The sequence below is a fragment of the Sus scrofa genome, chromosome 15 (assembly GCF_000003025.6).
Source record: "Sus scrofa isolate TJ Tabasco breed Duroc chromosome 15, Sscrofa11.1, whole genome shotgun sequence".
NCBI lineage: Eukaryota > Metazoa > Chordata > Mammalia > Artiodactyla > Suidae > Sus > Sus scrofa.
In genome coordinates this window covers 2,955,053-3,187,760 of record NC_010457.5, presented here as the reverse complement: position 1 = coordinate 3,187,760, position 232,708 = coordinate 2,955,053, and the positions used below count along the sequence as shown (strand labels likewise).

General features: G+C 40.7%; 1 protein-coding gene across 2 annotated transcripts; it reads left to right on the top strand.

Annotated features, from left to right (window-relative positions):
- Positions 8,352–230,710, top strand: LYPD6B (LY6/PLAUR domain containing 6B). Of its 2 annotated transcripts, none has more exons than XM_021074898.1 (6): positions 8,352–8,499; positions 195,219–195,272; positions 215,472–215,601; positions 219,151–219,249; positions 222,836–222,966; positions 229,988–230,710. In XM_021074898.1, exons 3-6 carry the CDS (start codon positions 215,487–215,489, stop codon positions 230,150–230,152), a joined length of 510 nt encoding a protein of 169 aa, XP_020930557.1. In that variant the 5' UTR covers positions 8,352–8,499; positions 195,219–195,272; positions 215,472–215,486; the 3' UTR covers positions 230,153–230,710. The 2 variants fall into 2 exon arrangements, with proteins under 2 accessions (XP_020930557.1, XP_020930558.1); XM_021074899.1 differs by lacking the exon at positions 8,352–8,499 and adding an exon at positions 121,646–122,442.

The following is a 232,708-nucleotide window of genomic DNA, read 5'->3' as shown; positions in this document are numbered from 1 at the left end:
ATTTATACATAGTTTCATTACTTTGCAACTTCATGTGTTTTCCTTTCATAAGAATCTGAGACCTTATTTGAATTACTTTTAGCAATCAAATGCACCTAGGAAAGAATCAGCCAAATGCTAACCAAGCCACCTCACAGCACTTCACAGCCTGCCTGATAACCTCTGCAGGGCTTCTGGAGGGAGGCTGCCTGCAGGAGTCAGTGCTCAGAATCTGCTTCATACACAGCAGATACTTAGAAGTGCAGCAATTATTTCAGGCACTGGTTTTCAAACTGTGTTCAGTAAGATTTCACTTATCCATGTTGACTTTTTTTTTCTCTCTCTTTAGGGCACTGTGTCTAGCTGCGTTTTAAAATATGTAACTTGTATTCCTCGGCTTCTCAAGCTAAAAATAAAGCATGGTTCTTTGATCCAGCTGAACCAGCCCTATCGGAAGGTCTGGGTGGGTTCCTTCGTCCTCAGGTCTGTGTGAGGCCTCAGAGAAGGCTCTCAGAAATCACTGCTGATAATAGCTGCCCTGTACCTCACCTCCAGCCCTGTCACAATGATTAATAGGATCTCATTTTAGTGGTTTGGGTTTTAGAAAAAAATAAACATGCCAATCATACCACACATGCATGTGCATGTCCAACAACATAAAGGGACAGGAACAGCACTAGCGGGGTTCCCTGAGCCCCGCACTTGACCGCAGACTCGCTTTACCTGTGCCTCTCCTGTCTGAGGATGCTTCTGATGTGCCACTGCAGGGCTGGGAAGGACAAGCTTGTGGCAAAAGTGTCTGGGTCACGAGATGTTCCTTCCTTCAGCCAGTGGCAACATGGTCGCCTGCAAGCCAGACCCCAACCAGCAGCTGAGGCATCCTTGCTGTCCTGCAGTGCCCCCTTCTGGGACATGCCCACAATAGCAAAATACCCCCAGAGCACTGGCTGTCAGGCAGTGATGCTACTGAGACATTCCAAATGGAAGGAATGATGGACTTGGGATCTGCATCTGACTCTGCTTCCCGTGGACCATCAGTGGGCTCCTGGTCAAGTTGTTTAGCCCTGCCTCCCCTCCATATCCGAATTGTGGAAATTTGTATCCCACTGCCCTTCTCCACTCTTCAGTTTGCTGTGAGCATCAGATGAGATATTGTGTGTGCAAGCATCTTATAAAAGTGCCGCTTAAATATAAGTGGTTGTTATGTTGAGAATAAAATTCAATGAAGTAAATCTTAAAGATTTTGGCTTTATTCAATGATTCATGAACCAGGCAGCATCCCAATCTAGCAGCCAGAAAGAAGCTCCAAGGACATGCACAGAAAGGAAGAGTTTTATAGTCAGAAGGAAGGGATGACCTAGCAAGTGGCTGATCAGGCAGCTCCTGATTGCCTGGTTTAAGACTGCATTTCTGAGAGAACTGAAATGGTAATAAAGCAAGTCTTAGTTTGGTGACCTGGGGCTTAGCGTGAGTTACTCCATTTGGAGGTTGTTGCCTTGTATTTAATTGTTATTCTCAAAAACTTGCCAGGAAAAAGTATTTTTGCCTTGGTCTCCAGCTATGCCTTCACCTAGCATCTCTGATACTTAGGGTAGGAGAGGAGGCTGTGAGAGGCCCCGGGAATTACCTAATTCTCCTCCGTGAGAGGGAGTCTCACTACAGGTCCTCCCTTTGCCCGCTGCTCCACCCTCTTTCCTTTGGGGAAAGGTTGTGCTTAGGCCCTTTGATGGGGAGAGAAAACGCTCTCTCTCCCAAGAACTGCAGTGAATAGGGCTTCAGGCTAGTTTCGCAACCACTCTGATGCCTCTCCAACATGAGGTCAAGCTTTGCTTGATGTCAGTGCTGTGGAAATGTTTTGCCACGGTCATTTGTCACGTGTATTCTATGCGTCAGACCCTGGTGATCAAGAGTGGACTTGGGCAGCTTCTGGACTGGCATTCCAGTGGCTCCCACTCTTCCCTGGGTTGCCCGAGGGCCCTGCACTAGTTATCTAACCTTTCTGTGACGTGAAGCACTTGGCACCATGCCCAGCTCTCAGGAATAGCCTGTTCTGCATGTGCATCCTGGAATCTCTTTAGGAGGAATGGATGGGGGTGGTATTGGTATTCTCCCCACAGACAGATGTGATGAGGTGAAGTGCATTGTCTATCATCATCATCGCAGAGCTAGGAAGCGGTAGAGCTGGCTCCAGAGTCCACTTTCCTCTCGAGGACGAGCAATGTAAAGAGACTCCACTGAAATCCTGTCTCACTCCTAGGCAGAGCTTATTCCCCAACCCAAACCCTGAGCCGCTGACTTCCTCATTTGATGCATTCAAAACTGCTGCAACAATGTAAGCCAGTCGTCAACTTTTCCGCAAAGATCTGACCACCTACTTTTTTGTGATGCATATATTTTTTAAAATTTTCAATGTTTTGCCAATTTCTGCTGTACAGCAAAGTGAACACCTACTTTGTACTCAGCATTGTTTTCAGAGCTGGGGAAAGGTGGTAAATAAGACAAAATCTACATTTCCTTCACTTTTCCTTTCTTTCTTTTTGGCCACACCCATGTCTTGCAGAAGTTCCCAGGCCAGGGGTCAAACGCATACCACAGCAGTGACCAGAGCTATAGCAGTGACAACACTGGATCCTTAACCCACTGAGCCACCACGAAGCTAAAAAATCTTCATTTTCCAAGAGGCAAGTTATAAACCAGTGCACAACACTTTCTAAAATGATTCTGCACATTTACGTGCTATGAAGAACACAGAACAGGGTGTCTGATACCACGTGGCTTGGATGGTCCGGGAAAGCATCTGTGAATGGTTGAAGGAGCCAGCCTTGCAAAGATCTGGAGATCGTTCCAAGGAAAGGAACAGTGAGTGCAAAGGTCCTGAGGTAGATTTTTCTTGGTGTGTTTGTGGTACTAGAACTCTGATTTTATATGTAGGATTTTCTCCACAATGGAATTTTAGTTCCTCATTGACCTAGCCAATTAAAAAGATGATAAGGATGTTTGTGTTGCCTTCAAAAATAAGAAGTAAATTTGGAATAATCCAGAGCTTCTTTCCTGGGTTTCAGAATACAACAACAAAGGCATTTGAGCATTTTTATAGCCAACAACTTTATAAGCAGACCCATACTTTTATAGTCCATGCTTCACTGCTTGCTCTGAAACCAAGCAAAAGAGGGCAAGCCTATCCCAAGCTGATGTGTTTTAGATAGCCAAGCAAATTCACACTGATTCACAGTCCTCAAGAGGGTAAAAGATAATACTGAGGGATAAATACGGAAATGCTGATTTGCTGCCCAGCTTAAGGGTCAAGCACAGGCCCAAGGGGGCCAGCTGCATCTTTTCTTAGTCTTCTCAGGGAAATGGAACTGCTGCAGCATGCCACCTTGGAATTTTTTCCTGCTTGCCTTGTACGTGAGAGGTGTGCTCAACTCACTTTGGGAAGATTATTTCAACTTTTTGCTACATCAGGACTCTGCGATTGGTGAACATCAAAAGCCCAAGGAAACACATGCATCCTTGGCTGCCCTTGGTAAGGACAGAGAAAATCTCAGAGTCAAAAAGAGAAGATGCTTGGTTTTGTCTAATAAGTCTTGGGCTGAAACATCACCACTCTTGGGTGTCCCTGAAACATCACCACTCTTGATACAGTTGTTATCTGCCCCATTCTTGCTTCAGACTCAGTACTTGCCAAGATCTGCCTGGAAAGAAGTGTTTCCCACTCTGGGCCTCACACGACGAGATGGCATCAGAGCAGAGTTCTCTGTTTCAGGGTCTAATTAGCCTGTGGCTTTAGGAAGTGGAACAAAACATCTACATGTTTGCAGGATGTCACTTGAAAGTGTTAGCTGAATAGCCCCAGCTGTTCAAATAGTAGAGCTAGATAAGGTGGGGCTTGTGGACAGGGGTGGGATGGGCTGAGGGGCGAGAGTGCTGGAGGGAGGTGTCCAAAATCCTGGCAAGAAAGGTGTAGGCTTCTCTGAGACTTAAAGGGCTAACTCAGAGGTAGCTGCACATTTTATTTTCCTCTTGTTTCATGTAGAGGGAAGGGAGGCTTCTTGGCAGATGTGGGCTAGAAGGTGATTCAAAGTGAATCAGTCCCAGGGAGTTCCTTCTGTGGCCACAGGATCTGTAGCATCTCTGCAGTGCCAGGACGCAGGTTCTGATCCCTGGCCCCACATAGTAGATTAAAGGATCCAGCGTGGCTACAGCTGTGACATAGATCCCAACTGATCTGATCCTTGGCCTGGGAAATCCATATGCTGCTGGGCTGCCAAAAATGAAAAAGAAAAAAAAAAAAAAAAAAAAAAAAAAAAGGGAGTCAATCCCTGGGTCTGTTTCCTCACCTGAGAAATGAGAAGGTTGAATTAAGTCAGTTTCCTAGGCTCCCCTATTGGTGAGAAGCACCTAAGGCGCTTATTCCCAAACCACTGCACTCTCCTGAATCAGAATTCTTGGGAGGAGTGATCTGCATCTTGAGTAGACATCTAGGTAATCCTCCTTCTTAAAAATGTTTGGCCTGTACGTTCTCTCACAAGTCTTCCAGCTCTAAAACCCTTGCCTATGTCTGCACTTGATCTTAGCCAAGAGGCCGAGAAGCAATTGCCTAAGCCTGGAAGGCACTGATTTCTAACTTGTCTTGAGATCCAAAGATTTTTGTACGTCTAAGGACAGCTGTGGATGCTCTCTTTAGGAAAAAATGTACGTATTCCCAGAATACTGACCCCAACTTCAGGGTCTGTGAAACTTAAGAAGTCCTGTTCTAGGAGTTCCCACTGTGGTACAGTGGGATTTGTGGCGTTTCTGCTGCACTGAGACTCAGCTTTGATCCCTAGCCAAGCAGAGTGTGTTAAGGATCTGGTGTTGCCACAACTGTGTTGTAGGTCACAACTGTGGCTTGGAACTGATCCCTGGCCCAGGAACTCCATATGCCTCCAGGCAGCCAAAAAAGGGGAAAAAGAATTTTTTTTAAGTCAACTCTCAAAAGAGAATCTAAGCAGCTAGAATTGTGGCTAGCATAAAGTAGCTGCTCACGGAAGGCTGCATGTTCTTTTTATGTTTCCAAGCTTTTCCATACAATGTACTAGTATTATCTTGACTTTATAAATGAGGAAACTGGGGCATAGAAAAATTAATATATTTTGTAAGTGGTGCCTGGATTTTAACCTAAATGATCTGATTCCAAAATCAATGAACTTAAAATACTGTGTTACCTAATGAAGTGGTTATCAGATTTGCCTACCTGAATTCTTGGCTCTTTTTTACCCAACTACTTCTGTTCACTTCCCTATACCCCTCCTATATTAGTTTAATTAATTGAGCAGTTTTTATGTGCCAGGAATTAATCCAGTTTTTTTGTTTTTTGTTTTTTGTTTTTTGTTTGTTTGTTTGTTTGTTTGTTTTTGGTACCAGTGGCATGTGGAAATTCCAGGGCCAGGGATTGAACCTGGGATACAGCAGTTACAGTGCTGAATCTGTCACCCACTGGGCCAGCAGGGAATTCCCTAGGTACTTTATATGCATTATTTCATTGAAAAATATGCACAGAAAAAAAAATGGAGTTCCTTCGTGGCTCAGCTATTAACAAACCCGACTAGGACCCATGAGGATTTGGGTTTCATCCCTGGCCTCGATCAGCGGGTTAAGGATCTGGTGTTGCCGTGAGCTGTGATGTGGATCACAGACATGTCTCAGATCCCCAGTTACTGTGGCTGTAGTGTAGGCCAGCAGCTACAGCTCCGATTCAACTCCTAGCCTGGGAACTTCCACATGCTCTTAAAAGAAAAGACAAGACAAGACAAGAAAAATATGCACAGAAAATGATTTGTGGTATTAAAGTACACATTAAGTCCTACGTAAAGGCTGGAAAAGTAAGCAAGGTAAGTATATCCCAAGGGTCAAAAACTGCTGGGATTATTTCCTTTTTGGATAACTTCTCTTCCATTATACTATCAGAGAACTAGAGATGAAAAACAATCTGAAGATTTTCAAGTTCAAATATCATTTTCCTAGGGACCAGCAGAGAATTGTAACCTGCACAGTTATTTGCATTAATTAATTAATTTAGTCTAAATTCTTCAGAATTCCTCAATAATTCTGTTCCTATATTCAGCACTTTAATGGCTAGCAGACATCAGCTGGCTCTCTTTGCACTGCCAGGCTGAGCCCCATTAAAGATGATAAGAGCATCATTTATTGAGCAGATGTTTTGTGCTGGCGCTGTGCTCACACATTTCACATGCATTATCTCATTTAGCCTCACAATGGTATCGGCCCTTTATATTTCAGATACCCCTTTCAAGCAAAGGACTTCAGAGATCTTGTCTGATTTCATGCAAACACGTTTCCCAAATGGGAGAAATGTGTAACTGAGGAAGATGCTTAGGGCTATTCTGCAAGCCCAGAAGAGAGAGAGAGTGCACAAAAGAGACAGAGAGACAGAGAATGAAAACACCAGGGCAGAACTTGTACTTGCCTGATGATTCCAAGGCCAGTCTGGGTGGCAGCACGTACCAGGCTGGCCCAGCCAAGATCACACACACAGAAGGAGGATCCTAAATCACTGGGATCACATGCTCCACTGACTGAAACTAACACACAGGAAGGGCTGGGTGCACTTCATGTGGGTGAGACCCGGAGGGGCTCCTGAGCTCAACTTCACCTGCTGCTACAAGTGTTTGTCCCAAGGGCAGGCCCTTCACAGCCCCAGCCTGGGACATCAGCCTCCCCACCTACCACAGAGGGAGTACAGTGGGACCAGGGCACATCTGCGTGGGGCATCCTCTGTGACTTATTCCAGGCTGGCCAGCCAGGCAACACTACATCATAAACCTCCATCTGTGCAGGACTCCCTGGTGAAGGGGGATGGGGTCCAGGCCTTGAGAGTGTTGAGCCTATTGTTGAGGGGAAGGAGGGTGGGCCACTTGGCCCTGACTTCACCTTCACAGACAGCCTCCAATTATGGCTTCTGAGGTTTGATGTGCAGTCACTGAAGTGTATTGAAGTAGGTATAAGAAAGAATGTTTTCCATGCAACTTTAAAGTTATATTGTATTTCCTGTTGTGCACTTGGAATGCATTTCTGTAATGAGTCTTGAAATTAACCTGTAACAGCATCATGCATCATCTTGTGTGTGTGTGTGTGTGTGTGTGTGTGTGTGTGTGTGTATGAAGATCATTCATTTGTTCAATAGAACACACAAAAAATATACCACAGTCTCCATCCTATTCTGACATGTCTTTGTTTTTGAAACTGTCAGGGCCTCAGTAAATGCAAATGGCTCAGGTCACACTCAACCACAGAGAAGACTGGAAGGGCCTCAGGTTAGAGAACTCAGACCAAATCCAAGCCCCATTTCTGCAAAAGTTCAAGGCTTCCCAGGCAAATGTCCCAGAGGCACTCTAGGGCTCCTGACTCAGCTCTGTTGCCAGCTGTGGGATCTTGGGTCCCAGCAGCACTCCAGTTGCCCAAACTCTGGGCTGATTTGCACCATGCAAGGCAGGCAGGACAGCAGGATATGTCTGAGTTCCCCTGCCTGTGACAGCTTCAGAAGTTAATGATTTGCTTGGCAGCTTACAAAGCTGCCCTGGGCGTGTGGACCTGCGGCAAGCCAGCTGCTTGACTGGGATTCGGAGAAGAGGGAAGCAGGATGAAGAGGATGGGTGGTTTGGAAGCCAGGCAGCTTGACAAAGTGGGGGTGATACTGGAGCAGACTCTGGCCTGGGGGCAGCAATAGGAGGCTGGACTCAAAAGATCCAGTCACACCTCATTTATTCATCAGGTATTAACTGTCCTGGGTTCGTTCACCTCTGGTGATTCAAGTGGACAGGAGAGGTTCCTGCCCTGCATGGAGCTTACAGTCTTGGAAGGGGGGCACATCACTATATGAAATGTTATTTTAGTTTAAAGCCATTATTTAAAAAGGGGACACTCATTCGAGGGGTGATTGAAGTAGGAATGGGGGCTAGGGAATGATCAGAAAAGGCCTTTCTGAGCTCTTCCAGTTCTGAACGAACTTGCCCTTGGCCCCATCATTGTCAGCCTGAGGGTCTCGGTTCTCGGTTTCTACAGCCCACAGAGAAAGGGACTGGCCTCTGCTCTCAGTGCTCAGCCTGGCACAGTTCTCACGCTCTGCCAACCATTTCCCCAGCGGGCCAGGCTGTGTAGAAACAGGCCGGGCCCTGGCTCCCCGCCGCTTTCCAAGCATTAACCGTCCCAGGTTTCATCTCTTACGCGGCCTCACGGGCCTCCCTTCCACTGGGCATAGGAACCCCAAAGTTCCCAGAGAAGCAGGAGCCCCAGGCGCTCCCGGCGGGGGCGGGGCTCACCTGTCCCATCCCGGTCCCGCCCCCTCCCAGGCGCCCCAGGTGGCTTGGGGCGGGGAGGAGCCGCGCCCCGCTCCGCCCAGCGCGGACGCACCAACGCCGGCCCCCAGCCGGCGAGCTCGCAGCAGGGACCTGGAGCCGGGAACCCGGAGCCCAGAGCCCAGGGGTCGCGCGGACAGGTTCGGCGGGCGCGGTGGCGCAGGTAAGCAGAGTGAGCGCAGCAGGATCGGGGCGGCGGTCGTTGGGGGACCGTGGGCTCAGCGTCCCGGCCCTGCGGGGCCAGGCGTCTACGTCGGGCAATGCGGAGAGCACTGGGCGGGAGTGCCGGGGGCGCGAGCGTGCCGGGTCCGCGGTGAGGCGCTGCGGTCGGGGTCCAGTCGTTGCCTGGTGGCGAACAGCTGCGAACATCTTCACCAGGCAGAAGCTGGGGGCGGGGGCAGAGGCAGGACCAGGGCTCAGTGGGTCTCTAAGCTGTCCTGGCGGCACCGAGGCACTATTTCTGCGGCTCCGGCGGGGCGGGGGAGAGGCTGGGGGGCCGACTGCTGAGGAGAGCGCGGGGCTGGACCGGGGGTTCAGGCCTGCGTGGGGTGGCGATGGAGAGTGGACCCGGGATCTAGCTCCCACCTCTCCGTCTGCGGAGCTTCCCAGGGGCAGCGCGCTTTCGGCTGCTCCCGCTCCCTGGCGTTGAGTATCCGATGCACCCCTGGTTAGTTAACGGGGCTTCCAGAAAACTGAGTACGCAAGACTGCTCTGACTCCACGGCCTGAGGTTGTAAGGCTCCATCCGCCCCAGTTTGTGTGTCCTGGGGCGCTGTGGGGTTGGATGGGTGCTCTCCTCTCCTAGGTCCTGGTCACAGGAGTGATCAAGTGGAAAGAGTCTAGAATTTAAATTCTAGTTACGGCGTGACCTTGAGCAACTTGGTTAACTTCGCTCAGTCTGTTTCCTGAAAGATAAAAAGGGTGTTATAATCATTACAACAGCCTTAAGATATATGATGTTCATAAAGCTCAGGGCATGTTGCTTGATGATAGTTCTCTTCCTCCCCCCACCCCCCATGTGTTATGGTAACACTTTGTGGCTCCCAGAGGTCCCCACTCATTTCTGAACAGAAGGGAGACCCACGAGATTCAGTTTACTCTTGTAGGAGGCAACAGGGGTGCTGGTATGTGCGTTTGGGGTGGTGGCATTTTTTCCCACCTTGATTTGTTTATGGCTAGGCCTCCCTCCTCTAGGCTCTCTTCCTGACACCATCCTACAGGCAGGTTTGAGATGTGACAATGCATAGGCCCTGAATATAGAAGGGGTGTTAGGGGCCTGCTTTCATCATGACTGACTGTATTTGCCAGAATTCTATCCTTTGGGTTGGATTTTGATCATTTGAAAATTGCCTTATGTAGTATAGAAATTGATTGGGTCATATAAATGAAAAGGCTGAGGGTTTTAGCTTCAGACACAGCTTGATCCTGGGGCTCACATAAGGTTGCAGGGGTTATTCTGTCATACCTATCTGTCTGTCTGTCTATCTATCTGTCTATCATCTATCCATCCATCCTGAGGCTCTTTTTCCCTCTCTGTTGACTGGTTTTAAGTAAGAAGTGATAAGAAGCAATGGCACCTTTAGACTTATCTGTTTCTTTACAAAGGGAGTATAGGAAGGTTGTCGCTCTCTTCTTCCATCTCCTCTATCCTTTTAGCAAATCATACCTGTATACTAGACCAAAGTGGGGCGAAGCTATTTCAGTAAACAGGGAGTGAGTTTCCATCATAGGAGAGGGTATTTTGTTCAGGTGCCACTGTGTTAGTATCACCCCACGTGTCAGGAATTGAGGAAGGATAGTTGCCAATGAGAAGTCTGATTTCTGGGCATATAAAAATAGGACCTGTTAAATAGGTCTATCTCTACCTTTGCTAATGACCACCTAAAGGAATCTTTGGTAGAGTGTAGACAGCTTGGGTTCTGAATTCCATCTGTCAATTATCAAGTCTTTATCCAAGGCACAGAAGGCATCCTGCATGTTGATTCACTGTTGTGTTGTTCATTCATTCATTCAACCATTCATTCAACATTTAAAAAAATGCCCAACATGCCAAGGCCTCTGCCAAGGGTGAAAATGTTTGCTTTTGAGAAGCTCACAGTCTAGTTGGAGAGGCAGATGTGCAGATAAGTGTCTGGGACTATTAAACGGTCTGGGACATGCAAAGATTTCCTAAGGAAACCGTAGTTAAGCTCTGAATTGGAGATTAGTAGGGCTGCTCTAAGAGAAAAACGTGGAGGGACTTCCCAGGCCAAGCAGTGGGGTAGGTTAGGGTACTATCTGCTGTAAGTAACATTATTTAGGTTACTTTACTGTCTTGTTTAAGAAGTCTAGAGGTAGGTGGTTCAAAGTGGTCACAGTTCTAGGCTGGCTTCTTGACAATCTTGGTTTCCCCTGCCCTGCCACAGGGTGACTGGAGCTCCATCATGCCTTCACTTGATAACTTCCAAAGCCAAAAGGGAGGGAGACAACTGGCTTCTCAATGATTTTCTAAATAACAAAAGACAGAATTTCTCAGGAGTTCCCTGTGCCATTGACCTATGTCCATGCTCAGCCAGTCACTGGTAAAGGAGGAAAGGGTGGCTGTGGCTGTTGTGGTCGAGCAGTGTTTCAGAGCTGGGGGAGGGTTCACCTTCCATGAGCACCTTGGTGCCCATCTCTGAGAATCAGAATTGTGCTAGCAAGGCAGAAAGCAAGATCGCCAGTTGGGCTATTAGGTAGGCAGTCATGTCTCCCACAGGTCGTGACAGATGATGAAAGACATGGTCTTATGGGCCACCAGGAGAATTCAGTACATAGAAGAAGTGTAGGGTGTGGCTGAGGGGGGAGAGGAGCTGAGATTGGAGATGCAGGTGGAGACAGGAGTACCCTATGTTAGATGCTGTTTTGGGTGGCAATGAACAGCCCAAATCTTGGTCCCATTTCTCAAAGAACTTACATTCAAGACCTGGAAGAGTTTTTCTGAATTTGTCATCCTCCCACAGTCACAGCAACAGGGGCTCACTCTATGGGGGCAGTTCTATAGGGTGAATTAGGGTGGAGGAGTTAAGGGAGGGCCATGTGCAGTTTGAAAAAACCTCACAGCTGGTTATGCTGTGCCTCCCAAGCCCCATACCCCTTCAGCTCTCAGCTGCCCCATCTTGAGAACATTTACTCTAAATGGTGTCTTTGTTTCCATATTGTTCCTGCCTTCAAACTAACAGGCTGGGGCTTGGTGAAGATGCAGATAGTGGTAGATCCTGGACTAGAGAATAGTTTTTCTTATGATAGTCCAACAGGTGAATATTTTACAGCTGTGTTTAGTAGGAAACAGACCTCCACTGTCAACTCTTTTAAAGCATTTAGCCTGTTTTCATATAAAGTATGAAGTGAGTGCTGCTTTTTGTTTCAGTCTGATATGGTGACATAGGTGGACGTTTGGAGTTCGGTTGGGCAACCAGGATGCTACTTCTCATCAACTTCCATTCTCAGTATTTACTTAGCACAGAAAGTGGCAGAAAGATTTAGTCACTAATTCTGGAAGAAAGGAGAGAGTGGAGAGCAGCGTATTTAGTTGTTTCCATCAGTAGTCCTGCCCAGGGCTGCTCAGGATCTCTGGAAGCAGGAGTGAGGTAAAAAGAGGCCTTGGGCAGCCATTCATTCACAAATAATTACCTGCTGTGTGGCAGACATTGCTCTGGGGATAAAAAGAATACACAAGAGGGTTGTGGCTCAGCAGTTAACAAACCTGACTAGCATCCATGAGGACGTGGGTCGGATCCCTGGCCTTGCTCAGTGGGTTAAGGATCTGGCGCTACCATGGGCTGTGGTGTAGGTCACAGATGTGGCTTGGATCCAGGATTGCTGAGGCTGTGGTGTAGACCAGCAGCTGCAGCTCCAGTTGGACCCCTGGCCTGGGAAACCCCATGTGCCGTGGGTGTGGCCTTAAAAAAACAAAAAGAATATGCAAGAACCTCAAAGACTCTGTTCTCATGGAGCTTCCACTCTACTGGAAGGAGACAGTTATATTTTGTCTTCAGTGTCAGGCGATGAGAAGGACCACAATGAAAAATAAAACAGGTTAAGAGAAGAGTGCAGTAGTTGGCAACAAGCTGGGCACAGTGCTAGAAATCTTCAAGGTTTAGTCTCTCTCTGATTTCCAGCGAGGAATACAGCCGGAGCAGGTATGGTATTGGGCAAAAAAGGACATTCACTCAGAAGGAGAGGATTACATATCGAATAACTTCATCTTAAAGGATTTTTTTCACGCAGAATCTCTTTGTTTGTTATACTTCACATTGTTCGCAAACGTGATTTACAACGCCTTACAAAACAAGGTACTAGGTGATGAGAAATAAGTGAAGAAATATGAGGAAAGAGAAAAATCAGGGTCATTTCTTTCATCATTGTGTTCCAGAGTTGTTTAGATTTGGTAGCAGAGGAAGAAGGAAGTATGGTGATTAAAAATATGGTAATTCATGCTCAGCATTCATTATTTAAGAGGTGACAACATATAGTTTTGATGTCTCAGAAAGTTATAACTTTCTTGACTATGTGTATAAAGAGCCAATTTTATTTGATAGGAAGAAATACTCTCTTTACGAAAGTTGTATCTCTAACTTCTCAGGTCAAAGAAAACTAATATAATTATTTTTTTAGGTCAGTATAAAGTACACCAGAGGTTAACAGATCAAAAGCCTAATTCCAAGGTCAAATAATATGATAGAGATAAAAATTGGTGAGAAGTTGAGTTTGGACTCATAATTGGCTGCGAAATACAGATAATTTCAAATAAAAATTTACAGTGTAGTGAAGTTATGCAGAGGTAATTTTACTTACCCATTTTTTACTTATTTGGCCACACCTGTGCCATGTAGATGTTCCTGGGCCAGGGATGGAACCTGAGGTCCAGCAGTGACAACGCTGGATCCTGAACCCACTGTGCCACCAGGGAACTCCATGATTACTTATCTTTATTGGGTCATTTCTTTCTTAATGTTGAGTTTTGAGAGTATGTCCTATAGTAGAAATATTATTTCCAAATACATTCTCTCAGTCTGTGTTGGAGCTGCAGCTGCCGGCCTATGCCTCAGCCTGTGGCAATCCCAGGTCCTTAACCCATTGGGTGAGGCCAAGGATTGAACCTGTATCCTCATGAATAGTAGTTGGGTTCTTAACCCACTAAGCCACAGCAGGAACTTCTGTATTTTGTCTTTTTATTTGTATAGCAATGTTTTTCTCAGGGCAAACGTTTTTTAACTTTGCTAAAACAATTTATCAATCTATTTATGGGCCAGATGTCTGTGGTTGAATATAAGAATTCTTATCCAACTAAAAGTTTTCTGAACTTTCTTCTAAAAGTTTTATAGTTTTATTTTTTTACATGTAGATCTGTGACCCATTTGGGGTTAATTTTTATATAAGGTATAAACTACGAGTCAAAAAATTTTTTTTGATGGGGGGGCATGTGGGATTCCAGCTGTTCCAGCACCATTTGTTGAAAAGACTGTCCTTTCCCTAGTGAATTGTCTTGATATTTTTAAAGAAAATGAAATGGCCATAATTATAAGGGTTTATTTCTGGGCTCTCAGTTTTCTTCCATTGATCTATATGCCTGCTTTGTGTCAACACTACACTCTCTTTATATTGTGACTTTATAATAAGTTCTGAAAGCAGGTAGTGTAAATCCTCCAATTTTATTCTTTTTCAAAATTGTTATGGCTTTCCTAGTTACTTTGCCTTTTCTTGTAAATTGTTGTTGGCTTGTCAATATCTACAGAAAGTCCTGCTGGGATTTTGAATGGGATTAGATTGAATCTATGACATCTTTACAATATTGAGTCTTCCAGTCCATGAACACAGTATAGCTTATCTCCCCATTTATTTATGTTTTGATTTTTTTCTACCAGGATTCAGTAGTTTTAAGAATATGGGTCTTCCACATGTTTTGTTAGGTTTATACTTAAATATTTCATTTTGGGAGTTCCCATTGTGGCTCAGTGGTTTAAGGACCTAACATTGTCTCTTTGAGGATGCAGGTTCGATCCCTGGCCTTGCTCAGTGGGTTACAGATCTGGCATTGCCTCAAGCTTTGGTGTAGGTCACAGATGTGGCTTGGGTACAGTGTTGCTGTGGCTGTGGCAAAGCCCACAGATGTGGCTTGGGTACAGTGTTGCTGTGGCTATGGCAAAGCCGATGGCCATGAGAAAGAAAAGAAAAAGAAAAAGAAAAAAAGAGTTCATTTTGGGGGTTGCTATTTTTGCTAGTATATAGAAATACAATTCATTTTTGTGTATTAACATTGTATTCTGTTATCTTGCTAAAGTCAGTTTTTGTTCTAGGAGGTTTATTTGTAGATTCTTTGGGATTTTCCACATAGACAGTCATGTCATCTGTGACTAAAGATAGCTTCCTTCCCTCCTTCCTCCTTCCCTCTCTCCTTCCCTCCCTTCCTTCCTATCTTTCTTTTTCATCTTTGTAGGACTGCACACGGGCATATGAAGGTTCCCAGGCTAGGGGTAGAATCAGAGCTGTAGCTGCCAGCCTACGCCACAGCCACAACAATGCCAGATCTGAGCTGTGTCTGCAAACAACACCACAGTTTGCAGCAACACCAGATCGTTAACCCTCTGAGCAAGGCCAGGGATCAAACCCACATCCTCACGGATTCTGCTTTGGTTTGTTACCACTGAGCCATGATGGGAACTGCAGAACAGCTGTATTTCTTCCTTTCCAGTCTCCACAGTGATTAACACACAAAAAAAATTAATTTGTTAAATTAATCATGGAAAACTGTGCTCCCAGTCAAGAAATGTTGGCCTTTTAGCACCACTGCTTTGCTAACATTTATGCTACTGACCTTATCTATAACTTAGCAAGGGGGCAGTGGACAAACTGGGAATTTAGATGAATGTATCACCTTGGACTCATGCAGGAAAGCCTGTGTAGGTGCTAGGGGAGATGCCCTGTATTTCACAGCCTACAGCTTTTGAGGACACGTGCCATGCAGGATGGCTGTCGGTGAGTTGTGTAGTGGGTCTGTGCTTTAAAAGGTTGCAGATGAGAGAAAGATCACACGGCTGGTCAGGAGAGACTTGATTTTGGCCTTGCAGGTAAGCATCAGACATAGGGAATGGAAGGCATTTGGGAGTGGGGAGGATATGGAAGGGGAATGCTCTTTTATAGTTTCCCAAGTTCCACACAATCTTTGCTCTCTCTTGGAGTGACTTGGATCCATAGCATCTGAGAGAAACTCTAGGTGAGACACAGAGGGGAATAAATTTCAGTTGTTTCTACAGGGAGGATAGATGTCGCCATAAATTAACAGCACTGCCTCCTATGTCTGAGCCTTCAGGGACATGGACTCTGACAGATGCAGTTTGGAAGCGACCTCTTGTCATGGGGAAGGCTCAGCTTGTCAGGGGCCACCTCAGGGCTGGTAGTTTTAGCTCTGCCTCTTTGTGGCTTCCATCAGCTTTTAGAGCAGCAATCCATAACCATTGTCCTGATTTTTTCTACTTTCTCTTCTCAGAGGGCTCTTAAAGTGATATATTTTCAAGAAACATACATTCTCAAAGTATGTTGCATTCAGCAGTCTTCATGATCCACTTCATCTGTGAGACGGTCTCCTGAGTATTTTCGTGAAACAGTGACACCATCAAAACATTGCCTAAAAGCTGGATATTGCATCTTTCGTGTCCTATTGAAAACATGTCATTCGTTTGGGGACTCTTTGCTATGGGAGGAAAATAAGGATGGAAGTACTTTGTGGAAAAAAAAAAAAAAAGGCACCATGTGTGTGGTTTTTGTCCCTTAGCAAGGTACAGGGACCACAGTTCTTTTTTTTTTTTTTTTTCCCCCGCTATACAGCATGGGGATCAAGTTATTCTTACATGTATACATTTTTTCCCCCACCTTTTGTTCTGTTGCAATATGACTATCTAGACATAGTTCTCAATGCTATTCAGCAGGATCTCCTTGTAAATCTACTCTAAGTTGTGTCTGATAAGCCCAAGCTCCCGATCCCTCCCACTCCCTCCCCCTCCCATCAGGCAGCCACAAGTCTCTTCTCCAAGTCCATGATTTTCTTTTCTGGGGACCACAGTTCTTAATCAGCTGCAAGAATAGTTAGAACAAAGATGAGGGCCATGAGCAATCCCCTGCTGTCCTACACTACAGGGCAGGTATTGGTGTTACTGAGGAATGTACACACACATCTAGGATGTGGTGCCAGGGCGGTAGTTTATCTACTGGGACGAAATGATAAATCAAACCCTGGATGGAGTTCCTGTCATTGCTCAGTGGAAACGAATCTGACTAGCATCCATGAGGACGCAGGTTCAATCCCTGGCCTTGCTCGGTGAGTTAAGGAACGGCATTGCCGTGAGCTGTGGTGTAGGCACAGAAGCGGCTCAGATCCCACTTTCCTGTTACTGTGACTGTGGTGTAGGCCGGCAGCTACAGTTGCGATTCGATCCCTAACCTGGGAACCTCCATATGCCATGGGTGCAGCCCTAAAAAGACAAACAAAACCAAACCAAATCAAATGTGGAGACCTGTATAATTCTTTGTACTTCCCTTTGGGATTTGGCAGCTAGGAAGCTCAGAGCTAACTGTAAAAATACTCAACTATTGTGGTAATCTTGTTTCAGGTTCTGTGGACAAATATTTCCTGTCTTTTTTTTTTTTTTTTTTGGTCTTTGTAGGTAGGGCTGCACCCATGGCATATGGAAGTTCCCAGGCTAGGGATCGAATCAGAACTATAGTTGTTGGCCTGTGCCACAGCCACAGCAGTACCAGATCTGAGCCCCCTTTAAGACCTGTGCTCCAGCTTATAGCAACACCAGATCCCTAACCCACTGAGCCAGGCCAGCGATTGAACCTGCATCCTCATGGATACTAGTCGAATTCGTTACCCCTGAGCCACAACAGGAATGATTTCCTGTCTTAAATCATATGATTTTATCTTTTTAAAAACAGTATCTTTTATTTCTTATTACCAAGGTGATACATGTTCATTACAGAAAGTGTGGAAAATAATAGATTACCTTCCCTATCAGATATTTTCCCACTGCACAGTTGTTGATGCTGTTCACATTTTAATTTCTTCTAAGCATATGTGTGTATATATATTTTTTCTTACAAAAATGAAATGGTACCTTTCACACCATATTAAAACTCCTTTAAAAAACTTAACTTTTATAAACATTTTCCATGTCATTAAATATTCCTGGATGTCATTTTTTTTTTCTTTTTATGGCCACACCTGTAGCATATGGAAGTTCCCAGGCTAGGGGTAGAATTGGAGCTACAGCTGAAGCCTACACCACAGCCACGGCAACACCAGATCTGAGCATCATCTGCGACCTGCACTGCAGCTTGGAGCAGGGCCAGATCCTTAACCCACTGAGCAAGGCCAGGGATGGAACCTGCATCCTCACAGAAATAACATCTTGTCTTTAACCTTCTGGGCCACAGTGGGAACTCCATGCCCAGCAATGTTTTTAATGACTGGTATAATAGTCTACCATGAAGCTGTATCTTGTATGGTTAGCTTAAGTTCAGCTTTCTGATCTTTTTTCTTTTCTTTCTCTTTGGTCGTGCCCATGGTGGCTTGCAGAAAGTTTCCAGGCCAGGGATTGAACCTGAGCTACAGAGGTGATGGCACCAAATCCTCAGCCACTAGGCCACCAGGGAACTACCAGCTTTCTACTCTTATAAACAACTGTCATGTACATTCTTGTAGCTAAATCTCTGAGCACATCCACAATTATTTCCTTAGAATAGAGTTTTAGGAAGTGACACAGTTGGTCAAAGGGCTATAATGTTTTTAAGGCTTTAGATAAATATTTCCATGTGGTCCTCCAAAAAGCATGGATTAATTGCCTAACATTTGAGAGTGTCTTGTCCCCAGGCCTCTTGCAGAACCAATAGTATTATTTTTCAATATCTATATTAGGAAGCAGGAGTTGTGGCTGTGGCCAAGTGAGGAGGTTGCATCCTCTTTCCCAGAAAGCAACTGTAAATCTGGACAAAATAATACATATATTATAGAAAAAGTGGGAAGTTAACATAGAAGAAAATTAGAAGCGCCTATAAGCCCACTTGGTGTGTTCTACATCAGCTCATTTCAGTAGAATTTTCTGTGATGATGGAAGTGTTCTGTCCAGTGCAGTAGCCACTGTCCTCATGTATTTACCGAACCCCTTGATGTGGCTGGTGTGACTGAGGAACTGAACTCTTAATTTTTATTAATTCTTTTTTTTGACCACACCCAGGCCAGGGATTAAATCTGAGCTGGAGCTGTGACCTATGGCAGAGCTATGGCAATGCTGGATCATTTAACCCATTGTGCTTGCCCAGGGTTTGAACCTGTGCTCCGCAGTGAGCCAAGCTGCTGCAGTCAATTTTTAACCCACTGTGCCACAGTGGGAACTCCAATTTTTATTAATTCTTCTGAATTTAAATTTCAGTATTCACATTGGCTAGTGGCTATAGTGTTAGGTAGCCTGGTTCTGTTTTTTCTATAGGATGGAGGCATGAATACATACATGCATAGTTTACAAAAACAAAAATAGGATCGTACTGCATATTATATTACGTGTCCTCTTCTTTTTGGTTAACAGTACACCATGAACATAATTTTAATAGTAAACTGAGTAAATGTACTATAATTGATTTAACAAAATGTCTGTTGTTCTTGGAGTTCCCGTTGTGGCTCAGTGGTAATGAAAATGACTAGTATCTGTATCCATAAGGACATGAGTCTGATCCTGGCTCTGCTCAGTGGGTTAAGGATCTAGCATTGGTGTGAGCTGTGGTTTAGGTTGCAGGTGCAGCTTGTATCTGTTGTTGCTATGGCTGTGGTGTAGGGTGGCGTTTACAGCTCTGATTCAACCCTTAGCCTGGAAACGTCCATATGCTGCAGGTGCAGCCCTAAAAAAACCAGACAATAATTTGATATTATAAACAACATTGCCGGTAATCTTTAGAGCTAAAGTTGTGACATTCGTAATTATTTATGGAGGATAAATTCTTGTTTAAAATTTATTTATTTATTTATTTTTGTCTTTTTAGGGCTGCTCCCGTCGCATATGGAGGTTCCCAGGGTAGGGGTCCAATAGGAGCTGTAACCATTGGCCTACACCACAGCCACAGCAACACAGGATCTGAGCCGAGTCTTCTATCTGCGCTACAGCTCACGGCACTGCCGGATCCTTAATCCACTGAGCGAGGCCAAGGATCAAACCCTAGTCCTCATGGATGCTAATTGGGTTTGCTAACCGCTGAGCCACGTCGGGAACTCCCTTATAATTTGAATTATTAGGTAAAATTTGATACCCTTTTCTAGACCTCTCTTCTGAGAAGTTCTAACAGTGAACATTCTCATCAGCAGTATGTGAAAGTTAAGTCATCATTGTTACTGTTAATTTTAAATTGAGGTAAATACATGCCATGAAATTTACCCTTTTATTATACAATTTGGTGGTTTTTAGTATATTTACAAAGCTGTGCAACCATCATCACTATCTAATTTCGGAATGTTTGCATGACTCCACCAAGACATCTCATACCCTTTAGCAATTACCCCCCATTCCCTCCTTCCTTCAGCCTCAGCCCCCCACAATCTCTGATCTACTTTATATCTCTGTGGATTTGCCTGTTCTGGACTGTTTTTTGGTCTTTTTAGGGTTGCACCTGTGGCATATGGAAGTTCTCAGGCTAGGGGTAGAATCAGAGCTGCAGCTGCTGGCCTATACCACAGCCACAGCAATGCCAGATCCAAGCTGTGACAGATCCAAGCAATGCCAGATCCTACCTACACCATAGCTCATGGCAATGCCAGTTGCCTGACCCACTGAGCAAGGCCAGGGATCGAATCTGCATCCTCATGGATACTAGTTGGATTCATTACCACTGAGCCATGACAGGAACCCTGTTCTGGACATTTCATATAAATTGAATCATTCAAAATGCAGCCTTTTAGGTCTAGCATAATTTTTCAAAATTTAAGATTCATAAACCAGTATTTCATTCCTTGTTATGGCTGAAAGGTATCATATTATATGGATACACCTTGTGCTATGCATCCATTCATCTTGCTGGAGATTTGGGTTATTTTCATTTTTTGACTGTGTGAATAATGAGCATCCATGTACAGATTTTTGTATGGACATATGTTTTCATTTCTGTTGGCTGTATACCTATGAGTAGAATAGCTAGATAATATGGTAACTATGTTTAACTTTTTGAGGAACTGGAGAACTATATCCAAAGCAGCTGTGCCATTTTACACTCCTGCCAGTAATATGTGGGGGTTTCAGTTTCTCCACAGCCTCTCTGACAATTTTTATTGTCCATCTTTTTGCTTATTGCTGTCTTGTGCCTTTGATTTACACTTTTATTTTCTTTTTTGGTCTTTTCTAGGGCCATACCCATGGCATATGGAGGTTCCCAGGCTAGGGGTCTAATCAGAGCCCCAGCTAGGGGTCTAATCAGTGCCACAGCCACAGCAACGTGGGATCAGAGCCTGCGTCTGCGACCTACACCACAGCTCACGGCAAGGCCACTGAGCAAGGCCAGGGATCAAACCCGCAACCTCATGGTTCCTAGTTGGATTCATTAGCCACTGAGCCATGATGGGAACTCCTGATTTACATTTTTCTAATAACTAATAATGTTGCACATCTTTCATGTGCTTTCTGGTCATTTGTGTATCTTTGAAGAGACATCTATGAAAATCCTTTGCCAATGTTTTTTGGCCACAACTGCAACATTTGGAAGTTCCCAAGCCAGGGATCACCACAACTGTGGTAATACTGGATCTCCTTAACCCAGTGGGAATTTCCCCTTTGCCATTTTTTTTTTTTTTCTTTTTATGGCCGCACCTGGGTATTGAGAAGTTCTTGAGCCAGGGACTGAATCCAAGGCACAACTGCAACCTATGCCACAGCTGTGGCAACGCTAGGTCCTTTAACCCATTGCATCAGGCTGGGGATCAAACCCGCACCTCTGTAGCAACCCGAGCTACTGTAGTTAGATTTTTAACCCATTGTGCCATGGTGCGAACTCCCCTTTGCCCAATTTTTATTTGGATTTTTAAAATTTTTATTGTGGTTTGTAAAAGTTCTTCATGTATTGTGGATTCTATACCCTTATCAGATATGTGATTTACAGATATTTTCTTTCGTTCTGTAGGTTATCTTTTCACTTCCTTGACAATATCCTTTGAAACATAAAAGGCTTAATTTTGATAACACCCTGTTTATTTTTTTTCTTTTTTAAGTTGTGCTTTTGATGTAATATCTATGCAACCAGTGCCTAATCCAAAATCACAAAGGTTTATTTCTAAGAGTTTTCTAGTTTTAGCTCTTCTATTAAGATATTTGAACTATTCTTAGTTATTTTTGTATATCATGTGGTTTAGGGATCCAGATTTATTCTTTTGTATGCAACTATCTAGTTATCTCAGTACCATTTGTTGAAAAGAGTATTCTTACCCCATTGATTGTCATAACACCCTTGTCAAAAATCAACTGACCATTTGAGTTCCCATCATGGTGTAGCAGAAATAAATCCAACTAGGACCATGAGGTCGCGGGTTCGATCCCTGGCCTTGCTCAGTGGGTTAAGGATCTGGTGTTGCTGCGAGCTGTGGTGTAGGTCGCAGATGTGGCTCGGATCCCGAGTTGCTGTGGCTGTGGCGTAGACTGGCGGCTACAGCTCCAATTAGACCCCTGGCCTAGGAACTTTCATATGCCACAGATACGGCAAAACAAAAAAAAATTATCAGTTGACCATAAATACATATAATTACTTTTGTGCTATAAATTCTATTCCGTTGATCTACATATCTCTCCTTATGCCACTCCCACATAATCTTGATTGTTTTATTTTGTAGTAGTTTTGAATTCTTCCAGCTTTGTTTTTTTTTTTTTTTTTTTTTTTTTTTTTTTTTAAGATTGCTTTGGCTATTCTGGGTTCCTTATATTCCCATGCAAATTTTAGATTAGTTTGCTAATTTCTGCAAAAAAGCCAGTGGGAATTTTGATAGCGATTACACTGAATCTGCAGATCAATTTGAGGATTATTGCACTTTAATAGTATTGTCTTCCAGTCATGAACACAAGATGTTTTTCCAGTTATTTAGGTCTAATTTAATTTTTTTCAATGATGTTTGTTAATTTTTAGAGTTTAAGTCTTGTGTTCCAGTCTTATGTTCAAATCTTATAGAAATACAGTTAATTCTTTTTTTTCCAGTAGGAAATCTTGATTATTAACAGTATTTTTGAAAATCTGAGAACATTTTATTTGAGTAAAATAGATAAACAGTTTGTAGATTTTGCAGCATTGCCATTTTTACTGCTGAGTGTGCTCTTTTTTTAATTCAATGAATTTTATTACATTATAGTTGTACAACAATCATAACCCAAATTTATAGCATTTCCATCCCTAACCCCCAGCCCAACCTCCCACCCCCCAAACTGTCTCCTTTGGAAACCATAAGTTTTTCAAAGTCTGTGAGTCAGTATCTGTTCTGCAAAGAAGTTCATTGTGTCCTTTTTTCAGATTTCACATGTCAGTGATAGAATTTGATGTTGGTGTCTCATTAGAATTTTCCTATAGTTTAACATCTTTCTTTCCAACATGGATACCTTTTATTTCTTTTTCTTGCTCAATTGCCTGTGCTAGAAGCAACAGTAAGATGTTGAATAGAAGTGATGCAAACAGATGTCCTTTTCTTGTTCCTGTCTAATATTCCTGGTTAATGAGATGGCCAGGATTATTTATGCGGTTTTTCTTTTTCTTTTCTTTTCTTTCTTTCTTTCTTTTTTGCCTTTTAGGGCCACCCTCCCTTTGGCATAGGGAGGGTCCCAAGCAATGGGTCAAATCAGAGCTGTAGCCATCAGTCTACCCCACAGCCAGAGCAATGTCAGATCTGAGCCATGTCTGCGACCTAAGCTACAGCTCACGGCAATGCTGGATCCTTAACCCACTGAGCGAGTCCAGGGATTGAACTCGCAACCTCATGGCTACTAGTCAGATTTATTTCTGCTGCACCACAATAGGAACCCCATATGTTATTTTTCAATGACTGTTCTTTTAGGCTAAGAATCTGAGTGATGGTGCAGGAGTTGTTGCTTTGTTCCTCCAAGGGAAGGAGGAATAATAAACAATCAAACAGTGAAATCAAATAGTAAAAATTCCCTTTGTATTGTGCGGTGAGAGGCTTGGCACAGTGGTTAATAGAACATAAGCATTTTAATTGTATAATTTATTCATGTGACATGTAAGTACCAAATAGTTTAACATTTTCTAATATGTAAACATTCATTTTTTTTTTCTTTTTCTTTTTATGGCCATACCTTCAGCATATAGAAGTTCCCAGGCTAGGGGTTGAATTGGAACTGCAGCTACTGGCCTAAGCCACAGGATCAGCAATGCTGGATCCTTTAATTTACCAAACAAGGCCAGGGATCGAACCTGCATCTTCATGGATACTAGTTGGATTCTTAACCTGCTAAGCCACAATGAGTACTCCTGCACTCATCGTTTTAAAATGAAACTTAAAATGTCCTTACTAATTATTCCACCTTGTCTTTTGACATATTTGATTTCCCCCTATATGCTTCATGTACCATACTGGGATCAGAGAGATGAATTAAACACAGGCCATGTCCTTAGGGTGCCTGTGGGGGGGACAGGAAATAGAAAGTTTAACATTCTGGCATATCATTCCCATCAAAGGGCAACCTGTCAGAAGAGGTGGGCTTCACGCTTAGAGGTTTTGGATCTCAGTTTGCTGATGGAACATCCACTTTCTAATACAAAGAATCAAAGAATTTGAGAACTAGAAGCTTGGCAATCTTTTTATCCAACCCCACATTTTTCAATAGGAAGAACCTCTTACACAACAATTCCTGTTGTTTCTCATCAGCAACTCTTTCTCTGAAATGTTTCTCTCTCTCTCTCACACACACACACACACACACAACAGACAGATGTACACATGCACAGTATTTTCTCCCAAAAGGCAATCCACTTCCTGGCTCCATCTGTTGTGTCTGGTTGGGGTAATATAACACCAGCCCCCATGCTCATCTCCGGTACGACTTGTCTAGGGTCCCTGCTTCACCTTGCCCTTGAAGACTACTCAGCATTGTTCTTCTGAGAGGTGCTTATGACGTGGGACTGACAAGGACAGGGAGTTATCTAACTCCAAATCCGAGTGACCCAGAGGCTGTGGGAGGCTTTCTGTTCTTTTTAGTTGTACTTTCAGCTTTCTTTGTAGAGAGCATACTCCATCTGTTTTTTTGTTTTTGCTTTTTTGTTTTTGTTTTTTTTGTTTTTGTCTTTTTGTCTTTTAGGGCCGCACCCGTGGCTTATGGAAGTTCCTAGGTTAGGGGTCCAATTGGAACTGTAACCGCCGGCCAATGCCAGAGCCATAACAATCCGGGATCCAAGCCATGTCTCAAGCCAACGTCAGATCCTTAACCAATTGAGTGAGGCCAGGGATGGAACCCTCGTCCTCATGGATGCTAGTCGGGTTCGCTAACCGCTGAGTCTCAACGGGAACGCCTCCATTCATTTTAAACTTGTCAATTCAGAGGATTAACTAGGATGCATATAAAGTCATACCCGTGTGCTTACTGTAAAGCCATCTTTCTAGAAAATAATGAAAGTGATATTAACAAAAGCAGTTAAATAGGTACACACCTTAAAATGTTTACAGAGCCTTTAAAAAAATGTCAATTCAGACTTGTGTGGTACACGTGTTTCCATTTTTATTTTGCAATTTAAAAGATACCCTTTATTCTAGCTTTATTATATGTTATTTATAATGTTAAAAGAACATCATGTTACTTTTTATCCTTCTACTGGTAAAACGGAATGTGAACCTTATGGTCTTAGGCTACAAAAGGAAATGAATTGTCCCTACAAACCTTTCAAGTTTAATTAACTTTAAAACAAATATGAAGTCCTAGTTTCCTTTTTTCTTTTTTATTACAATGCATTTTTTTTTTTATTATGTGAGAGGTGCGATAAGGATGCAGAAATGTTTTTTGGTTCATACTGTTTACTGCGTGTGATACAGCAGCCAGTTCAATCAAGAGAAATAGGAAAATAACTGCTCTATTTGTGCCTCGTAAGCAGTTTGTAAAGTCCCTTCCAGTCCTTACAAATAAATGTTGGCTTCTCTCATTGCAGGCTACAAAGATGAAATTAAAAAGTGGAGCAGACATGCATTTTAAAACCAAACACATACTGTGTAGAGACAAACCCCGCAAACTGAAAACCACATCATTGCAGGCAGGCATTTGTTTCAGTGCTGTAAGAAATGCAATGGAAAGAGAAAGGGGGTGGTGAAGGGGATCCTGAGAAAGTTCTGGGTTATTGAAAGCCTCTGATGATTTGCCCATGTTGGGGGTCAGTTGGGGTGGGGAGAGGGGGGGATGGGTTGTTGGAAAGCAGAGCTTTCCCTATGGTGTGTGAGCAATGCATCGGTAACACACATTGTCACCAAGTTACTCTTTTCCTCAGTCTGAGCCCAAGAGTGGCCTTGGAACTTGCTGAAGGGGGAGTTGGGCGGGGGGTAAGTGTGTGGAGAAAAGAGTGCTTGGACTGGCAGTGAGGAACTTGAGTGCTGTCCCCAGTCCTTCTGCCTTCTGACTGTGTGATCTCAGATGAGTCATCCTCTCTAGCCATGGTTTGTATACTGCAAAATGCAGCTAGGACTGGATGCGTGATTTCCAAACCAAATTCCCAAGCTTCCGTCAAGCCAGGTCACAGGTTGTCCCTGTACCAACACTTGGGGTTCCCGGCCCTGCCAAAGGGAGCAGCCTCAAGTTCCTCTCTTGTACTTGCGCTTCTGCAAGCTGTTGTTTGAACAAACAGTCACTAGAACGTGAAAATCATTAGGGGGCCTGACCTCGCAGGTCTTTGGGTTCTTCATCCCAGCTGTCAACAACTCTGACATCCCGTCTACACCGAGTGTGAGGGGGATCAGGGACACTCACTATCTCAGCTTCTTCCCGTCCTTGCCCGGAAACACCAGGCACATGTGTCTGTAGCAACAGAAACACTGCTCATGAGTGGTTGTGAAGCTGCCTTGGGGAGAGGGGTCTTTGTGTGTAGGATTTCGGCCTCTGACTCTCCGAACAGACCTTTTCACTGTCATTGGGTATAGTTTCCCCTTTGCTCAAAGCTTGGGGCTTGGCTGTTTGAAGTGGCCTGGGAGCCACGTGACTCTGAGGGCAGCTGTAGCCTCCGTGTTGCGGCCCTGGTGCTGTCAGGTAGCTGAGTCCTGAACCTTCTGGATGTCTCTGAGGTTAAGGCAGGAACAACCGCCTGTCAGCTGCGAGTTGGGATTCCGGGCTTGGGGCCTCTCCCCAGAGTCACTTGCGGTTGGTGTTGAATAAGCTTTGCCTCCCCCGTGACAAGTCATCTCCCACCCTCTCCCTGGTTTGGGAGTTCCCTTTCAGTCCTTAACACGCGCCTAACTCTGCCATGGCCTGTCCTCCGTCTCTTCTGAAACCAGAGTACGTGTGCTCTTGTGTTGCCAGGACTGAATCTTTAGGGAGCAGGCCTTCAATTTCCCCAGTGTTTCAAGCAAACATAGTTCCTTGTGTTACGTGTCCCAGGATGGCCTGGTGAAGCCTCTGAGGAGGGGTTCGGCAGAGGAAACCTTCATGAAAGAACGATTTAATGGAGGAGTATATAGCTGGAGACCCAGGGGTGTTGGACAGTTTAGTGTTTATTAGAAACGAAGACTTGCTATTTATTTATTTATTTATTTATTTTTGTCTTTTGTCTTTTGTTGTTGTTGTTGTTGTTGCTATTTCTTGGGCCGCTCCCGCGACATATGGAGGTTCCCAGGCTAGGGATCGAATTGGAGCTGTAGCCACCGGCCTACGCCAGAGCCACAGCAACGCGGGATCCGAGCCGCGTCTGCAACCTAGACCACAGCTCACGGCAACGCCGGATCGTTAACCCACTGAGCAAGGGCAAGGACCGAACCCGCACCCTCATGGTTCCTAGTCGGATTCGTTAACCACTGCGCCACGACGGGAACTCCAAGACTTGCTATTTAAAAATGAAAATGTGACAACTAAAGACTGAGCAATCTCTACCCAAATGGACCGGAAACCCATACCCTACTCCAGAAGAAAAAGAGGAGGCCACATCCATAGGTAGGAGGGGTGATTTTGTGATGTAAACAACCCCATACCTCCCGGGTGGGAAGCTTCACAGACTGAAAACTCACCTACAGGAGTGAGAGTTCTGAGCCCCACATCAAACCCTTACATGCTGGGATCTGTCACTGGGAGAAAGAGCCCCTGGAGCATCTGGCATTGAAGGCCAGCGGGGCTTGTGTGCAGGAGCTCCACAGGACTGGGGGAAACGGAGACCCCCATTCTTAAAAGGCGCACACAGACTTTCACATGCACTGCATCCCAGGGCAGAGCAAGGTCTCCACAGGAACCTAGGTCAAACCTGACTGCAGTTCTTGGAGGACATCCTGGGAAAACAGGGGTGAATGTGGCTTGTTGTGAGGGAAGGACATTGAAGGCAAAGCTCTCAGGAATATTCAGCAGCTGCCTTTCTCTGGAGGTGGCCATTTTGGGGAAATCTGGCCCCACCCGTCAGTCAGTGCTGAGAAGCCCCAGGGCAAACAACAATCCAGGTGGGATCACAGCCCCACCCCTCAGTAAACAGGCTACCTAAAGAGCCTCAGATACACAGCAGCCCCTAATCCCATCCAGAGACTAAGCCCCACCCACCAGAGGGATTAGAGTCAGCTCCACCTACCAGTGGGCAGGCATCAGCCCCTCGCATCAGGAAGCCTACACCAAGCCCCCCATACTGACTTCAGCCACAAGGGGGGCAGACATCAGAAGTAAGAGAGGCTATGACTCTATTATCTGTAAAAAGGTCACCATGCCAAAACCTATACAAATGAAAAGACAGAACTATAACTCAAATGAGGGAGAAAGGAAAAACCCCAGAAAAATCAGCTAAGCGAGGAGGAGATTCTCAGCCTCCAGAAAAAAGACTTTAGACTGTTGATGCTGAAGATGATGCAAGACATTGGAAATAAACTGGAGGCAAAGATGGATAACTTACAGGAAACACTAACCAAAGAGATACAAGATATAAAACTTAAACAAGAAGAGATGCAAAATACAGTGACTGAAATAAAAAATTCCCTAGAAGCAGACAACAGCAGAATACAGGAGGCAGAAGAACGAATAAGCGAGGTGGAGGACAGATTAGAAGAAATTACGGATGTGGAAAAGAAAAGAGAAAAAAGATTGAGAGGAAATGAAGAGAGTCTCAGGGAACTCTGGGACAATGTTAAATGCACCAACATCCATATTATAGGGGTGCCAGAAGGAGAAGAGAGAGAGAAGGGGACAGAAAAAATATTCCAAGAGATAATAGCCGAAAATTTCCCTAACATGGGAAAGGAACCACTCACTCAAATCCAGGAGGCACAACAAGTACCATATAAAATAAACCCAAGGAGTAACACACCGAGACACATAATAATCAAACTGACCAAAATTAAAGACAAAGAGAAAATCTTGAAAGCAGCTAGGGAAAAGAAACAAGTAACATACAAGGGAACCCCAATAAGGTTATTGGCAGATTTTTCAGCAGAAACTCTGCAGTCCAGGAGTTCCCGTTGTGGTGCAGTGGTTAACGAATCCGACTAGGAACCATGAGGTTGTGGGTTCAGTCCATGCCCTTGCTCAGTGGGTTAAGGATCCGGCGTTGCCGTGGGCTGTGGTATAGGTTGCAGATGCGGCTCGGATCCTGCGTTGCTATGGCTCTGGCGTAGGCCAGCAGCTACAGCTCCGATTAGACCCCTAGCCTGGGAACCTCCATATGCTGCGGAAGCGGCCCAAAGAAATAGCAAAAAGACCAAAAAAAAAAAAAAAAAAAAAAAAAAAAAGAAAGAAACTCTGCAGTCCAGAAGGGAGTGGCATGATATACTTCACGTGATGAAAGGAAAAAACCTCCAACCAAGAATACTCTACCCAGCAAGATTTGAAGGAGAAATAAAAACCTTCTCAGATAAGCAAAAGTTGAGAGTATTCAGTAACACTAAACCAGCCTTACAACAAATACTAAAGGAACTTCTCTAGGCAGGAAAGAAAAGATCAGCAACAGGAAACAAAAATTCCACAAATGACAAGGCTCACCAGTAAAGGTATATATACAGTAAAGATACGAAATTATCCATGCACAATTATACCATAAAAATCAGAAATCATGAGAAGAGGTGGGTACAAATGTGGGATACCGGAGATGAACTTGCAACTAAGAGAACAACAACTTAAAACAATCTCATATATATATAGACTCTTACATCAAAACTTCAGAATAACTGCAAACCAAAAATCTACAATTGATACACAAACAATGAATCTCTGGAGAAGAAATATATCTCATAGTAAATAAGTGCATAATCCACCATGAAGGGGGTCATTTGACATCATTCTTGGAATGCTGAAGTCTTCTTAGATCTGATTCTGATTTCTTCTCCATCAAAGAACTTATGATAATTATAATTAAATAATGCCACTGTACAATTAAATAATACAGTTCTACAATTGTATTGTTAATAACCATTTCTCTCCATGGTACAATGTAAAGTCTATAATGTCTTGTTTATCACATCACCTAGAATGGTGTAATGCCTTTATTGAAGAATCAATGAGATGGAACAAATTGTGAGGACATATTTATATAGTTACACTGTTTTTTAACCAACTTATGCATTTTATATTTTACTTATTTTCAGAGGGTGTATTATTTTTGTTATTCTTCCCAGTTAAGTTATTATTTTTATTATGCAATATAAAATATTTAATGGTATATAAGGCTTTCTTCTTTATAAATTTTAGTTGCATAATATAACAATTTAATATAATGCTAATTTTTAAAGAAAAATTGAAATGTAATAGATAAAACTAAGCAGTAAAGATGAAAGCCATCAAATTGGGATAAAGTATAGAATAAATTTCCTATTTGTCTCAGCATATTTTCCAAAAAAAAAAAAGTGAAAATGCGACCTCCTGTCTCCTTATCCCTTTCTCCATCATGTTGTCCCTCGCATCTACTTTCTAATTTAATAGTTTGGTTGAGTTCCCATGCTGGGACCAGGCATCTTGCAGAACCCTGGGCTGACAGAGATGAGTAAGACCAGGCCTCAACCTCAGGGGCCCAGTGGCCGGGCTCAGGGAGGAGCTAAGCAGAGCATGGCAGCCTGACCTGGTCAGTACCCTTTCCTGAAGGTCCTGGAAGTGAGGGACACTCGGGATGAGCAGCCATGTGCTCCTGGCTGGAGACAGAGAGTGTTGCTGCAGGAGGTCGCCCAGGGGGACCCAGAGGTGGCCCAGAAAGAAGGGCGAGGGCCTTCCAGGTGGAGGCCGGAAGGAGTTGGGGGGTTTGGTAAAGTGTAGGGGCTCAGAGTCCTTGCTGCAGCCTGCAGTGAGGGGGGTGAGGAGGAGGGACTAGGACCTGGATGGGATAAGTGGGGGTCAGCCTGGGAAGGACCTTGACTACTTTACAGCTGTGCTTGTGGGTTTGGGTTTTACCCTGAGGGTGTGAGAACCCACAGTGGAATTTTGGGCAGATAGGGCCTGGAGGTTTCCAGGGCTGTTGAGGATAAAGTTTATAGGCAAGGGCTGTGGGAACAGGTGGTTAGGGTTCGAATCCTACCTTTACTACCTGGCAGGTGTGGGCAGGTGACTTAACTGTGTCTCTGTTGCCTCCTCTTTATAACAGGGATAAAATCCTCTTTGTCTTATGGGACTCTGATGAGGAATAAATACATTGACCTAAATCTCTTTAAACATGGGTTCTTCATGGTTCTTTGGTTAATGAACCGGACTAGCATCCATGAGGATGCAGGTTCGATCCCTGGCCTCGTTCAGTGGGTTAGGGATACAGTGTTGCAGTGAGCTGTGGTGTAGGTCACACATGTGGCTTGGATCTGGCGTTGCTGTGGCATAGGCCAGTGGCTACAGCTCCGATTGGATCCCTAGCTTGGGAACCTCCATATGCTACAAGTACGGCCCTAAAAAGACAAAAAAAAAAAAAAAAAAAAAAAAAAGGCTCATGGTAGCACTGACTACAATTTCATTGTCATATTTAGGGCAAAGGGGCATATCGTATTTTGCATGGGCATCTCCTTAGACGGTGCACCAGCCAGCTATTGGTATAATCACTCTGGGTGAAAAATGCCCCGAAACAGTGCAGCCTGCAATGGTGATGCATTAGGGCTGGAACAGTGATGTAGCACAGCTTTTGTGATTGTGGTTTGGTCCTGGGGCTGGGCTGCTCCACGCTGGACTTAGCTGAGTAGCTGGGCTTCAAGCTGTGGCCCCAGCAGGCCTGCAGTTGGGGACTTGTCTGCTCCCCTGGGGCCAAGGCTGAGGGTAGCAGCCCTCCTGGTGACCCCTGCCAAGGCCGTGGCAGAGCTGGAAGGGATGAGAGGTAACTTGCAAGGCCTCTTAAGGCCTAGGCTCCTCCAGCCAAAGCAAGCCACAGGCCAGCAAGCCCAGGGTCAGGGAGGTGGGGGTGGTTCTGGCCCAGTTAGTGGGAGGAGCTGTAAAGTCTCTTGGTAAAGGCCATGGACACAGGGAGGGGTGACAGGTTGGGGCCAACAGTGAAGTAGCAGGAGCTGCACTGGCATTTCCTTCCCATGCAGCTTCTAGAGGGAGTTTCCCTGGGGGCAAAGCCAACACTCACCTGGACAAGCTTGCCCAGGAGCCTGGCTTCACTCAGTGCCCTTCTTGCATTTGTCCAAGCACTGACCTTGAGGCTCTGTGAATGCCTTCTTGCCCTGCTTCTCAGATCTTTCGGGGAGAAGGTACATTTTAAGGGAAAATGTTCTCATGTGGGTTTGACTCTTTGAAGTGGGGATGATAATTGCCTCTAATGACACTTACTGGAAAGGCTGGAGAGGCCGAGGTGTTCCTGCAGAAACACTGGGTAGCCTCTCTCAGGCTCACCAGGCTGCAGGGACATTCCTGAACATGTTAGCAGATGTGAACTCTTCTGTAAGACTTCCTGTGTACATCCAAGAGTGTCTTTGCTTACATGAGCTTGCAGCTGCCTTTCTCCCAGTACAGTTGAAGGAACTGCATTTTTCTGGGCTCCCTGGCATTGCTTTCTCCTCCCTGGGAACCTTCTGTGAGGCGTGCCTGACTCTGCAGGGGACTCTCCCAGGCAGATGCTGGGAGAGAGGCAAGGGAGAGGCAGCCGGGTTGGTTAGTGTTGGTTGGTATTGTTCTCCCAGCCTCCTTGGGGCTTGGGAGTAGCATGGGGACAGGGATGGGAGGAGCCAGCCTGGAAGGTAATCTCTCTCCTGCTGCCTGGTGTCCTTTGCTGCACGACAGACTCATCCATTCCTCTCCGACAGAAAGAGAGCAGCCGGGGCAGGGAGGACATTCTTATAGTTAGACTTTTCTATTTTATGTATGAGACTGTATTGTGAAATGAAGTATCAAACTTAACATGCTAGTCACTTATGAGATTGAAAAATTAAGATCTCTAAAATTACAGTTAATAATTAAGCATAGTATTAAATTGAGCAATTTTTTTTTCAGAAATGGGGAGGCAATAAATACATCCTAGAATTTTTCCGGAAACAAAACAGTACCAGATATAACAAGTGAAACATTTAGCACGTGATTGGGATACAGAAGATGCTCAGTACATGGCAGAATTTGTGATGATGCTCTCTCCAGTGCGTTTGTTGGTGAAGCAGATTAAAAGCAGAGAACGCCAGGCTGAGCACTGCCATCAAGTGCCTTGGTCCAGAGGAACCTCTCTCAGCCATTCCCCTGACCTGGTTAAAAGCTGCAGGAAAACATACCATGGAAGCTCACATTCTAAAACCAAGCCACATAGATACCTTAGAAGTTACAATGTTTTTTCTTAACGTGGTTGCTTCTAAAAGGCACAATTCAAAATAGTCACTGCAAGCATAGACACGCTGAAATCCTAATGGAGCGATTCTATTTTGTTGAGTCAAAAAAATAGGGCTGGATAATGACGAGTCGTAGCTATGCAAATGAAAAGAAAGATCATCGTGTCTTGTGCTTCAGGGTGTGAATTGGTGGCAGAAATCTGTCCATATTACTTCGTAGGGGAGATGAGGTCAGATGAGAGCATTCAGTGAGTGATGTATGTTCTTCTTCCTTTTCTTCTTTAAGCATCAGTTATGGCTGAGATGCTGAGATAGTTGGTCCACTGGTAGCCTTTTCTGAATGTTCGCAGTGGGCAAGGCTCTCAAAGAGGTAGCTGCAAGGATTGCAAATGAGCCCCTCCTTCCTTCCTTCTCTAATAAACTCAGCGTTTGCTTTCCTGGTGCCTCTGTGTTAATGGGAGTGGCAAGATGCAGACTTTAGAAACCTAAAAACAGGGGCACAATTACATAGCACATACTGTGTATGTTGATTTCTAATATATCTGGAGGAAAAAAAATCAATAGAATGAAAATCTTGTTTCTAAATCTAAACTGAATTGGAATTTGACTAAATTGAATTCGATCTAAATTGAATTCGACTTCTTCCTCTTTTTTTTTTTTTTCCTTTCAGGACAGAGGATGTTATTTCCAGGTGTGTCGGTGTTAGGATAACACTGCCACCCAAGAAGTAGCCTCTGTCCATTAAAATAAGCAGAGGATTCAAACAGTTGGTGACTCAGCTACCATATACTTATGTACCCTACAGTTACATTCTCAAAGCCTTCTACTGAATAGGAAGAACTGATTTTAAACAGAAATTGTCACTCGATTGACTGATGCCCCACTGAAGATGAAATGGCTGGATGATGATTTGAATTGCTCATTGAGATTTTGTATAAAAGTATTATGTATATTTGCACTTTTACTTTGAGGTTCTCGTACTTTATATTTAAAAATTAAATTAGCATCGTTCCCTAATTACATGTATCTCAGATGTGCTAAATTTGTAAAATTAGGCAAAAAGGAAGAATTACTTAATAGATTATTGAATAAATGGTTTGGACAGAATAAGATCTCAATTTGGACCCCAACCAAACATCCTATATCCCCACTGTAAACTCTAGAGAGTTAAACATTGCAAATCAAATGGTAGAAACACTAGCAGAAAATATAATATTTAGTAGGTCTGCATTGGAATGACAGTTTTCATGGCTTCAAAGCGAGAAAAGCAACCAGTGAAGAAAAAATGAACAGATCTAGATGTATTAATATTTAAAACTTCTATACAAATGAAGAGACAACATGCTGTGAAGATGTGCATTCAATTTATGACACATATTGATTAATATGTGTTATAACTGGAATGTATAGTCCTTTCAAGTGTATAATAAAATAACTGGGACCCTGTATTCATATGTAAAATATAATAGCTACCATTTATTGAATATTTTTCTCTGCCCACATAGATGTAGAAAAAAATATTATACTGATTGTTTTGTAACCAGCTGTTTTCACATGCCTAGACTGTGTTACTAACTAGTCTTCTAAATTATGGTTTCTAGGGATTACAACGTATTTCATTGGTAAGGAAGTACACTGAGAAACTTTTACCTCATTAAGGTTTCAGTGCTGGATGTGAAGTTTACAGAAATTTAATTTCAGGTGATTTTTCTACTATCTCTTCTACTTATGAAGCAATGTCTACTGTTAAAATTATCATTATGGAAAAGTACATACCATTGTACTTTACAAAGAACATATTCAATATTTTTTTAATTGTGCATTGAAATTATTTTTCATTTTTTGAGTTCTTTTAATTTTTTATTTTACAGTGAAGTATAGTTGATTTACTCAATATTGTTCTTATCAACAATTTCATATTACCATTTGCCCCTGAAACCTGTTTTAGCAAAAGATGAAATATCATTTGAGAGCCCATGCTTTTCACAACATGTCATCAGTTATCTTTAAAGACCTTAGCAAAGGAAACACGTTAATTACCATCCCTATGAGCATTTGCAGGTGGTCATGACTGTAGAGCTGTATTAGGGCACTTTGTCAAGCATGTCATTCCCTTATCTTGCTTTTATAGCAGAGGAAATAAAGGCACTAGAGAAATGTCTTTGAGGTCACACAAGTTAACGGCAGATAAACATTAGAACAGGCAGCTCCAGAATTCCCACTGAGTGTAATTAGTTCACTGCAGGCAGGAAGTGACAGCGTGGGGGTGGGGGTGAGGGGCAGATGTGGTTTTGGGGACCTGGGGACTGGGGGAAATCTCTGTGCTCTTCTGAAGGGTTAAGTTAGTTTCTTTCTGAGGTTCTCGCTGTGGGGAACTTGGGGCCTCTCAGCCAGGTACCTTTTTCCTCAGGGTGAAGAGAAAACCCTCTTGGGACAGAACATGATGGAAGAGCGTATGAAAAAAAGAATGTGTATTTATGTAGGACTGGGTCACTGTGCTGTACAGCAGAAATTGGCACAACGCTGTAAATCAACGATGCTTTAATACAAACAAAAACCGAAAGGAAACACTAGTCTCCCTCTAGCGCCTTGATGGGCTGGCCAGGTGGAGGAGATTGGGTGAGGGCCTCTGTCATTTCTTGGGCCTTCAGTCTTCCTGAGGCTTTTGGAGTTTCTGAGTGTAGTTTTGGTGCTTAGCTCCCTTTGGACCCCGAGGTGGCTGGGGAGTGTGAGGTCTGGAGAGAAGGGGCAGGAGCTGTTTGGACTGTTTACAAGTTCACCTTCTTCCCAGCAACCCCAGGATGCTCACCGTCAGCTCGGAGTAAGCACTTGCTCAGCTTGTGGAGTGGAGTACGTGCTTGCCTTTTTTGCTTTTCTTTTTTTGGTCTCCCTGTGAGGGATAGATGTAGAATTTGTGAACTGCCCCCTGTTCTTGGGCATGTGACAGAATCACTGTAGGAAACAAGGCGGTGTTTGAAAGCCACCAAGAGGTTTGAGATGGAGGATTCTAGGGAGCACGGAGGCGGTCCGCCAAGTCGGAGTCAAAGGCTGGCTCCTTCCAATGCTCTAAACAAGCTCATTCGATTCTGGAGTCATGATTATTTTCATTTCATTGGCCTCCTTTTCAGGACATGACTAAGTGTTTCATCACCAAGGGCAGACTGGAGAGAGAGGAATCTGTGCCCCTGCTTGGAAAGAAGGTGGGATTCTGAGTTCCGTTTCACTTCTGTTCACTCTGGAATGAGGCTGGCAGGCTTCCTGAGGCTCTGCTCACTTCTTGTTGCTTCCATCCACGTCGAAGTGAGGTCTATTGATTGGCAGCATTAGTATCACCTGAGAGCTCATTAGACCTGCTCAGGTCCCATCGCTGTGGCCTAACACCCCCTCCAAGTGGCTCCTGTGCATCCTCAAGGCTGAGAAGCACGGGTGTGTGACGTGTAACTTATTTAGCTGTGAAAGGGAGCTTGATCAGTGGTGGGAGCTTTCCTCCTGATTACATTTTGTATTTATACAGTTATGACCCTTAATAAATACTTTAGTCCTTTGACATTTTAATAATTTGAACATCTTTTTCAAAGTTGTTTTTCATTGTAAATGACTGCATTCTCATTCTAAAAGCTTCAGAAAATACAGAAAGGTGAAAATTGCAATTTAGCCTTCAAGTATGCTTATAACATTTTAAAGATTCTTTTTGTCTTGTCTGTGTATAGTTTTGGAAAACTTCAGGGTTTTTTTCCCTGATGTAGACATAGCGTATGATTCATGTAGAAAATCAAGATATTAGGAAAGAGCATAAAGCAAAGAATGAAAAACCACCCTCTATATTTAGGTTTTGGGCTTTTACATAATGTTATAAAGTGGTGTCTTCTGGTCTTTTGTTCTTTGGTTTTAGAGAATCCTCTCAGATAATTTTTGGTTTCAGTCTTTGTGCTATTTGAAGGTCCTGCTTCTTATTTTATTTAAATTTGATATACATTTAAAAGATTCTAGTGTAATCATCAATGTCTTATTTTATGCTCAGACAGAAAACGTATTTGTATTTGTGTGTGTGTGTGTGTGCGCGCGCGTGCGCATGCAATTGAGTAATTTAATTGATTCCTCACCAGTGGGGGATAGTCTATGTTATATATGACCCCTTTATGAAAGCCTTCATTGTTGAAGGCTGCATGACCATACTCTGCAGCTTGCCTGATAAGTTGTCTCCTGGAAGGGAGAGGACAGACTAATTAGATTTAGGCGATACCTAGAGAAAGTTCTTTTTTCTTAGGTCTACTGCCTAGAAAACTTCTAGATGATTGGTGAACATCGCTGCAAGGAAGCACATTTTTGTTACCTGGTCTTTTGGCTGAGACTAGAAAAATGCAAGCGAATGAATCTTTGCTCAAATCTCTACTTTTTCAGGTAGTTTGGGAGGACTTTGGCATGTGAATTTGAACATCTGTAGAATAACTCTTTGGTGCTAAGACAGGTAGGAGACATCTGGTTGTGATTTTCCGTGTAACATCTTTCCTGTGCTTTGTTTTGGAAAACGTCATTGCCCTCAATACTGCAGAATGCGCTGTGTCAAGGGAAGAATTCACTGCATTTTTTATGTCCATGGACTAGACTCTTTGCTCGAGTCTGTTTCAAGAGTAGTTGATGCAATTTACCATCCAGAGAAACACAGGTCAGAAACTAATGTAATAAGTATTTCCAAATTTCAAACTTTACTTGCCTCTCTCAGAGAATATTAGAAAGGGATTCAGTGTATATTTCAAAAAAAAAAAAAATTCCAAGTAACATCTCTAAACGTTCTCTCCCTTCTCTCCTGCCTCACAGTTCCTGTTTGCGTCTCCTCAAAACTCATTTTCACTTCTCTGATCCACACCTTTCTGAAGTTCTGGTCACTTCTTCCCCTGCAGTTCTTCACTGTATAGATCCCTTTAGTCCCACTGACTTCTTTTTGTTTTCTTTGATAACTTCCATCCAAGGAGAGTCATGAAATAACCCGGACAACAAGCATTTGTCCATTTTGTGGGTGGGGCAGTGGGCGTGGCTCAGCAGAACCTGATGGGGAAGGATCATGAATTCTTAGATATTAGTAATAATAGCTGTTTTTTGTACACAGCCTTCCTGTACGCCCTGTGGTCCGTGCTCCTTGCCTCGGTGACACCGTGGGTTCTTAAGAACAGTGCAGTCACTGCAATGGGTTGTGTAGAATTAGTTATGAGTATTTGTTCACTGGAAAACTGTGTATGTGATGCATGAAATTGGACTGATCAGGACTGAATGCAATGGAAAATAGCAGATCTTAAGTACCTCCCTGCTATTGCAGATCTTGGCTGATAACATCTTGTTCTTGTTGAGAAGCTGGTTGGGCAGGTAGGGCATGTGGTCTGGGTATTGCATTAGCCAGCTTGACATTTAAATTTGCCAAAGAGTTTGAGATATTGCAACATTTTTAAAAAGTCCCTGTGGTAAATTTTAATATTTCAGTCTCTTGTAATTTTGCATGTTATTGTTTTTAACCAGCTTGACATCTCTTTATAGCATCATTGCGTGTCCAGTTGCCTATGGTGCTGAGCTGTGTTCTCTATTGTGACATCTGGTCCCAATCCTACAGAAGCTTATACTCAAAACCACAAACCGATTCCATTTTTATTAATAGAAACTGGATTTTTTTCCCAAAGGAAATAAGTTAGCTTGCTGTGTAACAGTTTTTGTTTTTTTTGCAGGGGCCAGGTTATCTTGAAATATGGAGCGATAAGTTCTCAGAAAAATAACCACTGGAGAGGTTTTTTGTTTTTGTTTTTGTTTTTTGCTTTTTAGGGCTACACCCATGGCATAGGGGTCAGATTGGAGCTACAGCTGCTGGCCACAGCCACAGCCAGAGCAACACAGGATCCGATCTGCGTCTGTGATCTACACCACAGCTCATGGCAATGCCAGATCCTTAACCCACTGAGCAAGGCCTGCAATCTCATGGTTCCTATTTGGATTTGTTTCTGCTGCACCACACGGAACTCCTGGAAAGTTTTGAATAAGTGAAAATTAGGTAGGGGTGTGGCCTTTCTGTGATTGATAAAAAGGCTTATGCTTGAGTTCCCACTGTGGTGTAATGGGTTAAGAATCTGACTGCAGCATTGCTGCAGAGGCTCAGGTTTGATACGAGCCTGGCACTGTGGGTTAAAGGATCTGTATAGGTTACAGCTACTGCTTCGATTCAGTCCCTAGCCTGGAAACTTCCATATGCCTCGGGTGCAGCCATTTAAAAAAAAGCAAAAGGTATATGTTTTGGAAGCAAGGTTCAGTATGGTCCTGTCCCTGCTCCTCTCGGATCTTACATATTGCACCGCTCCCTGTGCATGTGATACCCCCACCAGGCCAGCTGTGCTTTGCTCAGACTCTGGCCCTGGCATCTCCTCTGCTGGAAATACTCTTCCCCTTTGATCTGTAAGCTGGGCTCCTTCACTCCCTTCAGACTCAAACATGGGCTTCTCGCCCAGGACGCCCTGGGCTCCTCATCTGTAATTTCACTCCCTCCCTTTGGCCCTTTGACAGTTCATATCCTGCCTCCCTATTTTGTTTTCTGGGGCTTTTTCTCTTCTCCTTAGCGCCTCTGCATCCCTAACACAATGTATGTGTTGCTTATTTCCCTTGCTGAGCTCTCTCTCTGTCACTAGAATAACCTTCCTGCAGGCTCAGTAGGGTTTATTCCCTCTGGAATTCCCAGGGCCCAGATGAGTGCCTGGACCATCATATGAATATGACGTCATCCTACAAATGCTCAGGAAACAAGGGCTGATAGAGGGCGGGAAGGTCAAAGGTTGTGAATAACTCTTGCTGCCTCTTCCTGTCCTAATTGTCCACGCCCACACTTTAGACAACCCAGTGTAAGTAGCCTGCTTCCTGCACAGAACAGTCGGCGATTTGAGGTGCATTTGGAGGCTCTGGGCTTGTGTCAGGCTTTATTATGCTCTGTAACCCTAGAAAGTAAACTCTCATTAGTATTTGGTGTATAGAGGCATGTTTCCTGACACTGTACACACCTCTCTCTACATGGTTCTACTATTTCATACATTTCTGAGAAGTCAAAGGTAGTAAGTGATGCATCCTGACTGACTTCTGGGAGGGTAGAGACAGCACATTTGCTGTGGGCAGGTGAAGGGAATCTTTGCCACTGAGATTCCTTTATCTTTTGTCCATGGATAAAAAGTGTATGACATCATTTAATCAACACACGCATGAGCAGTGCAATAGGTGAGGGGGTACAGGGCGTGGTTGGGGGGAGGATGGTGACTTGTGAATGGTGATAAGATGGTAGAATGTGAAAGTCAGCCTGGCAGGGTCTGCCTGGGATTTTGCTGGGTCTATAGCAATACTTAATTAACTGTGCAAACATTTTGTTCAAGATAAGACTGTAATAGCTGCCTTGGGGAAAATTCCTTTGAGTCAGTATTTGTTTGATCTTTTATATAGTATTTTGGCTCTGCTATTCATGCTCTAGGAAGGTTCCTATAATAAATACTGTTTTTAGGAATCTGCTGTATTTGCACACAAGGTCAGTCCTGGAAGAGGTAAAGGATTGAAACCATCGTCTAAACAGAGGTCCTGAAGGGTTTCAAATGAATCTTTAAACGTGGAAATGCTTTGTTTCAATCAGTTGACACATAATTATATTAAAAACTTGTGTTAAGTACTCTGGGGGAAAATTCAAAAATAAATACAGGCTGATCTTTTTCCTCAGTTTGCTTGTGATCTAGTTGTAGAAATAAGACTTTAATTAGTATATGTGATAGAATATACTAAATATAGTAGTAATGGCTATGATTTATTGGATAATTAAGAGCACCATAGCCTCCTATTTCTTTTGAAAGCATGAGCTGACTGGCCTAATCCTCCCAGGAGCTGTTTTTTTTTTTTTGTCTTTTTGTGTTTTTAGTGCCGCACCCACGGCATATGGAGGTTCCCAGGCTAGGGGTCCAGTCGGAGCTGTAGCTGTTGGCCCACGCCAGAGCCACAGCAGTGGAGGATCTGAGCCGCATCTGCAACCTACACCACAGTTCCTGGCAACGCTGGATCCATAACCCACTGAGCAAGGCCAGGGATTGCATGCACATCCTCATGGATACTAGTCCTGTTCCTTAACCACTGAGCCACCATATGAACTCCAGGTGCTGTTGTTAGTATAGAGTTTGCGTGGAACAGACCATACTGTGGGATTTTGGAGAAAGAGTGCAGAGGGAAGCAGAGAGACGTGAAGGAAAACTTCAAGGAAGAGGTCCTTCGGTCTAGAGCTTAAAGATTGGGAAGCAATTGGCTGTGTCACGGGAAGGAGAAAAAGGACATGATGGACATTTGTTGTTTTTCCTGTGATACTCTTCTTTCTCTCTGGAAACTTATTTCCCCTTTCCTTGCCTCTCAGCACATGTGCTTTTAAAAGGTGAAGGGGACAATAAACAACTGTAGAAAGAAAACACACAGGGAAAGCTAATTAAGTGAAGATTGAAGGAGGAGAGAGAAAGAGATTATGAAGGTGCCTGTGGGAAGAAACTTCTAGGCAGAGGGAACAGCAGGTGCAAAGGCCGTGGGACGGCAACTTACCTAGTTTGTTCTGGATCATCAAAGGGCCCTAGTGTCAGGAGCGTGATGAGAGGGAGGAGCATGGTGAGAGGGAGGAGCAGGTGATATTTTTAGAGGCAATTATGCCCAGTTGCTGCTGGTTTTGATGATGATGTGGTGGTGAGGTAGGCGGAGCTACCCGCTTCCTCCAGCCCCATGCAGCAGCTCTAGCTTCTCCTACTTCTCACTGGCAGGCCCAGTCAGTAGCGCTCAATTGCTGATCCACTGCTGACGTGGGCAGAGGCACCTCGATGGCTTTGCACCTGGTGCCTGGCAGGTAGGAAACCAGAAGTGTAGCTCAAGCCCTGGGTGAAAGCATCCACGTGAGTTGAACGACAGCCTCGCCTCAATCTTCATGATATTTTCTGGGCCTGCCATTCTGAGGTTTTTCTTTGCTTTCCTGCTTGGCACCCACGCTCCTGCTGGAACCACAGCCCTCTGGGCTGGTCCTTGGCTCTGCCTGGTCCTTGCCCTGCTCCCCGCCAAGCCTCCCCCACCCCCGCCCCCATGTGTCTGGGAGCCATGCTGGTTCTGGGCTGTCTGTCGCCCTCTGGGGATCTGTACTGCCAGGAGGGTTAGGAAGATCCTCTGTGCTGCAGGGACCTCCAACCTGCCTCTCCCCAGGCCTACCATGATTCTGATTCTGTCCTACCATGGCCACGTCTCTGGGATAACAGGGAAACTGGCATCAGGCATGGTGGCCCATGCATCTTTAGACAAATGTGCTGGACTCTTACCAGAGGTCCTTGGGGCAGGAGCGTTGATTCCCTCCGGCTTGGGTTTGCTGTCTCTGACTCCTTCCTTTTAGCTGCTGCTCTCAGTTATAAGCACAGGCTACGCCAGAGATGGGGGAGGATGGAGACCAGGCCAGGCGTTGAGAACTGAGGAGTAGGCAGAAGCGAGTGATGTGAGGCAGCCTTGGCAGAACATAGTGCCGTCTGCTCTAAGGCCACTCGGTAAAAAGCAGAACCAAACAAGCATTTAAGGGTTTAGGGATGAATATTAATTCACCAGTTGCAAATGGGAAAAGCACTTGTGAGGGTAAAGGTGGGGCTGGGTCAATGGGGTTAAGTTCAGGTCAGATGGTCAAGCTAATGTTTACTGCCAGGGTCAGCCATAGGGGTCACTTGTGTGAGGACACACCTGTGCACACACACACATTCTCACCCATTTTGTCCTTTGTCCTTTGGTTTCTGTTTTCAGCTGCTCTTACTTCTCTGTAGCTCTAAACACCAGCTTGAATGCCGTTAATAGGAGCACATCCAGTGAAAAGAGGTCCAATTTTCAGATTTACAGACAAGAGGGTAGAAAGTGCTCTGCAGTGAGCACCTGACTTACTAGGGGTGCACCAGGAAGCTTTTCCAAATCTGTTGTGAATGGAGGCATGATGCTGGGCCCTTCTGGTGCTGGAGAAGACTAATGGGGTCGAAAAATGTTATAATAAAAATATGATGTTGGCGTGATCCTAGAAGGTGATTAAACTAAGACGTGTTCCCTCGTTGAGGAAAAGTGCTAACTTAAGGTACCTGGTCTCCCCAGGCCTGCTGCTTACTTTCCTGAAAAAATGGATTCGCTTAACATTTAGCCACTTCCAGAAAATATCCTATGAAATGCTTTAAAGATTTAAAATATAATTTATTTTTCTGAATAAATAATTTACTCATTTGATTTAACATTTAAAAGCTACAAAAGAATATTCAGTGAAAACCCTCCCTTCCCTCCCTCCTCCTCCAGTTGGCTGGTTCCTTCCTCCAGGCACCCACGTTACCAGGTTCTGATATGTTCTGTTAATACACAATAGTATGCATTCAACCTGTGTTCATATTAAGGAAAAGCAAGGTGGCTTTTCTCCCTTCTATTTAATAAAACAAAGCGAGCCAATCAATCCTTTATAGCTGTATTTTGAAAACTCTTATTGTAAGCCTAGTAATTACAAAGTTCTAAGATGCTGAAGTCTCTGTATTTGCTACTCAGAGTTTTTTTTGGTGCTCTAACTAGCAGCAGTAACAAGCTCCTGGGAGCTTATTACGAAGCAGAATCTCAGGGTCCCAGCCAAGACCGCCTCAACCAGTTTTCTTTCTTTCTTTTTTGCTATTTTAGGGCCAGACCTGTGGCATGTGGAGGTTTCCCAGTCTAAGGGTAGAATCGGAGCTGTAGCTGCCAGCCTACACCACAGCCACGGCAACACAGGATCTGAGCCACATCTGTGACCTAACCACACAGCTCATGGCAACTTAACCCACTGAGCGAGGCCAAGGATCGAACCTGCAGCCTCGTGGATTCTAATGGGGTTCCTTAACTGCTGAGCCATGAAGGGAATTCCAGAGTCGGCATTTCTTAGACGCACAGGTGATTCTGAGGTACATGAAGGTTTGAGAAGCCACTGCCGTGTCTCATTTTCACACGTCAGCCTCCCGTTGCAGAGTGACTGGGGAGGTCCATAAGGAATGAAGTGAGGGAGAGAGGGTCCTGAAGTAGACTCTGCTCCTCGCGTTATTCTGAGGTCTCTGTTTTGTTGCTAAAGTTAAGCATACTAATCTTTCCTTAATTTGCAACCGTAGATTAAGGTACTATGTATACTGTTTGTGATTCGATTTTTTTTTTTCTTTTTCTTTTTTCTTTTTAGGGCTACACCCACAGCATGTAGAAGTTCCCAGGCTAGGGGTCAAACTGGAGCTACAGCTGCAGGCCTACACCACAGCCACAGCACTGCGGGATCTGAGCCGAATCTGCGACCTATACCACAGCTCATGGCAACGTCAGATCCCCAACCCACTGAACAAGGCCAGGGATTGAACCCGCATCCTCATGGATACCAGTGGAATTCGTTTCTGCTGTGCCACAGCAGGAACTCCCATGATTTGATTTTTGAATCAGAATCTTCCTCCTTTTCTTCTTCCCTCTCTTTGGATTTTTCTTAAACCTTTGGCACTTGCTGTGTGATGCTTCATTGTGGGACTTTGCTGAGCTAATAGAATAAGAAAAGGTTAGTAGGAAAATGTAGAAACAGCCAATCAGATTTAGATTGGTAACTTCTGGTTTGATGGATGTATATGTTTATGGTTGTGGTTTTTTATATTATGCTTTGCAATGTGTCTGTACATTTCTGAGCAATTTAGACTTTATGTGTTTGTGCTAATCTCAGTGTGATGGAACTAAATAGTTAATGTGATTCTGATTCAAAAAATATTTTAATTCTTTAAAAGTTGTTGAACTTCTCTTGGAGGAAAGAAAGAAGTTGTTTTGTTTTATGCCAGTGGAGGAGTACAGGGCAGAAATTACTGAAAGGCCTATGATGAGTGAAGCTGTAAACTAGTGCAAATACTTTGAATTTAACTACGAATTTTTGGAAAATTTTAAGAAAAGGAAATTAGAAAATAGGTCATGGGACTATGTATTTTTTTGTTGTTAAAATGCTTAAAAATGATTCTAATCACTAAAAGTTTTACATTCCATAAAACAGGTAAGATAAATGTGTAGTCCACATCATTTAAAAAATAATTCTAGTGGGATACTTTGAGTGTGTTGTGGCAGGCTTCGAGGATGCGTGAAATGGGAAACATAGGCAAATACATAACAAAGCTCTACCTTCTTAAAAGTGAGACAAATAAGCCTATGAAATAGGAGTCAGTTCTATCATTGAGAGAGACAAGAGGGCTGAAGAAAGAAGGGGGAGGCCAATCCAGTAGAAAAGATCCAGAGAAGAATGGTTTAGGGGGAAAAGGGGTTTTTAATATGGAGAAGTGAAATGTCAGGATTTAACACTGAAATGAGAATCCTTTGGCAGTGTCTTAGTGAAAACTTTAAGATTATTAGCCCATTTTGTTACTTAAACCTGGAGTAATTTTAACTCTAGAAATCTTTGTTTTCAAGGAAACGTCTGAAATAAAATAATATCTATGATATGTTTTAGCTACAAAGCAGGATAAAAATTGGAAAAATGACAGGAAGGAATTTTGATGGTGGTTGTGTATATGTGATGGGCTTTTAAAAATACATCCTGTATCTAATAAATAGGCTGTATAGTGAGTATATATTACCTGAAAAAGTAGAGGAAAAATCCTCATTCTAATTAAAAGACAAACAGAACCAAAGGTTGAAATGGACAGATATTTGGTTGCCTTTATTTCGTGGTGGGTATTATCATGAATGTTTTAAATCTGAGGTGCTCAAGGCATTTTTGTAAATTCCTTAGCAATGTAGTATCAGGGTTAAGATGTGCTGGGGTTGGGGTTAGTTATATTATAGGGCAGAGAGAGGAGGAAGGAAGTTCTAGGAGAGAGCAGCAAAACCTTCCTAACTTAGAATTCACAGAGTTTGCAGGTCTCCCCACCATGTACTTGAGGCATTTATAATTTGTGGAGATGAGAATCAGTACCTCTGGCAACAACTGGCCAACTTAGCCATCAGTGGTCTCTAAAATGCCATAATAGGACGCCCAGGCAGCTCACTTTTAACTCCAAGGATTGTCCCTTGCAACTTTGAAAAGATGAGGCAAAAATCCTCCTGGGGGTGCACCTAGAGCATAGGCAGTCCCCAGTGATGTCAGCAGGGAGCTCTGGAGAGAGTGAGGCTCCCCAGCTTTCCAGCAGCCCAGGGAGGTGAGGGCTGTGGTGTCTGGCAGTTTCTGTGGTCACCTGGACATAATATATTAACTCTGAAAGATATGTTCCCCTGTATTTGGAAACTTGTATTTCTATATGTTCTGATTTTTCTTAAAGACAATGTAACATTTAGTAAGAAGCAGTAGCTATAATTAAAAAAAAAATAATTCCCTCAGAATGCGCTGTAGCAGCTCCTCAAAGTAGGTTTTTAAAGTGATTTGAAGGGAGTGGTTATAAGGTTTCCTACTTTTACACATCTTATTCTCTAAAGTCAGTGAGGTGAGTTGAGCACATCCACGTGAACACAGGCGTTATACCTGCTCCGATTTGGCACTCACCTGTGCTGCAGTGAGAGACCAGCACCATTAATCCAGGGTGAGCCTGTGTCCTCAAAGTACTGGGTGTCTTTAATGGATAGAATGCAAATTTTATATGAAAACGAAGTCAGTCCCACCAGCTTTCAACTTGTCATTTGGCTGAAGGTGACTTGATTTCACTGAGAAAGAAGGAAAGTTGGAATGACATCAAGTCCCAACAGGGTAGTTTTGGGTGAAAGCTGAGTAATTGCTCTTGGAAGCAAGTGCTGCTGCTCCATGAAGAGCAGACTTTGCTAAAGAGGCTGCTTCTGAACCTCTTGGTGCTCGATAGGAAAGGGAAATCGTGGAATTCACATGAGGACTGTACCCGTTGGTGCTGTTATTTTGCCTGGTGTGCTTATAGTGTCATGTCACGGGGCCAGGGTGTCAGGCCAGAAGAGGGCCCTTGAAGGACGGAGGTGTCCCATGTACAGGGTGCAGGGACTGTGCCTCACACCCCTGCCTCCGCCCAGGAAAGTGCTGTGGTGGCTGGACAGAGGCCCGTTTCCTGTCATGACCGGGTCTTCTTCTGTATTGGCTTCACTTCCCTCTCAGTTCATGAAATATTTTGGATTCCCCTCTGAGTCTGCTGGAGGGCATATTCCTTTCTGTAAACCAATGATTTGAATTGTGGAGTTGTCAGCCAAGGTAAAATTTTGGGAGACACAATTCAACCCAGTAGGCAAGAAGGTCAAATAGAATTGGGAGGTTTCAAGTAGCACACTGTGCTGTTTCTCTCACGTTCTCTGCTCTTCCTTGCTTTTCAAGAATCTAATACATTAGGAAAAATGTCAAACTGGGAGACACAGATCTGATTGGGATCCTGAATATAAAGACCAGACAGAAATCAACTTATGTGGAATTTTGATGTAAGCATGTTTTTACAGTAACACCTAGTCCTTTCCTCAATTCAGCTGCTACCATGCAGAGGTGTAGGATCTGGGTCTGGTGCCATGTACAGATGGGGTGCCTTAGTGCATTGCTGGACCTTTGTTTGCTGGCTTCTTTGAGGTCCCAGATAGAAGATTTAACAGAAGATCCAAGGCCTCTGTCATTCCTTCCCCCCCAGCAGATCTTGCTAGTGCCTGCAGAGTTATTTGCACAGCTATTGCCGGGACCGTGTCTAATTTCACTTTACACATAGATGTTGGTGCCTAATTACCTTGAACTCTCATTTCAAGTGGATGATTTCATATAACACCACCATTTCTGAGACTGTTTCAAAAGCAAAAGTTAGAGAGCTCTTGGTAAAGTAGTATTAAATTGTCTTCATATTTATTTACGTATAAAAATATAATTGACATACATTGTATTAACGTCAGGTGTACAGCATTTTTGATATTTGTATGTATTGCAAAAATGATCACCGCAATAGGTCTAGTTAACATCTATCCCCATACATAGTTGTAGAATTTTTTCTTGTGATAATTTTTAAGATTTACTTAGTATAAACTATAGTCACTCTGCTTATTTTAAAACTGGAAGTTTGTACCCTATTGATTCTCTTTACCCATTTCACCCACCCCATACCTCTGGCAACTACAATCTTTTTTTTCTGAATCTACAAACTTGCTTGTTTGATTTTTAGATTCTACATACAAGTGAGATCAATAATATTTGTCTCTGTCTGACTTATTTCACTTAGCATAATGCCCTCAAGGTCCATCCTGTCACTAAAGGCAAGATTTCATCCTTTTAAATGGTTGAGTAATATTCCATTGTGTGTATATATATGTGTGTATAACGTATATAATGTGTATACATATAATGTGTATATATATACACACACAAACACCCATCTCACATTTTCTTTATCCATTCATCTATGAACATATAGCTTATTTTCATGTCTTCAGCTTTTGTTAATAATGCTGTATTTAACATGTGGGTATCTCTTCTATAAGACAGTGATTTCATTTCCTTTGGATATGAGTATTTACCCAGAGTGGAGTTGCTGAATCTGAGAGCAGTTCTATTTTTAACTTTTTTTGGCAGCAGGGGGGTGGGGGGAAGCATGCCCACAGAATGCTCTGACGCTCTTGGGCCAGTTGCAGCATCTCAACAATGACCCGAGCCACAGCATTGACAATGCTGGAACCTTAGCCCATTGTGCCACCAAGGAAATCCCTATTTTTAATTTTTTGAGGGGCCTCCATTCTGTCTCTCACAGTGGCTGCACCAATTTACATTCTAACTAACTGTGCCTGAAGGTTTCCTTTTCTTCAGATCTTCACCAACGCTTGTCACTCTTTCTCTCTCTTTGATAATAGTTACTCTAATAGATGTGAGGTCATATCTCATTGTGGTTTGTGTTTTCACATTTTTTTTGGTCTTTTGTCATGTTTTAGGGCCTTACCCACGGCATATGGAGGTTCCCAGGCTAGGGGTCTAATCAGAGCTGCAGCTGCCAGCCTACACCACAGCCACAACAACAGCAGATCTGAGCCACATCTGTGACCTATACTATAGTCCATGGCAATGCAGGATCCCTAACCCACTGATCAAAGCCAGGGATCAAACCCACATCCTCATGGATGCTAGTCGGGTGCGTTAACCACTGAACCATGGTGGGAACTCCTGTTTTCACATTTTTAATTAAGTTTTTGAAGTATAACATACTGTAGAAAGTACACACAAAAGAGTATAGTTCAATGAATTTTCACATGTGAAACATACATGTGTAACCAGCACCCACATGAAGAAAGAGAACCTTACCAGCCCCCAGAGACATTCCCTGCCCACTGGGCCCCTTTGTAGTTACTACTCTCTTCAAAAGTAACCTTATTCTGAATTCTAAATTGGCATTGATTATTTTTGCCTTATTTGAATTTTATTCTTATTTATATTTTAAAATATATTTTTTAAATTGGTATTTTTAAATGAATAAATTATACAAATTATATATAGTCATAGTATGTACTTTTTGGAGTCTAGCTTTTGTTCAGCATTACATGAGATTTCATCCATGTTGTCGCCTGTAGTGATGCCCACTTAATTCTGTAGGGGAGAGGGAGGCTTTTCCGACTATTCTTCTGAGTTTTTAGCTAAGATTTCTGTAATTAAAGATTAACAAGGAGTTCCCATTGTGGCGCAGTGGTTAGCGAATCCGACTAGGAACCATGAGGTGGCGGGTTCGATCCCTGGCCGTGTTCAGTAGGTTAAGGATCCGGCATTGACGTGAGCTGTGGTGTGGGTCGCAGACGCGGCTCAGATCCCGCGTTGCTGTGGCTCTGGTGTGGCTCTGGTGTAACCCCAAGCCTGGGAACCTCCATGTGCCGTGGGAGCAGCTCAAGAAAAGGCAAAAAGACAAAAAAAAAAAAAAAAGAAGAGTCTAACTTCCCTGCCAGGGATTTATGATAAGTGAGTTGTTTTTGGAAACTCTGTCTTTAGGCAGGTAGGGGAGTTTGGAGAAAGCCTCTCCCTGCCTTTGCTGTTTTGCCAGTGCCAACAGCTCAAGGTACTCAACATACGAGATTGGCATGCTTTGGGGGTGGCAGGCCCTAAACTCCTAGGGTCCTAGTTTGGTGTGTCACATTCTGCCACTCTTCAGTTCCAGCTGCTGTAAGATATTCCAGTGTAGCCTTGCAATTTTATTAGTAAAATGTTACTGTCCTCTGTAGAGTTACCATGCAGCTCAATGCTAGAGTCAGCCCTAAATGGTGCCACACTTATTGTACATGTTCATGTAATTCAGCTGTCCACCTCCAAGATTCCAACGCCTGCCTAACTTCCTTGATGTTTGAAGGTGTTTTTCCCCTTTATTCGATCCCCAAGGGGTATCTGAAGCTAGTTTTCCCCACCCTTGATTGCTGTCTTCGGTCCCTTTGAGAAGAGAAGGGACTTCTCTTTTTCTAATGCCAGTCTCTGAATTTTCTAACGTCAATGTGTGAAGAGTTGTGAGCAAAGGCAGGTGGCTACTGCGCACTGGTGCAGGAGGAACAACTGGGTAAGGTGATGTACCTTTGCTTCTCTTGCTGTGATTGCCTGATGTCAGGGAGCAAGTTGTGATTTTTGATTGCGGTACCTATTTTCTCACGATAAGTGGTTATGGATGCCGAGACTTAAAAGAGGTGAGGAGTGGTTTGCCTTAATGGTCTTAGGAAGGAAAGGCATACTGAACTTCCTCCCACCTCCAGGGTCAATCCCATTTTTTCAGTCACTGATGACTTAGCCTTCTGAATGTGAGCACTGTTACAAATTACTCTTTAGCCCTTGCCTGCAGTGGGGTTTCAGTCAGTACTTGATGGTGGTACTTAGTGATGATATGTTAAAGCCTGATGGCTCCTGTAACTCCATACATTGCGATGCATAAGGCACTTAGAATGGTGTCTGGCACTTAGTAAGTACTCAGGAACTGTGGTTGTCATTGCTCTTACTTGAAATGATTTGGGACTTTTCTTGTGCCAGCCGAGGGCCCAGGTTGGCTGGACTCTGCTCTGTGTGGTCAATCATTAATTACCCTGTTCTTAGGCTGCCAGAGAAGCTTGTCAGCTGAACCTGGCTGGGGGTAGCCATAACTCAGGCCTCCTTTCTACCTCATTGCCTGTAGGAAATGAGGATTCAGGGCGTGGAACAGCTTTGGGCTTGCCTACCTGCCTGAGTGCTTGGAGGTGTGCTCTGTGAGGGAAATCCAGCTCTAGCACCCTCAGCAGAGGCTCCTGCTGTCAGATAAGGAAGCCTGTGCAGAACTGCATGTCCCCACCCAGAGCCTGGAGACACTGGATGAAGTGCCCTTGGATGGGAGTAAAATGCCCCAGGAAGGCAGGACTATGGAGCAGAAGGAGCTTCCTGTGTACCGTGCCAGTACACTGCACCATAACCAGTATTTTGCTTATTTGTTTGATGACTGTAGCTTTGTAGTTTAGTCTAAAGTCAGGGAGTCTGATTTTTCAATTCCATTTTTCTTTCTTGGGATTGCTTTCGTCATTTTGGGGTCTTTTGTGTATCCACATGAATTAAAAAATTATTATTCTAATTCTGTGAATAATGCCATTGATAATTTTATAGGGAGTATGTTGAATGTGTAGATTGCCTTGGGTATTGTAGTCATTTTGACAGTATTAATTCTTCTAATCCAAGAACATGGTATATCTTGCCATCTGTTTATGTCGTCTTTTATTTCTTTCATCAGTGTCTTATAGTTTTCAGAGCAAAGGTATTTTGATTCTTTAGATAGGTTTATTCCTAGGTGTTTTCTTCTTTTTGATGTGATCATGAGTGGGATTGTTTCCCTAATTTCTCTCTCTGAACTTTCATCATTAGTATATCGAAATGCAATCAATTTCTGTGTCTTAATTTTGTATCCTGCAACTGTACCAAATTAATTGATGAGCTCTAACAGTTTTCTGGTGGCATCTTCAGGATTTCCTATGTATAGTATCATATCATCTGCAAGACGTGATGGTTTTACTATTTTTCCCATGTGAATACTTAGTGTTTTTTTCTTCTCTGATTTCCATGGCTAGGACTTCGAAAACTATGTCGAATAAAAGTGTCAAGAGTGGACATCCTTGTCTTGTTCATGATCTTAATTGGGATTCTTTCAGTTTTTCACTATTGACAATGATGTTCTGTTTTCATGCTTTCATATACAGCTGTCCAGTTTTCCCAGCTCCACTTATTAAAGAGACTGTTTTTTTTTTCCAGTGTATATTCTTAACTCCTTTTTTTTCATAGTTTAGTTGTCCATTGGTTCATATGTTTATTTTTGGGCTTTCTACCCTGTTCCACTGATCCATATAACTGTTTTCCTGCCAGTACTATACTGTTCGGATTACCATAGCTTTATAGTATAGTGTGAAGTCTGGGAGCAGGATTCCACCAGCAAGTTCTATTTTTCTTTTTCTTTTTTATTAGCGTATAGTCGATTTACAATGTTGTGGCAATTTCTAATGTACTGCAAAGTGACTTAGTTATATATATGTATATGTATATTCTTTTTGAAATTGTTTTTCGTCACAGTCTATTCCAGAAGATTGGATATATTTCCCTATGCTCTACAGTAGGATGTTTTTGTTTATCCTTCCTAAATGTATAGTTGGCATCTACTCATTCCAAACTCCCAGTTTGTCCTGGAACCTCTCTCCTCTCCCTTGGCCATTACAACTGTGTTCTTTATGTACATGAGTCTGTTCCTCCTTCAGAAATAGGTTCATTTGTACCATGTAGTTTTTTTTTAAGATTTTTATTATTTTTTACTGTACTTGGTTTACAATGTTATGTCAGTGTCTGCTGGACAAGAAAGTGACCCAGTCATTCATTCATCTATATATTCATATATACATTCATATATATATTCATTCATATATAAATTTTTTTTCTCACATCTGGCATCATGTTCCATCACAAGTGACTAGATATAGTTCCCTGTTCTATACAGCAGGATCTCATTGCTTATCCACTCCAAATGCAATAGTTTGTATCTACTAACCTCAAACCCCCAGTCCATCCCACTCCCTGCCCTTCCCCCTTGGCAACCACAAGTATGTTCTCCATATCCATGAGGTTGTTTCTTTACTATAGGTTCATTTGTGTCATAGGTTCTTTTGTGTCATATATTAGATTCCAGATAAAAGTGATATGATATTTGTCTCTTTCTTTCTGACTTACTTCCCTTAGTATGAGAGATTCTGGTTCCATCCATGTTGCTGCAAATGGCATTATTTGGATCTTTTTTATGGCTGAACAGTATACCATTGTGTATAGGTGGCACATCTTCTTAATCCACACATCTGTCGATGGACTTTTAGGTTGTATTAGCTATTATGAATAGCTAATACAGTGAACATAGGGGTGTTGCCAAAGCAATCCTTAGGAACAAATACCAAGCAGGAGGCATAACTCTCCCAGACTTCAGACAGTATTACAAAGCTACAGTAAACAAGACAGTGTGATATTGGTACAAAAACAGACATACGGACCAATGGAACAGAACAGAGAACCTGAAAATAAACCCAGACCCCTTGGTCAATTAATCTTTGACAAAGGAGGCAAGAACATAAAATGGGGAAAAGATAGTCTCTTCAACAAGTGGTGCTGGGAAAACTGGACAGCTGCATGTAAATCAGTGAAGCTACAACACACCCTCGTGCCATGCACAAAAATAAACTCAAAATGCCTCGTAGACTTAAACAAAAGCCAAGACGCCATAAAACTCCTAGAAGAGAACATAGGCAAAACATTCTCTGACATCAACCTTACAAATGTTTTCTGAAGTCAGTCTCCCAAAGCAATAGAAGTAAAAACAAGAATGAACCAATGGGACCTACTCAAACTGACAAGCTTTTGCACAGCAAAGGAAACCATGAGAAAACCAAAAAGACAATCTCTGGAATGGGAGAACATAGTTTCAAATGATGCAGTCCACAAGGGCTTAATCTCTAAAGTATACAAACAACTTATAAAACTCAGCAGCAAACAAACAAACTGACAATACAGTTGAAAAATGGGCAAAAACCTGAAAAGACATTTCTCTGAAGAAGACATACCAGTGGCCTACAGGTACATGAGAAATTGCTCAACGTCACTGATTATTAAAGCAATGCAAATCGAAACCACAATGAGTTACACTTCACAGCAGTCGGAATGGCCATCATTAACAAGCCAACAAATAACAAATGCTGGAGATGGTGTGGAGAAAAGGGAACCCTCCTGCACTGTTGGTGGGAATGTAAATGGGTACAACCACTATGGAAAATAGTATGGAGGTACCTCAGAAAACTATAGAACTACCATATGACCCAGAAACCCACTTCTGGGCATATATCCAGACAAAACTTTCATTGAAAAAGATACACGCACCCCTATGTTCGTTGTACCATACTTTAGATTTCACAAGTAAGTGATATCACAGGGGACTTGTTTTTCTCTTTCTGACTTACTTCACTGAGTGTGATAATCTCTAGTTGCATCCATGTTGCTGAGAATGGCATTATTTTCTTCTTTTTTATGGCTGGTTCATATTCTCTTCTATATATGTACCATATCTTCTTTATCCATTCATCTGTGGATGGACATGTAGGTTGTTTCCATGTCTTGGCTATTGTGAACAGTGCTGCCATGGACATAGGGTGCATCTTTTCCAACTCTTGTTTTGTCCAGATAGCTTCTCAGGCACGGGCTTCCTCTATCATATGATAATTCTGTTTTTAGTTTCTGTGGAACCTCCATAGTTTTCTCTGTAGTTGTTGAACCCACTTACATTCCTACCAAGAGTGTAGAAGAGTTCTCTTTCCTCCACACCCACTTTAGCATTTATGGTGTGTAGACTTTTTGATGGTATCCCTTCTGGCTGTTGTGAGGTGGTGCTTCCTTTTCATTTTGCTTTGCTATGATTGGTGTGATAAAATGTTTTGCTTATGTTCTCTTCTAGGGGATTTATGGTGTAATGCCTTATATTTAAGTCTTTAAGTCATTGTGGGTTTGTGTGTGTGTGTGTGTGTGATGTGTGGAGTGCGCTAACTTCATGGATGACGTGTGGCTATTCAGCTTTCCCAACATCACTTGCTGAAGAGACTGTCTTTTTGCCATTGTACATTCTTTTCTGCATTGTTGAAGATGAGCTGATCATGTATGTGTGGATTTATTTCTTGGCTCTTGTTACATTGATGAATATGTGTGCTTTATGGCATGCGGTTTGGATTACTGTTGCTTTGTATTATTGTCTAAAGTCTAGGGGAGCTATGCCTCTAGCTTTGTTCTTTTTCCTCAGAATTGCTTTGGCAATTCTGTGTCTTTTATAATTCCATATAAATTTGAGGATTCTTTGTTCTAGTTTTGTGAAAATGGTCATGGGTAATGTGATAAGGATTGCCTTACATCTGTAGATTGCTTTAGGTGGTATGGGCATTTTAATAAGATTAATTCTTCAGTCCAAAAAGCATGGGGTATCTTTCCATTTCTTTGAATCATTTTCAGTTTCCTTTATCAATGTTTCCTAATTCTCAGCATAAGTCTTTCACCTCCTTGGTCAAATTTTTTTCCTAAGAATTTCATTTTTTGATGTGATTTGAAAAGAGATCATTTTTATAGTTGCTCTTTTTGCTCGTTCCCTGTTAGTGTGAAGAAATGCAACAGATTTCTATAAAGTTTGTATCCTCCTACCTTGCTGAATTTATCATAGTTGTTTTTGAGTGGCGACCTTAGGATTTTCCATATGGAGTATCATGTCATCTGCATACAGTGATAATTGTACCTCTTCTCTTCCAATTTGGATACCATTTATTTATTTATTTATTTGTCTGATAGCATTGGAAGTCCTAGCCAAAGCAATGCTGAATAAAAGTGGTGAGAGGTGGGCTTCCTTGCCTGTTCCAGATTTTAGCAGGAAAGCCTTTAGCCTTTCTCCTTTGAATATTATATTGACTGTGGGTTTGTCATAAATGGCTTTTACTATGTTGAGATGTGTTCCCTCTATATCCACTTGGGTAAGAGATTTTTTTTTTTTTTATCAAGAATGGATATTGAATTTTGTCAAAATTTTTTCTGCATCGGAGTTCCCATCATGGCTCAGTGATTAATGAATCCGACTAGGAACCATAAGGTTGCAGGTTCCATCCCTGGCCTTGCTCAGTGGGTTAAGGATCCAGTGTTGCCGTGAGCTGTGGGGTAGGTCGCAGACGCAGCTCGGATCCCACATTGCTGTGGCTGTGGCATAGGCCAGCAGCTACAGCTCTGATTAGATCCCTAGCCTGGGAACCTCCATATGCTGTGGAAGCGGCCCTAGAAAAGGCAAAAAGACAAAAAAAATTTTTTTTTCCTACATCTGTTGAGATGATGATGTGGTTTTTGACTTTTCTTTTGTTACTGTGGTATATTACATTGACTTTGTGTATGTTGACTCATCCTTGTGAACTTGGGATGAATCCCATTTCGTCGTGGTGTATGATCATTTTTTGTGTTGTTGGATTCAGTTGGCGAAAATTTTGTTGAGCATTTTTGCATTTATATTCATCAAGTATATTGACCTATCATTTTCTTTTTGGGTAGTATCTTTGTCTGGTTGTGGTGTTAGAGTAATGGTGGCTTCACAGAAGGTCTTTGTGAGTGTTCCTTCTTCAGTCTTTTGAAAGATTTTAAGAAGGATGTGTTACAAGTTCTTCTTTGAATGTTTGGTAGAATTAGCCTGCAAAGCCATCTGGTCCTGGACTTTTGGTTGTCTGGAGTGTTTTTATTACATACTCCATTTCATTTCTAGTGCTCAGTCTATTCAGAGCATCTATTGTTTTCTTGATTTATTTTTAGGTGGGCTATAGATGTCCAGAAAGATGTCTGTTTCTTCTGGGTTTTCAAATTTGTTGGCATATAATTGCTCATAGTATTCTCTGAATTTTTTTTTTTTTGGTATTTCTGTGGTATAAGTTGAGATTTCTCCTTCCTCATTTCTTTTTTTTTTTTTTTTTTGTCTTTTTGCTATTTCTTGGGCCGCTTCCGCGGCATATGGAATTTCCTAGGCTAGCGGTTGAATCGGAGCTGTAGCCACCGGCCTACACCAGAGCCACAGCAACGCGGGATCCGAGCCGCGTCTGCAACCTACACCACAGCTCACGGCAACGCCGCATCGTTAACCCACTGAGCAAGGCCAGGGACCGAACCCGCAACCTCATGGTTCCTAGTCGGATTCGTTAACCACTGCGCCACGACGGGAACTCCTCCTTCCTCATTTCTTATTTTGTTTACTTGGGTTCTCGTCTTGGTGAGTGTGGCCAGAGGTTTGTCAATTTTGTTTATCCTTTCAAAGGATACGCTCTTGGTTTTATTTATATTTTTTTCTATTTTTTAATCTCTCTTTTATTTTCTCTGTTTATTATTTCGTTCCTTTTGCTGACTTTAGCTTTTGTTCTTCTTCTTCTAATTCTTTTAGGTTATAGATTAAGTTGTTGATTTGAGATTTTTTTTTTTGATGGTTTTTTGAGGAAGGCCTGTATCACTCTGAAATTTCCTCTAAGAATGGTTTTTGTGGTATCCCATAGATTTTGTGTGGTTATGTTTTCATTGGCATTTGTCTCAGAGTATCTTGTTTGTTTTTTAGGGCATGTGGAAGTTCCCAGGCTAGGGGTTAAACTGAATCTGAGCTGCAGCTGCCGGCCTACACCACAGCCACAGGAAGGCGGAATCCATGGCAGCACTGGATCCCCAACCCACTGAATGAGGGCAGGGATCAAACCTGCATCCTCATGAATAATAGTTGGCTTTGTTTCTGCTTCACCACAACTAGGAACTCCCTGTCTCAAGATATTCTTTTTTTTTTTTTTTTTTTTTGGTCTTTTCTAGGGCCACACCCATGGCATACCGGGGTTCCCAGGCTAGGGTTCTAATTGGAGCTGTAGCCACCAGCCTATGCCAGAGCCACAGCAATGCTGGATCCGAACTGTGTCTGCAACCTACACCACAGCTCATGGCAACGCCGGATCCTTAACCCACTGAGTGAGTGAGGCCAGGGATTGAACCCGCAACCTTATGATTCCTAGTCGGATTCGTTAACCACTGAGCCATGATGGGAACTCCTCAAGATATTCTTTAATTTCCTTTTTGATTTCCTTGTTGACCCATTGGTTTTTTCAGTAGGATGTTGTTTAGTCCTCACGTAGCTAGTTTTTTCTTATATTTCTTCCTGTAGTCGATTTATAGTTTCATGCCACTGTGGTCAAAAAAGATGCTTGAAATAAATTCTACCCTCTTAAATTTGTTGAGGTTAATTTTTTGCCCCAGTGTGTGGTCAATCCTACATAATGTTTGATGTGCACGTGAAAAGAATGTATATTCTACTTTTGGGGGGAGGTAATGTCCTAAGAATAGATTAATTAAGTTTAACCTTTCTATTGTGTCATTTAGGATCACTAATGCCTTATTGATTTTATCTCTAGGGATTTGTCCATTAATGTCAGTGTGGGGTGTTATGTTCTCCTACTATTACTGCATTTCCATCCATTTCTCCTTTTACATCTGTTAGTAGTTGTCGTACATATTTGGGTGCTCCTCTATTAGGGGAATATATATTGATGAGTGTCAATATCCTCTTCCTGAATTGATCCTCTTATCATTAGTGTCCTTCTTTGTCTTTCCTTATGGCCTTTGTTTTAAAGTCTATTCTATCTGACATGAGTATTGTGACTCCCACATTCCTGTCTTTTCCATTCACATGAAATATCTTTTACCATACCCACACTTTCAATTTACATGCGTCCTTTGCCCTAATATGAGTCTTTTGTAAGCAGAATATTGTAGGCTCTTTTTTTTTTTTTTTTTAGTTTTATGTTTTCCCTAATAGTTTTCTTTTTTTTTTTTAGTTTTTTTTTTAAATTTAATTTGTATTTTTATTGCCCTCAACACTTTTTTTCTCCCACTGTACATCATAGGGACCCAGTTACACACACATGTATACGTAATTTTTTCTCCATTGTTGTGCTGCTTTGCAAGTATCTAGACATAGTTCTCAGTGCTATACAGCAGGATCTTATTGTAAATCCATTCTGCGACCAATAGTTTGCATCTGTTGACCCCAAGCTCCCAATCCCTCCCACTCCCTCCCCCTCCCCCCAGGCAACCACAAGTCTCTTCTCCAGGACCATGATTTTCTTTTCTGTGGGAAGGTTCATTTGTGCTGTATACTAGATACCAGGTACGAGTGATGTCATATGGTATTTGTTTTTCTGACTTAGTTCACTCAGTATGAGAGTCTCTAGGTCCATCCATGTTGCTGCAAATGTCATTATTTCATTCATTTTTATGGCTGAGTAGTATTCCATTGTGTATCTATACCACATCTTTCTAATCCAATCATCTGTTGGTGGACATTTGGGTTGTTTCCAGCTCTTGGCTATTGTGTAGGCTCTTGTTTTTTATCCAGGTTGCCACTCTGTGTCTTTTGATTTGAGCATTCTCTCCATTGACATCTAAGGTAATTCTTGATAAATATGTATTTATTACCATTTTAAACCTGTTTTCCAGTTGCCTCTTTGTTTCTTCTTTATTTTATTTTTTTTGGGGGGGTTGGATGACTTATTTTATGCTTGTGTCCTCTTCTTTTTGCTTTTCGTGAATCTATTGTTTGTTTGTTTGTTTGTTTTTTGTCTTTTTGCTATTTCTTAGGCCGCTCCCACAGCATATGGAGGTTCCCAGGCTAGGGGTCTAATAGGAGCTGTAGCCGCTGGCCTATGCCAGAGCCACAGCAACGCGGGATCCGAGCCGCATCTCCAACCTACACCACAGCTCAAGGCAACGCCGGATCATTAACCCACTGAGCAGGGGCAGTGACCGAACCCGCAACCTCATGGTTCCTAGTCGGATTCGTTAACCACTGCGCCACGACGGGAACTCCCTATTGTTTGTTTTTGACCTGTGGTTGCCCTGTTGTTTAAGTATGTTATCCTCTTCCTATATATGTTTGCTTTAACCTAGTAGTCATATAGCCTTAACACATTTTTTGAAAACTCTACATTTTGCTACTCTCCTCCCTCACATTTTATGATTTGATGACCTTTTTTGCATCCTCATGTTTATCCTGTTACTGTTCCTCCTTCTATCCTCTTCTTTCCTCTTTAGAGGGGATCTTTCAATATTTCTTTTAGGGCAGTTCTAGTATTGCGGTACTCTTTTTAGTTTTGTTTGTCTGAGAAATTCTTTATTTCTCCTATTTTAAATGATAATCCTGCTGAGTTAGAGGAATCTAAATTTCAGATTTTTCTCTTTTAGAACTTTTAATATATCTTGCTGCTCCCTTCTGGCTTGTAGCTCTCCATGCAGAAATCAACTGATAGCCTTATGGGGGTTTCTTGTAATTAACTCTTTGTTTTTCTCTGCTGTCTTTAGAATGCTCTCTTTAACTTCTGCCATTTTTATTATACTATTTCTTTATGTAGGTCTTTTGGGGTTCATCTTGTTTGGGATCCTCTGTGCTTTCCTTACATAGATACCTGTTTCCACCTGTAGACTTGGAAAGTTTTCAACTTTAATTTTAGGTTTTCAACCTTAATTTTTTCAACTATTTTTTCCATCTTATTTTCTCTTTTTTCTTCTGGAATCCCTCATGTGCATAGATATGACATGTTCCATGGAGCTCTTATGTTTCATTTTGTTCCATTTTGCTTTCTATCTGCTGTCCTGAGTGGGTTATTTCCATTATTCCATCTTCCAAGTCACTTATTCATTCCTCTGCGTTATTCATTCTGGTCTTCCGTGCCTTTATCTCAGCTTTTGTTTTGGCAAATAAATTTTCTAATTTTTCTTGGCTCTTCCTCATATTTTCTAGTTCCTTTTTACAGTAATCTGCATTTCTTTGATAGCCTTTTTTCATTCCTTCAGTATTTTCATTACCTCCTTTTGAACTCCATGTCCGTCAGTCTGCAGAGGTCTGTTTCATTGTTTGCTCCTTTAGGGGAATGCTCCTGCTTATTTGTTTCTTTGTTTGAAACTGAGAACAGTTCCTCTGCTTCTTCATTTTGCTTCTATTTTTCTTACTCTGTTTAGGGGAAACAGTTATCTACTCTAGTCTTTGAGACTGCAATATGTCTGTAGTGAGACATACTGATATGTAGGAGCATCCCTGGTAGCTTGTGTGTTTACCATGTTTTCAGCGTAAGGGCTGCTTTTGGTTTGGATGCTTGCTGTCCCTTTCCTCAGTTTATGCAGACCACTATCCCCTTGATAGGGGACATGCAGGAGCACAGCCTCTGCTCACTCCAAGAAAGGTGAGATGGGCAAGTGGCACCCAGTGGTGGGGCCCCCAGCAGAAGCAGCAGCAATGCGGCATGTGTGCTCCCAGGAAGATGGGGGTGATGAGTGGCAGCTGGTCACCGGGCTCTTGTCAGTAGCAGTGATGGTGGCATTGGGCTGTGCACCTTCCCAGGGAGGCGGTGTGTGGTGACTGGTTGTGAGACTCTTGGCAGTGCTGAGCTAAGCCCGCTTCTGGACCCTGAGATGGCTTGTGTGGCTTGTGCCAACCCCTGTACCCCATGCAGGTGCTGCCTGGTAGCCTGCATGCAACAAGAAGTTTCTAGGCAGTCCTGTTCCCCTCCTCTTGTGCTTGCCAATAACCATAGCTGGCTTCTCTGGCAGGCCCAGGCCTCCTCTTGTATTCTCTTGACTGTGGTGCACCAAACCCTAGCACTCTCAGGCTGGTTACATGCAGCCAACACTAGTGTTCTCCCCAGGTCTGGCCTCCAAAGCCCAAGCCTCAGTATCTGGGACCTGCCCGCCCCAGTGCTTGAGCATCTGGGATGTGTTAGGTGGTGGCACTGACCTTCTGTGTGGACCTCTCTCTGCTTTGCTCTTCTCAGAGAAGCTGCTGCACTTTTCTGCAGGGTTCTGGAAGCTCCCCTTCTCTGCTAACTGATTTCCCCACCAGTCAGGGCATCTCCCAGTATGCAGAAATCTTTCCTCTTTCACAGTTCCCTCCAGGGGATGCTGGTGCTGCCCTGATTCCTTTTTCTCTCTTCTTTTTTTGTTTTTCCTTTTGTCCTACCCACCTATGTGGTGATTTTCTTGACCTTTTGGAAGCCTGAGGTCTTCTCCTGTCAGCATTCAGGAGATGTGCTGTGAGAATCATTCCGCAGGTAGATTTTCTTTTTTTATGTATTTGTGGGAGAGGGTGAACTCCAGGTCCTATTTACCTGCCGTCTTGATGTGATCCTTCAGTTCTGCTTTTGTGTTTCTAGATTGCTTTGACTAACAAGGGCTTTTGTATTTCCATACAAATTTTTAAAAATTGTTCTCGTTTTGCAAAAAATATCATCAGTAATTTGATCAGAATTACACTGAATCTGTAATTGCCTTGAGTAGTATAGTCATTTTGACAATACTGATGTTTCCAATGCAAAAACATGGTATATCTTTCCATCTGTTTGTGTCATTTTTGTCTTCCTTCATCAGCATCTTAGGAGTTTCAGAGCACAGATCTTTTGCCTCTTTAGGTAGGTTTATTCCGAGGTATTTTAGTCTTTTTGGTATGATGGTAAATGGGATTGTTAATTTCTCTTTCTGACCTTTCATGGTCAGTGTGTAGAAATGCAACAGATTTCTGTGTCTTGATTTTGTATCCTTCAACTTTGCTGAATGCATTGAGCTCTAAAAGTTTTCTTGTAGCATCTTGAGAATTTTCTATGTAGAGTACCATGTCATTTGCAGTGACAGTTTTACTTCTTTTTCCAGTTTGGATTCCTTTGATTTTTCTTCTCTGACTGCCATGGCTAAGACTTCCAAAATCATGGTGAATAAGAGTGGTGAGAATAGACATCCTTGTCTTGTTCCTGAACTTAGAGGAAATGATATTAGCTGTGGATTAGTCACCTATGGCCTTTCCTATGTTGAAATCGGTTTCCTCTATGCCCGCTTCCTGGAGAGTTTGTATCAAAAATGGGTGTTCAATTTTCTCAAACGCCTTTTCGGTATCTGTTGAAATGATCATGTAGTTTTGATTCTTCAATTCGTTAATGTCACATTTCTCACTGATTGACGTGTGGATATCAAAGAATGCTTGTATCTGTGGGATAAATCCCGCTTAATCGTGATGTATGATCCTTTTAGTCGTTAGCTTCAGTTTACTAATATCTTGAGGAATTTTGTGTCTATATTCGCCTGTGATTTTCTTTTGTTGAGGTATCTTTGTGTGGTTTTTGTGTCAGGGTGATGGTAGCCTCATGGAATGAGCTTGTGTGTATTCCTTCCTCTGCCATTTTTTGGAGTTGTTTCGGAAGGAGAGCTGTTAACTCTTCTCTAAATATTTGGTAAAATTTACCTGTTGAGAATTCCTGTTGTGGCTCAGTGGGTTCCGAAACCAACTAGTATTCCTGAGGATGTGGGTTCCCTCCCTGGCACCCTTCTCAATGGTTTAAGGATGTGGCATTTCCATGAGCTGTGTGGTGTCGGTCACAGGCATGGCTCAGATCTGGTGTTCCTGTGGTGTAGGCCAACAACTAACTGTAGCTCTGATTTGATCCCTACCCTGGGAACTTCCATATGCTATGGGAGAGGGCCTAAAAAGACGAATAATTAAAAGACAAAAGAATATACTTGTTAAGCCGTCTGATCCCAAATTTTTGTTTGTTGGAAGTTCTTCTATTTAAAAAATGCATTTATTTTTTTGTCTTTTTGGAGCCACACCTCCAAACAGACAAATGGAAGTTCCCAGGCTACACTGCAGCTCAAAGCAATGCCAGATCTTTCACCCACTGAGCAAGGTCAGGGACAGAACCACCATCCTCATAGATACTAGTCAGGTTCTTACCTGCTGAGCCTCAATGGGAATTCCTGTTTGTCAAAGCAGTTTCAAGTTCAGTACTTGCGATTGGTCTGTGCATATTTTGTATTTCTTCCTGGTTCAGACTTGGGAGATTGTACCTCTCTAAGAGTTTGTTTCTTCTAGGCTGTCCATTTTATTGGCGTATAGTTTCTTACAATCCTTTGCATTTCTGTGGTATCTGTTGTAACTTCTTTTTCGTCTCTAATTTTATTCATTTGAGCCCTCTTCCCCCCACCCCCTGTCGTTTTTCTTGATGAGACTAGCTAAAACAGTTCAATTTTGTTGATCTTTTCAAAGAACCAACTTTTGTCTTTTTCAGGTTGTTTTAGTTATAAGGTTAGGTTGTTTGAAATTTTTGTTTGTTTATTTCCTAAGATTGTATTGCAATAAACTTCCCTCTTAGAACTGCTTTTGCTGTAACCCGTAGGTTTCGGAGCATCATGTTTTCATTGTCGTTTTTCTCTAGGTTTTTTGTTTTTTTCTTTTTACAGCAGCATATAGAAGTTCCCAGGCTAGGGTCAAATTGAAGCTGCAGCTGTGGGATATGTCACAGCCGTGGCAACACTGGATCTGAGCCACATCTTCAACCCACACTGCAGTTTTCAGCAACGTCAGATCCTTAACCCACTCAGCAAGGCCAGAGATTGAACCTGCATCCTCACAGAGACAATGTTCTATCCTTAAACTACTGAGCTACAATAGGAACTCCCTATCTCTAGGTGTTTTTTTAATTTACTTTTTGGCTTTTTCAGTGATCCACGGGTTGTGTAGTTGCATATTGTTTAGCCCCCTGGCTGTTTGCAGTTTTTTTTTTTTTTTTTTTTGCTGTTTTCTTTTTTTTCCTTGGCCTTGATTTCTAATCTTGTAGCATCATGGTTGGAAAAGATGCTGGATAGTTCGCTTTCCTTAAACTTATTGAGGCTTGATTTGTGTCCCAAGATATGATCTATCCTGGAGAATATTCCATGTGCACTAGAGAAGACTATATATTCTGCTGCTTTGGGATGGAACGTTCCATAAATATCGATTAAGTCTGTCTGGTCTAGGGTGTCGTTTAAGACCTGTGTTTGCTTGTTGATTTTCTGTGTAGATGATCTGTCCATCAGTGTAAATGGGGTGTTAAAGTCTCCAATTATTACTGTATTACTGTCAATTTCTCCTTTTATGGCTGTTAGCCTTTGCCTTATACATTGAGATGTTCTCCTGCTGGATGCATGTATTTTTACAGTTGTTAAATCTTCTTGGATTGGTCCCAGATTGATACACGTGATCATTATGTAGCGACCTTCCTTGTCTCGTAACAGTTTTTAATTTAAACTCTACTTTGAAATTATAAGTATTGCTACTCCAGCTTTCTTTTGATTTCCACTGACATAAATGCCTTTTTCCATCCCCAAATTTTAGTTCTATGTGTCTCTAGACCTGAAGTGAGTGTCTTTTAGGCAGCATATATATAAGTCTTGTTTGAATATCCATTTGGTCAGCCTGTGTCTTTGGCTGTGTCTTTTGGTTGGAACATTTAGTCCTTTTACACTTAAGGCAATTATAGATATATATGTTCTTATTGCCATTTTGTTAATTTTTTTTGTAGTCCCCCCCCCCCCGCTTTTGTTCTCTCATGATTTTGTGACTTGTCTTTAGTGTTATGTGTATATTCCTTTTTCTTTTTCATGTGCACATCTTTTATAGATTTTTCATTTGTGGTTCCCATGAAGTTTTAAAATAGCGGTCTGCATATATACAAGATTGTTTTAAAGTGCTGACTTCTTACTTCTAAATGAATTTCAAATATCCTGCATTTGTACCCTCCTCCTCTTGTGATTACCGGTTTTGATCCTACATTTGTGCTTGATCCTACATTTGTGTGTGGAATATTTCCTAACTTTACTGTATGTTTGCCTTTAGTGGTGGCTTTCTAATTTCTACTTGTGGCTTTTTCCTTGTGCCTAGAGAAGTTCCTTCAGCATTTTTTGTAGAGCCGGTTTTGTTGTGCTGAACTCTCTTAGCTTTTGCTTTTCTGTAAAATTTTGATTTCTGCATCAAATCTGAATGAGAGCCTTGCTGGGTAGAGTATTCTTGGTTCTAAGTTTTTCCCTTTTATCCATTTAAATATATCATGCCACTCCCTTCTGGCCTGCAGTGTTTCTATTGAAAAATAAGTTGACAGTCTTATGAGGGGTTCCCTTACATGCTGCTTGTTGCTTTTCCTTTGTTGATTTTAATACCTGAGTCTTTCATTTCTGTCAGTTATATTACTGTGTGTCTTGGTGTGTTCCTCCTTGGGTTTATCCTGTTTGGGAGACTCTGTTCTTCCTAGACTTGAGTTTCCTTACTCTTAAGAGAACTTCTAAGATTTGCTCTCTTCGCAACTTTCAAATACACTATAAAACAGTATTAACTACAGTAAGTATGCTGTACATTACATACTCATGGCTTAATTATTTGATAACTGGAAGTTTTTGCCTTTTGATCTCTTTTACTTATTTCATCCACCCACCCCCACCTCTGGTAACCACCGATAAGTTTTCTTATGAGCTTGCTGGTTTGTGTTTGTTTTTTAGTTTCCACATATCTGTGAGGTCATATAGTATTTCTTTCTCTGACTTATTTCACTCAGCATAATGCCCTCAAGGCATATACATGTTGCAAATGACAAGACTTAATTCTTATTGATGGCTGAATAATATTCCATTACACACACACACACACACACACACACATAAGTATATGTGTGTATAATCATATATTTTCTTTTTTTTAATACTTCAACATCAGGTTTATTCCAGTAAAATTAGAAGGGTTCCAAAAGTCACAATGAATTTTAAAGGGTGTTATCATCATTGCATACAATTTTTTCTCTGAATTTATTATTCAGATGAAATATGTACTGGGCACCGTGTTAAAAATATGTCATTTATTGTATGTGAGAGAGATATTGTTCCCGTATTCAGGTGACATCAAACTCAGATAAACCGTGTAGTTTGACCAAAGCTGCATGATTGCTAACTAGAAGATTTGAAGTTAAAGCCTCATATTTAAAGGAGTGATATATAGGCTTTGTCCTTTTATATGGCAAACATGTAATAATGGTTGTATGGCAATGTGTTGCTTAAATGATTATCTCAACCCTACTGTTTTCTGAGCTGAGTTCCCACAACTCTAAGGATCAGCACAACTTCACCGAGAATAAAATCTAGGAGTTTCCATTTGTGGCTCAGCGGTAATGAACCTGACTAGCATTCAAGAGGATGCATGTTCAATCATGTCCTCTCTTGGTGGGTCAAGGATCTCACGTTGCCATGAACTGCGCTGTAGACTAGCAGCTATATCTCTGATTCAGCCACTAGCCTGGGAATTTCCATATGCTGCAGGCATGGCCCTAAAAAGCAAAAATATATATCTAATGTAAGAAGGTATCTTTCATCTCATAATATTTTACCTGTGCCTTCTTCCTCTAGGACTTCCATGTGTAAAAGCACTGAGGGAATTTCACTTACAGTTAAAGCTGGATCTCAACTGTGCGAATGAATATGATTCAAAAAATGTTTATTTTGTTCCTTTCATTAAATTAATACATAGGGTTCATTCATATAGCTTATTTTAACATATATACACTTTTGCACATTTAAATTTGGCTGTTCTCTTTGTTGTTTTTGAAATTTTATACATGAGCTAGACAAAACCACTCTTTTAGATTTTTTTTTTCTTAGAAGTTTTATTTCTTTAGTTCTTGGCCCAAGATCCTGCAGTGATACAAAGCAGAGTTGTGCTACCACTCTCTCCCACCTGAGAGCTCCGCAAATATTGGCTGCAAGTGATGGAATGAATAAGAGAGGTCCTAAACTTAATAAAACCATAATCCAAGGAAGAGACTAACCCTCTAAAGATTAAGGAGAACAAGGGGATCAGGAGAACTAAGAACTACTTTCTGTTACCATTTCAAGGCTTGCTCTAATTTTCTTGGACAGTGGTGTATCAATGAGTTTTGGACTCTACCTTGGATGTTATAAAATCATGCAGTGAAGAAGTCGGAATATTGTTCTATTCTCCTTAAGAGTGTTGATTTTGTCTTTTTGCCTCTTTTCTTTTAGCAGAAAATTAACATAGTTTGACTCAAACTACAATCTCTTTCTCATGGGTGGTAATACAGATATTATTTCATAGTTCTAGCTTTGTCTGGCATACTGGAATCTGTTCCACACTGAAATGGTTCAGTGTTAGTGAATTCGATAGAGTTTGTAAATAGAATCTGAATCTAACTTTCTTTGGCTTTCTCCTTCCCCGAATTCATTCCTCATTTTGCCTTGACTGTGTTTGTACTAACTCTGTTTTTCTGTTCTTTAACTCAGAAAGACTATGCGTTATATACAAGTTTCCTAGTCAGTGCAGACTGAGGCTTTTGCTCAAAATGGAATTTTTAAAATGAGAAAATCACCTTTTCCGTTAGTCTCTAGTGCCTTTCAGAAGCTACCTAATATATGGGCTCCAGTACTTTCAGGATTTTTCAATTTTTTTTTCTAAGACACTACTTTTTTTTTTTAATTTTTATTTATTTATATTATTTTTTTCTACTGGACAGCATGGTGACCCCGTTATACATACATGTATACATTCTTTTTTCTCACATTACGTGTTCCATCATAAGTCATTAGACAGAGTTCCCAGTGCTACCCAGCAGGATCCCATTGCTAATCCATCCTGAAGGCAACAGTCTGCACCTATTAACCCCAAGCTCCCAGTCCCTCCCACTCCCTCCCCTTCCCCCGAGGCAAGCACAAGTCTATTCTTCAAGTCCCTGGTTTTCTTTTCTGTGGAAAGGTTCCTTTGTGCCTTATATTAGATTCAAGACATAAGTGATCTCATATGGTATTTGTCTTTCTCTTTCTGACTTACTTCACTCAGGATGAGAGTCTCTAGTTCCAACCATGTTGCTGCAAATGGCATTGTTGTGTTCTTTTTTATGACCAAGTAGTATTCCATTGTGTATATACACCACAACTTCTTAATCCATTCATCTGTTGATGGATGTTTTGATGGCTAAATAATATTCCACTATACATGCATACATACACACACATGTATGTGTGTGTATAATCATATATTTACTTTATCCACTCATCTGTCAGTGAACACATAGGTTATTTTCATGTGTTGGCTTGTGCTAATAATGCTGCATTTAAAATGGGGGTGTAAGTATATCTTTGAGATAAAGATATAATTTCCTTTGGACATGAATATATACCCAGAGGGGAACTGCTGAATCATATCATGGTTCTATTTTTAACTTTTTGAGGAATTGCCATCCTGTTTACCACGTGGCTGTACCAATTTCTGGTCTAACCAACTGTGCATGAATGTTCTCTTTTTGTTCCAAATCTTCACCAACAGTAGTTATCTATCTCCTTTTTTATTTTTATAACAGCCACTCTAACAGATGTGAGGTGATATCTCATTGTGGTTTGTGTTTTCACATTTTTGTTAAATTTCTGAAGTGTAGCATACTGTGGAAAGTATGCACATTAGAGTATGATTCCATGAATTTTCACATGTGGAACACAGCTGTATAACCACCACCTACATGAAGAACTAGAACCTTACCAGCCCCCAGAGACATCCGCTGCCCAGTGGGCCCCTTTGTAGTTATCACTCTCTCCAAAAGTAACCTTATTCTGGGGGAGTCAGCCGTCTTGTGAACAGTTAAGGGCCAGCTGCTTTCTCCAGGGTCTGAAGGTGTGCCTGTGAGCTGAGTGGATGTTGGGTAGCGGAGCCCAGTATGGGAAGCTCAAAGAAGTTGGTGTGGAAGCTACAAGACTCCATGAAGTCTGGATAATCAAGCATTATTTTGGGGTCCCACAGGCTTCTTGGGAGTACTACACACTGATGCCTGTTGGAGATGAGAAACAAGAGGCCCCTAAGAAACTGCAGAAACCATGGCCGTGGAAGGAGATAAATAGCACTTGGAGATGCAGAAAAACAAGGTTTATTCGGCACCAGTGCAGGCTCAGAGGAGTCACCTCCAGAGTCTGAGCACCGGGTCTTTGTTCTCAGCACCTTTTATACAATATAGGGTCTTGTTTCTCCCATGCAAGCAATCCGGAACCTCCTCATTCCTGGAGCAGACAATGTTCCTGCCGAAGAAACTGAGCAAGCAAGGTTATAGAAGCGAAACTGATGAGCAATGCTTGGAGCACCGTTAGCAGGGCTGCTGGCTTGAACATAGGGCACGTAGTTGCTACATAATTATGAGGAGGATGGACTGAGGCTGAGCAGAACTGAAAAGGCATGGAAATGCTTTTTCAGGCAAGGCGGGGGTTAAGTCTCTTAGTTAAATCTCCCAGTTCACTTCCTTGTGGGGTTCTCCTATAAGTTTTCCTTACGTACTCTTTAAAATGCCTTTAGCCTGCTGTGAAGCAGCCTTGGTATCTTTGCCACTTAGAGATGTTTTCCACTTGTTTGTATGTAGTTAGCTTAAAGTACGGAACGAAATTTATTTTTCTCTCCCTCCCCCTTCTTCCCAGCATTTCCCCCTTTTCCTTTTTCTTTTCCTTTCTCCCATTTTAGGGTCTTCTCCTTTCTCTTGAGTTATACATGATATTTAAAAAGCTAGCCTATCTAGCAAGATCCTTTTTCTCTGATTAAAACAGCAACAACTGTGTGCTTGTTTGTGTGTGTGGGCTTGCACACACACTTGTGTCTTTTCCACACGTTTGTCTCATTTACTCCCAAGGTGTAAACTTGGAGACAAGGAAAAGCCAGGAAGCCCTCTGTTAATTAGTATATTGGTCTATATGAACAAACTCTTCACTAAATGTCAAAAAATAAAGGTGTCAGGCTGCTCTCTAGGGAAAGGTTTTCCTCGGAGTGCTAGGTCGTAACTGAGCTGATGGCCTTTCATCAGTAAGTTGTGCCCAAGGCTCTACTTCCTTCCAGTCCTTTACAGCCGTTCATGGAAACCACCTTAGGAGAGAACACGATGAAACTAACTGGCCAACAAAATTTGTTCTTGAACGACCTAGGGCTCAATCAGGGGACACGTGGCCAAGCTGGCTGGGTGAGTCTCTCCAGTTTGGGGAGCCCACAGGGAGTGTGGGGTGGGGCTTTCATGGAGCAGGCACATGGGAGTCGTGGCTGCACCAGTGGGGCAACTAGGCATGCTCAGAAGCCCTGCAGGTGGGGTCTCTCCAGGTAGCCAGGGTTTTCTGGCAGTGCGGAAGCCCAGAGGAGGAGTGGCCCCCGTTGGCCATGACCACCCCCAGCAGGCAGAGGAAGAGTTCTGAGGAGGGTAGCAGTCTCCATCCTTTGGGGCAACAGCGTGTCTGCTTTGGAGAAAGGGTATCCAAGGGGCAACGACAGTAATTCCGGAAAGATGGGCCAGCATTTGGCCAACACAGTCTGTTCTTGGAAGACCTGGGGTGCAATCAGGGGACACGCTTGGCCAGGCTGGCCGGAAACCCAGCAGGTGGCTCTGTGGAGGCATCGCGGGCATTACAGCTGCCAGGGAAGAGGAGCGGCCAGTGGCAGCCAGGACCAGCACCAGCAGGCAGAGGAAGAGTTCTTGAGGAGGGAAGGGCTCTCCACCCCTTGGAAGGAGAGGGAAAGGAGGAGGAGGAAAAGTGAAGGGGGTGGCACCAGTTCTTCTGGAGAAACTGGCGATGAGTAGAAGTCAGATACTCACTTCCTGAACGCCAGGGGGAGGCGACCCGCGGCAAGTGGACTGGGAGACCCCCGCACCCCACCCCGCGCACTGGGGAGGCCTGGCTATCAGGCTTGAGAGAGGACCCGGGGCGCAGTGGCCAGGGCCACAACCTTGGCCTGGGAAAGTTCTCAGAGGAGGTGTTAAATCAGACTGTATCCACCAGTCTACACCGCAGACACAGCAACTTGGGATCCCACCCATGTCTGGGACCAATACCCCCGCTTGTGGCAACACTGGATCCTTCACCCACGGAGCCAGGCCTGGGATCAAACCTGCATCCTGTCAGACACGATGTCAGGTTCTTACCCCACGGAATCACCGCAGGAACTTCTCCTTCACCTCATCATGATGGCTGCCTCTGTCAGTTGCTTGTGTGATTCCCTCCAATTGTAAAAGTGTTGTGCGCTGCCTCCCTTCCACTGTGAAAAAACCAGCCTGTGCTTGACGCCTGATGAGAGGACGCCATCTCTAAATAGAGGTACTGACTGTGGGGCTCAGACTTCAGTAAGGAAAGGAAACAAAGTGCATGGAATTTATCAAGTTTAATTTTTCAAATGTAACCATTGTCATATTAGAACGTAAATCTTAAATGATGAAGTTTATTTCTAAGCATACTATTTATTTCAAAAGAGGTTTTTTTTTTAATGATACAAACATGGGCAAAATGTTGCTTTCACCAATTTACAACTATTGGGAATGTAATTCTAGGAAAATAATATTACTATTTCCAAGTAAAAGTCTGTATTGATGAACTGCATATACTTTCAAAGTTATAATGCAATAGTTATACAGAACATAATATATACTTGTCAGATTGTTGCGTAATAGTTAGCAAAACTGTTTTGAGAAATGTGGCTTAAGGAAGCTTCAAACTGAGTTTGAAGATTAGTCTCTTCAGTACAATATTTCTTTCACCACAGATGTGAGAGAACCCAAGCATTCTGTGAATATAGAGAAAGTCCCACATTTCTTGGTGTGTTCTTGGACCTGAAATACATTTAGATGGTAGAAGATAACTGGGAAGGAACTCACTTCAGTGCTCAGCAGGTAAAGTCTGAAGAGCCTCCCTGCAACCACCGGCCTCAGCGTAGCTCAGTTGAGGATCCCTCAGAGGGGATGGATGCGACCTGGCAGCTTGGGAGGCCTGAGTGGCAGGGATGGAGAGGTCGGCTCTAATACCCAGGCCCACTGCTGGGGAAGGGGCCATCAGGGCGTGGTGCTTGGTGCTCCTGGTTGGGAAAGGCCCCTTGTAGTGTGGTGGTTCTCATGACCTCTTCCAGGGCCTGGAGCTCCTTGAACATCTCCACCATCTCCTGTTCTTGTTTGGTCTGCTTGACTCTCTCGTTCTCCAGGTCTTGGGCCAGAGAATCGAGTTCCTCCATCAAAATCAGGTTGATCCTCAGCATCTCTCTGTGGGTGTTAGTGAGGCCAGGTACATTGAATGACTCTGTCTCTAGCCTGGCATTCTCTAAGGATGCCTCCACCTCGGCATGCTCCTTTTGAGCAGCATGAATCTTGTCAATGAGTTGGCATTTCTCCTCAATCTGTGCAGCCAGTGTTTTTGCCAGCTGCTGTTCACGTCGCAGGTAAAGTCGACTTCGAACAGACTGAAGCAGTCGCAATGTAAAGAAGAGACCTACCACGAAGGGGATGATAACAGACCTGCACGCCACTGTCTCCCACTGGAGGTTCTGGATGGTGAACCAGGAACCAAAGCCGCTGGGCAGCAGCAACACCAGCCCCTCCCTCAGCTTCCCAAGGATCAGCCCGAAGCCAAGCTCCACAGAGGACGGCAGCCCCTCCATGGCACGGATCCAGCAAGGGGCTCTGCTCAGTTACCATGGATCCACCAGGCACAACGAACCCCAACATTCCACCTGGAACCCCACCAGCAACTGTCATCCTGGATTGGTCAGTTATCTGCTCAGTGTTGGGGGAGGGTGGCAGGGGAGAGATGGTAAGTAAAATGTGATTCTCCCCCTCCAAAAAAAAAAGTACCTTATTCTGAATTCTAAAATGTTATTTATTTATTTATTTATTTTTGGCTTGGTTTGAGTTGTATTCCGTTTATGTATTTAGAGTGTATTATAAAACATAAAAACATTTACATTAAAATCCTATATAGTCATAGCATGTAATTTTTATTACATAAAATTATACATAGTCATAGGATGGAAGTATGTGGCTGCTTTTGTTCAACACTGAGATTTAATCCATGCTGTTGCCTCTAGTGATACCCATTTATTCTGTAGTGGAGGAAGAATTTTCCCTCTACCCTTCTGAGCTCTTAGCTGAGATTCCTGTGATAAAAGGCTAATAGGAGAAAACAATTGTATTAACATGTGTACCTCGGATATATATGGGTGGTACCAGGGAAAAAATCAGTAACTACCTCCTGTGGCTGAGATTTCAGAATTAAAAGCGCATCTTAATAAGGAAAGGAGAGGAGGATATAGGCCTCTTAGGGGGGAGTAAATTGTTTTTCGGAGGGGGAATGGGCCTTTGAAGAATAGATGGGAGGTAGGAGAGTTTGTGACAAAGTTTGTTTCCACTTCTGGTCTCTCCTGTAGTAAGAGCCAATCTTCCCTGGTTGACGACACTCCCGGTGGGGGGTGGGAGGTTATAACAAGTGAGTTGTCTTTGGAAACTCTGCCTTTAGGCAGGTAGGGGAGTTTGGAGAAAGCCTCTCCCTGCCTTTGCTGTTTTGCCAGTGCCAACAGCTCAAGATACTCAACATACGAGATTGGCATGCTTTGGGGGTGGCAGGCCCTAAACTCCTAGGGTCCTAGTTTGGTGTGTCACATTCTGCCACTCTTCAGTTCCAGCTGCTGTAAGATATTCCAGTGTAGCCTTGCTGTTTTATTAGTAAATTGTTACTGTCCTCTGTAGAGTTACCATGCAGCTCAATGCTAGAGTCAGTGCTAAATTGTGCCACACTTATTGTACATGTAATTCAGCTGTCCACCTCCAAGATTCCAACGCCTGCCTAACTTCCTGGATGTTTGAAGGTGTTTTTCCCCTTTATTCGATCCCCAAGGGGTATCTGAAGCTAGTTTTCCCCACCCTTGATTGCTGTCTTCAGTCCGTTTGAGAAGAGAAGGGACTTCTCTTTTTCTAATGCTAGTCTCTGAATTTTCTAACGTTAATGTGTGAAGAGTTGTGAGCAAAGGCAGGTGGCTACTGTGCACTGGTGCAGGAGGAACAACTGGGTAAGGTGATGTACCTTTGCGTCTCTTGCTGTGATTGCCTGATGTCGGGGAGCAAGTTGTAATTTTTGATTGCAGTACCTATTTTCTCACGATAAGTGGTTATGGATGCCGAGACAAAAGAGTTGAGGGAGTTCCCGTCGTGGCACAGTGGTTAACGAATCCGACTAGGAACCATGAAGTTGCGGGTTCGGTCCCTGCCCTTGCTCAGTGGGTTAAGGATCTGGCGTTGCCTTGAGCTGTGGTGTAGGTTGCAGATGCGGCTCGGGTCCTGCGTTGCTGTGGCTCTGGCGTAGGCCGGTGGCTGCAGCTCCGATTCGACCCCTGGCCTGGGAACCTCCATATGCTGCAGGATGGCCCAAAGAAATCGCAAAAAGACAAAAAAAAAAAAAAAAAAAAGAAAAAAAAAAAAGAAAAAAAGGAAGAAAAAAAGAAAAGAGGTGAGGAGTGGTTTGCCTTAATGGTCTTAGGAACGAAAGGCATACTGAACTTCCTCCCACCTCCAGGGTCAATCCCATTTTTTCAGTCACTGATGACTTAACCTTCTGAATGTGAGCACCGTTACAAATTACTCTTTAGCCTTTGCCTGCAGTGGGGTTTCAGTCAGTACTTGACGGTGGTACTTAGTGATGATATGTTAAAGCCTGATGGCTCCTGTAACTCCATACATTCCGATGCATAAGGCACTTAGAATGGTGTCTGGCACTTAGTAAGTGCTCAGGATCTGTGGTTGTCATTGCTCTTACTTGAAATGATTTGGGGCTTTTCTTGTGCCAGCCGAGGGCCCAGGTTGGCTGGGCTCTGCTCTGTGTGGTTAATCATTAATTACCCTGCTCTTAGGCTGCCAGAGAAGCTTGTCAGCTGAACCTGGCTGGGGGCAGCCATAACTCAGGCCTCCTTTCTACCTCATTGCCTGTAGGAACTGAGGATTCAGGGCGTGGAACAGCTTTGGGCTTGCCTGCCTGCCTGAGTGCTTGGAGGTGTGCTCTGTGAGGGAAATCCAGCTCTAGCACCCTCAGCAGAGGCTCCTGCTGTCAGATAAGGAAGCCTGTGCAGAACTGCATGTCCCCGCCCAGAGCTTGGAGACACTGGATGAAGTGCCCTTGAATGGGAGTAAAATGCCCCAGGAAGGCAGGACTATGGAGCAGAAAGAGCTTCCTGTGTGTACCGTGCCAGTACACTGCACCATAACCAGTATTTTGCTCTACTAGCTACTTTAAGTTTCAGCCATCAGAGCATTTTACCCCTAAATACTTCACAATGTATCTCCTGAAAATAAGGACATTTCCCCTTCATTACAGTAATACAGTAGTAAACCCAAGAAAAATAAGGACATTTTCCTTTCATTGATCGGTATTTCTCTAATAAATAGTGATATTGAACATCTTTTCATGTGTTTTTTTTTTTTTCTATCTGTATGTCTTCTTTGGAGAATTGTCTGTTTAGATCGTCTGCCCCTTTTTTGATGGAGTTGTTTTTTTTTTTTTTTTGGTATTGAGCTGCAGAAGCTGTTTCTAAATATTGTCAATTAATCCCTTGTCAGTTGATGCATTTGCAAAGATTTTCTCCCATTCTGTGGGTTGTCTTTTTTTTTTGTTTAGGGTTTCCTTTGCTGTGCAAAAACTTTTAAGTTTATTTAAGTCCCATTTGTTCATTTTTTAATTTATTGTCATTACTCTAAGAGGTGGATCTGCGAAGATGTTGCTATCATTTATGTCAGAGAGTGTTTGGCCTATGTTTTCCTGCAAGAGTTTTATAATATCTCTCTTATATATAGATCTGTAATCCACTTTGAGTTTATTTTTATGTATGGTGTTAGGGAGTGTTCTCATTTCATACTTTTCCATGTGGCTGTCCAGTTTTCCCAGCACCACTTATTGAAGGGGCTGTCTTTTCTCCATTGTATATTCTTGCCTACTTTGTCATAGATGAGTTGGCTGTAGTTGTGTGGGTTTAATTCTGGGCTTTCTATCCTGTTCCACTGATCTATTTTTCTGTTTTTATGCCAGTACCATGTGGTTTTGATGACTGTAGCTTTGTAGTATAGTCTGATGTACGGGAGCCTGATTTCTCTAGCTCCCTTTTTCTTTTTCAGGATGTCTTTGGCTATTGTGCATCTTTTGTGCTTCCAAACAAACTTTAAAATATTTTGTTTGAGTTCTGTGAAAAATGTCCTTGGTAATTTGATAGGTATTGCATTGAAACTGTAGATTCCAGGTAGTAGTATTAGGCAAGGTGGACAGCCTTCTGTAAATCATTGACATTTAAACATACCCTCACACCTTACACAAAAATAAACTCTAGCTGGCTTAAAGACTTATTAAGGTATGACAGTATAAAACTCCTAGAAGATAAAACTTCTAGGTAAAACATGATTTGACATAAGTTATACCAGTGTTTTCTTAGGTCAGTCTCCCAAAAAAATAGAAATGAAGCAAAAATAAGCCAATGGAATCAAATCAAACTTACAAGCTTTTGCACAGCAAAGGGAATTATAAACAAAATAAAAAAACCTACAGACTGGGAGAAATATTTGCAAACAATGCAACCAATAAGGGCTTAATTTCCAAAATATACAAACAGTTCATACAGCTCATTAACTAAAAAATCAAACAACCCAGTCAAAGGGGCAGAAGACCTAAATAAACATTTCTCCAAATAAGACATATGGATGGCCAACAGGCACATGAAAACATACTCAACATCACTAATTATTAAAGAAATACAAGTCAAAACTACAATGAGCTATCACCTCACACAGGTTAGAATGGCCATCATCAAAAAGTCTGCAAGTAATAAATGCTGGAGAGGGTGTGGATAAAAGGGAACACTCCTATATTGTTGGTGGGAACATAAATTGGTGTAGCCATGGAGAACAGTATGGAAGTTCCTTAAAAAACCTAAAAACAGATCTACTATGTGGTCCAGGAATCCCACTCCTGGGTGTAAATCCAGAAAAGACAAAATCTCTAAATTGGAAAGATATATGCACCTAAGTGTTCATAGCAGCACTATTTATAATAGCCAAGACATGGAAGCAGCCTAAGTGTCCATTGACAGATCAATGGATAAGGAGGATGTTATGTACACACACAATGGAATATTACTCAGCCATAAAAAATAATATAATGTCATTTGCAGCAACATGGATGGATGTAGAGATTATCATACAAGTGAAGTAAGAGGAAAACAAGTATAGTATGATATCACATATGTGGAATCTAAAGAATGGTACAAATGAACTTATTTATAAAGCAATAATAGTCTCACAAACATAGAAATTAAATTTATGGTTGCCAAAGAGGAAGAGGAGGGATATATTGTGAGTGTGGGATTAACAGATACACGCCACTATATATAAAATATATATCTAAACATAGCACAGGGAACTATATTCAGTATCTTGTAATAACCTATAATGGTAAAGAATCTGAAAATGAATCTATAGGTGTGTGTGTGTATGTGTATATATAAATATATAAAACTGGAGTTCTCGTTGTGGTGCAGTAGTTAATGAATCTGACTAGGAACCATGAGGTTGCGGGTTCGATCCCTGCCCTTGCTCAGTGGGTTAACGATCTGGCGTTGCCATGAACTGTGGTGTAGTTTGCAGACGCAGCTCGGATCCTGCGTTGCTGTGGCTCTGGTGTAGGCTGGCAGCTACAGCTCCGATTAGAAGCCTAGCCTGGGAACCTCCATATGCCGCGGGAGCGGCCAAAGAAATGGCAAAAAAAGACCAAAAAAAAAAAAAATATATATATATATAAAACTGAATCACCCTGCTGTATACCAGAAGCTAACACATTATAAATCAACTATAGCTCAATAAAAAATAAGTAAATCTTTAAATAAATAAGTAAGAGTCTGCTGTCTGTTGTTCTGGGATGATCTTTGGTGATTCCTGATGTTCCCTATTCTTGCTCTAAGTGCTCATAAGTCATCTCTTTAAAGATCAAGTGCAGGTACTTTCTGTTGGATTTGACATTTTGAGCTGCACATGACCGGTGAGGATTCATTATCTAGACAAGAGTGGATCTCTTTTATTCTTTCTTTCTACATGTATGTTCCTACATCACATTTTCTTTATGACCCTTGGCTCTTACAAATTGTGATGTTTCTGTTTGCCTTAGAATTTTTTTTTTTTACATTTCTTGCATTTATTATGAATTGGCAGTTTGTTTTACTTCTTCAGCTATTGTCTGTGAATAATTTGGTTTTTCCCAGTTTATGATTGTCACTTTAAACTATTTTTTTCATACTTATTGTCAGCTACACTAATTAGGGGATGCATTTGCTCCTTCATTTGTGACTCTTATTGATCACTTTGAGATTCCTTTACATCAACTTTGTCTTTCTAATTATATTAAAATGATTTTTCTTGACTTTTCTGTTGTTGTTCATGTAAGTTCTGATGGAATATTACTTTTGTGGAATTCATGCAAAGTTGTGGAGTAACAAAGAGGTAAAATAAACATATATCATGAATGAAAAGATTTCTTCTAGCAAATAAGAAAATAATTTTTCACTTAATTTTTGGTTCTTAGATTTAATTATTTTAGGTCCCTGTGTGTAAATGAATAGATGCAATAAATAGTACATAGAATAAAACTCTCTCTTCCTTTTTAAAAGGTCCCACAAAGATTTGAATACCAGCATGCAATTTCACTGAATAAATGTAAATGAATTTTGCACATAGGAATGTTGAACTCTGGCTCCCATAAGGAAAATTTAAATAAAGCCTTGTAACTTCACTTCTGGAATGCCAGGGACATAGTATCTTGGGGACATATTTTGCATGTAAAGATCATAATTAGATTTGCAGAACCAACTATCCAAAAATTGTTTGAAAAATACTCCTTAACCCCAGGCAGTTGAAATGAATAGTTAGGAGATTGCTACCCTGGTGTTAGCCACTTGGGGAGTAAGTTTTGCATATTAGAACAAGAGAGTAATTATGCATTTTTCCATAAGACTGGAATTCTTTAAGAGCCTTTTTTGAACTCTCAGAGCAATTCTTCTTCGAAGAATGAATAATATTAGATGTTGCTTTAAACTTATTTAAAATGAAACATTTATTAGTAATAACATAAGCACCATTTGCATTCCCTGTTTTCCTGTCTGATCCTTGCCAATAGATGGATTCAACTTAGTTGTAATGAGGGCGCTTCAGACCAAAGCAGTGTAGTTGCTTTGTTGGCTTGGCATTCCTTAGCCACTTGTCAAAGGACTTCTCAGGAATATGGTCATGTATTAAGTAGCAAGTACAAAAATAATCCACTGAAACAATGAGAAATTACTAATCTCCTATGCCATTTTTCTGGCTTGTTGTGTGACTTAATTAAGCTCAAGAATTTTTGTTTAGAAGACTATAGCATGACACCATAGCTGATGTATTAAGATAAGGACAAAAGTTAAAATAGCATTTGTCTTTCTTTCTGCCAATTCTGTTTGACACCATGTTCCCTGATAATCAGAGCTGAAGACATTTCATTATCAGAGTAAAAATTTGTGTGTCTTGCTGAGCTTTTTCCCCCTAGATGGGAATGTGGTTAAGTGCAGTAGTGCCTAGTGATTTGTGTGCATTTGGGCTGAACATGAAAAATGATTTACTCTTAGCTAGTCTGGTTAATTATTGCTCTCTGTTTGATGTTGCAGGCATTAGATTCTGTGAGGTGGGAGAGAGGGATTGAAAGCAAAGCTATGAATGGGGCTACATTCACAGCCCAAGTTGGAGTAGATGTCAGGAAGTGAACGGGAGAGGGGCAGTGAGGGGTGAGAAAGTGATCAGTAGAGGGTGTCAGAAGGAGGGAGACAGAGGGATGACAGACCCACAGACATAGAGTGAAGTGGTGGGGAGGGAGTGGGAGGAAAAGAGGGAGGAAAAGAAAGGAAGAGAAGGGCACAATCAAGCACCAGCAGGGAAGGGGAGTTGGAGGAGGTGGAAATGGAAGGTGGTGGTGAGGAATCAAGTCTAAGGTGATGTTTATTATGCTCCTTGGCCCCTACTGCCTGGATTTTCTCTTACTGAGTGACCATGGAGCAAATGTAACTTTACTGTATGCCTCTAATAAATGGAAAATCATTTGAGAGACAAGTAGCAAACACCCCTACGGGTTAAATTTCTTTGGTTTCCACTTAGTCCATACTTTCAGATCCTAAACTTGGGTCCTGAACTGTGTTAATCATTACTTAATATTTATATGGAAATGAGGTTACCCTGTTGCAAGTCCCAGTTTCAATCAGTAGGTAATTATGAAAATTAGTCTTAAAGATGCCGTGAAAGGGTCTTGCTTTCCAGGCAATAATTAAACCTCTCAGCCATCCCTGGGTGGTTGATTTTTTTTCTTGTAGTTATTTTTTTCTCTCTCCAAAGTTACTTTCTGCAGGTGGGAAAAGACAGCAAGTTGCTGTTGAATAAGGGATTCATTAGTTGAGGTAGGTAAAGTTTCTATCAAGAGAAAGAGGGAGTGAACAGGAATTAAAGCTGAAGAAAAGAAAAAGAATATCTGCTTTCTTCTGGACAAAAAGAAAGAATTTTTTTAAAAAAGTATGAACAGAACCTTTAAAACTCCAGGTATTTTCATAGGAGGCTTTTTGAGCCAGATCTCAAAATGTGTAGCTAAATGTCCATCTTCAGCGGGAGCCCAGCAAAAGTGCTTGCTGTTTTCATTTTCTGTCAGTTGGTCAGTGGGCGCTCAGAAATAGCAACACATGATGATATTGTCATCATCCATAAAAGTGCCCTGGAAGCTGAGCATTACTACAGAAGTTGAGCTCTAAGACTTGCAGGCCTGATGCTCTGGTTTCACCATTGCCGAAACTTGGGCTCTGTCCACCGGTGCTGAATAGAAATGGAGAGACAGAGTTTTGGGTGAAGGAGAAAAAAATAGCTTTTATTGTTTTGCTAGGCAAAGGAGGCCATAGCAGGCTAATGCCTGGAAGTCCATGTCCTCCTTTGGGGGAAGAATTTCAGGTAGTTTTCTAACTTAAAAGGAGAAAAACGGTTTCAGATAAGAATCAAAGTTGGAGCAGACATTCTTCTTTCTCTGGGGGAATCCTGGTCTTTGGAGCTGGTGTCAGGAGATCTCGCTGTGGTCCTGGTGGTGGTCTTCTGGGTTATTGCCTAGAATAGCGGTACTTGAGAAAAGGGCATATTGATCAGAGATGAGAAAAACTAGGAAAGTTCCTGAAAAAAGTCTCGTGCTAATAAGCTTTAACCCACAGGTAGTTGTGCTCACAGTGCCTAATCTTCAGCTTACAAGTCAAATGAGAGAGAAGCACAAGGAAGGGCTCCAAGCTGTTCACTATTAAAGTATTCATTTCTAAAAGAAATGTAAGGAATATACCTTTTCTCTTAGGTATATAACATGCCTATATTATTATGTGTATGTATCCCTTGTGGGAGAACCAGGATCCTGCTCCAAGGCTGTACTACTGTTTCTTGACTGTTCCTCCCTTGTCTTTGCATCCCCTTCCTTCCCTGATCAGCAACTGTCTGAACCTGCCCCTTGGAACTCAATGGAGGCTGAGTGAGGTCCATTTCCTAAGAACAAGAAATGGGGGACACAGAAAGGCTTTTGTGCCCAGGAGCCCCACAGGGCCCTGTTGGGTTACAGACCAGGTACCATTGCCTCCTGTACCCTCCTCCCTTCCCCCCTGCTGGAAGAGCAGGGCAAAGCCACTTTGAAGGTCCTTAAAGCAGAAGGCTTATGGTACAGATGTAGGCGCTGTTCTTTAACTTGAGATATGTGAAAGCTGCAGTTTCACCAGGATGTTTGAAAGGAGTCTTCCTGTGCACACCATACACAAGGACTGAAGGTGGAGAGAGGTCAGGCTGCCACATAAATATAGGACACCCAGTTACACTTGAATTTCACATCAAGAGTGAATACAACATTATTTGTGGGTTATCTGAAATTCACATTTAACTCAGCCTCCTGTGTTTTTACTTGCTAGACTGGCAGTCCAGGTCACATCACCTCTGTAGGGCAATGCCAGACCCTGAGAACCCTGCCTGGACAGCGATCTAGCCTCTTATTCCCAGGGCTGTACGTGTTCATCTGTTCTAGGATCCTTTTGCCTTCTTCCAAAAGGTTGCGTAGATGTAAACTGGGAGTAATTGTAAAGAGAAGAAGGTAGAATTTTTGGATCGGATCTCTTCAGAGATTTATAAAAGTTTAGAGTAGGCAATAAAACAAGCCTCTTAAATAAATAAGGTTTCTTTACTGACTTTGGGAAAAGTCAGTGACTGTTGATCCATCAGTGAGAAATACAAGTGAGCTTGACTCTAAACATAAGCAGTTTTCCTGGGCTATTTGGTCATTTCATCTTGAACCCGACATGATTTTTAATGCAAGATTTATTTGGTGAGGAAAGAGAGGGAGTCAAATACTGCATTTTTTACTACTTTGCGGCAGTATCATTTAAAGATCTTGCAAATAAAAATTGTGAGTAATTGCTTACTTGTTTTAACTTTGCCTCTTGTTTGCTTTTTGAGGGAGTCAGCATAGAGTGGTGGAAAATCCTAGGAGTTAAGAGACCCAGTCTCTTCCTTTGTGAGTAGGTACCAGTGTTTCTACTTTCTGAGTTTCATTTTGAATTCCCGAGATTTAAGTTTTCTGAGGTTTCCCTGTCTTTTATGTTTTCAAGCTGATGTGCATCCGTGTTGCTGGCATCTACTTTCCTTGTGAGCATTGTATGGGACATGACCAAGGAAATGTGAAAAATGGGTTTGTTTTCTTGCATTGCTTCTGTAAATTAAGCTTATCTTTCATGTGAGTACATGAAACTTTGAGGTATCTATTGATTGATATGTAGACATACATATATCTAGCTATAGATATATAGATTTTTATCATGCTGCCTTAGGAGTGGAAAGTTTAAGACAAATGTGAGATGACAGGACTTTGATACACTGCCACATCCTGCACTTTTACAAGACTCCCAAATGCCTTTCCCATATATTGAACTGTCACAGCAATGATCAGTGGCTTAGAATGCCTCCTGAATTCCTGACCAGCTGCCAAAGCAAGTGCTTAAGTAAATGTTTCTCGATGTCCAGAGACCATTAATGCCCCCCATATGCAACTGGTTATGATCTGAGATTTCGAAGGGATACTGCCTGTACTTTAGTGAAATCTATAAAGAAGCTTTGCTGTTCTAGTCCATTGGACTAGGGAGGGCAAGTAAAGCCCTTCAGAGGGACAGAAGCCCTTCTCTTATATGTTTCTTCAGAGACCACAGTGGGTCTCTGCACGGCCTGATGACTCTCCTGGTAGGATTACATGAGTGCTTGCAGGAGGCAAGCCATGTTCTAAGAACCGCCCCCAAGCTTGGAATTAGTAGGACCCTAAGACTGTTGGATATCGTATCTCTGAATAATGGCATGAACTCTGGTAACTTGGGTGGAGCAGGGCCCATCTCATGCTTCCCACAGTTCTGCAAAGCTCTGTGTGTGGCTCCAGAGGTCACGCAGATGCCAGTCTAGGATTGAATGCTTCCTTTTATGGTAGCTGATCTTCAGAAATATGTCTTAAACCCAGACACTTGTAAAACTTTATTTTCCCAAAGACTGAAAGGAGAGCTAGCATTCAAGGTGAGACCACCCCTGATGGCCCAGCATTAGAGCTTGAAGGCTTGTTAACACAACAGTGTGAGTCAGGGGCCATTTCTTAGATTCATGCAGGCTGCCAAGAGCCATTCTCAGCAGGAGTGGTCTCTCTGCTGTTTTGGTGCTCTTGTTCTGAATGAGGGTTTGTTCTCATTCTGTTCAGTATGAGGAATTTCACATTTTTGCTCTAAAGAGAATCATTTATACCCTGTTGTTCCCTGTTAGGAAAAGATTGATTATTGATGTCTGCCAGGGGCTGCTGGGAGGGATGGGGTGTGGCAGAGTAAATGATAGTCTAGACTGGATCATTAAAGTTATCAAGTTGCAGCCTCTTTTCCTTGAGGCCCAGGTGTGACCCTGAACGTTCCTCAACTCTCTTCCAAGAGGTCACTGCTAATCAGTTGGCCTTGACCCATGAGCTGAGGCCAGTTTGCCACTGGTGATTTAGGTGGACTATTTTCTCTCTTTCTTTCCCTAGAAGTTTGTGTTCAGAAGCAGCTCTGTCGGTTGTTTAAACGCTGGTCTCAGATTGGTGTCCTTTGGCTTCAGCAACAAAAAGGACCAAGGCTGGAGACAGCAGGGATTTCAGGAGGGTTTGGGTATAGGAACTCTTGCTTTTTCTTCCTAAGTCCCCCTGCCCTGTCTGAATGGGCAGTGGATCCTTGGACTAGGCTAGAGGACCTTATAGTAGACTTAACCTCAAGGAGAGCTAACTGGTCGGCATGTCCTCTTCTTGGACAAGTTTAATTAATTTCTCCATGGGGCTTTATGACCCTTATTTGTATGGACTTTTAAAGTGGAGGCTTCGTAAAAGCTCTTTTTAAAGGCTAAATGAATCCATCTTGGAACTTAACATTTTAGAATCTTCCTTTCAAAATTACCATGCACTGTACAGCAGAAATTGATAGAACATTGTAAATCAACTATAATTTAAAAAAAAGAGAAAAAATTACCATGTAGGCTGAGCTGTGCGTTACCCAGAATTTGGAATGTAAACAGCAAAACAAAAACAAATCTGCTTCCTCTCTGTGCCAGTACTAATTCAGGCCTCTCTTGCCGCCCAGCTCTTTGTGGCATTTTTAATCAACACTCTTGTTGCTTGAACCAGCCCTCATTAGTGTTCTAATCTTGCAGGGTAGAGCTGTGTTTTCAGACAGGACCTATTTACTTAAACAATAGACCCCCTTGTCAGTTGTGCTGCTTTCAATGATTTACCTTGAGTTGATGTTCATTAGTGCGTGCCGTTGGTAAAAGAGGCCTACCTCCAAGCTCAGCTAATTACTCAGCTATTCAGTAGCAGCATGACTAAAAAGGGCTTAGCCGTCTCCACGAAGTGGGTGCTTCTCTGCCAGAGCCAGTCTTGAACATAGCAGGCAGCATGGACGGGGCTGGCATTGCTGAGACTAAACCAGAGGAAATCTGGAACTCTCAAGGGAACTGTTAGTGCTTCTTTTCTTTCCAATACATTCCCCTTCCACATCCCCGTGGAAGTAGCTCTGAGCTACTGCACAGCCCAAAGCCTGGAAACTCAAATGAACTGGGGTGCAGTAGGGGGACACCAGAGCATTCTAGAGAGTCAGCCACCGAATTATGAATTTAGTAGTAACTGGTAGAAATGCTGAGGCCAACCATCAAGTACAGTTTTGCCTATTGTTCATTGCCAAGGGCATTGAGCCAAAGGGTTAAGTGGGGTTAACCCTTGCTCTGTCTGGTGGGAGGCTGTGTTGGCCTGCAGAAAGGCAGGCCTTTTTCAAATGCTCATACAGATACCTACCTCTCACCAAGCCATGCACAAACTGGGGTTCATCTGCTCAGGGTGGGTGCCTTACTTTAATTTGCTTAAAGGTGCTAGATGAGTTCGTGGGAGCCTTAATATTTACCTGAAGTTCTTGGCATAGGGCAGACTTGTGTGTGAGCTATGAATCCATCTTGGGCTCATGGCTCAGGGCATGGGCACTGAGATCCCAGAGGGCTGGAACTCCATGGCACAAGATGATGCGTGTAAGAAGTCAGTCTCTCTCAACTCTTTCGGTCCTGCTCACTTGTCAGGAGGAAGACATTGGAATGTTAAAAAGGGCTCTCAGCATGTGCTTGGAGACGCTAAGTGAGCCCCCCTCTACTCCCCAGAGAGCTGAACTTAGACCCAGAGGCCTTCACTCACTCACAGATTTAGCACTTGTTTGATGTATGTTTAGCGTATTCTTCCATCTTTGCCAATGGATAACTGGTTTTCTACTTAAAGACGTAGAAGTCACATTTAAAATGTAAGTAAACATATAAAAGAAATGAGTTGATTCCTTTATGTATAGTCAAATCCAAGTTGTCACTGATGTGGACTGACTTTGGGAAACATTGATTTAGTGTAAAGAGATGAAATATCAGAGGGAATTATTAGGGTGCGAAGAAGAGGGGCCGTCACAGTGATCCAGGTTTCTGACAATTTCTGCTAATGAGAGAGGAAAGGGAAGCATTTGCACTGTTGAGGGATTTGAATTCAAATGTGCGACGTGTGTTTCCGTGACCAACAAGGTCCTTTCCTTTCCATAAAGGAAAGCTGAGAGATTGTGGACTCTAAATTGTTGAGGGTGAGGCTAGAATATGGAGGAGAGACTGGAGCTATTTAGAAGTTAAGCAGTTGACTCCACATTTTTTTTCTGGAGGGAAGGAATGGCTGGATTAAAGCCAGAAGGTTCCAGAAGGGAAGCACAGCTCTTAATTGATACTTGACTCAAGATATCTGTTCATGTGTCCTTCTCTGTCTCTCTGCAATCTCTGTCAAGATCTTTCTCACATACAAGGCCCCCCTCTCCAACTCCCTGCCCACCATCAGTGATTTAAATCTGCAGTCTCCCTTGTAGGGGAATTTCCTGTAGAAGCCTCACTGTGAGGTAACAGGCATGACAAGGGGAACTATGAAAGCATTGTTTTTAGACCTCTTCAGGTGAAAAAACTTTCAGCTCTTGGCATGAATGTGGTTGAGATGACTGCAGTAAACGGGTTGTTGGGTATCCAGTGGCAACAGTAATTTATGTTTACATAAAGACAACGTGTCCTCTGATATAATCTCAGAAAACTGCTGCCACAGGCCTTTGAAATAATTAGTTTAGACTATTTCACAGAGCATTAAGCTTAACAATGTCAGTCTGTTCGTAAATACTCTTCAAGAAAATATTTGCAATGAGGTCAAAATTTAGGTTGGCAAAAGTACAACCTCGAATAGGCGCTTGTCAGGAGGGTTTTTTGAGATATAATTGACCTAAAATAAACTACACATATTTATTTTTTAAATGATTTTTATTTTTTCCATTATAGTTGGGTTACAGTCTTCTGTCAATTTCTACTGTACACCAAAGTGATCCAGTCATACATATATATATATATATTCTTTTTCTCACATTATCCTCCATCATGTTCCATCACAAGTGGCTAGATATAGTTCCATGTACTATACAGCAGGATCTCATTGCATATCTACTCCAAATGCAATAGTTTGCATCTATTAACCCCAAACTCCCAGTCCATCCCACTACCTCCCCCTCCCCCTTGGCAACTGAAAGTCTGTTATCCAAATCCATGAGTTTCTTTTCTGTGGAAAGGTTCATTTGTGCCATATATTAGATTCCAGATATAAGTGATATCATATGGTATCTGTCCTTCTCTCTCTGACTTAACTTCACTTAGTATGAGATTCTCTAGTTCCATCTGTGTTGCTGCAAATGGCATTATTTTGTTCTTTTTTATGGCTTAGTAGTATTCCATTGTGTATATGTAGCACATCTTAATCCATTCTTCTGTCAATGGACATTTAGGTTGTTTCCATATCTTGGCTGTTGTGAATAGTGCTGCAATGAACATATGGGTGCATGTGTCTTTTTCAAGGAAAGTTTTGTCAGGATATATGCCCAAGAGTGGGATTGCTGGGTCACATGGTAGTTCTATGTTTAGTTTTCTGAGGTACCTCCATGCTGTTTTCCATAGTGGTTGTATCAATTTAAACTCCCACCAACAGTGTAGGAGGGTACTCTTTTCTCCACACTTTCTCCAGCAATTGTTATTTGTTGACTCCTTAATGATGGCCATTCTGACTGGTGCGAGGTGGTATCTCGTGGTAGTTTTGATTTGCATTTCTCTAATAATCAGTGATGTTGAGCATTTTTTCATGTGCTTGTTGGCCATCTGTATATCTTCCTTGGAGAAATGCTATTCAGGTCTTTTGCCCATTTTTCAATTGGGTTGTTGGCTTTTTTGGTGTTGAGTTGTATAAGTTGTTTGTATATTTTAGAGATTAGGCCCTTGTCAGTTGCATCATTCAAAACTGTTTTCTCCCATTCTGTAAGTTTTTTTTTTTTCTTTTTATGGTTTCCTTTGCTGTGTAAAAGCTTGTCAGTTTGATTAGGTCCCACTGGTTTATTTTTGCTTTTATTTCTGTTGCTTTGGGAGACTGACCTGAGAAAATATTCATGAGGTTGATGTCAGAGAATGTTTTGCCTATGTTCTCTTCCAGGAGTTGGATGGTGTCTTGTCTTCTGTTTAAGTCTTTAAGCCATTTTGAGTTTATTTTGGTGCATGATATGAAGGTGTGTTCTAGTTTCATTGATTTGCATGCAGTTGTCCAGGTTTCCCAGCAATTCTTGCTGAATAGACTGTCTTTTTCCCATTTTATGTTCTTGCCTCCTTTGTCAAAGATTAATTGACCATAGGTGTCAGGGTTTATTTCTGCATTCTCAATTCTATTCCATTGATCTGTCTGCCTGTTTTGGTACCAGTACCACACTGTGTTGATGACCGTGGCTTTGTAATATTGCCTGAAGTCTGGGAGAGTTATGCCTCTTGCTTGGTTTTTGTTTCTCAGGATTGCTTTGGCAATTCTGGGTTTTTTTGTGGTTCCATATAAATTTTTGGATTGTTCATTCTAGTTCTTTGAAAAATGTCATGGGTAATATGATAGGGAAAAACTGCTTGAATTGATCAACAAATTCAGCAAAGTAGCAGGATATAAGATTAACATTCAGAAATCAGTCGTGTTTCTGTATACTAACAATGAAACTTTAGAAAAGGAACATAAAACCACAATACCTTTTAAAATTGCACCCCCAAAAATCAAATACCTGGAAATACACCTGACCAAGAAGGCAAAGGACCTATATGCTGAGAACTATAAAACATTAATCAAGGAAATTGAAGAGGATGTAAAGAAATGGAAAATATTCCATGTTCCTGGATTGGAAAAATTGATATTGTAAAAATGGCCATACTACCCAAAGCTCTGTTTTTTTAGCGGTTGCTTTAGAGTTTAGTATACATCTTTAACTTCATTTACTTTAAAGTGGTATTTCATATCACTCACAGTGTAAGAAACTTAAAGTACTATACTTTCATTTCTGCTCCTCTCCCCAGCTTTTATGCTACTTTTTCATACATTCTACTTAGGTATATGTAAGAAACTCCACAGTACACTGGTATTGTTTTTGTTTAAATTGTTATTTATTAAATAAATTTAAGTAGTAAGAAAAAATATAGATAACAGTGCCATATTATCATTTTTTAAAATGATTTTTATTTTTTCCACCTTAGCTGGTTTACAGTGTTCTGTCAATCTTCTATCCCAGTCACACGTACATATATATCTATATATTGTTTTTCTTATATTATCATACTCCATCATAAGTGACTAGATATAGTTCCCAATGCTATACAGCAGGATCTCATTGTTTATCCATTGCAAAGGCAATAGTTTGTATCCGTTAACCCCTTATTCCCAGTCCCTCCGAATCCCTCCCCCTTCCCATTGGCAACCATAAGTCTGTTCTCCAAGTCCATTGCTGTGTTATCATTAAACTTGCTAAGAGACAAGAACTTAATTTTCCCAACCACTAAAAGAAATGATAATTATGTAATATGATAGAGGTACTGATTGATAGAGGTACTGATTGTGCTACAATGACAATTATATTACAGTATGCAAATGTATCAAATTAACATGTTGTACACCTTAAATTTACACAGTGTTATATGTCAAATATATTTCAATTAAAAAAACGTATTTATCCATATATCTGGTGAGTTTTCATTTTTCTTCTGTTTGAAAGACTTCCTTTGAGTTTCTGTAGTGCAGATTTTAAAGCTTTTGTTTGTCTGAAAATTTTTATGTCACCTTTGTTTTTGAAATATATTATTGCTATGTATAAAAATTTCTACACTGATAGTTTTTCCCATTCAGAATTTTAAAGGTGTTCAATTGTCTTCTTACTTGCATTGTTCCGGCTGAGAAATCTGCTGTCCTGATCTGGGGTCATCTGTACATAATGTGCCTTTTTTCTCTGGCTACTTTAAAATGTTTCTTTTATCACTTGTTTTGAGGAGTTTAATCATTATGTGCCTTGCAATAGTTACTATTAAAGTTTCCTATGCTTGGGGTTCATTGATCTTATATTTGTAAGTTTATAATTTTCACAAAATTTGGAAAATTTTTAGCCTATGTTTCTTCAAATATTTTCTTCTCTACCGTCATTTCTTTTTTTTTTTATTACTCAATGAATTTGTTACATTTATACTCGTACAATGATCATCACAATCCAGTTTTATAGTATTTCCATCCCCCCACCCTCCAAACTGTCTCCTTTGGAAACCATAAGTTTTTCAAAGTCTGTGAGTCAGTATCTGTTCTGCAAAGAAGTTCCTTGTGTCCTTTTTTCAGATTCCACGTCAGTGATAGAATTTGATGTTGGTGTCTCATTGTCTGACTTCACTTAGCATGATAATTTCTAGGTTCATCCATATTGCAAAAAATGCCGGTATTTCATTCCTTTTAATGGCTGAGTAATATTCCATTGTGTATATGTACCACATCTTCTTGATCCACTCCTCTGTAGATGGACATTTAGGTGGTTTCCATGTCTTGGCTATTGCAAACAGTGCAATGAACATTGGAGTACATGTGTCTTTTTGAGTCATAGTTTTCTCTGGACAGATGCCCAGGAGTGGGATTGCTGGGTCAAATGATATTTCTATTGTTAATTTTCTGAGGAATCTCCATACAGTTTTCCACAGTGGTTGCACCAATTTACAATCCCACCAACAATGTAATAGGGTTCCTTTTCTCCACACCATCTCCAGCGCTTATTGTTTGTAGACTTTTTGATGATAGCCATTCTGGCTGGTGTAAGGTGGTACCTCATAGTGGTTTTGATTTGCATTTTTCTAATAATGAGTGATGTTGGACATCTTTTCATGTGTGTTTTGGCCATCCATATGTCTTTGGAGAATTCTCTGTTTAGATCTTCTGCCCATTTTTTTGATGGGGTTGTTTGTTTTTTTTGGTATTGAGCTGCAGAAGGGTATTTATAAGTTTTGGAGATTAATCCCTTGTTGGTTGATTCATTTGCAAAGATTTCTCCCATTCTGTGGGTTGTCTTTTCATTTTGTTTATTGTTTCCTTTGCTGTGCAGAAAGTTTTAAGTTTAATTAAGTCCCATTTGTTTATTTTTGTTTTTACTGTCATTAAGAGGTGGATATGAGAAGATGTTGCTGTCATTTATGTTGGAGAGTGTTTGGCCTGTGTTTTCCTCTAAGAGATTTATAGTGTCTGGTCTTATATCTAGGTCTTTAAAACATTTTGAGTTTATTTTGTGTATGGTGTTAGGGAGTGTTCTAATTTCATTCTTTTCCATGTGGCTGTCCAGTTTTCCCAGCACCATTTATTGAATAGGCTGTCTTTTCTCTATTGTATATTCGTGCCTCCTTTGTCATAGATTAGTTGGCTGTAGGTGTATGGGTTGAATTCTGGGCTTTCTATCCTGTTGCACTGATCTATATTTCTGTCTTTGTGCCAGTACCATAGTTTTGAGGACTGTTGCTTTGTAGTATATTGTGAAGTCAGGGATCCTGATTCCTCCAGCCACATTGTTCTTTTTCTGGATGTCTCTGGCTATTCTGCATCTTTTGTGCTTCCAAACAAACTTTAAAATATTTTGTTCGAGTTCTGTGAAAAATGTCCTTGGTAATTTGATAGGGATTGCATTGAATCTGTAGATTTCTTTGGGTAGTATAGTCATTTTGATACTATTGACTCTTCCAGTGCAAGAGCATGGTACGTCTTTCCATCTATTTGTGTCATCCTTGATTTCTTTCATCAGTACCCTATAGTTTTCAGAGTACAGGTCTTTTGTCTCTATATGTAGATTCACTCCTAGGTATTTTATTCTTTCGGATGCAGTGGTAAATGGAATTGCTTCCCTAATTTCTCTTTCTGATATTTTATTGATAGTATATAGAAATGCTGTCGATTTCTGTGTATTAATTTTGTATCCTGAGACTTTGCCAAATTCATGGATGAGCTGTAACAGTTTTCTGGTAGAGTCTTTAGGATTCTCTAGGTAAAGTATCATGTCATCTGCAAACAGTGATAGTTTCACTTCTTCCTTTCCAATTTGGATTCCTTCTATTTCTTGTACTTCTCTGATTGCTGTGGCTAGGACTTCCAAAACTATGTTGAATAGTCGTGGTGAGATCAGGCATCTTTGTCTTGTTCCTGATCTCAGTGGGAATTCTTTTAGCTTTTCGCCATATAGAATGATGTTAGCTGTGGGTTTGTCACATATGGCCTTTATTATGCTGAGGTAGATTCCCTCTATGCCTATTTTCTGAAAGGTTTTTATCAGAAATGTGTGTTGGGTTTTGTGAAAGGCTTTTTCTGTGTCTATTAAGAGGATCATATGGTTTTTATTCTTCAGTTTGTTAATGTGGTGTATCACACTGATTGATTTGCGGATATTGAAGAACCCTTGCATCCTTGGGATAAATCCCACTTCATAATGATGTACAGTCCTTTAATATGTTGTTGGATTCAGTGTGCTGGTATTTTATTGAGGATTTTTGCATCGATGTTCATCAGTGAAATTGGCCTGCAGTTTTCTTTTTTTGTTGTATCTTTGTCTGATTTTGGTATGAGGGTTATGGTGGCCTCATAGAATGAGTTTGGAACTGTCCCTTCCTCTGTGATTTTTTGGAATAGTTTCATAGGAATAGGTGTTAGCTCTTCTCTAAATGTTTGATAGAATTCTCCTGTGAAGCCGTCTTGTCCTGGACTTTTGTTTGTTGGAAGTTTTTTAATCACACTTTCAATTTCAGTAGTTGTGATGGGCCCATTCATCTTTTCTATTTCATCTTGGTTTAGTCTTGGAAGATTGCACTTTTCTAAGAATTTGTCCATTTCTTCTAGGTTTTCCATTTTATTGGCATATAGTTGCATATAGTAGTCTCTTATGATCCTTTGTATTTCTGTAGTGTGCGTTGTTACTTCTTTTTCATTTCTAATTTTATTGATTTGAGTCCTCTCTCTTTTTTTCTTGATAAGGCTGGCTAAGGGTTTTTCAATTTTGTTGATCTTTTCAAAGAACCAGGTCTTTGTTTCATTGATCTTTTCTATGGTTTAATTCGTTTCTATTTCCTTGATTTCTGCTCTCATTTCATGATTTCTTTCCTTCTACTAACTTTAGGTCTTGCCTGTTCTTCTCTCTCAAGCTGCTTTAGATGTAGAGTTAGCTTGTTTATTTGAGCTTTTTCTTTTTTCCTGAGGTGGGCTTGTATTGCTATAAACTTTGAGAACAGCTTTTGCTGCATTCCATCGGTTTTGGAGTGTCCTATCTTTTCATCATTTGCTTCTAGGTATTTTTTTAATTTCCTCTTTGATTTCTTCAGTGATCCATTGGTTGTTTAGTAGCATGTTGTTGAGTCTCCACGTGTTTGTGTTTTTTGCAGTTTTTTTCTTCTTGTTGATTTCCAGTCATATAGCATTGTGGTCAGAAAAGATGCTTGCTATGATGTCAATTTTCTTAAAGTTCCCGAGGTTTGATTTGTAGCCCAGGATATGATCAATCTTATAGAATGTTCCCTGTGCACTTGAGAAGAATGCGTATTCTATTGCTTTTGGATGGAATGTCCTATAAATATCTATTAAGTCCCTCTGGTCTAATTCTTCATTCAGGGCCTGTGTTTCCTTAATTGATTTTCTCTCTGGTTGATCTGTCCATTGCTGTATGTGGGGTGTTAAAGTCCCCCACTATTACTGTGTTATTGTCAATTTGTCCTTTTAAGGTCATTAGCAGTTGCCTTGTATATTCTGTTGGGTACATAAATATTTAAAATTGTTATATTTTCTTCATGGATTGATCCTTTGATCATTAGGTAGTGACCTTCCTTGTCCCTATTCTTCATTTTAAAGCCTATTTTGTCTGATATGAGTATTGCTACTCCAGCTTTCTTTTGATTCCCATTTGCATGGAATATTTTCTTCCATCCTCTCACTTTCAATTTGTATGTGTCCCTAGAAGTGAAGAGGGTCTCTTGAAGGACTCATCTATATGAGTCCTGTGTTTGTATCCATTCAGCCAGTCTCTGTCTTTTGGTTGGGGCATTCAGTCCATTAACATTTAAGGTAATTATGGATATGTATGTTCTTATTGCCATTTTATTAATTGCTTTGGATTTGTTTTGGTTGTTCTTTTATCTTCCCTTCTTTTCTTGTTCTCTCCTCTTCTGGTTTGATGACTGTCTTTAGTGTTGTATTTGAGTTGATTTTTCTTATTTTTTTGTGTATCAATTGTAGATTTTTGGTTTGCAGTTATTCTGAAGTTTTGATATAAGAGTCTATATACATATGAGATTGTTTTAAGTTGTCAGTCTCTTAATTGCAAGTGCATCTCCAGTGTCCTGCGTTTGTACCCTCCTCTTCTCACGATTTCTGATTTCAGTGGCATAATTGTGTCTGGAAGATTTCCTATCTTTAATATATATATACCTTTAGTGGTGAGCCTTGTCATTTGTGGTATATTTTTTTCTGGTTGTAGCCTTTTCTTTTCTGTCCAGAGAAGTTCCTTTAGTATCTGTTGTAAAGCTGGTTTAGTGTTGCTGAATTCTCTCAGCTTTTGCTTATCTGTGAAGGGTTTGTTTTCTCCTTCAATCTGAATGAGACCCTTGCTGGGTAAAGTAATCTTGGTTGGAGTTTTTTTCCTTTCATCATGTTAAGTATATCATGCCACACCCTTCTGGCCTGCAGAGTTTCTGCTGAAAAATCTGCCAATAACATTATCAGGGTTCTCTTGTATGTTATTTGTTTCTTTTCCCTAGCAGCTTTCAAGATTTTCTCTTTGTCTTTAATTTTGGTCAGTTTGATTAATATGTGTCCTGGTGTAGTCCTCCTTGGGTTCATTTTATATGGTACTCGTTGTGCCTCCTGGATTTGAGTGAGTGGTTCCTTTCCCATGTTAGGGAAGTTTTTGGCTGTTATCTCTTTGAATATTTTTTATGTCCCTTTCTCTCTCTTCTCCTTCTGGCGCTCCTATAATATGTATGTTGGTGTGTTTAATGTTGTCCCAGAGTTCTCTGAGACTCTCTTCATTTGTTTTCAATCTTTTTTCTCTTTTCTGTTCCACATCCGTAATTTCCACTAATCTGTCCTCCACCTCGCTTATTTGTTCTTCTGCATCCTGTATTCTGCTGTTAGCTGCTTCTAGTGAATTTTTTATTTCAGTTTTTGTATTTCACATCTATTCTTGCTTAAGTTTTATATCTTGTATCTCTTTGGTTAGTGTTTCCTATAAGTTATCCATCTTTGCCTCCAGTTTATTTCCAATGTCTTGCATCATTTTCAGTGTCCACAGTCTAAGTCTTTTTCCTGGAGACTGAGAATCTCCTGGTCACTTAGCTGTTTTTCTGGGGTTTTTCCCTTCTCCCTCATCTAAATTATAGTTCTCTGTCTTTTCATTTTTATAGATTTTTGGTGTGGTCACCTTTTTGCAGATAATAGAGTTGTGGCCTCTCTTACTTCTGGTGTCTGCCCCCCTTGTGGCTGAAGTTGGTACAGGGGCTTGCTGTAGGCTTCCTGATGGAAGGGACTGATGCCTGAGCACTGGTAGGTGGAGCTGATTCCTATACCTCTGGTGGGTGGGGCTTTGTGTGTCGGTGTGACTGCAGGTGGCTGTGTGCCTGGGGGGTCTTTAGGCAGCCTGTTTACTGATGGGCAGGACTGTGATCCCACTTGGATTGTTGTTTGGCTTTGGGCTTCTCAGTGCTGGTGGGTGGGGCCAGATTTTCACAAAATGGCCACCTCCAGAGAAAGGCACACTGATGAATATTCCTAAGAGCTTTGCTTCCAATGTCCTTGCCCCACAGCAGCATTCACCCCTGTTTTCTCAGGAGATCCTCCAAGAATGGCAGTCAGGTCTGACCCAGATGGACTTTGCTTTGCCCTGGGACCCAGTGCATGTGAATGTCTGTGTGTGCCTTTTATGAATGGGGTCTCCATTTCCCCCAGTCCTGTGGAGCTCCTGCACACAAGCCCCACTGGCCTTCAATGCCAGATGATTCAGGGGCTCTTTCTCTCAGTGCCAGATCCCCACATGTGGGTGTTTGATGTGGTGCTCAGAACTCTTACTCCTGTATGTGAGTGTCTGTGATACAGTTACTTTCCAGTCTGTGGGGCTTCCCACCCAGGAGGTATGGGGTTGCTTATATCACATAATTGCCCCTCCTGCCTCTTGATGTGGTCTCTTTGTCTTCTGGAGTAGGATATCTTTTTGAAAGTTTCCTGTCCATTTGGTTGAAGATTGCTCAGCATTTGGTTGTAAATTTTGTTGTTTTTAGGAGAGAAGTTGAGCTCCAGTCCTTCTATTCCGCCATCTTAATCCCATCTCCCCTACCACCATTTCTTAAGGAAACTACAATTACATGTATCTTAGGCAACAATGTTGTTTTTCAGTTTATTGCTTGTCTTTCCATTTAAAAAAATTCTTTCTTCTTCCTTTATTTCATTTTGGATATATTTTATTACTATGTCATCAAGTTCCCTAATTACTTATAAGGAATTTCAGACTTAACTTCTCAAAACTGATCTCTTGCTGGGGAGGGTGAGGGGAGGGGAGATTAACAGTGGCATCAAGGTTTTGTGTTTTGTTTTTTGGGAGCTAGTATTTGTCCTCCCTGCCTCACCTGCATATGAAAAATAAAATTTTCATCTATTTGAATGGAAAAAACTGGAGGAAGAGAATCAAGCATTCAATTTTGAGAGTTTGAGATTCTCCATAATGTCAAGGAGGAAGATGGATGACATATAGTCTGGAGTTGAAGAGAGAACTCTGGAATGGAGTCTGGGTAGACAGAAAATCAGTAAGGATATACTATCAACTAACTTGACCAATTACAGAATTCTCCACCCATCAAAAGTGGAATGCACATGGAGTTCCCGTTGTGGTGCAGTGGTTAACAAATCCAGCTAGGAACCATGAGGTTGCGGGTTCGATCCCTGGCTTTGCTCAGTGGGTTAAGGATCCAGCGTTGCCATGAGCTGTGGTGTGGGTCACAGACACTGCTCAGATCCCATGTTGCTGTGGTTCTGGTGTAGGCCAGTGGCTACAGCTCCAATTCTACCCCTAGCCTGGGAAACTCCATATGCCACTGGAGCGGCCCAAGAAATGGCAAAAAGACAAAAAAAAAAAAAAAAAAAAAGTGGAATACACACTTTTCACATACACATGGAACATTTACCAGACGAAACATATTTTGGGCCATAAAACAAGTCTAAATAGATTTAAAATACTTCAAGTCATAGTTCTGACTACTATGTAATTAAATGATAAATTAATAACAGATTGCTGAAAAAAAATCCCCAAATATTTGAAAACTAAACAAATATTTGTAAACTAAACAATTCTGGGAATTCCCTTTGTGGCTTAGCAGGTTGAGAACCCTACCAGTATCCATGAGGATACAGGTTTGATCCTTGGCCTTGCTTAGTGGGTTAAAGGATCTGGCATTGCCGGAAGCTGTGGTATTGGTCACAGACATGACTTGGTCTGGTATTGCTGTGGCTGTGCCATAGACCAGTAGCTGAAGCTCTGATTCAACCCCTAGCCTGGAAACCTCTGTATGCCAAGGATGTGGCCCTAAAAAGAGAAAAAAAAAAAAAAAAAAACCCAAAACGAAAAAAATTCTACATAAAGCATGGATCATGAGGAAGTTACAAATAAAAATACAAAGTATGCTGAATTAGATGAACATGAAAACTATAAATATAAAGTTTGTGGGATAGTTAGGAAATTTTTTTTTTTTTTTTTTTTTTTTTTTTTTTTTTTTTTTTTTTGTCTTTTTGCTATTTCTTGGGCTGCTCCTGCAGCATATGGAGATTCCCAGGCTAGGGGTCCAATCGGAGCTGTAGCCACCAGCCTACACCAGAGCCACAGCAACTCGGGATCCAAGCCATGTCTGTGACCTACACCACAGCTCACGGCAACGCTGGATCCCTAACCCACTGAGCAAGGGCAGGGATCGAACCTGCAACCTCATGGTTCCTAGTTGGAGTCGTTAACCACTGCACCACGACGGGAACTCCGAAAATTTTTATATCACTAAATGCTTATATTAGAAGATAGAGTCTCAAACCAATGACCTCAGCTTCCACCTTCAGAAACTAGACAAGATATTAACCCCCAAAATAAGCAGAAGAAAGGAATAAAAATCAGAGCAGAAATTAAAAAGCAGAAAAACAAGAGAAAATTAAACTAAAAACTTAGTCTTTGAGATCAAAAGTTTCATTACCCTTAGATACAGATTGACAGCATTTAAAACATAGCCTGAATGAAATCACCTATGGAGTAGGTATATAGATGGAGAATGAAAGAAGCCTGAGAATTGAGGTTATCTAACCTTTAGAGTTCAGGAAGATGAGGAAGCTCCATAAAATGCAATCAAGAAGAAATGGCTAAAGAGGCAGGGTGTTATCTGTGAGAGTGAAATCCTAGGAGCCACAAGAAGAAAGTGTTTCAAGAACGTGGATGCTGTATACGATGTCAATTGCCATTCAAAGTTGAGGAAAATGAAGTCTTAGGATTGACATTGGAATTTGGCAATGTGGACGACAGTGGTGACCTTGATGAGTTCAGTCTTGTTGAAGCACTGGGAATGAAAACCTGATTGAAGGGAATTCAAGAGAGATTGGAGGAGAGTAGGTGGCAACCATGAGCATGGATGATCTTTGGAGGAGAGTAGGCAGCAACCATGAGCATGGGTTGAACAAAGGAATGGAGTGTAAACAGATGCATATGCCTGTCATGCTTAGACGTTTTAAAGAAGACACAAGAGGATTCCTTATGGTTACCTTTCATAGAGAGACTGAATGGACCTAGGAGATGAAGGAAATTTTTACTTTCTTTTTTATTATTCTATTTCTATTTGATTTTTTTCCACCCATCATGCTTTCATTGCTCTTAAGAAGAAACAATCCTCAGAAGGTTTATGCTAATATGTAAAAATACGTATAAAATATGGTATTTGCAGTAAGGTTAAACAGAAAACTGTGCAGAGAGAAAATGCATAAAATATTTTTTTTCATTTTTAAAAGTTTTATTGAAGTATAGTTGATTAGTATGCTGTGATAATTACTGCTGTATGACAAAGTGCTTCAGTTATATATATACATGTATGAAAGATTAATAATATATAGTAGAAGGGTAGTAATCTTTGGAATATGGAAGTACTTGGGGCTAAAGTCTGGTGCTCATACAAATCATTGTCTCTTAGCCTTGATTTTCTTTTTCCTTTTTTTTTTTTTTTTTTTTTTTTTTTTTTTTTTTTTTTTTTTGTCTTTTTGCCTTTTCTAGGGCCGCTCCTGTGGCATATGGAGGTTCCCAGGCTAGGGGTTTAATCAGAGCTGTAGCCTCTGGCCTACACCACAGCCACAGCAATGCCAGATCTGAGTTGCATCTGTGACCCACACCACAGCGCACAGCAATGCTGGATCCCCAACCCACTGAGCAAGGCCAGGGATCAAACCCGCAACCTCATGGTTCCTAGTCAGATTCATTAACCACTGCGCCACAACGAGAACTCCCTAGCCTTGATTTTCTTATGTGTAATATATATATATAAATACTACCATCATTAAGAAGAAAGTTTATAGTGATATAAGCCAACCTCAGGAAATAAAAATCTTAGCCCAAACTTACACATAAAGGAACTAGGAAAAGAGGAACAAACAGAAACCAAAGTCAGTAGAAGGAAAGAAATAATGAAGATCAGAGCAGAAATAAATAGAGACTAAAGGATCATAAGAAATCACTGTGAACACTCATATGCCAATAAAATGGACTGCTTAAAAGAAATGGACAAATTCCTATGTCCACCTATGCTGTGGCCCAGGGAAAAAGCAGTAGTCTGATAGGAGCCTGGGCCACACCTACCTACCCCTAGCCATGGCCCTGTCCACCAAAGGGCTCAGACCCTGCTCTACCTCCCCAGTGGGCAGGCATCAGTCCTTCTCTCCAGGAAGCGTGTACTAGCCTCAGCCACCAGAAACATGAAAACCATGAGCCCATGGTTTGCAGAATGAGTCCACCAACACAAGCCAGACCCTACCCTGGGACCAGCTGGATCCTGGCTCTGCCCACTAGCAGGCTAATGAAACCTTTGGGAAACCACTGATCCTATACCCAACTCTGTCAGGAGTGCCTTCCTCCCATTTACACGCCAGTGATCTGAAACAAGCTCTGGGAACCCTGGGGCCTGCAGCCAGACTCCAGGAACCAGCTCTCCTGCCAGTGGTTCGACACTAACCCAGAATCTGACCTCACCTGCCAGTGGGTGGGCAACTGTTCCAGGGTTCCCTGTGAACACAATGAAGAGGCTTTATACTGAATGGGAGAAGATGTTTGCAAACAATATAGCTAATAAGGATTAATATCCAAAGTATACAAAAAAATCATACAATTCAACATTAAAAAAAAAGATTGAATAATGGGCAGATGACCTGAATAGGCATTTCTCCAAAAAGACATACAGATGGCCAACAGGCACATGAAAAAATGCTTTTTATCACTAATCATGAGGGAAATGCAAATCAAAACCACAGTAAGATATCATCTCAAACTTGTCAGAATGGCTCTCCTCAAAAAGACAATAAATAAAAAATGTTGGTGAGGATGTGGAGAAAAGGGAAACCATGTTTACTCTGGTGGGAAAATAAGTGGTGCAGCTTCTATGAAAAAAAGTATGAAGATTCCTTTAAGAATTCAAAATAGAGCTATGATCCAACAATTCTAGTCCTGAGTATTTATCCAAAGAAAAAAACGCTGGTTAGAGAAGGTAGATGCATCCCTGTGCTCATTGCATCATAATTCACAATAGCCAAGAAATGGAAGCAACCTAAATGTCTGTTGATAGGTGGATGGATGAAGAAGTTGTGGTGTATGTACACATGCACATGTGCACACACACTGGAATATTATTCAGCCAGAATGAATGAATTCTTGCCTTTTGCAATGTGGATGGACCTGAGGTTTTATGTTGTGTGAAATAAGTCAGACAGAGAAAGACAAATACTGCATGATTTCACTTATGTGTGGAATCTAAAAAACAAATGAATAAATATAACTAAATAGAAAGAGAGTCACAGATACATAGAACAAACAAGTGGTTGCCAGAAAGGAGGAAAGTAGGGGGAAGAGAGAAATACATGAGCGAGATTAAGAGGTATGAACTTGCAGTTACAAAATAAATGTCACAGGTATGAAATGTACAGTATGGGAAATATAGTCAATAATTATGTAATACCTTTGTATGGTGACAGATGACAACTAGACTTATCGTGGTGATCACTTTGAAATGTGTAGAAGTATCAAATCACCATGTTGTGTATCAGGAAATAACCTAATATAGTAGGTCAATTATACTTCAAAACCAAGCAAACCCATAGGTAAAGAGATCAGATTTGTGGTTACCAGATGAAGGGGTGGGAGGAGAGGGAACTGGATGAAGGTGCTTCAAACTTGTAGTTATAAGATAAATAAGTACTAGGGATGTTACATAGAAAATGATAAATATAATTAGCCCTGCTTTAAATTAGATATAAAAGTTGAGAGTGCTATCACAAGGAAAAAATATTTATCTTTCTTTCATGTTGCATCTGTATGGATGATGGATGTTCACTAAACTTACCATGATAATCATTTCATGATGTATATAAGTCAAATCATTATACTTAATACAGCTTTCTATGTTAATTATATCTCAATAAAACTGGAATTTTTTCTTCCATCAAAATACTACCAAGATTAAGGGTTATTGTGAAACTTAAGTGGAATAATATTTGTTAAGTACCTGAAAGTTAGTAGGTTCTTGGGCCATTGTTAATATTCCTCTTAACTTTCAATATTTTCCAGTGTTTTAAAAGGGACAGAATATTCACATATTACTTGTGTCATTAAAAGTTAGAACTATTGGGAATTCCCCTTATGGCTCAGTGGTAACAAGCCCGACTAGTATCCATGAGGATGCAGGTTTGATTCCTGGCCTCACTCAGTGAGTTAAGGATCCGGCATTGCCATGAGCTCTGGTGTAGGTGGCAGACACAACTGGGATCCCATGTTGCTATGGCTGTGGTGTAGACTGGCAGCGGCTCCAGTTAGACCCCTAGCCTGGGAACTTCCATATGCCGCACAAGTGGCCTTAAAAAAGCAAAAAAAAAAAAAACCAAACCAAAACAAAACAAAACTTTAGAACCATTGCAAATAGACTGGAACAACAGTCTCTGAAATGTTCATGGTGTTTGGTTCTAGGCAATTTTTCATTCAAACTAGTGTAGTTTTTGTGTTTTTAAAGCCAACGGGCCAGTGAATAGAGGTTTTTTAAATAGAAGCATCAGGTGATCTTTGTTTTTCTGCCCAGTCCATTGACTGGCTTATTGAACAAGGGAAGGATGTGTATAGCAAGGGGTAGTGGGGAGGAACTGAGAGCTACCATCTGAAAAATCAGTTGGAGAAAATGTAGTGCATCAAAAAAGTTGGTTAATGAAATCATGATTTCACTTATAGGTAACCTTCAAGACTTGTATCTGCTGCCCAGGTTGAGATCTACTTGGGAGGCTTGTTATGAGGGTGGTTTGACCTGATGTCATTATTTAGAGTCCCCTTTCACTTTGAGAAGTGTCCCAGTTAAATTATACGATCCCCCTATTTGAGGGATGTGGAACCCTTAAAGTTTTTACACGTCTCTCTAATGCTCTTAGATGATGTTGCTTAAAGATTTATATATTAGGATGGGGAATAAGATGGTGGTCCAATGAGATTAATAGGATATCATGGTCAACTTCAAGATTTAAATTCTGCCATAAAGTTGAGAAAGATAAACATTTGAGATGGGGAGACAGACCCCCACAGTGAAGTTTTGTCGCGGCTTTATGGGCAGTGTAAATACGGCTTCTAAGAATAGGTCAGGGGGAGCAATGTTAAGTAAAATACATTGTGAACTCTGACTCTATTCAGATGTAAGGTGCTTTCATGTGTATTATTCCATTTGAACAGATTCTTTAGTGTTTATTTTAAAATAGGTATTGAAATAACTAGTGACTGATTGAGAACAAAACTCATATCTCATGCTCTTTCCAACCGGGAGCAAACTGAGTTTAGGTGGCTTCCGGGACTGAATTGCATGGTTGCTTTTTCAGGAGACCAAGTTAACTTTTATATGTTTTCGTTGCTATATAAGGTATTGAGATGTAGAGTTTTGGAATAAAAAAATTCTTGCCCATTTCCAAGATGAAATAGCACTGGTTGACTACTGTCAGATTTGGGTATGTGTCATTTATCTTGATGTTGGAAATTTGATTTGTTTCTCTTTCCCTCAGAAAGCCTAGTAAAACAAAGGGAAGGAAAGTTGTGGACAGAACAGTTAAACGAGCTTCAAGGGGTTGACCTGGTACCATTTGAGGCTCTTGCTCAGTACTTTACTCACATACTAACTTCTAAATTAAAGATTACAGTATGAATTCAAAAATTGAAGGAAAAAATAAGGCTTATAACTAATTACTCTTTCAACTCTTTTTTTCTAAATATATTGTCTTTGGAGAAATGTCTTATTATAAGTAATTCTTTTATCTCAATGCCAGGTGATATTTCATTTTGATCTGGGAATCCAGGGTTTGGCTATATATTTCTTTTTGAAAAATGTTAATATTTTGTGTTACTCAATAAAGTAACTACTTAAAGATATAGAAAAATCCCAATACAGCTCTTGCTGGCTGTCCTAAAACCATATCAAGACCCCACCTATCTGAGAGAAGGAAATTGTACCTTAAGGCTTAACCCAGAAGTTGTAAAGCCTATTCTCTACTAAAGCTCAGTTGTCAGCTTTCTGGAAATTAGAACTGTAACGAATGTTGAAACTTAAAGTTCATGTTTAACATCAAAGAGGTTCACACAATGCTATTCTCAGGGCTAATCTTTAGTGACAGAGGCAAAGAAAGGAGCCTCAGGTGTTATTGGAAAACCCAAGGATTCCATCCTAAATAAGCCCCATTGGCTTTCCTTTTAGGCTTCAGCCAGTCATTTGTCAAGAATATGTCTGAAGGGACTGATCCCAGCTATTTCAAAGGGTCATCCTTTGTGTAAGGTACTTGGAGAATCATGCAATATTGTATTCTGTGGTATATTTATATATATACCATATGTAATACCATAATACAAATATCAGTGATGCTAATGATTTTTCCCCCCAAATTACCAGCAGCATGGGCTTGTGGAAACAAGGCTTACATCACTGAGAGGAAATCCTTGCTGCAATGATTTAAATTAGATATTACTATTGATTAGACAAGGTGTTTAAACTTTTATTGTCTCAATTTTCACATTGTCAATGAAGCTTCTAATAATTTCTCTATCTATTGGGATGTTTTCATGGTCAAATGGATGATTAGATGTCAGATCCTTTGAGAAACCAGATGTCATTGTGGTATAATGCTTGTACCACTTGTCATGGTAGAACAGCTTATAATGGCTCACCTATATCTAGTTCATCTTCATGAAAAAAATTCCTTTTCCTGCCTGTGCAACTGGGCAAGTTGTATGGCTCTTTCTGGCCAGTGGGTTGAATATGAATCTGAGCCATTCCTGGGCCAGCCTGTTAAATTGCTGGCATGAGATCCTTTAGGGCTCTCTTTCCCTGCTGTGGTGATTGTGGAAAATGTGTTTCCACATTTAGAGTTATTCATATTGCTGAGAATACCTGGAAATAGTTATCTAAGAGAGGTACTTGGACCCACAGGGGGCTTTGAGCCAGTAAGAAATAGATTTATACTGTGTTGGATCACTGTTTTTGATGACAGCATAACCTAGCCTATCCAGACTGCTCTAGGTGTAAAGAAATCAAATTATTACTGTTATTTTAAACAATGTTTTAATTAAAGTTTAGCTGATTGGTAATGTTATGCCAATGTCTACTGTAAAATTATTACTGTTACTAATAGTCAGCAGTCTCTTAGGTACTTCTTAAGATATACTGCTGGTTTGCTGTTTTCTGACACCTTAGTGAATTTGAATGTGATTATTTTGACTCTCTTTCCATCCATTCACCCTGAAGACTCTCTATGTCCTTTTGGTTGTAACCTGAAGGAACAAACTGTGTTGGCAGTGATAACATACTGGTAGTTACAACACAAAAGGGGAGAAGTTTGAAGTTCCCACTGTGGCACAGTGGTTTAAGAATCAGATTACAGCAGTTTGGGTCGCTGAAGAGGCATGGGTTTGATCCTGGACCCAGTGGATGAAAATATGGCATTGCCACAGCTGTGGCTCAGGGACTTCCATATGCCATGGGTGTGGCCATTAAAAAAATAAAAATAAAAATAAAAGGAGCTAAGTTCAAGAAGTACTATATCTGGCATATATATGGATACTCAACAGATCTTTATTGACAATAGGAAGAATTGGATGATGTACTGTTGTAAGTGAATCATGTGGGAAAATCTAGTTGCCAACCTTCAGTTCTCATCTTACTTGACCTCAAAGGCAGGGTTCGGCACACTCGATTATGCTCCCTTTCTTGAAATCCTTTTTGATCCTGACTCTCTGGACTCTAGAATTTTTTAGAATATTTTCCTCCTGTTCTAGTGGCCACTCCCTGGTCTCCTTTCCTGAATCCTCCTCTTCCTGATACCCACATACTAGAGTGTCTCAGAGCTCAGTCTTTGAACCTCTTCTCTTTTATTTGAATTGTCTCAGTTATATCCGCTTTCAGTTCTACTGAGTGATTTCTTTTTATTGATTTACACATTATCTTTTATAGAGTATTAACCCTCAACCCTACATTGCTGATAATTTTTCCTCATTTGTCATTAGATTTTTACTTAGTTTTTCCATATAGTTACTTTACAGTTTTGTGTAATCAAACATGTCATTTTTACCCCCCAGGCTTTTGAAATTAGTATGGGATTTTCGGGATTTGTGAATGATGTGTGATGTGATGATGTTTAAAATGTGAATGTGATTTCTGTTTTTAAAACCATTTTTTCTTGCATAACAGGACCATGTTGTTCATGTGCATGTTCTTTGGGTTAGGTAGCTATATGGTGAAGGGGTTCTGTTATTACAATCCATATCCTTCCCAAACTATCCTTATTTCTATAGTGATAATCTAGTGCAATGTCACAAAGCCCTCCAGAATTTAGTTGCTTAAAGCACCAACATTCATTTATTATCTCTCATGATTTCTGTGGTTCAGGAATTCAGAAGAGGCTTGGCTGGGTGATTCTGGATCAGAGTGTCCCATGACATTGTAGTCTGATGTTGGCCGGGGCTGCAGTCATCTGAAGGCTTGACTGGGGTGAGAGGATTTATGTCTAAGGTGACTCACATGGCTGGCAGCTAGTGCTGGCAAGTCCATCCCTTTTCATTGTACCACTTCATGAGACAGCTTAAATGTCCTCACAACATAGTGCTTGGTTTTCCCCAGAGTAAGTGATCTGAGTCCAAGGCAAAAACTCTAGTGTTTCTTATGATGTAGCCTTAGAAGTCATGTTTGATCATTTCCACCTAATTCTATTGGTTGCATAGTAAACTATCCCTGTTTCAGTGTGTGTGTGCGCGTGCACATGCGTGCGTGCCTGTTGGGGGGAGGGGAGGGCACTGCTAAAGGTCTGACTACCAGGAGGTGGGATCCTTGGGGGCCATTGCAGAGGCTAGCTCTCACAGTAACCAAAGAGCATTATTATTATTATTTTTTGCCTTTTTGCCTTTTCTAGGGCCGCTCCCGCGGCGTATGGAGGTTCCCAGGCTAAGGATCTAATCGGAGCTGTAGCCACTAGCCTACGCCAGAGCCACAGCAATGCTGGATCCGAACTGCGTCTGTGACCTACACCAGAGCTCATGGCAACACCAGATCCTTAACCCACTGAGCGAGGCCAGGGATCGAACCCGCAACCTCATGATTCCTAGTCGGATTCGTTAACCACTGAGCCACGACGGGAACTCCCCAAAGAGCATTATTTATTTGAGATTTTTCTTGGTTATGATACACACTTTTGCATTTAGAATACAGAATGCCAACTGATTAGTACTGGGCTTTAACCAAAGTACTCTTAACCTGACACTCAAATAGAAAAGAGATGGATGAGTTTTTGAAGGCAGTTTGCTGGGATAGAGCCCTTCAGGCAGAAGGTGTCTGAGATTGCACTGATAGAGTTCTCCTGGTATACTTTCTGGGACTCACTTTGTTATTCTTGATTTTCCACTTCCTCCATCTCTCTTAGAATCCAAATATTTTGAAGACAATAAATCAGACAGGGGCAAGAAAATATTTGACAGAGTAAAATAGCTGCTTCTAATAGCAATAACTTTTATTTATTGAGTGTCTGCTATGTGTCAGACTATTTTCATAAATTACATCTTATTTAGTCCTTTTAATAGTCATTGATGGGAGGTGATCTTATCTCCATTTTAAATATAACGAAACTGATGCTTACAGTAATTCATTGAAGGTCATGTAGTAGGAGGTTGAGCGGAGACTTGAACCCAGCTCTGTCTCTCTGTAAGGACTGTGGTTATTCTACTACCTGTCACCATATCCCACTGATACAAACACACATGTACATAAAATATTTGGGCTTGAGAGAGTTGAAGAGCTGCAGAGTTGTGTGTTCTCTGGAAGGATTTGTCAAAGGTAAAAGATCTAGGAAAATGTAATCCCAGATACAAAAAACACTTTGAAAATGTAAGTGCTTTATAAATGTGAGGTGGCAATGTTATTAATATTTTTCAGTTCAGAGAAGTAAGGATATGGATCATGTATAATTTCTTTATTTCTTTTTCTGTCAGATTATAGCAGAACACCTGCCCATTAATCCTTACCCTGTTAAAACAATAACTGCCTATCCAGGTAATACATTGGAATTAATGTATAATTAAAGAAAATTATCATCCACTTGGCCAAGAACTAGGAATGGCAATATTTCAAGTTAATACCTATTCTACTGAATGTTTTAGATTAGGAAATGCTGCTAAAATATATAATTTAGGAAGATATCAAATCATCGGTTTAAAACTAAAGCATAAAGAGCTCTAATGTCTCTAAAAGTGTTTTGTTATAATGTTGATGTGATGTCCTATTTGTCTTTGGTACAAAGACACTGTCTTTTTGACAGCCACTCTTTAAAGCCTTGGAAATGGGGAAAGCATGTTTCTCTTGATTTCTCCTCTTTTGGCATGTTTGCTGGTGGCATTAACACATTAACACTGAACCGAGGTGATAGTCTTCAGAGTAGAGGATGATATGTAGCCCTCATTACAGCACCTTGGCACCCAGCCCACCGACACCAGCAGCAAGAGCCTTGCTTTCATTGTGAACGAGTTAAGAATGTGAAGAAGGTCACGGCCATCAATCTGTTTTCACTCTGCCAGATAGAATCTCTTTGAGGAGGAGCACGAAACATATATTTTAAAACCTCCAAGGAAGGTGCCCACATGACGATGTTCGTCTTACCACTTTCTAATGTAAGTGTTCAGTCTCTGAAACAGAGCTTACAAGCCTTGCACGACAAAATTTCTCTAAGAAAATGTCTGCATTTTTAAATTGTCTCAGCCACAGTCAGCATACACAATCACTGTATACAGTGAGGCAGGTAGAGGAGAGCAAAAAAAAAAATTTGGTCAAGGTTTCATTAAGTTTACATTCTTGTGAGTCAGTAGTCAGTCCTACTGCAAAGGGAAAAAATGGAGACCGAAGTTCAATGTCCTGCCTGCTTAAGGCTGCTTATTGATTGGAGGGTTAATATATTCTGGAGGAGCCTTCTTCTCCCAGAATGCATCTCTGCTATCTCTCCCTGTAGCCATGAGTCTCTGCATACTATGTCCTTTGTGTTATTTTTGTTTTATTTTTAAGGTTATCTTAGAAAAGAAATGTATAGTAATTAGAATTTGAGTCCTCCAACATAGGATTTAGTTGTGTGAAATTTTATCTAATGTTTAGGTACAGCATGTTTGTTCTTATATATTAAAATTTTAATGTATGTTCAAAATATGTTTAAATCTGTTTTACTTACTATTACTATTGTTATTTGCTACTACAAAATCTTAATATTAGTAATGTTTCATGGTAACGTCATAGTCCGTCAAGTTCATATGTCATCATTTAACTGTTCCACTACTATTGGACATCTAGGGGTGTTTCCAAAATTTCCTCCACTGTAGATGACGATGTAATAAACTTCTTCATGAATATAGCTTCTCCTCCCTTAAATTATTGTTTTCCTTAAGCTAAATTTTTCACAACGGATTTAGAAGGTTAAGGCCAGTTTTATTGTCTATGTGATTATCTTCCTGATAAATGACAGGTGCGTCTTTCACAGATGATGTGATTTTTCTTTTTTTATATTAATTTTTGAGAGTCTAATCTGTACCTAGTTCCTATAGTATTGATTTGTATGATCAGATTTGATGATTGTATCACTCATGGTCCTAGCAGGGCACATATTTCACCTCCTGGGTTCAAATGAAGAATTAAGGCATGGGCTACCCATGGAAGTGTAAGGTGAGAGAACAAACAAGGAACTACAACAGTGAGAAGCCATGGCCAGCCATAGACTGAAGGGACAAGGGCAGGAAATAGTGTTTGTGATCTCTTAAGCTCAGTGGAGGAAGCAAGTGATGGCTGGGGCTGGGGCCGTAGAGGGATGCAACTTCCACCAGAGGGGAGGAGCTGAAGCATGTGGGGAGTGGGAGGAAACACCCCAACTTGCCTTTCCTGCATCGCTCTAATCTCCCACCAGTGCTTCCACTGGCCAAACCCAACCAGAAGTCAACTGGTACAGAAACCTGGGAGATGTGGTCTTCAGGGGTCACTTTCCTGGGCTACAGAGCTGTGCAGACAATGGCTCTCATGCTGGTGGAGGCAAAGGTGACGAAAGAAAACTAGCACAATGATGGAAACTTTGTTTCAATGGCAGTTCAAAACCTATTTTGTAACAGACTCTCAAATTTGGATAAGATTTCTTATCTCTTTAACCTAGTCTCTGAGAGTAGGCCTTAAATATTGCATTTCCTTTATTATGAAAATTAGGTCACAGTGAGAAAACAGGAGACTCTGAAAGGGCATTCAGCTCTGGTAAGAACAAGTCACATATCTGCTGTGTTTGCTTCTTGGCAGTCTTTGTAGTTGCTTTCTGTCAGCTACGATTTTGTCCTGTGTACTAGCTGTTCCATATGTCCTCCAGCTCCTAACCTCATGGTTAGGTTTGGACCCAATATGTTCTTAGTTTCATGGACACATTAAGTGCAGATTATTTATAAGAACCTGATCACAGATAGCATTCCACAGGGCAGTTTCTCACATTGGGAACTGAGTCTGAGTGTTTGTGGACTTTGGGGGTTTGTGATTCTTCTATAAGAATTTTTAAATGTTGCTTTCATTTGGATGGCAATAAAAATTTAATCTGGTATATTCTGGATCTTTGGATAACTGTCTTATTCCGAGTACTGTGACATGATTTGTGTCTGTACCTGCATTTAGGTTTGGGTTCAAATTAGTGTCAAGTCAAACCTGTTTAAATGTGGAAGTTCTTAAGAAAAATCAGAGTAGAATTAATTTGTTGCCAAAGCACTGTTTACATTTAAAGACCAAATGCTGACAGAGCAGGCTGGTGAGGAAAGGTTTCATAGTAGTTCCAATGGGGAAAGTGGCGGAAGAAACCAGTCATTGTATTGACTGTGGAAGTCAATGTTTGCTGAGCTGAGAAAGGGCCTCTGCCACAGCAATTGTGACCGTTGCCATGTCGATCTCATTTAGGAAGCAGTATGGTTTCAGCAGAACATCATCTAGCATATCTTAGTCATTTATTTGGATGCTCTTGGTTTTGTTTTGATTTTAATTTTAATTCTTACTGAAGTGTATTGAAGTGCATTTGATTTCAGATGTACAGCAAAGCGATTCAGTATATATATATATATATATATATATATATATATATACTTTTTCAGTTTCTTTTCCATTATAGGTTATTACAAGATACTAAATATAATTCCCTGTGCTGTGCTATAGGTTCTTGTTGTTTATTTATTTTTATATATGGGAGTATGCATATGTTAATCACAAGATCCTAATCAATTCCCCCTCCCCTTTGCTTTTTGGTAACCATAAATTTGTTTTTAAGGTCCGTGAGTCTACTTTTGTTTTATAAATAAGTTTATTTGTATCATTTTTTTAAGATTCCACATATAAGTGATATATAATATTTATTTTGGTCTGACTTCACTTAATATAATAATCTCTAGATCCATCTGGTATTATTTCATTCTTTTTTATGGCTGAGTAATATTACATACACACACACACACACGCACACGCACATGCACACGCACACATACACACCACCTCTCTGTCAGTGGGCATTCAGGTAGCTTCCAGGTCTTGGCTGTTGTACGTAGTGCTTGGATGCTACTGGTTTTATCATTTGGGTTGTATCTATTTATACATGTACTTTGGTTTGTATAGGTTAAGGGTGATAAATCTAAGGAATTTGTACCTGGTTTTATATTGTTTGCTTTCTAAAAAGCGCACTAACAATAATAAAGTAACGCTGGGGGATTTGAGGGGACATTTTTCACTAAAAAGAAGTTTGTATATAATTCAGTTTAGACTCTTACTATGTGGAGTTAATACTAGACTGGTAATCTCACCCTCTGTGAACTGGTTAAAGGAGGCAGGCAGGAAAGAATTTTTAAAAACACTTTTTTTTTTTTTTAGCTCTAAAAAGACTATCAATCTTCACCCCAAGAATTCATGAAGTTTTGGATTATTTAATAACTCATATTTAGGAAATACTCACATGAGCCACCGGGATTCCACTAGCTCATTTGCTGCATGCTTTTCTAGTTTGGGACTCTTTCATATGGAATCCAAGTGCGGTTCTTGCTGTTTCTGCTATAACCAAGTAGCATGATGAAATCTTGTAAATATTTGCTGACTGATTTTTCTGAAGTATTAATTTCATTGGTTGAAACCATGAAAGAATGTCTCTTCCTTTTAATTCCTCACAGCACTGCCCCTCCAATAATGTAGGTTTTGAATGCAGCACTTCTTGGGGGATACCAATAGATAGTCTTCTTTGGGGGTGGGAGCAATGCCTTGTAATTATCAGTGACATTTTCTCCATTGAGCATTATCTTCTCTGTGCATATAGCAGATAATTTGTATCAACACTCTGGGCAGCTACATGGAAGTGGGAAAACCAGGAAATGGTGTGTTAGGTATTAAGTGCTCGGGTCTGTCCTTTAGGCAGAGGTTATAAAATACATTGTGTAACTGAGGGATCATATGATATGATGAACAGGTGTGCATGCTGGAGGCGCCCGCTAGTCTCAGCTAGGTGATACCTTTTGTCCTTAGCAACTCTCCAGAGTACAATCACTTCACATGCTTTTGGAGTTGTGGAAACAGGGCAGCTATTAACTATTGTCACTGCTCACTAATTCTTCTAATGGAGTTCAAATAATAGATAGTTCCTAAATAATTTGGAACCGGCATTGAAACAAGTCCTGCAGTGTCTCCATTGCCTATTGACCTTTCTACTCTTTGCTTTAGGATTATGTAAAAGGGAACTTGGATTCCACAAGTTAGGGTTCCACTTGCCCTGCTTTTGCTCCTCCCCAACTCTCTTCACACCCCCTTCTCCCCATGCCAGCCCTATTGCCCAAGTTCCCATGAAAAGTGATGAAGTGACCACAGGAAGCTTCTTTAGGTAATTTTCCTGGAGGCCAACCCCAGTACTGAAGAAGACCCAGACTCAGCACCCAAGTTGCAAAGAAGCCTTTGAAGAAGGAATGTCTTGGCTTTGAATTTTATTTTCCTATGAGGAAAGTTGATGTGGGTTGATGAGGTCAGACTGCATCTAACAGAAACATTCCAGGATGAAACTAACCTTTCCCAGTCAAATATAAACCTTTCATATCACCTCTTCTCAGCCACCCCCAAATCTCTTGATTGTCAGAACCCAGAAACTCAAACATATCCTCACTAGCATTCCATGCTGGGACTTTACAAATCCTAATCTCTAAACCTATTTGCTAAAGTCAAACAATGCCTAGCCCCAACAAAGCCCTCTACAAACATAGCCACGCCTAGCCTGCAAGTTAATATAAGTAGATTACTGTCTAGTCACAGCTGTAAGTTTGGCTGCCAGAACTCTGCCTTTCCTTCTCTTCCAGGCCTTTTCTTTGCTCAGGGCTTTTCCTCCTGTCTCAGGGAACCTACCCGGAGTGTCCCATGCTGTCACGAAATGCATCAAATCTGCTGGCCTTTCCCACACCCACTTCCAGCCTGGATTACAACTGGGTAGGGCAGGTCTGGGGTGGGAGGGAAAGTGGTGAGTCCTGGCACAGTTCTGATGGATTAGGGCCATGCTGCCTTTTCCCCCACTGAGAATGGAGTTAATCAGTGTCATAACCCCTCCTCAAACGACATAGCATCTTGGAGTATTTTTTTTTTTTTTAATCTTTTTAGGGCCGCACCTGTGGCATATGGAGGTTCCCAGGCTAGGGGTCTAATCAGAGCTGTAGCTGCTGGCTACATAGCCACAGCAATGCGGGATCAGAGCCACATCTGTGACCTACACCACAGCTCCTGGCAATGCTGGATTCTTAACTCACTGAGAAAAGCCAGGGATTGAACCTGGGTCCTCATGGATGCTAGTCAGATTCATTTCCTTCGAGCCAGGACAGGAACTCTTTTTTTTTTTTTTTTTTTTTTGTCTTTTTAGCAACTTGGAGTATTGTAACTCATCAGTTTCTCTCTCTTTTTGAGATGTAATTACTTATAACACAATATTAGTTTCAGGCATACCACATAATCATTGGATATTTGTATTTATTGTGAAATGATCTCCATAAGTGTAGTTAACATCTGTCCCCATACATAGCTATAATTTTTTTTTTCCTTGTGATGACAACTTGTAAGGTGTACTCTCTTAGTGGCTTGATACAGACAGTATGGTATTGTGAACTAGTCACCATGCCATGCACTACATTCCCAGGACTTAGCTGTTTTGTAACTGGAGGTTTGTACCTTTTGACCACCTTTACCCACTTCCCCTACCCCTCACCCCCTGGTAACCACCAGTTTATCTTCTATGTCTGTGATTTTGTGTTCCCGCTCCCCACTCCCAACATGTAAGTGAGATCATGTGGTATATGTCTTCTCTGTCCAATTTACTTCACTGAGCATAACTGCCCTCAGGGTCCATCCATATTGTCACAAATGGCAAGGCTTCCTTTTTTATGGCTGAGTAATATTTCTTTGTGTATGTATTCCACAATTTCTTTTTTCATTTGTTCATCAATGGACACTTACGTTGCTTCCATGTCTTGGCTATTGTAAATAATGCTTCAGTGAAATGGGGGTGCAGATATCTTTCAGAGTTAGTGTTTTCCACTACCCAGAAGTAGAACTGCCAGATCATGTGGTAGTTCTATTTTTACCCTCTCATGAATTATATGTTATTGTTGTCTAATATTTTAGTTCTGACTTCTTTTACTGCCACAAGATGAACTTTAGTTTTTATCATTATTTTACAGAGACAGTTAAAGATACCTGTATAAAATTACCTACTTTTTTTTTTTGTCCTTTTGCCATTTCTTGGGCTGCTCCTGTGGCATATGGAGGTTCCCAGGCTAGGGGTCTAATCGGAGCTGTAGCCACCGGCCTACGCCAGAGCCACAGCAACATGGGGATCCGATCTGTGGCTACAACCTATACCACAGCTCACGGCAACGCCAGATCCCTAACCCACTGAGCGAGGCCAGGGATCGAACCCATAACCTCGTGGTTCCTAGTTGGATTCGTTAACCACCGAGCCACGATGGGAACTCCTAAAATTATCTACATTTTAACCAACTTTTCTGCTCATAATTTTTTGCACTTCAGCTGTTCCTCTGGGTTCATTTTCTTCTTTCATAATGTACATCCTTTAGGCATTTCTTTTTTTTTAATTTTATTGTATATAGGTGACTTACAATGTTTCAGGAGCACAGCAATACACATTCTTTAGTGAAGTTATGTTCAGAGCCAACTTTCTGTTCTTGTTTATAAGAAAATGTATTTGTTTCATTCCCATTCTTAAGAAATAGCTTCATTGGCTGGTCTAATTAATAGTTTTCCTAACACTTGGAAGATAACTTCCTTTTTTTTTGTCTTTTTGCCTTTTCTACGCCAGAACCACAGCAACACAGGATCTGAGCCGCGTCTGTGACCTACACCACAGCTCACAGCAACGCTGGATCCTTAACCCACTGATCAAGGCCAGGGATCAAACCCACAACCTCATGGTTACTAGTTGGATTTGTTAACCACTGAGCCACGACGGGAAGTCCAGAAGATAGCTTATGTCTTCTGATTTCTGTTGTCACTATTGAGAATTCTGCTTCCATTGTTGATTTCTTCTGTGGCTGCTTTTTATAGTATTGTCATTGTCTTTGGCTTTCTGCAGTGGTACTTTAATTATATAGATGTGGAATATTTTTGATTCCATATTTTACTGCATGAAATATTTTATATATAGTATTCTAAATCTATATCTAAGAATGCTAAATATTTGGTAATTGAGGGTGTCATTCTGTTGTTTCTGGCAACTCATTTATCTTTGTTTCCTTGCGTTGTGTTTTGAGTTTTATTTTTTTGAGAGCTTATATTTGATTAAATTTAATTTGTAGTAGTATTAAGGCCTTAAATTGAGAGCTTTCTTCCAGAGAAGATGTGAATTTTTTTTTGTGCCCTAAAACCTTGGGACAGAACTGACTTGGGACTATGTTAGTAATCTTCATAGTTACGGGTCCCAGCTTAATGCACAAGCCTCACATTCAGCTTTCCCATCATGTGAGGGACCCAGAGTTCAGTCTCTGATGCCAGAGACTGAAGAGCAAGGTTGCTCCCAGGGCAACCTTGACTGGCGTGTCACTTATGATATTGAATTGATCTTACTTTTCTTTTCCCACCTTTCCTCCCTCCCTTTTTTTTTCTTTCTGTTTTCTTTCCACAGCTTTTGAATATTTCTCAACTTTTTTTGATGGTCAGAAATGCTTTATAAAGTTCACTTTTTCTTTTTATCTGGGATCTTCTACATTGTAGCAAGAGGATCTCTCAGAATATGGACTAGAAGCAGAAAATTTGACCAATCTTTTCAGAAGATGCCCCAGTTCTTTTTATCCTCTCAGTCATAGCTAATGTGTGCCTAAGTGTAGGCTGAGCCCTGGAACTACTTTTGGCTTATTAGATATAACGGTGCCCTAATCACCTAGCATTTCGCACACTACCTTAGGACTTTTTTTTTTTTTTTTTTTTTTTTTTTTACTGTGCTGATTATCCTGAGGTCAACTGATTGATTTATTTAAGAGAAAAAGACAGAACCCATTTTTCGAGTGGCTTTTCCCACTTAAATATGATATTACCATCACTTGTTTTTTGAAAATCAAGTTTGTGACTTTTAAAGATTTTTATTATTTTTATTGAGATATAATTGATTTACAATGTCATATTAGTTTCTGATGTACAGAAAAGTGATTCAATTGTGTATATATAATATACATATATTATATCTAGTATATATATTATATATTATAGTTATGTATTTTGTATGTATATACACACATACATACACACATTTATTCTTTTATCAGATTTTTTCCATTATAAGTTATTAAAAGATACTGAATATAGTTCCCTGTCCTATATCATAGGTCCTTATTGTTTATGTATAGTAGTATGTATCTGTTAATTCCAAGCCCCTAATTTATCCCTCTGTGCCTCCTTCTTGCTAACCATAAATTTATTTTCTATGTCTGTGAGTCTGTTTCTGTTTTGTAAATAAGTTCATTTGCATCATGTTTTAAGTTCCACATATAAGTGATATATATTTGTCTTTCTCTGACTCACTTCGTTTGGTGCGATAATCCCTATATCCATCCGTGTTGCCTCAAATGGTATTATTTCATTCTTTTTTTTGGCTGAGTAATAGTCCATTGTGTGTGTGTGTGTGTGTGTGTGTATCCCACATCTTCTTTATCCATTCCTCTCTCAGTGGGTATTTACATATCTTCTGTGTCTTGACTATATAAATAGAGCTGCTATGAACACTGGGGTGTGTGTATCTTTTCAAATTAGCGTTTTCTCCAGAAATACATCCAAGAATAGGATTGCTGGATCCTATGGTAACTAGTTTTTTAAGGAACCTCTATACTATTCTCCACAGTGGCTGCACCAGTTTATATTCCCACAGTGTAGAAGTTTTCCCTTTTCTTCACACCCTATTCGTAGGCTTTTTGATAGTGACCATTCTGACTGGAATGAGGTGGTATCTCATTGTAGTGTTGATTTACGTTTTTCTAATAATTAGTGATGTTGGACATTTTTCATGTGCCTGTTGGCCATCTGGATGTCTTCTTTGGAGAAACATCTATTTAGGTCTTCTGCTTATTTTTTGATTGGGTTATTTTGTTGTTGAGTGAACTGTTTGTATATTTTGCAAATTAAGCCCTTTCAGTTGCATTATTTACAGATGTTTTCTCCAAGTCCTAAGCTGTCTTTACATTTTGTTTATGGTTTCCTTTGCTGTGCAAAACCTTATGTTTGTTTAGGTCCCATTTGTTTGTTTATTCTTTTATTGCTATTACCTTGGGAGACTGACCTAAGAAAACATTGATACAATTGATGTCAGGGAATGTTTTGCCTATTTTTGCTTCTAGGAGTTTTATGTCTTATTTTTACATGTTTGATCCATTTTGAGTTTGTTTTTTTGTATAGGGTATGAAGGAGTGTTCTAATTTCATTGATTTACATGTGGCTGTTCAGTTTTCCTAACACCACTTGCTGAATAGACTGCTTTTTCTCCATTGTATATTCTTGCCTACTTTTTCAAAGATTAATTGACTGTGTGTGGGGGGGGGGTTATTTCTGGACTCTGTTCTCTTCCATTGATCCATTTGTCTGTTTTTTGTGCTAGTACAGTGCTGTTTGATTAGCTTTGATATTTGTCTGAAGTCTAGGAGGGTTATGCCTCCAGCTTTGTTCTTTTCCCTAAGGATTGCTTTGGCATTTGTGGTTGCATATGTAATTTAAGATTATTCTAGTACCTTGAAAAATGTCATAGGTAATTTGATGGATATCACATGAAACCTGTAGATTGCCTTGGGTATTATGGCCATTTTATCAGTATTAATTCTTATAACCCAAGAACATGGGATGTCTTTCCATTTCTTTGAATAATCTTCAGTTTATCAGTGCTTTATCATTCTCAGCATGTAAGTCTTTCACTTCATTGGTCAAGTTTATTCCTAAGTATTTAATTTTTTTATGTGATTTTAAAAGGGATTTTTTTAAAGTGATTTTTAAACTTTCTGATAATTCATTGTTAGTGTACAGAAATGCAACTGATTTCTGTATGTTAATCTTGTTTCTGCTACCAAGCTGAATTTATCAGTTGTAGTTGTTTTTGTATGGAGTCTTTAGGGTTTCCTATATATAATATCATGCCATCTGCATATAGTAATTTTACCTCTTACATTCCAATTTGGATATCCTCTATTTCTTTTTCTTGTTTTATTACTATGGCTAAGACTTCCAGTGCTGTGTTGAATAAAGGTGGTGAGAGTGAGCATCCTTGTCTTGTTCCAGATTTAGGTGGGAAGGCATTCAGCTTTTCACTGTTGAATATTATGTTGGCTGTGGGTTTGTCATAAGTAGCTTTTATCACCTTGAGATATAGTCCCTCTGTACCCACTTTGGTGAGAATTTTTATTCTGAATGGATGTTGAATTTTATCAAATGCTTTTTCTGCCTTTCTTGAGATGATCATGTGGTTTTGGTCTTTTCTTCTGTTGATGTTGTATATGATGTTGATTGATTTGTACATGTTGAACCATCCTTGTGACCCTGGAATGAATGTAGCTTAATTGTAGTGTATCTTTTTCATGTGTTATTGGTTTCAGTTTTCTAATATTTTGTTGACAATTTTTTGCATCTATATTCATTAGAGATATTGTCCTCTAATTTTATTTTTTGGTTATGGTAGTGTCTTTTTTTTTTTTTTTCTGTCTTTTTAGGGCCACACCCGTGTCAGATGGAGGTTCCCAGGCTAGGGGTGGAATTGGTGCTTGTAGCTGTTGGCCTATGCCACAGCCACAGCATTACCAGATCCAAGGCATGTCTGCAACCTACATCACATCTCACAGCAACACCAGATTTTTAACCCCCGAACTAGGCCAGGGATCAAACCTGAATCCTCATGAATACTAGTCAGATTCATTTCCGCTGACTGACGATCAGAACTCCTGGTTTTGGTTTTGATGATGGCTTCATAGAATGACTTTGGGTGTTCCCTCCTCTTTAGTCTTTAAGAAGACTTTCAGAAGCACTGATATAAGTTCTTCTTCGTGTGTTTGGTAGAATTCTTCAGTGAAGTCATCCAGTCCTGGACTTTTATTTGCAGGGAGGTTTGTTTGTTTTTTTGTTTTTTGTCTTTTTTTCTTTTCTGGGACCACACTCATGGCACATGGAGGCTCCCAGGCTAGGGGTCTAATCCGAACTATAGCTGCTGGCGCCACAACAATGCGGGATCCAAGCTACATCTGTGACCTACACCACAGCTCACAGCAATGCTGGATCCTTAACCTGAACAAGGCCAGGGATCGAACCCACAACCTCATCATTCCTAGTTGGATTCATTAACCACTGAGCCACAACAGGAACTCCCTGTTTTTGTTTTTTAATCACAGGTTCTATTTCACTTCTAGTGATTGGTCTGTTCAAGTTGTCTGTTTCTTCTTCATTCAGTTTTGGCAGGTTGTATGTTTTTAGAAACTTGATCCTTTCTTCTAGATTGTCCAGTCTGTTGGCGTATAATTGTTTCTTGTATTCTTTCTTGTATTTCTGTGGTGTTGCTTGTTATTTCTGCTCTTTCATTTATTATTTTGTTTGTTTGGGTCCTCTCTCTTTTCTTCGTGGTGAGCCTGGTCAAAGGTTTGTCAGTTTTGTTTATCCTTTCAAAAAACCAGCTCTTGGTTTAATTATTTTTTCTTTGCTTTTTAAATTTCTACTTTATTTCTTATCTGATCTTTATTATTTCCCTCTGCTGACTTTAGATTTTGTTTGTTCTTTTTTTTTTTATATAATTCTCTCTATATATTTTCTTCTTTTCTTTTCTTTCTTTCTTTTTTGTATTTTTAGGGCTGCATCTGTGGCATATGGAAGTTTCCAGGCTAGGGGTCAAATCGGAACTATAGATGCTAGTCTATGCCATAGCCACAGCAATGTCAAATGTAAGCTGAATCTGTGACCTATGCTGCAGCTTGCAGCAATATTGGATCCTTAACCCACTGAGTGAGGTCAGGGATCAAACCCACATCCTCATGGATACTGCTTGGGTTCTTAACGCATTGAGCCACAATGGAAACTCCTCTCTCTCTCTTTTTTTTTAATAGTTCTTTTAGGTGGTGGGTTAGGTTATTTATTTGAGATTTTTATTGTTTGTTGAGGAAGGCCTATATCACTGTGAACTTCCCTTTTAGTATTGCTTTTGCAGTGTCCCATGTTTTTGTATGGTTGTGTTTTCATTGTCATTTGTTTCAAGGTATTTTCTGATTTCTTCTTTGATTTCTTCATTGACCTATTGGTTTTGTAGAAAGGAGCATGTTTTTAGTCTCCATGTAATTGTTTTTTTTCCCCTCATTTATTTTTCTGTGGTTGATTTCTAGTTTATGTTGTTGTAGTCAGAAAAGATGCTTGAAATTATTTCTGTCCTCTTAAATTGGTTGAGGCTTGTTTTGTGTCGTAGTGTGTGATATATCCCAGAGAATGGTCCACGAATAGGATGTGTGTTCTGTTTTGTTTTGTTTTGAATGTGGTGTCCTGAGGATATCAGTGAACTCTAACTGCTCTGTTGTGTCATTTAGGGCCTCTGTTGCCTTATTGATTTTCTATATGGAAGATCTGTCCTTTGATGTCAGTAAACTGTTAATCTCCCACTATTATTGTATTCCCATAAATTTTTTCCTTTATGTCTTTTAGCATTTGTTTTATATATTCATGTGCTCCTATTTTGGGTGCATATATGATAAGAGTGCCCTCAAAGTCTGCCACTGATATTGCTGAAGAAAAAAAAAACCTGCCAAGAGAGAACTGGAAATCTACTCAGATGTCCAGTAGCTGCTGTGCTCACAAAGCTGCTGGCTGGTGTAAATCTGAAGCTGCCAGGAATCAGCTCATATTTCAGCCCTGCCTCTGCATGTGGGAAACCTGCAGGCACTTGTGGACTGCTAGAGCTTATATAGGCAGGTCTGTGCCTGCTGTGAGCACTCCAGGAATGAAGCTTCTATGTTGGGGCCATTCCCCTCTTCATGAGTTGACAATGGGGCTCCTATGATGGACCTGGGCTTCATCCTGCACCCACCCCCAGTTGTACCTGTGGACACACCCTAGGCCCTTTGGGCTGTTTCCATGCAGCCAAACAAAGTGGTCTCCCTGGGCCTGTTCACTGAAGCCAGAGTTTCAGCATGCACACCAGCAGGTGCATATCTTAGGGCTGGTAAGTGCATTGAGCTGGCCAGGACTGCCGGTACTGGTCTCTCTCTATTCTTCCTGTGACAGGCTGGCTGCTGCACTCTCCTCTATGTTTCTGAAGCTCCCCTTCTGTCCCAGATGATCTCCCACTAGTGAAGGAACTTCCCAGGGTGAGGGAACCCTTCTTCTTTCACAGCTCTCCCCCAGCATATAGGCATTGTATGATTCTTTTTTCCTTCTTCTTCTTTTTTCTCCCTTTTATTCTGTCTGGTTACATGGTGATCTTTCTTTCAGCTTTGTTCAGTAAGTATTCTGTGAGAATTGTTCCACATGTAGATGTATTTTTATATATTTTTGGAAGGAGGTGTGATCCGTATCCTTCTCTTCTGCCATCTTGATCTCCCAGGCAGCTTATTTTTTTTTCTGTACCTGGCTACACTTATATGTGATAAACTTTTCTGGAATTGAATTACATTTTTCTACATGGTTTGACAGAGATGTGGGTAGGTAGACATTGAGGGAGGTACCTTCAGAAAGCATTTGAAATCTGGCAGGTGAGGCCCTTTTTAAAAATTAAAAATTTTTTTTTTTAATTTTTAAATTTCTTAAGGCTACACCTGTGGCATATGGAAGTTCTCGGGCTAGGGGTTGAATCAGAGCTGTAGCTGCCAGCTTACACCACAACCACAGCAATGCAGGGTCTGAGCTGCATCTATGATCTACACCACAGCTCATGGCAACTCCAGATCCTTAACCCACTGAGTGAGGCCAGGGATTAAACCCACATCTTCATGGATACTAGTCAGGTTCATAACCCACTGAGCCACAGTGGGAACTCCTGACAGGTGAGTTTTAATTATCAGAGCAAGTTGTTTTGTTCATCTTATAGATCCAAATCTTGGATTTAAGGGATTATTTTCTGAAAACTGATTCCTTATGCTAATTCTCATCATTGGTACCTCATTTCCCTTCCCATTATTGATGAGCAGCTGCTGTAATTAGACAAGAGGATCTCACAGGATAGAGAGTGGAGATAGAAATGAATTTTAGTTGGTGCTAATCAAGGCAGTCTTTAATGTTCTTGCCTCACCTGGATAGAGACATGTGAAAGAAATATGTAAGGTACTCAGTGTTTCCAGTGAAGTGGTAAGAGGGTCTTTGCATATGAAACACATCGTAAAATTTCTCTTCAAAATAGCCTTTCAAAATAAATCAGAATTTCAAACACAGAGCCTTTTGTACCAACTGAATAACAACAGGATGTATTATAGATAGTTATGGATCTGTTCATTGCTCAGATGCTGTGAACATGCCAATTAGGAACCTATCCCCTTCCTTATATTTTCTCTGGAGACAGCTTGATTCATTTGTTTGTTTGTTTTAACAGCTGCACCCATGATGGCATATGGAAATTCCTGGCCTAGGGGTCAAATCAGAGCTGCAGCTGCAGGCCTACACCACAGCCATGGCAACACTGGATCCAAGCTGCGTCTGTGACCAACACTGCAGCTTGCACGTTGCCAGGTCATTAACCCACTGAACAAGGCCAGGGATTGAACCTGTATCCTCACAGAGACAGTGTTGGATCCTTAACCTCCTGAGACACAATGGGAGCTCCAAGACAGCTTGATTTTTTAATTTGCCTGGTTTTCTGATCTCCTGGATTATTCACCAGAAGAAAATCTGATGAGAATTATGTAGGCCACCTGCCTGAACATCACAAATGAGAGGAAGGGAGAACTCACCTTGGGAATCTCATCTCTTTACTGATGAAAAATGATGATTAATTCCTAATTGGTTGAACTGTAATGCTGAGTGGGTGAAGAGCAAAGGGAATATGGGATTTTGTGGTGTACTTCATGCTTCCTAAAACTCAGTGTATAGAGGATACCTTTCAACACATAACCTCTGCTGGTTATCTGCTGGGGACCTATAAGACAGGAATGACTAAAATCTGTATGTTTAGGAAGGTTCTTGAAAAAGCTGTCTAGGCTTCTAAAACACTAATGTGAGAAAAAAAATCTAAGAGTTACAGCATGTGAAATTACTTAGAGCATGAATGACTTCCTAAGCTTGAGAAAAATAATAAAAATAGCAAGCAGAGTGTTTTTTGGGGAGTGTGGCCTGAAGGAATTAGGACAGGTGCCAGGCCTGGGCTGCCCTCTGCTTGTACATATACTCCTGGTTTTAGGGAACCTCTATCTGAAATGTTCTCTTTGGGATAAATGCAGTTAACTCCTTCATATAGAGCTATAAATCACTAGTAAATTCCGTGGTTTTTAACTGGAGATAATCTTTCAGTCAAGGGAAATGCCGCCCCCAATGTGTGAGAGCCAGTATATCTACAGGGTGGGAGAAATTACCTTTTGAAGGATTAGTGGGGAGTACTAAGTGCTTTATAGAGTTAGAAAGCTTTTCCTGTGTGTTGGCAGCTTCTGCAGCTTGTGGTGCTTGTGATGATGAAATAGATGAGACTCATGGTGGACTTCATCCAGCTTTTTTTTTTTTTTTTTTTTACTTTTTAGGGCTGTACCCGCAGCATATGAAAATTCCCAGGCTAGGGGTCAAATCAGAGATACAGCTGCTGGCCTACACCACAACCAAGCAATGCCAAATCTGAATCACATCTGCGACCTACATCACAGCTCACGGCAACACCAGATGCTTGACCCACTGAGTGGGGCCAGGGATGGAACCTGTGTCCTCATGGATACTAGTCGGGTTCCTTTCTGTTAGCCACAATGGGAACTCCCATCCAGCTTTTTGGATAGGGTTTTGTATTTTCAGAGCAGGGAACCTATCAAATGCTTCTCTGCAGCCTTCCCTTCTCAGTTCCTGGTTCATTGTAGGAGCTCTAGAAACATTGACTGTTGAATGGATGTCAGCTGAGGATTTGCCTGTAGGGCTGGGGTATCTGGGAAGGAGGAAGAAAGAGGTTTTCAGACAGATGCCTGACGCTGAGGGCTTGTATGCTGAAATCCAGCATTGTCTTGCTCTTTTGCCAAGGTCCGTCCTTGATGGGGTTTTTCCTTTTGTGAAAAAAGTGTCTTTCTGTTCTTGTTGGTTTTCTACTCCCTGGACTTCTGCTTCTGCTCCATCCCAGGCCCTCGCCACTGATCCCGAGCCAGGGTGCTGTGGGCCCTGAGCTCAAATATAGTGACTGCATCCCCCTCTTTTCTGTAGGCCGTTGAAAGCCCTGCTAGACCAGGACCCTGAACAGCAACTCTTCTCCCTACACATCTGAAACCAAGCCTTGCCTTTCTCTGCTTTGGATTTACTTAAGACACAGCCAGGGACTTGGCTTCACCTGTGCGACTCTTACTAAAGACTTAATTTGTGCTACTCTGCTGATCTGTTCTCCACCCCTGCTTCTAAAATGGCAAATTTCCTGATGTATTGCATTTGTATTGTTCTGGGGGGGAAAAAAACAACCCTTGAAATGCCTTTTGAAGGGGAGGAGGGAAAGCCAACTGTTTTAATTTGGACCTCAGAGTAGTTTGGCTCTTGTCCTGTAGCCATTCTATCATGAGTCTTTACTTAGGCAAACATCCACGAGGCGAGGAATCAAGGAGGCTTGAAAGTTAGTCATCCATCTCAGGTACCTGACAAATTCTCAAAGTTCAAGGTGCTTGCTCAAAACCCAGATATTTCCAATGCCTCTGAAAAAGGGAGGGCAGCCTGGTCCCACTGAGTTATAGCCGGGCTGGATTGAGTGAGTCTCTGTGGCTGGGGAAAGGAGCATGGACCGTGTTCTTTTTATTGCTGCCACCACTGTAAATTGGCATCCATTCTGTCTACACCCTTCGGAGCTTCCTACCTAGGACAAGAGTATGACAACGTATGACTAAGGCTTGGTCTTTCTTACACCTGATTTGTGGCTGGGAAAGGTTATTGAGCCTGAGGACCTCTTTATGACTTGTCTCCTGCCAAAAACCTCCCACTTACTTGAAAAGCCTTTTATACCAAGTGTCTACAACATCAGTCATAATGATACCTTTCCATGTTCGTTTGTTTAGATATGCCACACTTCTGCCTGCCCTTGGCAGTCCTCCTGGACTAGGCTGCTTTTGTTAATCGCATGGATGTTGTGAGTATTATGTTCACAAGTGGATGTAGAGAAGATATTTTGATTGAACTACAAATTCTCACCCCACAAGCTACTCACGCTTAGCAAAAATACATTAAGCAGTTGTGATCTGGGGTTTCATTAATCTCGGGGATTATGCTCCTTGCACATCAGTTAAATACTGTGGTTTCTGTACCTTCCCCTAATCATATTGACCTTTTTATGAAAGAACTTTTGATACTAAGCTGTGTCTTAGAATGTTTCAATATAAGGGTAGTTGTTGATCTTAATTGGTGATCTCGAATTGATTTCATCTCACATGCTTTTATGTTATAGCTTCCTTAATGTTGTCAACAGGAGTGGACTTCAAAGCGCTCTCAGTCCTAATCTTGTGCTTCTGTTCACTGAAGATAAGCAGCCATTTCTTATTTTACTTTCATATGGGTTTCCAGTGGGTCTAAAGAAACCCTTAGTTGTTCAGGCAGGACTAAATAAGAAAAGATAAGAAAGAGGGAGGAAAGAAAAAGACAGATTGAGAAAGTACAAGAAAGATAAAGAGAAGGGAGAGGAGAAAGATAGCAGTATTAGGGGAAGGTTATATAGGTCCCACATTATTTCAGGGCTGCAGTTCTTCTGTGTAATAGTTGAGAAGCCAAAGGTTAAAAAGGGCCTGTCTGCAAGCCCCCAAAAGAAAGTGTGTGCATGGGTCATGTGGGTGCTCCCTTCTCTCCTCCCTAAGTCTGATGGTCCAAGAATGCAAAAGCCCTCGAGGCTGAGGGCAATGGAGAGCTGGAGATTTCTGAGTTAACTCAGTCTCTTATGTGACTTCAGGGTTCTCACAGAAAATTCTCCAGCATAAGGCAATGGACATCTGACTAGCAAAGTCTTTAGGGATAAGTAAGAGCTAAAAACAGGATGAAAGGTCTTAACTAATGATGAAAATACTTCTTTCAAAGAGAGAAACATCTCAAAAGAACCCACAGAACCAGAGAATCTTTGGTGACAGCATCCCTGGTATTATTTTAGTCTCATCTTTGTTCTGTGTAGATGGGGAAACAGAGACCAAGAGATGAAATGATGTGCCCCAGGCTACACAGTGCATGTTTGAGCAAAGCCGTGTACAGTAGGTCTTTTCCATACCATTGCGTTGTCTTTTTTAGGAATGGAATCATAGACAATCAACTCGTGCTGCATACTATATGTTGAACCACCATATGACCCAGCAGTACCACTCTTGGGCATATATCCAGATGAAACTTTCCTTAAAAAAGACACATGCACCCTCATGTTTATTGCAGCACTATTCACAATAGCCAAAACATGGAAAAAACCCAAATGTCCATCGATAGGTGATTAGGTTAGGAAGATGTGGTATATATACACAATGGAATACTACTCAGCCATAAAAAAGAAAAAAATAATGCCATCTGCAGCAACATGGATGGAACTAGACACTCTCATCATGAGTGAAGTAAGTCAGAAAGGGAAAGACAAATACCCATATTATATCACTTATATCTGAAATCTAATATAAGGCACAAAGGAACCTTTCCACAGAAAAGAAAATCATGGACTTGGAGAATAGACTTGTGGTTGCCAAGGGGGAAGGGGGAGGGAGTGGGATGGATTAGGAGCTTGGGGTTAATGGATGCAAACTATTGCCTTTGGAATGGATTAGCAATGAGATCCTGCTGTATAGCACTGAGAACTTTGTCTGGTCACTTATGATGAGCTTGATTATGTGAGAAAAAAGAATGTATACATGTATGTGTAACTGGGTCACCATGCTGTATAGTAGAAAACTGACAGAACACTGTAAAGCAGCTATAATGGAAAAAAATAAAAAATCATTATAAAAAAAAAAAAAAGGATGTTAGCAGCCAAATGAAAACGCACCCATGGGAGCTGGGAAAAAAAAAATCACATATCTGGTAATGGATTAATATCCAGAATATATAGGAAATTTCTACAACTCAAAAACAAACAACTTGATTTTAAAATGGGGAAAAAATCAAATATAACAGGACTGACAAGCATTTGATTCACGACGATCAAGAGAAGATCCATGACTGAAATGGAGTTCTTCTTTTTGAAGCCTGGTCCTTTTTGGGCTGAGCCAGATTACCTGGGTGCAACAAATAAAAGCAACATTCTAGATGGAGTCCAGGCTGCCTGGTACAGACTTACACTCTAAAGGTTGATGTGGGAATGGACTCACCTTCTAGGTACCATGATTTGATTTCTGTTGGTAAAGGAGGAAAGAAACTTGGGAATGGTACTTAGGTTAAGAACAAGTAGGCATGATTCCAGGTGTCCTTTCTTCAGCTTGAGTTTCTCAATTCATAGTGGTGCCAGTGGGTGCTGGGCAGAGCCCCACATTTTGGCAGCCTCTTCTTTTCTGCAAATGGAAATGAATTTTTTCACCAGCTACATACCAAGAAGGAGAAAGGCTTCAAAACTCTTTTGGAGCTGCTTAGTGAGGAGTTACTGCTGAAGATGAGGACAGCTTATTTCCATCTTACAGATGTGCAATTTGTTAACTGCACTTGGCCCTGCCCCATTAAATTAGCCTTCCACTCTCGATAGCTTGTTGAAAGAATTGCTAGAGCTTTGGCAGGCAGTTTAGTAGAATGCTTTGGAAGCAAACAGCAACAGAGAATACTGAGACTTGGAATCATGGTCTGCTTGAAGCTCCTTAGCATCTGTGAACTATGTTTTTATTTATTTACTTATTCTTAATTTTTTTTCTCTGGTATTTTCCCTTGTAGTGACAGAACCAAGAGCAGCTATGACCAGACCGCTTGCTACTTATTTAGTTCTATTTTATAATTCTCTTTTTGTTGGTGTCCAGATCTCCTGTGATTTAAGTGACTCACAACCTCTCATTTCTGTGCTTGCTTCCTCTTTAGCTAAACTCAGTGAGATTTCAAGACTTGGGAGTTCCTGTGGTGGTTCAGTGGTAACGAACCTGAGTAGTATCCATGAGGATGCGGGTTTGATCCTTGGCCTCACTCACGATCACAGTGTTGCCCTGAGCTATAGGTCACAAACATGGCTTGGATCCCCAGTTGCTATGGCTGTGGCATAGACTCCAATTCGACGCCTAGCCTGGGAACTTCCATATGCCCAAAGGGCAGCCCTGAAAAGCAAAAAAAAAAAAAAAAAAAGAAAGACCTCAAGTTTCAAATAGACTCATATTTGGGAAGGTGAATGTTTTGGCTGGAGAGATTCTGTAGTGCAGAGTTGTCTTGGTCCTCTGGGGCTGTGTGGTCAATGCAATGAAGTTCTTGCATGCTGCACAATATCACTGATAATCAATGGTCTTAGTGCACCCCCTCCCTTAACTTTAGATGTTGAAAAAGGGAACCAACATGGCCAGTATAAATCTGTTTCATTTTAAGGGTATGAATAGACATCCTGCTTGATTTCTCTTCCTTTGGAAAAACCCTCAGCATTTTTGGGAACCACGCAGAGTGGGCACGTTTCAAGAGTGTCAGAACCACTACATCAAAATTCATTGAATTGTTGGTCTGTATGGTATGGTTCTAGATTATCCCTGCAGAACTAACAAAACTTTGGGGGCATTTGTTCTGACCAGCTGCGACTTTTTGTAGGGTGCTACTGTTTGCTGGAATAAAGGCAGAGAGGAGGTTGGGAATGTTCTTTCTCCCTTCACTGTGCCTTGGTGAAGGATGCATGGATGGGGTATGAATGAGCTAAACAATTTTTTTAAAAAATCATTTATTCATTCAGTAAATGATTGCCCACTTGATGTCGGGAATTGGAGATACAGTAGTGAACTTTTCTAGGGCATATGTTGTTATGTTGGTGGAAAGAGGGAAAACAAATAAATATGTTTCTGGTGATAAGTGCTATGCAAAAATAAGGAGAAGGAAACAGAAAAGAAAGGAAAAAGAGGAAAAGGAAAGGAAGCAGGGAGAGGGCTAGCTGGGGTGCTATTTAAAAAAAAAATATGGTCAGAGAAGACCTTTCTGATAAGGGGACTTGGGGCAGAGATCTGGAGGAAGGGAGGAAGCTGCAGGGTATCAGCTGGAAAATGATCAGGGCCCAGGGATGGAGTCTGCCCCTCTCTGTAGCCCTTCCCTGAAGGCACGACTTACTTCCCTTGCTGTTTTGGATTTATAAGCTGGATATTAACATTTTTACCATAGGCTTATGAAGCAGTTACTATTAAATGAGAAATGTACATGTAATGTATTTGTTATAGTAGTAGTAGTAGTTGTTAAGCATCAAATTCATCATATTTCTATTACACGGAATTCTGATTTTTTATAAAGTCACAAAAAAGACTCTAACCCACCAGATTCTTTATTGCTGCTGAGGCATTTGTAGGCATAGAAAACATTCCTTTGGGGGTGAGAATGCTACATAAATGTAGAATTGTTTTACTGCCCCTCCAGTTCAGATCACTAGAGGGTGTTCCTCTGAAATAAAACCGGGTTTGCTCAGGGATAGGTTTGAAGCAATGATATGACTTGAAATTGTGCCAACAACCCCATTCTCTCACAGTGCTGTGACAGAGGGGAGAGGTGGTTGGAAGAGAGGCAAAGGAATGCATTAGCTTTGCGCTGCCAAATCTGGAATGAAGCCAGAATCCATCTAGAAGCCATTCAGTCAATCTATGTTGTCAGTCACTGTCTACCAGGCCAGAGTCCCTGGATCAAGATCTTTGGGGGTGGTGTGCTGGAGTAAACCATAGTGAAGTAGGCAGGGCTAAATATATGCTTAATAAGAGGATATCTTCATATTTTAAAACCAAAGTTGTTTTGGAATCATAGAAAATATTTATGACTAGAATCAGCTCTTCAAAGCATTTTATTCCCAGAGAGGTCCAGTTTTCCTAGGATCCTTTGTAATAGCCCTTGGAAGCTGTTTTGTAAATTTTAAGGGTTCCTTTAGGTTAAAGAGATACTGTTTAGTGAGTTTTGTATGTATGTTCAAGTATGCATATGTATGTATGAATCAATATGTATTTTTTTTCTATGAAGATTTATAATATTTTTGAATAAAATTAGAAACATCAGAAACCAAGTGGGGGATAACTAAGAACCAGAGCTGATATGTTATATCACTTGGAGGGGGGGCACCTTCCTTGATTCTCCCCGCTCAACCCCCCCACTGCTTGCGCTTCCCTGAGCTTTTGGAGTGTCCTGTGTTTATCTCAGTCACAGTAATGACCCTGTGTTAATTCACTCTCTGTCCGTGGCTTCCTGAAAAGCTGACTCCATGACCCTGAACTGAGAGTCACCAGCACTTTGCATAGTGCTTGATATGTAATAGGGGCTCTTGGTAGGTTTATTGACTAGAAGAATGAATAAATGAGTTACAATTTATATCTGGATCAGAACTTCTTGTTAACCAAGGCAAAAAAGAAAAAAATATATTGATCACACAGTTCTCATAGGCATAAAAGATTAAACAGACCATTGCTTCAGATTTTTTTCTTTATCTTGGTGCTAAGTTCTTGAAAGTATCTGACGAAATGTGGTATGATGATGGTGAGTTTCAAGAAATGTTATTTTCAATTCTTAATCAGCTCCTCTTGCCCTGGACTAAATGAAAGAATCGCTGTGGCTTTGGTAGAGCCCAGCAGCTACAGGCCAACTCCAGCACCTGCAGGAACTGGGTCTTCATGGGCTTCCTAGCAGTTCCCTGCAGGAGCATGACTTCCCAAATGGCAACGGCTCCTCAAGACAGCTTATTTTATGCCACTGGATTTTATTTTTGTGAGTTCAACCACCTAATAGATATTCTACTGAAAGATTTTATTGTGCTCAGAGGCTGAGCCATTAAGTATGTAAATTAAAGAAAAACATTCAGTAGAAAAATTGTGAGGATGCGGAAGACAATTTAGGACTGCTAGCATGCCCTGGCAGGTGTGGGTTTTCCAAAACCTGCAGAAAGGTTTGCCTTTTCTGACTTGTAGGCCTTAGGAGAAAAGGATTATTTTGTGGAAACAAATGTAGGTATCAGAATACAGGTGGCAATAAGCTAGTGGATATCTATTTCATTAAAAAATGATTTTAAACCAACTTCCTCTATGAAGAGGGAATAGTGCTAAGAAGTACAAAGATATAGCTGCTGAAGGAACAAAGATTGATTTTTTTTCCTCTGATGTATCAGCTGAGACAAGAGAGAGAAGGCAATTAAAAATCCTTTGATTCAGCAACATTGTTATAATTTAAATGTTTTTTAAAGGATCTATTTTCCTTTAGGTTGGATAATCAATTTGTGGAGAAAGACATTGAGTGGTTAAGGGTTCTGGATCTGGAGACAGTCTAGGAAGAAAGGGCAGGAAACAGATATTTGAGTATCTACTTTTTTTTTTTCCAGGCATCTATACAGAGTTTTTAGATATTTTTTTTCTTTTTTTCTGATCTCTTGTACTAATTCTGTGAGTCAAAGAAGGGACGACTGGGTTATCAAGATTAAGTAAATTGTTGAGATTGTGCAGTCAGTATATATATCAAAGCCAGAAACGAAAAGTCACTTAAGTGTGTTCCAAATCTCAGGCTGGTGTTTTTATTTTAAACCTGCTCCAGCGGCTTCTCTTCTGCATGTAAGGGCAGCATGACAGCTTCAGAGCTACTACAAGGGCTTCATTCAAGAGCACATCTGGCACTATCTGAATACCAAAAAATGTCTTACAGATATGTGTATGTCTGTATTTCAAAAATGTGTAGCCATTTTGAAGTTTCCCATTAAGAATTTATTTGAAAGTGTCATGTCTGGAATATAACTCAACCAGACCAGAGGTTTGGTTTGTATATGTGATGTAACAACTGCCTAGAACTAAGCTCAGCATAGCCGATGCTTGGTAAGTGTGCACCCTGAGAGAGAACCATTATAGTTCTTTAAATAAGCCATGCTTTATTTCTATCAGTAGGCATTTGGATTGTTTCCAGTTTTTTCTTTTATAGAAAATACACATGATACAAATATGTTCTTATACATATATCTTTGCTTGTTATAAAGAAGTATTCTATTACCTCCTTATAATAGATTCCTAGAAATGGAATTGCTGTGAAAGGAATGCATATTTTAGATTTTGATATAACCTTTTTGCTGGTGGTTTGGCATAGTATATCAGTGACACTATCTCTATTAACATGTAAGATTATCTCTTTCACCTTAACCTGGCTGACATTAGAAGTTATCAGGGTTTTTGCTCTTTTAATCTATTACTAAATTCCAAAATTTGGTAGGCTTATTGTTTTCTCTAAATTTCTGCTGACCCTTCTTAGAAACTGGGACAATGCAGTGTGGCTTCTTGCCTCCTGGGTTGAGAGAGCATGTATGATTATATTTTTGAATGAAATTATTTTTTGAAATACAGATTAGATTCTCTGCACCCCTATTTGAATATATATATGGGCTCTCTTTTGTCATTGGTAACTATGTGCCCAAAGAGAAGAAAAATAAGTCTACAGTTGGTTGCATATCATCAGCAAGTGGAAGCAGACCACTTGCTAAGAAACCACGGGTAAATTTCTAAACATGATTTAACTGCTTGGGAATGATCTGATTCCAATGGGAATTCAGGGTGTCTTGTTCTGGGCCTAGTCGGTAGTGCAAATGTGTAAGTCCATAGTATGCTCTCTGTTGGCTGTTAAGGATGCAGAGAAGCAGCCACCGACCGACCTTGATCTTTGCCCTGTAAGCATGTGTAGATGGGAAAATCCATGTGTAACAAGGTCTTTCCCCCAGCAAGGAACAGAAAGGGCACAGACTTATTGCTGGCCTTTGCTTTGCATGGGTTTTCAGTGGAGGATTTTCAAGAACACACAGAAGCACGTGCTCAGCTTTTTCCAAAACAACATTAGAAATCTGTATCTTCTGAAGTAGTCAGTGTTCTTTGTCTTATTCACACAGGAAAACTGTGTAAACAAGTATAGAGTTGACTGTTGAACAATCTGGATTTGAACTGCATGGCTCCACTTAACAGAAGAATTTTTTTAAGTAGTAAATAACACAGTATTACCTGATCTGTCTTTGGTTGAATCTATGGTTGGTTGAATCTGTGGGTGCAGAATCGAGGACACAGAGGACCGACTATAAGTTACACACAGAATTTCAACTGCACAGAGGGTCAGTGCCCCTAACCTCCTTATTCCTCTTTTTGATTTGGCTACCAGGGGCTTCAAAACCAAGTGTAAAGTCTAATAACTCAGTAAAAACACACATGGAGCTCCTATTCCACGTCAAGCACCGTGAAAGTGCTGGTGGTTCTGAACTCAAGGACACAGTGTCAGCTTTCCAGCAAAAGTATTTGGGCTCCAAATGGGGAAGGAATGATTTCTTGCCTCCTCGATCCCCATGCTTTGGCTGCTTGCCGTGGAAGGGGAGAGCCCAGCTTTTCCCATGGAACATAACCCGTCTCCACTAAACTTATTAGCACTAGAAAGGAGGTGGCTCATTTTCCTCGTAAGTGGAGACAAAGGCTGCTGTTGTCCCAGGTGAAGGGCTTTTGATGACTTGATTAGCGCACAGCCTGGCCTGTGCTGATGTTCGGATGGAGACCATCAGATATAATCTGCCGCCTCATTAGGCTGACACCGTGCCTGCCCCCTCTTGTAATAATGTCACCGGAGCACTTAATAACCTAGGTAAGTGCTATAAGCCTACACTGCAGAGGTAACCCCGGGTCAGCAGCGACAGATGCTCTAAAAAGCAGTTGTTTTCTCATTCTCGGCTCTATTTAAAATGTAACAAGCCAAGAGGTATAATAAATGGGCAGATTTAAATATCAGAGGAGCAGAACTTGCTACAATATAACTATTTTTATCTCTGATTTGAATATGCAGGTTTTTAGGATTGAGGGGATGATGCAATAAATTGGCTGATGGCCATGGCCTTATGGAAGAGTTCATTTATTGTAGACAAGAGAAGGCAGAGAGGGGCCCTTAAGTATTTAAAGATACATAAGATGGAGAGTATTTATGAACTCTTCTCCAGAGAAAACAGGAGAAATCTAAATCTTACATTGATTCAAAGAGCAATTAGGTTAGACTGCAAGAAGAACTTGCTGGATAGAGACTGGAAAAGCCCATGTGTGAGTGGAGTAGGCTTCCATGTTTTATACTGACATCTATGTGTATATGTAGTATTTAATAGTAGGCACTTATTTTCTTTCTCAGAATTGGATTCCAGAAACTGTTGGGCTGTTACTAGGCTGTGTACCAGTTCATAAAATATATAACATGCCCCGAGAGACCCATATGGATGTGGCAGGAATTGGACAGGTCATTCTATATTTCGTGGGTTACAAGGATGTGTGGGGAAGAGCTGGGGACAATGGAGCCTCTGTTTTGGTGCCTTACAACTAACACCATCTTCTCTCTGGGTCAGACCTGGCCAACTATGGCACTGGGTAAGCTTACGACTCAAGGCATCACAGGGTGTGCGGCTTCCTTAAAAAACCAAAATGGGTAGGGTGGGGGAGGTGCCTTCAAAGCAGAACTGTCTGCAATCAGCAAAGTGGAAAGACTACTTTCTGTCCCTGTGCTTCTCTGACATAGGTGAGCACTCTTTCTCTGGTAAGCGAAGCCCAGAGAAGGTAAGTGGAAGAAGTCCAACAGAGAGCTGAATTTGATAGAGGTCAAGGGTGTCCCTCCAGGGGAAGGGGAGCCAAATCCTTGGTCCTTAAAATAACTCACCTACTGGGCCATGAGGGCCGAGGTCCCTCCCATATGCTTAGATTCAGATAACTTCATTGAACTTATCCTTTTTTTTTTAAATGGCCACACTCACTACACATGCAAGTTCCAGGACCAGGGATTGTATCTGAGCCACAGCTGTGACCTACGCCACAGATGTGGCAATGCAGGATCCTTAACCCCACTGCGCCAGACTGAGGATTGAACCCACACCTCTGCAGTGACCCAAGCCACTGCAGTGGGATCCTTAACCCACTGTGCCAGAGCGGGAACTCCATCATTGAACTTATCCTTGCCTTAAGAATACTTCTGTAGCATTGGGTTTTTATTCCTCATATTGTAGGGAAAGGTTTTCCCTAACTTTTGCAATTGGATGACCAAGAAAATAAATGCTAATTTTGAACCCGTAGCATGTTAGCCAGGTGAATTTCAACAAAATCCAGTATCAAGGTACAAGTTCTTTCTCCACTATTGAGTCTGCTCTCCAGAGAGAACTTTTCTCCATTTGCCCTATCTTTGAACATGGGCTAGGCACAAAAGACAAGAAAAAGCTGCAGTTTGAAAAAATAAACCTATGTTAGATGGGGTTGGGCTAAAACATAAAGACAGCTATGCTGTAGGTTTTTCATCTGTAAATTGTATCTAACTTAGGCCACATGCATTTATTTCGTGCCTTCGTATGCTACCAGGTATTGTGTATAGCAGTAGACTTTGCCCTCTTGGGGCTCACTTTTTCTAATGTGGGAAGCAAACAAAGAAGCAATGAAAATTATGTTAAGGTAGTGATAAGTGATTGAAAAAGAAAGAAAGGTAAGGAGATAGATCTGAGTGAATCCAAGGAGTAAGCTACATGACTGCCTGGGGGAATGGTGTAGGAGGGATGCAGGAGTGGGAGTGCACGTGGAATCTTTCCAGGAAAAAGGAACAACACCTGCCAAGGTCTGTAGGGCTAGAATTTGCGTGATATGTCCTTTGAAAGTGGGAAGGGGGACAGATCAGAAGGGTAGCCAGGATTCATCAAGATGGCTTGCCATGAAATGAAGAAGTCTTCCATTTGTTTGTACTGGTTTTGCCCTGCAGTTTTTGAGCACTTTTACATGTGCCACTCAGGTAATGAACCTCTTGAAAACCTTGTTGATTGTGTTTGCTGGTTTAATTGCACAGACATGTTTGCCCTTGACAGTTCATCAATAAAGGAATTTAAAGGGAATGTGCAAAGGAATTTAGAATATCTGCAGTTTATTAGGCTTATCACTAGAGAGTTCATTTTCTTTAGATGCTGTATTTGAAACGAATGAATAAAATGACTAGAGCCTTTTTGCCTGCTTATTATTTGAATAGTTATATGAACATGGTTAAAATGCAGATATTTCCTTTTAGTTAGAATAAGTCTTCCCTGTCTCCCAGTACTTATAGAAGTAACTGTTGTCAGCGGATTCTGTTAGCGTATGTTTCTAGAGTGAAAATAAATACCCCTTCCCTCTATAAAAAATTAACGAGCATGACTATTAACATTGCTTCTCATCCTGAAGATCTTGGAGTTCTTCAATATCATAAGCATGGTGTTGCCCCATCCTTGTTATATGCAGTTATCCAAGAAGACCACAATTTAATCATTCCCACATTGATGGACATTGAGGTTTTTCTGTCTTTTCCTGTAACAATCAATACTGTGATGAAAATCCTTGTACACTCTGCTTTGCACACATGTTAAGTGTCTCTGTAGGAAAAATATTCCAGGAATGAATTGGTGGACAAGGGGGAAATAGGTATTTTTAATTTTGCCATATATTGCCAAATTAAAACAATTTAGACTTCTACCTTGGCTAGGAGTCCATATTTTTTCACATCCTAACCAATGCTTTTATTACCCTTCTTTTGTATTTGCAAAATAAGCAAAAAATACTTTTTATTGTAGTTTTTTATTTCTCTTAGAATGAAGTTGACATCAGAGATGAATAGTGGTGTATTTTGGTCAAGGGAATATTGTCTGACCATGATTCTTTGGAATATATGAGGACTTCTTATAAACCTAGTACGTGGATAATTTTGTAAATGGTCTCATATGTTGAAGAAAAAAAGAAAATATGAATTCTGTTTGTTGAGAATAGGGTTTCAAACGTATTTTGGAATTACTCTTGCTAGTTAAATTGTTCACATTTTCTATAGCCCTATTTTTTCCCACACCTGTTCTCAGATTCCTTCTTTTAGAAGAGAACATCTCCCACTCTATGGGTTTTTCCATTTGGCCTTAGAGTTGTCAGCTTTCACTTGACATTTTTGTAGATGATGTTTAGGAATATTATAGTTATTTCTTCTTGATGCATTGCATGCACAAATTGTCCCTTTTTGTCTATGATATTAATACTGCTACACCAGGTTTTTCTCTTTTTAGGTGGTGTTTGGTGTATCTTTGATTTTCTGTATTCTTTATACATTTCTATCATTTTGTTCTAGAGATGTCATTTGAAAACTGTAAATGAATCAGATTTGTAGACACATTCAGCATTTGATATTCTAATACATGAATTTCATTATGTCCATAATTTTTGAACTACTGGTATGTTTGAATTTATTTCTGCTGTTATTTTATATTATGTAAAACCTTTCTTTCCTGTTAAAAATTGTCTGCCTTCTATAGGATTAATCCAATTTTATTTTTCCTTTCCCTTCTACCTATTTGGAAGCTGGTTTAGTTTTCTAAGGCTCCTGTAACAAAGTGCCACCGGCTAGGTGGCTCAAAACTGTAGAAATGTATTTCTCTCACAGTTCTAGAGACTAGGAGTCTGAAAGCAAGGTGTCTGCAGGGCTATACTCCTCTGAAACCTGTAGGGGAAACCTTGCATCATCTTAGCATCTGGTGGTTGCGGGCACTATTGGCATTCCTTGATTGGTACCTAGGTCACTCTGAACCCTGCCATCCTGGTCATTCCTTTCACCCATAATAGACACAGACACACACATGTCCAGTTTTCCCAGTACCACTTATTGAAGAGACTGTTTTTTCTCCATTGTATATTCTTGCCTCATTTGTTGTAGATTAATTGACCTAAGTGTATGGGTTTCTTTCTGAGCTTTTCTATCATGTTGTATTGATCCATGTGCTTTTGTGCTAATACCATACTGTTTGGGAACTTCCATACAACGCAGGTACATCCCTAAAAAGAAAAAAAAAATTGTTTTAGCTATTCTCAGTCCTTTGAATTTCCATACAGATTTTAAAAGCAGTTGTTCCAGGTCCGTGAAAAATGCCATTTTTGATAAGGATTGTGTTGAGTCTGTAGATTGCCTTGGATATTATAGTCAGTTTAATGATATTGATTCTCCCAGTCCAAGAACAGGGTATCTCTTTCCATCTATTTGTGTGGACTTCAATTTCTTACACTAATTTCTTAGAGTTTTTAGAGTTTGGGTCTTTTGCCTACACTTAGGTTTATTCCCAGGTAGTTTATTCTTTTTGATGTGGTAAATGGGATTGATTCCTAAATTTCTCTTTTCGATATTTCATTGTTAGTGTACAGACATGCAACAGATTTCTATACATTACTTTGGTATATTTATGTATTCTTTATGCATTTAGTTGTAGAAAGTCTTTTACGGGAGGTTCCAATCTTTTTCACTGACCGTTGTTCTACACATAGTTGTGGTTTGGGTGTGCTCCTCAGGATGAGGTGAGCTCGGCTCTCGTGGCTGCTCTCCCTCCGTTGTCATTTAGTCTGCTCCTCGTTGCTTTTAAATTGTTTTTTGTCTTGGCCATTGGATTGTCTAATTTTGATTGGTGCATTTTTATATTTTATCGTTCCATGTTATAGTGACCTGCATCCCTGTCAACAACCTTTCTTAATTCCTTTAAATTTTTATTACCTTCTTTTTGAACATAGGGTTTAGTTTATTGATGAAGTCCATTTCATTACTGAGTGAATTTCTCTTGTTCTTTTATTTATTTATTTATTTATTTATTTATTTTTCTTTGTCTTTTTTTTTTTTTTTTTTTTTTGCTATTTCTTGGGCTGCTCCCTCGGCATATGGAGGTTCCCAGGCTAGGGGTATAATCAGAGCCGTAGCCATCAGCCTACACCAGAGCCACAGCAACGCAGGATCCGAGCCGAGTCTGCAACCTGCACCACAGCTCACAGCAATGCCGGATCTTTAACCCACTGAGCAAGGGCAGGGACCGAACCCGAAACCTCATGGTTCCTAGTCGGATTCGTTAACCACTGCGCCATGACAGGAACTCCTCTCTTGTTCTTTTAATTGGGAGTAGTTCCTCTGCTTTTTCGTTTTATTTAACTTTCTCTGTCTTTATGAATTCAGGAGAAACAGTTATTGACTGGGGTCTTGAATGGGTGTTCTGATGTGGGAGCATCTGTCTGTAGACTGAGTCCAGTATTTTTTGTGTGAGGTCTGGTTTTGGTATGGATGCCAGCCACATCTTTCCTCAGAGTGTGCTGGCCATTACTCCCTTGACAGGCATTGTAACTGGTGTTGTGACCAGAGCTTGCACGGGATATTAGATGGGGCCTCTTTTCTCTGTGGCTGTCACCACTCTGTTGAAGGTGGGGTCTGTCCTCTAGTTGTTGAAGTAGAAGCTCCGAGGTTTGGGTTTGATCAGTTCCATTGCCCTTGAGTGCATGCCCTGCCCCTAAAGAGGTGACTGCTGAAGCAAGTATGGCCCATGTGTTCACAGTGGCCTGATGTGCCACCTGTGCAGGCATCTGTGTTCCTGCCAAGAAGTAGCCCAAACTCACCTCTCTTCCTTTTTTGTGTTTAGTGCAGACTTTGTGCTAGGCTGTGGCGTTAGGGGTGGTGCTGGGGTCTGGGGTGCTGTGGCTGTAGGAATGGAGGTGGTTATGCTGTTGCCTAGGACCTAGACTGCCTCTGTGGCAGACAGCAGACCTCTCCCCAGGACCTGTCTGAGCTAGAGCAGGCTTCAAGCTCTGTAGTGTGTAAAGTCAGGGTTACTACCAAGAAATGAATCTCTGTGTACCCCTCCCCAAGGGCTGTACACCCCAGATGTTCATTTCTGTGGCCCCGGATCAGTCCTATCATATGCACACTAACAGTGGCCTATGTTCCAGGTTCTCCTGGCCATCTGCACATGGCTAGACCAAATCTCTGCCCTCATCTCCAGACAGGCTACAGTGTAGAGTCAGCGGGTGAGACCATTCGCCCTTCAGACTGCAAAGTACAGGGGCAGCCAGAAGTGCTGTTTTCTCTCTGCCCTGTTGGTTATCAAGCCAGCACTGTGCACTCCCTGCAAGTAGAGTCTAAGGCTTCTCCAGCCCCTCTCTCTGTCCTAGTGCACTTCCCATCAGGCAAGGCAGCTCCCCAGGGCGGGGATCTGCCTCTGTGAACCTTTTCTCCTTTACAGGTTCCTCCTCGGGGCACTGGTTCTGTCCCGTTGCCCCCTGCCCCTGTCCTACCCAGTTATGTGGACATCCTTGTAGCTTTAATTGTATGGGACGTCCATCTGCCCGTTTCCAATTAGTTTTCTATGAGAACTGTTCTCCCTATAGGTGTATTTTTTGTTGTTGTTGTTGCTGTTTTTTGTTTTGTTTTTTGTCTTTTTGAGGGCCGCACCCACAGCATATGGAGGTTCCCAGGCTAGGGGTCTAATCAGAGCTGTAGCTGCTGGCCTATGCCACAGCCACAGCAACGTGGGATCCGAGCTGCGTCTGCGACCTACCCCACAGCTCATGACAACATCGGATCCTTAACCCACTGAGTGAGGCCAGGGATCAAACCCATAACCTCATGGTTCCTAGTCGGATTCGTTTCCTCTGCACCACGACAGGAGCTCCCAATGTAGATGTATTTTGGATGTGTTTTTAGGGGGCGGTGAACTCCGCATCCTTCTACTCTGCCATCTGGATTTCCCTCCCTATTCTGAGCTTTTAAAAGCAGAGATACTCTACACATTTCGGCTGCTCAAGACAAGCACGGTGAATAGTAGTTTCTGGAGCAAGAGGAAATAGTAATGATAGGAAGTTCCCACACCTGTACTGTTGTGATAAATAGCTGATGGGTTTCCTAACATCCAGGTTTGGTCTGCTTTAGTTCATCTTATAGACTCATGTTATATACTCAGCCCTGCTGCATATTAGAACCTCCTGGGGAGCTTTTAAAAAAGTACTGATGTTTTGGCCCCCTCCAAGACCAATTAAATTATAATCTCTGTTTGTTGGAGTTCCCGTCGTGGCGCAGTGGTTAACAAATCCGACTAGGAACGATGAGGTTGCGGGTTCGGTCCCTGCCCTTGCTCAGTGGGTTAACGATCCGGCGTTGCCGTGAGCTGTGGTGTAGGTTGCAGACGTGGCTCGGATCCTGCGTTGCTGTGGCTCTGGCGTAGGCCGGTGACTGCAGCTCCGATTCAACCCCTAGCCTGGGAACCTCCATATGCCGCGGGAGTGGCCCAAGAAATAGCAACAACAAAAAAAGACAGAAAAAAAAAGAAAAAAAAAAAAAGAATCTCTGTTTGTTGATATGGCACTGGGCATTTGTCATATTGAGAAATCCCCAGTCGATCTCTACATATGCTTATTGAGCACCTGCAGTCTACAGGCCTGTGCTAGGTCTGGGGAGACACAGCTGAGGCAGGTGCTTGCATTTTCTGGGGATGTTGATCCCACAGCGTTTACCTGGGGCTCAGTTAATAGTTCTTAATTGGTTGGTCTTGTCATAGGTAACTGATAAGCTGCTTGAGATAAGAGTGAAAAAACTTAGGAATCAGAAGGGAGTTGAGTTAGAGGGTGACAGCCCAGTGTCTAATTAGGAGAATTAGAGATACTGTGTCCTTAACCTTCAACTCTTATTTTTGCCACTTTCATCTTTGCTATGTATTGTGTTTACCCAGTTGTACCCTCTATGAATTAGTATTTTATTCCCTACATTCTCTTGGACTAAACTTTTCAGAAATTTACCTTTCTTTTCCTTAGTTATAAGCTATATATGCTAATTATATTCTTTAGAGATTACCCCTTTTTTAAAAAGTTAATAAGTGTTTATTAACATTAGACTAATTCTAGATTTTAAGAAAAGTTGAAAAGGTAGTACAGAGATTCTCATACGCCCCACACCCAGTTCCTGTATTATTAGCATTTACCGTCTTATATTAGTGTGGTACATTTGGGACAATTATTGAGCCAGTAATGATACATTATAATTAACTGAAGTCCGTATTTATTCACATTTTCTTTGTTTTTACTTAATGTCTTTTATCTATTCCAGGAGCCCATTTAGGATACCACATTACATTTATAGACTATCATTTATATTTTTATGTTCATGAATTTATTTATTTTCCAGCAAAGTTTAAGTTAGTTGGTAGCTTTCTTTCTTAAAAGACAAGAACATTAACACACTTTAATTCTCCTTTGTTTATCCACCCTAACTAACTTCTTGGCTAGTGTTACATGAGTTTTGGCTCCAACTGTTTTTTTTTTTTTCTTTTTCTTTTTTTCTTTTTAAAGCTGCACCCACAGCTATGGAGATTCCCAGGCTAGGGGTCTAATTGGAGCTACAGCTACCGGCCTACACCAGAGCTACAGCAACTGGAGATCTGAGCTGTGTCTGTGACCTACACTACAGCTCATGGCAACAGCAGATCCTTAACCCAAAGAACAAGGCCAGGGATCGAACCCGCAACCTCATGGTTATTAGTCAGATTTGTTTCCACTGTGCCACAACAGGAACTCCTTTTTTTTTTTTTTTTTTTTAAGGAATATAAATGCCAATGAATTTATAATCATGGCAGGGACATTCAGTGAGAAATGGCTGATCTTGGTCTTCCTGTGCTCAGGACATCAGTGAAAACCACAGGTCTCCACAACCAAGTTTTGGCTATCCCATTCGATAATTTTAGAAATTGGTCTTCTGATATTGCAAAATTATGTTTTTCTCAAATCATTCCCCTTCACCCCAAAAGAATGACGAAGAAAATTAACTGCGGATGGCAAAACCTTGTCATTTCAGTCTCGGTAGTCTCCAGATGCAGGCATCTTCATCTAGTTGTATCTCTTTTGGGGAGCGTAAAGCCAGAATCGTCACGAGGTGCAGAAAGTAAGACCGGCAGAGTTTAATTGTTTTTTTAAATTGCAGTTATAACTAATTAAATGCTAAGATGCGAATGGCTGCACAAGAATATTTAACCAATTTCTTAGAGCCATCCCCACGTTTGATATGATTTTTGAAAAGGCTAGCTTATGGAAATGCATAGCGAGTGGTTATTTTACATTTTGCACTAAAAAAGTAAAAAACCTCCTGAAAATTGGCAGGAAATGAATTCTGGTTGTTTTTTTTTTTTTTTCTGCCTAAACTGCTTGTTCTAAGTCACTTCAGCTGGTTGTCCCCTGAGGCTGGTGGACAACCACAATACCTGGCTTAGGTGCCTAAGTGGGGTCAGTAGACAGCAGTAGATGAGGCAAGTTCAGTTCAGAGTGGGTGGTGAGGGAGGTCTTTGTCGAGGTGTTGTCTGAGCTCGGTCTTAAAAGGTGAGCAGGATTCCTTCATTCACCTTGCGTGTATTAAGCTGCAACTGGGTACCTCTTACTGTGTTGAACATGGACTCCAGGGTGAAACAGGTTATGACTTTTACCTCTGAGGAGCTCATGGTGTCATGCTTATGTGGGGGTGGGGGGTGGGGAGGGATGGACTAGTGGATTCGTCAGTAGCCACAGTCTAGTGCAGGAGATGGCAAGCTGTGGCCTGTGTCCAAAGCCAGCCTGTACCCTCTTTCTGTATGACCCGTGAACTGAGAATTGACTCAACTCCTCTTGGAGCCTGACTGTGCCCAGTGCCCTGGTATCTACTGTTCTTCCAGATACTTTGGAGGTAGTGAATGGCCCCAAACTCTGCACATTTGAAGCAAAACATGAAACAAAGCAGAGACCCCACAGTGAAGCAGTTTGAGAAAGAACTTTTATTGGTTCAGTTACCAAGTTACCTTTGGCTTGTGATGAACAGAATAATCCAATTCATTAACCTGGGAGAAAGTATCTCTGAACAGCAGGCTTTTCTGTCTCTTGAACAGCTTTGAAAGGAATTTAAATGTATTCTCATTTGGCAGGAATTTATTCTCTATTATGACTACCTCCAGTCAGAGCAAATTGTCTGATGCTTTAGTACGACTGCAAGAAGCCTTGGGATTGGGTAGAATAGGCCTGGCTGATTACAGATTTATGCATAAGAGCCTCTCTCTGTGTGTGTGTGTGTGTGTGTGTGTGTGTGTGTGTGTGTGTGTGTGTGTGTGTTTATTCTCTAATCAAGTCAGAGGTGGTCGTAGTCTTGTGTTCTGAGCTCTGGGTAGTTTGGATTCTTCCTCTTTTCAGAATATTTCATGACGGCTGCAAGAGAAGACCTCTCCTGAACTATTTCTCTATGTATTTTCACTGCAAAAGAAATAATCGAGAAGTATTTAGATGCAAAAATCCAAGTTCTTGCATTCTTTGTTGTTGTTGTTGCTTTTTAGGGCTGCACCCGTGGCATATGCAGTTCCCAGGCTAGGGGTCTAATCAGAGCCACAGCCACTGGCCGTCGCCACAGCCACAGTAACATAGGATCCAAGCTGTATCTGCGATCTACACCACACTCACAGCAATGCCTGATCCTTAGTCCACTGAGCAAGGCCAGGGATCGAACCTGCGTCCTCATGCATACTAGTTGGGTTTGTTACTGCTGAGCCATGACAGGAGTTCCCTGGCATTCTTTGGAATGCTCTGCATTTTTCCTTTTGAAACTGGGCAGCCGCATGAGAGAAGTTGATTTAACATGTTAAATCATGGATAGTCCTTCTAAAAGGTTTTAGGTGCACTCTTGTTTAGTAATTCTAAACTGTGTTATGCCTTCCCAGGGAAAAGATATATGGGATTTCATGGTAGGATTTGGACAAATTGGAGGAATTTAGAAAGAGTAATAAAAGTGATTAAGGGCCAGAGGGAGTGACTGAGAAGAGATTAAAGGAGTGAAATGCAGGTCTTGACCAAAGAATAGATGTAGGAGGAGAAGAAGGCAGAACACTTAGAGGATGAGAAAATGTTGGGAAAGCAAGACGGCCTATTTGAAGGCTCTTAACTTCTTTTTGCCTTGTCCATGACCCATTTTTGAATCCAGTAATAACTTGGAACCTATCCTTAGGGGGGTGTCCAGGCTCTTGCCCCTAGACATATGGCATTACCACACGAGTCTGGAATTGCTTGAGTTTTTTCAAGACAAATTGAAATACTGATTTTTATGTGAATTTTTCCATTAAAAAACCATGCTGGCCAAATTAAATACCATTCTGGGCCATGTATAGCCCCTAGATTGCCACAGAATGTTCATCTTCCTTATTGTCTCTGAGTTTCTTGTATTTGATTATCTGTTTGGTTTGGCTCCACTTTTTCCTTTAAGAGGATTTCCTCAAAGGTCTGGGGATCCTGGGCTGTACATTTAGTGTGAGCAGGTGGGGTTCTCTTGTAGGTGATGGGTGGTGAGTATGTAAGAGTGTTTTTCCAGAGAAGAATTGTCCAGTCTAACAAGGGAGGCAGAGGGAGGGTAGGGTGTGAAGGGGGATAGGAGAGGGGGCAGGTGTGTGGATTTCTAGAGCTGCATGCGGCTGTTATGGTATGCATGTGGTTCAGTATGCCACTTATCACTAATTGCTACCCCACTAGTTTTCAGTTTTATGCTTCATCCCGCTGTGCCTGATCCCTTTGAATCCAGAGAATCTTCTTGTTAATTTTTTCCAAAGTTTGAAGCCCTGGTCTTCTGTGGGGTTAGATACCTTGCTATATCTCTGGGGAGAGGCTCCGGAGGTCTAACTTGGTCTGTCTTCTTTTAAATAATCTGTTTTCAACCTAAGCTCCACCTCTGCCCTTTTGCTGCCTAGTGTCTTCAGGTGCTGGACCCCTCAGGGATTCTACAGAACAAGTTGGTTTGCTTCTTGTTGGTACCCTACTCTGTAGGCTGGGGCCAGAGCGAAGACAATTATACCGTAAATTAGTTACCATTTGTCCTTCTTTCTGTTTTGCAAAACTTGCTCTTTTGCAGCAAGCTCATTATCTTCATTTTAGTATAGAAAAATGTAATAGCTTTACCCAACAATCTTTTTAGTAGGGATTTGGGAAGGGAAGGGCAGAAATGTGTATTATCAGTATATCATTTTTAACAGGACATCTTCCTGTTTCCTAGTCCTGTCCCCTCTTATTTCTTCAGGATCCCTGACTTTATTTTCTCATCTTTTCACAGTTTCTGTACCATTGGTTCCTTTTTCACATTGTGTATATTCATATCTCCTATTCTAAACCCTGAAATAGTTATCCCTCCAACTACTCTTTTTGAACTCCAATTTCAACACTAAAAAGTAGTTTAATGCTGCTATTTTTAACCTGTGTCAAACTTTGATACCACCCCCCCCGTTGACACTATTCTTTGAAAGGTCACAGATTCTCCAGTTTAATGACCTCATTCTGTCCTTCAATTTACACTCTGGTCACTGAATTCTTGACCCCTGATGCTCCCTGTGACTTCTTGATCCTAGCTGCCCTTCTCCTACTTGTGGCCACCACTCTGACTCCTGAGCCAGCGCTTTATCTGATCTCCCCTCAAAGTATGCAGAAGTCAAGGATCTGCCGGAGGTTCTCCTCTGAAACGAACGTGTCCACGTCCATGTGCACACCTGTTGCTGTTAAGTAGGGACTCCTGGCTCTGCATTCTGAGCCCTGACCTTCTCCCTTGACCTAGTCCAGCATGTATAAATGCCTGTTGGAGATACTTAAACTGAGGTACTGCTGAGATCTCAAATTCACACATCTAAAACCAAATCAGTTTTATCTCCCATGGCCTGTTCTTCTTCCTGTGTTCTCCATTTTTGTTAATGGTGTCACTGTCCTCCATTTCTTCAAAACCCTCAGGGCTTTTTCTCAGTTACTACTTTTTTCACTCCAGAATCTAATTAGTTATGAAGTCCTATTGTGTTGTATCTTCACAGAGCTTCAGAATCTGTCTTTATCTTCTGTTGCCACTGCCCTTGTTCAGGACTACATCTCCTCTTGGTTGAATTACCTTGAAACCTTCTTACTGCTCTTCCTGCCTCTACTTCATCTTCTCTCCAGTTCACCTTCTCTATCAGTGACTCCCGAATGCAGATCTAGTGACATCAAAATGAACTGCGATTTTAAAAGCTGCTTATTTTTAGATATCTCCACGTAGTGATTACGACTAATTAGATCTGGGTCGAAACACCAGAATCTGAAATTTTAAAGATGTTTCAAAATGAGTAAAGCAAATACATTCAAGGTATCATTTATATAATTTTAACACACAAAAGCAATGTTTTGTATTTTTTAATGGATCTGTACATATATCTCTATATAGTTGATTCTTGAACAATGCAAAGGTTAGGGGCTAGTCTACCCTGTGCACAGTCAGAATTCATATAACTTATGGTCAGCCCTTAGTGTATGCAGTTCCTCCATATACAGGACTCCTCCGTTTCTGCAGTTCTACATCTTCAGGTTCAACTGATTATTTACTGTTGAAAAAAATCCACGTATGAGTGGACTTGCACAGTTTGAACAAAACTCATGATGTTCTAGGGTCAACTGAATTTCTTTTCTGTGTAAATATGGAGTAGAAGGGTACTCACCAAAGGGAAGTGTTTATTTCTGGGGGAGAACAACAAAGAGCTTGCTCAAGGAAAGGCATGGTTTTATTTCTCTTAAAAATTCTAGAGCCAGAACAGCAAAGCATCAACATGATTTTATTGTGAATGGAAAATTGTTATATTGTTACCTCTACTTTTCTCTTTATACTAAGCAATTTTGAAACTCTCCAGCTGATTCTGATGCCTGTGCAGGTTTAGGTTGTGCAGAAAACGCAGCTGTGACCACATCATATCTGTCTCAAAGGCTTTCACGACTCATCCCCTGCAGAGTTCATTTAAGGTGTCTTGGTGTGGCATTTGAGATGCTTGCCTGCCTTTTAGCTTTGCCTTTCATTCCCATCATCCATGCAGTCAGTGCACCAGAAAACACTGTTCTTCATGGAACATAGAAAATGCCTTTTACATTCACTTGGCTCTGTGTCTTTTGAAGGTGACTTTTCCCCCCTGTATTGGATTATTTTCCCTGACTCCTCATGTTTTGCTCATCAAAATCTTGTTTATTCTTCAATATCTAAGTTCTACCTTTTCCAGGAAACTTTCCCCCTTTCAGAGGCTTGTTCACTCATACTTCGTTTATGGTACTTATAATGTGGGTCATTGTTGTTCACCTTTGTGCTTATCTCATCTTCTCCTGTCCCCAAATGTAAGCTGCTTGAAGGCAAAGACTGTTACTCATTTATTCAATGTATCTTTTATTGATCAGGTATTTCTTTTTTATCATTTATATATATATATATTTTTTTTCTACTGTACAGCATGGTGACCCAGTTACACATACATGTATACATTATTTTTTCTCACATTACGTGTTCCATCATAAGTGACTAGACAGAGTTCCCAGTGCTACTCAGCAGGATCCCATTGCTAATCCATCCCGAAGGCAACATTCTGCATCTATTTACCCCAAGCTCCCAGTCCCTCCCACTGTCTTTCCCTTCCCCCTTGGCAACCACAAGTCTATTCTCCAAGTCCATGATTTTCTTTTCTGTGGAAAGATTCCTTTGTGCCATGTATTAGATTCCAGATATAAGTGATATCATGTGGCATTTGTCTTTCTCTTTCTGACTTACTTCACTCAGGGTGAGAGTTTCTAGTTCCATCCATGTTGCTGCAAATTTCATTCTTTTTTATGGCTGAGTAGTATTCCATTGTGTATATATACCATGTCTTCCTAATCCAATCATCTATCAGCGGACATTTGGGTTGATTCCATGTCTTGGCTATTGTGAATAGAACCGCAATGAATATGCGGGCGCATGTGTCTTTTTAAAGTAGAGTTTGTCCAGATATATGCCCAAAAGTGGGATTGCTGGGTCATATGGTAGTTATATGTATAGTTTTCTAAGACACCTCTGCACTGTTCTCCATAGTGGTTGTACCAGCTTGCATTCCCACCAACAGTGAAGGAGGGTTCCCTTTTCTCCACACCCCCTCCAGCATTTGTTATTTGTGGACTTCTTAGTGATGGCCATTCTGACTAGTGTGAAGTGATATCTCATGGTAGTTTTGATTTGCATTTCTCTTATAATCAGCGATGTTGAGCATTTTTTCATGTGCTTGTTGGCCATCTGTATATCTTCCTTGGAGAAATGTCTATTCAGGTCTTTTGCCCATTTTTCCATTGGGTTGTTGGCTTTTTTGGTGTTGAGTTGTATAAGTTGTTTGTATATTTTAGAGATTAGGCCCTTGTCAGTTGTGTCATTTGAAAGTATTTTCTCCCATTCTGTAAGTTGTCTTTTTGTTTTCTTTTTGGTTTCCTTTGCTGTGTAAAATCTTGTCAGTTTGATTAGGTCCCACTGGTTTATTTTTGCTTTTATTTCTGTTGCTTTGGGAGACTGACCTGAGAAAATATTCATGAGGTTGATGTCAGAGAATGCTTTGCCTATGTTCCCTTCCAGGAGTTTGATGGTGTCTTGTCTTATATTTGTCTTTCAGCCATTTTGAGTTTATTTTCATGCATGGTATGAGGGTATGTTCTAGTTTCATTGATTTGCATGCAGCTGTCCAGGTTTCCCAGCAATACTTGCTGAAAAGACTATCATTTTCCCATTTTATGTTCTTGCCTCCCTTGTCAAAGATTAATTGACCATAGGTGTCAGGGTTTATTTCTGGGTTCTCCGTTCTGTTCCATTGGTCTGTCTGCCTGTTTTGGTACCAGTACCACACTGTGTTGATGACTGTGGCTTTGTAATATTACCTGAAGTTATACCTCCTGCTTGGTTTTTGTTTCTCGGGATTGCTTTGGCAATTCTGGGTCTTTTGTGGTTCCAAATAAATTTTTGGATTGTTTGTTGTAGTTCTGTGAAAAATGTCATGGGTCATTTGATAGGGATTTCATTGAATCTGTAGATCACTTTGGGTAGTATGGCCATTTTTACAATATTAGTTTTTCCAGCCCATGTGCATGGAATATCTTTCCATTTCTTTACATATTCTTTAATTTCCTTAATTAATGTTTTATAGTTCTCAGCATATAAGTCCTTTACCTCCTTGGTCAGATGTATTCCCAGGTATTTGATTTTTTGGGGTTCAATTTTCACTGATTATTAGAGAAAATGTATTGTATTTTTGTATTCCTTTTCTAATATTTTCTACTTCTGGTCTTTAGAACTCTGAGAGAAGAAACGTGTGATTTTTTAAGCCATTAAATTTTGTGGCAGTTTGTTACAATAGTCCTAGAAAACAAATATGGTTTTTTTTCCCAGATTTTAAAACAAAGCACAGGGAGTTCCCATTGTGGCTCAGCCATTAAGGAATCCGACTAGCATCCATGAGGATGCAGGTTTGATCACTGGCCTCGCTCAGTGGGTTAAGGATCCGGCGTTGCCATGAGCTGTGGTGTAGGTTGCAGATGTGGCTCAAATCCCACGTTGCTGTGGCATAGGCAGGTGGCTACAGCTCCGATTAGACCCCTAGCCTGGGAACCTCATATGCCTCAGGTGTGGCCATAAAAAGACTAAATAAAATAAAATAAAATTAAATTAAAAAAAAAAACAGGACAGGAAGATACTAACCTTGAAGCTCTGTCTGTAACTTTGCTGTTTTGTGTGATCTACGGAAAAGGTGGACATTCATCATGAACCTGTTGCAGATATCACTTGGGTGATGATGTGGCATCCCAGCATGAGGAGAGAGTTGTATTTTGATTAAATGTGGCAGGCAGAGTGGATTTGCTTCTGTATGGGGAAAACTATTTCAGAAACAAGAAGTAATCAGTAATTGAGTCTTTGCTGATTTCTATTATGTGTCCAACACTATGCAAGATACCAAAAGAGGTATAAGAATAAGTTTCCATATGGACTCTTGAGATGCTTACAACTCAATAATTGAAGCAAAATTGTCAGCAAAGCTAATATATGATCACTTTGGAAGAGGCATAAGGAAGATTGAACCAAATAAGGAACCTTAGTTTATATTTTATTAATTCAAGTATCCATTTTTTCCCCGGAGTTCATCACTGAGTTTCAGGTTCTGTGACAAAGTCACTTAGTAGGGTGTGTCCCCTTATTCCATTAAGGTCAAATTACCCCAGAGCTTGAGGCAAAATGTATGCCAATTGAACAGCAGAGCCTTTGCATTTGTAGGCTGAGAGATCATCTTTTTTTTTTTTTTTTTTTTCCCTTACTTCCATGGCAGGAAGATTCAGTGCAGGCGCAGAATCAGCAGGAGATGGAAGCACAATCACCCTCCTGTATTGGGAACTGAATACATTCAAGTCCTGTCTTATCTGAATGGTTTGACACGTTCCCGTTGGGCTGGCTAATTGCATCAATCTGCTCTCCTTTTTCTTCCCGGCTGGAACTTGTTAGGCATGAGTGTGAGCATGCCCCCACCCATCACTGCAGCCCAGAGAAGATTCGGGACCTTGTCTGTTGCCCCCGAGGGCTTTACTTCTAATAAAGATTTCACATTGTTCCTGGATACTTCCAGGCAGAGCTGTGCCAGGCTTGTGTTAGCTGTGGGGAGGTGGGCTGAGCAGGACTGCAGAGCCTGGGGAGAGCAGTGAAGCTGGGACCCAAGTTCGGGCTCGGTGACCCCTTGTGCTACCACTGTCACTTGTGACTTTCCCCAGTAGTCCATCTTGGTAAGATGTCCTCTGAATCCAGCACAGGCCCCTTCAAGGCAAATCTTCTGAAGCCAGATCTAATGTTTGGCTTTTGGCCAAACACGGAGAGTGTGGCGATCAAACACGGTGTTCATGGCTCCCAGCACGAACAAGGCGCATCGGTTAGCTCTCCTGTGTGAATGCGTCTAGTGAAGGAAAAAACAATTGCTATGAGTCAAGCGTTAAGGCAATGCTGTGAGTCCTTTTGTCTCTGATAATCTCTGACTCTGGACTTGCTTTTTAACATGCAAGGTGCTTAGGCCCCCAGCTCTTCCTTTTCTTTTTAGAAGAGAGGGAGCTGAGATTGGTTAAGGCATCTCAGCCGGCTATGGGGATTGAGGCAAGAGAAATGAGGATGTGATTTCTGCGAAAAGTATACCAGGGATTCTGTTTGCAGGGCAACTTCAAATTAGCACAGAGCATTTGGAAAGGCAGAGCAAGTTCCTGAAATATGGGGTCAGGGGGCCTTGGGGCAGGCAGAGCTCCCCTGTTTGGGAGTAGGGGTCTTCTAGGTATCTGTGAGGTGTTCCTATTTGTCATTCTTTGGATTTAGCAGTTACCCTAGTTGGAGTAAGGAAATAGATGACAGTGAGGTCCTTGGCAGGAATAGGAAACAGTGTCCCTGCACATTTTACAGATGCCTCCCTGAGAATCCGGGCACTCAGAGGAGAAAGACAAAGAGAAGGGGTTTGTTATCGAGGCCTGCCGCACTAAGCACCACAGATGAGGTGCTTTCAACAACCAAAGCTTATTTCCTCACAGATCCAGAAGCCGAAAGTCTGAGATCAGGATGTTGGCAGGGTTGGCCTCTTCTGAGGTCTCTCTCCTTGACTTGCAGACGGCTGTCTTCTCCCTTTGTCTTCACAGGGTCTTCCTTCTGTACATGTCTGTGTCCAGATATCCTCTGGTGAGACTAGTAGTCATACTGGGTTAGGGCCCACCCCAGTGGCCACATGTTAAGTGAATCACTTCTTTTAAGACTTTGTCTCCTTTCTCAGGTACTGAGGGTGAGGACTTCAACATCTGAATTTGGGAGGGAAGAAGACACAATTCAGCCCATGGCACAAGGGATTTGGCATCCTGCCAAGTTCAAGTTTCATTTTATAATTATTAGTGAACACTGATTGTCTTGAAGGGTTCTTATCTCTGAGAATTGATCCAGATTATGGGGAAAATTTTTGAGGGTGTGTGTGCATCAGAAAGGCTTGAATGAGAGTTCCTGTTGTGGCTCAGTGGTACAAACCCCACCAGTATCCATGGGGAGTGGGTTCAACCCCTGGCCTCACACAGTGGGTTAAGTATCAAGTGTTGTCATGAGCTGTGGTGTAGGTTGCAGATGCTGCTCAGATCCTGCATGGCTGTGGCTGTGGCTGTGGCTGGCAGCTGCAGCTCTGATTCACCCCCTAGCCTGGGAACTTCTATATGCCATTGGTTTGGTCCTAAAAAAGCAAAAAAAAAAAAAAAAAAAAAAAGGCTTGAATGAACTTAACCTTACTTGAAGGGTCAGAATGATTATCACAGATAAAATTTTAATACTCAAGTTATACCTCTCATCCACTTCCAGAGTATATATTACTGATGCCCTGAGAAGAGAGGTTGAGTATTTGGATGGAGATCTGAGTACCTTCTTATTCAGGGGCTTCCTGATGAGCCTGATTTGAGATCCTTATTTCAACCTGTTGGGGACTGATTTCTCCAACCTATGCAAACGTCTCCAATTTAGAAGCAGTGGGTTCTTTATTTACTAAAAAAAAAAAAAAAAAAAAAAATCTTAACAGCATGTTGTTTTTATCTCAAAAACATACCTCTTGCTCTCAAAGTCACTCTTAAAAAAACATGCAGGAGGAACTCAAGGCCAGATTCTCTATAATTTTCTAAAACAGCTTTTGTTTAAATGACACATTCCCAGCTAACTGAATGCAGACGTAGCATACGAACTTCAGCTCTGCCAAGTACTAACAATCTGGGTTGACAGAAAATCCTCCTAGCTGAGAAGTTTATGCTGAGTAAAGTAGCCGGCATCAAAGTGCCTCTTGATTCTGCTGGCAGTTCCTTTGCCAGGGTGCAAAAATGGTTGTTTTGCATCAGCTTCCTGCAGACATCTTTTGATGACTCACACGGCGCCACTTTTGTGAACTCAGGTGTGTGGAGTCACCCCACTTCCTGCCATTTTCCCCTTTAGACACTCTGAAGGTGAAAACCAGAGTGGAGTGAGTGCAGCTTCTCACTGTCTCTTTCAACTAGCAAAATGTCTTGCTGGGAGCCATGTTCTTCTCAGGATCCATGTTTCCATGAGGAGACTGGTTATCTTATTTATATGCCCTGGGAGTGAAAGGCTTATGACGGTTGGCAGGCAGGTTAGGGGAAGACATGCTTTTCTACTTGACTTCGCCGGGGTATTTTATCTGCAGAGAGAAAGCAGAGCCCCACAGAGCTGCTTCTCTGACTTCTTGACATCAGCTGTTTTGATAGCTCCTTATCACTGGGTCGAGGGTCAAGCATGACACATTATAGGCTTTAGACCCCATGATATGGAGAGTTAGAAGTATACTGGCCATGGAGTGAGGACATTCTAATCTCTTCTCAGCTTTAAATGTGAAGAACATTAATTAAGATTGTGGAGGAGATTTGCCTAACCCTCAGGGAAGAAAAACTATTTAACAAGCTTTTGTTTTCTCACTGCTGCTACTGACTCTGAACTAGGATTTATATTATAAATTGGTTCTTTGTGGAGTAACTTTGCTGCCTCATATACATTGTTCTTAGAATAAATTTAATGTTTAAAAAGTCAAGACTTTTTACATTATAAATATTCAATGATTATTGAATGATAAAAAAACACATTGATTCCAGGATAAACAAAATGTATATACTTGCAATAAAATAATATTCAATCATAAAAAGGAATATGAATGAATCTTGAAAACATGCTTGGTGACACACAGATGCAAATGGACAAATACTGTGTGATTTTACTTTTATAAGGGATCTCAAATAGGCAAACTCATGGAGACGGAAAGTGGAATAGTGGTCACCACAGGCTGGGGTAGAGGGGACAGTGGGGACTTACGTAATGAGTACAGAGATTCTGTTTGGGATGATGAACACATTCTGGAGATGGACAGTGGTGATGGTTGCACAAGACTGTGAATGACCCAATGCCGCAGAATTATGCTTAAACATAGTAAACTTCCTCTTATGTGTACTTTACCATAATAAAGAGTTTTGAAAAATTGTTTCCAATGCAGGAAGGGTATAAGTTTCTAGAGGATAAAATCTCTAAGTTTCTAGAGATTTTCCACAAATGCAAAAATATGAAAATTAAACTTTCTCTTTCTTAGATGTATGTTACCTAAGCTTATAAATCTGTCCAAGGACAGCTTTTCTGTGGTTCTGCCCTTAATCGGAGATAGAGAAAACCTTTACTCCCAGCTATTGATAGAGATCATGGCCTCAGACAGTTGCAGCCCAATTCACATCCAGCTTTTTGTTGGGAGAGTTAATATTATTTCTAGGAAATATCTCAAAGGACATGGAGCCCAGTAACTCTTCCAGAAATTCTAATTTTTCTCCTTAGCTTAAGCAGATACAGATGGCTGTGCGCGTGGACTCCTTTTTGGCTTTGCTAAATCATTTCAGCCTCATCTCTCACATGGAGGGATGCAGTAGGAAGCATGGTAGGAGACTCCCTGCTGTATATGCTTATAGCCAGTATTAGTTGATTAGTTTCTTCCCCTAAACCGTAATGTGGACAGTAAGTGATGCTTAATAAGAATTTACCCAAGGAAGGTAAGGTTAACACCCTAGGAAAAATTTCCCAATGACAAGAAAAAAATGAACATTCCTGGGAAGTATGCACATTATTTTTTCTCTTGGAATCAATGTGATCATCTCATGATTCATGTTTCTTCTTTGCTTTGGCCACTAGAATGCTCAGAACCTAATATATGAACCATACCAAGAAATATAGTTAACAAAAATAAATATGTTAACTTCACAAAAATATATTTCTGTGGACTAACTTTTCCTCATGCTCTTCTAGCCTCTTTTTATGTTGCCTTCTTGACATAGTGAACATATTTGATAAGTCAGTTAATCCTTTTTTTGACATTAGATGGTGTATTGAGGTTGTCCAGGGAATGGTGACCAATAGAGCGGAGGGTGTGTGTGTGTGTGTGTGTGTGTGTGTGTGTGTGTGTGTGTTTGTGTGTGTGTGTGTGTGGAGAGAGAGAGAGAGACTGACAAAGAAAGAGACAGAGAGATTGAGTTTAAGGAATTGACTCACATAATTGTTGAGGGTGGCAAGTCCAAGATTTGCAGAGCAGGCCAGCAGGCTAAAGACCCAGGGAAGAGTTGATGTCACCGTCTTAAATCAAGAGGCTGTTTAGAGGCATAATTTCTTCTCCCCTGGGGGGGACCTAAGGCTTTTTCTCTTAAGGACTCAATTGATTGGATTAGACCCACCCACAATATGGAGGGTAATCTGCTTTACTCAGAGTCTACTGATTTCATTTTTTTATTGAAGTGTAGTTGATGTACATTATTGTTTAAGTTACAGGTGTATAGTATAGTGAATCACAGATTTTAAAGTTTGTAGTCCATTTATAGTTATTTCAATAAATTGACTATATCCTCTGAGTTGTACAACATATCCTTGTAGCTTATTTTATGCATAATAGTTTATACTTTAATCCTCTACATCTATGTTGCCCCTTCAGCCTTCTCTATCCCCACTGGCAACCACTAGTTTGTTCTCTATACCTTCAAGTCTTTTTCTTTTTGCTATATTCACTAGTTGGTTTTATTTTTTAGATTCCACATATAAGGTACATCATACAGTACCTGTTTTTCTGCCTGACTTATTTCACTTAGCATTATACCCTCCAAGTCCTTTTATGTGGCTGCAAGTGGCAAAATTTCATTCTTATTATGGCTGAGTAGTATTCCAGTGTGTTTGTATGTGTGTACACATCGTCATTATCCATCCATTGATGAACATGTAGGTTGCTTCCATATCTTGACATTAGAAATAATGCTGCTATGAACATTGGGATATGTGTATCTTTTCAAATTGGTGTTTTTGTTTTTGGATATATATCCAAGAGGCAGGTATTTCTGTTTTCAGTTTTTTTGAGAAACCTTCTTACTGTTTTTTAGAATGGCTGCACCAATTTACATTGGCAGAAACAGAGTATAAGGGTTCCCCTCTCTCAACATCTTCACCAGCATTTGTTATTTGTGTTCTTTTTGATGATAGCGATTCTGACAGGTATGAGGTGATATCTCATTGTGGTTTGATTTGCATTTCCCTAATGATTAGCGATGTTGAGCATCTTTTCATGTGTTTGTTGGCCATCTGTATGCACTCTTGGGAAAAATGCCTATTCAGGTCTTTTGCCCATTTTTTAATTGGGTTATTTGATGTTGAGTTGTATGAGCTGTTTATGTAGGATGGATATTATTCTCTTATAGGTCATATCATTTTTCATTCTGTAGTATGTCTTTTCATTTGTTCAGTGGTTTTCTTTGCTATGCCAAACCTTATAAGTTTAATTAGGCCTCATTATTTAACCTTACCTTTATTTCCTTGGCTTTAGGAGACAGATCCAAAAAATATTGCTATAATTTATGTCAAAGAGTGTTCCGCCTATGTTTCCCCATAGGATTTTTATGGTTTCCAGTCATACATTTAGGTCTTTAATCCGTGTTGAGTTTATTTTTGTATGTGGGGTTAGAGAATGTTTTAATCCCATTCTTCTACCTTTACCTGCACAGTTTTCCCAGCACCACTTATTGAAGAGACCATCTTTTCTCCATTGTATAATTTTGCATGCTTTGTCATGGTTTAATTGACCATAGGTGTGCATGGTTTTATTTATGGGCTTCCTATCTTGTTCTGTTGACCCATGTGTCTGTGTTCCAGTACCATACTGCTTGGATTACTGCAGCTTTGTAGTATTCTCTGAATCCAGGGAATCTAATTCCTCCAGCTTAGATCTTCTTTCTTAAGACTGCTTTGGTTATTTGGGGTCTTGTGTTTCCATACATACATGAAAATGTTTTATTCTAGTTTGGTGTCTAATTCAATATCCACATGGTAGAAGCAACTCCCAAGAATAGCTGCCACCCATGTCTTTGTCCCTAGGGTAAGCTGTGTTGCCTCCTGCCTCTCTGGGAGACTCCAAGATCAGCAGGTAGGTCTAGCCCAGGTTCCTGTCAAATTACTGCTTTTGCCCTGGGTCCTAGAGCATCTGAGATTTTGTATGTTCCCTTTAAGAATGAAGACTCTAATTCCCTCTGTTCTCTGGGACTCCTGGAATTAAGCCCACTGGCCTTCAAAGCCACATGCTCTAGAGGCTTGTCACCCTGGGGTAGGACCCCTGGGCTGGAGAGCCTGATGTGAAGCTCAGACTTCTCATTCATTTGGTAGAATCCTGGTAATGTAATTATTCTTGTTTGTGGGTTGCTTACCCAAGGGTATGGGACTTGACTATGTCACTAGTCTTGTCTTTCCTCCCATTGTTTTATGGTTCCCTTTTTTTTTTTTAGAAGTATAGTTGATTTATAATGTTGTGTTACTTTATGGTGTACAGCAAAGTAAAAAAAGAAATATACACACCCGTTTTTTTTTTTTCTTTTTCAGTTTCTTTTACATTATAGTTTATTATAAGATAATGTGTAGTTCCTTGTGCTATGCAGTAGGACCTTGTTTTTTATTTTATGTATAGTAGTTTGTAACTGCTAATCCTAAACTCCCAATTTATCCCTTCCCCCATCCTTTCCTGCTTTGGTAACCGTAAGTTTATTTTCCATGTCTATGAGTCTGTTTTTGTTTTGTAAATAAGTTAATTTTTATATTTTTTTAGATTTCACATATAAGTGATATCATATGGTATTTATCTTTCTCTGACCTACTTGGTATGATAATCTCTAGGTATATCGATGTTGCTGCAAAAGGCATTATTTCCTCCTTTTTATGGCCAAGTAATATTTCATTGTGTATGTTTGTGTGTAAATACACATATATACACATATATACATATATGTGTGTATATATCTATATATATAAATACACATATATCTTCATATATCTTCTTTATCCATTCCTCTGCTGACAGACATTTAGGTTGCTTCCATGTCTTGGCTATTGTGAATAGTGCTTCTGTGAGTGTTGGGGTGCATATATCTTTTCAAATTAGAGTTTCTTCTGGATATATGCCCAAGTGGGATTGCTGGATCATATGGTAATTTTTTTGTTTTTAGGGATGAATCTGCAGCATATGGAAGTTCCCAGGCTAGGGGTCAAATCAGAGCTGTAGCTGCTGGCCTACACCACAGCAACAGCAACACTGGATCCAACACATGCCTGCAACTGACACCACAGCTCACAGCAATGCCAGAACCTTAACGCACTGAGAGATGCCATCGATCAAACCCTCATCCTCATGGATACTAGTCAGATTCATTTCTGCTGTGCTACAATGGGAACTCCAGATCATACGGTAATTTTATTTCTAGTTTTTTAAGGAACATCCATACTGTTCTCCATAGTCCTGCACCAATTTACTTTCCCACAAACAGTGTAAGAGGGTTCCTTTTTCTCTATTCCTTCTACAGCATTTATTTGTAGAATTTGATGGTGGCCATTCTGACCAGAGTGATGTGATAGATACCTCATTGTAGTTTTAATTTATATTTATCTAATAATTAGCAATGTTGAGCATCTCTTCATTTGCTTGTGGGTCATCTGTATGTCTTCTTCGGAGAAATGTCTACTTAGGTCTTCTGCATATTTTTTGTTATTGAGTTGTTTGAACTGTTTCTATATTTTGGAAATTAAGCTGGTTGCATCATTTACAAATGTTTTCTCCCAGTCCGTAGGTAGTCTTTTTGTTTTTGTTTTATGGTTTCCTTTGTGGGCAAAAGCTTATAAATTTGATTAGGTCCCATTTGTTTATTTTTGCTTTAATTTCTATTTCCTTGGAAGATATTTTTTTCGTTTTAGGGGTGCACCCATGGCATATGGAGGTTCCCAGGCTAGGGGTCTAATTGGAGCTATAGCTGCTGACCTATGCCACAGCCACAGCAACATGGGCTCTGAGCCATGTCTGCGACCTATACCACAGCTCACAGCAATGCCGGATCCTTAGCCCACTGAGTGAAGCCAGGGATTGAAACCACAGCCTCGTGGTTCCTAGTCAGATTCGTTTCCACTGTGCCACATGGGAACTCCTCCTTAGAAGAGTGATCCAAAAAAATATTGCTACAATTTATGTCAGAGAATGTTTTGCCTATGTTCTCTTCTAGGAGTTATATGTCCTATATTTAAGTCTTTAAGCCATTATTAGTTTTTTGCATATGGTGTGAGGGAGTGTTCCAATTTCATTGATTTACATGTGGCTATCCAACTTTCCCAGCACTGCTTGCTGAAGAGACTATCTTTTCTCTGTTGTATATTCTTATCTCCTTTGTTGAAGATTAATTGACCATGGGGGTGTGAGTTTATTTCTGGGCTCTCTATTCTGTTCCATTGATGCAGATGTCTGTTTCTATGCCAATAACGTGCCATTTACATTATTGTAGCTTTGTAGTACTGTCTAAAGTCTGGGAGGGTTAGGCCTCTAGCTTGGTTCTTTTTTCCTCAGAATTGCTTTGGCAATTCTGGGTCTTTTATGATTCCATAGAAGTTTTAGAATTATTTGTTCTAATTTTGTAAAAAACGTTATGGGCAATTTGATAGGGATTGTGTTAAATCTATAGATTGCTTTAGGTGGTACAGGCATTTTAGTAATATTGATTCTTCTTCAATCCAAGAGCATGCGATAGCTTTCCATTTCTTTGAATCATTTTCAGTTTCCTTTATCAATGTTTTATAATTCCCAGCATAAGTCTTTCACCTCCTCGATCAGGTTTATTCCTAAGTATTTAATTTTTTTGATGTGGTTTAAAAAGAGATTGTTGTTATAATCTTTCTGATAATTCATTGTTAGTGTAAAGAAATACAACAGATTTCTGTATGTTATGCTTGTACCCTGCTACCTTGCTGAATTTATCAGTTGTAGTTGGTTTTATGTGGAGTCTTCAGGGTTTTCTATATAGAGTATCATGTCATCTGCATATAATGACAATTTTACCTCTTCCCTTTCTGTTTGGATACATTTTATTTCTTTTTCTTGTCTGATTGCCTTGGCTAGGACTTCCAATAATGTGTTGAATAAAAGTGGTGAGAGTGGGTATCCTTGTCTTGTTCCAGATTTTAGCAGGAAGGCTTTCAGCTTTTCTCTGTTGAGTATTGAATTGGCTGTGAGTTTTTCATAAATTAGCTTTTATTATGTTGAGATATGTTCCCTTTTGGCCTTGAGATATATTTCCTCCCTGATTTAAATGCTAATCATATCTGAAAAAGTCTTTCACAGCAATATCTAGACTGATGTTTGACACTGTGGCCCCACCAAGTTGATTGAATACCATCACAGCTAGGAATATATAGTAAAATTTCCTTAAAATTGGGTATAATTGTTGTCTTTCATACTTGTTTATTTGAGTGCCTGTAGCAAAAGATTCCAGTTCCCTCTCATCTCCTCATCTTGGTTCAGGTCTCATGCTGTCATTATTTCATCAGCTGGTAGGGCTGTCTTCCAAAGCAGAGTTGGTTAAATGGCATAGAGTCTTCATTGTGTGTGGTTGTGTGAATGCTCTGACCTGCCAACATACCCTGATAAATGTCAGTGTTATACAGAGTTCTGCCAGCTCCTTGGTAAACAGCCGTTTTTGTGCAGAGACATGATGAGGGGTATGATTTCACCAATTACCATTCCCAATTAGATGGGACCCAGGTGTGTGTGAATAAGCTCACCCTTTCTATAACCTTAACAGCCCCATTTGACTTGATTTCAGGTCTTCCATGCATTTGATACTGTTCAGTTGATTATATGGCTGCTGTTCTAATTCTGAAAAGTCTTCTAACATCTGGAGACCTGCTTTTTGTTAGAAAACATTCCAGTTGTTCAGGAATGTAACTCATCAGCACCAGGAGCTCTTACCTTATCTCTCTGTCTTTGGGAGACTGGTTACATTGCTTGGGGGCAGATCTCTTCACTGTTGGACAGTAGAGCCTGACAGCCTCACCCTCTCAAGGTAGGAATCAAGTGATGGATAACCATGGGCTTCTCGTTTGGGAATGCTGGGTTAGGTTGGGACCCCCATGGACTCCCAAATATGTTGAAACACTGTCTTTGCCCTTCTCCTCAGTAGTCTGCCAAGTTTTGTAGCCCATCCTAACCCTTCACTTCTCACAGCTGTCCTGGGATTTGGAAGCCTGGTTTTGGCTTACGTTAATTACATCTTTGATAAACCCAGAGAGGGAGTGCCCCTGCTTAGAGAGTGGTTAGTAATGTACACTTGGTGTGCTGATTTGGCCAAATAAAAAAGAACCCTCCAAAGTAACCATCCCAGGAACAAGGGTGGATTTTGGTGGGAGTGATGTTCAAAAGTGTTCATATCAAGTAAAATACATTGCTAGTTCTACTGGGTAAGGGCACACACTATTACTGAACATTTGTAATTACAGGACATCAATATGTTCAGGATTAGAAGATATTTCCTGATCCATGACAGGATGAGAGTGTTACCTCAACCCAGAAAGGCGGCAGCATCCATCTGAGCATGTCTAAAGCTGTGTATTTTACTCATCACTTCTCTTTACCTCATTCATTTGGCCCTTTTGATTTTAGGTGTGGTACATAATACACAGGCTAATAGTATAAATTGTTAGTATCAATTCCTGATGAAAAAACTGAATCTGAGGTTTGGTTGTCAAGGCCAAGGAACATCTTCTTGAGGCATCATGCTTGGTCTGCTGAGTAGTTGTCTGCCTGGCTGGGCCATCAGCTCCTAGCCCAGAAGCCCTCTGCCTCGCAGCCAGACCTCCCACCTTGCATCTGATGGGTGAGAGAGGAAGCTGTCTGAGATTGTGAGCTGAAGGGACCAGAGCCATGTTTACCTTCCTGTTTCTTGTCTAAAGAGCAGATTGAATTATTAGTACTCATGTTTTTAATGATAATTATATGTTTCAAGTACAAAGCAGAATTCTGTAGAATGTCTTCTAAGATGTTTTACTCCTTGCCTTTTTAAAAGGATGACATTATGCCATCCTAATTAGGCTCAAGAAAACAAGTAGGAATCTGCATATCTTCATCACTGTTTTCCCCAGGGCATATTTGGGTGGTGTACAAGCTGTTACTTCAACTTAAGAGTCTGCTGTTAACCCGAGGAATATGGCGATCAGAGAAGTGATGGTCCAGCAGTGAGACAAATGGTGTCTCCCAAAGCAAGGAAACTTAATTCCTTCTTGGTTTGTGTTAAACACTGTGTTAGGAACTTCATAATAATGATCATGATAATCACAATAATAGCAACGATAATTACAGTAAAAAATAACTCTAATATTAACTATCACTACCATCGTGACAGCTAACATGTTTTGGCTCCTACTTTCTGCCAGATCCTGGACTAAGCATTTTATTTGCATTCTCTCTCTTAATCTGCACAGCATTCCTACGAAGAAGGTCCTATTCACATCCACATTTTATAGTTGAAGAAACTGAGGTTTAAAGAGATGAGATCAGTCACCCAAAAGTTAGAGAGCCAAACCCCAGGTGGCAGAACAGGATGTAACCCTGCAGATAGCATAGAATAGGTCCGACCTCGCTGCAGCTTTGACCCACATGCTGGTGTTGTGGCCAACACTCCTCTTGACTTCACCACTTGCTGCTGTCCACATGCCCTCTGACCACCACCTACTGTTGACATATGTCTCTTCTGCATTGAGATAGCCAAAGCATTCACAGATATCTAAGTAGTTCAAAATTGTTAAAGAATATTTGGCTTATAGGGAACAGCAAAAAGAATGGAGAATAAAAATCACCTAGTTTTTTTTTAATTTTTGATTTTTTTACTTTTTAGGGCTATACCTGTGGCATATGTAAGTTCCCAGGCTAGGGTCAAATGAGAGCTGCAACTGCCAGTCTACACCACAGCAACATGGGATCCAAGCGGCATCTGCAACCTATGCCGCAGTTTATGGCGGTGCCAGATCCTTGACCCACTAAGTGAGACCAGGGATTGAACCCACATCCTCATAGATACTAGTCAGGTTTGTAACCTGCTAAGCCACAATGGGAACTTCAAAAAAAAAAAAAAACAAAACAAAACAAAAAAAAAACACCCAGTTTTAAAAGATCCCAACTCTATAGTCACAGATTAGTGTGCTTTGCTATGGCATTTCCCCTTGTGAATAGTTTGTTCACATAGTCTACATTTTAAGTTTTGAATTTTAAATTTCATGTAGGTATTGCCTTTGCTCTCATAAGCGTGCATTAATGGCTGCTCAGCTCTCTATTAAGTGCATGTGGTTAGAGTGTTTTTAAGCCTTTGCCACAAGAACTTATATCCTTGAGTTGCTTCCATGTGACAAGTGTAGAGCTTCTGCTCACCATATTGATAGTTAATTTCTGCCTACTGTTAGTTGTGTCTACACCACCTCAGGTTGTAGATACCCTGTATCTTGAGAGGGGTTTCTTTGGGGTTTGGCAAGAGTCTTCCTGGCCTTGAAGCCCAGGAGACCCACATTAGGCTCTGAATTGAAACTGGCCACAAGTCCTTTGAGTAAATTTATCTGTGGACCACTTAATCTCGTATGCACTGTAATTCCGTAAAATCAGGGGTTTTCTGGGAGTTCCTGCTGTGGCACAGCGGAAGTGAACCCGACCAGTATTCATGAGGATGCGGGTTTGATCCCTGGCCTTGCTCAGTGGGTTGGGGATCTAGCATTGTTGTGAGCTGTGGTGTAGGTTGCAGATGAGGCTCAGATCCTGAATTGCTGTGGCTGTGGCTGTGGCTGGCAGTTGTAGCTCCAATTTGACCCCTAGCCTGGGAACTTCCATATGCTGTGAGTGCAGCCCTAAAAAGCAAAATAAAAATCAGAGGTTTTCTGAACTCTCTTGATTTATAACCCAATTAGTTACAATTAATGTAACAATTTTGCTTTTTTGTTTTAGTTTTTCTTTTTAGGGCTGCACCTGTGCATATGGAAGTACCTGGGCTAGGGGTCAAATTGGAGCTGCAGCTGCAAGCCTACACCACAGCTTGCAGTGATGCCAGATCCTTAACCCCCTGAGTGAGGCAAGTGATCGAACCCCCATCCTCACAGATACTGTGTCTGGTTCTTAACCTGCTGAGCCACAATGGGAACTCCCTGATGTAGCAATTTTTGTGGGCTCAGCTGGCTTACACTGAGTTGCTTTAAGCAGGGAATTTACTTTTTGAAGATGACCAGACCCATAAGCTCTTAGAATGTGAAGTGTCTGAGCTACTTAGTTTAATTCTTGCCATTCTCACTTCTGTGCCCCCACACTGCCAACTTTTTCCCCAGGCCTACATGGATACCCACAGAGTTGATCGTGCAAAATCTTTGCTCAAGAAATATGTGTTGAGCAAATGAATATATGTGTCCAGAAAATGATATTGTTCTTGTATAAGAATCTTTAGCTTAGTGACTGATCTACTTATCAAATTAATAAGACTGTTTCATTTAGATATGATGGTTTTATTTATAATAAACAAGGCCTTAAGTTTACCAAGTCTTTCATAAAATATTTCAGAGCAGTTTCCCTACAAAGTTGAACATCGCTTCTTTCCTACATTGCAGATGAAAGAACACTGATTTATGGAACTTGGCATTTTCCCCCCGTATTATAGCGTGAGATAGGTTTTTGCTTAGGTCACAGCAAAATCACAGCTTAAAATGTAGTCATTCTCTTCATTTAGCAGAAAGAATAAGGTCGTTGGGGGCTTCCTGCTTTCCTAGTGCCACATATCTGGACCTGTGGGATTACATGGTTGGTTCTGACTGGCTCACTCACTTCTCACCTGGTGATGATGACCTTGAATTGGTTTGCATGTATCTTGAAGCCATCTACCTGCATCATCACATGATAGCTAAGACTCTTGGAATAAAGCTGCTTCCTAGGAAGCCAAATCTTGCCATTTCTGGCCCTATATTCTGTCACAGGCTAAAAGGAACAAAATTCAGTGTTCCCACCACCCTCCCCGGAAAGACCTTAATTTGGTATTGATCTTGGTGCAGAAAGCTTGCCTCTGTGTCCCCAGATCTGATCATTAATTTGTCTTAGCTTTTCCCAAGTTAATGTGATTGCAGTGGCTTCACTGGCCCCAGTGGGGTAGGATGAGCACTTGGAAGCACCACGTGGTGTTTGGTAAACCTGCTGGCAAATAGACAAGTGGCTTGGTTTCAGGTGTGCTTGTGTTTGAAATGCTATTAATAATAAAGCCTCACTTGTTTAGAACTTTGTATCTGTTGTCTCTTGCACAATAATAAACTACCCCAAACTCAGTGGCTTAAAACAACAACCATTTTATTTGCTCATGATCCTGTGGGTCAGCACTTTGGACTGGGCTCATCTGGGTGGTGGGTCTGCTAGTCTCACCTGGGGTCCTTCATACCACCATACTCAGCTCATGCCTGCTAGGGGGTTGATGTAGGGGGTCTCAGTGGGGATGACTAATCTCTGTCATGTGGCCTCGTCTTCCAGTAGCTAGTCCAGGCTCCTTCACAGGACTGGTGTCTGGCAAGAGGATACACGCTGAAGCTGCACATTCTACTGGTCAAAGAAAGTCATGGGGCCAGCCCAGAGTCAAAAGGAAGGTGTTGAAAATAGACTCCATCTCTTAGTGGGAATAGCTGAAAAGAATTCATGGCCCCATTTGAAATTTATTTAGGTTCTTAGCTTTGATATGAAAGCATTCTGAAATTATTTTAAAATTATTTTATTTCTTTAAATCATCTTGGAGGTAGAGATGATATTGTCAACCCATTGAGAGGAGAGAAATCTGGAAACTAGAGGACTTCTGTAACATACCCAAGAGTATAATAATAAAGATGATAATAACAGCAAACATTAATATTGTTATTACTGGAGTTCCCTTTGTGGACCAGCAGAAATGAATCGAACTAGTATCCATGAGGATGCAAGTTTGATACTTGGCCTCGTTCAGTGGATTAGGGAGCCAGCATTGCTGTGAGCTGTGGTGTAGGTCGCAGATGTGGCTTGGATCCTGCCTTGTTGTGGTGGAGGCCAGCAGCTGTAGCTCTGATTCAACCCCTAGCCGGGGAACCTCCATATGCCAGGGTGTGGCCCTAAAAAAAAGAAAAAAATATATAATTATTACTATATGCCAAGCACTGTTTTAAGCCCTTGACATATCATAACACATTTGGTCATTAGAGAATCTTATGAGTAGGTATTACTTTATCCCCATTTTATAGGTGAGAAAACTGAGGCACCAAGAGGTTAAGAACTTCCCTCTGTGTCATAAGGCTACTAAATGGAAGAACTGGGATTTCACCCCAGGTGATCTGGCTTCACAGTCTGTGTATAAATCCTAAGTGCCTCTCAAATTCATGGAAATGATAAATCTTCCTGACTCAGAGTTCTTTCTTGGGCCACATAGCTTTTTTAGAGACAAGGGGATTGGTTATTTGGAGAGGGACACTAGGCCTTTCCGGGCACATGCAAGTGGCCAAAATTGGGTCTAGTCATATTGCAGTAGATGCTAACTGGGGATCATAAAGACACTAGTTCCCATGGAACAGAGAGAAATTCTTCTGGGTATGTAAGTGGGGGATTATCTGGTCCTGGTATCATTCTGCTCTTTTACTGGGCAAGTGATTGAAAAATGAGAATATTTAATAATGTTCTCACTTGCCTTTCAGATAGCCTTTTGTTCTTAGATTCAGGTAACCAGAAAGCTTCAGTTCCAAAGGAAAGAGTGTTGTGTTTATTTAGCTTTTTGTTTAAGGACTACCGCAGGGAAAGGTTGGGTTGACAACCTTCTTTATACAGTACTTGTCAATCTCCAGGTGGTACCATGTGGTTTATCTAAGGAGAGTGACACATTTCACTGAATTTATGAGGCCATCTTCGCAGCCATGGCTTAAGTGGTCCATGGTGCCCACATCATAGCGATGGGCCATCAGATGCTCCTTGGTGTGAGAGAGGTGCCTGTGGAGCAAGTTTTGGAGCCAGGATGAGACTTGAGTCTCAAAATGGTCATTTCTGGCTTTGCATTTAGCACCAGAATGGGGAAGAAACCACTAGCTTAAGACTTGAGGGCAGTCATTCTAGCATTTCCTCTCTGTTAAATCCCATTTGTCTCCTGATTCCACAACTAACCTCCTCCTCCTGATATCCTCATCCCCCTATGTTGACTCAGATTAGCATCAGTGACTGTCACTGTATCTGAGAGGTATTTGCTACATCTGTGCCTATATAAGAGCCTGCATGTTCACCATAATATGGAATCAAATAGAATCTGAGTGGACGCTAGGCCATCTTGTTGTGCACAGTCCCACCAGAGTGGGCAGGATATGGGGTAGGGACTGGGGAGACCCATGCTTCTGGCTGCTGCCCCTTCCAGCACCTCTCACCTTCCCACCCCAGGAACTTCCTGTAGCCAGGTCTCTTGATTGTCAAGTTCAAAATCCTATGGATGCCTTTTCCATAGCAGTGGAACCTCTGTTACCTTTATGAACTTTTCCTTCAACTAATCTTGAAGAGTTTATGATCCTGTCCTTCATTAAGTATTTTTTCTTTTGGATGCTTACTTCTCCTTCCTTTATTTTTTCTTATTCAAACCAGCTGGGACAGTTTATCCCCTAGCATGGGAAAGAAGCCCTGCCAGGCAGGTCTCTACAGGAGAGTCTCCAAACAGTGCATGACTGTCAGAGGTGGCAGCCCAATAGCTCGTCCCACCTTTTTCACATGGAGTGGGAGAACAGAACACAGGCAGGGAGCTGCTTGTGTTTCCAGGGTCTTTGGGGGCTGTTCTTTCCTGACTATAAACCTGATTGCTTCCCGGGATGGATCTGACCGTGTTTCTTTGGCTCCCTCCTGTTGGGTCAGCCAGATCTGCCAAAGCCTACACCTTTGTCAGTGGGCTTGGTTGAGCAGCATTGACTGCCTTGAGCTGTTGCTGACATTGCTCCTCTTGAGGACCAGCAGAGACCATGAGAAACATGTCAGTATGTCAGGGGAGACAGTTGAAGCATCAGAGCCACCTGGACAGTGGTGAGCAGGATTAGGTAGTACACTTAGCAAACCGGGGTTCCCGAGTGTTCTGGGGTGCACACCAAAGTCCTCGTTCTCCAGAAGAGGACACCATTCAGCTTATCCCCATAGAGAACATTTCAGATGCAGTATTTCCTTGAATTTACTGCAGTTTTGACTCACCCTCAGATTGCTAGGTTTCATTGCTCTCCTTTATGCCTGATTTATGACCAATGTTATGGGAAGACAACCCTTGAAAGTTTGTGTAAGCCCCTCTTTTTTTTTCTCCCTAAGCAGTGAAGATGACTACTCTACAATAAACACAGAAAAAGAGTTTTTAAAAAAACTTTGCTCCAGGCTCGCTCTTGGCAAGGAAAGGTGGGCTGGAAAATGCAGTTTCTAAATAGTTAGGATGCATATTTACACATCTGCATATTTACACATCCCACAGTCATAGGCTCTTTAGCAACTTATCCTCACTGGCTCTTTCTCGAAAGCTGGTTATCAACCAAAGGACACCATTTCAAATTTAGCTTAAAGTAGCTCTTAAAATCTTATCTTCAAAAAATCTTCCTGGAATAAATGAAAACTTCTTCTGTGTCTGCACATGACAAGCCTATGCATGATTCTCCTGTTTTCACCACGATCGTTTCCCATATTGAACCTGAGAACATTGAGTCCTGTCTACTTATTAGCTGTGTTTCTCCCATTTGCTGCGTGTGGGTCCATGTGAGGATAAAAAGGGCAAAAGATGGTTTTACTCTGGAATGGCAGATCTGTGCTAACCACCCAGGGTGGTGCCACCAGACAGACGGTGAATAAATGTTTGGACAATGATGTCACCTGCAGCACACACTCTGATCATAGGAGCCTAACTCTCTTATGCATTTAAATTTCAGGTATGCTTTGATCAAGTATATGGTCAACCCTTTTTACTTAAGTTTACTTTGATGCCTCAGCAATATATCCTATCAGATTGTTGCCAAAATCATGCATAGTGTTAACCTATTGGCTTTTGTCCAGCAGAACTCTAATATGAGACAGTAATGTAGATGGTTACTTGCTACCTATTAAATTAGTTTATTTTTTATATTTTAGTATCACTTAATTTGTATTTAAACAATATTTTAAAATTTTTTATTGAAATATAATTGTAAATTTAAGGTTTATAACATGATACATTTATATATTGTAACATGATTGTCATAGTGATAATATGTCTATTGTGTCACATAATTATCATTTATTTTTAGTGGTTAGAATAATTAAGATCTAGTCTCTTAGCTGGAAACAACCTAAATGTCTATCAACAGAAGAATGGATAAAGAAGATATGGTACATATATACAATGAAATATTAACCATAAGAAAAAGAATTAAATGTCATTTGCAGCAACATGGATCAACCTAGAGATATCATACTAAGTGAAATCAAAGAAAGACAAACATCATATGATATCACTTATATGTGGAATCTAAAAAATAGATATAAATAAACTTCTTTTAAAAAACAAAAACAAACTCAAGCCGAAAACAATTTTATGGTTACCAAAGGGGAAAGGGATGGATTAGGGGTTTGGGATTAGCATATGCATAGTGTTGTATATGAAATGGAAGGTCAACTTCTGTATAGCACAGGAAACTCAGTATTCTGTGATAACCTATATGGAAAAAGAATCTGAAAAAGAATGGATGTGTATACATGTATAACTGAATGAGTTTGTACAGAAGAAATTAACACAATGTTGTAAATCAACTGTGCTTCAATAACATTTTTAAAAAATGAAAAAAAATCTAGCTTCTTAGCAAGTTTGATCATAATACAGTACTGTTTGTGTTCACTATATTGTGTTTTTTTGTTTACTAGTTGCAAGTAAACAGTATTTTAACATATTTCCTCCAAAAGGGTAAATTCGAGTAATACAGAATAAAAAATAGTGGAGAGATTTAGGTTCATTAGGGAATGAGAATCCCTAATGCATTCATAGATTTGCTTCTTGGATTGGTTATACCTCTTGACAGGGAGAGATTTTCCATTTTCAAGCCTTTAAAAGGAACTGTCATGGTAGAGGCTTTTACTTTCACTTGTCTGCATGTGTTTATCCTATTAGAATAGGACATTGTATTAGTTTCATATAAAGGATTCCTAAAATAAGCAAAGCATTGACCAAAAGGTGGCATTCCTATAGAATTTCTCTCCACCAAGGATACAAATGTTCTCTCTGCCATTTCTTCTCTGTCTCCTCCATCCCTGCGATCACTAGAGGCCTAATGGATAGTTCTGTGGATAACTTTCCTCGAACTGTGAGCTGAAATACAGACTTTAAATGTAGAGTTTTAAGATGTTAGGAAGGAAGGCGACATTGATTTATGTGTTCTGTTCTTGGCCAGCCTGAGAAACCTGTCTCGTCAGGTAATCAACAACTGCTTTTATCCTAACTAGTGACTTCAAGAGAGCAATTACTCAGCCCATTAATACTGTTCCCCCTGAGTCATCCAGGCTGGCTCCTATCAATTTCAACTGAATAAGAATCTTCAAACCATGGACTCAGGACTAAGGTACCTGTTCGGTAATGTGAATTACATAAACATGTCTTGGACACAGAGCCATGGTTCATTCTGGAAGGATACCATATAGGTTCGGGTTTTTAGCTGAGTCTGTTTGTAGACTCGTATGATCCAGTATGGTCTAAGTGGCCATCTTAATGGTCAGCACAGAATGAGTATGTGAGCAACCAGACCCTCCAGCCTGCCTAGTGTTGTTCTAAGGGGCAAAGATATGGCTGTAAAACAAATGGTGATTCGGGACCATCTTGTGCCTGTACCTTCTCAGAAGTGCTGTGGGTTGACCACTGAGTAGTCACTGGGGATCTTAGTAAAACCCCTTTAAGGCTTTGCCCTTTGAGGATGCTGAGAAAGCCTGGACACTTAAGATGTGTCCCATCAAAGGTACTACTGAGAGAAAGCTGGGGTCATTTCCACTTTACAAATGCTGTCTGTCCCATGCCATGGCACTATTCTCAGTACTATTCTGGGGCCAAATCATAACATATGATTTGGATGGCAAATCTGAGGCTGAATTGTCTTGAGTCAAGTTTGGATGTATAGGTAATTGTAGAAATCAGTATTTATTGGCATGTATGTTCAGTTCTGGTTCATTCCAAAGTTCAATGTATTTCCAAGTTCTTAATGTTTATGTTCATCACAGACCTAGAGAAACTTAGTTTGGAGGGGGAACTGAACTGTCTTTTCTGATTTAGTTGAGCCATCACATGTTAATGGGAGGGTTTGACATGTAGAAAAGAAAAAGGCAAATGCTGGGTGCAAGTTTGTGGGTTGGTTGAAAATCCCACCTCTTTTGCTAATTCTTAGCTAATCCTTCCCGGGTTTAAGTAAAATCGGCACTTGCTTTTACAACAGCTATTCTGTCACCTCTTTCTCTCTTCAGGCACTTAAAATAGATCATTAAACAACATCAGAATTAATCCAAGGCCCTTTAGACTATAGACTGAGCTGCTTGGGGCAGGAACTTTGCTTTCTTCATCTTGAATTCCTAGGACTGAGAAAAAATAAGGACTGAAAAAAATGCCCGTTTTAAATAAGCAGATGAGCAGGTATATATGAAATAATTAGTACTGTGAAAATACTGGTGATTTGACAACATGTCCTGTAGGGTCAGTATTGGATGGAAACCTGGGCACAGGGGAAGCAGCTGCTCAGGGACTTGGACACACCTGCAGGGAAGGTGCTAATGCAGGCTCTGTAGTGGGTTGATTTTATCATTGCTCTGGCTGCCTATGTTGAAATAGGAAGGCTCAGCCCAGACAAATGCTAAGAAAACAAAACCCACTCTTTTATTACTCTCTCCAACATTTATAGCCACGTACTATTCAATGCCCTTATCCTGGAGCCATTCTAACAGTCATTTTAATGATTTATTTTCTTTTTCACAACCAAGAAACAAATAAAATATTTTACCACCTTTTGGGTAGACTTGGTGTCTTTTTCTTCATTTCATCACTTCTGGGTCTATAAAACTCCCCTTAACTCCCAGTTTTTATAACTCAAGGATAGGAATTCTGTTTTTCTCATTCTTTATGTGAAGGCTTTTTTTTTTCCCCCCCAAGTCTGAAGATTTCCCCCCCTGTATCCCCAGCTTGTTGTTGTTGTATGTGGTGGGGTGGAGGCAGGGGAATAGGGAAAGGGGGGACTCAAGGGCACGTGTTTGCAGTAATACATGCATTGCAGGGAAAGGTTTTGAATAAGAAAAAATATTTTTCAACGCTGTTCTCCACCATGAGAACATCGGAGCCATTACTGGTGAAGAAGTGGCTGTGTTGGTTTAAGAGGAAAATAGTGCTGAAATTTGCTCTGTGGCTTCTTTCCCAGGATCTGCAATAAAAACCAATGATCTGTGTGCAAACCCACAGCATTGTGATTACCCTTCTCCATTTTGAATTGTATGTCTTCCCCCCAAGCTTCCTGCCGTATAGCTCACACAGACTCGTTTTTTCTGCTCTTTACCCTTTTTGCTCATTTCTGCCTCATTTTCCATATGCCTCCTTACAGTAAGTTGTCAACAGCAGGACACCCACTCAGACTAGTCATCACCAGCCACAAAAGCTATTGACCATATGTGTGGATTTGTCAGGACAAAGCTCTTTTCAGGTGGCATTCAGTCTGAGCTGATGCAGTGTGAGATTGCATCCAGTTCAGTGGTATAACTTGGTGATCTGGGATGTCTGTCTTTTGCCCCTCTAGTCCCTTCACCAGCGGCTCTAATGAAGAACATAGAATTGTAAGGGTCTGGGAGTCTTTCCGCTCAAGGATCCTGATCTGCAAGTGCAGAAGTGTCTTTGACATCGTCCCCATTGGTGGTTGCTCCTCCATCCTCTGCATGGATAATTCCATTGGCAGGGTGCTCCTTAAGCTGAGGCAGCCCATTCTCTTGTCAGGCATTCCAAAACTTCACCCCAAATGGAGTTTTCTGCAGCTTTCTTGAAGTCATTTTCAAAAGTAACTTTCTCCTCTTCAACTATTTGAAAAGTTATTAGTTGAGGATTAATTCTCAATCTCTCTCCCCCCCTCCCTTTTTTTTGCCTTTTTTTGTCTCTTTTTTTTTTGTCTTTTCTAGGGCCGTACCTGTGGCATATGGAGGTTCCCAGGCTAGGGGTCTAATTGGAGCTGTAGCCGCTGGCCTACACCAGAGCCATGGCAATGCCAGATCCAAGCTGCATCTGCAACCTACACCACAGCTCACAGCAATGCCGGATCCTTAATCCACTGAGCAAGGCCAGGGATTGAACCTACAACCTCATGGTTCCAAGTCGGATTCATTAACCACTGAGCCACAACGGGAACTTCCCCACTCCTTTTTTATAAGAGTTTTCATTTCTCAGGGCAAACAAGTGTAGCTCTCAAATATTGTAACTGAGGCAGAGTTTTTAGACCTCTCGGTATCCTGGATATCTGGTTCTTCAAGCCTTCTAATTAGAGGTGGATGTTGTGTTCCAAAGGTGACCAAGACTCATGAAGAGCAATTTTGCTTGATCAAGAGTTTGAGATCCAAAGATGAGACTTGGGCGTTCCCATTGTGGCTCAGTGGGTTAAGAGCCTGAGATAGTGTCCCAGAGGATGCAGGTTGGATACCTGCCATTGCTCAGTGGGTTAAGGATCCACTCTTGCCACAAGCTGTGGCATAGATTACGGATGCAGTTTGGATCTGGTATTGCTATGGCTGTGGTGTAGGCCCTCAGCAGCAATTCTGCTCTCACCCCTAGCCTGGGAACTTCCATATGCCGCAGGTGCGACCCTAAAAAGAAAGAAAGAAAAAAAAAAAAAAGACGAGACCCAGTTGTGCATTAGCTTATTTAAGCAGCAGCACTATTTATATAAATATAATTATGAGTCTTTATATAAGCAAATTATGTGTATATATATAAATGACAGTGGTTTTAATAACTATAGAATTCATAGAAATTAATTTCTGTCTAGTAAGGTCTTGGTTATTCTCTGCCTATACTGTTAATAATCCGATCAAAACACGCAACTTCATGTTTAGTATCATGTTGGTTTCTTGATGATATAATCTATCAAGTCTTTTTTCAGACCTTGATTCTGTTATGAAACATAGTAGCTGTCTTTCCTGGCTTAGCCCTCAGTAGGTTTCATAGGAAATTACCTGTCTTCATTCAAGTAGTTGATAAAAATGTTAAGTAGCATAAATAAAGACAAAATTGTACAGCATACTTAGGGTTGAGGCTCATCTATTAAAAAACATCATTGTGCAGTTTGTGATTTGCCATCGTCTCCAAAAAGATAAGAAATTTTATTTTATGTACTGCCTTGCCAAAATTCAGGTATGTAGAGAATTCCACTGATTTAATAACCTGATAACCATATCACAAAGGAAGAGTGATTTGTTTGGCTATACGTTCCCTTAGCTTACCCATCCTAGACTTTACTAATCACCTCTTTCTTTCACTTTGTCACAAACTAGCTGTTTGCTAATCTGTGCTTTCATTTATTTAAATGCAAAGAGATTTGTGAATCTTCAATGCCTATTACAACATGCAATATATGGGACATGGTTCTTGCCTTCAAAAAGTTCAAAGTCTAGTGAAGGAAAAAGATATATAATGATAATATACACAAGTATGTATGGGCACTTATAGTACTTGTACAATAAAGAGGGAGTGTATAAACACAGCATGGTAAATAACACCTAGTTTAAGCATTACTGAGAGCGCAGACACCTGCCTGGTGATGAGATCATGGACAAGGCCTTGCAGAATAAGGGGTTGATGATTAGTTTTGGAAGGGATGGGAGGCATTCAAAGAAAGGAAGAAAGCCTCCAAGGATAAGTGGCCTGTGCCTAGATTCTAAACCCTGGTCCGCCTAGATCCCTGTGTCTGCCACTCTGACTTCTAGACTCCCAGACCTATTGGCTTGCACTTGGTCATGCTGACTTCTGGCTTTTTTTGCCCTTAACCATCTGACTTACAGTCTTCTAAACTAAGTCTGGTTTTTTGGCTTTGGTGAGGCATTCAGGATAATCATGTGACTATAGGCAATTGACAGGACCTGTCTGGTAGCCACTTACATCCTAATATGACAGTCACCTCATAGATACTGTGGAAAGCAGTGATATTTTGACCTTGAAAGATGTCACATGCAATCATATAGGATGCATATCTGACAGACATCAAAACTGGGGTAGCGCCCATGCTTTAAACTAATAACTCTACTGAAAAGACACTATCCCACCCCACCCCCCGCCCACACAAAAACTATGCTATCCTCATGCCTTAAGACATCCTAGTACCTTGACTTTGAAATATTTCATCTGCTTTCATCTTTAGTTAAATTGTTTGGGAAGATTTGGAGTGGATCAGTTCAGCTGTGTTTGCATTTTCCAGAGCATGAAAAATGGTGTTTCAGTGATTACATGCGGAGAGATGAGATGAGGAACTAGTTGTACAGACCCATTTTTTTAGATTGCAGGTGGAATTGGCAGCATCAGTAGTTGGAAAAATGGCCCCCAAACATGTGAGCTGAATAAATTCAGTTCACGCCACACAGAATAAACCTGGAACTCTACAACGGCAGTTTTTCTTCAAAGGAGTTTCCGACCATTCCTCATTTGGAAAGGGAGGGCTTTTATTTTTCTATGTTGGACCTCTGTTTCCATCAAACGTGTAGCCAGTTGGCTAATATAGTGACTTGTAAGGCTGACTGGGATTCTGTCTTTAGCACTTCCTATCCTGGCAGGAAGGAAATATTATAATTGGGTGTCTTAGCTGTTCTGCCATCTGGCCATTTCCTCCTGTATCTCATTCCCCTTCACCTTGTTTCTTTGGGAGCCAGTAATGTTGCTTTTTTATGTAGAAAATGGATGTAAATGACCAAGGGCTTTGAAGCAGCTCCTGTGTTGCTTTTTGGCTTAGAGGATGGTGTTTCAAGAGTCAACAGTAGGAAACTTTGCCATGGGGTTTGCAGGGGTTTGGGAGAGATGGCTGATGCTCTGTGAACAAATCTCATGCCTGTCAAGCACTTTGTTACTTCCCTGAAATGAGCTGCTTCAGTAGGTGGTTCCCAGAGCCTGCTTACAGGGCTGATAGTGGTTCAGCTCTATCTACCACCTGAACAGGAAAGCTCACATGGTGTCAACCTTTTATATTCCCTGGCCCTGTTCCTTTGCCACAATTGAAAGTGAAAAAACTTTGAAGGGAAGTCACATATATTGAGCACTTACTATATACTCTAGGCATTGTGAAACACACTTATAATTAATTCACTGCTTCTTATAATTTACTTCTCACCACAATCCTGAAAATGAAATTTTTACTGTCCTGATTTATAAATGAGGAAACTGAGGCTCTTAAGCAATTTTCTTGAGTTAATCAGTTCCTGATAGTGATGATCAGAGCCTGAGTTCAGGATCTAAACAAGGTTTCTCGGACTTGAGTTAAATCCATGACACTAAACCTTGAGAAAAACTTGTGTTCTGCTGGGGGCTAGATATTTAAATACTAAAGCTGAGAAGCAACTGGGCTCCCAACCCAGCATTTTTTTTTTATATAGAATAAGACATATAGATAGTGACTCATTGTTCTTTCTTTTATTGTCAGCCAATAATGTCAGAGCTTTATTAAAATTATAAAATGGTATAATGAAAACATCTTGTCACTGCTTAGGGGTCAGTGCAGAATTAAATCAAAGTCAGTTTTCTATCACTCAGCACTCACCCACCCCTCTCAAACAAGACCAAATTGTGCTAGCTGAATGTCTGGTCCTTTTAGCCCATGACAGATAACAGAAGTGATTTAAACTATGCAGAAGCCATGCCCAGATCACAGAGCAGGGTGTCAAAAATAAACAGCTATGCATTTCCAACAGCTTCAGACACTGGCAGCTAACTCACCTTGCTTTTGAAATGTTGTTTTCCTTTAAACTTCAGAAATACCTGTACTTTCCTCTTGATATGAATGCATTGTAGACCTGATCTTCTATGCCAAATGACCATTTTATGAAGTCCTGCAAGGCTGTTGTTGATATCCATTCTTCTTTTTCTTAACAAATGGTGTACCCTTGCACTTACTCTAGCCAGTAGGTCTTGTCAATAAATCCGTCAGAGGCCAGGCCAGTCTGCAAAAAGCATGCTTTACACCTTCCCTGGCAGGACAAAAGGCAGCCGTTTAGAGCTTGGTAGGATAGAAATTACTTTTCTTATCTAGCTCCCAAGAATAAAAGAGTACCCCTGTCAGTTTTCACTCTTGCCTGGCTACCACAGTGTCAGGAGATGACTTACTGTTTCTTCATTAGTCACTTTTGTAAATACCCAAGTTTGGGAGCATGGGGGGGAAGTTCCAGCTGTACTCCATGATCTCAGAATCACTGACTAGGGGCAGGCAAGAAAAGAATTGCATGCTGGGAGGCTTGCTTTCCTTTCCCACAGTGATGCTTAAGTGCCATTGTTCAGGATAATGGACAGGGAAGTTTGTGCACCCAGTTACCAGATGGAGGATCAGTTTCTCCTGGCATAATTATGGGTCTTCGATGAGGTTAGAAAGCTCTACATTTATGCAGATGACTTTCAAAGGCAGCATGAGATCTTTTACTGCTCACGCCAAGTCCACTCATCTCAATAAGTCAGCAGCTAGCTGATGATGGTAATAACTATTGTAAAATCTGGGGCTTTCATCTTGATGAGTTGCTCGAGAAGCACTGAGAGCTGGGTAACCTATTTTAGAGTGATTTTATATTTCTAACAGGAATGATTAAAAACTAGGCTCTGTTGTTCAGGTCAGCACCTATGCCACAAACATAATTTTTCTCTCCAGTTTTCTAACTGGGATATATTTCTGTTTGCAGTATTGGTGAGTGCCAGAAAGGTCATTTTGATTTGTTGTTTTTTGAACTGGGCATTCTGAATGCAAAGGTGTTAGATTGAAGAGAGCTGTTGTTACTTCATACCATACAGTCCCTTTTGGAAGTATCTCTTACCATTAATGTCACTGCAAACAAAGTCACAATCCCCTCAGAACTCTTCATCCTGAAATGGTCACATCCAGTCCTGCCAGAGGAAAGCTTAGCTTGTGCTGTTGGTTTGTGTAACATCTGTATTCACTCCAGTTTTCCTAAACTTATAGATGGTAGCATAGTTTAGGAGTTTAGTTAGATGAGATAATTCACTAAACTGGTAAGAAATCTTTCAGCCTAAGTTAAAATGGAAACAGCTGTATCTGGAGTAGAAATTTTCTATAAAATTCTATCACTTTTGTTTATTTTTCTTGACAGTAAGATAAGGAAATACCAGAATTGAAAGTCTGTCCCTTTGTAACTGGCAAGAAGGTGGGTTCTGGTTTGCCTAACTTTTCTCTGGGTAGATTTAATCAGTGCTTGCTGTCAAAGAAGAGAAATATCTAGCTTTGGCAAAGACACTTTGTCTGTCTCGATAAACACAGTTAAGGTGACGGTAGGCCCTGTGTGAAAAAGTGAAGGGAATAAATTTTTATGATTGGAATACAAAAAGACAGATTTACTAGGGGCTCTGCTGGGCTTCTGCCCCTCAACTTCCTGATTCAGCGGGTAATGCAGGAATAGGTACGATGTTATATGCTGTTATACAAGTGAAACCAGCAGATTTAATGATTCTCTGCTTCTGGGTCATAATTCTTTGGTAACAGCAATATTCCAAACCTGCCTTTAGCTTCCCCAGGGCACACACATCTTTTCGTAAGGTGGGGGTTTTGGGTGGTTTTTTGTTTTGTTTTTGTTTTTGTTTTGGCTTTAGTCTTCTAAAAGCGACTGCAATGAGGAAAAAAAGAAATAATCAAGTGTTGAAATATGAATGAATCAGAGTAAAGTATTAACCAGGCCCTTTCCTTATTAGACGCTCCATAAGTTTTATTTGTTGGCAGGAAGCTTAACGCTGATACAAGCTCGAGTGGGCACCCCTGCTGTTGCCCTGAGGCCCAGCCTGGCTGGTGCGTGCAGGGGCTTCTCCCCAACATGGCCCTGCTGCCTGTGTTGGTCGGTGAAGGGTATCAGGGACTGGCCCTGCTACAGATACAGTAAAGGGCCTGGAGGGATCCTGGCCAGGGGCTTCACAGGACATTAAATGATTTATTCTCTGAGTTCTCTGTTGCCCGATCTCCCCACCAGCCACCTGCAGCTTTACTGAATTCATATTGACCAAAGTGTGTATAAAATTGACAAGATTGTATGTAGGTGTATAATACAGTGATTTAATGCGTGTATGCATTGTAAAACGATGACCAGTATTAATTAACACCTCTGTCACCTGATACAGTTACCTTTTTTGTGGTGAAGACACTTAAAACTTGCTTTCTTAGCTAATGTCAAGTGTGCAATACAGTGTTACCTATAGTCACCATGCTGATCATCAGACCCCCAGAACTTACTCATAATTAAAAGTTTGTGTCCTTTGATCAGCACCTCCCCATGTCCTCTACTGCCCGTCCTGGCAAGCACCATTCTTTCTGGTTTATGACTTTGACTTTATTTATTTATTTATTTATTGTCTTTTTAGGGCCTCACCCACAGCATATGGAGGTTTCCAGGCCAGGGGTCTAATTGGAGCTGTGGTCTCCGGCCTACGCCACAGCCACAGCAATGCCAGATCCGAGCCACATCTTTGACCTACACCACAGCTTACAGCAACGCTGGATCCGTAACCCACTGAGCGAGACCAGGGATCGAACTTGCAATCTCATGCTTCCTAGTCAGATTCATCTCCGCTTTGCCACTATGGGAACTCCGACTTTGACTTTTTTAGATTCCACTTTTAAGTGATAGCATATACTATTTACCTTTCTGTGTCTGGCTTATTTCACTTGGCATAATGCCTTCTGGATTCATCCATGTTGTCGCAATTGGCAGGATGGTCTTCTTCTTCTTCTTCTTTTTTTTTTTTTAGTGTTTGAATAATATTCCTCACATATATACAAGAAAACACATACCTCTTTAAAAAAATTCATCCGTTGATGGACGCTTGGATTGTTTTTGTATCTTAGCTGTCGTAAATAATTCAGTGAATGTGGGGGGGGGATTGTACATATCTCTTAGAGATACTGGTTTAATTTCCTTTAAATATATATCCAAAAGTAAGATTGCTGCATCGTACGGGAGTTCGATTGCTACATTTTGAGAAACCGCCATAATGTTCTCCATAGTAGCTCTACCAGTTTACATTCCCACCAACAGGAGACAGGGTCCCCTTCTTTCCATATCCTTGCTAGCAGTTGCTGTTTCTTATCTTTTTGATGACAGCCATTCTAACAGGTGTGAGGTGATAATTTATTGTGGTTTTGATTTTTGTTTCTCTGATGATTAGTGATATTTAACATCTTTTCATGTCCATGTTGGCCATTTGTATGTCTTATTTGAAAAATGTCTATTCAGGGCCTTTGCTATTGAATTGTAGGAGTCCTTTTTTTTTTTTTTTTTTTTTGTGCCCGCAGCACATGGAAGTTCCCAAGTTCTCAGGCTAGGAGCCAAATTGGAGTCCTTCGCCACAGCCCCAGCAATGCCAGACCCCAGCCACGTCCATGACGTGCAGCTTGTGGCAATGCTGGATCCTTAACTCACTCAGAAAGGCCAGGGATCAAACCTACATCCTACTGGATACCAGTTGGGTTTTTAACTCACTGAGTCACAATGGGAACTCCTCAGTTCCCAATTTAAAGTAGTTGTAAATGCCCCTCGAATGGCCTCACTTGCCCTGTGACCTTGAACTAGACCCTGAACCTCTCTGTGCTGCTTCCTCATCTGTCTGTGACTGAAATTGGGCTAGATCAGTGGCTTTTCAGATATTTTCAGCTATGGAACCCTTTACCCAAATGAAACTTTGTGGAGTATCCTAATAAAATCGATTTTTACAAAATCAAACCTATTCTCATTCAAGTGTGGGTGAGGGACCCAGAGCACCTCCCATCCCACTCAAATCCCCTTCATCTGTTGAAACTCCAAAAGGCCTGTGGGGCTACCCCTAGTTCAGCCTAATAACAAGCTGGCTGAACGCAGAGTCAAAGCAAAGCCTAACAATGCAGGTAATTTTACCTTTGTCAATCCTGAATCCTGGAGACATCATATTTTATAAGTTTTAAGTCAATCAATCTAAAATGGCTTAATCCATCATAAATTTATAAACATCAATTCTCTTCTGTATTCCCTTTTCCTTGTAATCAGAGTATTTTTAGCTTTGCTGTTGTTCAGTGATGTCCAAGTGAATTGGGTGATGAATTGTATAAAACACATCCACCTCAACATTTTAGAACTATGTCAGGCTTTCTGCCACCCATTCCTGGATTCAAGAAACCCAGACTCTACTAGTGGAACACCATGTTAACCTCTGTATGGATCATGGCAAAAAAAAAGAGTCTCATTGCTAGAAAGACCAAAATTCAACTCCTGACTTGAACTGTCTGCAAGTTACATGATTATCTAATTTTCCTATCAAACCCTATCTCCTGCTTCCTTCTAATACCGATCCCATTTCAGTAAGTTATTCTCTCCCAGTTCTCTGCCTCTAAGCCGATGGTCATGCTCTTTACCTGGTTCTCCCTCTTCCTTTCCCCATGAAGACCCCATATCCTTTTTGTTGCCTGCCAGTACCCTTTACAGCTCACCCTTCACGTCTTTCCACACTCCCTTTTCTTCCTTCCATGGTACTTACTGAGCAAGGAGGCAGTGTGATGTGGCAAGATTACAGAACAGGGAGACAATGCTAGTACTACCATCCTGGAATTCTGCCACTTACTTGCAAGGTGCCCTTGGCTGCCCTTGACCACAGTTTCCTTGTCTGTAAAATGAGGCTATTAATATATCTCCCTTGCCTACCTCCCAATGTCGTCATAAGACTCAAACGAAGTATTGTATGTGGGTGCACTTTGTTATCACTTGTTGTACCCTAAAGCACTTGTAATTATTAATCACCTCTGCCCTGTACTCACTGTGGTCACTTCATGTATGATATCTAGTCTCACTAGTTCTTTTGGTCAAAGATTTTTCTTATATTTAAAATATAACTCCAGCAAAACTCTACCCTGGTCATCACAGTGCTGAGCACACAGTAGGTACTTCATACTGATTTGTGTAATAGAATTTTGATTTCTGATACTTCTCAACAACTTAGTATTTTTGTGTGCTGGCAGTAGTGGCCATTTAATTTTTAGAAGGATATTTGAATTACTGGCATCTTCCCAAAGCAAGATTGAAATTCTGAGGATCTAAAATGGACGTGGGAGGCCTTAGAAGCAGGGTAAATAAGTTGTTTGGGTGAGATGCTCTCTTGAAAATGAACTCAAGGTAGAACTCAGTTCTTGGACCAGCTGTGATGAGTTTGGCAGTCAGTCCTCTGTCACTGTAGCCTTTTAGAAACTCTGGATGCTCACAATGGGCAGGGCCAGAAAGTCCCAGTCAGTGAGGCTGCCACCTGGACCATCAGAACTACACCTGCATTCCTGAGGAGGCTGCTTCAGTCCAAAATATCAGAAGAGCCCTTTGTTGGCTTCAGGTGATGACACATTTTAGCAGACTACATGATTTTGCATCCAGCTTTTTCCTAGTCAAATACATTCCAGGAAAATAGGTTCTTGGATTATATTCATTGTCAGAGTCATTGCTGTCAGTGCCTCAGTTAGTGGATGGCAAGTAATTCACAGAAGTTAAAATTATTTTATTTTGAATCATATAGAAATAGACCATTTTAAAAAGATGTCTTGAATACCTTTAGGAAAATAAGGTGAACGTGTTGTGATAAGCTCTCCTTGGGAGGACAGGGGCGTGCTGGTTACTTCTTACTACCCTGGAGGTTTAATTTGCAATGAACAAGCTGGTAATCAGTAAAACTTGATCTCCACCCTCTCCCAAGCTTGACATATCTGGTGTGCCTTATGCTTCTGGAAGAATTGAACTTTGTTGGAAGGGTAAAATTTCTGAACCAAGAGTGGGGACATGGGAGCTATGAAGTTGGCTGAAAATCATCAAAGATTTTACCCAATCCCTAGTTTAGTATATGGACACAGAACTTCAACGTGATACCTGGTTGGTGCCACAGATGTAAGCGTCCGTCTGCTCCCATCCATTTTTGGTGGTATCTGCAGAAAGCCTCAGCCAGTATGCTGCTTACTTATTTATTTTTTAAGAAAAAATGTTTTTCTTGAGACATTTTCTCTGTTTGGCCAAACTGTGTGTAGATTTGTTCTTTGCTTATTTCCTATATGATTTCATCATAAATAATATGCTTCCCCACCTACTACACACTACAAGAATCACTAGCATTTTAGAGAAGTAAATGTAGGAGAGTTAGTGACACTCCACAGTCCATTGTATCAATAGCAACTTTCTGTATTTGCCACTTGTATGTGGAGTTGCCTTCATCGTTATATTCAAGCTTGAGGGCATGGACCATGTCTTACTAAATTTTTACTTCTAATTTTTCACTAAATTTTTACTTCTAATTCTTCATTCCTGAATCCTATGTAGATGTTCAGGGATGCTTATTAACTGAAAAAAGAAGTATATGTATTTGTGTGTATGTGTGCATTTTCCATTTTTAAAGTTTATTAATACTTCCTCAGCTAAGGAAAAAACTCCAAAGATGAGATTGGATGGATGATGCTGAATGTGAACTTCTAATCCGGTGCTCAACACAATCAACCATACAAAAGGAAGCCAAATGCATGGGATACATGGTGTGGCCATGCTGTAGCTACGGGACATTACCAAGTTTTCTTAGACCTCCTATAGGGCCCAGTGAACCCAGACCCAAAGGAATTCTAGTGACAGCACTCTTTCAACTCTTCCTTCATGAACTGCCATTGCCATAAAGTATAGAAAGTTAAGTAAAAGTTTAACAAACAGGGCTGATAGTATTTTATTTATTTATTTTTTTGCTTTTTAGGACCACACCCATGGCATATGGAGGTTCCCAGGCAAGAGGTCAAATTGGAGTTACAGCTGCTGGCCTACGTCACAGCCACAGTAATGCCAGATCCAAGCCGTATCTGCCACCTACACCACAGCTTACGGCAATGTCGGATCCTTAACCCACTGAGCAGAGGACAGGGGTCAAACCTGCAACCTCATGGTTCCTAGTCAGATTCATTTCCACTGCGCACAACAGGAGCTCCAAGGCTCCACCTAGTATGCCTCTGTAAGGTATTAAGTTCCTGAGGTTCTGGAATTTTCCTTGAGGGATTTAATAACCAAATCAAGCTTGTTAGAATACTGATTATTGCTACTGCTGCTGTTTTCCCAATGGAAGCTCCCAATTCTATGTTGATACTTTTCTCCTACACTTTAACCTCTTTCTCTCTTTCTTATACAGACTTGCAACCTTTAACTGTTTTGAGTTAATGGTGAGAAATCTACAGCTAATCTTTGCTGTAAAGTATGTAATAAGAACTAGCCATGTCATTTTTAACATTCTTTTTTTTATCATAGTTGATTTACAATATTGTGTTAATTTCAAGGGTACAGCAAAGTGATTCAGTTATATACTTTTTCAGATTCTTTTCTATCATAGGTTATTAGAAGATTTGACTATAGTTTCCTGTGCTATACAGTAGGCCCTTGCAGATTAGCTGATTATCTAATTTACACACAGTAGTATCTGCTAAGGCCAAATTCCCAGTTTATCCCTGCTGCCACTTTCATCTTTGATAACCCTAAGTTTGTTTTCTATGTCTATGAGTCTACTTCTGTTTTGAAATTAGTTCACTTGTATCATTTTTAGATTCCACCTATAATTTATATCATATGGTATTTGTCTTTCTTTTTCCGACTTGACTTTTCAGAATCTCTAGTTGCATCTGTGTTGTGAGAATGGCATTATCTTGTTCTTTTTTTATAGTATTCCATTGTATATATATGTACCACATCTTAGTTCATTCATCTGTCAGTGGACATTTAGGTTGCTTCCATGTCTTGGCTATTATGAATAGTGCTGCTGTGAGCATTAGGGTGCATGTGTCTTTTTTCAAATTATGGTTTTCTCCAGATATATGCCCAGGGGTGGGATTGCAGGATCATATGGTAACTATATTTTTAGTTTTTTAAAGGAAATATCCTCATTTAAGTGTAGTTTGCATATGCAAGTATTTTATTATTAAATCCATTGTCCCATCAAGTACTCCTTAAAAGAAAATGTGACTTTGCCTTTATACCTCTTTTCTTCATCCCATGATATCAGCAAACATTTGGGCTCCTGCTCTGTGCCAGGAGGAGATGAAAGACTACTCCTGCCTTCAGGAAGCTTGAATGGGATGAGAGAGAGGGAGACAGATACTGGCTTTGCGCACACCTTCTTCTTCCCATGGAAGAATCTGATGTTTGGTTTGTATTGTTGTGTGGGCTTCTAGGGCATTCAGGGATTAAAGGCAGGGTTTATTGGGGACCAAATAAGGAAGTCATTGAGGAGAATAATTGTTCAAGTTTAGGGCTTCAAACTCTATTCTCACATTAACCTGGAAAAACAGCGGCAGCAATTGCCATCTGCTAACACACCCCCCATGGACAAGAAGTCAGTGTTCCAGGCTGGTCGGCTTCCTGTGAGCAGAGCCAGAAAAGGAGCCCTGATTAGAGCAATTAGAGTAACTCCCTGAGCTGGTTCATAATTTGCTTAATCACACTCATTTCATTGAACTATGTTTTTGGCTTTAGGGGGTTTTAGGGGAAAATATGCAAAGTTTGGGGAAAGGGAAAGGAAGCAATTAGAGAGAATTCAAGTTGATCCTCCTCCTGAGTCACTTTGGGTTTGTCAGAAAAGAAAGCAAATGACATCAATGACCAGGTGTAAATATAAGGAAACTGATTTGGAAAATGGGTCCTTTGAGTCTTGTTTGGGTGAGAATCATGAGATCACAAAAGGAGGCAGCTGCTAAGTTCCAGAAACCTGTTTATGTAAGCCCAGAATTTGAATAATGCAATAAATGGAGTGTAATGCATATATTTAAATATTTATGGACAAATGGCTATCATTTTTTAGCCTGCTCTGCTGTGGTTCCATGACTTGATACAATTGCTTTTAAGTGATCGTTTTTTTAGATGCTAGAAAGGAGGCATTGTACAGAAGATGAGAATCACAGCAAACTAAACAAAAATGAAGAGACTACTATAAACAAAATATATCCACAATAGCCAACTATATTTAAGAAATTTTGAATGCAGTTTAGTGTAGAGATTAAGATAGAGGAGTTTGAGGGAGTTTTCTTGTGGCACAGAGGGTTAAGGATCCAGTGTTATCACTGCAGTAGCTCAGATTGCAGCTATGGTGTGGGTTCTGTCCCTGGCCCGGAAACTTCTACATGCCACAGGCATGACCAGAAAAACAAAAAAACAAAAAACAAAAAACAAAGAGGAGTTTAGAATTGGACCTGAATTTTAATCCTATTCTCTGACTTACTAGCTTTGTAGTCTTGGGTAAGTTACTTATCCCCTCTTTAAACATCAAATTTTTCAGCTATAAAGTAGTGGTAACAGTAGTACCCACCTCATAGGAGCACCATGAGAATTAAATGAATTAATGGTGCTCAGTGTCTGACACCCATAAGCCCTCGGTAAATGTTAGCTTAAAAAAGGAAGTTGTGGAGTTCCCACTGTGGCTCAGCGGGTAACGAACCCAACTACTATCCATGAGGATGCGGGTTCAATTCCTGGCCCTGCTCAGTGGATTAAGGATCCATTGTTGCCCTGAGCTGCAGTGTAGGTTGCAGACATGGCTCAGATCTTAGATCAGGTGTGGCCATGGCTGTGGCTGGCAGCTGTAGCTCTGACTGGGCCCCTAGCCTGGGAACTTACATATACTGTGCTGCAGTCCTAAAAAGAACCAAAAAAAAGGAAGTTGTGGAGGCAACCATCAGCAAAGCATGAGCAAGCCAGATCTCGGAGAGCTACCACTTTGTTTTAGGGACTGAAGCCACTGAAGTGAACAAAACGATGCCTGGCATGTGGTAGGTGTTCCCTAACTAATGATTGAACAACTGAAAAAACGGGTTTCATGCATTTAGGGTGTATAAACTGGATTAGTCTATGAGATTAATTTAAATGTGCATATTAAATGAGAGAAGTATAAAGAAAGAAGTAATGGGTGAAAATTTTGAGTGTGACAGATGTCTATTTCAAACTTATTAGCTGAAAAAAGTTCATCCTCTCACTTCCCATCAGAGACACAGAGTATGATTCCCTTTTCTTCCCTAAGATGAAATGATTTAGGGGAGCTGTTTTGTAACGTTCTGCATGCTGTGCTCCTGGCAGCATCTCTGGTCCCTTCCTCTTTGTCTTGGACCGTGGTCAGAAGAGACACTGTAGGGGAGAGACAAGCACATATTTAAACTGCTGATTAAAAACCTTCTTTTCTCTGTTTACTTCCACATTGTGACAATTTAGTATCTCCTTGTGATGGAAAAGACAGGCTTGGAGATGCCAGATCCCAGAGTCCAACTGCATTTCTGTCCTCCATTTGTAAACAGGCCATGCCCAGTTCTCTTCTAAACTCTCCCATGAAGTGGTGGGCTGGTTGGTTCTGCCCTTGTCTGTGTGCAGTGCTTTCCTCTGCTCCCTGTGTTCCACCCTTGCACAGAGGGTGGGAAAAGGGAATGACAGTCTCTGCCTAACCCTCGTCTGAAGTCATTTCTCAGACAAGATGTGATGAACAAATACTGCCTTGGGAGGAAGACGTACAAATTTGCCAAAGAGAGGAATGCAGGTCTGGGACCTCCCAGCTGAGGATTATGCAAATCACCCAACACTGGTCAAATCAATACTAGGAAAGTAAATTAATTTCCATTTGTACCAGAGCTAATTAGTCCAAGGAAAATGGTGACAGAGGATGTATTCTGTAACTTCGCAGGAGACAGCCCTGGAAGTCTGGTTCCAGAGAGAGTTTTCAACACATTCACCTCTAAGATATTACACGCGGGTAGCTAGTATTTATTTTGTACTGTCTCCAAATATTATTCTAAGTGCTTGTGACATATTAACTCCCTTGAGTTATTATTTATATTATTTATCATATCATTATTTTCATCTCTTTTTATAATGAGGAAACTAATGCACAGGGAGTTTAAATGACTTGCCCGATATTAGCACTAACTTTTAATGCTTGATTCAGTATGTAAGGAAACTGAAATGCTGAGAAACAGCCCCCATGCAGCAAAGTATTTAGCGTGTCACTCAGCTAATTAGCAGGAATTTGCCCTTACTGTCTGTAAGGAACCCCTGCATCCTTTTCTGTGGGAGTGGGTTACAGTCCCTCTTACCTAGGAAGCCTTCCTTCCTGCTACAGGCTAAGAGAGGGGCTTCCCAGGCCACCTCCCCTTGTCTGCTTGAAAGCTGAAATCTGGGATTTCAGAGCCTCAAATGGAGTCCCAGGAGATGAGCCATTTCTCATATTTCAAAGAGCCTAACAAATTTCTCATTTAGGGGCAAGAAAACAATGTGGCTAATGAGTGTGTAAAAACTGTTTTTTGCATTTGTCAAAATTAAGTATATAATGTGAATGTAATAATTACTTTGTGTGAGTCAGATACTTTTCATATCAGTTGTGCATTTTTTTTTTTTGTCTTTTTAGGGCCACCCCCACGGCATATGGAAATTCCCAAGATAGGATTGAATCGGAGTTGTAGCCACCAGCCTACACCACAGTCACAGCGATGTCACAGATCTGAACCATGTCTGCAACCCACACCACAGCTCATGGCAAGGCCAGTTCCTTAACCCACTGAGCGAGGCCAGGCATTGAACCTGTGTCCTCATGGATGCTAGTCAGGTTCGTTACCGCTGAGCCACAACCAGAACTCCCAGTTGTGGATTCTTAATCTTAAAAATTATCTTCATGGAGTTCCCGTCATGGCACAGTGGTTAACGAATCCGACTAGGAACCATGAGGTTGCGGGTTCGATCCCTGGCCTTGCTCAGTGGGTTAACGATCCGGCGTTGCTGTGAGCTGTGGTCTAGGTTGCAGATGAGCCTCAGATCCCGCGTTGCTGTGGCTCTGGTGTAGGTCGGCAGCTACAGCTCCAATTAGACCCCTAGCCTGGGAACTCCATATGCTGCGAGAGCGGCCCAATAAATGGCAAAAAGACAAAAAAAAAAAAAAATTGTCTTCTACATACCGCTTAGACAAATCCTTCTAAATGTGGAATCTTGGGCCTGAACCTTACTTAGGGATGAAAAAATTAGCACCTACTGGCCTGTAGGGAGAGAGCAATGTGTGTTGCTAATAGTCTAAATTCATGCATGATGTACTCAAATGGATAGAACACTTCAGTTCTACAGGAAGGCAGGCTTCCTGGATGTTTATCTTCCTTACCTACATTCTTAACCCGCTCTTGTATTGCAGGTACCTGTGACTGTGTTCTTATACGATCACAGGCGCTTTACCAATGGAATTTGCAAAATGTAATTAGGATGGGGAATTGTCTGGTACTCGCATCCCTATCACCAATTGATACATTTCAAAGCCAAATAAAAATCCTGTTTTGTATCATCTGCTGTTTGGGTTTTCCAAACCCCATGTCCATTTAGAGAGAACTGTTGAGATTTAACTCTATAGTAAGTGCTTACCCATAAACTATAGAGACAATCAAACTGCTTTAATTTTTGAATAAGTCATGCATTCATATGGATCAAAAATCAAAGCAGTGAAATGAGGCACCCTCTGAGAAATCTCCTTCCCACTTCCATCCCTTATAGTGTATTGTTTACTCTGTTCCTCCACCTGCTTGCATTAATTTCCTTTGTACTGTTACTGAGTGTATTTATGCATATAAGTAAATACATACAGTTTTTAATCCTATCTGTGACAATGTATAGTTTTTTTATTTTTTAATCCTTCTGTAAGATAAAAATGACATGATATTCATCTTTATCTACATTCATATGTATATATACATATCTCCATTCATATATATGTACACACATATATAGATATATACATATACGACTATATATATTTCCTAGGATTTTTTTCACAGCAGAATGTAGGGAACATCCTCATGTGTGTATATAAATATGTGTGAGTGTACACATACATACTACACATACCCCACAGAAACACACATACTCTTTTGAAGGGCACTTGGGTTTTTTTCAGTCATTTGCTAGTATAAACAGTGCTGCAATGACTATCATGGCAATATATTATTTTGCATGAAAGCAGACTATCAGTTGACAAAATGCCCAGGGGTGAGATTTTGAGTCAAGGGTAAATGCATTTGAAATTCTAACAATGTTCTTTAATTTCTCCTTGGGGTCACATTCCCACCAGCAGTGTATGAAAATGACTGACTTCTCATGGTTTCCTCAAAAGAGAGTATTAGAAAATATTTTTACCTATTAGACTAGTCAAAATATGGAATTTCTAAAGTATACTTTTAATTTATACTTCTTTTTAAAAAGATGCTCAACTTTTCTCATGTTGTTTAAAAGTTTATTCATTTTTTCTTTGAAATATCTATTAATGTTCTTTGCTTTTTTTTTGTTATGTTGCTGATAAATTTCTCACTGATTTTTAGTCGCTCCCTCCATATTAGTGAGATTATCCATTGTTTTGTGTACAACATGAGCTGAAAATATTTTGCCCAGGTTATTTGTTTTTTAACTTTGCTTATGGTTTTTTTGTTATATAGAAGTCGTTGTTTAATGTCATTGAATTTATAAAACATTCATTTTATACTTTCTGAGTGTTTAATCATATTCAGAATGGCCTTTCCCAACTCCATGGACGTCACTCATATTGTATTTTTTTAAATTTTATTACAGAAAATTTTAAGCTTATACAAATTAGAGAAAACAGTAATAATAAACCCCAACTACCCATAATCCAGCTTTAAAAACTAGGAATATTTTGCCAATCTTGTTTTACCTTATCCTCCCATCTATTTTGAGACTATTTAAAGTAAACCTTAGATGTTACATTTTCTTTATATCAACATATATCAATAACATGTAAGAACTTTTTAGAACGTAACTTCTATATCATGATTACACCAGTAGTTCCTTGAGATTATCCAATACCATTCTGTGTTTCAAATTTTCTTTCCTGGAACTGTTTTGGCTTTGTTTTTTGTGTGTACCAACCTTATTTTTTTCCCCTGACTACCTAGTTGTCTCAACTCAGCTTCTTAAAGTGTGTTCTTACCTTGCTGGTTTGAGATGCCACCTTTACCATATAACAAATTCCCATGTGTATTTGAGGCTGTTTCCTGACTTTCTATTCTGTTCCACTTGTCTTTCTACTCAAATGCTACCACTGTACTGTTGTATTTACTGTGGCATTACTGACCATTTTAATGTCTTTCATGACTAGTCATTTCCCAGATGAATAGCAAGTCATCTACCCAATTCATGCTGTATAAAAATGGCAGGAAATTATAGTTTACAGTTCACAGCCTTCTCAGATCCATGGTAAGTCTGGTGATTTAGAAATCAACAAGGAGTGGGAGTTGGATGTGTGAGAATAAATGTGGTCCCTAAGGAAAGTAATAGTAATAACACTACAGGAAAGTAAATAGTAACAAATTACATAAAAGCTTGAAACCTGGGGCAGGCCCTTATCTGGAGGTGGGCAGAGGAAGCAAAACCAGCAAAGGAAAAAGAACATAGCTTTTGGTGGTTGAAGCATGCTTCTCTCTTGGGTATAGCCAATCCTGGTTCTTTGCCAAAGAGAGGAAGGCCAATAGTAGAGGAGGCTGCAGTATTTGCTGTGTACCTGCCCTAGGGAACCTATCAGAGACAGAAAGTACACTGCGGAGCCAAGAGGGCCCAGGCAAAGTGTGTCAAGGAGGCTATATCGTCACACTGCTCTGGGCAGTTCACCAGCCTGGATGGGCAATAACCCTGAACTCCAAGCCTGCTTGTGCACTGGTTTGTGCCTCTGAAGGTGTGAGAGTGAACTTCAACAGGCTCTCTCCAGGGAAAGGATGAAGATGAATTATTATGAATCCTCTTTCCAGGAGAAAGTATTAAATCTACCTAACAAGATACCTTTACTGGAAAAGGCCTGAGAGAGAGGACTTCTAATATGACTTGTTATGGGAGAGACATCTAAAGTATTTAGCAGAGGCAAATCATACATGTTATTGGTTTTAAAATGCACATATCTGCTAGACTCTGCACTTCACAAAAGTCCAAAGAATGAGGTGGTCAAAGTACTGGGAAAAGGCCTGGATCCAGAGCGGGTGGAGACTGAATGGGCATGACTGCAAAATGACTTAATTACCCCACAGGCACCCTTTATAACCTTTGGCACAGCTTGTTACCTCCTCATCCAATTTCCTCCTTATAACCTGAAGGTGAGTGCACCGTGCTTACCTCACAGGGATGTGGGGAAGATTAGTTTCAGATGGGAAAGTTCTTTGCTGATGAGTCATGTGGTATAGTAAATGTGCTCATTTGAGGCTGCACAGCCATGGGTTGCCAGCTGTCCAAACCTAGACACCAAAGGGTAAATGGAAATTAGTCATCATCAAAGTCAGGGGAATGGACTTTGCAAACGGAATTGAGTGTGCAAAGTCAACCTGATGTGGGCATATTCAACGATTCCTTGCTGAGTGTCACCCGTGCATAGGGTGATGGGCAGCTGAGGGGACAGGACGAAAGTTAGTAAGGCATGGCAGCCTGAGGCGCAGGCACCGTGCTGGCTGCTGGAGTGGCTGTTGGCCACAGTGGAAGACAGGAGCCCAGAATTGGAGCAGAATTGGACTCTTGGCCCAGAAGTCAGCTTTGCCATTCATGATGTGAGCTGGGCAACAGTTACAGTCAGCTCCACATTCCAGCATACTGTGAATAATCAGTAGGATCACTGGCACTTTATCAGTCCCCTCACTTTCCAGATGCTACCCTTACCAGATCCCTAAGCTTGTCTTTTCTCTTAGGTGTTTTCAGGGAAAAGAATCTTTGTGTTCATTAACAAATGGGGAAGAGAAAAGAAACACCTCTTTTGGCCTCTTTGACTTCCATCATGGCATGCCACTGCTTTAAAAAGTACATTCAAGGTGTGCTTTATTTTAAGCATAAGGTAAAGGGAACTATTTTAGGCATCATCATAAAACACCTTCTCTGCCAATAAGGAGTTTTATGATCTGGAAATTGGTACAGAATATGGATGAGAATTCAATGTACATTTTAAGCTGAACTTTTTTTTTTTTTTTCTCTTTCAGGTGTCCTTGAGTGGTGTTAGCAGTGAGTGAAAGAAGAGAAGAAAATTAAGCAAGGTGAGAACAAGTAAATTTGGAAGGTGAAGTAAGGGGCTTCTCTGGGCAAATGAGGCTAATTAAGACCATTATCACAATAGGAAGATTTGGGACTGTGGAAAGTGAGAGGTAACAAGAGAATAACCAGAGGGCATTTCGGGAGAAAGTCCTTAATTTAAGTGAGAAGCCCATTGTCACATAAAAACATAGTGTTGTTTCTTGAAATATGAGATTTTTAAGGAAGGAGAGCAGAGCAAAACACCATTACATTAATATGAAATTCTGGTTTTCAATTTAGTTTTATTTAAAAATTTTTATACAATTTAAGAATTTGCATTTACATTATTAACAAAAAATATTGACCATATTCCCTGTGTTATGCAATCCATCATTGAGCCTGTCTTAAACCCATTAATTTGTACCTCCCATTCCTCCACCCCATGTTGGCCCCCTGACCCAGTAATTACTAGTTAGTTCTCTACACCTGTGAGTCTGCTTCTTTTTTGTTATATTCACTAATTGTCTTTTTTAGAATCCATGTGTATGTGATATCATGCAGTATTTCTTTCTCTGTCTGACTTATTTCAGTTAGAATAATGACCTCCAAGTCCATTGAGCTTGTTGCAAATTACAAAATTTCATTCTTTTTTATGACTGAGTGGTACTCGTGTGTGTGTGTGTGTGTGTGTGTATGTTTGTGTACCACTTCTTTATCCATTCATCTACTGATGGACACTTAGGTAGCTTCCATATTCCGTGTCATAGCCATTGTAGATGATGCTGCTATAAACATTGGTGTGCATGTATCTTTTCAAATTACTGGTTTTATTTATTTATTTTTTGGGGGGATATTGGAGAGGAATTGGAATTTCTAGGTCATATGGTAGCTCTATTTAAAAAAACAAAAAACAAAAAACAACTTCCATGCTGTTTTCCACAGTGGTTACACCAGTTTACATTATCATCAACAGCACAGGAGGGTTCCCTTTTTCCCATATCCTCACCTATATTTGTTATTTGTGTTCTTTTTGATAACAGCCATTCTGACAGGTATCAGGTGATATCTCATTATGGTTTTGGTTTGCATTTCCCTCATGATTATTGATGTTGAGCATCTTTTCATGTGCTTGTTGGCCATCTGTATATCCTCTTGGGAAAAATGTTTGATTCTGCTCACTTTTTAGTTGGGTTGTTTGGTTTTTTGGATGTTGAGTTGTATGAACTGTTTATATATGCTGGATATTATTCTCTTAAAAGGTCATATCATTTGCAAATATTTTCTCCTATTCTGTAGGTTGTCTGTATTTTGTCAATGTTTTACTTTGTTGTATATAGGATTTTAAGTTTAATTAGGCCCCATTTGTTTATTTTTGCTTTTATTTCCTTTTATTTAGGAGATGGATCTAAAAAAAATACTGTTGTGATTTATGTCAGTGTTCTGCCTGTGTTTTCTACTAGGAGTTTTATGGTTTCAGTCTTACTTTTACGTCTTTGATCCATTTTCAGTTCATTTTTCTATATGGTGTAAGGGAATGTTCTAATTTCATTCTTTTATGTGTAGCTATAAGTTTTCCCAGCACAACTTATTGCGGAGACTGTCTTTTGTCCATTATATATTCTTATCTCCTTTGTCATAGTTTAATTGAGCCTAAGTACGCGGGTTTATTTCTGGGCTTTCTATCCTAATCCATTGACCTATGTGTATACTTTTGTACCAGCATCATATTGTTTGGATTAATGTACTTTTGTAGTATAGTCTGGAGTCAAGGAGCATGATTCCTCCAGCTCTGTTCTTTCTCAAGATTGTTTAGGCTTTTTGGAATCTTTGTTTGTATACAGATTTTAATTATTTGTTTTAGTTCTGTGAATAATTCCACTGGTATTTGAAGGGGTTGCATTCAATCTGTAGATGGCCTTGGGTAATATAGTCATTTTAACAATATTTATTCTTCCAGTTCAAGAACAGCATATATCTTCCCATATGTTTGTGTCATCTTCAACTTTTTGCATCAACATCTTAGAGTTTTCAGTGCACAGGTCCTTTGCCTCCTTAGATAGGTTAATTTCTAGGCATTTTATTTGTTTTGATACAATGGTAAATGGGATTGTTTCCTTAATTTCCCTTTCTGATCTTTCATTGTTAGTATATAGAAATGCAAGAGATTTATGTGTATTACTTTTGTATCCTGCAACTTTACTGAATTCATTGATGAGCCCTAGTAGTTTTCTGTTGGTATCGTTAGGATTTTATATGTATAGTGTCACGTGATCTCCAAACAGTGACAGTTTTACTTCTTTTCCAATTTGGATTCCTTTTGTTTTTCTTCTCTGATTCCTATGATTAGGACTACCAAAAATGTGTTAAGTAAAAGTGGCGAGAATGGGCATCCTTATCTTGTTCCTGATCTTAGAGAAAATGCTATCAGCTTTTCACATTGAGTATGATATTAGGCATGAGTTTTTCATACCTGGTCTTTATTGATTTATGTTCAATGAGCATTGCCCACTTCCTGTAGAGTTTTCATCATAAATAGATGTTGAATTTTATCAAAATTGCATCTACTGCAATGATATTATGGTCCTTATACTTTAATTTGTTCATGTGCATCACAGATTGATTTGCAGATATTGAAAAATCCTTGCATCCCTAGGATAAATTCTACTTGATTATGGTGTATGATTCTTTTAATGTGTTATTGAATTTGGCTTGCTAATATTTTGTGAGAATTTTTGCATCTATGTTCATCAGTGATACTGTCCTGTAATTTTATTTTTGTCTATGACATCTTTGTGTGGTTTTGGTATCAGGGTGGATGGTGACCTCATAGAATGAGTTTGAAAGTGTTCCTTCCTCTGCCATTTTTTTTTCAGAAGGATAGGTATAACTCTTTAAATGTTTGGTAGAATTCACTTGTGAAGCCTTCTGGTCCTAGACTTTTGATTGTTGGAAGTTTTAAATTTCTGATTCAGTTTCATTACTGGTAATTGGTCTGCTCATATTTTCTAGTTCTTTCTGGTTTAGTCTTGGGAGATTTTACCTTTCTAAGAATTTGCCCATATCTCCTAGGTTGTCCATTTTATTGGCATATACTTATTCATAGTAGTCTGTTATGATCCATTTTATTTCTATGGTGTTAATTGCAAATTCTCCTTTTTCATTTACAACTTTGATTTGTGTCCTCTCCCTTTTGTTTTCCTTTATGAGTCTGGCTAAAGCTCCATCAATTTTGTTTATTTCTTCCAAGAACCAGCCTTTAGTTTCATTGATCCTGTATATTTTTTTTTTCAGTCTCTGTTTCATTGATTTCTGCTCTGATCTTTATGTTTTACTCTATTCTACCAATACTGGGTTGTGTTTATTATCCTTTCTCTAGTCTCTTTAGGTGTAAGATTAGGGTGTGTAGATTTTTCTTGTTCCCTAAGTTTGTATCATTATAAACTTCCTTCTTAGAACTACTTTTACTGAATCACATGGATATTGGATTGCTGTGTTTTCATTTGTCTTTAGGTGTTTTTTGAATTCCTCTTTGATATATTCATCAATCCATTGTTTTTTTTTCCCCTAGCATAATATTTAGCCTCCACGTGTTTGTGGTTTTTGCAGTTTTTTTTTCTTGAAATTGATTTCTAATCTCACAGCATTGTGGTCTGAAAAGAGGCTTGATTTCATTTTTTTTTTAAGTTATCAAGGCTCGTTTTGTAGCCTAGCATGTGATTTATTCTAGAGTATATTCCATGTACATTTGAATGTGTTTTCTGCTGCTTTCAGATGGAATGCTCTATAAATATCAATTTTGTCCATTTGGTCTAATGTGTTATTTAAGGCCTGTGTTTCCTTACTGATTTTCTGTCTTGATGACCTTTCCATTGATGTAAGTATAGTGTTAAATTCCCCCACTATTATAGTGTTATTGTTGATTTCTTCTTTTATGGCCGTTATCATTTCCCTCATATATTTAGGTGCTCCTGTGTTTGGTGCTTATATATTTACAATTCTTGGATTGATCCCTTAATCATCATATAGTAACCTTCTTTGTCTCTTGTAACAGTCTTTATTTTAAAATATCTTTTGCCTGATATAAGTATTGCTATTCTGGCTTTCTTTTGATTTCCATTTATATGGAATACCTCTCTCCATCTCTTCACTTTCTGTCTGTATGTGTCCCTAGATCTGAAATGAGTCTCTTGTAGGCAGCCTATATACAAGTCTTGTTTTTTGTATCCATTAAGCCAATCTTTTGGTTGGAGTGTTTAGTCCATTAATATTTAAGGTAGTTATCAACATGAATGTTCTTATTGCCATTAAAAAATTGTTTAAAAGGGGCAATTTTCCCCTTTCTTTTACTCTCTTCTCTTTGTGATTTTATGACTATCTTTAGTGTTATGTTTAGATTCATTTTTTTTTGTGTGTGTGTGTATATATCTATTATGGAATTTTGGTTTGTGGTTACCATGGATTTTTATATAGCAGTCTGTATATATACATGATTGTTTTAAGTTGCCAATCTCTTAAATTCAAGTTCATGTTTAAACACTGAATTTAGGAGTTCTCTTATGGTGCAATGGGTTAAAGATCCAGTGTTGTTACTGCAGTATCTGGGGTTGCTGACCTGAGAACTACCACATGCTGTGGGTATGGCCAAAATAGAAGAAAAAAAACTCTGCATTTGTACTCTCTTCCTCTCAGAGTTACTATTTTTGACATCATATTTTACACCTGATTGATTTGGCATCCTTCAACTGCTTATTGTGGACACAGATGATTTTACTACTATTGTTTTTTAACCTCCCAAGTAGCTTTGGGTGTAGATGAGTTCGTATCTTTCTTGTATGTTTGCCTTTACTGATGTGTTTTTTCACTTCTGTAATTTTCATATTTCTAGTTGTGGCCTTTTCTTTTGCTTAGGGAAATTCCCTTAACATTTCTTGTAAAGCTAAATTGGCAGTGCTGAATTCTTTTAGCTTTTGCTTGTTTGTGAAATTTTGATTTCTTCATAAAATCTGAATGTGATTCTTACAGGGTATTCTTGATTATAGGTTTTTCCCTTTTATCACTTTAAACATGTCATGCTACTCTGTTCTGGCCTGCAGGATTTCTGTTGAAAAATCAGCCAATAACCTTATGGGAGTTCGTTCCCTTGTATGTTATTTGTTGCTTTACTCTTGCTGCTTTTAATATTCTCTTTTTATTTTTAACATTTTAATTACAATGTGTCTTCATGTGTTCTTCTATGGGTTAATCCTGTATGAGATTCTCTGTGCTTCCTCAATTGACTGTTTCTTTTCCCAGGGAAGTTTTCAGCTATTATGTCTTCAAATATGTTCTCAGACCCTTTTTCTCTCTTCTTCTTCTGGGACCTCTATAATGCAAATATTAGTTTGCATTATAGGCTTGGTGTTGTCCCAGAGGTTTCTTAAACTGTCCTCACTTCTTTACATTATTTTTTTCTGTTCAATGGCAGTGATTTCCACTACTCTGTCTTCCAACTTATTGATCCATTCATTCTTCTGTATCATTTAGTCCACTATTGATTCCCTCAAGTGTATTTTTCATTTCAGTTATTGTATTCTTCATCTCTGATTGGTTGTTCTTCATATATTTTGTTTGTTAATACTTTCTAATTTCTCACTCTGTGCATCCTGAGTTCTTTGATTATCTTCACTATCCTTACTCTGAACTCTTTCTCAGATAAGTTTCCTATATCTACTTCATTTAGTTCTTTTTTTCTGGGGTTTTATCTTGTTCCTTCATCTGGAACATATTCCTCTGCTGCCTCATTTTTTTCTAAGTTGCTATTTGTATTTTTATGTGTATGGTTGTTTGGTTACATTTCTCAACCTTGGAAAAGTGAACTTCTGTAGGAGGCATCCTATGAGTCCCAGCATTTCACTCCCCTCTCATCATCCAAGCTAGATGCTCTAAGCTTTCCCCAGAAGAGGGCTTTGTGGGTCCTTCTGTTGTGGTGAGGTATCTGGGCAGTCTGGTAGGCTTCATTGGCCCTAGTTGGTTGCTAGACTTTGCCTCGTATGGATACTGCTGGCTGCTGTTTAGTGGGATATGGCCATGAGGTGGTTGGCTGAAGAATATAAGTGGGTTCTGGGGCCAGTGCTGGCTCATTGGTGGGCACATTCAGGGTTCTGAGTACTCTAGGGCTGTTGCCCACCCACTGGCAGGTGAAGTTAAATCCTAGAGTTAGTGTCAGACTAATGGTAGACAGAGCTATTTACCATAATCTGGCTGCAGGGCCTAGGGATCCCATAGCTTATTTCAAATTGCTGAGGGTATGTGTTGGGGGAATGGGGACAGTTCCTGATATAGTTGAATATGGGGTCTGGGGTGTCCCAGTGTTTGCTTTGGCCTGCCAGTGGACAAAGCAAAGGCCCAGCTGGTCCCAGGATAAAGATTGTAGTTTTCTTGCTTCTGGTGTCTGCCCTCTAGTGAGTATGGGTGATCTAGAGGCCAGTACAGTCTTCCTGGAGAGAAGGGCCAGTGCCTGCCCACTAGAGGGTGGAACTGGGTCTTGGCCCTCTGGTGGACAGGGTCATTTGCAGAGGCAGCTCTGGACTCATAAAGTCTTAAGACAGCCTATATGCTGATGGATGGGGCCATATACACACCCAGTTAGTTTTTTGGCATGAGGCAACCCAGGACTGGTACCTAAAGGCTGTTAGGTAGGGCCAGGTTTTAGTGCTAATGAGCCAAGATAGCAGCAGCCAGCAGCATTGATCACCAGTGGAATGCTCCCAAATATGGCTTCCACTAGCCTGAGCTGCAGCCACATGTCCAGTAGACTCTCCAAAACCAGCAGGTATGTCTGGCCCAGGTTCTTATCAAATTACTGCTTTTGCCTGGGTCCTGGTGTGCATGAGATTTTGTGTGGACCCTTTAAGGACCCTTGCCCTTTAAGGTGAAGTCTTTATTTTCTCCAGCCCTATGGGGCTCCTAAAATTAAGCCCTGATGGCCTTCAGAGCTCTGGGTGCTCCTCTTCTTGGTGCAGGATCCTCAGGCTGAGGAACCTGAGCTGGTGCTCAGAAATCTCTCCTCTGTAGTGTTATTCTCCAGTTTATGGGTCATCAATATGAGGGTATGGGAACTGATGATATCTCAAGTCAGCCCCTCCTACTTGTTTTGTTGTGGTTCTTTCTTTATGTCTTAGTTATAGATCTTTTCTGGTAGGTTCCAGTCTTTTTCATTGCTTTTCTGCAGATATTTGTGATTTTTGTGTGCTCCTGAGAGGAGGTAAGCTCAGGGACTTTCTTCTCTGCCATCTCGGCCACTCCACTCAGTGAACTTATTATATTTAAATAAATGTACATTTCTGTGCAGATATGTATTAGGTTTTATGATGCAGAGTACAACCTTGAATACACTAAAGCTTCAGTGGTTCATAATAATGTGTTCATTTTTCTCAGCTCTTTTATTGAGTTTCAGGAATTTTGTGCCTCTCTCCTCCCTCTCCTCCCCCTTGTTTAATGATGTTCTTCAGTGATGTTAGGAGCAAAAAAAGCTGGATTTTGGAGGGCTTGTGATATTTTCATGTGATTAAAATATTATTTAGTGAGATTTATCTTCTGGTTAGTATTCTCATTTTCTTTCTAATGCTTTAATTCTTTTTTTAATAATGATTTTTATTTTTTCCATTATAGCTGGTTTACAGAGTTCTGTCAATTTTCTACTCTACAGCAAGGTGACCCAGTTACACATGCATGTATACATTCTTTTTTCTCACATTATCATGCTCCATCGTAAGTGGCTAGTTCTAGTTCCCAGTGTTATACAGCAGGATCTCATTGCTTATCCATTCCAAAGGCAATAGTTTGCATCTCTTAACCCCAAATTCCAAATCCATCCCACTCCGTCCCCCTCCCCTTTTAATGCTTTCATTCTTACCTTGATTGGTTTATAGCATTGATGCAATTGTTAGTTTTCTATGACCTAAGAGTAACAATTGCACTTAATGCTTTCTCAGTAAAGAGTACTGTTTATTCACTGCAACTGTTCCTGATGTAACAGCAAGTTCTGCTGTTTGGTTCAATATGGCTCTTTACTGGGTGCTTCAAGCCTGGATTCAAGGCTTAGTCAGGGTCCTGGTGGGAACCAGATGGCATATTAATACTGGTGTTATTTGAGAAAATGAATAAGGGGTGGTTTACAAAGGTGTAGTCTAGATTAGGGAAATCATCAAGAGACGTCCCAGCCTCTAGGGTTAGCAACAGAGGGAAGCCATTTCTATTGTACAGGTTTAAAGGATAAGGTAAAAAGTTTAGCAATACCCAAGAAAAGGTAGTTGTGGAGTCAGCCGATGGGATGGGAGCTGAGGGACATGATAACAGCCTGGTTGGGAGTTAGGGGAGTAAATACCCTGGTCTCACTCTCTTCCCAGCCTCCAATCTGCCAGTTCCTACCACTGGCAACACCAAATTGGAAGCCAGCAGGAAAGAAACTTGTGTGCTTTGTCTTCATAGCTCGGCTTCCCAGGGCCAGAGCAGGGTGGGAGAGGTTGGAGGGTGGAGTTGAAGGAGCAAGAAGGGAAAGCTTCACCCTTTTAGGATAGCTTGGGGAGATCATGTGTTCATGAGTGAGAAATAATGGAACTAGGCCTTTAAAGAAGAGTGGGAAATACAAGCTAATAACACATATGAGAGCACATGTTGCTTTTTAAAGCAAACTTTATGAGAACCTCCCATTATTCATGAGCATAAACAAAGAATATAGATTTATCAGAAAGAAGATAAATGAAAATGCTCCACTGAGGCTTCAATACTGTTCCCACATATATTCTAGGGTAGTTTTCTTAAAATTGCTTGTCAGAGGAATTTTATATTCTTCTCTCATAAATGTTCAGATAATCATAACATTTGAGAGCTGCAAATATATATATTGAATTTTGATCTCAAGTCTAGCTGGATATGGCATAATTGTAATGATTTCAGCTGATATGTAATTCATTGAGGACCATAAATCTCTATGTTTAGCTTTTTAATCCATTTAATAATTTGGCAAAATAGCAGTGGGTAGGGACTTATTCATTTTCCTTTAATTCCACAAAACTCTACAAAATGGTTTTTAATATTTCTGTTTTACTGATGAAGAAACAGTCTAAGAGTGTAGAGGGATCAGCCAGAGGTAGTAGATCTGACTAATAACAAGGTCAGAATTTGTATCCAGGCCTGAGAGCCTCTCAAGGCCATTCTTCCCCTGTTATAGTAGGCAGCATTTACACTTGACTTTACCCTTGTGGGATTGTGAACTATTGCTTAAATGTCATTTTTCATGTTGCAATTAAAACACTATTTAATGTACATAATTTTTCTGTTTCCTCTGAGAATATAAAATTATGCACATATATATCTTTATATATGTACATTTCCTTCTGCTCCTAGTGGTAATAGTGACAATTTATAGAGCAAGTGACATGTTATAACTTTGTTATATATGCAGAATGTAGAAATTTTTTATTAGGATTGCTTTTATAAGCTTGTCAGCTTCCAGAGAGTGCTTTGAATAATCTGCTCTGGATTTTGTGACTATGCAAAAGTCAGTATGATACGCTTTTGCCCTTGCATGTAGTTTGTTGTTGGTTTTAAAATGCCCTCTTATTTCAGAACGATACCAATGAACATGTTCTTGTATAACACATTTTTAGATATAGAATCAAGTAGAATTTGAGCTAGTGTTATCAGCAATGGTCAGTGGCTTAAAGCCTCGGGATGGAAGAAAGACAGTAGGACCAATGCGTAGCAACAGTTCTGCATCCTAAAGCTTCCCTAATTGAGAGATAACCAGGCAGGCACCGAAAGCAGCTGACAAGATTGGTAACACAGTACCTTAAACAGAGTTCTGGAGACATTTTTATCACTGGGCACATGGCTCTTAAGTATTTAATTCATTGAATGAGATGCGTGTATGTATGTGTATATTATGTGCATATACACAGACACATAGCCAAATGAACTTATTTGACTGCTGCTTCAGTATAGACATTCCACCGTGTTAGAATACATACAGAGAGACCCAAATGAGAAATGTATCTGTATACACACTTCATTTTTATGTTCACTTTTCTGTCAGCTGAGACTAAATGAAGTCAGACGTGCTAGCCATCACGCCTTTGACTCTGAAAGCTCTGTTTTCTCAGCTGTGCACTGTATGCCGTGTGTTAGAAAATGCATCCTGGGGATGACACGCCTCCACTCAGCCAGTTTGAAATAATGGGTCCTTAGCCAGCTGTTGGACATTTCAGCCCAGATTTCTATTATGAGAGGTTTGATTGGTTATTAAAAGAAATGAGTTCAGTACAGCAAGTGACGACCGGGAACATAAAAACAACGTCTTCCATGCCCAGCCTATGCTGCCACTCCGTTTATATATCCACGCAGTTCTGCCAGTGAAATCGCCTGTTAACAGCACCAAACACCTGCGTGCCTGCAGCTCCCCTGCAGAACTTCTGTCCAGTTATTATATCTTCCTCACAAATTTAAAAACACCCCTCTCCCATGGAAAAGAAAATGATATCCCTTACTTGCTTGCCTGACAGCAGAAATATCTTTGTAAAATTACCTCTTAATATTATGCCCTTGGTTTTTGTTTTTGTGTTTGTTATTTTTTAAGAAATGGCCAAATAAGTGATGCATCTGGAGCTCTTCAAAACAAATTTTGGGCATTATCCATATGTTGTTTGGTGCTCTCCATGTAAAAATGCATACGGCCCATTAATTTGAGAATTAAGTATCAGGGAAAGTTTCTTTCTTTTTTTTTTTTTTTTTTTGTCTTTTGTTGTTGTTGTTGTTGCTATTTCTTGGGCCGCTCCCGCGGCATATGGAGGTTCCCAGACTAGGGGTTGAATCGGAGCTGTAGCCACCTTCCTACGCCAGAGCCACAGCAACGCGGGATCCGAGCCGCGTCTGCAACCTACACCACAGCTCACGGCAACGCCGGATCGTTAACCCACTGAGCAAGGGCAGGGACCGAACCCACAACCTCATGGTTCCTAGTCGGATTCGTTAACCACTGCGCCATGACGGGAACTCCGGAAAGTTTCTTTTAACAAAGAATGGGAACATGTGTCTCACTTGACTCTAAGGAAGTACAGAGCAAAGGGTAACCCAAAGCAGAGGGACAGCATTCATGGATCTTCATTATTCTCTCATGCTGTATGGTTTTTACGTCATATTTTGGGGATATTCATGCATAAGTGACTTTGCGTAAGCCTTCCAAAAAATCACTTATGGAAGTAAACTGGGTAAAAATTGTCCAACCCATGTGAAGGATACTCTCAAATTTAATTAACTAACATTTTTATTAGGTTCTTACCATTTTTTTTTCCTTTTTTTCCCCCTTTTTAAAATATTTTTATTTTTTACCTGCATCATATGGAAGTTCCTAGGCTAGGTGTCCAATCGGAGCTACAGCTGCTGGCCTATACCATAGCACAGCAATGCCAGATCCGAGCTACATCTACAACCTACACAACAGCTCATGGCAATGCTGTATCCTTAGCCCACTGAGCAAGTCTAGGGACCGAACCCATATCCTCACAAGCACTATGTCGGGCTCTTAACCCATTTAGCCACAACGGGTACTCTGGTTCCTAACATTTGTCCAAATACTTCAACAAAATGTAACCAATTTTGATTCCGTTAAAAAGAAGTCCAGTTTCCACTTCCTAAACATTTAAGCTTTTAAATTTTGTGCATGTGGAGTTTTTACCTCTTACTCCTCCAGTGTTATAGAAAGCCTTCTCAAAAGAATGTAAAATTATATCTTTGACGAAAATGCACTTGAAAAGCTATTACTTTGGAAGTGTCTTTTAGCTTTTCCTTTAAGTCACATTTGTAAAATTGATTAGACTGTTTCATCACCCAAATAACACATTTAAGGTCCTGTATTAATTCATGACTAGATTTAAAATTGATCTGTGTAATGACATTATTTTAAGGTTAGCACTATTTTAGACACTATGTTGTATCATGTTGCATGTAGCAGAAAAACTAACTTTAGCACTGCAAAATGTATAGTTTTATGTTTAGAAATGAGATACTCAGTTCTATAAGCTTTTGATCCTGTGCTTGATGAGATTTTTTTCTATAGTATGATGTCATCTGCATATAATGACAATTTTACCTCTCCCCTTCTAATTTGGATAGTTTCTAGTGTAAAACAAAGTGATTCAGTTATACATACATACATATTCTTTCATGTTCTTTTCCATTATGGTTTATCGCAGAATATTGAATATAGTTCCCTGTGCGATACAGTAGGACCTCATTGTTTATTTTCTTTATAGCAGTTTGTATCTGCTAATCCCATACTCCTTATTTCTTTTTCTTGTCTGGTTGCTCTGGCTAGGACTTCCAATACTATAGTGAATAGACGTGGTGAGAGTGGGCATCCTTGTCTTTTTCCAGGTTTTAGTGGGAAGGCTTTCAGCTTTTTACCATTGAGTATTATGTTGGCTGTGGGTTTGTCATAAATAGCTTTAATATGTTGAGATATGTTCCCTCTATATCTACTATGGTGATAGTTCTTACCCTGAATGAGTGTTGAATTTTATCAAATGCTTTTTCGGCATTTCTTGAGATGATCATTTGGTTTTTGTTTTTTCTTTTGTTGATGTGGTATATCACATTGATTTGTATATGTTGAACCTTCCTTGTGATCCTGGGATGAACCCAACTTGAGCTTGGTGTATGATCTTGTTTTATGTGTTGTTCAATTTGGCTTGCTAATATTTTGTTGAGAATTTCTGCATCTTTATTTATCAAAGATAATGTGATTTCTTTGTAATTTTCTTTTTTGGTATTGTCTTTGGTTTTAGTATCAAAGTGATGGTGCCTATATAGAATAACTTTGGGAATACCCTCTCCTTTTCAGTCTTTTGGAAGAGTTTGAGAAGGATCAGTGTAAGTTCTTCTTTGTATGTTTGGTAGTATTTTCCAGTGAGACCATCTACTCCTGGATTTCTGTTTGCAGGGTTTTTTTTGTGTGTGTTTGTCTTTGTTTTTTTTTTTTGTCTTTTGTCTTTTTAGGGCTGCACTCGCAGCCTATGGAAGTTCCCAGGCTAGGGGTTGAATCAGAGCTGCCAGCCACAGCCCCAGCAATGCGGGATCTGAGCCAAGTCTGTGACCTACACCACAGCTCACGGCAATGCCATATCCTTAACCCACTAAGCAAGGCCAGGGATCAAACCTAGTATCCATGAGTGTCCTCATGGATGGATACTAGTTGGGTTCGTTAGCCACTGAGCCATGAAGGGAACTCCTGTAGAGAGGTTTTATTTTCCTTTATATATATATTTTTTTTCTACTGCACAGCATGGACCCAGTTACACATACATATATACATTTTTTCTCACATTATGTGTTCCATGATAATTGACTAAACAGAGTTCCTGAGAGGTTTTTTTTTTTTAATTACAGATTCACTTTCACTTCTAGTGATAAGTCTGTTCAAATTTTTTTTTTTTGGTTCAGTTTTGGTGGGTGGTATGTTTCTAGAAACTTGTCTGTTTCTTCTAGGTTGCCCAGTTTGTTGGGATAGAGTGGTTCATATTATTCTATTTTTTTTTTATTTCTGTGGTATCAATTGTTGTTTCTCCTCTTTCATTTCTTACTTATTTGCATCCTCTTTCTCTTCTTGGTGAGCCTGCCCAGTGATTTATCAAGTTTGTTTACACTTTCAAAGAACCAGCTGTTTTATTTTATTCTATTGTGTTTAACCTCTGTTTTATTTATTTTCTCTCTGATCTTTATTATTTCCTTCCTAATGCTGACTTTAGATTTTGTTTGTTCTTTTTCTGATTCTTACAGGTGTCAGGTTAAGGTGTTGATTTGAGTTTTTTTTTTTTTAGGCAGTCTTATATTCTAATGAACTCTCCACTAAGAACTTCTTTTGGTATCCAATTGATTTTATATGGTTGTGTTTTCATTGTCCTTTGTTTCAAGTTTTTTTTTTTAATTTTCTTTTTATGACTGCACCTGTTGCATATGAAAGATCATGGGGGTAGGGGTCAGATCAGAGCTGCAGCTGCAGGTCTATGCCACAGCCACAACAACACTGGATCTAGATCTGAGCTGCATCTGTGACCTATATAACTAAATACAGAATCAGAATTTTTTCTAGTTTTTTTTTGGCTTTTGGCTCTAAAGCCCATTGTTCACCCCGCCCCCATCAAAGATGATTGTATTAACTTCTGGAAGTTACAGCTAGCTCACTAGTGGTCACATTAACTGTATTATTGCACAGGGACTGTGTCTGTCTTATTCACTATTCACTAAATGCTTAGCACAGTGTCTCATGTGAATGCATGGCTTTTAATCATGCTGCTTTCAAGATTTGAACAAGCTGTAATCAGAGGCTGAATCATGATTCTATTTTCCCCTATTGAATGTTGTTATGCAAGAGTAAAAAATCCATGGTACTCCATGGAGATGTTGTACTTTCAGATAAAGATGATAGATTGATCATAAGCTAAACTTCTCATATTTTACTCCAGGCACATAGAAATGTTGAATTCAGTATTTTAGATTAAACTTGAGCATGACCAGAAACAGAGAACCTGTGGAGAAAGTTACAAGCTGAGCCTTAGGAACTGGGCTCTCTGCCCAGGTGAAGCTGGACTGAAACCTCAGTTCCCCTCAAGGAAGAGAGGTAGAACAGAGTCTCAGCCTAGGTTCCATGAATGAATTTCCTGAAGTGAATAGGAACCACAGTATTCCCATTGCCCAACCTCCCCTAATAGCCAGAAACAAGTAGAACCACCTTGTGGTAGATGGTGACGTTTTCTGGCAAATTTCTCCTTTTGAAAGGAGTGACTTCATCTTCTTCAGTCTTTCTGAGTAAAATTCCAGTACTAATTTTGAATTTCCTCTTTGCCTTCTGAACTTTTAACAAGGGAAACCAGGCCTATTAAACTTTGTCTTTAAAGCATCTTGTTGCAGGATAAGTGATGCTTACAGGAAGGTGTAAATGCGAGTGTTGATAAGCATGTTGGACTTAGTAGAGCTGCTCCCCTTAAATTATCTATTTTATTTGTTTTATTGGCAGTTGAGCTTGGCCTGGTGCTTGCTGACTCATTTTTAGCAATTGTGTAAGAAGTGCCAGTATTTACCACCTCTGCTTGGTCTCTTCTGTTTCAGATCTCATTTTTAATGCCATAATTTCTCTATCATCTTTGGATGTTCTGTTGGCTCACTACTGCCCACACCCTTTGTCTTACTTGCTAAAAAGGTGCTCCTTATAGGTTATACCTAATGATATTGGTTCCATTCTAAAATATATGTGCTGAATGTGGGTGTAGGGAATATAAAAAGTAATATAGGTCCCTTTCCTACCTCAAAAGAGCTTGAGGTCAAGGATCTGCTACCTCCTGAGGCCCATATGTTCCCCAAGGAAGCTTAATGCCACATATAGGATGAGGTGATGACCATGGCTCATACTTGGGAAATAATCCTGTTTCTGGACCAGATGTCACACAGGTCCTTTACTCTGGGCAGTAATGGGCCAAAGTCTTCTGTGGGGTTTCTTAATGTATGAATCTGGCTGCCTGCCATTCCCTGGAATGTCTAGAAGTGGCCTATCCCTGTTGTACCCCTACAAATGTGTCTTACAAAAATCTCTTCCCTCTCTTGGCAAAGAAGCACACTGCTGGAGTTCTGTGGTGGCCTAGCAGTTACAGGATCTGGTGTTGTCACTGCCGTGGTGCAGGTTTGATCCCTGGCCCAGGAACTTCCACATGCCATGGGTATAGCCAAAAAAAAGAGGGATGGTGGATGGCACGCTGCATTCTGGAACAAGAATTAACCATTAATATACCTTCTAAAGCGAGGACTTGTAAAAAGAAGACCAGCACCATAGGTGAGGAGCTTCTGACAAGGCTTACTCTCTGGGAAAGCTGGATGATGGTAATGAGCTGTGTCTGGGGAAGAGCTGTCTCTAAGTTTGAAAAGCATGGGCCAGATACCTAATGTATATGTGGAGCTTTCTTAGATGTTTTCTTATTTTAACACTAAGTTACAGGAAGTTGAATCATAATGGCTGTATTCTGGCTCAGTAAGCAGTTGTTTTTAACCATTGTCAGTCTCAGATTTCTTGAGACTAACCCAGGGGGAAAATATGTATGGCACAAAATTTTGCAAATAACCTTATAAAACTTACAGATCCCCCCTCCCCCACAGGAAGAATTTTGCTCTGTGTGATGGTCCTGGAGAAAGTACCAGAATGGTTTAGTCTAACTTGTATTAAACATTTTTTTTTTCCCTTCTGGAGCAGAACACAAGGTCTGCTATAAGCTTGTTCTGCAAGAAGATTGCAACAGGAGCTTACTCAGCAATCTCAGCAGATAACTTGTAGTTCAGAGTCTCTGTGAGATGATTCCAAATGTAAAACAACTTTCAGATCCTATAATTTAGTCATTTGCTTTTTCATTATCCTAATGTCTTTTGGTTGTGAAAAATAAAAGTCATGTTAACACAAACCTATACACTGAAAAGTAGATAGAGATAAATATAGGTGTTTGGGAGACAAGAAGTATGTAGGAATCGATTACAAAGAATGCTCTGAAAATATGAGACATTGTTATTGAGTGCTTTCCTTATTTGACAGGTAAAACCTTTGCAGTTTTGGAGAATTTTGATAGAATAAGGTTATGCTGTTTCAGTTAAAAAATGGACATGAAAATACATCTCATCTACATGGAAGCAATATTCTTGAGGTCTACCTTTCACTGGTATTCATTCAACTTCGTAGGCTTGAACAAGCTGTCCAGACCTGTTTTGAGGGATGCTGTGGCCATGTGCTAGGATCTTTGCACTGCCCCTGAACCCCCATCCTTGGTTATATAGTAGTAATGAGACTGCATTCCCTACAGTGCTCTTTCCAGGAAAGGAGGAACCAAAACACAAGTCTAATGGTTGGGTTTATTGTTCATTCAGCTGTTTTTAAGTCTCTTGTCATCCTTCCGGAAGAACTTGCAGTGTATCTGCGTTCTGGATTCCTCTATGTTCAATTAATTGCATTCCTTTCTTCCTGGAGCCTGAAATAAGGCTGAGTGTGGGACCAATTACTACTCTTTGGAAATGAGGCTTTCTTGTTATTTCTCAAAGCTAAATAATCTAAACAATTTCTTTAATTTGCTGGATCTGAACTCCTGCCATGGCTTATTAAGTGCCTGTGTGGTCTGTTCCCCCCTCTGTTTGCTCCAGTCCCACTGGCTGCTGAGTTCCTGCAATGCAGCATACTTCTTCCCATCTGAGGTCTTTGGTTTCTTTTCCCTTGAGTCTTTGCTTGGATGCTTTCTTCTCAACATTTAATTCATCTGTTCACATGTCACCTACTCAGGTATATGGGCCCCCCATATATGTAAAGCAGCTCCTCTTATTTACCAATGTCACCTTACTGTGTTTCATCCATAGGATTTATGACAATCTGAAATTACAGGTTTTTTTCCATATTTATTGCCTGTCTTCTCTCTCAAATGCAAACTGCCTGAGAACAGAGATGTTGTTGGGGATTTAGTGATAAAAATGTCTGTCATGTCTTGGTGTCAGTAATGGCATGTTGGAGAGGGAATGGCCTTTTGGCTGAGATTTCATGAGGAAATTCAGGGGTTCTGACTTATGAGTGCAAAGTGTTCAGGATTTGTTCATAGTAGTAAATACTTAAAAATTAGCAAAGTGGTGAGAAAAAAGCTAATTATATAGTTCAAGTGCTTTATATGCATTAACTAATTTAATTCCTACAACCCTATGAAGTTGGTCTTATTGTTATTACTCTCATTTTATAGATGGTACAGGGAGGTTAAGGATCTTGCATGAAGCTACGCAGATAGTAGTTCTGGCAACAGGAACTTGAGCCAGTGCTCTTTACTACCAAATAGAAAGTGCTTGATAAATACAGCTTTAACCATGTGCCCAGCACTGGCTGGGTGCTTTGTATGCATGGTGTCTTTCAGTCCTCACTGCCACACTATGAAGTAGGAACTGTCATTATGCCTGTTCTGCAGATGAGGAAGCTAAGGCTTGGAAAGCTTAAGCAACTTGTCTCAAGTTCCAGAGTCACATAGTGATACAGAAGGGACTTAAATGTAGATAATATGAAGTCTGTGATTTAGGCATCCTCTTCATACTACAAGAACACCTGTGGATTTCTCTTTGAACACAGTCATTGTGAGGTTTATGAGGGAGGAATTAGTGTCCTGAACTCAAAATGTCTTCACTGGTATAAAGAAAGGGTATTCATTACTTGGCTACAGACTCATAATGAATATGGAAAAGTCCAACTCACAGGAAGGAACAGAAGCAGAATTTGTGTCAGTATAACCACTTGTCTGTAACGAATGACATAGCTGGTCCAATGTTCATTTCTTTCGAAAGAGCTTAATTATAGGATTTAGAAACCTGCTACCTGTGAAAGGTCAATTTTGGCTTCTAAAATAAACAAAGGCAGAATTATATATATATTTGTATCACTAGGTCAGATGCTTTACTGAGCTGAAATGCAGTTTACAAAACTAAAAACCATTGTTTTGTGAAACTTAAAAAAACTTGCAACTTTTTTTTTTTCACACTGAGACCTCCCTTAAGGACTCAGTTCTCTTTGGCAAAAGCCATCGGGTATGATGTCATGGGTACATTTTGTCTAATACTCACTCTCCAGGCAGGCAGGCAGGCAGGCAGGCATTATTAACCACACAGGCAAAACCAGCATACTCACAACACTAGAGGGGGACATGAAAATCGCTAGAATTCACACATTGTTTTTCTAGCTTCAAACAAAATATCCATGTGAAGGATTATGCTTGGTTCCCATCACAGTTCAGCAGTCATGAACCTGACTAGTATCCATGAGGACATGGGTTCAATCCCTGGCCTCACTTCGTGGGTTAAGGGTCCAGCTTTGCTATAAGCTGTGGTATAGGTCACAGACGAGGCTTGGATCCCATGTTGCTGTGGTTACAGCTCTGATTCAACCCCTTCCATATGCCACAAATGTGGCCCTAAAAAGACCCCCAAAAAATTATGCTTGGATATGTGGAGATAAAACTTTAGCAGACTTCCAAAGCCCACTGAGACCAATTGATTCAGCAGGTAGAAAAGGGTTCAACAATATTGGCTAAACCCAAAGATTTATCATTTCCACAGCACTTGTATTACAGGTGCTCTTACGCACACAATCCTGCGTGATCCTACTCAAGCCTCTATTTGATGCTCACAATTAGCTAAATGTGTGGGCAGGGCAAATGTTATTAAGCCACTTTACAGATGAGGAAATTGAGGCTAATAGAGTTTAAAGAGCTTGCTCAAGGTGAGCACTAATAAATAGCAGAGCCAGTATCTGAACCAGTCTTTGAACCCAAGTTATGTGCTTTTTCTGCTGCCTACATTTCCCTCTTGTTAAAGAGGACCTATCAGTGATGATACAGGTTCTGAGCATTGCTCTTGAAAATTTCCTTACTAGCAGGTCTGCTTCTAGGGGTAGGACCTATAGGGCTTAAGATGTAGCTCTTTCTCAGTGCTGCTTCCACCCTGCTGACTTTAAGTCAATGAAAAGGATGAGCAGTATCTGTGGGTCAGGACTAACATTACGTGTATGGTTTTCAGCTTTTCAAACAACTGTTATTCTGCTTCCCCAAGAATCCTCCTGGCAGTTTCTCCTTGCTCCCGCTGTGACAGAAACAGGTGGGGATAGCATTTCACCGTGACTCATGTTATTTTCTCACTGTCTATGTGCTCTGGGATCCAGCAGAGACTGTTTCTCAAACTCACTGTTTATTTTACCCACTCCTTCCTACTGCTTTAACTTCTATTGTTTCTTTCAAGTTTTTAAAGAGTTGCAAAATATGTCAAACACAAGCATTTACTCAGGGAATGGGATTTCAGATAGGTGGTTCAGTAACTTCAGCCGAACCTGCCTCCCAACATGGTTACTAAAAGATTAGGATGGGATGGGTGCAGGTGGGCCAGTGCTGCTGCATGACCTCCTGGAATTGCGAGGCCACTGGGTGTCCTACAGAGTCCAGAGGCCTGACCAGGAGGAGGCAGGGTTTGCTTAACTTTCATCAGATCAGGAAGAATGCAGTTAAACTCACAGGTGCTGGCCCTACTGAACAAGTAGATGGTTTAATATATTTGAATAATCGAGTTTTCCAAACAGAAGTAAAGCATACTCCTAGTGACGTGTAAAATCCAAATAAACTCAACCAAGTCTCTCTTCACTCTAGGGAGACGAGGTCAGAATGCTGCTCCTCTGTCATGCCCTCGCTGTAGCCATGGTCCAGACCTTTATCTTCTCAGAAAACTGGGCATTTGCCAAGAACATCAACTTCTATAATGTTCGGCCTCCTCTGGATCGTAAGTAAAGGTTGCAATCCTCATCTGTGACAAGGGGTCAGAGTAACTGTTTGAAGTCCCTTTTGAAGTCCCTATTGTAACTTAGCCTTTTGGGTTTATACTCAGAATAAATCAGAAAGTCTTCACTCCTCCTGTGAGTAAGGGTAATACATGGGGACAGAAACGTTCTCCATTTCTTTAAAATGGTTTGGATTCCTGCTAAAGTCTCAAAAGGGTTATTATTTGAAATAATCTTTTGAACACTGTTCCTAAGAATGGCTTAGCAGGGGGAATCCAGCATTCTTTGTTGACCTCTTCCTTAGATAAAGATATTGACTGTAGGATGTTTGTTTATACATAAGTTATATAGCCTTTGCAATGGCCATTAACAATTTTGAAAACAGATTTGCATGTTTATTTGAAGGGGAATACTACTTGGATTTACATTAGTATCACACACAGTCACTATTAGAAAAAGCTACCACAACTCAGCTTTTCCTCTATTACATGTATTATTTATTATTTTAAAAATTACCTGTAGATGAGTTTCCGTCGTGGCTCAGTGGTTAACGAATTCAACTAGGAACCATGAGGTTGCAGTTTCGGTTCTTGGCCTTGCTCTGCTCAGTGCGTTAAGGATCCGGCGTTGCCCTGAACTGTGCTGTAGGTCACAGACTCGGTTTGGATCCGGTGTTGCTGTGGCTCTGGTGTAGACTGGCAGCTACAGCTCCGATTAGACCCCTTGCCTTGGGACTCTCCATATGCTGTGGGTGTGTCCCCAGGAAAGACCAAAAAAAATTACATACAGAATGATAAATATTTTATATGAATATGTATGTGTATATGTGCTTGTGTTATATAGCTATATATGTATCATCTCCTCTCCTTTCTCTCTCTTCAGACAAGTAAAACTTCTCTGATATATGAGAATTTGTTATAAAAAAATGTAAAAATGATTTGGTAGAAATGCGAATGCCAGTGGTTCCCACATCTGGAAGAGTATCAGCATCACAATAAAAGCCTTTTAAAACTACATACTCCTGTGATCCCTTCTCCAGAGATTCAGCAGTCAGGAGGGTGGGATGCAGGATATTTTTTTCTCTTTTCTCCCTCTTCTTAAAAATGCTCTCCTGATGCTGTTGATGCACAGCCAGGTTTGGAAACTACTATCCTTTTGCTTTTTAGGAATGCACATGCAGCTAGGGGTCAAATTGGAGCTGTAGCTGCCAGCCTATGCCACAGCAAAGAGGGGATCTGAAGTGTGTCTGGAACCTACACCACAGCTCAGGGCAATGCCAGATCCTTAACCCACTGAGTGAGGCCAGGGATCAAACCTGCATCCTTTTGGATACTAGTTGGGTTCATTACTGCTGAGCCACAACAGGAATTCCCATGGAAACTACTGTCTTTTTATATAGTAATACTATATAGACTTTATTTACAAGTAATATATGGTAATCTGTATGATTACTATGATTACTGTTCTGCACTTTGTTATAGACATTAGCGTGTGTGAACACACATGTACTAAAAGACATATACATATACACAAGTATGCCCGATATGTCAACTATCATTTATTACAAATTTCTAAATTGGTAGTGATTGTTTAGTGATAGCTTAAATGGCATGGCATAGTCATAGTTTTCATAATGTCTATATTGACAAATTTTGAGCTTTTTAAGCTTAGTGCAATTTTATGGTGAAGAAAATTACAGAGGAAAAAAATGATATTTGAATATTATAGAAAATTAAATTTCAGAGACAAAAATATGTAAAATAAAATTTATTCATAATCCCAAGATTCAAAATGAGCTCTTTTTTTTAAAAAAAAATAATTTGATCCTTGAACAACGCAGGTTTGATCTGCCTAGGTCCAGTTATATGTGGATATTTTTAAAAAACTGAATACTCTAAGTAGTGCTACGTGGTCTGCAGAGGGACATATGGAGAGCTATAAATTACAGGAGGATTTTCAACTACATGGAAGGCTGGTCTCCCTAACCCCCACATTATTTAAGGGTTAACTGTATTTCCTCCTACTCTTTTTTTCTAAGTATATTAAATATGTGACATACTGTTAGTTATGTCACAAATTTAATTTTGTAGTAGCATTTATTCCTTTACATTGTATTTTGAGTATTTTACCATGACTTTGAAATTATTTTAATGTCTCACACTCAACAGTATTTACTCATATAACTGGCTGAAACTTTACTGTTACCCCAAGCTTCATATAAGCTAAGTGTTAATGCTTCATTGAAAATCTTTTTAAATGCATTTTCCTCTTCAATTGGCTAATGACTTTACCAGAATCACTAAATCAAAAAGGCTGTGCCAATTTATTCATTAATTATTCACTCCCTAGCTTTGAGTTTCAGGTTTTTGTTTTTTAAACTATAATGAATTAGGTGAAAATGGAGTTCGTTATTTATTTACCTACCTAATTCACTTTTTTTTTGCATAGGCATAATTGCAATATATTTGCTATAACTAACTTGGTGCCCCCTGAACTTTTAGCTTTTGATATTTTGCTCTTGTTTTATATGTGGATATACATCCTCCCCTGTATATGGAATACCTGCTGCTTTTTAATTATCATCTCAACTTGCGGTCAGATTAGTAGGATGGTTTGGGTTACCTTGATCTTCATCTGTTTCATTCTCCAAAAATAGGGGAATTGAAAGTTTCACGCAGGGCTTTATATTCTGGTCCATCGAGAAACATCAGATTTATTCTACTTTTGACTTCTTGCCCAACAAAATACAAAGCAGAAACAACATAAAGACACAAAGAGCATACTAGTTGCTCTCAAGTCCAGATGGTCAGCAGCTCATAATTCTTCCTTTCTTTAACATTCTTGCCTGAGTACAAGGGCCTGAGAATTACTATCATCCTTATATTCAAATGTTACATTCCTAGTTGAGGTCTAATGTTGGGATAATTTTCATATATATCCAATGGGATTACTTGTTTGAAGGTAAGTATAGCTGTAATGCAAGTACATATGGATGAAAATCAACATGGTTTGATGTGCCAGGGACTCTACTAGATATTTTTCTTGCAACCTCCTGTTTAATCTTTACTATTCCTCTGCAAGTCACAGGGGTAAACTGTTACTATTACTGTAAAAATTATTTCTTAGAGGTTGAAAATCCTGCAGATGATTAGTGAGAAGGGCAGAATTTAAGCTCTTAAATTAATCTGACTCCAGTTCTTTTCAGGGCCAGTATGACATCAAAGTATTGGTTCCTATACTGCCACCACCCTTGCCCATCCCCTTAACCCTCATTTATTCTTAACTTGTAAATTAGAACAAAAACCATGGATACTTCCAAGTGGCTTATGGAATCCTTCTCATTATTCAATAGGAAATATTTAAAGAAGAGGGAATAAAGAAAATGCCCCAAAGTCTAGCAGTTAAGCCTAGCTCCATAGAAACAGAAATTGTCAGAATGATGACTGGTAAATTTCATTTGATCTATTAAAGGTTGCTAATTTTGTGTCATATTTGATGTTTGAAATTTGTCTTTTTTAACCATATTGTTTCCCTTTGCATTTTTTTTAAAGCTACACCATTTCCAAACAGCTTCAAGTGTTTTACCTGTGAAAATGCGGGGGATAATTATAACTGCAATCGATGGGCAGAAGACAAATGGTGCCCACAAAGTAAGTGTGCTAAGTTTGGAGGACTCTTTTGTGATCCAACCTCATTTAGATCCCTCCTGACTGGCCTTGAGCAGATAGGTCCTACATGATGAGATTAGCAGACTAAATAGGTTGATAGAGTCCCATAGAAATCAGAGATTTTTTTGACAAGACTATCCAGCCATCAGACTACTCTGAGAATACATGGAAACTGGTGGCACAGCCCCTTTTGTAGCTGTGTGCACCTTGAGGAAGAATGTCTTAAATAGTGTTTACCAGAGAGAACAAATAGACCACAGCATTGACTAAGAAATTACAAGAATGTAAAAAATGCTTGATGATACCTCTAGGAAAGTCCCACTTACTGGCTAAAGCAAAGGAAGTTTTCTTTACTCTCAAGATACTCGAGATGCTTTGGCAACTCATGTATTTGCCAAAATTCGAGCATCATTTTAGTTTAGTTTCCTGATAGATCCCCAGTGTCTAATCCAGTACCTGGCCCATATTAGGTTCTAAGTAAATGTTGACAGAATGAATGGATGCCTTTGACTAGGTAGTCAGGAAATCTCAGGGTTATACATTTGAACTTGACCAAAACAAGTCAGCTATGTGGCAATAAGAGCATGACAGAAAGAGGCAACAGCAAAGGCTGCAAAGATGCAAGATTTGGCTTCTTCAGTGAACAGGAAGAAGGCTGGCCACTGAGGCTTAGGGGGAGATAGAGAAAGGATCTGATGGTGATAAGGACTGGGACATGTAGCATCTTCTTTTTTCTGATAAGGAAAAATGTGATGGGAAAGCACACACATGCGATGCTTAAGCTTTGGAGTAAAGAGGCTAGGTGTGTTCTGAAATATTGCTCTGGTTTCTATGTGCAGAATGAATGGCTGGGGACAAGAGAAGGGAACACCCAGCAGGGACTTTCATTGTCTTTGAGCAGGAGAAGATGGTGGTAAGGATATGGGGGGGGGCAAGAAGTTGAACCATTGAATACATACAGACTTGGAGGTAAAGCAGACAGGATGTGCTGATGGGTGATCTGGAATTGAAAAACTCTACTTAAAAGTCTAAGGATCAGCCTATTTAGATTTTAGGATGTGCTGTTTTTTAGGTTTTCAGATGTAAAAGGCCAGCAAAAACAAACTCTTCCAAGCTTAGAGATAGATGACCAGTTTTGGTGTACTACTGCCTTGAATCTTTTGGAAATTTCTTTATCACATTATGACAGTAGAAGAGCCTTGCCTCTTCCGAATGATGCCAAAGTGTGGAACCAATGAACAGTATACACTGGAGACCTCAACTGGGCCTGAGAATCTTAGGGTGTAAAGTAGCACAAATGGGTAGGATATCGACACATGGGTATTTTTCATAGGTTTATAGTTCTGAAGCGTGATCAAGTGAAATGTGCTTGTGAGTTCATGTGTGTTCCTGCCTGTTTGCTCTTTGGGGATTTGTTTCTGTATTTTTCCCAGTTTATTTCAGTGTACTCTTCCCAGTTTATTTCAGTGTTGTCAATGTTGGTTGATGGCTGTCTTTACTAGCTTATGTCAGAAGGTGGGTATGATTCTTTAACTATGTGCTTTAAATCCCCCCCCCCAAAAAAAAACCTAGATGGGAAGGGTTTAGAACAGTAGATTGGGGCATCGATGTCCAAGCTGCTCTATGGCTGGCACTGTTCTTTTGAATTTTTCCAAACACTGTTCCTATAGGTCTGTTCCCACTCCAGTTTGTTATTTGTTAATGGGAACATGCAAGAGTATTTCTAGGTTTTAGAATATATCTCTGTTGAAACATGGGAGCCAAAGAGGGACGCTACAGCTTTTTGCCATCAGGAAAGTGTCAGGGAGAGGAAGGGAGGGGAAGGTCAGCTCTTCCACATCCACCCTGACAACCTGACTCATAAGGAGATGGACACAGAATGACCCTGCTTTCCAGGATATGTTATTCTACCTTCTTGTCTGTATACCAGCCAAGCCCCAAAGCTGCTAACTATCTGGGATTCTGAGACCATAATTCCTCACTTTTCAGCTTGTCATCATTGAGGGGAGTGATAGTCAACGATTTCTGGGGGCAAACAGGCCTGTGGCTATTGTTCTTTGACCTCTCAGGTTTCCTTTTCACCTACAGCTTCACTTCTCTGATCTGTGGTCTGCTGGCATTGTTAAGAGAGAGTCTCTTGGTAACAGGCTATGACAAGAATGACATTTCTAATTTTATTTACCCAGGCTTTTAAATGATTTGTAGGGCTGTTTTAGCATGTATGACAGTCTTTATGAACACATGCAGTGGCCAGTTGTCAATGCTTCTTTGTGTGAAGTACAAATTGAATGCTCCTTCCCCTCCTGAACCCCAGGCACTGTTCTTATAGCTCACTCTGCACCCCACCCCGTTCAGTGCTGACTTGAAAGGCACAGCAGCCTTACCATGAAGAACACACACTCTGGAAAACTGCTATACAAGCATCTAACCTTCTACCACTTTCTACCCCATGACCCTAGGCAAGAAACTGTGCCTCAGTTTCTTTACCTGTGAAATGAGGGTGTTAATATGACTTATCTTAAGGCTTACCGTGTGGACTGAATGTTGTGAATACATGTAAGAAGAGTGCCTGGGTGGTGGTACTCATTTAATACGCATTTGTTATTGTTAATATTACTTAAAGCTTATAACAACCCTATCAATATGCTGCCACACTTCTTATCATCCTTTTACTAAAAAGAAAATGAGCTCGAAGGGTCTCACATGGCTTGTGACAGAGGCAGTTCCCTAAGCTTTGTGTTCTCAAATTTGGTTGAATTTTCCTCCTGCCCTCCCACCACCACCTGTTCTATGGCGCTGCTGCTGTAGTCCCTCTCAGTAAACTAGGAAGTATTTCACTGGCCTGAGATGACTATAGAATAAGAGCTGCAGAACTAAAGTAGACTGTTGTATGATAGTGAATGAAATTGCTCTCTTGAAAGAACCCTAATAAGATGTGAATGAATAGTTAAAGGTATGAAGATAACTCAGTGTGGGAATGAGCTAGCCACGTGGAGGTGGAGGGGACAGAGAAGATGAGAGCTAACTATAGAGGGGAAAAGATGGAGCACTTTAGGGAAAAGTCAAACACATTGGGAGGATTAGAGCGTGAAAAACTAGAAGAATAACTGGAAGCACCTGCTTTTCACTCCAGTTTGCCACATGGCCTATTAGTATATAAGAAACAAATGTTGAATAATCCAACAAGAAGTGCTCTGACCTACTTCATTTTATATTGTTTCCATTTTAGAGTTAGATAACATGAGTTTCTGATGGGGAGAGAGAGTAATACTGACACTTTCTTAGGACATGAACAAACCTATGGTTTTGATGAAAAGCTTGTCCAATTTTTTTTTCAACTTTGCCTGGCACCAAAGGATAAGTGCTCATTTATATTCATTTAAAAAATACATATGTGCTTCAGACCCTAATGCCTGTTCAGGAGTACCACCTAGCAACCCAAGTTTATGGCCATTAAATTTCTTGCCTAGAAATTTAAGGATCATCCTGGATTGTAGTCATTTCTGAAGTTATTGTTGAAAGTTTCTTCTTTGCAACATAAAAAAATGAAATTTTTTTTCCTGCCTAGATACCCAATACTGTTTGACAGTACATCACTTTACCAGTCATGGAAGAAGTACATTCATCACCAAAAAGTGTGCCTCCAGAAGTGAATGTCATTTTGTTGGCTGCCACCACAGTCAAGATTCTGAACACACAGTAAGGGAGTGTGTGTGTGAGGGAGGAAGGGAGAAAGAAGTTATTGTCCTGGGGTTTCTTGCTAGTGATGGTTGGTTGTATATAGGAAATACATCCAATGTGTATATTTTGAGGAGAGACTCCTTTACACTGATGCACTGGAGATGAAAGTGAAGTTGAAGACTTTCTGTCCATCAAACAATAATATTACTAAAAATGAATGATAATTCTCAGACTCCAAAAATAGTATCTCAGGGTCTAGACCTTGGACTTTGAGTGAGTTGTCTGAAGTTAGCTCTGGAAGCCCAAGAGCAAACCATCCATGTATGAGAGGTGGGATTCAGCTCATGTGTTTTGTTTCTAGTGAGAAATCAATCACCAGGAACACTGCACAGAAACGCTGGTAGGTGGAAAGAAGAATGGTCATATTTTCCTTTTACAGAGGAAACCTTGTCTCACTCACTGCCTCTGCTTAAATTAGGAAGCAAGAGTCTGAAAAATTAACCCTAGCTTATTACAGTGAAACCTTGTCTCACTCACTGCCTCTGCTTAGATTAGGAAGCAAGAATCTGAAAAATTAACCCTAGCTTATTACAGTGACCTATAGATCAACTGAGTGCTTTGGAGTTCTCATTCTATCATTCTCAATGAGCATTTTACTCTTTTATATGCCTGTAATCCTAAAATGTTTGAGAAGAAATTACTTGAAATTATATTAATGTCATGAGAGCTTAGAATTTGATTTAGCCTATACATACATAAAGTGGTCCTGACACCAGTGGCTTTTAGCTCTGGCTACCCAGGGAATCTCCTAGGGGGGTTTTACAGTCTGTTGAGGGAAAGGGAGCTCAACCCATACCAAATGAAACAGAACTTCAGAGTGAGGTTTTTGTTTTTAATTTCCCAAAGGTGATTTTAATGTGCAGCCAGGGTTGAGAACCACTGAAGTAGGTACTTTATTAAATGGCTTTCAGGATGGCTACATCAGATATAGTTTATCCCCAAAGCATCTATGAATATCTAGGTTTATCAGGTTGAGGTGTTGTATCAGGTATTATGATGGGAGGTTTTCCCTTAGTGCTGTGAGGGAGCAAGCCTTTTCATCACTAGCAAACCACTTCCTCTGTAATTGTAAGAATCAGGTATTCCAAAAAAAAAAGCATAGGCCAGTATCACTGCTGAACAAAAATCCTCAACAAAATATTAGCAAACCAAATCCAGTAATACATTAAAAGGATTGAACACCATGATCAAGTGGGATTTATCTCATGGATATATTAGGATTCTTCAGTATCCACAAATCAGTGTGATATATATTAACAAAGTGAAGATTAAAAACCATATGATTGGGTTGGGATCAAGATAGCTGAGGAGAAGGACATGGAGCTTACCTTCTTCCACAAACACATTAAAACAACAACAAAAACAAAAACCCATCTACCTGTAGAATGGTTTGCACATAACAACTACTGAATGCTGGCATAAGCCCTGAGAATTCCAAAAAGGGCAAGAAACCCTCCACACAACTGGGTAGAACAAAAGGGGGGAAAGAAAGGAATCAGGATGGGAGCTGTGAAAGGGAAAAATCCTCACCCTGGGAGGCCACATAACTGTTGGGAAGATCAACTGGGACAGAGGAGGAGCCTCAAAGCCTCAGAGAAAATTTCAGCAGCTGGTCTGAGGAGAGAAAAGCAGAGAGTGAGCCTCACCAACCATTGGTACCACTGCTTGGCATGTGTACCACAGCCTGAGTCGTTTGGGGAGAGCCTGGATGCTGAGACTCAGGCTTTAGAGGTCAGTTCCAGGGAAAGGTCTGGGACTGGCTGTGTGGAAACAGCCTGAGTGACTAAGGAGCAATGCACCACAGGAGGCCTGGAACCACAGATCAAGATACCAGTGTTGGGGAGGGTGAGAGGAGGAGGGGTGGCCTGCAATAGGAACTTCTTTGTGCAAGTGCCAGTTCTCAGCAGGACACCTCTTGAGTGGGCTACAGGGGTGGGTGCAAACTGCCGCAGACGTCTCAGACTCCAGAGGTGGGCACACCCTGCCACCGCTGAGGGTCCTGTGAACAGGCACTGCATGTAGCCCCAGTCACTTCAGGGGTTGCTGCCGCTGAGGGCCTCGCAACAGAGCACCACATATTTATTGCCCTCACCTCCCTGGAAACACTCTCTTGCCACTGCCAAGGGCTCTGGGCTCCACCCCCACTTCCCTAAGGGTCACTGCCACTGCGGCCCTGCAAAAAGGAGCAGCCCACTGCACCCACCTCCCCGTGGGTCCCTGACACTGCCAAGGTCCCAGTGACCAGGTGGTGCCTGTTGCCCCCACCTCCCTTAAAGCATAGACACACCCCCTATCAAGGGGATAACAACCTGCACACAACTGATGAAAGAGACAACAAGCATCCAAGCCAATAGCAGCCCTCACGCCAAAAAAAAAAAAAAAAAAATAGGGTTATCAAGGGATACTTCCCCATATAAAGAGCCCACCAAGACTACAGTAAATAATGGTTTTCCCTAAACTCAGAGGGTAAGAAAAATATAAGCAAAATGAAGCACAGGAACCATTCCCAGTTCAAAGAATGGGAGAATTCCCCTGAAGGAACAAACTGAGTTCAAAAAGGAGGTAATGAAAATACTGAAGGAATTAAGAATGGATATCAACATTAATGCAGGTTACTTTAAAAAGGAACTAGGAACTATAAGGAGGAGCCAAGAAAAATTAGAAAATTCATTTGCAGAGATGAAAGCTGAATTAAAGGCACTGAACAGCAGAATTAATAATGCAAAGGAACAAAAAAGTAACTTGGAAGATAGAATAATGGAAATCACCCCATCAGGACAGCAGGCAGAAAGCCAAATCAAAAAAAAAAAAAAAAAAAAAAAAAAAAAAACCCAAAAAAACAAAAACAAGAAAGCAATATGAGATCTATGGAATAATATAAAGCATGCTAATTTACACATAATAGGGGTTCTAGAAGAAAAAGAAAAGGGGATTGAAAATATACACTTGAAGAAATTATGGCTGAAAACTTCCCAAATCTAAAGAAGGAAATAGATATCCAGATATAGGAAGCACAGTGGGCCCCAAACAAGTTGAACCCAAACAGACCTACACCGAAACATATTATAATAAAAATGGCAAAAGTTAAAGAGAGGATTCTGAAGGCAGGAAGAGAAAAACAAAGAGTTTATTATAAGATAACTCCCATAAAGCTATCAGCTGATTTCTCTACAGAAACACTACAGGCCAGAAGAGAGTGGCAAGATATATTCAAAGTTCTAAAAGGAAGAATTTGCAGCCTAGAATATTCTACTCAGCAAGATTATCATTTAAAATAGAAGGAGTAATAAAGGATTTCTCAAACAAACAAAAACTCACAGAACACAGCAATACTAAACTTATTCTAAAAGAAATATTGAAAAATCTCTTCTAAATAGGAAAGCAGTAAGAAGATACAGGATGGAGAAAATCACAGTTGGAAAGTAATCACTTATATAAGTCAAATACAGATCAAAAAGAAAAAAACTACTTGTGAAAGCGATGATAAACACAAGGAGTAACAAAGGATAAATATGAAGATATAAAAAAGATCATAAAAATCATAAAATGTGAGGAAGCAGAGTAAGAAATATGGACTTTTTTTTTTAGTATGTATTTGAGCCCATATAATGATCAGTTTAGAGCAAGCAGATATAGAAAGGGGTTAATATACTTGAAAAACAGGTCAACCACACACCAAGAACAAAGAGCAGATTCACAAAAACCAAAAAGAGGAGGGCACAAGTATAAAAGGAAATCATCCAATCACAACAAGGAACAAAGGAAAAATACAGAATCAACTGGAAAACAAGGTTTAAAATGGCTATAAATACATATTCATCAATAATTACCTTAAATGTTAATGGACTGAATGCTCCAATCAAAACAGTGGCAGACCATAATAAAAAAATAAGAGCCTACAATATGCTGACTACAAGAAACCCACTTTAGGGCAAAGGACACATATAAATTGAAAGCAAGGGGATGGAAAAAGATGCTTTATGTGAATGGAATAACAGGAAATCAGGAGATGCAATACTCATATAAGACAAAATAGACTATAAAGGCTATACATATAATATATATGTATATATAATATATGTATATATATAAACTATAAAGATGAAGGACACTATTTAATGATAAAACAATCAGTTCAAGAAAAGGATTACAATCATCAATATATATGCTCCTAATATAGGAGCACCCAAATACATACAACAAATACTAACAGACTTAAAAGACTGTTGATAGGACTACCGTAAGAGTAGGAGACTTTAACACCCCACTCACATCAATGGACAGATATTCTAGACAGAAAATCAGTAAGGCAACAGAAATCCTAAATAACAAAGTAGAACAGTGAGATTTAATTGATATTTCAGGACATTACATCAAAAAAAAAAAATCAGGGAGTTTCTGTGGTGGCGCAATGGTTAACGAATCCGACTAGGAACCATGAGGTTGCGGGTTCGATCCCTGGCCTTGCTCAGTGGGTTAAGGATCCAGCGTTGCCATGAACTGTGGTGTAGGTCGCAGACACGGCTCGGATCCCGTGTTGCTGTGGCTCTGGCGTAGGCTGGTGGCTACGGCTCCGATTCGACCCCTAGCCTGGGAACCTCTATATGTCGCAGGAGCCGCCCAAGAAATGGCAAAAAGACAAAAAAAAAAAAAAAAAATCAGAATATATATTCTTTTCAAGTGCACATGGAACATTCTGTAGGATTGACCACATACTGGAGCACAAAACTAACCTCAACAAATTTAAAAATATAGAAATTATTTCAAGCATCTTCTTTGACAACAGTGGCATAAATCTAGAAATCAACCATAGGCATAAAAATGTGGAAAAAACTGACTACATGAGGACTAAACAACATGCTACTAAGAAACCAATGGGTCAATTAGGAAATCAAAAAGGAAATTAAAAAATACCTTGAGACTAACAATGAAAATATAACCATTCAAAATCTATGGGATGCCACAAAAGCAGTGCTTAGAGGGAAGTTCATAGAGATATAGGCTTTCCTTAAAAAAGAAGAAAAATCTCAAATCAACAACTTAAGCTACCACCCTAAAGAATTAGAAAAAAGAAAAACAAACAAAACCTAAAGTCAGAAGAAGAAAGGAAATCATAAAGATCAGAAAAGATTCAAAAAACAATAGAAAAAAATCAATAAAATCAAGAGCTGGTTCTTTGAAAGGGTAAACAAAATTGACAAACCTCTGGCCAGACCTACCAAGAAGAAAGAACCCAAACAAGAAATGAAAAAGGAGAAAACTCAACAGATACTGAAGAAATACAAAAAGCCGTAAGAGAATACTATGAACAACTGTATGCCAACAAATTTGACAAACTACAAGAAATGGACAACTTTCTAGAAACATATAGCCCACCAAAACCAAATCGAGAAGAAATAGATAATTTTGTTTTTTGCCTTTTTTTTTTTTTATTATTAGGACTGCATGTGTGGCATATGGTAGTTACCAAGCTAGGGGTCAAATCTGAGCTGCAGCTGCCAGCCTACACCACAGCCACAGCCAACACTGATCCAACACCACAGCAAAGCAAGATTCAAGCCGCATCTGTAACCTTCACCACAGCTCACGCCAACACCAAATCCTTAACCCACTGAGCAAGGCCAGGGATCAAACCTACATCCTCATGGATCATAGTCAGGGTTGTTACTGCTGAGCCATGACTGGAATTCTGAAATAGATAATTTGAACAGACTGATCACTACAAATGAAACTGAGTATGTAATTAAAAAAAAAAACCCACTCCCTACAAACAAAAGTCCAGGATGGCTTCACAAGTGAATTCTACCAAAAATACAAAGAACTAATACCCACCCTTCTTAAACTTTTCCAAAAGGTTGAAGAAGGAACAATCCCAAAGATATCCTATGAAGCCACCAAAGATACTACCAAAAAAGAAAATTATAGGCCAATATCTTTGATGAATATAAAGTTCTCAACAAAATTTTAGCAAACTGAATCCAACAACACATAAAAAAGATCATACACCATGACCAAGTGGGATTCATCCTAAATTCACAAGCATGGTTCAGTATATGCACATCAATGTCATATCTGACATTGACAGAAGAAAGTAAAAAACCACATGATCATCTCAATAGATGAAGAAAAAGCATTGGACAAAATTCAGTATCCATTTGTGATAAACTCTCACTGAAGTGGTCTACAGTGACATATCTCAACATACCAAAAGCCATTTATGACAAACCCACAGCCGTTATAACACTCAGTGGAGAAAAGCTGAAAGCCTTCCTGCTAAAATCTGGAAAAAGACAAGGATGCCCACTTTCACCACTTTTATTCAACATAGTATTGGAAGAGCTAGCCACACCAGTCAGACAAAAAAGAAAGAAAAGTAAAAGGTATCCAAATTGGAAGAGGTGAAATTGTCACTATATGCAAATGACATGATACTATATATAGAAAACCATAAGGACTCTGTAATAACCTATATAGGAAAAAAATGGATATATGTATAATGATTCAGTTTGCTATACACCTCAAACACACCATTGTAATCAACTGTACTTCAATAACATTTAATAAAAAAATCATGTGTTAGTATAGACAGTAGTCATAATTATCGCCTAATAAGCAGAACCAAGAAAGAAAATCAATGACCAATCCAAAAGGTTCCTAGCTTTCATTTTTCAGTGTTCTCCTTACTAACCTCCAGAAGATTTGTTGACTCAGTCAAGCAATCTTATTCAGTTTCCCTTTTTCTTCCTTCTCTTGCTGATGCTCGGTTGATGCAGATAAATCACAGTTAAAATGAAAAGACTCTCAAGATAGTTTTTACTTTGTGGTCAGTAGGGGGAAGGATGCCCAAGGGTCTGGATGACTTTTAGACTGAAAACCAACTCCAATTCTGTCCTCAGAACTGAAGAAGGCTTTTGTTTCACCCTTCCTCTTCTTCCCATTATTAACTCACTCTTTCCCTCTCCTCTTCCTTTTGTAACAGGAGTGTAGGTCTTGCTGTGAAGGAATGATCTGCAATGTAGAATTACCCACCAACAACACTAACGCGGTCTTCGCAGTGATGCATGCTCAGAGGATGTCTGGCAGCAGTGCCCCCTCACTCTACCTACCAGCGCTGGCTTGGGCCTTTATGCTGCCATTGATATGATGCCATCATTCCTGGGAGAGGCAGAGGCCAGCCCTCTGAAGCACACACTAACAACTGTATCAACAGTGAACTTTGGAGTGAAGACCAATCTTGCGCTTGAAGAATGTGCACTGGACCCCAAAGCAGAAGCCAGTTTGCTTAAGCTAAAATGCTTCTGCATGAGGCCACTGAGGAAGGGGACTTGGCGGGGACTGAGGGATTATGTGGCTTTGGCTTCTTGATCAAAGGGTCTCCATTTTTTCACTTCTATGAGGGGGATCTTACCACCATATACAAAGGTTGCAGTAACCTGTGTTGTCCCCATCTGATGGTTCATGGAAAGGATTTCATGGCCTGCTTGACTCCTTCAGGGGCTACTGGGTCAGACCTTCTCATTTCTGCAACTGGCTCAGAGCATCTCTATGAAATCTAACCCTTCTCCCAACAAGAAAGCAATTTCCCTGCCAACAATGTAGTCCATGAAAAAAAGTCAACTATAGGAAGAAAACTTTCAGTTGAAAGAATATGAAACCTGTTTATAATTGTGGGGGGAAATAAAGCTTTTAAATTATGTAATGTAAAAATGCATGCATCTCTGTTTCTTGGCTGATGTGGAGAACTCAGAGGAAACACATTAACTGGTGTCATACAGCAGGCCACTTGAAGTTATGTGCTCAGGCATCACAGGTGATATATTCTGGCTTAAAGTATAAAACTTTATGACTTTTTTTGAGGAAAGGACACTTCTTAGGATGCTAAATGCAAATTTTTTCCTGAAAAGATCAGGAAACCTCCCTGATCAAGGATGACTCCTCATCATGTGATGTACCCTCAGAAGTAGCAGCCCAAAGTCAGAGAAACTGGCAAGAATATCCTTGTCCCCACACACTCAACTTGTCTCTGAACATCAGGGCCACCAAGAGAGCCACATGATGGGATGTTTGGTCCCCCCGGCTTCTCTTTCCTTCCTATAACACATTTCTAGAATTTCAAACAACTTCTGTTTCTAGAATCCTGGTTTCCTACCTTTACACAATGGGGTGAACTTTAAATCCTACCTTTGTACCGATAGTGAGGAGTTAATGACTCTTTGTTGTTCTTGTTAACTGGGCATCTCTCATTCGAGCCCTGAGTGCTCCATAGCATCCACTGAGGATGCTGTCCTTGCCATCATGGGGGTTGGCAAACTATGGCCCATGGGCAAAATATGTCCTGCTACTCTTGGTCTATTCTGACTGCTATGACAAATGAACTGTTGACTGGGTGGCTTCAACAAAAAACATGTAATCTTCACAGTTCTGGAGGCTGGCAAGTCCAGGAGGAAGGTGCTGGCAGACCTCCTGTCTAGTGAGAGGCTTCTTCCAGGTTTGCAGATTGTGGTCTTGCACCCTCTTGGGGAAGGGAGGAAGCTCTGCTCTCTTCATCCCTTTATAAGGCTTCGCCCACATGACCTAGTTGGCTCCCAGGGACCCCACAGCTGGATGCCATCACATCAGGGATTTAGCCTTCAGCATAGGAAAATGGGGGAGACATGAATACTCAGTCCAGAGCAACCCCCTATTTTTGTGAGCATGGTTTTACTGGAACACAGCCATGCCTATTCGTTTATTTGTTGTCTATAGCTGCTTTTGTGCCACCACAGCAAGGATCAGTAGATGCAGCAGTGTGTGGCCTATGAAATCTAATCAATTTACTCCTTTGCCCTTTATGGGAAAAGCATGCTCACCTTTGGAGCGGGGGAGATGTATATCTGGAGAAAGCTGCTCTGCGAGGCCCAGGGTGCTCAAAGTGGCTACTCAGCCTCTGCCGTGGTTGCTAGATCATTTTCCTTACATGCATCTGTGAATTTTTCCTCTCTTTGCATTGTCCTACTCCTTTGATTCAGTCTCTTAGTAGTTATGTGCTGTTGTCAGGTGCTGGGCTGTATGCCTGTTTCTCCTCATCCTTGACACCCTGGGAGCATCTCACCTTAAAGCTCTTAAGCTTCCAGTAAAGCAAGGAGGCAGCAGACATCATTACCTCCCTGTCTCTGGCCGAACCACAGACTCACCTGGAAAGCATCAGTTTTGAAGCCTGATGTAGCTATATCCAGCCTTTCACTCAGCACCTTGAACTGTTTTGAGTTTTCATAGCTGATGCTTGTTTGAAATTAATTATATATGGCTTCAGTTGGAACACTTTAATAGCATCTTTGGTAGGTGCCTTTTTATTCCCCAGGATTTCTTTTGTTTTTGCAATTGAAGAATTGTCTGGGTAAAAAACCATTAGCAGACAGGTTTTTTTCCTTCTGATTTTGTTTCTGTTGTCTAGATTAATGAATTTTCCTTTGTGATTTTTTTTTTCTTTCCTGAGGAGACATCTCAATTTTCTCTTCTTCACACCACACATCATCTTTTCATGGGTTGCCCTCCTTACCGCTGCTTCCCTAAGCATTTAAGCTAGGGCTATGCGGAGCTAAAGAGGGAAGGCTCAGAGGAAACGAACTCCTTCAAAGGTGGCCGAGTGTGTCAGGGTGCCAGAATGACAAATAAAAGCATGGGAGGCAGCATTACATCAGAATTTCAGATAAACAACTTA

Bases quoted from the DNA above. Each gene is read 5' to 3' on its own strand.
- LYPD6B (XM_021074898.1), top strand. From the start codon at position 215,487: ATGCTGCTCCTCTGTCATGCCCTCGCTGTAGCCATGGTCCAGACCTTT. The intron at 215,602-219,150 runs GTAAGTAAAGGT...TTTTTTTTAAAG, and splicing joins TGTTCGGCCTCCTCTGGATC to CTACACCATTTCCAAACAGC. The intron at 222,967-229,987 runs GTAAGGGAGTGT...CTTTTGTAACAG, and splicing joins GTCAAGATTCTGAACACACA to GAGTGTAGGTCTTGCTGTGA.